Raw genomic sequence first — 288,358 nt, forward strand, 5'->3', positions numbered from 1 at the left:
TGGAAAGCTCAAATGCCTCCCAAAGTTGTTTCTTAGATGCATACTGACTCATAGATCTTCTGTTGAGTAAAGATCTAGTCTTGTGAAGTTGAAGACTGGGGTTGTGTTGTAGAGATTAAGTGTTATAGTGTATTGTAGAAATGGGGTAAGGTTGTATAAGTTTATACTTCTGCCTACCACTTTTCAGAAATGAATGCAAATATTAACTAGAAAAGCGCTCTTCTTGCAGAAGAGCAAATGTGAATGTCCTTTTATGCTGAATGATTGATATGTAATTGCATAACCATTTGGAGAAGCAGCACAACTATGCAACTTAATTCATTATGGTAATGCACTGGGATTCAAACCCACAAACATCTGAACAAGAGCCCATTACTTTAACCACTACACTGACACAGCTTTCCATGACACTATGGAAGAATCTTCAAAATTTTATCATTGGAATGGGAATGATTTTTTTATTTACACTTCCTGCAGTGTGGAATCAGCAAAAGAGCTTAAAATTTAAATGTGTAAAGTAGCACACAAGAGCTATTAAATATAGATCAGCATAAGGAGAAGAAGTAGAATCTGATAAGATTTATGAAGATCCAGCACCTGGATTTGAACACATGACCTTCTGAATGAAAGGCAATTCATTTTAGCACTATTCCACAACAGCTCTTCTTCACACTCTGGCAGGAGCATTGATATTTTTTGCCATTGGTATGGGATTGCCTTTGCCACCAGTGTGTAATCAGCAGAATTGAAAAAAAGATGTGAAAGGTTGAACTGCTGTCAAGAAGCCAAAGATTATTTTAAATAGTTTGTAAATACAACTAAAATGCTGATGTCTGTATTTAAACTTTGGTTCGAATCCTGATGCATTACCATAATGAATTCAGTTGCATAGTTGTGCCGCTTCTCCAAATGGTTATGCAATTGCATATCAATCATTCAGCGTAAAAGGGCATTCACATTTGCTCTTCTGCGTGAAGAGTGCTTTTTTTTTTTGTGAAGAAAATATGTTTGTAATAAACTCCACAGTTTCCTTCTGATTCAGTTCCACCTGGTAAGCTAGTTATCCAACTTGTCTGAGGTTGTGATCAATGATGTGAGAACAAAAAAAGCGACACAACCTAACTCTTCCACAGAAAAGTAAAACCTAAATGTTTAAATCAGTAAATTCCTACATGCTGAATAACTTGGAACACAACGCAATCATGAAAAGAATTTATCACCACTCCACCTCATTATACTAGCTCATATGCTCTCCTCCTCCTTTCAGCTGAAATTAAAGTCTGCAGATCTGACACACTAAGTTTAATGAGGTGTAGCTCATAGAGGCTTAAGAAACATTTGCAATAAACACTTTAATTGGAAATATATCATATCCTGACATTTGATCAAGCTGCGGTCTCTGTGTGGTTAGAGCCACCCAGTTTGCTCGGTTTCCCTGATGGTGTGCTCACACCTTGAGCAAGCGTGTGAGGCTGCTCCTCAGCCTCGGGTCTGAGGAAAGCAAGCACAGACATTGTTTTGTGGAGCAGCTGCAGTCTTGACTCAGCTTATGACTGCTGTATGAGGCAGCTGAAACAGATGCAAACAGGCAGTTAGTGGTGCAAATGGCGTGCATTGGAGGCTCTGTGTCAAATGGGACAAACTGGACGTATTTTGAGTGATAAAGTTCAGTTTTCAACAGCAGCAAATGCACCTGTGGTAAGCACAGATGCATTTTTATACTGTGCAAAAAACAGCTATTCGTGTGATCAGATATCCACAGAAATTTCCACTTCTGTCATGTACATGTAGCAAAAATTCACACCTACAAGTTCTGTTTCTCTCTGACCTCCCTCCTCCCTTCCAAACTCCTGACAGACAAAACAGATGGAGCGGGATTAATTCAAAGCCTAAACAATGGCCACATGACAGGAAGAACAGATTAAGTATTCTTCCTCATGCTGATTTGAGCAGGAAAAAACAATCTTCTGCTGGTATGTGAGCAGAAAATTGATATCTAATGAGCTGACAGTAGATGTAGACCAGATTTATTAATGACAATAAAGCAAAGGAAATATAACTATATACAAAAAACATGTTAACCAGGACATGACAAACTAAAATGTACCATCACATCAACACTGAGAAAGTTTTTGCAGAAACTACAAAAAAACAAAACAGAACTCTCATAATATTAAATGAACAGTGTGTGGTCCAGCACGAGTTGTGTTAAACCTGTAATAAATGTAATTAATAATGACACACGGGAGTCCAGAGGGCTGGCAAAGAGCCAGAAAATGGAACAAAACACAATTAGCACATTAGGAGGTTTTTACAGTTGATGGCAAATCTTTATTTCATTTTAAGTTATGTTGACAGGAAATTGGGACAAGCTTATTGAACAAGTCGATGTTGACTTCAAAAGTTTAAAGTTGTATAAAAAATGTACAAAGTGAGCTAAAGTAGATGTGGAAACAGTAATGCATTATCAAGCATCTGTGTGTCCGCGCTCTTTGTGAAGTCTTTGTTATGTGTCGGTTTCTCAGCTTTCGGAGTCCATGATGAAAGTCTCAAAGTTTGGCTTGAGCTCAGACACCAGTGCGTCCACAAAGTCCTCAATGGTGGGCCGTTTCTGCAGCATGCCTGTCACGCACAAAACACACAGAGCAAATGGTATGAGGGTGGCATCAAAAAAGCTCCAGAGGCACTGAGATGAACTGGTTTCCCATTTTCCATTTTACCACCATCATCATTCCAAGGAGAGTTAAATTACAGCTTTTCTGAGCAAGCTAAATCCCACCTCCTCTGCTCTAGGTTTATGTTTTGGTCACTATATGAGGAGCATCTGTTCATTTACTTGTAATAACTAATCAGTCAATCCCATAGCAGCAGGTCAAGACGACTTGCTGAAGTTCAAACTGAGTATCAGAATGAGGGAGAAAGGCGATTTCTGGCTTTGACTGTGGCTTGGTTGTTGGTGCCAGACAGTTGTTACAGACAGGATCATCTGTGTATTTCAGAAACTTCTGATTCACCAAAACGGGGCAATATATGATGGAAAATGTTGCCAGGTCTGAAGAACAGGGTCAGAATAAGGCATAAACAACATGTGGGCTGGTGCAGTGGTTTGGGGGAAACATTTTCTTGGCACATTTTTGGCCCATCAGTACCAACATGGCATGGTTATAACACCACAGTCAACTCGAGTATTGTTGCTAATCATATCTGTCCCTTTATGTCCTTCCAGCAGGATGAGGCCTCATGTCACAAAGCTCAGATCATCTTCAACTGTCATCTTGACACAGCTCTCTGTACTCCAATGGCCTCCATTTCTACCAATCTCAATCCAGTATTTTTGGGATATGAATGAACAGGAGATTCTCATGGATGTACAACCGGCAAAACATGACGCTGTCATGTCGCTATTGACCGAAATCTCTTGGGAATGCTTCACCTTGTTAAATCTACGAAATGAAGAAAAGTTAAAGAGAAAACAGCTTTATAGATGTGTTTAATGTGCATTAGATGGGATATGATCTTATCTGATGCAGTAAAACAGAACTGATGTTCTTAGCATCACTTGTTTCTACCTTTAACAAAACTACAGCACCAAACATTTCATCCCATGTGTGTTGTACATTTTCCAACGCTTTTTAGCGGTGATACTAAACCAACACACACATCATCTGAATGTGATTAGTGTTGTGGAGCAAATATGACTATGCAGCAGAGAGTGAGCCCTGGGAATGTCTGTGTGTTTTGAGAGCCTGTCTGCTAGCTCATGTGTAGAGGACTCCCTTGCTCGCTTTACAATTCAGCTGCACGCTGGCTTTGAAGTCAGTTCATTTCCCCTTGTGTAGCTGCCAATGTAAATAGGCGCCCTTCCCCCCTCCCCTTCTTTCCTGCATGGGTCACCTCCACTGAGCACACTTGCACACACAGACACACACACTAGCACACCAACATGTCTGTGGACACGCATGATTGGAAGTGAACACACGGTCCCATATTGTGATTTGGACATTCTCACACATGCACGCGCGCGCACACACACACAGACACACGCAGCCACCCTAACGCAGACGCAGCAGGCAGAAACTGAGAATAAGCTGCAGTGAGTCACTTTACAGGAGAGCAGCAGAGAAGGGATTATCATCTCCTCTTACGCACCCATCACACCCTGCCCTTTGGCTACAAGATGATACCAACGCACAGGAGTCCAGAACGCACTGCAACTGCAAGGCCTCCGAATCCCAGGGAACATGGCAGCCACATGAAAGTGAGGATTTACCAACCGCAAACATTAAACCCTCATTACAGAGCGAAGGGATGTTTTTGCTATGACATTAGCCGAGAACTGTGGCATCTTAGTGAAGGCCAGTGTAATAAACATGAATTAATATATTAGGGCTGCTCAGTTCAGTCCTAGAAGACATGCAGTCCTTCAGGTTTTCCACTGTATCACTGCTCCAACACACCTTATTGAGTCATATCAATGAGTTATTGTGCAGAGCTTCATAGGCTGATGGATCCATTTAACTTGCCTCAGGCTTGTTGAAGCAGGGATAGATTGAAACATGCAGGACTAAATCGAGTAGTTTTCAAATAGATCTTTGTCAGGAAGGTATTAAGACCAACCAATCAAGTTGCACCTCAGTTTGGTGAAAGAAACCCTGAATTTGAATCGCTTTTGGTATCTCATGACAATCTTTATTGAACATTCTTCAGTTTTCTTTTACTTTGTCTTTGTACTTGAGCCTTTAACAATTTAATACAAGTAGCTTTGAATGAATGCAGAGGAATTTGTGATCTGAGATCTGTTGCTAAGAAATAAAAGATGAAAAGCGACAAGCAAAACTTTGGACACCCCTGGTCAAACTTTGTTACTGTGAAAAGCAGAAGCACAAGGTTTTTCCATCCTGTTAAAAGGGACTTTTTTCCTTTCCACTGTTGCCTCGTGCATGCTCAGGACGGGGATTGGATTGAAGTCAAGACACAATGCAAACTGTTAGTTTTCCATAACTAGGCTATTTATTATGAACTTGCTTATATTCATGAGTCTGTAAAGTGTCCTGAGATGGCATTCTTGTAAAGTGACGCTATACAAACAGAGCTGAATTGGACTGTATTGAATATGTAAGTAAAGGCAGAGAGTTAAATATGCCACAATTCACATATTTGTTAAAAGATTGATTTTATTTTTATATTAACTCATGAAATCAAAAAACAGTTGGAGCTGTGGCATGGGTCCTTGATCAGTTCTGAGTAATACCTTGACGATGACAAAAGATGTCTTTGAATTCCAGTTTTTTTAAGGAATTTTTGTCCATTCTACCATCACAATATACTTGAGGGTTTGCAAGATTACTGAATCATCTTGCATGCCTTGTTTTTTTTTTTAATGTTTATCCAGTTATTCTTGGGGGGGCCCACAGTGAAACCTTTAGCTTGTACGTCTGAATTACACTGCATAATAACAGTAACCTTAAAAATTGTTATCATCTTCAGTCATTTGACCCTGAATAAACGCACTTTATCATCTCCTAACAGCTCTCTCCTGCTTTTAGTGTACCAGTTACTTCATTTTCCCCAGTGCTAAGGAAAGGTCAAGAAATGAGTTCATCCTCCACTTATTCAATTATTCACTGCATTTTAAGCTGAGTAGAAGACATGCTTAACGATTTGTTGCACAAGTATTGTCTTTTCAGCATTTCTACTGCATCATCAAAGCAGCCTCAGTCATCTGCGCTCCTCACTGCTAAACTATGCAGCACAGAAACAACGAGCACACTGACGCACCGTTGCACACGTTCTGGCATGACACCTGTTTACTTGGTTGATTCATGCAGTGTGTGTGCAGACAGAGCTGTCGGCTTCTGGTTTGAACTCTTCATATGCTGCATGCAGCATCACTACTTTCACTAATGGATGGAATTGCCAGACTGTGTACTTCAGCAGCGCTAGCGTGACAAGGGCGATTAGACGAGTGGGAATCTGAGCTGTAAACTTAAAGACGGAAAGGGGAGCTTTGTAAATGACAGATGTTAGTCACGTAAACGGTAACTCCTGTTGCGGCTTCGCATCCACCTGCTGCCTGCGATGTCAGCCCATACAGTAGATCTTGCACAGCACTTAACAGCAGATGGTGAGAGGAACAACAAGAAGTGGTGAGAATTGAAGATTTTCACTGGGAGAATTAGAGAGGAATGCATAGATAAATTCACAGTCATAACAACACCGCCGAGGAGTGTCTGATCTCAGAAGCTGCTTTTATAGAATCTTTTTATACAAGCAGGAGGGGCTGGAAATCAGAACAGTGTAAAAAGATGAACACTAAAGCCGACATGCTTCAAGAGAAAAGTGAATAAGCTACAGTTGAGGCAGTGGTGGCCATTTGGATGGCTACATCAGAGTTCACAAGGTTCACTGTCCTGCAGATTTTTGGTGTTTCCCTGCTGCAACACACCTTATGCATATTAATGGCTAAACGGCAGAGTTGGTCAGAGCTTGTCAGAGAACCATTTAATGTGAATCAGGTGTGTTGCAGCTGGGACACACCTACTACCTGCAGGATAGTGGACCTTGAAGACCATGGTTGGGGACCTCTGGGCTACAACTGGAAAAGAAAGAGGGTGCTATTTTAGAGACAGAAGCTGTAATGGCAAATGTATTCTCTTAAAAAAAAAAATCCTGGATCCAGGTAATGATCCAGATCACCCCGAAAATCTAATCTGTTGTTCTTTATTCCATTTCTGAGACTTCCTGAAAATGTCATCAAAAGCTGACCATAACCTTTTGAGTTATTTTGCTAACAAGCAGACAGGCGGGCAGGCAGAGAAACTAACAGTGCAGAACCATAACTTCTGCCCTGGCAGAGGAAATATTAAGTAGTGTTTTGCCAGATACTATATTTACACATTGTTTCTTTGATCTGAAATCTGTTGCTAACCAGTAGCCTAACAGGTAAAAGTCTACAGCCATTATTTAGTTTGAGCTTTAATGAGGGTATAGCTAGTGTCCATCTTTATTCTCATCCTACAGATTAACCAAAACAGTCCCTGATCTCTAGGGCCAGATTTTATGCTGACGTGCATAGAAATAAAACCAGCTACTCAATCACTGGCTTATTTAGGTAAATTACTCTTAATCCAAAAACCTTTCCTTATTGCCTCGCTGCCCTGAAACCCGCATATATCATTTAATTTTAATGGTGAAGATTTGCAAGTTCTCCATGTCATGCACACTAATATACCACCACAGATGATGACTTTGAACAAAAGCAGTGATAACAAAGAAGATGATTCCTTTTTTTCATTAGTCTGGAAGATGAAGGAAATACAGCACATGGTTCTGCTTGTATGTGATTTTTTTCCCTCATGAGTATGCAGCCACAATGGTTCTTTGAACTGAGAGAAAACTTTATATTAAACATTGCGCTGGTCTGTTGTTTCGCTGATGGTCTTTAAAAAATAAAAACTCAATACAGATCTAATAGTTATTACGTTTAGTTGAATTTTGGCTCGAACAACCTCAACTGAGCTGAAATCTACAGATTCACATGCCCATCCTGTGTTTTGTGGTTGCATTGCAGCGGTCCAGATACTGTAACAGTGCATGCTCGATAGTGTTACAGAGCCAAACCAAACATTGGCTGTGCTTTGTGTCCATTGTTGAGAAAGCCTTAGGACAGAAGCTTTGCGAGTGAGTCATCTTGCATTTAAGAGTTTCCATTTCCATTCATAATGACTGACACAGCCATTGAAGAACAGGCCTCTTTCCCATTACCATCATCTCAGATGCATCGTTAGCCAACTTGGCTAACTGACTCTGGGTAAAACAGCAGGTGTTAAAGCACAAATAAGCAGCTGGTGCCTCTTAGGAACAACTGGGTACTTTAAGAGTGCTTGTTGAGTGAGGAAAATGCACCACTCATTGTATTTTTCTGGCAAATTTGTCAAAGCAGGCGTGGGAACTCTCTTCTTGAGTTAACTTCCATTAGCTTCCTGTCTGCAGCAGCAGAGGAGGAACACTATGATAAGTTGCATTTTTTTCTATTTACATCAAATGCTGAAATCCCAAAATTACTAAACAACCCTACAAACCAGTACATAAACATGGTACAGCTTTAAATCTACAACCCCGTACCGAGGTTCCTCAACAGCTGAACTGAGAAATACTTAAAGTGGTGCATTACTGTCCACATAAGAACACAACATGCAGAGAAAAGCATGTTTATTTACACAAAGGGTGGCGGTCGATGAGTATCTGTAAAATTAACCTTTGTCGCCGCTGGCAGCTCAGAGTTTGCGTAATGACAGCTCTGGGGAGAAGAATTCAGCAGAAATGCTTCAAAATTGCAGACCAGCCTGCAGCTAGTGGTTGATTTGCTCAGATATCCCAGTAACAGCCTGGAAAGAGTTTCACTGTCATGGATAGATTTATTGAAAATGAACTCTTTCGTTACTTAAATTCTTCAAGGAATTGAATAAAATCATTTAAATTTTAATCATAAATACTATTTAAGGGTTCAAATGAAGCTTGAAGTATATATCTAGAGAGAAAATGCCTTTTCTACAGTAATGCACTGTTTAAAAAGTATCTTTAATTATTATACCTGTGTTCTGCAATCAACTTGATCTGTTGCTTTTATTGGTCATCTACAACCACTCACAACCTGGATGGAGTTGCACCTTGTTACATTTTGGCATTTATACAAATGAACAGCAGCAGCCAGATCCTTTAGACACACATTCACTGTGGTGTCATATTTCCTGTAACAGTATTACTAACATACACTAAGTCACCTAGGTCAGGAGTGCGTATTCAACACCACACTTTAAAGACATATTTCTGACTGCTTCGGTAACTTTTTAGCTTCTAATGTTCAAAACATGTTAAAGTTTGAGAATCAGTTCCCTCTGCCAGGCCTGGAGGCAAACCGAAGGCTCACTGCCTCTGTAATTACACATTTGAAGTTCAGGAAGTGTTTTCTACAAAGCACTCTTCAGACAGGCCCAGAAAACAAGCAAGACAAGAGTGATGACAAACACTGCACTGGGAAGTTCTTTGTTCACTGAGTGCTATCATAAAAGAAGAAGAAAGGGGGAAAAAAAAAAAAGAGGGAAGACTGTCACATAAATATCAATGATCCAATAACAATGTTTCCACTTACTCAGGTAAAATATGGCTATTAATAGCCAATTCTCTGGCTTGCAACAAAAACAGTCCTGAGGCGAGGGTTGCTTGCTCTTCAAGTGAATTCCCAAACGCCTTTGACAAGTCCTGCTGTGTGGTAAAGAACTATAAAAAGGACCACAAACTAAACCTGTCACACATGTCTGAACAATGCCACGGGTGATCAAGACCACTGTGGAAAAGACTAAAGGTAGTCTGACTAATGGGGGAATGATAATCTGACCAAAGCCACATTTTTAAACTGTACATTAAAATGTTATTTCAATCGAAATTGTACAAAATACGGAGATAATGCAGTTGTGGACTGAATCTCTCCTGCATGGATGCTCAACTAGACTCAAGCAGGCTTTGGTGTAGCACTAATACTCCACATTTCCAACGGTCCAAACAAGTGGTGAAACACTCGTTCCAAGTACTTCATTATAAATAAATGAGTAAATAAGTAAATAAAAAAAATGATAGATAACTAAATAAAGCCTCATCACTATGCTTCCAATGCTTCTTTCTCAGTTTGAGATATAAGGTCTTACACTAACAGCAACTTGCAGCTTGTTTAATTAAACAAGTGAAGGAAATCAAGTCTAATTATCTTTTTGCACAGGAAGATTAGTTCACTTGATTATAGTCTCAATCTTTTCAAGTTAAGTATTTTCCTCCCTTAAATGATGATAGCTCAGATGTGCAGTGGATGGCTGTGGATCCGGTGCAACTATTTAATTCAATTCAGTTCGACTTTATTTATATTGCATCAAATCACAGCAATGCCATCTCAAGATGCTTTACAGACAGGGAAAAAAGCTTACTACTGGTGCAACTACTCCTCATTTTTACTGATATACAAAAAGACAACATGCTGAGACAACACATGTTAAGCAGGTGCCATGGCCAACCAAAACCCAAAATCTAAACCCTGAAGAAATTCTGCTAGATTTATAGAGCAGGTTTGCGTGAGAGGAATCCAGATTGTCCAGAAGTGCAACCCCTGCTGTAAGCTGGTACTCTATGGAGAGACGTATTATGGAGGCTATTTGTGCAGCAACTATTGACTTAAGTGTGAAGCCTTGAAACATGATTGTAAGAAATTTTACTCAATGCTGAAATGAATATTGTTAAATTATAAGCTTGCACAATCCTCAAACTTAGTTTTACATATAATAGTAACATAAAGACTTGCAGATTTGATGCTAATTTTAAATAAAGGATGAAAAAAATTTATGGGAGAATATTGGAGTCACCTGGTAGATAGATAGGAATTCTATCTGCATGTGTGTCAAGTGCAGATTTACCTGATAACAAATCATGTCTGGTCTCAAGTACCAGCTGTGATTATGTTTTTAACAGCTTTACATCTCTGCTGCAAAGTTTCTCTAATCTTTTGCTTGATTTCCCACAGATGTACAAACCATTGTCAAAAAAGTGCTGTGGGACTTCACAGAACATTGCACTCTCTTGGCTTTTATTTGTGACTATGTAGGCAGTAATAAGAACTACTCAGTCAGGCCGCCACTGGACAAAGACCAAACAGGGTCCTGGGACTCAGCTACCGAGCCCGTGTAGATCCATTTCCTGTGCTCGGCCGTAGAGGCTGTGGGAACAGTTCAGGCCATGAAAGCCTTCTCTGTAGCAGGACCTGAAGTTTAGTTCAGCTAGTTGATCACCTTTCACCCTCTCCTTCCCTTTTTCCCTTCTTTTTCTTCCCTCACCCCAACTTTGTCCTGACGCTTCTGCACTGGATTTAATAAATGGGTTAACGTTTCAACACCGTCTTTCCTGGGAAGCATCCAGTAGAGGACAGGGAGGCATCCACATAAAGGCAGGCCTCTGATTGGCCTCCTCAGGTCTGCTCCAGTTCCCCATGAGCACTTGTGCCCCCACTACCACCTCACCAATGGGGACAGCCAGGAAATGTTACACACCTTTTACTAGGGTCTTTGTTTGAAAGGATTATGTGTAATGGGGCTGGCTTTGGATTCTGTGTCTCTCCTCTAGTCTTCTGGTCTCTGCTGTCCTAAATACGACTTCAAATATAAAAGAAGCCTTTTTGTTCACCTCATATCTTTTTCCACTCCCCCCTCCCTCTCCCAACAGGGATGCTGGGCTGGTGACATGACCCTTCATCCCCTCAGTGAAGAATAGTTAAAAGCTACACGTTTCAACTCCTACACTGATCCAGCTTTATATGACTTTAAACCCAACTTTCGTGATGTTATGTGAATTAAGCACATAAAAGCTACTGAGATAAATGTAGACGGCCAAATGGTGAGATGGCTGAAGGAGAAATACAGCAAGGTTCTGCAGTTTCGAGTGCAGATGCACAAAATACAGCTAGACTGCCATGTTAAAAGGTCAAACATTTGAGAGTGGATTCACCACCTAGACATTTCAATGACCTTTCATTTGTTCTAAACTTTTTTTTTTTCCCCCTTTAAAAAAATTTAAATATTTTGGCATGGCTTTATTCCCAGAGCTGAATCTTTGCAGCCTTGCCTCCACAATGACTTATGGAAAGAAAAGACAGCCAGAAGGATCAAAATGACCCTGTAACTATTCCACACGCAGAGCTTTAGCCTATAATTAGAGCAGCAGTCCCTTCAAAAGAGGATCATAAAAACAAATGCTGTCAGTTCAACAACAGTTAATTGGACAGTAGATCTTATAACAAGGGTCTCATCAGCTGCCAGTTGTAATTTCAGAGGCTGGGTGCAACCCTGTTTGGAGTTGTCAAAGGGACAATCCGAGGAAGGAGGGAGGGGTGACCCTGAGGGAAAGATTTACTGTACGCTCCCAAATGTCATCTGATATCACTATCCACTCTCTGTCTCACTCTCTCCACCTTCTTTTCTGTTGTCCTGTCCAGACACGCCACAGCGGCTGCTCCGGGCGGGCGGAGACAAAGAAATGAAGTGAGGATGAAGAAACGAATGCAACCGGAGGAGTTAGATCCTCAATTTTTCAGAAACTATGCAACTAAATGAAAAATCTTTTTACTGTAACGTTTGCAAGAAACAATCACTTTGTACAATGATACTAAGGTTGTCACGACTCAGTGTGAACTTTCATTGCAGTGTAATGCTTTTCATATTGATGTTGTTTCCATTTGCTTCATCACTGTCTTTTATTTATAGATTTCACAAACACTTTTGATGTGAGCTGAGAGTAATTTTACAGCAGGATTCCTTTCCTCATCACTCCACCTACTGTGTGTCATCTACCAGCCCCAGCGTTTGGTGCTGCCACCACCATGTTTCACAGATAGTACAGTAATCTTAGGCTTGAATTTCTCTCCTTCAGTCCTATTAACATAGCTTTGGTCATTGTGGCTAAAAAATAGAGAAAAAAAAATCATCTTTGCCCAATCAGAGCACAGGAGTATTTTTTTTTGTGTACATGCGGTCCAATGAAAACTTGAGGGGTTCAGAACTGAAATTTGTTTTTTCTGATTATACAAACCAATTCTTTTCAGTCTTAGGGTGTCAGTTTTAGTATTTTTTTTAAAAGATGCAAACTTGCTTTACCTTTTAATAACTTGTATTTATTCACTATTTTCTACACTGGCGATCTCATATCTACAATTGTTTATGAATAATTACAGTCAAATAAACCATTTTTATGTAAGTGCATAGAAGCTACTGGCTGCGGTGTGTCATGATCACTGACTGAAATTTATTAAAAGCACTGTCAAAAAATATTAAAAACATTTTTTTTTCTTAGAAAACCACCTCATATTGAAAGTAGGTGCATTTACATAGTGCATTATCATATGCTCATGTCCCCAATGATAATTGACTGATGTGGAGAATTCGTGTGGTTCTATGATTTAATGGGCTAGCATGTAGATGCATTTTGTTTGTGCAATAAAGTGTATAAATATGGTCCTTTCCCCAATAAAGGGTTAAAGGTGCAGCCGGTCACAAAATAAAAGGTTAATAGCAGAAAAACGTAATGCATCATTAAAAATGTGCTTTTATTGGCATCTAATCACTTTACTATAATAACTGTCTGGTTTTTATTTTCTTAGAATGATCCTGCAATGGAAGTTTGATGTTTGATATTTACTTAATTATTCTGACTTCATGCATTCATCATATCTACTTAGAGAACGTGATGTCTGGCTCTGCGCTGTAAGGGTTCCCTTCCTTCCTTGTAATGTCATGGTGGCCTGACTTCCACTGGTGATGCCACTTAAGGACAGAGGCCAGATAGGGTCTAGCTAGATATCTGGATGCCTGTGTTCTGTTTTGTTGATAATGTGGCATATAAAAAGCAACGTGGACTTCTGACCTGTAGAATAATCCTTAAAAATACTGTGTGCTTTCTACTTGCCAACTTTCATTGCATTTGGGTCTGTTTTGTGCCACCATTTGTACTACGGTGTTTCTGAATGGACAAACAACTCTTTTGTGTAAAGAGAGATAAAGGGTGAGGAGAGGGTGAGTTTGGGATTAGTACCATCTTAAAAAAACACATCGAAGAAAACAGAACATATGTACACAATAATGAAGATGTTACCCGTAATGCAGCCATTGCTGCACTCGAAACCTCTGAATACCTCACAGATAATAATACAATAATAATGTTGATTTTTGGAGGAATTTTGGCCACTCACGGCTACTGTCTGCGCACAACTGTGATTGGCATTTAAAGTAACTTCTATGCTGGTCTTCAGACTATAAGTCAGTAATTCTTCCCTGCTTTACTTTTAAGTGGTACAAGCTACACAAAGCCCATCTTTATCATGCAAATTTTATACATGAAGGAACCCACAAATTTATCATCTTTCAGCACATATTTTCTACATGGCTTTTTATAAACATGTTCAAACGAGCATAATTAATATTTTCAGAGTAAAGACACACTGCAGTCATGACATGAAGTTGGTCTGAAACAGCTAAATCCTGTCTGGGTTTCAGACCTGCAGATTCAGCACTGCTGAGAACTCAAACCTATAATCAACTATTTGTTCTTTCCCTCTTTCTGGCTTTTGTCTGTGCACAAAAAGTCAGTCTTAAAAAAATCCAATATGCCTGTAATGTAAGATGATCCTCTCTTAGTAAGAACTTTTAAAAGGATCTGATGATTCCTGGGCTTGTTTAACACCAGGTGGTTGCTATGGAGTGAGTCGACTTTATATTTTAAATGATAGCAGGACGGGCTTTGTCTCTGGGTTGACAAAGCTAATGTAAACAAAGATAAGAAATCTTGGGAGGTGTGTTTAACTGGTAAATATGTGCCACAGAAGATCAAGCACAGTCTGGGTTTAACCACAACAGCTGACAAAACACTGCAGCTGGATCAGCGGCTTCTATCTGTGGATGGTTTTCTGCTTCACATGAGAGGAGACAAAACAACCAACCGAAGAGAAATCAGACACACCCGATTTATCCCATGCCACAAGTAGTTGCCAGATAAAACATTTTTATTATTCCTGATCTGAGGAGAACCTGGAGATAATTAATAGGGAGTTTTAAAACAGATAAACTACGGTACAGAAGAGAGAAATCTTCATCGAGGGCATAAAAGTTGCAGAGGAACCAAGCTTAAAGCTGTCATTCTTATGTGTTTTATAGACATCCAGGAGAAAGAAAAATCTTTCAAACGTTATGAAAAATATATAAATAAATGAAAATGTCCAGACTTGCCTTCCACCATCAACATGGGCTCCTTTGCTCCTCCATGGGCCAACATCTCCCGGCGGTAACGCTCACCCATGTCCCTGACAAAAGACACACAAAGAAGAAGATACGGTTACAGATACCTGTATTCTACCTCCTGTTAGATCCTCACACTCTGTTGACCCCTCTGCCACCACTGCTTCAGCCTGGGGCAAAAGTCTCTTCGTTGCCTGTTTACAACAGACCGGTGACAGAAAAAAAGACCCGAGAACTGCAGATGGAAGTCAAACAATCTGAGAAGGAAAAGAGAGACGGAAGAAGGGAAGAAGGCAAAGAGAAAACACTTCAAAAGTCAACTTTACAAAGCAAAGCCGTTGAGCTCTGTGAAGGGTCAAATATTTGAGACACAAGGACGTTTGCTAATGTGGATGTGTGTGCGGATTGAAGCAAACACCTGTCAGTTGGAGCCAGTTTCCTGTCAATGTCATTTTCAGTGTCTAACACAGACTTTAACAGTATCCCTACAGGCAGCCTGTCAGAAGGAGTGTGTCTCAGAAGCAATGACATTCAAGACTGAATTTAACAAAAGAGACCTCTGCAAAACAGCAGCAATGAGTTGATCTCAGTTTGCTGTGCACAGCGGTGATGAAAAAATTAAAAAATGGTTTTAATCACTGTAGAAAAGTGAAAGTGAGGTAAATCAATACAATAGCTGCAGTTGTGCTTTGCATGCTTGATTACAATCAATCTTTTACAATTAACTTCCCACCGTCTCACCTGTTTAAAGGATCCTGAACGAAGCATTGTTTCCACACCATGGAAGCCACGGCCCGAGACATGAGGTATGAGTAGTATTTGGCGCCATAACCAACCAGGTGGCTGAATCTCAGCTGCCACGCCTAAACAGGAAACAGAAAGAGAAAGACACGGCATTAGCAGAGTTGGTTTATGGACAATGGCAACCTTCAGTGACTGCAGGATTCAGAATAAAAACCCATCAAAGAGCTATCATGAACGGCTGATGTCCTGGCAAAAAGTGGAGATTTGTGTATTAAAATATCAAACGTTTGAATGTTTTAATGGCACATATGAATGTAACCCTTTAGGATCTTTAAAACACCCAAAGCAAATGACTAACATGTGTAGGGTTACTTGATAGACAGTTTTTTTTTTTTTGTTTTTTTTTTTTATGCGTGAGGGGGGAAAAAAAAGATTAACATTAGTTCTTATGAACTAAATTATTTTTAAGTCTTCGTCATGCACATCTCTAACTGCAGTTCACAGTGAGAAAACAATAAATATAAAGTTGCAATAAAGAAAGGAAAAACACACATAGCCGTCTTGAATGCCGTAAAACAATCAGATAGCTGTTGTAGTATTGAAGATGTGATTACCAGTCTGTGCAGCTGTCTTTCACCTTTGTGCCTATAAGACACTTGAAAATTTCTGCTTGTAAAACCAGCTGAGAGAAGTGGTTCTGTAATGATGTCTAAATAATCCTGCTTTGGAAGAGATTTCGTCTGCAGCTGAAAATAAAGCTGCGGCTTGTTAAAGAAACTGAGCATCAGCACTGGTTCAGTTTTTCCTTTTAAAACTAGAGATGGATGATACAACGGGAAAAATATATGAAATATACGGTCTTATAAGCTTCCCCAATCTCCGTATTGATATAATTAAAATGGTGAAATAAACATACATATTCTCTCCAAAGAACTCATTAAATCACACTCTGCCAGACCCTCCAACAAAGGATGTAACATGGAAATTCCTAAATGGCACAAAGTCCTTCTCGCTTCCCTTTTTCTCTCCCCTGCTGCCCGAGGCGGCCTCTCTCCATATCTATAAAAACGAGTTCTTTTATGATCTCTGCAAACAGGGACTTTGGGGAATTCAGCTGGCAAACACTCAAACATTCAGGCCTTTAGAAAATACACCAGCTGTCCCAGTCAACAAAACCATAAAAGACTGCAGACGCCTGCATGTTAACTTTAAACATGTTAATGATTTATACTCCAGCTAAAGAGAAATAATGGGAAGATGTTGACAGCATACATACTGTCTTTGCTCAGAAAATGACCACTGGGCTCACTATCATAGCCCAGAAATCCCTCCAAAGGGAAAAGAGAGAACTTTTTTTTTTCTTGAAACACTTTCATCTTCAACTGAATATCAGGATGTGGTTCTATAAAATATTTTTTGCAGTAATGCTGATCCACAAGAAGTGGGGATTTAGTCCAGCATACGAGATCCTATTGTTTCTTTCGAACTGCTATGGTTGAAAAGATACAGCCTCATACATGACCCATCAACTAGGTCAGTTCATCTATCTGATCAGAAGGATTGCTAAAGTTAAAGTAAATAAATGCCAAAATTAAACTAAAAGTCTTCTTACAGCTCACATTAAAAACATTTTTGCAGATCAAGGATAAACTGAGGCACAATTATGTCTCATAAAAAGCATGAAGTACTTCGAAAGGGGCTGGATGATTAACTGGACTTCTTTCTCTTCTGATGTTGAGATTTGCCTAAATAATGAAATGCAGATGTACTTACTGTATATTTCAATTACTATCATTTTAGGCTTTTATATGTATTTATTTATTAAACCGTAAGTTTTTAACATTGCAAAGAAAACTGTTTTACAAATATTTTATTGTGGTTATTTTATCATGACTCCAGTCTGTTAACTGTATCATCTATTTTTTTTTTTTACCACAATGTTCCACAATGATAGACACCAGTTTTATTCATTCATTTAAATAATCATCCCCATCATCATGACTCTTAAATATGTTTCCATTGTTATGCTGATGACACTCAAATCCATCTATCTATGCAACATGATTAAACTTAAGAGTTCCTGGAACTCCAGACTTGTCTTGGAGACATAAAAGATCTGGTCAGCTGTTGTTCTTGGCCCTAAACGTCTCAGAGATTTACTGTAAAATAGTTACTTCACATGACATTTTTTTGGCCTGCAATACTCTGTAGAAAGTGTCTTTTTTTTTTTTTTATTAGTTTTTGTCTTGTTTCTTCAGAATGGCCTACTTTCATTTATAGTATTGCATTTCTTTTAAATAATTTGTATAAAACGACTAAAACTATTAACATTCTTGTATTTATCTCATCAAGGCTGAAATTTTTTAATAGTGTTTTTACATGAAATATTTCAGCTGATCCAGAACTCTGCAGGCAGAGGGCTGTGACTGGTACATCCAGCACAGATCTCCATGGCAACCTGTGAATTCTTGAAGCAATGATATGCCATTTTTTTTATTTTATCATGTCTTGACGATATTCCCTACACAAAACCACAACTCTCTGCTCATAGACTGTAAACTTAATAGTAGATCTGAAAATTTCCCTGTCCAAAATGGCCGAGCTTCTCTTCAGCCAAACGAGTCATCAAGCTGGAAACAAAACACAAAACAATTTTCACGCATTTAAACTTTAGCTTAAAATTTACTTTTAACAAATGCCTTGTATTTAAAATAGCTTGTGTTCATGCTTTTATTTATTTATTTTATTTTTTTCAGATCTTTATTTCCATTTTTTTTTTTTATCTATTGTTGATTTTATTAATATTCTCCCATGACTTCCTCATTGCTTTTATGAATATCATTCAGTGTTGCTAACTTAGCGACTTCATCGCTAAGTTAGCAAGTTTCCAGATCTCTCTGGCAACTTTTTTCAAAAAGTGACAAGCTACAAATTCAGTGACTTGTTCAGGAGCCTTTTGGAGGCGGATGTAAAATAAGGTATTGTTAATTTAATTTCATTAAACAGCATCGCTGTGCGTGCCCCTCCTGCACCCAAAAACATCAGAAGAGGCTCAATCCTCATGCAGCAGCATGCATCACCTCCCAGCCGCTGTCAGAGCAGGAGACAATCACCGGTTCTGAATGACCAGACTGAAAATAAAATGCACAAAGCTGCGACCTGCTGATCCCGTCCGGGTTTATTATCAGATATTAATGTCTGCTAATGAAGACTGTAAACAAAAAATTTTTAAAAAATTAGAAGTACTGTAACATGTTTTAGACTCCTAAATAAAGTCAAACTACACTTAATAAAAACCAAAATGAAAAAAACAGAAAAAATAGTGACATAAGCCTTTGGGTATGTTATGAATTTGGCCTCTCACATAGCATTATTCCTCTCCACAGCATCATCCATTACAACCATTTTGATCATGCAAATTAGGAGATAATGTCATTTAGTGACTTTTAGAACAGCCAATAGCTACTTTTCTTACGAAAGAGTTGGCAACACCAAATCTTATTATTTTTTTCTTAGTTTACTTCTGACTTTATTTTTAAAGCACCCTAACATTTTGTATTATAGATTAAAAAAAACCAAAACTGACTGACAGACTGATCAATTGATCATTTTAACAATCTCAACTAAATCTAACTTTTTGATTTGTGATTTGTTAATGTCCAGGACTATATCATTATATTAATGCCAACAGAGTATCATCAAGATGTAAAATCACAGTTTACATAGTGTAAAAATGTGATGATACTTTCATAGATCTAAAGTATCATCTGATATTGTGGCACATAAGACAAAAAGATGTGGTTTAATCAGGAGAAAGTGTTTCATTTCAGTTTCAGACTGAAGCTTTTATTCCAAGTGTGTGGCTTAAATGAAGCTACTGGATCACAAGCACTAACATCTTATAGTACAATAGAGGTTTACACAGTCAGGTGTGTGTGTGTGTGTGTGTGTTGAGATGTAAGAGATGAAATTTTTTACCTCCAAAAGGCGCAGTGTTTATTATAAATCTCTAGCTGTACTTTCATGCATCCAATGAAAACTGATCTTTGACGGCAGACTGCATGACATGCTTTATGACAGGCGTGTCCAACTCTGATCCTTACAGGCCACAATTCTGCAGGTTTTCAATGTTTCCCTGCTCCAGCACACCTGACCAAAAGTAAATGAGTCATTGTGCAGAACTTTATACCCTGTTGGATCCATTTATATGAGTCGTGTGTTCAAGTAGGGAAACACTAAAAACCTGCAGGACAGCAGCCTCTGAGGACCCCTGCTTTATGAAATACTGTAAAAATAATGTGGCATTATAAAAAAGTCTCAGCTAAGCTTTGTTGTTGTGGCTGTAATCTACTAAAAACATTCAATTTGCCGTTTCAAAATGTTTTAAGTTTAGAAAATGTATTATTCTCAATAAATAAGGATGTCAAAGTTGTGACAGTGGAGGGGAAACTAAGACTTTAAAGTAGGGCATGCTCATCGTCACACAACTCTGCTGCCTTTTGGCCCAACTGCTTTAAAAAAAAAAAAAGTTTAAGCTCCAAAGTGTCAACTATGCACAATCACTCTGGGCCGAGGGGATTTTACTAAGAGTAAAGAGCACTGGAGTAGAGGCATAGCTCACAAAACTACCAGCAGGAGACAGCTGGCTGACTTTCCTTTGCAAAACAGGGAAACTGCAGTTTGGGGTCATAGAGGCCTGTTTTAAACCTGTTTTTTTTCAGGTTATTGTTTCATTCAAATAAAAAGGAAAGTGTAAAGCAAACGTTATGATGAATTCAAACAAAACTTAGTGGTATATTTAAAAACAGCGACATAAAAGAACACAGCAGCTGTTCTAATTCAAGTTTTAAGCCTATACATGAAACTTATTCATCCAGAAAATCTTTGATTTCACTGTATTATGTGGTTTATGGCCGTTGATATTTTGGTAACAAACAAGCAGCCATTGAAGAGCTGTTTAGTTTAAAATCTCAGCCTTTGTGTGGACGCTTGAAGCACCAATTGCAACGTGCCACCAAAATGATTTTCAGGCTTCCAAGTTTCCCTTTGTTTTTAATCCCTTTGCCTCACATCAAATGACTAATGTCGACTTTTCTAAAGGAGCGCGAGTGGGTCACATGTCAACAAGATATCCTTTTGATCCTTACATTCAAAGCAGACAAAAGTATGCAAAGGGATTTTCACGGTTCCTCTTGTGAGATAAAAGAATGATTTTTATTATTATTGTTGTTGTGCTTTGTTCATGGTGCTCAGACTCTGTGATTTTTACAGAAGAATCTGCATCAACATGTGCTGATGTGTATTTAATACTTTTTAAACGGAGGATCGCCATCGAACAAACATGCAAAAGTTTGAGCCAAAAATTGTCAAAATGTCAACAAAGAGGGCAGAAGGTCTCGCTCTGTGGAACTCATTTCCAAACATTATCTTCGTCTTAAAGGGGAGCATGTGGTCGGCATTACTCACAGCTGAGCCCCCCCCCCCCCCCGTACACAGCAGGGATAGCCCTGCTCTGTAAACTATGCTCTGTAAACTATGCACATCAGTGTCACCCTAATGTTTGTAATTAGTGGCTCTCTGAAACATATTAGCCGTTTAAATGTTCACTTTACTCTGGAAACTTTTCCTAAGTGGTTTTACTGAGAAAGCTGGAGAGAAACTGATCCTGATGGCAAGTTGAAGAAAAAAACAAACTCCATTTGGCCATTGGAGGGTCTAAACAAATCTGTTTTCACTTGTTCCGATGCAGAGAGAATCCGCTCACGGTTGCTCGAGCAGAGCAAGCAAATGAACATCAAATGAGGGATGCGATCCAGGCATGGGTGGAAAAGTATGGTTTAAAAAGTTGAAGAGGAATGACTGAAACAGTCTGAAACTTAATATCAGAAACCAAAATCTCTGAGGAGGGAGCTACAAAAGGAAGAAGTAGAGGACTGCTGTGATGAGAACCGCTGGCCTGGACCCTGACGTTTAGGGGAATATGGAGCATTTCCTTAAATCTCTTTTCCTCATGGCACTCCACATAATTATAGCCCAGAGTGAATGCTGCATGAAGGCTGTTGCTGTCTAAATTATGACTGTGTTTTTGATTATTTGCCTCCTGGCCTCATCCCCTCACACACAGCTGTGAAAGTGGGCTCGTTTTTTCATTAAAGGCCGGGAGGAAGAGTTTCAGATACTTCCCATGGGAGAGCTCATTCCAAGTATCCCTCCGCTTTGTTATTTTAGTAAGGCTTCAAAAGAGGCTTTAATCCCTTAATTACTGCCATGCCTGAGTAAAAGATATAAAACCAAAGAAAAAGCGGGAAAAGAAAGACAAGAAAGGGAAAAGTGAGAAGAAAGTTTAAAAATTGAGTCAAAGTTGTGTAGTTTCTGTGCTGTGACCAACTGTGTGGGTGTGAGGGGGGCAGTCGGGGAATCAGAACCGTTAATGAAGATTGTAACTGATGTAAAGATACATCACACCATTTAATGACAACAATAAAAGTTACAGATACTTTGTGAAAGGGCAAAAGACAGATGATCTGTACCGTATTGGGCGTATAAGGTAAGCCGTAGAATTTATGCTGCATCTCCTTCAGGATGTCCGTGGTGGAGCGGCTCTGCGGTTTGCCGTGGTAAATCTGGTCCAAGGCTGCGTAGAAAATCTGCCCCCCAGAATAAATCCAAACAACACAGAATTTATGATGAATACACTTTTAGTAAAACAATCAATACATTTATTTTTAAAAAAAAGAAAAAAAAAAAGAGAGAGATCTTCAGCTTTCTTCATGGCTTCTGCTTTGTTTGTGTTAATGGTTTTTACATGCATGGGACTCTCACAGCTTATTAACAGCATAAATAAATAAATAAATAAATAAACTGTAACAAAAGTTAAAAATAACTACAAGTGATAATTTAACTTTCCTTCTGTTCACCACTTTAAGTTTTACAGTGATGGAAAATGTTGCTTTGACCCACACTTCTTCCACTGAACTTTGTTTTTCATTTGGATAAAAAAAACCAAGATGCCTTCACATTATTGCTGTGTGACTCCGTAAACCTACCATCATTACATGTTGTACCATTGATTAAACTAGAACTATTGCCATTAAATTGTAAGAGGAAAAAGGAGAACTAAATATTGAAAGATGACTGGAAGACAGTGATGAAAGGATGAATTTTCTTTTATTTTCATTGATTAAAACGGTATTAAACTAACATCACTGGAGTCACTATAGAAAACTATGAGTCAGCTGTATAATAAAATATTTCCAAGCATATTTGCAAATCTTGGTTTTTTACCTGCAGCTGTGTGTCCGCAGCGCCACACACTTTCTTAGATTCACACAGACGAGCCACCATACTCTCAGGCAGAGGCTGAAGAGACAATGACAGGATGTACTTGTTAGCTAAAGAAACCATAAATTATCAGAAAACAACCAGTCTTTTCACTTCTCTGCATGACATTGCACTATTTCAATTAATCATTTTTCCCCCAATCTCCATGAAAACTATGACTTTACAGACAAGACGACAAAGAAGAAAAATCTTCCTCAGTACACTAAAACCCAGATGTTTAAGCAACTAAATTCCTACATGCAGAATAACTTTGAACAAAGCGTAAATGTTCAATGAATGCAGCTGAAAACTGCATGATTAAACATTCATTTCAGAGATATTAGTTTTCATTTTGAGGGTTTATTTACCTGTCCAGTTTCATAATGGCGTGCAAACTGGCTGATGACTCTATAGTCGTTGGCAAAGTACTCCATGAGGATGGAAGGGACTTCAGCAAAATCAGTGGCACATCTGGTTCCTGACAGAGAAATAGGTGAATTTGAGAAAAATGACAAGAGTTGGGGGTTGATACATAAAACCCATTTATACTCACTGGCTTTCACGCTCAAGGTGAAAATTTGATTTGAAATGACTAAATGGAGGTCAGTAATTACTTTCTGTCACTGTGATTGTAGGTTTTATTGTAGGTTGCAAGAGTACAAGTAAATGCATTCATATTAAGTTGTGTGTACATTAGTGACCGAGTTAACTTGGTGACAGTACAACCTTCATGAAATACTTAAATTCCACAAACATGTCTGAACAAGTGTCAAATATATTTTTCTTAAAAGCCCTCAGATGAGTAAATGGAAACTGTAAAAAAAAAAATGCATGAGCGAACATGGATTATTTAGGTTTCATCATCTCTGGCAGGTGAAACAAAAAAAAGTGTCAAATTGCAGCTTAGGTAACCAAGTATCATCTAAACCTCTCCTCAGGGCCTCGTTTGATCAGATTTACCTTCCACTTAAAATTCACCACACTGTAATGAAAAACCTTCACGTATGAACGAACAAGGTAACTCTAGCCTGGAACATTTGGGATCACACAGCCATCATTTTTCATACAAAGAGCTCATAAAAAGTCAAACATGGATCACCTCTAAATGCTGATTGATCATTGCTACTTTGCTAAGTCCCATCTAAAAAAAAGTAGAAAGTAGAAAATTCAAGTCAGGCTTTTTAGCTGCACGTTAAAGTCTATTATGTTGTGTGTGTGTCACTGCACCTGTCACGTGCTGGTAGCGTGTGCGTCCTAGCATAGAGTGCATGGCGTGTCCCATCTCATGGAAGAGGTTCTCCATCATGCCAGGAGTGAGCAGGGTGGGGGCGCTCTTGGTGGGGTGAGGCAAACTCAACATCAGCACCACAACAGGCAGCTGGTACTGGCCTGTTTCCTGGCACCAGCGGCCACCACGGATGGTGAAGTGGCAATCCTGAAAGAAAGGGAGGAAGAGGAAGTGGTGAGGGTGAGAAAAGATGAAACAATAACTGACAATGATCAAATCACAGTTTCTGTTTCGGATCTTAACTGCAAACTGTGTTTGTGTTGAGGAATCATGCAAAGAGGAGACTGATGGAGGCCTCAGCAAAGAGAAAGTCAGTGTTCTCACAGCAAAAAAAAAAACCCTGTGCTCTGTCTGTTGCTTGCTACAACTTACATGAGGGGTGATCAAAGTCGGCCCCCAAGGGCAGCTGTCCTGCAGGTTCTCATTGTATCTCTGCTCCAACACACCTGGCTTACATTAAATGGATCCAACAGGCAATGAAGTTCTGCAAAATGACTGATTAGTTTGAATTTGATGTGTTGGAGCAGGGATACCTGGAAAACCTGCAGGATTGTGACCCTCGATTACCAGAGCTGGACACCCCTGGATTACATGGACAAGAAAAAAGCCACTGGAAAAAGATTTTTTTAGGGAAATGTTACAAAAATCAAACCTTTTAGTTTAAGTAAGGAGTGATGTTTGAGGAAGGAAAAACTTCTGCATTTCAGCAGAATGTGCTTCATCCCATGTGTAAAACATGGTGGTGGTGGCATAATGGTGTGGACCTGTTCTGCTATGTCTGTAGCAAAATTTCATAAACCCAATTCATCCATAAATCTGTAATATAAAATTACTCTAAACTAATTAAAGTGCTACGTGAATGAAAGATCCATTTCTAGAAGTGATCACTCCTCTCAATCAATCGTGTTGACCTGTTGTGTGCCACAGGGATCCATACTGGGTGCTCTTTAGTTTATACTGCACATGCTCTCACTTGGGTTAGTTTTGAGGAGACGTGATGAGGCCCATCATTTTACCACTGGCGCAACTAACACTGGATAATTCTGATCAATAAATAGATGACAAATTTGTGATAATAGATGATATTTGTGTAGTGTTTGTTTAAATGTATCATTTATATATCTTTAAGTTAATTGATGAATTTAACAAAAATCTGATTCTCTGATTATGTTTTAAATGATGCAGACATAGAAAAAATATGAACAAATTTCTACACACTACTGCATTACTGACTGTATATAATCATTTGTGGTCTGGCTTCAATGATTTCTGTCTGGGGATAACTGGGAGAACATTGGCATGGCAAACTAGCAAAATATATGTTGGACCTAAAGTAAATCCGGAAAAGAAGCAAATAAAAATTAAATGCAGTATGCATGTGCATGTTTTACCTGATGAGGTTTTTCTGATCGGTGGAAAAAGTCACAGTAGATATATCCCAGTAATCCCTCCGTTTCATGCACCACAGCCTAAATACAGAACATAGACAGACAACACACTCAAATGTAATCATACACTCAACATGGCAACTGTATAGAAAATCTTTGATCTTTAACACCTAATTAGTTCTAAGAATCAACACATCCGAAGACATTTTACACTCTCACAGATGAGTTACCAGTTTGCGGACATCTTCGCTCCACACCTCTCCAGCACTAGGATGTTCAGACATGAGAGAGACGCCATACAGCTGAGAAAAGAGGTTGTTCAAGCCCTCCATGCAGGCACCAAGAGAGAAGTATGGACTGTACAGACTAGGCTCTATGTTGTACCTGGAAAAAGGAAAAGCAGAAAATAAGAAATTCAAGTAGCATTTATTCTGAATCAACAACTTATGTGTTTGATGCACTTAGAAACTGGAAATTACCAGCATGACATTAAAAAAACCTGCTTTGGTTTTCTGAAACACTGAGTCATACATAGTAACTTTTCAGCTGCATTACTATAAAGAAATCTTTAAAAAAAAAAACATTTTCATATTAAAAAAAAAAAAAAAAAAAAACAATAGTTATAATCTGAATAAATATGACCTGACTGCATATAAGTGATATGAAGAACTGATATAATAACCTCAGCACTGCCAAGACTTTGGGTGGTTTTTCTCCTGGGACCACCCATGCTTAAAATAGAGCTGTTTAAAAGGCATTTTAGATAAAGACCAAACCAAAATGGTTGTTTAGCTTGAACACTGCATCTGCGTTTTATCAGTAATGAATAACAGGCTGGTTCTAAAGTCAGCTACTGGCTCTGATTACAACACACGCCCTGTGTGTCATTTCAGTATGGCTTGAGCACTGCACTGGTTACTGATGAGAATACCAAGATAATGTAAAAAACATGAGTGAATAGTTAGGGGTGGTGGGTGACACTGTACATATTACAGAACAGAAGCGGCGCTCTTAATGTGTGTCTCTGCTGACTGAATGTATACCAGATATTAGTCTCTGGTGAGTACAGGGAAGGAAAAGTTCACTTTATTAAGAGCAGATCTCTTTAAAAAAAAAATCGTGAAGAAACTCAATCGAGCAACAGAAGCCAATGTCGTTGCAGCTTAAATGTCTTGCATAAAGTCAAGTCAGCTTTGAAGTACAGGGGGGGAAAACCAATGCATCTGTTACAGTTTACATCAAAACACAAAGAAAACATAATAAAATCTTTCACATAAAGAAATAAAACAAAAAGAAAATCATGTCCAGCAGGCACATTTGACTTGAGATAAAGAAAAGTAAAGATTGCTAAGTTTTTTAAGATCTTTCCTGATTCCCCCTTGTCTTATTATCCTGAACAGGCGTTGGAGGAAGCATTTAGAAAACTCCCATGTTTATCCCCTAACACGATTTGTAAGTGACACCTGAAGGGCCAAGATGCATCAAAAACTTGTAGCGACCAACGACATGGAATTACAAACATTTAACTTGTTTAAAAAGATACAGATAAACATGCCTTCATCAAAAAACAGCTGAAAGAAAATGTCTCACAAGAGTCAAACACTGACCTCTCGGCACGCAGGACACCACTGAGGTATGGATGATCCCAGGGCATTAGCTCCTGGGAAATAAAATAATAATATGGAAATAAAATTATACACACATCAGTGGAAATTCAAGAAAATCCTGAACATAAATGAACAAATACTATTATGACAGAGCAGAAGTCAAATTTGCTTTTATTGGGAATGTTTTAGAACAAATCTTTACATGCAAAGGATACTGTTTTTTGGTTTTTAAAAAAAAAAAAAAAAAAAAAAAAAAAAAACACTCACAAAATTGCGAGGGTTGAGTTTCTTCTTCATGTCTCTCATCATTTCAAAATCTTTTGCTGTCCTGGGAGATAAAAAGAAAAGCAAGTTATGAGCTAACTGACTGGAGGCGTTAATTCCTGGCTGTACGCATATCTTTCTGCTCAGGGTCAACGGGGGCCAGAGCCTATCCCAGCATGCATTTGGCTGAAGGCAGGGGAACACCCTGGACAGGCTGCCAGGCTAACAAGCTCACAATCATACCTGTGAGTAATTTAGAGCCTCCTAGTCCTCATGACATGCATGTTTTCAGTGATACATGTTTGTGTGATACACCATACACTTGCATAAAACGGGAACACAAAAAGCCTGCAGCCTTTCTTATGAGAATCACTACAAGGAAAAATTGCATTTAATTCACCATCATTTAATCAAATACAGACCTGTTTAAACATATTAAATTGCCCATCAATCCATAAAGTGTCAAAAGAGCCACTCATTTATTAGATCCTTTAAAAGTGTGTAAAAGAAAAAGTGCCAAAGGCGATGTTGGATCAGTGCAACTTCAGGCAAATACAAAAAAGAAATTACCTATTTGACAGCTTGTCTGTTAATAACTGGAGAAATCTCATCACTGTTTCTACACAAGGAGATAAACACAAGAGTAAACGTTTAATTATTTGGACTCTATTCAAATGCTTAAAAGAAAAGTTAATCAAGAGATCAGATTAATCATGTACAGCATAATGAGAAAGGTGTGTTAACCTGGAGTTTTGGCCATGGTTCCCTTCAGTGCTCTGTGTCCATAGGACTCATAACCCACCAATTTGGCCAGTTTGTATCTGCATTTTAGTAGCTCCTCCAGACAACCCATTAGATCTGCGTTGGGATAAAGGTAAACCCTGTAGGCAATCTCCCTTAGCTAGTTAGAGAGAGGTAGAGCAAAATAAATCCGTATAAGCAAGAATGCAAAGGTCTATCTGTATGGTTGGTACACATAGGAAAATAAGAATCATGAATTCAAAATGATTTTTTATCATAAAATAAAATATATATCTATTTTTTAAATCATATTCATAACATAAAAATTCAGCCTGCTGCTTAAACAAAACTTATGCTTTAAAATGTGGTGACGGCGCCACCTGCTGAACAAACAGAGGAGCACTCCAGCGACCCCGATTAAACACATACCAAGTCATCAGGAGAATCTGCATGTAATCCACCAATCTGAATGAAGCTTCCCTCACTTGCAAAGTGCAGCTGTAGATGTTCAGGAATTGCAGACTTAGCGATTCTGTTTGGCATGTGAGAGCCAATCAGAAACTCATTGTTTAGATCCAACAGCTTCACATGAAGGCCAACAGCCTCTTTCCTCTACAGGAGGAGAAATCAGCATATAAATGACGCTACGAAAGATGGGATTAACAATGTTGTCTGTAGAAATTATGTAAACCTTTATTCATAATTGTGCATTTTGGGGTTTGCATGTCATTGGTATGACGACATATTTTGACTTACCAGACTGTCATCCAGATGAATTCCACTGATTTCAAAGTCGAACATGAACAACTCAGCAACTCGCCTAAAAAGGCAAATATAAATAAAATGTGAAGCACCTATGGATATGTAATCATGAGTTATGGATATAATTAAAGAAATGGACTGTGCACATCAACATCTACATACACATACACACACACACACACACACACACACACACACACACACACACAGATGCATGTATACATACATAACTTACCTTGTGTCAGGATCGAGCTGACTCACCACTTCTGGGTTTTCCAGCAAATTCTTTAAGCTCTTGCATAACTCAATGTTGGTGTTGAGTCTGAAACATACAATCGGTAAACCTAAACATTTGTTTCAAGATTTCAGTTTTACAAAAGTATGAAAAGTAAAAAAATTAAACATTTTTTAAAGGCTTAATTAAACTGCATCAGATTGTTTTTGTAAGCAGTCTGTCAAGTGTTCAGTGTTTTGCAGCTACGTAAAAGAGAAAGGCATGTACATAAAAAAAAACAAAAACAAACAGGCATATATAAAAGAAAGTTTAGAATAAAGTGCTTCTTACTTTTCCACAACTGTGCCAATCTCAATGCAGGTCTTCTCTGCAGCTTCACGATATGCTGGATCAGGATGAGCTACTTTTATAAAGTCTGCCTGTGTATGTGGAGAAGAATCAAATCTCCAGTTACTCAGATTAAGGATCAGGTTGTTGAGTACAGACAACAAGAGGAAGATGTAGTCACTTCACACAAGTCCTCGTTAACTTTCAGCTTTCAACGCTTCTTTTTAAATGCTTGCATAGTTTAACGCTGGTATAAATCTGTACCAGAGCCTGACAGGGTCCGTTTCCCACATCTTATGTTAGTAAAATTGATGGCACTTTGCTGTGTACACTTACTAAACATAAATATATTTCTAATATGCAAAGATCAGAGCATAAACTTGTGGTGCCATTTATTAAATTTAATTGAGCCCTATAGGACAGATGTACTATTATTTATTTATTTATTATTACAGCCCCACAAATAACTTTCCAATTGGATAAGTCTCCTGCAAATACATGCAACCTATTCACCACAACAATGTTCTGTCTTTTCTGATGCCTTTTAACTATAAATCTGGGTAAATATAATGCTTTAATCTTAAAGTATATTTATTTGGACTTGGTCGACTATAAATGTAAAGTTTTTTTAAAAAAAAAATACTGTGGACTTTGAACTCACCAGATCTGCCACTTTACAGAGCCCATCTGAGAGCTGGTCAAAACACTGGACAGTCTCAACACCTGGAGGAGAAGAACAAACTTTTTCCAGCAGTCTCTCTGTGTTCTTCAGGGCTTGTTTAGAAGCTACCTGGAAGCCTGTAGGACTGCTGAGCTCTGACACCCCAAACAACCCCTGGAAACCACAGGTCACATGGGCTGTGAATCTCATAGTAAACCATTAAAAAATGAATAAATAAACAAAGCAACTTGTGTGGTATTTCAGTGTAAAAATGCAACGACTGACACAGCAATATCATATTAATATCTATAAATACAAACCACGTTTTTCTCAAAAAGATCCAGTCTCCTATAAGGTTTGGCGTTAAACGCAGCTCCAACAGGTGACCATGTGGTGACATTTCTCTGAATCTTGGTCCACAAGCTCCTTTGATTTAAGACGTAAATAAGCCTTTTGCACGCTGACATTTTACACTAAATCTATTATAAACTATTCCCTGTCAAAACACCAATGCTAACAGTGCTGCTAGTGGCAGACAGAGGACATGCTAAACATTAGCCCGTCTGCATAAGCCGTAAATAAAAGCAGCTTGTTAGAAAAGAAACGTCAGTACACGCAAAACATTCCTCTTTTGAAAAAACAAACAAAAAAAAAAAAACTTAAGCTTCTGGTCTTCTATAAAAAGTATGACAAATACTTGTCAATTTAATAAACAAACATAACGAGTCACATGTTAGCTCAATGGCTAAGCAAAGCAAATGTACTTGACTGTAGCTTTTGGTACTTTCGTGAAAAAGATCAATACGTTTTATCAATCCAGAAATAAAATTAACCAAATTTATCTTTGTATTTTTCTGAATACGGCTGTCATTTTACGTCTTTTCTTAAAACAATAATAGCGTTAAATTAATTTTATTCGAAAGTGCAAGTCTTTGCCAAACGTAATACGGAAGCCGCACTGGCTAAACGAAGAACGCGTAAATTTTTTCGATAAAATTTTAAAGAGAAAGGGAAAACAAAAACGTCCAAATATGAATTGTGAAAAAAAGAAGAAAAAATTCAAAGAGTATCGTTTTAAAGAAAATAACGGCATCTACATAATATAAAAACTGAATGGCAAGAAAATCAAATAACAATGCAACAATCAATAATGAATGCCGGATAAGTTTAGTCCCGTTTTCAGATATTGATGCTTGCAGCAGTTTTGCAAGACAAGTTACACATCTAAAAGCTTCCTAAAACAGGGGTGTCCAGCTCTGGGCCACAATCCTTTAGATTTTCTTTTTTTTATGTATTCCTGCTCCAACACACCTGACTTAATGAGATATTGTGCAGAAGTTCTGTGGTTGCTGGATCAACTCATGTCAGCCAGGTGTGTTGAAGCCAGAAAATATTAAAAAAGGAACACAGGTGCTTTCGAGGACCGACTTTGGACAGGACACCCCTGGTCAAGACCGACTGCAACATAAAATACTTTTCATGTGAGCACCCTCTTGACACCTGTAGGCAAGACAACAAAATTCACACCTTGAATTGATGTCTTTATTAATAGGAAGAATAAGTCATTCATTGCACTCTACGACCACATTGCATTAATAGTTTTCCTGTGAATTCTGTTTATTAAAGGTATAGTACGAAAAACATTACGCAAAATATCAAGTGACTGTATTTAGAAACCTCCCTATAAACAAAAAAAAAACAAAAAAAAATGACTGGCAAAATGTCAACTCTGAAAAAGAATTTAATACTGAAAATAGTTAACACAGGACAATGATAAAAAGGTCTTCCCAATATGAGAAATCACAGCATTTTGCATTTTGTACTTTTGGATATTTGTACTTGGCAAAAAAAGTACCAATTTATGACATATGGCAAGACAATGCAGTTAAAGAAAAAAAACCAAGAAAGTCAAATTTAAATAAACACTTTGCTACCGCCTGATCATCAAGCTGTTCAGACCATTCTTAATCACTTATGTACAGCTATTCACTAAAATACAAAAATTAAAGAACAAAACAAGAAAAATGTGTGTGTGTGTGTGTGTGTATGAGAGAGGGAGAATCAACTGTAGTTCATTTGGCTCATATCTAACAATACAGTCAAGCATTAAGTGTGTGGATTTACAAAGGAGTGCTGTAGTCAAAAGTATGAACATGGATTTTTTTGTCCCAGTCAATGTGCTTGGACATCTGCCAATCTGGAATTGTTTAGTCTCCTTAACTTTGCACAAAAAAACAGCTCTGCATGTCCGAGACTACGGTAAACTTAGTTGACCCCTGAGTTTCTAATGCAAATCCTAGTGTATGAAATACCTCATTACAGTGTTTCTTAGTGCAAGCCAGCAATATGCTCGATTAAACAGAGGTATATTAGATAGCACCCAAGCTGACAAGATTCCAAAGAACGGTAATTCTGCTGGCCAAACCACAACAAGCAGTATGGGAGGTGATGTTTTGCTCTGTATCATTGTGAAAACCAGCAGTTCAAATGCTTGAATTTGTATTACATCTCTAAACATGTTTTTCATAGAAAATATAAATATCCCTGAATGAAATAGATTCACAGCATTTTATTTGTGAGGACTCCAGTGCTACTACCATAACGTGGCCATCAAATGTCTTCAACATCTCCGGTTCATGTCAGTCTTGTCTTTAAAGGCTTTCGTTTGAGTGGCCGTGCCCTTCATTCACTGTCATGATAATTCACCGTCCTCTTCCCACGGTTTCGCGTGTTCACACGGGTCTTTCGCTGCGCTTTGCCGTATGACTGGTCACTGTCGTACTCTTCCTCTGAGGCGGCCTGCTGACGACGCCTCAGCTGCCGCCTGCAAGTCCTTTCGCCAATCCCTGTCTGCACGCGGCTTCTCCTCTTTGGACTGCTGTGGGACCCTGAGCTGGCAAATGAGTTTTCAGAGGCTGAAGACGACTGCTCACTGTCAGAGTCTGAACTGTATTTGCTGCTGCTGTAGCTTTCTTTTCGTTTAGGTTTGGACTTCCTCGTGTTTTTCTTCCCCTTTCTTGAACGACTAACATCTTGCTCTTCGTCTCTCTGGCTGGAATCAGAGTTGGAGGCCATACGCCTTCCTTTGATGTCAGAGGTTTTTTGCTTTGATTCCCTTTTAGAGCGCTTTGAGGGGCCTGATCTGCTGTTTCCGTCGTCCTTGTGTTCTGGCTCCCTCTCTCCATCCTCTTTCTCTTCCTCCTCTGAGTCTGAGGTGTAAATACGTTTCCTCTTGGAAGAAAGCAGATTTCTGGCTTCATTTTGAGATGGTTTGTTAGAGACTCTTGAATTACTCTCGTCTTCCTTCGACTCTGTGGCTTTTCTGTTCCTGTTTTTCTGTCCATGCTGGTCTGCTGAGACAGAATCATCCTCAGAGAAAGAGCTCTCACTGGTGTATTTCTTTTTTGGTAGGGCTCGAAGGCTCAGAAGTCTGTTTGATGTCTTATTGGAGTTACCGGACTCTCCATCTGATGAACCGGTGGACCACTTCCTCCTGGACTTCTTGGGTTTGTAGTCTTGCTCAGAACTCTCTGAAGCTGACGTGTTGCGACGAGGCCTTTTGCTTTTGTTTCTTTTCGGCCTCTTTGTTCCAAAGTCAGAGCCATCACTTTCCACATCATATTTTTTGACAGTTTTCTTGCGTGGACTGGTTCTCTTTGGGGAAACACTGAGTTCATCTGATTCTGCACCATCCAGTTGATTAGTAGAGATAGATTTTTGTTTGGCTTGACTTTTTGAAGGTGAAACTTTACTTTTCTCTTTTGAGTCCCTGTGGATTGACTCCTCCACGTTTTTCCCATTTTGGTGCGGGCGTTTGGGAGAAATGTCATCATTGTCCTCTTCGTCTGAGCTTAAGGGAGCTTTAAGCCGCACAGGTCGGCGTTCAGCAACCTCATCTTCCTCACTTGCAATCCTACTTTGTCTTGCTAAAGCGGTTGTTGCGCTTTTAGAGGGCCTCCTTGACGAAGATGCGCGTCCCTCCTTGGCTTCCCTGCACCTGTCCACTGTAGTTTCCTCCTGCTCAGAGTCGCTGTCGGACTTGTAATGTTTTCCACTATTGCCATTCACTTGAGACGAAGCATCTGTGATAGAGTGAGAAGAAAAGTCAACAAGTTCAACGTTTAAGCATCATTGGCTAAATAATAATTTGTCTATTGCCGCTCAGAACATTTCTAACCATTTCCTTTAGTCTTGGCACCGCGTCTCAATGTTCTCCGTGTGGCGGACTTTGCGTCTCCATTCTGCTTAATTTGGGAGGATGAAGTATCGCTGTCACTGCTGTCTTCTTCATCCTTGGATTCATCACCTGATTCTCTTGTATTCTGACAAGCTACAAGAATAAATAAAAATAAAAGATCTTGTGTATTAAAACCTAAAAAGGTTGTAACAACGTGTCTGCATATTTTCCAGAAGTATTTGCCTACGCCTGGCTGATGACTCTCCGTCGGAATCTGAGCTGCTTTGGATCACTGCCGTGCGTTTGCTGACTCGGGCTGACTGGCGAAGGCGGTTGCCGTTTCTCCACGGCTTCTTCTCCTCATCATCTTCATAGTCTTCATCCGATGCTTCCAGGAGTTTTATTTTATTAACAGCAGCCCTTGCGGTCTTTCTCTTGAGGGATCTGCGACCTGTGACTTCCTGTTCCCCGTCCGAGCCCTGGGACGTGCCCCCGTCGGAGTCACGCTGGTGACGTCTCTCCCTGCGAGACGACCTGCTGCCGTGGCCGTTTATTTCCGCTCTGCCCTCTGAAAACGAATCAGAATGATGAATAAATATCTTGGCTAGTGGGAGTTGTGATGTGTTGGTTTTGAGACTAAAGACAACCAGTGGGGCTAACCTGTCTTTTTCCGGTGTCCAGCGGCGCTGTTTCTGGTCAGCCGTTTACTCCGACTGGGATAGCGACAATCTGAGGACTGGGAAGAAACCTCTCCACCCTCTCCACCATCACTCTCCAATTCCTCCTCGTCGTCATCTTCTTCCTCCTCTTCACTGTCGCTCTCAGCAACTAACAAAGACAATACATTTCCAGATATTTCCTTTAATACACAACTTAGTCATTTTGTATTTCGTCATGTAAGAAGGCTTCATTCTTTACCTTTTGTCTTCTGCTTTGAACGGTTGCTCCTTGTAACTCGAGCTTTTTGCCTGAGTTTATGGTGCCTCGAGGAACTTTTTCTCTTCTCCTCATCTGACTCACTCAGCTCACTCTCACTTTCAGATTCTGAAATAAATGGTTTCATGTTATCATGGTTAAAAGGTGGGAGGAACATTATGTATAATAACCAGCAGTGAAGAGTTACAGCCTTACAGGGTCTTACTACAACAGCATAGCTTTAAAAAAAAAAAAAAAAAAAAAACCACATTGGGTTAGGGAGAGTAAAAAAAAAACAAAAACAAAAAAAAAACCAGTGGAATATTTTCCTCCAAACAACTGGAACCTGAATGTAAAAAAACATGCCAGGCCACCTCCCAGTGGAGGAAAACCTCGAGGTACTTGTGGGAGAGACTGCATCTCTCAGCTGCCTTGCAAATGACTCGCTGGAAAAGCTGAAGAAGACAGGTAGCAAGAAGCAACCTGGGGATGTCTGCTTAGACTGCCCCCGCAACCCAGTCCCAGATAAGCTGAACAAAATGGGTGGGTGGGTGGATATTGCTACTGTAACACTTCTGTTTCAAACAAGCTGTTCAATCATCTGTAGCTTTAAATTCCACTCCCCTCTTCAGAGAAAGGGTCTCTTTGCTCCTGCTCAGCTCTGGCAGTAGCAGGAAAGAGGTAGCTAAGCCCAAGTATATTTAAGTATTAAGTAGTGGAATACAATAGTGAAAGTTGATCTGTATTGATCCAGTGACATCACTGTCAATGTGCCAACAGTAAGGATCACATTGCTGTTCAGCCAAAAGACATTAATAGTAAGGAGAAGAAACAGTTTCTAATGTTTTCTATTAAAACACCTTTCACACCTGCTGTTGATGAGGCCTCTTTGGAGCCGAACTCGCCATCTGAGGAGCTGCGACCTGAGCTGCTGCCTCGACTCCGCCTGGCCCGATCGGGAACAGACACTTTGGCTGAGGTAGATTTGGTTACTGACGTTGACTCCATTTTTTCCTGAGTTTTAACAGCAGCCCTCTTTTGACTGGAAAAAAGAAAAAGAAAAGCATTTTTTTTTAATAATCAGACACTGTATGAGAAAATGCACCATCATATATGAGCCACAAACAGATCTGAGAAATGACTTGTAATAAAGTGCACTGTGGCGGCAACAAAGAAACTGCAGGAGCAGAATGGTAAAGCACAGCCTTTGGAGTTTGTAGCATGTCAAATATAATGACTATTGAGCAGATAAGAGGAGGTGAAGCAGAACTCAGACCTTGTGGAAGAGGGCTGATCCTGTTGCTGCATTTTCTTGTGAAACCTCTGACTGCGGCGGAGCCTGTCACTGCTTTTCACAGCAGTTTTGTACTCGGATATGATTGTTCTGATGTGCTCCTCAAAGAAGGCAGAGAGCCGCAAGGTCATACTATAAATCTAGACCAGGAAAAAAAAAAAAAAAAATCAAACACAAAGAATAAATTAGATGTGACAATGTACTTTTACATGACCTTTGAAGCCAGAAGTTTAAATAGATTAAGATTCCTCCACAAACTAAGTAGCCCCTACCTTGGAGCGCTTGTTAGGTGTGTAAGCTTTAGCATTGGCAAATATCAAGCGGGCATCTTTGCACAGCTCTATGGGGTTTTCATAGTGATCCTCCTCCAGGGTTCTCTTCACTGTGCCAAAGTCCATTGGCGTATCAATGATGTCATGATAGTCCTGGACACATGCACAAAACATGACTTACACTTTTGGAATATGAGAACACACACACACACACCTTAGAACAGTTCCAGCTGACTTAAAGAGTGGTTCAGCTACTGTGAATACTTACAGGATAGTTCTGAGGATCCACAGGCTGTCTGAATGGTTCTGAGTCCTCACAGTCCAATATGTAGTTAAGCAGACTCCTACACTGTTCCTTCCAGGCATCTCTGTCTGGTACCACCTCCACAGAGCGCTGCAGGGATCAACAGCAACAAAAAAATGAAACCACTAACACAAAACACATGAAACCCAATGCCCAATTGAAGTGCCTTCTGTAAAACAATCGTTTACAGTATTTCATAGTGAAAATGCTGATTGTCATTGTTGTTCAGTGTCCTCTCCAGTTCATCCTTGTGTTTAACCTAATATGTTTACCTGACGTAGTCTGTGTCCAGAAGATGTTCCTGGTGCTTCTGTGTCCTCTTCCTACAGACAGTAAACATATTCTCAGTTTGTACACATCATCAAGACAATTACATTTTCATCTGATGTGTTTATAGAAAATAGAAAACATTTCCTTTCAGTAAGTAGAAATCACTTTTTTTCCCCCTAATTATCCCCTCAATACTGTTTTACTGAGTACTAAGCTTAATTTTTGGACGTTTAAAATGTTTTTGTATTCATGACTCAACACATTAAGAGAAATCTTCAATTTGGGCTTAAATTCATTTATCAAAACTTTAACACGTGCCTCATCATCATCATCCATTTCCTCCACAGCACTGTAGATCTCCATGATATCTGTGCAGCTTGGATTACTGCAAGGAAAAAAAAAGAAAAAAAAAAAGGGAAATTGCATGTCAATTTAATGTAAAAAATAAATTATTTAAATGACTTTGTGACCATAATCTGCATATATGCACAAATTGAGTGAAATATATCTATTATAAAGAGAAAAATTTGTCTTGGAAAAAGATCCTGTAAAACTTACTTGACAAACTTCTGAAGGACATTCGTGATGATTTTTGCAGAGTGGGCAATCTTGCTCCTTGGCTCATTGAAAGTGCGGGCGTTATGTGCAATATATCTGGCATCCCAAATTAATGCAGAGAGGCGCCTGTGGAGCACAAAAGTTGGGTAAGTGACTCCCACCAAGTGTGAAATGTCAGTGACTGGATCTTCAACACATTCCAATAGTTCAAGAACAGCTCCAAAGCACCCTTTACAATCTCATGATAAAGTTAAGACTGGAAGAACTGACCTGTAAAACCTGTTCATAAGTCGCAGTCTGATAGTGCCCAGATCTGTGGGATAGGCGATCACAGTGCAGTAGGTTGGATACTGGACCAAGTCCACAGGACCGGAGAATGGAGCTGCGATCTCTGTAGCACATACATATCAGAAGGTGGGTTAGTGTTACCACTGAAAACATCATCCACTGTTACCTGCAGATTACAGCATGTCTTTCTCTGCATACACACCAACAGTGATGAGCTGGTTAATGCCTGCAACGATGCGTTCACACTCCTCATCCCTGCTCCTCTCACCCCACTCCCCTGGCAGGGGTTTGTACATCAGTTCCTTCCTCTCATCTGGAGTCACAGCGATACTGCTCCCCTCAGTCTCTGGCAGCTGGACTGCACAGCAAAGACACACTTTTTAACACTATTAAAACCAATATAAAACAAACTCCAGCAATCTGTCTATGTGATGGCTTTAAGTTACTAATAAGTCTTTGTTACCGTCATCTTGAATAGGCTCCACGTCCCACGGACTCAGTTTCTCTGTTTCACCATTATCCCATCTGTTGAGAATAAAAATGCTGCCAACATTACCACCATGAATCCACCATTTTACCAGTTCGCAACAAACTTAGCTACCATGTCAAGGCAAGTTTATTTGTAAAGAACATTGATTATACAAGACAATTTAAAGTGCTTAACATAAAACATTTAAAGCATCAATGCACAGAGATTACAATGCTTTTAAATGTCCATTTGTCACATTTGTACAAGAGTTTTTTAATTTTTTTCCTTTTCTTTTTGCCATTTAGTTTTGTTGCCATAAGATATCACAATGTCCCCTCATGTCCCTTATTAACCACAAGGAGACATAAACCCTTTTCTTCAGTTTGTCTCAAACAGGAACGCGATAAACACACCAAAACCGTGGTTGGATAGAGCAAACACAATCCAGGCCTGAGTTACATATTGTGTACTGAAGATGTACTTCTAAATTACCATGAAATGTCAAATACATATGTGGAAAAGAAAACTAGGCTTTAATTAGACCCCCAATTCTTTAATTTAATTGAAATTGGATTAATCTATAGAGAGTAAACTTAAAAAAAAAAAAAACTCTGTAAGGGTGTATTTGCGTTTCTTCCCACCTGACTTTGAAACACTGGAAGAGGCTGTCTGGGTACTCTGGCTGGTAGGGCTCCTGACAGACAATGGTCCCAAACCACCAAGCATCATCAATCACTGAACGAAACCTGTCGTCTGCAATTACAAAATATGACCAAACGCACATGACGGGATTTAAAGACAAGAAAAACATTTTGCTATGTATTTGTCCAAGAGATATAAAGTGGGGAAAAAAAAGTACCAGGCTGTCTGACAAACTGCCATAGAAAATGAAAATCATTCTCATAAACTGCAATCCTCCCAAGTGAACTATACAAACTTAGAATTAGAGCTGCAACTATCGAGTACTTTTGTAATAGGGTACTATGTCGATTATTTCTTCGAGTAATCGAACTATTTTTTTTTAATTATTATTATAATTTGTAAAACATATACGAGAAACTCAACCAAAGTAAATCTATAAATGTATATTTGTGAAGCTGTTGCATGTGTTGTTACTACCTATTGCATGAGGAAAATGCTTTAAAATGTGATACTTTTCAAAATGTTTTAAAAGTATCATATTTTAAAATGTGCCGACGTGTTTGTGCACGCGCTCAGTGTGGAGAAACAGTCCTCAACCGGTCGCAAATTTCTGGTCCTTTCAGGTGCAGCAAAATTGAGACCTGCTATACAGCACACACACTGCACTACGTTTTCTGCCCTTTTCAGTGAGAAATGGTCCCACACTTGCTACTTTTTCTGTCTTTTCCTGCCCTCTTCATCATTCTCTGCCATTAGAGACCAAAGCAACGAGAATCTTCAGACAGAAAGCAAACTGCTCGCCGCTGCTGTTTGAAATGTCCGTCATTAGTCCGGGTGAAGCAGCCATACTGTACAGACACACCGCAGGCCACAGGTTCTGGTTTTATATATTTTATACATGTTTAGATGTTTTATATGTTTACTGAAACAGTGATGTAGTCCCTCCGAATAGCACAGTGGTCTGAGAATGCCGCGATGATGCAGAAATTAAAATATATCACCACGTGATATTAATTAAACAACGCCTCGAGGCAGATAATTTGCCTCGATCAATTTTTGTGCTAGAGTTACCCGAGTAATCATTTCAGTTCTACTTAGAATTATCATCCATTCAGACAACTGTAAGGATTTACAGCAGGTCAAGCTAAAAGGCAGCATGAACTCTTACTTGGTTGCCAGTTTCGACGAAGCGCCTCATCATAGCTTTGCCTCAACACCAGGAAATCTATCACATCTGGCATGTCGTGATACCTAAAACACAAAAGAGATCACACTTTAAAAAGACGGTACAATATTTAAAAATATAACAATGTGAAACTGGTGCTAAAAGTTAATGATAAATACACCCTGCAAAATATAGGATCCAATTAACGGAGCCAAGACTTCCATAAGTGGCATTTCTTCATTACGGCAACTGGTTTTTTAACCATACAGATGACGTAATGAAGAATGAAACCAGATGAGACCAACTTTATTCTCAGCAGGTGACACATTTATGTACGCTTCAGATGTTTCTCAGTGGGAAGGCGAAGCGTCTGGGATGCTTACTTGATAGAAAAAGACTTATCAGTGATTTTGCCAGTGCCATGGTCGATGAGCGTCAGCTTCAAACAACAGAGGGTTGGAGGACACACTTCATATTTGATTCCAGTGATCTTCACAAACTCTTGGTCCTGGAATCCATAAAGGACTGTCATTTCATTTGAACTTTTCTGATTTTCATATCTGTGCTTACATCCATCAGGAAATGTTTACTATCACATTTGCCCTCAGCTCCTACCCGCAGCTCCATTTTTCTCCAAGGCTGTTTTTCTAGGTTGATGGGGTACAGCTCACTCCGGCTCACAGCCTCGACATACGCTTCATGTCCCTGCCGGAAGTAGATCACCTGACACACACAAAGACTCAAATCTTTGACTTTAAACTATGACCATGGAGAGAAGACAAAGTGCTTTAAGGCAAAATGTTAAAGTTAAACAGAGAAAGCAGAATTTAAGACACAGTAAAAGTTATTCATATTCATTTCATTCAAATGAATAAAATGTAGCAGCAAACAGGTTCATTACTTACCAGACCATATGATATAAATCTTGAAACTAAAACACCTGATGAACAAAAAGCTAAAGTAGCACTATGCTCTTTAACTCAAAAGAGATCAGGGTTGTCCAGCTCTGGTTCTCCAGGACTGCAGTCCTGCAGGTCTTAGATGTTTCCCTGCTCCATCACACCCCATTCAAATTAAATGGCTCTTCTTAGCAGTGTGTTGTTAAGTGCTGGCTACAGCGCTATGGCAGAAAACATTCAAAACCAGTAGGACAGCAGTCCTTGAGGAATGGCTCTGGAAACACGTGCCTTAAATAAACACTGATAAAATGGCTGACATACTTGTATGCTCATAATTGTTCAACTCTTTCAGACTAAATTCCTGTAACTAGGAGTAAACATGATGTATTGTCAAGTTAATTAGTGAGTGACGAGAAAGACAGCACAAAACTAACATAAAAAAGCCTAGTCACTGTAAGCTAGTAATAACTTTCACCTTTATTTTACAGTTTAAGAGTGACATTTAGATTAATTCTAGGTCTTTGAATTAAATTACTTTTTAAATTCTGAAAACTTCTGACATCTGACACTAGAGGGAATAACAACCAGCAATCCTGACTTGTGGTCCTATAAAAAGCCTTGATAACACGTACCTCATCACCCATTTGGGGGACAAAAGGAGACTTCCGGGGAATGTAATCAGTGATCCACAGTGACGGCCGGAACTCATTGGACACTTCTCTGTTGATAGATGGTCTGGCCTTTGGACGCTGATTGGAGCAGCAAGACATAAAATGTTGAAGAAGAATATAGGAGCTACCTGTGACAGCTTTGTTGAGTGGTTCATCATTTTTAAACTCACTCTGGGGGACTTGGTCTTTGCTTTTTTGGCCTTTTCTTTGCTTTTCTTTTCAGGTTTTTCCTCTTCATCACTTTGCTGCTTTTCCTCCTCTTCGTCATTGTCTTCCTCCTCCTCTTCAGAGCTGCTGAGTTTGCGCCTTGCTCGTTTCCGTGATGACAAAGGCGTAGAAGGCTGCAGGTTTATACCAGCGTCTGCCGTCCAATCTGAGTACTCGCTGGATGTGTGGCTGTCCGATGAAACAACAGGGCAGCATCACAAGGTGTAACACAATTTTAACGTCAAATGTTAGTAATTCAGGGTCAAAAGTGTCATACAATTGAGTACAAATTCTATCATACCTTGAACTGTCACTTTTCCACTCTTCCTCATCGTTTGAGGAATCTAGTTCACTGCCATCCATTTCATTGTCCTGGGAAAAAAAAAAAAAACAACAAAAAAAACAGGAAATAGTTTTAAGTTAAATTAAAAAAAACAAAACAATCCCTCAAAATTTATCACATAAATATCACTCTTTCACAAAGTCAAAGTAGAGTGTGACCTCTGAGTGTACATCTGAACTTGAAGTCTCCTCTCCCTCTTCACTCGATGAAAACCCGTCAAATTTCAGTGAAGCTCTGTTGCCGTGGCCACGCTTTGCAGTGGAAGGGTCCTCATCTGAATCATCCTGTGGGACAAATAAGACTTATTCAACTCCTGTGTAGAAAATGTTATAAAAAGGTTCTGGAGGGAAAAAAGAAAACAACTTTAACAAACAGTTATACACTGAATGGGAAAAAGAACATTATGTTATGTTATATAATTTATTTCTTTTAATGTTGTTTAATGCATAGGATGAATACAATATTTAAAACTGCAGCATCTTCTCTTGTGAGGAGCAGAGAACCTACACGGCAGCTGTTGTAGATGACGCGTCTCTTCTTTGTGTTGTACAAAAGCACTTCCTCATCTCCTCTGGCTGTTCGAATTTCCTCCTGGTCCCTAAAAGAAGTCAGAAAATCTTCTATTTTTCTTATAAAGGAAAAACACAGAAATGCAAGAACGTAAAATGCTCCAAGGTAAGTAAAGCCATACATAAAGATGGATCATTTCATCAAAGTAAATTGTTTTTTGCTCATGCCAGTGCTTTTGAATATAGTCAGAATATTACATCTTTAGCTTGTTGAGCGACATTTACTTTCTTTTGAATCATTCTTACTTGCTATATAAGACAAGATTGTAAAAATAGTCAGGTAAGTTTATCTTTCATGCTTTGTCGTGAATACATAATGTCAAAACAAGCTGAAAATTTGATATCTGTAGAGGGTATTTTATTATTAAAGAGTAAAATTCTGTTGAATAAATACAGATGAAATAAAGGTTGCCTTTACTTTTGTAGTTAGTCCAATATGTACTTCAAGCATTAAAGTCAAGTCACTAGTAAGTCACAAATTAAAGTCAGTCACATATGCTGTATATCAGGTTCATACTTTACCTATAGCTGCTGGGTACGAGTTCGGGTACCACCACCCTGCGTCTCCAGGCCTGCAGGTCTCTTTCAGTGGCAATCTGGCTGCGAGGAGCATTTTGATGCATTTGCCTTACGCCCTCCACTTGTCCACTGCGGCGCAGACCCACATTAGGTGGCGACTGCACATCTGCTCGGTCGTTCACAGACACTTCAGTGAAAGGAAAACAAAAAACATTTTAACCAACTAAGTCCATTTAGTTGTTTTTTTTTGTTTTGTTTTGTTTTTTTAAAAGAGCATTATGTGCATCCAGCAGTAGTGGTGATTGACACCTCTGCGTGGTGTGCTTGGTGCTGGTGGCAACATTGGACCATGTGCTTCAGGTTGCTCCTCAGGTCCTGCTTCAGAACCCTGCTCTGCTTCTGTTCCCGGCAGGTTCTGACGGTCTTGCTGCTCCTGAAGCTGTCGGATGGCCTCGTCTAGAAGGCTACTGCGTCTTACCGCTGCTTCTTCATGATCTGCAGTCTGCTGGCTGATAACCTGTTCCACCACTTCACCATCGCCTGCAGAAGACAAAGAGAGACCAAAGACATGAGTTGAAATTTTAAGGAGGCTCGAAATGGTAAAATACTCATTGTGGGGAGTTGTGAAACCTGTCAGCTTTCTTTTCTTTTACTTTGTTTAAATGCAAAACAAATTGTGTTCTTATACAAACTTGGCCGATGCATTGCTGCAAGGTGCATTATGACTAAAATATCAAAAGGTGTATTTTCTATGTAAACGTCCCTCAAGCTATGAATCATTAAATTACAGCCTTACTGGTGGCTACATATCCCAGCTGAGGAACCAGGTGTTCAGCAGCAATGTTCTCCCGCCCGGGGACAAGACGCTGATATCTGAAAAGAAATGACACGTTTAATAAACAAACTAACCAAACACAGGTCATTTTCAGTTATTTCTTTGGAAACAGTTTGCAAGTTGTTACCAATGCAAAATAAACTCCGCATCGACTCCTATGATATACAAATAAAAAAACGTGGATGTTTTAAAAATGATATGACAATAAAGTAACAGTATAACAACTAAAGATTCAAAAGAATTGCATCTACACACACCAGCTTGCCAAACTTTGCAACCCAGTCTTACAAACATAAGCACTGAAGCATCCAAATGCACAGTTACTCTGTGTGTTTGCCACCTGCTTTATCTAGTTTAATTCTTTGTGTCAAAGACTCCCATGATGTAAACAATGTATGCAGGAGTTTAATACACAAACACTGCGGTCAAGTTGGCAAAACTTGAGTATAGGGAGTCATCCCACAACAACATCTGATCAAGAAAGAATAAAGCAAAAAAAAAAAAAAAAAAATCCACGTGTTTTTTTTTTTTTTAAAGCACAAAGACTGGGCAGATTACTGTATCATACAGGCAAATCACTTTAAATAATTCTAAAGGATTTAAAAAACAAGACACACACACACACACACACACACACACACACACACACACACACACACACACACACACAAAGGCAATGCAATATTCATATTAATGGTATTGTGATTCCACATAAATTCAAATGGTGGCTTTATGCAACACCACAAGCTACTAGATGTGGAAGAGAAAATAAATTTTGCCCCCTACGGTTGACATAGTGGAAATTAACAGAACAGAAGTTCTTTGAATAAAAGCATATGGGGGTTCATGCATGTCACAATAACCCAAGGTCAGTCAGTGCAAAGTTGCAGAGGAGAGCAACTGCAGCACCTGTCATGTTATTAAATAAGAGCCACCAGGAGTCAAGGCAAATTTTCTAAATCAGCATGTCTTGCTTTAAGGCAACATAAAAGTCCACAGTGCCACATCAAGTTTTACCCACCTGCTAAGAGAAGCAAACAGTGGAGCAAGATGACACCAGTGTTCGCGGCTTGCCGTCTCTCTGTGTCTATTTTTGTGTTTTTGTTCGTTTTAATGGTTAATCAGTCAAAATGTCAACTTTCTGCTGGCGTATAATCGCCAAACATTGTTGGATTTTCCCCGAACAGCCAGTATTGTGGTTTATAATTCAGAGGATGGGTACGATACATCACCTCCATTACTATCAGGTCTCCCTTCTCGTCTCTTCTGCATACCTGTGCTGCACCATCGTAAACGCGGTTGCCGCCACAGCAGATGCAGTGGGAGACTGGAGACTCCAAACATGCCTGAAGGATATCAAGTCTTGGATGGCACTGAACTTTCTTAATCTTAATGATCCCAAAACAGAGAAGGTGGTGTTTGGTTCCAGGTCTGCTGATGTACCCCCTAAAAATCTGGATCATTTTAAATTATTTTACAAACAGGAGATTGTGAACTTGGGTTTTGAAATGGATTCAGAATTAAAGCTTGACAGCCAGATTCGGTCAGTGGTGAAAACTAGTTTCTTTCATCTGAGGCAGCTGGCTAAACTAAGCACTTTCTCGCATGTCCGCACTTTGAAGCAGTAATTCATGCCTTCATGACCACCCGGCTGGATTACTGCAATGCACTTTATTTTGGGGTGAGTCAGTCATCTTTATCTCGACTGCAGCTTGTTCAAAATGCAGCTGGACATGCACTTTAGGATCCATTTTAAGTTGCTTTTATTTGTTTTTAAATGTCTGAATGATGCTGTGCCGCTGTACATCTCTGAGCTTCTCCACCCCTACAAATCCTCTCGGTCTCTCAGGTCAGGTGTCCCACTTCTCCCGTCTGTACCAAGGACTAAATGGAAGCTCAGAGGAGACCAGGCCTTTACGGCGGGCAGCACCTAAACTATGGAATGGGCTGCTTTTATATAATAGGACAGGCCTCTTCTATATCTGTTTTTAAATCTTCGCTGAAGACCCATTTGTTTACGCTGGCTTTTTATACGCAATGATAAGCTGACTTTTTTTTATCTGATTTTATTTTGATTGTCCTTAAGTTAATTGTAATTGTTTTACTTTTAGTTGTGGTATTTTACATTTTAATTGTCCTCTTGTTTGTTATTTATTCTGCTTTTAGTTTTAACCCCCACAATGGGGCACTTTGTTCAACGTTGTTGTTTTTAAAGTCTGTTATAAATAAAATTGCACTGCATTGCATAAGGAGAGGCAGTTCCATATGACGCTCCTGAGAGGGATGTAGTGGTCGAGATGGAGCATAAACCTGCATGACTGAGTTTAAATTGTTGGTGCACTTTGTAGGAAGCACTGTGCAACTGCAAGAATGTTGTAAGTACCTTGGTGGATGGGGGTTTCCATCTACATCCACTAAAAATGGTGGGGGCATGAGATGAGGTGCCTGCTGGGTCTGCTCATCCAACACAAAGCCATTGGCATCCCGGATCAGTGGCCTGTAGTCTGTGTGAAAGAACAGCTGGTCGGGAAGCTGAGGAGGAAACAACAGTTGGAAATGGCTTCACTCTGCTGCTCTGGTATACCAACTCAATGTGGGACAGTAAATTCAAAAAATCATTTTCAATAAACAGGAATATCTTTTCAGATCTAGAAAGTGGGTTTTTAAGTGTTCAACATTTTCTCAATCTGAGAATTAGTCTCGCCTTTTCGTAGGGCTTGGAACTGCCAAAGCCAAAGATGAGCAGATGGCCATGAGAGTCTGTGCAGGCAAAACGATGGCCATCAGGAGTGAACTTGCAGTCGAACACAGCTCCATGGCCCTGGCCCTCAATCTGAATGATAAACAAAGAGAGAAATAAATGAATAAGATAATAAAATATCACCAATATAAAGAAACTCCTACACTCCCCATCTAGGAAAAACAAAGCTAAATAGTTTGTGGTGGTGCAGAGAATTTGTGTACCATATTGAAGTAGTGCTGTGTGTTTGTTCCTCGCAGTAGATCCCATATGAAAACATTCCCATCATGGCCAGCAGACAGGATGATCCTGGGATCAAATGGGTGTGGCTCGAGGACAAACACCTCGGCCTCGTGACCCTGAAAACAATAGCGGTGTTAATCTTGACTTTAAAATTTAAAAGGGATTAGCATATATATATTTGACAGATACACAGAGCCACATCTGCCAGTGGTCTGTTGTTCGAGACAGAAACAAGAAAATTGAGCAATTACTTTGAGGATATGTAGCAGCTGCCCAGTGTAGGAGTTCCACACTTTGAGGAGATGGTTGTTAACAGCCGTGATGACTGTATTGTCATGACGATCCCACGCTACCATAGTGACTTTGGGTTTGAAGTAGCTCTCTTCCTCACTCATTAGCTCAGCACTGAGAGAAAAAGACAAAAAACTAAAACTAAATGTGTTTCACTTCATAACACAAATCACAACTGGCAGCTTTTATCTGCTGATTTCCTTATAAAATAAAATTTTAAAAAAACCTGTATAATCACAGAAATTCCTGTGATACATGTTGCAGCGTAATTCATAACACTTTACATTTCACTGCCTTTTATAATTTAAACAGATTCTTTTCAAATTTGAACTCTTTTCATCTTATAAATACTGAACTTTAGCTAAAAAAATCTTAAACATGATTATTTGGTGTACAAGTTTAAACAAGTTTCACACATAAAAAGCTTAATATTCTTTATGACTGTTATTCTTACTATACACAAAATATATAAACATTCATTTCACTTATTTCCTTTTAACTTATCGCAAAGTTAATTAAATGTGTATTGGGACAGTAAAATTATATTTTACTACTACTATTACGAAACAACAAGTACTGCCTTTACCCATCTGTGCAAGATTAATAGAGGTTTAGATCTAGTCTTTCCAACTTATCCCTTTTACATTATTGTAAGCAAACACCTTTCTGTAGAGTGCAGTTTGATTGATGTAAACATACACACTTTGTATTACAGTACAATTTATCATTAAATATTGAAGGATTAAACAAAAAAGTTAAAAAACTAAATCCCATATAAATCATATTGCACTGAAAACCTTAGTCTACAGATGGTGGTGAAGCAAAGGGTTTAAATCCTGGCAGTGACTGCTTCCAAGCAGATGACAGAGAAAAGACAAACTGACGACAAAAATGAAAAACAACACGTTTGGACCAAACAAATGACTCCATTGAGATCAGCTCCTGTTTTACATGGACATGCTCTAACAGCTCTCTGAAATGCTCATGTCCTGCTTAGTCAGCGTATATCCTGTTGTCACACAATTACTGAGCAACTTGAAGACACCACACAAAAAAAAAAAAAGAAGAAAAAACAACAAAACATGATGATCACCCTGACTGGTTTTATAAAGAGAGTCAGCTCTTACCCTGGAAGAGTGGCGGACATGTTGAGTAAGATGCACCTCCACTGCTGCCGCTGATGGAGCTTCCAGATTCGTGCAGTTCCATCTCGACTTCCACTCACAAACCTAAGATGATGCAACACACTCAACGTTAATTTACATGAAGTACATTGTGCAATATTCACATAAGGACACTACATATTTTTGTTCATACCTCTCACTTGAGTGGCAGAACTGGATGCTATCAACTTTGTCCTGGAAACAGTGCAGACACGCAAACGATGGTTGTGAGGCAGAACATTGCACTTTTTGTCAGGTTAAAAATCATGTACATACAAGTCTATACAAAGCATGGTAGACATCCAAATTCTGCTTACTGTGTGCTCGTGAAGCTCTGATATCTTTTCTGGACCCCCGCTTCCCATGTAATATATTCTAATGACATCATCAGTACTTCCTGTTGCTAGGAACATCCCACCTGTAAAGATGTTAAGCAAAAACACAAGCTTTAAGTATCCCTAAATAAACAAGCTGCCAACATGGAGACTTGTGAATGAAAAGATGGGAAGCTGGAAACAGAAGTTCTGGTTTTTCAATGCAAAAAGCATCAAACTAGCAACAGAACTACAGAAGAACCAGTAAAAAGAAATCATATATTTACGTACCTGGACTGAACGAGGAGCACACAGTCTGAACTCCTGGCCTTGGTCGCTCTGTAAACTTGTGTGGCCGATCACTTGAGAGAGAAAAACAAAAACTGTTGAGTAATTTATATTAAACAAGGCAGGAGAAAAGAATACATTCTTAAGACTAGTGGGAAAAAAAAGCTTGGCTGGCAGAGTGCTGAATAACGGGTTGTTTTGGAAGATTCATTCACTTCATTCCCAATAACTATGCTTTGTATGGTCGTCAGAAATAGAAAGTCTACCAGTTCCAAACACTTTCCATCCCCACATCTCGACTGTGGTGCTTTTCTTTCTAGTAAGACTAAAAGTCTCGGCATCATGATTTAGTTTTCACTCACCACATGGCACATTAGCTGTGAAGCCTTTTATACAAAAGTAAAGTGTTACTCTAATTTATAACAAATAAATCAACTTACACATCAGGTTGTAGAATTATTTCAAATATCACTGACAGGACAAGGATGCAATAAAGTCCATGACCACCAAATACTAGACTATGGATGTCTTCGTTCAATAAAAGAGTAGGATTATTACTTCGCCACAAAAAAAAAAAAAAAAGTTGTCCAAAAGAACTGTATAGGCGTAGCAAAATGCTGTCAACAGAGTTCATTTTTAAATTTGAATATTATTATTGTTTTTTTATTCATGCCTTTGGCTGATTTCCATCAGGAGAACCATAAACAGCGCCCTGTTCAAGTTGCTAAATACAGATTAACATAAGCTAAAATATAGACTACACATAATATGAGACATTGTATTAAAATTTAAGAAAGCTTTTAAGAAAATGCTCCAAGTAAGCATCAATGTTCAAAAAGATTTTATTTTAATCTTCTAAATTTCTGAACTCACAGTATCACATACACACACACAACACTCACCTAAAGTTGATATTGTTTACGTCCCACTGCCAGAAGCAGACAGTAGCATCAGTTCCAGTGGACAGCATGTAGCGTTTGGAGCCCTTTGCAAAAGGTGAAAACTGAAAACAGAGTGGAAAAAAACACTAAGATTGAATTAACAAATGGCATCAGAAAAAGTTAACATTTTGTGTGAACAATATGGACATCCTCATCAGCCCAACAATATATGCAACAACTTTTCTTGTTGCAGAAACAAAAGTTGAAAGACGTTGACTAATTCACCATTTACTTCAGATAATGCCTCTAAAATTCTAAAATTGCCTCTAAAAGTATTCTCACTGGAACTCAGTACAATAAACAACTTCATGGTCGATGCGTCGCAGCTGCATATGTTCTTATGTTGTCTTTTTTTAAAAGAACCAACTGATTTGTGTAAACACTCACTTTATTTGAACAGAAGGTCGAACAGGAAAGGATTAAAGCCACAGATTTAACATGAATGACATAATGAGCTTCATGGTAACAATCATTTGACTTTAGACAGTGCAGGACTACACAAAATCCTTGTTTCACACTGATTCAGCCATTCTATTGCATTGTGTTGGTCTTGCCCCTCTTATTTCACAACATGTACATGATTAACCGTAAGACTCTAGTTAGGTTACACTGTAGCTAAATGCATTTTTTCACTTGACCTATTGCTTCTGAGAATGTCCTTGTATGTAGTAAAAAGGCTACAGGCACAGAAAATAGCAACCTCACAGTCAAGCAAAGAAGTAATGAGAAGACACGAGTGATCTTAGCAACACAGAAGTGACAGACTTCCCTGCAGTTTGTTTAGCGAATGGCAGAGAGGACAATTTGCAAAAAGACAAGCTACTTTTGTAATTTACAAATACTTACTTGTCGATTTAAATCAATCATACAAGTTTGCCAGTGACAACCAGCTTTAGAAGTTAAAATTTTTGCTACTTCTCGTTTTACAAACACATAAGTCTCAACACAGTAAACATTAATTGCCAAACGGGGATTTTGTGTTTATGTCAGCTTTTGATTATGGACAAGTGACATCTAAAATATGAGATTAATGTATTTTGCATGGGTAATATATGCAATTTACTGTCTTCCAAATCTTAAAAACTAGTACTTGATAAAGAACAAATGGTCTGTTGCTAAAACGTTATAAATGAACTTGTAGTTTGAAGTTTCAGGAGGCAACTATGATGACATAGAGAGAAAACTAACAAATACTGGTTGGACAACAAGTTTTAAAGAACCTGCAGATTTTCTGCATCATAAAAAGGTGCAACTATACTATGTGAAAGTGAAAGACTTACAATCAGTCCAACACATTTGTAAAGCAGAGTTTCTGAACAATGATAATGATCTCAGGAAGGACCCCCTCTAATGAAATTTAACAGTTGATCTTCATGATGGATTCCTTTACCTGAAGGGAGGTAATGGATCCACTGTGCCCCTGCAGCACAGCCACGGGGGCACAGGTACGAAGGCACCATACACGGATGGTCTTGTCACAGCTTCCTGCAGCAATAAGCGTGTTCTCGTAGTTGACAGCCAAGTCTGTGATCTCTGCAGAGTGTCCTCGCAATGTTGAATGAAGCCTTCCATCAAACGAAGACCAAATCTTCACCAAACAGTCATCTGAGCCCTGAGAAAGAGAAAGAGATAAAGAAAAAAAAACTGTGAAAAGACAGGTCTGGGACAAAATGACTTGACTGGCAAATGCTGTTTTTAGTTCCTAATAAATGAGCATTTACTCTTGATCTGAACAAGATATGGTTAATATTTACCCCCCAAAAGATGTGAAATGTGACATGTTTCATCTTACTGTGAAGATCCTGAGACCGGTGCGATCAAATGCGATACAGTACACTGCAGACAGATGCCCCAGGATCCGCCTATGCAGACGCATGTGCTCATAATTGCTGACAGGACTGATGGAGCTAAAACACTGCACTCCTGTCAGCTCTCTCCCTCGATGCACCTTCACTGTTGATGAGAGAAGCAAACCATCAGAAAACAGGGAGAAATTTAGAAATCAGCAACAGGACTTGGATCGAGACATGTACTGTGGGCGTGAGATATATTTACACTAATGTGGGCAGGGGTGGAGGGGCATTATTACAAGATGACATTGAGTATATGAAAATATGAGAAGTGGCATTTCTTGGTCTTAGCCACTCAAAAGAACACTGCCTTGCTGTGAAGCTTCATCTCCATATACAACACCATATACAAGTTCATATTTAGCATCCTTTGCATTTCATGAGGTTGACTTACTTTATCTTTCTTTTAGCCATCATCATGTCTCAACACATATACAACAGTATCAACTAAAATGAAACTGCAAACCTTATTCAAAACTGTTCTGTAAACAAAAATATCACTGTTGCCCTAATTTTTGTCCATCTGGTTTGCATCTGTTGCTATGGGAGACAAACAAGTTTTCAAACTGTAGGTCTTGCTGTATTTTACTACTCAACTAGTCTTATGAGGCCCATGCATAAGATTGAATCTCACTAAGCTCTTTGGTCAAACTGATCAAAAAATAGACTGACTGACACACTAAATATTCAAAGACTTCTAAGGCACCAGCTGCTGGACAAAAGATCTTGTCCCATGTAGGGATTTTAATGATAAAAAATGCAATTCTGACTGGTAAGTTGCAAATTTCAAAGTCTGTACTGTACAGTAACTACTGTGTTGTTTTTCCTAATTGAAATCAAGAAAAATGAGGAGCAAAAAAAAAGTTTGATACAATTTGTTTTTAAGTTGTTTTTAATCTACAAATAAAAAAAAACAGCAATATCGAAGAATTGTGAGAATTGCAATTTAAACTAAATCGACACCCAAAAAAATCGGAATCAAATCGGGATAAAAGCATATTGTCACATGCCAAACAAGATAGTATTTTATTTTCTAACACAGAATCATGTGTTTGTGTAAAAGTTATACACAAGTGTTTGATCAATATTGGCAAAAGTAACTGATGACAACACTTGTCTATGCAATCACTGCAAATTGACAGCACAGGCAGGGGACACTTTCAGTATCTGGGCTACTACATATACACCATTAGCTGCCACTTGCAACCATCCAGAAACCATTATGTCCGCAAGAAATGCTGCTTTTCTGTGTACACCACACATATGTTAATGGGCTTAATAAACAAGCAAATTATAAGGTAGGTACGTTGCAAATGCTAACTAAAAAACAGCAATGCCACCAAAGTAATAAGAATATGTCAATATGAAAATGTAGAACATACCACAGCTTTAGTGTTTTTTGCACTACTACACTTTTTCCTGATTCCCATTTCTAATAATTCTGGTTAATCAGATACAGCCATTGCTTTTATTCAAATTATTCCTCACAGCTGTTCCTTGCACTCATTTGAATATTCTACGTTAGCAATCAATGTAAATGATGAGACCGTGGCATACAAATTAGGGCTTTTGACACATAAAAAAAATCAATATCAAGGAAGCAAGCTACCAGACCTTGTTTCTGGTTCTGTCATACACCCTGCATATCCTTAAGTCTTACATTAGTTTCCATGCCGTGGGACAGGTAACAGATAGAAAGGCACTGTTGCAAACATGCTCAACAGGAAACATTATGACAGTGTATTGATTGATGCTTCACTTCTGAATAAAACTTCTGAATAAAACGATTATTTAGAACCTTCTTGCGTCAATAACAACTACAAGAGCAATGCAGCTTAGAAGACTAAAAATTTAGATTCATCATGCAAGGTTAACCAACAGCTGTCAATACTATCTGTCAACAACTGCAAGCCAAAAGAGAAATTACACTCAAATGAGCACACCGCCCGGGACTTCTAGGCAGCATGTTGAAAGTTATTCATTAGTGAAAAATGCATTAATATCACAGCAAGTACAGGCAACATTTCCAAACACATCCTGTGGTCCATTTCATTGCATCATTCTTACTATAGCAATGTGGAATGAATCTCAGACCCTACCTATGTGTGGAGGTTTCTTGCAGTTCAAAGGCCTCTCTGGTGGTCTGCCCCGGTGAAGGGCTGCATATGATGAAGCATTAAACCGCATGCTGTCGCAGTCTGAAAATCAAAAGTTCAAACAATGATTTAGTTGACTGACAGGAGTGGATCATGTCTGAGCTCTGGCAACTGCAAACAAAGTAACTGTGGAACTATATTACATAAACACTTTACTCTTTACTGCATGTTGAGGGAAAAAAAAAAAAGATCATCACACACATTTCTGACCCCAAAAACACACAAGAGTATAGTGAAGACACTACCTTTTGCAGTCCTAAGCATTGACTGCTTTCCAGAACCCAGGAGAGAATGTACACCTGGGACACATGATGGCACCTCTCTGTCAAGGAGTGGTCCGACTTGCTTACATATCTGTAGCAAATGGTCGGGTGCAATATGTCTGTTGGCTGCAACCTGTGGGAGCAAACAAAACCTTATTAGTGATTTGGCACTGAAAACAGACCACGGCTGCAATGACTAGTTAACAAACAGACTAAATACAACACAACTTCCTCTAATTAGCTCAACTAAACTTTTATTCAACCTTCTTTAATAAGACAACAGTATGTTGAAATAACCAATGAATACACAAAATACAAAAAAAAAACTGACTAAAGATACACAGGCTGGGGCTAATACTTTTGGCTTATGTCATTGTTTCTCAGATTATTTAACCCATATAATACTAAGCTTAACTGTTACAATGTAAAGCAGAACAGGAACAAAAGCAGAGGTCGAAAGTCAATTCCTCAACAATAACCATAACTATTTCATATTCCTTTTGACAGGGAAATGTCAATTTTATCTTTCTGCTTATCTTATGGATTTGTCAGCACCATTGTTGTACTATGGATTGTCTCATATTTTATATAATCCCTGACAAAAGTCTTTTTTTTTTTCTTCAACTTTGTAGTTAATTTTTGTTGTATTAGGAATTTTAAGATCACATTGTTTGTTATTAGTGCTACAGCAGGTTTGAAACCTAATAAATGAGACTTCCTCAGGAGTATCAGTAATTTATTTTGTTTATTGTCAGAGAGAAAGATTTAAGATTTTTCATCTCCGTCTTTGTATGAACATAATGTGATCACGGACATGTCTGACAAAGTAACCGTTTCATGTGCTTCTCAACGCTTATTCCGTTGGGCGTGGCTTCTTATGCAAATGTGCATTTTTATGGACCAATCATGGCGCAGGTCTCACGCAAAATAACGTAGAGACAGAGCATTTCGGTCTGTGATTGGTCAGTAGAACCGTTTCGATAAAAAGAGAAGCCCTACTACCCACCCTTTCTGCAGTATCACAGCCGGGACAAAATAACATTAAACTCCCCATCCAAATGTCCTTTTTGAAACCCCATTCAACAGTTCCCTCTTAACAATTTAGCCAGCGGGAGCGGATTGTGCTTTTATTAGTTATGACAACTCAAGAATTTCTTACAATCGCGCAGAGGAAAAGAACAAAGACCGTAAACACACAGCGTGGACACACAGCCCCCTGTCACAAGACAATAACAACAGCCGACACTGAACTTAGCAGATATAAAGTTAAATCTCACCACATCTTCGTATGTTCTAGGATGCTCGTTTCCAAGCCAGTCCAATCTCCCGGGTAAGAGCTGCCGAAAAGAGTTTGTTAAGCACGGTCACCATTAAAAGAGCAACCACCAACACAAGCATAAAAAACCGGGTGATGTCAAACTAATGAGATCTACTGGGGGTATTAAAAACTCAACAGAGTTGGGCAAGTTTCATGATCAGACTCAAGTCTAGACTGGGGGATAGCAGTTAGTTAGCAGTTAACCAGCTAGCAGAAACAGCGGGGATACACACCTGATATTCTTCTAGTTCGCTTGCCAGGACCTGCAAATGATTAGAAATACGACTGAGATCACAATGCCCCAATTAACTCTGTTATCAACTAGCTCGTCAACTATGTTGTAACACAACACACGGTGCCAGTCAAAGCACGCCAGCTCACCTCAGCCGCTCTCCGACATGGACCCGTAGTTAGGAAACGAGAAATCAAGTAATATAGCTCTGAAATGAAACAGTGAGTACATTAACAGCCTGAAAAGCACTTGTGAAATCAATTAGCACGAGCGTTATCGATGTATATCAAGCTATCAGTTAGGTTTACTTGTACTACTTACCCGACTCAAGGAGCGAAATGTTCCGATTTTTGGCCATTGAATCGGCCGTGATTTGGAGAGTTGAAACAAATTCCAGGCTAGCTTTATGGCTATAGAAAATATGATATATTTATTTAATTTCCGTAACAGCGCTCTGACCCCCTCCACGGTTGCTCCCGCTTTCTATTCAGCCTGTTTGCAGTCGCCATTGGAAGGATGAGGCCTCGGCGATACGACTTACTTCCGCCACAGCGGAGTAACACAGGAAAAGGGGGGTGGGGAGGAGCAGGCTCAACAAAAGACACAAGCTTGTTGCTCGTTAGCTTGTGGTCGGACAATGTTTATCATAATTGTGTGTAAATTCAAGTTTAAATACTATTTAGTGTAAATTATTATAAAATTTATTTGATTTTAAAACTAAATATTTACGATGCAACGACGATAGGTCCGCCCCCTTTTTTTAATCGCCAAGTTCGTGAGTTGTGCACATGACGTCATTGATTATTTTCACCAATTTTCTTTATCAGTGTTTGATTAATGTATTGGTTCATTGGTTATGAATAACAAGCCAGTACACCAGCGAGTGAGGAGCCTTGTGATACCATTGCGCTGAATACTGTGTATGCACTAAATTAAAACAATAAATAGATGCAATAAACAAGTTATCGTCATCAGTCTAATTGACTGCTGTCTGCTATGGAGAGATGTCGGATTTGTCTTAATTCTTAAACCTAAATATCCTGCTTGCATTAAGGGCTGAATACACTTGAAAAGTTCTGAATTAGGCGATTTAATATAAACTATTCCCAGCTTTTTACATGAATTCTAACAATTTGTCTTGAATTAAAAATGTTTCTTTAAGCCATAGTGCTCCATATAGTAAGCTTACTTGGTAGTTTCCTTTCCCCAACATTGGAACTTTCATATGAAAACGTTTCTAAGGCAATTGTATTCGTAAAAGCATTTTACACAAACTTTGCAGCTTTTAGTTTTGATGTTTGTACTCTGTTAATGCACTTTCACTCACACTGAATTAAGCATGGTTCCATATTTGAACAAAGAACAAATGAAAACATGATGCAATATATAATACTGGAATTATGAATAGCCACTGGAAAAACGAAGCCAGTGATTTCAATGCCATGCAAATACAGTTTTCTTTAATACATACGTTTTTATGGTTGTACAATGTAAAATAAAATATTGCCAATGTGTTCCATGATTTATTTTATCCAATTTGTCCTTCTGACAAACTCATGTTACCAAATCATCAAGATTGGAAAGGGTTTACTCCTACATGAATGTATCTGAATCAATGCCCCTAAATTGCTTTTAGCTTTATTTTCTCTGTGCTGTTTTATTGTGAAGCACTTTATTTTTGTCTTGAAAAGGTACTATATGAATTACCATTTACCTAATATAATGATTCATAAAAGAACATCAAACTTCTGCAGTGATTTCTAATTCAAGTCAAGGAAGACAGAATATGTTATACCAATTTCACAGTTAATCTAAAATTTAAGTTATTTGCAGGACAGAGAGAATGCATAAAGATGACAAAACAATTATAAAGAAATTCCCACTTTAATTGGCATTTTATACCATTCATACCAAAACAAAAAGAAACTGTACATTTGTAAAGAAAACCCTAAACCACACATCTGAACAGTATAAACCATGACAATTATGACTTTGCAATGCTTTTTTGTTTAGAGCATAGTTGTGAACACAGATTTTCTAATTGTCCTAAAATGTACCATATAATGAAAACAGACCCCGCTATTTAATGTGAGAATGAAGAAAAAGGAGCATTGTGAACACAGAACACAATGCTCAAACTTTCAAATTGTTTAGTTTATCTATTAAACACAGTATGTTGATGTGTCATTACAAACAGTACAAATGACAAAATCCATCGGTTTAACTCCTTATTCCTGATAAAGACATGATCGCATATCAGGCAGGAAAACAACCTAAAACAACAATCATAACACAAGATGAAAAATTTCCCATCACAGAAAAAAAAAAAAAAAATCAATGGAAACTGTAGTATAAAAAAGGCAATCATATCCTAAAAAATTGTTGTCTTAAGAAAATAGCGGATAAAAATATTCTCTGCATTTTACATCAATAGGAGGTACAGGAAACCACTGGCTCTACTACTCAGCTTGTTTCTCCTCCTCATCAGCCTTGTCTTCCTTTTTATCTTCCTCCTCTGCCGGTGTGGCCTGCTGGAAGATGAAGAAAACTTTTCTAAATAATTTTGTCAGTTATAGCGCAAAGAAAAGTAAAGAAGGGCCAAATTAACAAAGTACCTCTTCAGGTTTAGCTTCTCCATTTTCAGCAGGAACCTCTTCTTTCTCTGCCTGTGGTTCGTCTTTCTTCTCCTCCACCTTGGGCTTTGCTGCCTCTTTCACTCTTTTGGCTTTTGGAGTTGCCTAGTGTGCAACAAAATATAACAATATATGCTACATCCAACATGTCAAACAGAAATGTAATCAGTATAAACTTGAAAACAGCAAATCTGAGCACTGGTAAGATGGGGTTTAAATGTTTTTTTTTCTCACCTTAGTCTTCTCTGGCTGTGGTTTTGGCTGTGTTTCTTTCTATAAAGTAAACAAACAATGTACCAACAACTTGCAATGACAGAATAAATATTCATTTAATTGTCGGGAGTGGTTCAAACTTACTTCTGACAATCTTTGAGACTTTCGTCTTGGCTGAAGAGAAATAAAAAACATTTGCCGTTAATTATTACAGAAAATAACCACAGTACAACTCTTAAAACTTTAGCAAGATTATTTTGTTTTAAAGCTGATAAAAGTTTATGTAATGTAATAAATTATGGCAATATATGCAAATGTCAAAACCCTGTTTTAATTAAACTGATTAATATGACATTGGTATCTTTTATTGAAAAACATGTTTTAAAATATTTGCCTGAGGAAATACTTTACAATTTAAGTCTATGAAACCAAAATTGAAACTCTGATTACTTGCTTACTCCCTTACTCGACACTTATTTTCCTACTAGGAAACACTAGGAACGCCTGTGGAGCAACTCTTTTTTCCACATGCACTTTGTACTGATTTTTTTGAGTGGGTCTAATTTTCTAGCAGACATGTTGTAAATCCACCAAATAACATAACTACAATATGAGCTAACCATGTAAACACAATGTAATCTTGACAACAGACTCACTGGCTCCCTCCAGAGGTTAGGGAGCTTTCCATACATTTTGGAACATTAAAACCAACAGAAAAACACATATCTTAAACTTATTTATGCATAATTTCCAGGTTCAAAACTGATATGTGTTGAACTGTGCAAAAAAATAATACATTTTGTATCAATCAAGGCCTTGTTTTTGTCATCACACAACACAGAACAGAATGTACATTTGGACATCAATGTTTTTTTGGGCCACTTTGCAGGAATACTAACCTCTACACTTGCATCTGCATCAGTGGAGGACTGTGAGAAACAGAAAAAAAGACAAGAAATAAATTAACAAGCCATGAACAACAACCATTCAGTTGTGAGCTAAAGTGGGTGTGTAGTGCGAAGAGGGGGATGGGCACATTTCCCTCCCCTAAGTCACAAAACATTATGCAATATGTATGTCTATGTGTTGAAGGATCCTGCCAGCTTGTTATTTGTTCAAGTAGAATGGGACTTTTTTTTTTGACTCATTTAAACCAGACATCTTTAAAGCATATCTCACGATGCACATTTTCTTACGTAGGTTAAACGATAAGAAAGAATGACCCCACATCCACGCGCTCTCTACATCGATATCATGCTTATTCAGATAAACTAATGAATCCTCCATAAAAGTCTACCGACGTGACTGCGCGAGCTCACGTTAACACTCAAACGACCAGCTGTGTCGCTGTGCTTTCCATGAGACAGCTGCCATGATGATCCTACAGAAAAAAAGGACTGAACACCTCAAGAGTGACACGCACCATCGTAACAGTGCTCACAGTCAGAGGACATAATGCAGCTCGTAAATACCATTAAAAAAAACAAAACAAAACGGCACATGTTAAGTGTCATACTAACACGAATAACACGTGATAAGCGCAGATTTCGAGCGGCAAATAGGAGCAACATTCCTTCAACCAGCACCTCGACGTTGGTTACACCCCTTTGTTTGATAACAGCACACCGTGAATACTTTTTAAAATACTATATACTGTTTAGTAAACGAAGAGCCATAGAGTCAAACCAGGCAAGACTGTGTAACTAGGAAACTTGTTCTTTGAAAAAGCATGCTGCCCAGCACTGAGTAAAAAGGCGCCACTTCCCCGTATCAACACGACAGACCTGAGGACATCAAACGTGGACTCCATGCATGCACATCCACTCCGGCTTTTTTGAAAATAATGTTACACTGCAGCTTGTGTGGCGTTAAAGGGACACACTGTAATGTAAGAACTTTCTAAACTTTAAATATTCTATTTATTAATATATATATATATATATATATATATATATATATAAATATTAACCACATACACATTTAAACTTACTTTTTTCCTTCCCATTGTTGCTTAAATACTGCGACGGAGATAAAGGAATGATGCAACCTCGTTACTGTTCAGAAAACTATAGGAAATGTTGGTCAGCCGAACACCTCAGCCTGCTATACCTCCTGAACAGAGGGTAACATAACATAGACGTCCAACCAGTACCAGAACAAGCTCAAACCGGATTGGATCCCTCTCTTGGTATATTTTATCCCTTATCCTACCAACCTACCAGGAAGAGTAAATCCCCGCCCCTTACTTCCAGTGATTGGCTTTGAGGTCAAGGCAGCAAATTTTTGAAACATAACATCTTACCTGTGTGGGCAGGATAGTGTGCCAATCAGCCAACTCTCACTCTTTAACCATGGGCAGATGCTGATTGTAGGGTGTGTATTTGCAGTGGACGTGGATAATTCCCTGCAATGCAATCGTTATTTAACAAATGAACTTCCCAGTTTAAAAACCTTTCTAAAATGCTTCACTTTCAATCACCAGTCTTAGAAGATCATCAAAAACCTGAAACGTAACACTTGAACATGCACAAAAAAATCAGCATAAGTGGTCCTTATTAAAGTACCTCTGTCATTTGTTGCTGTTTCAACCCAGCTCGTGTTTGCTTAATAATTTTTATGTTCTCACCATGTAATTCCTGGCAGTCCAGCAGTTCCACAGCAGCAGGAAAAGGAAAAGCAGGCTGACTTATCAGCAACAGGGAAAACATGGCGACCGGCTATGCGTGGCTCTTAGTGCTGGGCTCGGTTTTTCTGTGTAATCTTATGAAAGCACTTCTCCCTTCAATTTCCTCTTATGTAAGTAGGTGTTTATTGCTTGCATATGTGAAATGGTCCACAAAAGGCTTTATATGTGATTTGTCATTGTCAAAAAGCGGTGTCTGTTAGCTTATGCTAAGCTAACACCATTAGCATTATGAAGTTAACGTGCTAGCTGAAATCCACGCTCAGCTTTAGCTAGAGGGTGGGGTTTTAGAGACAACCTGGTGTTATTACGCGGAAAGTGGGAAACATTTTGTCCTCCATCTCTCTTAAAAATAAATTAACCCTTTAATACATCCGGGGATTGCTGTTGTTTTTAAGCTAAGCGTGTATGCTAATGTTAGGTTTTTTTGGGTTTTTTTCATAGTAAAGCTCATCTATATCCCCTATTTAATGTCACAAGATCTCAGCCCCAGTTGTTAAGTTGCAGTCAGACTGTGCTCAGAGGGGTTTTTCCTTTTTCTCCCCCTCTTAAGCTGTCGAAGATGGTGCAGAAAGACGGCATGCAAGAGAGTGAGATGAGGGCTGAAATCCAGGAGATGAAGAAGGAGCAGTCCTCGATCAGCATGATGGATGAGTTTGCCAGATATGCCAGATTGGAGCGTAAGATCAACAAATCAACTGACAAGCTTAAAACACACGGTGAGATGCAAATAAATAAGGTTTGTCAGCTCAATGGGTACCCTCTATTTAAGCTCTGGCAGCAGACTATCTTTGAGGAACCAACAAGAGAGCAGTCCACCTGTTGTAAATACACCAACATGACAAACAAGCACAAATAAAAAGTCACAGAAAACTTGTTTATATGAGCTTCATGAATTTGTGTTTGTTGCATTACTATTATTTTAGATGACTTAAATTTACTTGAGGTTTGCAGCCACAGCTTTGAGATAGAGCACAATTTTCTATATCTCTGACTGCAGAACCACATATTCTGGCTTTCACAGTTGTGCAGGTCTTTTCACGCAGATTCTTGCATGAAAACAGCTGCTGTATGAGGGTTAAAGTGTTGGCTGGGAACAGCTGCTACCTGTTGCTGTCCTTCATCCACAACCTCAGGATTGTCTTGCACACAAACTGATATTTGAAAGAATAGCATTTGTATAACCTGTCCACAATTAACAAAGGCTGTACTTTATTTGTGTGTAGTTATATTATTCATATGCTCTCATTACAGCTTGCTAGAAATGTTCTTTTTGATATTCTCAATATTGTCACAAAAATCTCTGAGACACATTGACTGGGACTGTAGCATTTAAGGTACTTAGCCTGGTCTGAGATCATTGTCAACATTTATAATTTTAAGTTATGAAAATATTAGTTCTGTCTGACAAAAAGGTAACAGGCACATTTAAAAAAAAAAAAAAATCTCATCAGAAGTTTGATTATATCATTGCCAAGTTTGATTGCTGTTTTCTCTAATTTGCAGTCAAATCAAGAACTGCTCAACAAGCCAAAATGAAATGGGTTGTGAACATTGTCTTTTACATCCTACAGGTAGGTGGAGATTGTAAAGAGAAGCACCGTAATCTTTGGGTTGATTGTACAATAACTTAAGACACTAGCTGTTAATTACCATAAATGAAGCATGGGTCATCTGTATGTTTCTTCATTTCTAGTTTATGCTGTAAAAGAACCTCTTTCTCATTGTTTAAGAAATATGGTATTAGAAAGGACATATAATATAATTATCTGTACATTGTTATTAAAAAAGGACAGATAATGATTTACAGTACAAATATCTTTCTGTTGCTCTTCAGGCTGCTCTGATGATTTCATTGATATGGAAGTATTACTCTGATCCAGTCACTGTGGTCCCTAGTAGATGGATTGCCCCTGTGGAGCGCATTGTGGCTTTCCCAACTGGAGTAGCAGGTGAGCAGACTCATTTCATAGGATTTAATCAATATAAACCATAATTGTTTAGCTAATATACGAAACATAGTATTAAAAAAAGTGTGTGTTTTGCAAACTGGGAAATAAGCCATTTTTACTTTTGTGGGCTTAATGGTTGAAATAGAAAATGGTTTAAGAGTATAAGAAATATGCAACACTGTGCAGAAATCCCCCCCTTCCTCTGTTTTAATAAATTTCTGCATTTCTTTTCTCGTTTTTTGGCGATATACTAAGAGATCAGTGGTAGTTCATGACTTCTGAAAAGTACTGCAAGTTTTGTTCCAAATATAAGACATGGCAGATGCAGTGTAAAGTGTAAAAACTGCTGTTAAATTGTCTTAAAACTTTTTACCAAATTACTGATGGTGCTGATTTTTCATTTCAGGTGGCGTAGGAATCACATGTTGGCTGGTGGTTTGCAACAAAGTAGTCACACTGGGGCTGAATGCTTTCAGCTAGAGACGTCCACTCCAACCTTGAGCATTTTTTTCTGTCTCCAGTTTCCATGTTAATTTATTGTAGCTTAGACTTGAATATTTTCTATTAAATGATTTGTTTAAAAAATGCATGTGGGTATTGTAATGACTTATGCTGACATTTCTTTTTAATAAAAGGTGACACAAAATCTTGTCTTATTTTTATTTAAACTTTACAAACGCCACAAGAAAAGGCTGTTTTTATTTTAGTAAATGTTTACAGTATAATATTCTGTATAATCAGTAGTTTCATGGGAACTCCTTGTGAGTCTGCAAGTCTGCCAAAGTTTCCTGAGATTTATCTTTTCCACATCTCTTAAATTTGCCACCTAGCAGAGAGAGGTCCTGAATTCCCTGGCTGAGGGTCTCTACTTTCACAATGCCCTTGCTGATGTCGGGTAAACTTATGTCGGCATTGCTGTATGCAGGCAATCCATTATGCAGATTCTCAATCGACCGTTTAAAAGCGTAGCTGTGTCTTGTTTTGGGGTGCTTGTACTTGTTGGTGTTTGCTTCTGTTTCATCAAGAGGCTTCTCTGGAAGGCAGGCAACACTGGTTTCTTGTGTGCTTTGCTGCTTTTTATCTAACACAGCTTCTGATGCTTCCCTTTCCCTACAGAAATCTTGTTGAATTTGGTGTTCGGGGAATATTTCTAGGCTCTCTTCTAAATAATTACTCTCACTTGCTTGTTCCTTGATAAAGATTGAGGGACCTGAGAAAACACACATCTTCATTATTTAATTAACCTAAAGTTTGTTTCATTATTTATGCTGTTTACTATAATTCAGTGTTTTCTATAGGCTAAGCAGTTAGCTTAGCTGTTGATGGTAAATGAATCATCTCACCTGAACACACATCAGCCTCTTCTTGGAGTTTCATCTCTGCGGCAGAAGCCGTTTTTTCTGCATTTTCTGTAACCAAGAACTCCTGCTCTTGATTGTTAGAAGGCTGAAATAACGTACATATTATCAGTATGAGACTTAAGCGTCCGATTGTTTGCATGATCAACTCAGAAGAAACTTGATGACAGCATAAATCAACTACAAATACAAAATCTGAAATAAGTACCCAGGTCTCAGAAGTCTCCTGTTCCTGAACTGTATCTTCACATTCAGAATATTCCATCTCCGGCAGACTTGATATAATTGTTGTGATAGTTACCAGTCCATCTGTCTGAACCATCTTGTTTTCTCTTCCTAAAAAACATAAAACAAATCTTACATGACCCACTAGATATGGTTAAATTCTGCTGAAAGTCATCTTTCTTTTATACCCTTTTTGCTTGATCCTTTCAGGAATCTGTGGGAATAAATGTTACGTTTCTCCATGTCTTTCTCCATGTCCTGTAATAAGCAAAATGAAGTATTGATAGTTGCTGAGGGCTGATATTTTAATCTGTCCATGATATACTAATTGATGTTCTATATAACCAACAGAGCTTCAACAGATGTTGAAATGATGGCCTTGAAAATAAGAACTCAGCATTACAGGAGCCTGAAGGAAGATAGGCAGAAACAAACACATTTCTCTGCCTATCTTCCTTCACTTCAGTCCACCTTACCTGGATTTCTGTGCTTAGCTCCTGGATATGCTCTTGCAGATAAGAAGACATGTTTCTTGCCTCTTTGACCTTCTTTTGTTCATTGACTATTTGGCGTTTGAACGAAGCTTGACACAACTCTAGATTCCTCTCCAGGTCCTGGCACACAGACAACATGTAAAAAGAATGCTAAAACACTATGTATATTAGCTCTATGATCCATGATTTAAGAGTTCTTCCACCATCACCGTCCCACCTGTATCCTCTTGTCCTTGTCCTTCAGCTCTGCAGTGACCTTAGCCAGCCTCAGGGTGAGCTCCTCTCTCTCCAGGAGATTGTGGTCCTGGCTGAGCTTCTGTTGGTGCTGGAGAGCAGCTTTTGTGATCAACAGCTTGTTTTCTGTGGCCTGCAGCTGCCTTGTTAGGTTGTCACGGCAAATTCGAGTTTCACGGAGCAACTTCTGATTGGCCCTGGTCTCACTGTTGTGTTTGGCTAAAATCTGGCAGAAAACAACAAAATATTGTAAACATGATTTCAATGTAACTGATGCTGTAAGAATAGATTCAAGTATGATAGTTTAGAGTAGATAAAAGGGTTTCCGTCACTTGGAGAAGACAAGAAGCAGTTATTTGATATTGATGTCAATATGTCAGAGCATCAGCATCATGGACAGCCAACCTGTCCAATGCTGCCCTCTGAGTTTTGGAAGTACTGCAGCGCCATCGTGTGGCGGTGCTGGACTTGCTTCAGCAGCTTGTTCTCGCTTCTGGCTTCACTCAGCTGCTGCTGCAGATCCCACACCTGACTCCTCAGCTCTCTCACTAAATTCATGCTGGCAGACTGGACTCTTGTATTTGGAACACGCCATGTCTTAACTGGAGGCAACTTCAGTTTGTGATGGTTTATCTTCTCCCCTCTGACTTTATCTGCAAAAGTCAGTGTGAAACATATTTGACACCTTGACATAAACAGTTACACTTGTAACTATGCAAATTCAGTTAGGTGTAGTTAAAAAAAAAAAAAAAAGATGAACATGCCTTTTTTAAAACCAGATTGCAGTGATGTTGGAGACCCGACCGATGACTGATTTTCTTGAGTCAGAAGATAGTCAGAAAAGTGCTGATGAGAGCCACAGTGCAGTCTGGAGGGGATGGACCACCTGGAGGTTTCCGTGCTGCAGCTTGCAGTGTCACCATCACTCTCCTTGGCACCATAAGCTTGCTGCATCAGGCTCTGCTGCCTCATACACATTCCGCTTCTCTCCCGTAGGAGACGAGACTTCCCGAACAAAAAGTTTACAATTAATGTCGACAAAAAACGTAAAGAAATAAAGCCAAAGTCTAACTTGGTTGATAAGGCTTTTGTATCTATTCAAACCATTATTTAAACACGGTTGCCATGGTACCCAGCTTTACAGTAAACAGTAGAACGCTATTCACTTCTGGCTCCGTTTTAGTTGCCAATTTTGATGCATCTTCCAGACTTTAATGAGCTTGTGAGGTTAAAAAAAAAAGAGCCTCTCATTGTGTGCACACTGGTTAATCTCTTAAAGAACGTCTGTAGTGTACAACAGGCTACATTAAACAAATACATACAACTTAAAGGGAAAGTCCAATATATAAATGGTGGTGATCTGCCTGGACGTGTGTGATGCCTGTCCACAGCACCTGCTCCTGGCAGGTACACTGGCTCGCATCCTTCATGGGAAAACCTGCCAGACCTGCAGTCACAGCTATTTCTGTCCTCCTCAGGAAGGACTTGGAAAGCAGCTTCTCTGGCTCACTGCACAGACAGGCAGCTGAAGTTGCCAATCAGTTTGTGTGGCGCTACGTCCCCCCCCCTTGGGGCCAACCCACCAATCCCTCACTAATGGACCCTGAGACAAAAATAACCCCACCACCACGCGCGCGCGCGTGTATGTGTGTGTGATCTCAGTGCTATGTCTCCGTCCTGGGTGAGGTCTAATAATAGAGGAGGCCGCCTGCTCCTTTAAGACCCTTCTTGTTGCACATTCTACTAAATATATTGTAGCAAAATGGTCATCAAAGTATTCCTCGCGTCTTCATCGGGATCCACAGCGGTAAGCTCGGTGTGTGTGGTTCGGTGTCCCTTCAGGGTGAAACTTTTGCAGGTTGTTCTACTCAAACCTACCAGAACTGTCACTCAGTGTGACTCATTTGGGTCAAACTGCGAAATTAAAGTCACAGCCGTCGATTTGTTATGTTTGAATCCAATTACGAGCGTGTGAGATGATATATTGTTTGGGTTTCTACTTGAGCTGTGTGTGAGTGTGTGTGTGAGGCGTGTGTGTGTGCATTGTTAGTCGCTGTGATTCTCACGCCGAGCTTTCCAGAACAGAGGCTCCCAAACTTTACATGTAAAGGAGCCTCGCAAACCGCCTGATCAGACCGACCAGATGGTTTTTCTATAAGTATACTACCCTTTAAAAAGTTTTTATGCAGTTGTGATGAAATGTTCCTCAAAGTAACAGTGTTTACTAGAGGGTGTTGACTGCGGATGCTTATTTAGCTTTGCTAAATAAGCAGTTTAATGCAGTGCTGGCTTGTTAGCAGGGTTGTCTCACAGAGGGCTTTGTCTTCAAAGTGGACTTGTTTGTATGCTGACTTTTGCCCACCCAAAATTAGCAGAGGAGACCTCATGACTAACTGCACTAGTCTACCTTTAAAAATGAGTTAAACCGGATTATTTGGACTGTAATTTTTTTTTTTTTTGTCTGAAAACATTGTAAAGAAAGAACTGCATGTTTCCCAGCCCCAAAATAGATTATTCATAGGGTGATTATAAAGTATAAAATGCAAAAAGCATACAAAATAAACTCCCACAAGAGAAAAAGAACAGCAGTTTCCTGCATTTTTGAGGAGCTAGAACAAAAATTTGCCATTTGTGTACAGTTTGTGACCCAAACGACTAGTTAAACAGTTTTTAATGAGTTGACGTTTGCTTGAAAGAGGAAAAGAAAGTCAGGGAGCATCGCATTCCTTAAGGGAACTCATGTTGTCACCCACTATCCTGAAAAGTTTTTCATTTCCCTTTAACCCAGAAGATGAATACTGGCATGAATTAGTGCCTGTAAAATTAATAGTTACAGCGGACCTGAAGGAGCCTCTCTCTGAACACACTTTTTTTTTTCCTCATTGTGTTGTTGAGGATGCGAAGAATGTTCCATTCCTTTTTAGCAGCTTGAAGAATTCTTCTATGCATAATCACATCTATCATTTCTACTTTTCAGGAAAAGTAAACTTTACAACCTCATCCCTGCATTCTGGGCAACAATTACTGATTTTCTGAAAACTTATCATCTAGATGTTTTCTGTTTCCCAGATCAAGAAGAAGCAGCAAGATGTGGTTGCCTTTTTGGAGGCTCTTAAAGTGGACTACGCTGAGCTGGACATCGCCTGCAGTGAAGAGAACCGCATGTGGATGAGGCAGAACGTCCCTCAGGATAAGAAGCCCGCCAATGGCATCCCCCTCCCTCCACAGATTTTCAATGAAGAAAGCTACTGTGGGGTGAGCAAAATGCATTAAAGAATATTGACAACCTGCGTTTAATAACATTTTGTCTCCAGGACGTGTAATTTGATTTGCAATGAACAAACAATTTAATAGGAGTCATGAATCATGTTGGTGTGGGATCAGAGGAAAATACCTTTAGATTATTTAGGAATTCATTGACAGTAGATGGGGCACACGTTTAAAAGCATTCTCTTATTTTCATACAGGATTATGAGACCTTCTTTGATGCTAAGGAGGACAACACAGTGTATGCCTTCCTGGGACTGCCCCCTCCTCCTGGGTCAAAGGTTGGAACTATTTTATCCTTTTAAATAAATGAAAACATACTTTATAGCATTTAAGACTTTTTTTTTCTTACCATCAGTCAGTGTATTTATATAAGCAGTAATATTTGATGAAATGCACATGTTTTCATGCACTTTCAGATTTAATCATTTGGGTATTAAAAGTTTTCACTTAGCTGGATCAATCATATTAGTGAAGGTTTTGTTATTTGTTGTGAATAGTATAACTTAGAGATGTACAAGAACGACGCAGTCTCATGGTGAAATGCTCCTTTTGATGACATTCAGGTCATAGCGAGAACAAACGGTACAACAGTTATCAATAAATACCAGCTCTGTTTCAAATAAAGTTTATAAACTCTGTAAATTAAAACCAAATTAAATGTTTATAAGTAATTCAAACTGTATTGTTAAAAGAAAATATACAAATTGCTAAAAAAAAATAAGAACATTGATGTTTGATGCATTATTTTTTATTTATTTGTTTACTTGCATTTGTAAAAGACTAATGTAACCAACTGAGCATCTGCTAGTTTAAATGTAATTTTAGCTATTTTCACATGTCATAATGCAACATTTCTGTTTTAAACTCTAGTTGCATCGTTTTGTTTTTGGGTCACAGTATGTTATAATGGATGCAATACTTTAAAGTAATCTTGTGTAGCTTAGATCTCTTTTGTTGGATTTGGAGGACAGATGGGTGATCCAAACAACATTTTAAAGGCCGGATTTTTTTTCTTTTTTCTTTTGCGTTGGCTTTTCTTGAACTTCACCATTTCCTTGATGATGCAGGAAGCAGCGCAGACCGACAAGGAGCACATAATGCAGAACGGGACCCATGCTGAGGAAAACCCAGATGACTCAGTAGTAATGTTATTCTTTCTTTTTCCATTTTCAAATCATGCTTCGTTTCCTTCCACCGCGCCTCACCTTTCCTCTCAGGCTCCTAGTTTCCTCTCAGTCACTAAGCCCCGCCCATCATCAACTAATCTTTGTGTTGCATGAAATATCATGTCATTTCCAGCCTTCATTATAACTTTGTAGCACTTCTTTGCTGTGTTCAGTTTGCCATTAAGTTGTGAAGCATCATGTACCTCTCATGTTTCATATGAACTAGTGTTTCATTTTTATTCTCAAGCTTTGATCAGTATGTACTTGTGGATGCTGTACCATCTTATTCCAGCAACCTTCTAACAGTGCTCCTCCTCCCATTTTTTTATTTGCAGTCACAGTGCAGTTCAGACACTGAAGACACTCTTTACATTCCCTGTGATATTTTCAGGCAACCATCGCCCATAAGTCGGATTTTAACTGCGATCATATATCTGTTTTACAGATCATTGGCAGGACTGCAGTACTCCTGTGTTTTGTATTAAAATAAACTTCTGTAGATTTGTTTTAAACTTTACATGTTGCAAAACAGAACTATATAGAAATGAATTGCAAACATTTTTTTGCTTTCAGCTTTACTGCTTATTTAACAAATATAACTGAGCTTGTCTCAGTGTAAAGCTGCAGTCAGCGATGAAAAATCCTGGAAACGAGTGCAAAACGATTAGTCTGCCTCTACCCAAATATTGCAAAAGTGATATCATTAACCTACTTTAATGAACTTACTGTAGGACATTCACATCAGGTGTTTCTCTTTGTTTCCAGACTTTCTGCTAAGCTAAGCTAATTGGCTATTGGCTGAAGCAAGTGACAGAATAGAAGCAATCCTTTTCATTTTAAACCTCTGATCATTTCACCAACACTTCATCTCCCCCTTTTAGCATCTCCTCCCCTCAACACTTACTGGACCCACAGGACTAATGCACCTTCATTTTCTAAACCCCTCCCAATAATCAGATGACCATCTTGATGCTTTTGAAGAAGTGGCAAAATACATCAAGCTGCTTGTTTTCCTTGATCGCACGTTGTTGTTTTCACTTTACCAAAAAGGAGGTTCCAGTGGAGGAGCGGAACGGCGATGCACGCGGAGAAGAGGAGCAGGGAGAGGCAGCTGAGGAGGAGGAAGGTGAAGGTGGAGAAACGGCTGTAGACGAGGCCCCTGCAGAGGAGCAGGAGGAGGGAGAGGAAGAAACGGACGAGGTCACAGAAGACACAGTAAATGCCACATCATTACAACCCAGCCTCCCATTGTGTTGCCGCCTCCTCCCTTCCTTTAATGCCGAAAATGTTTATTTCCTTCCTTTGGGTGTTTTTTTCCATCTATCCTGGAATGCTCTGTTTTTCCTTCACTCATCTCCTTTTTCCCCTTTAACGTCTTCTTTTTATCCAAGGTTTGCCTCCTTTCTGAGTTCCTGTCATCTTTGCACTGCATCTCCTCCCCAAGTCTCCCTCAGATTGAATCATTTACTAACACCCAAAGTGCAACATTCCTGCTTTTCATTTCTGTTATCATCAAAGTCCCAGCATATGTTTAACTTCTTTTAATATTACATTTCTTTGTTTTGGTCGCTTGAGTTTTTTTTGTCTTTTTTGTTTTTGTTTTTTTTGGGGTTGGGTGTCATCATAACCATCACAATGTGATCCATACTGCCCTGCAGTGCAGTTATCTATTAACTGGCCTGGTCAAGATGTGTGTCAACACGACCACCCCACTCTGACTCATTATACCTGATCTGTGGATGGTGTGGTGTTTATGTATTGATGTACATTATGTGTGTGTGGACAATCTGACAACTCTAATACCATCTTGTGCTTTTGTGCTTTTTTTTTGCAGCAGGCTCAAGCAGAAGAGGAAGAAGAACAGGTATGGTTTTACAAACTCTCCATAGCAAAATAACCTGAGGAATACTTTATTGCTTTATTAAAGAGACCATATTATGCTATTTGCATGTTCCTAGCTTGATTTGTTGATCTATCAGAAGAGCTTCAACATGCCGCCGTCTTCAAAAACCACACTGTTTTTCCTCATCTGTACATAGCTGCAACATTCTTATTGTGCCCTCAGTTTAAAACTCTCCATTTTAGCTTCTGTCTTATTAAGGCCTTGGAGGGAAGACTCATAATATGACCTCTTTAACAAAAGCAGTCCACTGCAGCTACAGAGGGAATGCACATGATGCCATTAGATGTGATTGTACTCAGGTTGCGCCCCCCTGAATGACAAAGAGATGTTTCAGAGTCCACAGACTGTTTTATTAGTTAGAATAACACAGAAACCATGTCTAAAATGGGTAGGAACTCATGTGCAATTTTCTGTACCAGCAGATTCAGAGAGAAGTCTGTTTAGTCTTTTCAAACTTACAGAAATGCGGGAAGAGAAGCAAATGATTTGCTTTAATTTGAGACAGTCCAGACTCATCATAATTTTTCTAAAATGTTTTAACATCCCTCAACGGGTCATTTGATCTGTGTAGCTGCAGTGTTTTTACATTTGATGAGGAAACAAAACGTGTTTCATTGGTCTGCATTGTGGTTATATATATAAGCAAAAGATATCTATAAATACAAAACATGTCTGGTCCAAATAAGGCCCACATCTGTAGTTTTGTTTTGTCCATATTTGGATTTGACTAATGGCATTGACTATGCACGAGGAGGGCTCCCAAAGCTCAACCAAAGCTACGTCTAGTTTATGAATCAGGAAAAACTATTTCTGGCAAGATGTTAAAGTTCACTGAGAGAACTTTCCCTTATTTTACTTCTATTCCCACAACTAGCGGTTGAAGTCATGTCGAATATTTTGCCATTCAGTGGAGCGTGTCTACATTGTCTAGTTTGAACAGTGATCCTGGTGCATACCCTCTGTTAGATTTCATACCAGTAATAAATTGCTCCAGCATTATAAGTAGTGGGAGATGCATGTACTCATTAAAAATTATGCATGTTTCATTATTACCAAATGTTTCAGCATATCGTATGCTGTCACCACAGCTAATCATTGCCTGCTTGCCAGTAATTCTCAAAGTGCTGCAAAAATTGTTTTTAAAATGAGCTTATGTACAATTAGAATAACCTTTCAGATGAACAAATTGGAACTTTTATTTGTTAATTTGAAGCTAAATCAGAGAAACACCAATTTTTGATGTCAAAGTTAAGTTCCTCTTGTGTCTAAACAGATTCTAGAGATTAAACCAGTGAAGACTGTTAAATGATCTAATGCTAAAGTATAAATTCGAGGCATATTGAGATGATTATTCAAAGTTCCTGTCTGTACTGTAGATGGTGGGTGTTTATGTCCCATCCCTTAAATTTGTGAATAATTTCAAAACATCAGTCTTTTAAATGTGCATCTTGTCATATTTTCTAGTCAGCCTGTTATTTAGGCCATTTTGAAGATTCTTGCTCATCCAGTGCATTTAAACAGCCTGACTCTGCACGACGTCCTAAATGCACTGAAATGTTTGTAGAAATGCTGCGTGTCTTTGTTAGTGCATGCACTGGTAACACTGGTTTTCCTGACTGTAACAATCACCAGCTTCATTTAAGAGAGTATTCAATAACAGAGTGACGCATCTCATGGATTCTCATTTAATTTAACGTTTGGGAATTTATGCATTTTCATTGTCTTTATGTTGAAACACATCCATCACCTTTCTGATTCCACTCTGTTTAAAGACATCATTGTCAGAGGTGTGTCTGCCAACATTAACGTCAGTCACATTCCTAACGCTCATACATGCTGTATGGCGTTTAACCCCTCGTTTGCTCTACTGTCCATCTTCTCTTGGTTTGCTCCCTCCAGGAGGAAGAGGATTTGCAGTCAGAGGTAACTGTGCTGCGGTGATCAACTCTTTCCATGAATCTTCCATATAGTCATCAGCGTTGTGGGTTTGATGGTGCAGAGAACGGGGAGGGCTGCTGTGGTTAAGTCGGTGTGGCGGCAGCAGTGGTGGTGGTAGTGGTAGTGGGGGGGCTTGTTCTGTCACTGTCTTTCATCGTCATCACTTCCATTTGCTCACTACTACACTTCACCACCCATTCCTTGTCTACAAGTTCTCTTTGCTAACGGCCTCATTTCTTCCCAGCTGTAGCCGTTTCCTGACACCCTCAACCACCCCTGTTCCCTCTAGCGCATGTCCGTGCTGCTCTTTTTACTCCCCTCATAGCCTCTTGACCTGCTGTTTGTTATTTCTTTTAGGAGGAAGAAGAGCTACGGCAGCTTGAGGTAGATTCACGTGATTTTTATTTTTTACCTGCCCCCAGCCCTCTGCGGTTCGTCTTGTCTCTTTTTTAGTCTCAAATCTCCGTGTAGTCCCTATATTGCATCCTCTGCCATGTCTTGGTATATCAGGCATTCCTTCAGTGTGTTTTTCTTATTAGGAAAACAATCCAATAAGCTTTATAGTGTTTTCAAAGCCTCAAGCCCAAGGGACCAGTCCGATATCAGATTACCTGCTTTACAGCAACGATAGCAAGGTTATGAGTCAAGGTCACGGACAAGATAAAGCAGCAATACAAAAGGTGTCTATTGGCTCAGGTATGCAGGAATTATTAAATTATGACCTATAGAGATTGTCATAAAGAAACTACCAGTAAAAGGCTCAGTTTTATGGAGTAATTCTAGACTTTACTGGACATAGCTTTTTTTTTATGGATCGCGATATTACATAAGTTTGATAGTGGGGTCTATTAGGAGTGCAGTTAGATGACAGTAATTCTTCAAAGCCCCCCTCTTCCATGAGTCCATTTACAAAATATCTTTCACTTATTTTAGTTACCACAGAAAACTTAATGAGTATTTAAAAGTGCTTTATAGGGGTCTTGTCTGTCAGTTCACAGGGAAACCCTTGCTTTGGTCATACCCTAATTTGTCTCATGCTGCTTATTGAGCCTTTAGGACAGGGTTGCAAGTTTCATTCGGTCCACAATGACTTCAGCCACTTTTCACACAGCATAACTTCCCTGAAAATGAAAGTTTGAACTTTGCCAGATGCCAAATCTACAAGCTATAAAGTGGATGTTTAATAACAAGTAGAGGATGTAATGATTTTCAAATCGAAAGCGCTGTGTGAAATGGGCTCCGCTTCTCTGAGACATTCCAACCTCTGCTTGAGCCTCTGTCGCTTCTGTTTCACTGCTTTACCTTCTTTCCTTTCTGTCCATCTGTTTTGTCTTCGTCCCACCTTCCTTGCAGGACCGAGATGAACAAGGCAGTGAGGTAGCTTTGTGGTGTCTTAACGTCTTTTAGACCTCTTGTCTTCTTTTCCGTTTTATCTTTGTTTCTTTGTGCTGCATGGGACTTTTAATATTCCTTTCCATAGAGGTGCCTGATGCATGATAAATACATGTTGTTTAAACATTTAAGGTGGAATACATTGTTACAGACATAGCCATCATATATGGACCATTACATATTATCCCTGTCTTGATGATATTGTCAAACTCAACACTTCCTGCTCTTCCATAGGAAGAAGAAGCTGAAGTAGAAGAGGTATATGCTTAAATTGTCAAATTTCTGCCCATGTTTTGCATGGTGTGTACGATACTGGGAGTGGTATGTTCATGCATGATCGGACCTCAAAGACTTTATGTATAAACTATGGTCTCTCCTCAAGGCAAATGTATGTCTCCCAGTCCAGTGCACAATGTGCAGATGTTGAGCGGTTCAGATTTTTATTCATGAGCAGAACTTCAGTAGCGACCACAACACCATATTTGTGCAGTGCTGTAGTGAACTTTAAGAAATATTCACAGAGGCACTTTCCCCTTGTCTGTCAGGACATTTTTTACCGTTTAGTTTTGACATCTTGAGAACAGGTGAAAAGTTTTTTTTCCTCATGTTCTTCAGCTCTGCTTGTGTGCACATGAGCATATTTGGGACATGTGTTCGGTTTGGTTGTGTTGCACGGAGCTCGGGGACGCACAGACTTGACAGGGTGACATGTTTTTTCTTTTTTTTGTAAGAAGTCATGGCCTGTGCTTCTTTTTGCCAAGAGCACTCTGAACAAAGTGAATGTGAAGTGGATGTGACAAGTTTCAAGGAGGGATGGAGCGCATCATGTTGTTGCACAATATTTGGAAGAAAACAAAGTAAAAACAAATCAGTGTTTTACATGTGATGAACCACTAGGTTGTGACTTGCTGCCTAATTTGTTTGGTTATTACTGCATTTTAACACCCTGACATGAAGGAATCAATGGATCAAGGCATCTAATTTTAGGTAATGAGGCTATTCATTAATACCTCAGTGGGGCTGTCATAACACTATTCTCACAGGAAACAGCTCTCAGCTGAAGTGATAACATAAACACAACATGTTTGATATTTTAAAGTCTTATATTAAACGGTGCACCATCTTAAGCGCCTCTCTTGTCTCATTTAGGTCATCTCGCTTTACACAGCTAATGCTGAGTTTTCAGAGTTTGTCTTGACCTTGACATTGCTGGCCAAAAAAAAAAAAAAAAAAAAAATCCCTCTCCTCTCTCAGATTACGTCTCCGCCATTTTTAACCCGTGTCATTGCATCCTCTAACATGTGAAGGCCTCTCGCCTTCTTGCCGTTTGGACCATGACTTCACAACCCCCTATCTTTCTCTTTCTTTTTTTTTTAACGTCAAAGGGAGAAGAAGAAGACTTGGAAGAGACACAGGTTTGTCACATCTGAAATTCTGCCTGTGCTTTACATGTCTTGTTCCGGTCGAACTAAAAGGGAATGTCTGTGAGGGACACAAAACTCAGAAGTAAAGCTGTAATGACTGGAATTTGCCAGTGTAGGCGGTGAGCAATAAGAGATGGTTGCCTTTGAAACCAGAGGAAAGTTCTTGGATTTTCACACCATCCTTTTCGTAAGAGGTGTTTTTTTTTTTTTATGTATGAGATTAATATGTTGAAAATGACACATAGATCCAGTCATCACAGGGATTTTTTTTCATTAAATGATATAAACTGTGCCATCAGAAACATTGCACATATGGTAGCACAACATAGTCACTTTAAACAAGTACATTTTAATACATTCCTGCTAACCTCCTTCTTTTAATCTTTCACTGCTTCCTGAGTACATGTTAGTTATTAAAAGTGTATTTTTCTTCAACAGGAGTAGGAGGCAAAGTAAACCAAGGGGACGATGATGATGCCTTATGGCCAGGTAAAGGCGCATTACACTCCTGTACTTCCTCTACTTTGCCACTGGAGGGCAGTACAGCATAAAGTGGAATCAAAGCCCAGTGCTCAGAAATTCTCAATGTTGCTTTTTTTTTCTTTCTCTAATGTAACCACACTAATTAAAATAGATAAAGCTGTATTCAGAGCTCTGCGCTGCCTTTTGTTAGCACCTTTGACTGCTGTCCAATCAAAGGCAAATGCAAAATTACATAATTACTCTGTCATTGTAGGTACACTTAATAATATACCTGTGAAGCACTACCATGCTTTCATTGCAATTAAAATGTCCTTCCTTTCATGAGTGAAATGCATAAATCTCAAATACTAGCAATGAGAATCTTTTTGATTTTCCCCACAGTAAGTTTAGTAATGCTTTGTTTACTGTAGACTTGCACTGGTTTAAACAGTGAAAAGCAAATAATGCAGCAGTCTTTTAACAAGGGACTACCACTATACTGGCTCCATCTGCAAACAGATTTGGTTTAGCACATACAGAGCCTGGGGATCATATGGAGCCAAAACAAAAACTTCTCACAATTCCCTATTTTTAAAAATCCTCTGAGGCAGTCGCACTAATGATGATGGGTATGATGATAATAATCTAATCTTCAAAGACTTGTCTTTTAGTTTATCTCTGTGTGTCAGAGCATCCACAACCCGCTGCAGGAAGAGCTTAAAAAAACAGGCTATGGAGGAATGGGGAATGTGGTCTCCATCTTCCCTTAGCTGCATCCTAACTCCTACAAGCCCCTGTCATGGCTTGTTAGAAGAAGCTGCTAAGTGAGCTTTCACATGTGCCTCCGGAGGAGCGGGCACACAGGGTGGCACAGGCATGGAGGGGGGGCGGTGGTGACTGCCTCAGACAACTGGCAAATGTGTGACCTAATTTTTTTCCCTCATGTGTTTGTCTCATGTGCCAGCCTGAAGGAGCCCCCTGTTTCGTCTCGCCCTGACACTTGACCCCCTCGCCCCTCTTTTCGGTGACCCGTCCGACGGCCTCTCCACCTCGACCAGTGCTTTATTGGACCCTTCTGGAAACTGTTGGTCATATGCTTGAAGGACCCATTCAAACTAACAAAAAAAAGTCCTAAGCCTGATTTGTCCCACTTTGCTCCCATCTTGACTGAAATGTTGACTTAATTTTTATATTTTACTCGTAGACATACTGTATGAGAATATGCAGGGTAGCCTAGTGGTGTTTGTTATGAGTAGCTTTTGTAAAATGAAAGTTGTTTTGTAAAACTCCAACACATTTCTCATGCTTTATGTTAAAAACTAGTTTTCTAACACAGAGGCATTGACCTTTTCAGCAACTACACAAAGGTTACTACCTTGGCATACCTTATGGTGTAGCTCCTGGCTTTTATATCTCCTCCTCGGGGAACTGTTCTTTTCTTTTATCCAATCTTGTGCCTTACTGACTTCTTTTATCAACTCAGTGTGTAAATGCCAGCAGAGACTTATAATGGCTTGATGAGGAAGGACATTTGCACAAGCTCCAGGATTGCAAACTACTCCACCACCACTACTACTACTTCTGCCAGTACTGCTGTCTAATCAATGCACTTTGTTGAACAAAGAGTGAAACATGTGACTAAGACTTGGAAAAAATGAAAAATTGAATTGAATAAAGTAAATTTATATTTCAAACAGCCTGGTTGTTCCTTTTTGGTTTTATTTTAAATTCTTTTGATCAATAGTTGTAAAATCATTATGTGAGTTAAGCAGGGAAGAATTCAACCGGAGAGCACATGCCAAGTCTTATCAGACTGGTTAGAGCCCAACTAGAGGTGGTGGTGTTATAGGATAGCATTGTAAATGAAAAAATTAGGATGATTCATGTATGTACAATACATTAATGATTAACCATTGTTAATGTGGAGAAGAAATGTACAATGTCCTTTCGTCTAGGAATAACAACCATGGTGCAAGAGCCAACGGCATTCACAGCTATAGATATGGTGGATACCTAGAGTTCCTTATTTAACATTTTCTTTTAGTTGCCTGATTTCTAAAGGGGCATATTCGATTGAGAATTGCTAACACAGAAGTTTTAGAATAACACAAACTTGCTAAATCATTTGAACCCTTTTTAATGGAAAATACTAAGAAATTGACTGTTTTCACTGAACGTTATTGTAATAAGAAAATTTAAGCTTATGAGGTCTGTACACTTAAAAAAACCCAACAGTTCTGGATGGATTAATATTGGAACATTTCTATTCCTGCGACAAGAGTTTTGATGATAATTGTTGAATTGGTATTTATCAAAGACAGGGGTGGTAACTAGAGGGATTGGGATTCATTTGGCCAGGTATTGTAGAAACTGTTTTTAATGTCAACTAAGTCTGTTTTAGAAAATTTAACTGGCTTGTGTTATGCTCTGATGAGCAGTTTCTTGTGTGTTCTGTGCAATTTTTCCTGCTGTGTTGAGAACGTATTGAATGTCTGAAATTTTCTTTCTACACTGTAGTTTGTAAGATATTTATCTACTTTATTTACTAAATTTAATGAGCTTTTACATCACCTTTGAATTGCACTTTTTTTTGTACACACATTTACATCTCAGCTTTGCCTTAAATACTAATACACACCTACACTAAATTTTTGCACCTTTTGCTTGTGGATGGTCTTTGTTCTCTTTAGTACTTAGAACCAAAGATTTTATTTTATTTTATTCAACAAAACAAAACAAAATCTCAGACATCTGACCACAAATGATGGGCCCACTATCTTTCTGTTATATATAAAAAAAAGAGGAGCTAATGCCATGTTAACATGGTAGTATTGGTTGTTTCACAATACATTTCTGGATGTAAAAGCAGCCTGTGTTCGTTGAGAATGGTTTTCCAAGGTATTCCTGCGCTTGTGTGGCAGTATTGATCGTGGTAGCATGACACTTTCTCATGCACTATTGCCTCAGGGCTCAGTCATACATATCCAACAGTGGTTTCTGTCCTTGTCCTGTCCCCAAATTCCAAATCTTTTCTAACTATAATGCTCTGTAGATGCTGAAAACCTGGTGCTTTACAAGTGTTTTGCATCAAGAAATCTGCATTTTGAATAAATGTACAGTATATACAGAGATCTATACATCTCTGACATTATGGTACAAACTGGCTAACTACGAGTTATATCTTTGCTCAGAAGGACTACAGCTTTGGTGGATGCTCCTCTTCTACCCAGATAACATCACTTGTCAATATAATCTGTATGTCCTAATGTCTAAATAAGCTCATTTAAAAGAAGGAAAAACAAAAACAGAAGTGGAGGGTTTGAAGAACTTAGGCGCTAAGGACATTTTTCTCTGGGAACTAGGGACTTGCAGGGAACAATGTTTGCTCAGTTTGTCTGAATCACTCTGTGTATTTGTAGCACGGGACAAAGTTCCCATTGAGTTTGGTAATATTTAACAGGACTGTTTTAGGTGACATGATTGAGCTCCAGGCATGAGAAACACACAGCATCATTGATATGTGTCTGTTTTGTGAAACACTTGCTCTTTATACACAGAAGCACCAGACTGAGGTAAGTCAAAGCAAAATAGTAGTTTGGATATAATTATTGTGTGCTTGGACTTTAGTCATGGGAATGCTGCTTTCAACTCCATGAGAGAAAATAGTCTAAGAACAGGTGCAGTGCCATCAGGTTGCATACACAAGATGTCAGTGAGGATGTGGGCTGAAATGAACAAGAATATTTTTCACTTGGACTATTAACTGTGTGCATCTGTGGCGAAGTAATCAGCCAGTGAAAGATTTGTTTGCATGGACTGATGATCAGGAGGCTTGTAGAGGCGAAAAATACACAGCAAACAGCTGATCATGGTGCAGAAAGTCTCTCAGGTTCAGTGACTACATTCGGCATGTATGTAAGTTAAATACTGTTAGCAAACATATACCCTGCATTTGCAAAAAGCCACATGAAATCAATCATTAAGTCACTTCCTCCTGGTAACATGAATGTAAAAAACTTCAGCTGAAATATTTGAACACAAAACATCCTTGAATTACTGTACTGCGAGTGAAAAATTGTTTTTATGCATGTTATGTTTGATCTTTCGGATTTTTGTGTTATACTTGGATTTGAAAGGTGTCATGTAAATGGATAAAGTTGTGCTGAGTTGAATAATGACAGTTCTGGCCAAATTCTGTGTAGTTCTGTACGTCAAACACCTAAAAGCACCCAAAATGGGCTATTAGTATACTAACAAATGGTAAAATGCTATTATAGTAATGCAACCATTCATTCGATATAATAGGTGATTCATAAGAGGAAGATTGATGTGAACCTGCAAAAAAAAAAATATTTAAAATAGCTTTAACAGATTAATAAGGACACTAAGGAGACTTTGAAGAAATTCTCATTCATTCAGACTAAAATGTATCAATGTGCATGAAGCCTGTTGGTTTTTCTTACATCATGAGAAATTCTGCAGCTTTGAAGGAGTAATGTACATGCAAATGTGTTTTTGTGATGTACAGAATTGTAATGAGGGTGGCTGTAGCTCAGTTGTGTGCCAAAATGTCCTTCGGCAAGACAATGAACTCTTCATTGCTTCCCAAAGTGCCCTTTGGGATATGAATGTGTCGAGCTACTTAGCATATACCTAGAGTGCTATTTGTTTATGTATGTGTGTGATTGTCTAAATATGGCATGTAGTGTTAACACACATTCAGTGGTCAAATAAAACTACAAATACAGACCATTATATTGATGTCATTATTGACAGTCAAGCCGTTTATGGAAGAGATGATAAGACTCTTCATCAGTCTTTGGAAGAAGCAGCTGGAGCGAATGCCAGCTAATATCTGGCACCAGGTGGTGTATAGATCATTAGTTTATCACAGGGCCAACACAGAGAGAGACAATCTCTTGCCATTTACTCTTAAATAGAAGTTTGAATCATAAATGGACTCAGCATGTTTTGGACAGTGGGAGTAAGACGGAGACCCTTGGAGGAATCCCAGGCATGCACAGGAGAAACATGAAAACTCCAGGGACAAAAAAAAAAGAGCATCTACTGTATTTAGAGATTAACTTTTTTTCCCCCCCCAGGATTATTTAGCTATGTGTTATGGATTGACTGGATCAGCAGACTAAACATGAACATCCTTCCTCTGTTAGTGCTTCCACTTTCACTGATTGAAGGTAAGAGTTCAGCTCAAAGCAAACAGAGCTTCTTGTTTGGCATGAAATGTTTAACAGAGGCCAGTGAGCAGAGACTGTATGCGCTTGGTAGTGGCACCCTTCAGATTTGAAATTAGATCCACGTAGAAGATGCAATGATCTGTCAGACATTAAAATAAATGTTTCCAAAGATGACTGCTCACTGGTTAGATGTATCCAACTGTAGTCACTACTTCAGTCCCAATGGTAGAAAGCATGCTCATTAGTCTGCCATTTTCTGATACCAATGAAAGAAATTGCTGTATTTGCTGACCCAGATATTTCCCAGACCTCATTTTCCTAAACGGATGCATAATTTACAACTCTGTAAGCTGGCTGCAGAAGGTAATACAGCCAGCTCTCCACAAACAAGTAAAGCTACCACCCCAAGGACTGTAATGTGAACCTCCTATCAGGCATTTTAATGTTTTCGTCTTCTCCTTTATTTATAAACCATAAAGCCACAAAGATATAAAGAAATCCATACTGGGGAAACATAGCTCTCTTTGTTGTGTCTGTGTAGTGTTTTCAGAAAGACACACATTCATAATTAAAGCAAAACGGGTCGTCAGTGTTTCCTCATAGAATTTTATTTTATTGTTTAGTTTATTTTCATCCTTATCTGTTTCTGCAGGGTCACAAACTGTTCACTCTTCAAAATATTTAAAGTTAAACTTAATAACTGCAGTTTAATTGTGACACAATACAATAATGCAAAAGTTACGAGGATGGTCTGATATTTTCACATTTTTAAAAGAACTGTCTAAAGTGAGAAAATAGGAAACTCACAATAAGAAATGTGCTTAATGTGAGGATTTTGTCTTTGCATTTAGTTTGTCTGCATCTTGTCTATATCTAATATTGACTAAGAGGTTTTTTTTGCATAAATTTAACCAAGACTCATAAGGATTGGGAGAATAGAGACTGTGTTATGTATTTATTTCAGAAAGCATTACATCCTTACATGCATTCATAATTAAGGGCAAGTATATGTAAAAAATAGTGAATGGAAACCCATTAGTGGATGTAGGATGGAATGATCTGTAGGTAAAAAATGCAAATAATTTTATTTAATCAAACATTAAAATTTCCCAATAATTTTCTTGTCTTAAAAGCAGTTGGAGCTAAGATGAAGCTGTCACCTGAAAGCCTGACTGTTGTACGAGGAGACAAGGCCAGCTTCACCTGCACTCCGTCCACCACACAGTGGACTGTTATGGAGTGGAGACTGAATAGTAGATCACTTCTCACTATCTCCAAGGATTTCAGTGTCTTGCCCACCATAAACCCAAATGTGACAGCTGTCAAAGATGGCAACAGCTGGCAGCTTGTCTTGAAGAACGTACAGATGGACGACCAAGGAGAAGTGATCTGTGATCTCCAGCAGATTGATTTCAGAGCAGCAAACCTGTTTGTACAAGGTTTGTATGTGATAAACTCATTAGAGATGCATTGTATCCCATATGAGTATATAGGTGCCCACTGCCAATATTTAAGTTAATTTAATAAGAATAGCATCCATTATTCTTAATTGTTGTCATTAAATTAATTTAGAAATTGCCAGTCATGTGAGTCCTACAACATCCTCCACATTTAAGCATGTATATGTGTGATAACTGGATTTTCATTATTCCGGTTGGCGAGATTTTCAAGGCTTCTTTTTTTTTTTTTCGCATATTCTCTCAAGGATGTTAAATTTACTGGCAAACAAGATTCAGTGCACAAACACACACACATGCACACACACAGACCAGCCAAAGAAAACAAGCAGATGGCAAGTCTCTTGGAAACCACTGCCATGTGAGAGAGTGCAGAAATACACTGAATTTAACCTTGATGAAGCAAAAAGCAGCGTGTGTAAAAAAAAAAAAAAAGAAAAAAAAAAAAAGAGGTAAATGAAGGGTCTGAACAGAAGTTGTGTAGCTGCTTTGATTCTGCTCTCCTACACACTGCCCGCTCTACTAAAAGACAAAAGCAGTAGTATATCGCCTGCGCATTCAACTTGCACTTCTTAAATCCCTTTGTTTTCGTTCACTTTGAAGTGGGGGCTGAAGAATGGAAGCTTTCAGTTTTCTGTGAAAGCGGCTAACTAGTGCATGAGTGATCAATCACAGTGCATATCGAGGGTGGGGAAATCATTACAGCCTGTGTGGTAGAGTGAAGTTGGCCTGACATGTTTGATGGTCTCTGTGACAACAGTTAATGACAGCATGGGTGGGGGTATAGGAATTGATTGGCCTCCAGATATAAGTTGGAAACGACCAGACTCCATGCCAGTCAGAGGAGGCAGCTGAGCAAGATTTACAGGCTGCAGGCAATCTCCTCTCCTCTCCTCTCCTCTCCTCTCAATGACCCCCTTCACTTTTCAACTCAGACTGCACCCTCTTAGACAAGCTTTGTTTTTCTTTAGACTTTAGATTTTTTCTGCTCTTTTCTGTCAAGATGATCTCTCACTGCTTCAGTAACGCTGTGATACAAGCTCTGAGGAGGGTTTATCACCCTGTAAGATCCACTTTGCACTGATTTTAAATCAACTCATTGTGTCATTTAACATACCTCAGCATTTCCTTCCTGTTGGCTTTCCTCAGAATGATTTTTTAAAGCTACATTTCTGTAAAACCATCATTGAAGAGGCTTTAGGAAAAAAAAAGTTTAAGGAATCAACTGGAGGTCCAGTTGCATCTCCCATCTCTTGGGAGGTCTTTGCTGGATTACTTTATATTTCTTAAGCATGCCACCTTCAGATATTGTTAATTTGTTGTAGCTTTTTAGGCTTTTTTCTTTTGTCCTGTAAAAACTGTGTTTTCTTTGGTATTTTCAAGAGGTGCAACAAATGAAATGATGGCAAATTGTTTTTTGTGGCAGACTGGGTAAGAAATGACCTAAATAACCTGTTCTTAAGCGAAGCTATTCGTGGATTCTTTTAGAGTAGAATTTAAATGAGGATTGGTTCAAGAATATTGCACTGTACTGTGATGAGTACTGTATTTGCAGCTGGAGAGTGGTGCACTGTAAAGCAGAATGTAATGAGAAAAAACCTCAGGATTAGAGCGGCGCAGAGAACAGGAGTAGTTTCCTTATTTTCTAAATTTATTTTGATTTTTAATGAAACAGTGCTTCTCTTTTGGGAATAAAGTCCCAAATGTGAATGACTATCACCTTAACAGCAGACAAAACCAGTTGGCTACCGTATGTTTATCATAGAAAAAACAGTTCTCACACAGATCAGTAATTACGTGATTTTCCTATAATGCTTTTCCTCAACATCTGTAAAGAGAAAAAGTCACGGGATTTGCTTGGATCATGCTTCTCTGGACCTTCTCAGTTTATTCAGATAAACTGCACTTCAAGTGAGAGTTCAGCTTAAAACAAAAAGATCAGCATGGAAACATCCCTGCTCAAAGCACCAAGAAACAAAACCAATGACCCACTGCTTCCAATATATTATAGACAGAGAGCCCGCCTTGCTGCCAGTGCTGCAAATCCCACCTGACATATGCAGCCATTAACAGTAGTGTATGGCGAATCAGGCCCTCCAGTCTGGATGCAGACGATCACTATGGCCTGACATAGCCTTTGAATTAACTGTGCATCCTGGCACACCCAGTTAACAGTCAGCAACTCTGCTTGTGATTTGTGTACTGTGGCTTCAAATATACTGTTAGAATAGAGCCACAAATTTACAGCGAGGCCGGTGGACTCTGCGCACCATCGTCCACACTCCATGCTTTAATTGTCCCATATGAAGATGATGTAAATATGAACACACACTGGCCGCTCTGTCTCCGCTCATTCAATCACAAATGCAGTACATCAACACAAACTCTTCACTTGAGCAAGTCAATACGGTTTTTCCACGCTGTTGAGTGCAAACAGGATCATTGGAAATGCAGGCGAAAAGGAGGAGAGGGACGAGGAGAACTTTAGTGAGTCGATAGAACCCGCCAGTGTTACTATGCCTTCCAGAGACATAGTAGATAAATTAATCGGAATAAACTCACAAGTGTGTACAGAGAATGTGTTGTGCACTGTTCATTTACCACAAATTGCCTTCACATACACGCAGTATTCACATTTAGCTGTACAGATTTTTAAAGCTGCCCTTGAAGCAGCAGTTTAGTCTCTGAGGATTTCTGCTGGAAGAAGAAAAAAAAAAAAAAAATCAGTAGAATTGGAGTTAGCTGAAGGCTTCCCTGCCTCTCACAACCCACTCCCAGTTTCCCCACACTGATTAACAAACCAAATGATGCCCTTTTCCAAGAAATCACTTATGCTGGAGCCTTGGTATGGTATGGAGTGCTAGTGTCATTCTTTCTCAGTGCAGATGTATCAATCAGCCACGTCTACGCAAAGCCCCTCATCATTCAGTGCAAATGAGGCTGCTGGTTCCGGGCCAAGCTTTACTCACTGGTGCTGAGGTTTTCAAAGAGCTGCTCAAGTCCAACACATCAGAACCAGCCACTGTAAATATAGGATGGCATGTTGTTTATGGGTATCAAGTGAAAGTGCCTGTAGGAAAAAGACAGCCAGTAATGCACACAAAACATCTGGGGTCTCGAACCTAAATCAACACAGACGTGTCATTCACTTAGACAAAGCACCAAAGCTTCTGCAATTATCTCTCTGTCTATAGCAATTTTCTGTTGCAGCTACTGCGTTTTATCCTGCCAGACAACATACATATGAGATACTGTATCTCTCAGGGCCTTTAGTGGCTGATTTAGCTGGCAGAGAGGGAGATGAAGGGGAAAAAAGGAAAAAACATTTGTCACAGGCAATTGAGAGTCAGAGACATGCGATCAATCACCCAGGACGAATGAAATCCATCTTTTGTAAGTGATCAGGAAAACTGAAGTGGTGAGAGTCATCCTCGAGTGGTGATGTGAGCAATCAAATGCAGTAATTTCAGAGGACCGTTGATGAAAATCACAGATTCTCTCCTAGTTTTGTTAGCATTTAAAACACACTCACACTCGTACATAGAGAACATGCAAGTAGACATAAAGTGCACTGAAGGGGAAACACACATTTCTCAAGTTTGAGACCAGCTGTTCTCTAATTACAGAAACGGGCAGCGTGACAGTGTTGGGAGGCAATAGGTTGGCTTTCAAGGGGGACTCAGTCCTGTTTCAGTGTCAAGCAGCAGGTTGGTACCCTCAACCTGTTCTGCAGTGGCTGGTGGGTCACAAAAAGGTAAATACATACTAGATGTTTGTCTTATGAGCTGAATTGCTATTTGATTATTGTGCTGTAACTTACTGAAGAAAATTTTCCCAGTAGAAAGTTGAAAATGTTACCAGTCCCAGCTTTAAAAGGGCTAAATTCCTCTGCACTCATGTTATTCTTGTCAGCAGTGAAATCATCAGTCAGTGTCAGCGAACCCGTCATCTAACAACCATACATTTCTCAGGAGAATCATGGTATTTAATAGAAGAGGGGCCGCTTCATTTATTTTTCACACTCTTGAATCCTTTTCGTAGAAGTAGAAGTTTGTTTCATCAGAGATATGTCTCCTGTAATCCTCCTGAGGTCCTGATCGCATCTTTACCTCCCTCCTCGGGAGCACTCTTGACACACTGTGCTGTTAAAAAGAGGATATTTATCAGCTTGCAAATAATTTTCTCAGCTATCCAAATTCACTCTCCTCAGATTAGCAGGCATTTGGTCATTTTCTGTATTTCCAGTCATTTATTCTTACAAACCAGAATTGCAGTATGAGATTCCAGCTCTTTGTAGGCCAAGGACTCCCACTGACCCTTTATGAGATGACGTGTCATCAGTGTGTCATTGTGACTGTGGGGTTGCTTTTAGAGGAGATTATAAAAATGATTTGATTGACCCTCCATCTCATTTTATGTGGCTTTAATTATTTTCTTTTAACAATTAATTCAGCATACTCCAAAGCTTTTTTCTAAATTATGTTGTGCTTTGCGGGGGCTTACTTTAAATGAACAGCATAAAAGCTGGCACAAAAATATAGAGTTAGAGAAATCATCTTTGTCTATTTTTGGACATATTTCTGTCATTACAAAACATCACTGTAGGAGACTATTGGTCATTAGGTCTGAAGACTATGCTGTGATGGAAATAATTTCTGGAATTTCCAACATAAAGGATGCCTGTCTAAGGCATATATTTATATACAATATAATTATATTAATAATTATATACAAAGTAACAGTGAAAGAGCTACGGAAAAACAATCTAAATAATTATAAGACAAAATCCAAAAACTTTAAGATCAGACAATATTTTATGAGTTCTTTGCACCCCTGCTATTTTCCTTATCTCTTTATAACCAAATATGCAGTTATCTTGTTTATAGCAATGTGCTGAATCCCTTATTAAAAATATTCAAGTGTATATATAAAGTGCAAAGCAGAATGCTTCCTTTCCTGGAGTCATACCAGGTTGGCTTTAATACTCCATAAAACTTGCCATGGTTCAGGTGGATGAGTGGGCTATACACTAATAGTGAGATTGCCAGTTTTAAAGCAATATGAAAAGCCACAAATAGAAGCCATTAACACTGTTTATGCTCAAACTAATTCCCATCACCTCTACCACAATGTAAACCTGAGCAAATGCTCAAAGTGATTTAATGAATTGGTGTTTTCTGACACATTTGAACTGCTTGGCAGAAAACAACATCAATATTCAGACTGAATATCACCCAGCTTTTCGCTAAAGGCCAGCGTTGAAATCCCTGCTGGTGCTAAGCGGGAAGAGTCTCAAAGATCCCTGCTGGGGCTCTTTTAATCCTGTTCTCACCTGCTAAAGTGGAATTTTATACCATTAGCACCCTCTCACAGGCATCCTGATATTTTATGGAGGGGTTTCATTGATCTTGTTCCTCCTGCCATCCACTGATTGTATTAAATGTATTTGGAAGAAAGAAAATTGTCCAGATGTGCAACTCACCAAACTTCTGGTTTGCTTTGTACAGTTCTCTTTCAAGCTTCCTTTCAACTGCGTTTGACTCCATCTCTAATTAGCAGAGCCAGTCTTGATCTCCTGTTGCCTTAGATTAGAGCTGTAATCCCGGTTTAATACGTAACAAGAATATAACAAGTAAGTGAAGATGCAACTGTACTGATATCTTTCTAAATAAAACGAAGACAATGTTGATTTTAAATGTGGGTTTGTAATGAAATCGGAACTTTTCATTTAAACCCAGCATATTTATCTACCCTGTATTCATCAGGACATTTGAAATCGGCTATACGTCTCAGTGACACTCACAGACTGATTCATTCAGATTATCAATGGAATAAGTTGTAAATAATAACTTTCTCTCACTGGGAACTGGTATGGAGGTGAACCAGCGGGAATACAACATCACCATAAGACAGATGAGGAGCCTCTTCACTGTGACCAGCAACCTCAGTGTTACGGCCACTAAAAGCTTCCCGGTGCACTGCCTGGCTTCTGTGTCCGCGCTCAAACAACCCCTGAAGAGCAGCGTCAATCTAACAGTGGGTGAGAAAACACAAATGCAGTGTGTTTTGACTAATTAACACTCATGCAAGTAGAATTACAGTAAAAGTTTCCTCTCATGTTTAATCCCCGTTCTTGACATTTCTTTCTTTTTAATCCACTTCCCTTTGTGCATCTTATCTTGTTCTCTCTTTTTTTTTCTTTGTGTATAATGTGACTGTAGTTAAAGATGAGTAAAGTTAAAATGAAGAAAGAGTGGCCAGTTTAATAGTACATGAGTTTACATCCAGGCAGCAACCAGGTTATTAACCTCTCTGAGGACCAGAGTGTCAAATAAATTGTATTATCTTAGTAACCAATTGTATATTGTTTGTGTTTCCTCAGTAAATATCCGCTCTCCTACAATAACATTCTCTGCTCTCACCAATCTGTAATTGAATTTCACTGTACCATCACTTCCAAGCTGAAACACTGATGTGACCTTTTCTCTTCAGTTGCAGAGGTGTTGCAAGAAGAGGAAAATGACTGCACGGTGCCGCTGGCAATAACCGCCTCTCTCTCTGCTCTTCTGCTGCTCATGCTGCTCTGCATCTGCACTGTCCTCTGTTACAGACGCAGGAGACAAGCGAGTAGGTCCTTTTCTCCTTCTTAAATTGCTTAAAGTGAACAAATGCCAGCTCACCCTGCAATTTCGCAGCACAAGCTGTGATTAAAGCATAACGAAGAAGATAGACGGCTCAGTACTGTGGTGCGATACTGCCCTGTGGTGACCTTCAACAAGGGCGCGTAGTATTTTTTCTGAAAAAAGAAGAACATTAGTTGTCAGCAGAACACACTGCTGTTCTGGAAACTGCAGAAGAAGAAAAAAAAGGTTAGAGAGGTATGTAGTAACTCCCAAGTTGGTAGTTGAGTCCTGGCTGGAAGAGGAGTAATTAAACTTTTAAATATGTAATTTGACATTTTGATGCCAATGTCAAATCTTACATGACAGAGAGGATTACAAGCTTTAAACAGTGAGCCAGAGAGAGGTTTCTTAATAATACAACATCTTTAATTGATTTGTTTTTATCTTAAGTATATCACAAAACAGTAGAAAGGACTATATAAAAACACTTTGTCTTCTGATTGCCTTTTTCTGCTTTAAGGACATCAATGTCGACAGCTTCTTAAAGCTGGTAACATTTTAAAGAACATTTCAAAACTCCAGCTCAAGTTTGAAATGAGGCTGTGAAAATCTGTGATGCGTTTTTAATCTGATGTTGACACGTAAACTCAAGCCTTCATAATGTTCACTTTATTTTTAAGAAAAACAAATTATGTCCTGATATGTAAAACTTTAGAAGTGAGTGGGACAACTTTCTCTTTACATGCTGTTATGTAGGTTGATGTTCTCACATACACCACGATTTGATATTTCATGCAGTAATATTCTTGTACAATCAATCTAATTACCCTCATTCAACACAATTAAAGCCTAAAGGTGATAAGAGCCAGCTCTAAGGGGATTGTTGATTTGGATGAGGAGGTGGCCTGTTTGTGTGCGATAACAAAAAGTGGCCCTGAGTTGTACTTTTTTAAGTCATTGTAATCCCCATGACTGATTCTGGACCACTGCAAATCATGGCCAAGGTTTGGAGCTGAAGGATTATCCTGAAAGCAGGTGCGACCTTTCTGCACCTGAAACGTCCGACACCTCCTTCACTGCTTTCCTTACTCCAGTCTTAAAGCTTTATAGCAATGTATATAAAAAACATAAACTAAACAAAAAAAAACTCATGAGGCAGTTTCACATGTTAGAAGATGTGGCATGCTTCCAAGTCACTAAGCCTCTCTTTGAGTAATCCTCCTCAATGGGGAGTAATGTATGCATTGTAATCATTGAGAAAAGAGAAGGGATCTCATACAGTCACCCTACGAAGACTTTTGGCCTGTCAGGAAGGATTAAAAATATATTGACAAAGACTGTTTCTTTCCCTGTAAAAGGAACAGTTTATATCTCTCCTAAGGCAAGCAGCATCTGCATCATTGTATTATTGTTGCGTTTTTGCCCTGGCCACAAGGACCTTTGCCTAAAGGCGACCAAGAAGCTATGTTACAAAACTCATTAATGCTTAGCTCCAGCTTTCGCTGCGGAATTACAAGCTGACTAGAGGCTCTGATATTAGAGCAGAGCCCAAAGCAATTAACATCAGGACATTTACAGCTTTCAGAGATACAGCGAGCCAGCTCAGTGGTTCTGTGGTCAATGCAGAGAGTGTCATAAAGACTTGTAACACTGACTGTATATGACTTTATTTTTTCTTTGCAGAGGCAAACCAACAGAAGGCTAAGAGGTAAGTTTTAAAAGTGTTTGCTTTAGACGGTGTTTGCTTCATGCAGCCACAAATGTTGGATTTTCTTCACAATGCTAAAAGGACTTCAAAAAATCAACCATGGTGTCTGTAGAAAAATGGCTTTCTTGCAGAGTGATCAGGTATCTAGTGATCAGAGCGATGCAGCACAATTCTGTACTGAGATCCATTTATGGTTCATCTAATTTGAAGACTCAGCATGAATCTCCTCGAATACATTCAGCTTATTTCTGAGAGAGAATGGGCCTTTATTGATCCTCATTATGTAAGAAAATGAAAGGCATGGATTTGAAATGGCACGCAATAAAGAAAAATCATAATTTATAACAACTTCATTAAGATTAGAATAGTTAAAGCTGATATCTCAAACATTATATTTGTCAGCATTTTTTACACAGCTGAAATTCACTTGGAGGTAGGTTGGGTCTAATAAAAGGAGGAGAAAAAAAAAAGATGATGATGATGCTCATTTTTCATCTGTCAGGGTACTTTATGATGAGAACAAAGCAGAGGCCGCTAATGTACTGCAGCTCTATGGGAAAGGAAAATTGTCCCCACTAGTATGGCCCCTGACAATGTGACTCTACCATTTCTTAGCGAAAGGTTATCGCTTACATTGCACGTTCTCTTGGGCTTTTTTTCAGGTCTGACCAATCTGTGCTTGATAGAAGCTCAGTTGCTGCAGTAACAGGGGGGAAAGTCAACTTAGGGTACTCCAGCGATGGCCAACCAGGTGAGAAAATGACAACTTGTATCAACCAATTATAACTTTAGGTTTAAAAAAGATTGATTTTATTAATTCATATCCACTGATATCCATATATATCCATCAACTCTCCACTTCTGATCATGAGAGTCCAGGCAACAATCAAGCAACAACATGTTGAGTGCTGAAACAAAGAAATTACATTATTTATTCTAAAGAGAGATTTTAAAATATAGCATTTAATAACAAACATTACACTTAAAAAAACCTTTATGTTGTCTTGTTTTGCACCTTTATAGCATGTCATCTTAAGGCACACTATAAAGGTGTATAAGCTGAAGAGAACAATTGCAATATGTTAAAAAAGATAAAGGTTTCTCTTAGATTTCATTACATGGCTTCAGCTTGTTGGAGTCCTGTTCATCGTGTGTTTGGTTCCATAAAGCACCAAATATTTTCTATAGGTGACAGCTCTGACTGAAGCAAAGCTTTTGTGAAAAAAGATCAGTGTCTAGAGCAATAATTGCACCTTTACAGGCGTGCAGCTTACACATGCCTCCTCCATCATCACTGATGGAGGGACTTTCTCAGTGGGCACTTTCTCACTTTGCCACAGTCCATTTTTGACAAGTTCAGGCTCAGAGAAGCTGGTGGTGCTTTTAGCAGATCTTTTTACTTGGGAGCCAGATTTTTGTACCAACATGGTGTGTTCACTGATGGTGGATATTTAGAAATATTCCTGAACACATGCAACAGTTTCCACAGAAACTGGTCAGTTTTTAATGCAGTGTGACGTCAGAGATCAGCGATCACATCTGCTGAGTATTGCTCTTCAGCTTTGCCCTCTTTGTAAGGAGATTGAATCTTTCTATAACATTTAGTACGACAGATGATGAAATCCCCTGTCTTCACCTCGGAAAGACTCTCTGGGATGTTCGTTGTTACTCAGAGTCACGTTATGGATATGTTGCCAGTTAATCAGTTTAGATACATGATATTCTATTTGGTGATTCATTTCCTTTTAGCATTACACATATTTTCAAATATTTTCACCCCTTTTCCTAAGTTTAAGAAAGATGTTTATTACATCACATTTCAAATCAGCATATATTTTTCTGTCTGCATTTGCTACGTTGTCATTATTGTTTGTTTGTTTTGATGAAGCTATTATTTGATTTGCAAATCCTTGCAGCCTTATGTGACAGTTTGTTTAAGACATTAATTAAAGTTTCAACATCATTATTGTTTTTCCAGAGAAAAACAAAAATATACATAAACTCAGGATGTTTTGTTTGCTTGACACTTTTGACCCACTAAATCTCCCACTCCCCACTCCCACTGCTGTCCATTTTAGATCTAGATTAGGGGACACAGCACCTGTTTGCTGGAGCTGTTAGGTTTTATCAAGCTAAAATGCTGTTTTTCTCTCCACAGGTTCACAACACAGTGACATTATCACAGAAATTCGCAGCAGGATAGACTTGTCCAACTTTAACAAGGTAAAAGGGAAAAAGCCAACATGAAACTGTGAGATGGAGAGAGGTGGAGGTGGAGAGAAAGGTGCCGATCAAGTAGAGCCAAATAATATAGCTGGTCATTGAGCAGCTGGATGTTTTGTCACAGCCTCCCATATTGTGGAAGGCATGGGGACACTGCACTGCTGCACTTCCAATCACACAGCTTGACATTTAGCATTTCAGCACATTACAACATAAATCTGAATGCAGAGTAACATGCTTTTTGGGCATTTTTGATGATTTTAAATCTGTAGAGCCCTTCATGACTCCACAAATGGAATCAGCTTTATTTTTAGCTTACATGCTTCTAGTGTATCATGAGGGTGCTGAACAGACTGAGATTTCACAGTGAGACAAACTAGAAAAAACATCTTTCTCCCTTGTCGTTACACCCTCTAAATATATTTTGTCATTTCCACTTGATGTAACCGTTAGTGTTGAGGAGGTAATTGTAGCCCAGAGGGATGACCTGGCGCAGTCTCTTGGATTTTCCTTTTGTTTCTCAATTACATATTATATTGATATCCGGAATGGAGCGCAGCATTCCTCTGGGCTGGTTTATGAAAGGACACCCCAAGTAAAGTCTTTAAATCATAGTTTCTTCTCCAAATTACCTCTGACGTGAAGCAGCTCTGACTTGAGGTCACAAATTCAGTTCTGATTCACTGACTTGAAGTAATTGACCACTGCCTGAGGTTTTGTAATTGGATTACCTTATCAGGAGTGTGAGAGACAGTCTATTTGAAGCCTTAGGGGTTGTAGTCATGTCTTTTTTTCCTTTAGATATGTCTGGGGGTGACTGCACAAAAGGTTTTCTAAAGAAGTACATGACAGAGTAACACAGCATCAGTGCTGCGCTTACAGTCTTGTGAAAAAGAAGGCACCCCCTCTTTTAGCTCTTAGGTTTTATTTAACAGCACACGTTAAAAAAAATAGCAAAGAATAAAAAAACAACAACAACAACAACAAAAAAAAAAACACCTGACATAGTCCTTCACTTTCATTTTTGCTTAATTTCAGTTTTTTTTAAACAGGGGGTAAGAAGCCCAAATTCTCAAGCAGAGTGAATTATTTTTTTTAAAAAAATATTTGAGTTTATTTAAAAACATGTTCAACCATCTTTAATAGTAATAACAATAATGTTCTCACTGTGAAGGAATTTATCCAACCCAAGGTCTTATCTTTGTCTAGTTGGTTGGAAGCCAACATGGTGGTGCTAGTCACAGCCAAATATCTCAACTTTGATCTCATCTGTCCAAAGTGTTTTGGTGTGCTCAGTTGCAGCTTTGCAATCCTAAACGGTGCAGTCATAGTCCTTTCAGAGAGAAGAGGTTCTCTCCAGTAAACCCGCACAAACTGGTCAAAAATGTTCAGTCTTTCAGCATACTGTCATAAACATGAACATATAACATACTGAGTCCTGTAGAGTCTGTGATGCAACGTGTGGGTTTTCTTGCACTATTACATTTATTACATTAGTATTACCTGAGTATTACATGGACAGATGTTCCAGAGAACCTACTTGGATGTCGACACGTTGGCTGCTATGAATATTAACAACTGGTGAATAATCTTTCTCAGTGTAGAATGATGGAATCCAATTTGTTTTTATAGTATCAAAATTTTAAAATGAAGGTGGGACAAACAGTTTCTTCTCTTGCAGAAAATGTTTCTGCAAATAAATATCATGCCTCCGATACTGTAGAATACATGACTTGAATTCCAGTTTCTACTTGCTTCATGTGACCGATTTGATTCTGTGGAATGTATGCGCCGGTTTTAGATCAAACTGAATGTTGATGTTATTCTTCAGGTCCCTGATGTTGTGCATGCCAGCAGCCAGTCTCTGCAGAGCGAGACCCACACCGCAGAGTTTGAAGATGAGGAAACTTCCAACAACATCAGGAGAATTACTACCGTTTGAATCTTTTTACCTTGTATTTTTCTTCCGTGTGAAGTTTCATCTTGTCTTTTTTGAGATTATATTAGTGTCTTTTTTGTCTTATTTGTGTCTTTCCATGATATTATATTAAACAATGGTTTAATTATGTGTTTGTATTTTCTTGGCTTTGAAAAGAAAAAAAGATAAACCTTGTTGTCTAAGTGAAATATTATACATAATGTATTGCATGTGGTAAATTATGTAAGGATAATAAAAGCAAACTTTTTAAGTAAACTAAACTAACCTAATCTATTTGTTTAAGCAACGAGGGTTATTTTACAGGATAATACATATATGAAAAACAGAAAAAGCTTTTCTACTTTTATACAGCAAATACTTTTATAGGTATTAGGTGTATTTTGAATTGCCACCACACAACCAGTTTCTATTTGGAGCTTTTCATTAGCTGAGATTTTTACTCCACAATGAAGACGAGTAGCACAAATTAGTGAAGTGTTTAATGGTCAAAATTGTGATTAAAAATTGCCTGATTAAGTCCGTTCTCATGATGTTCATTCAAAAAGAAAATGCTCATGCCTGGGCATGAATTGCATTATCACATTACTAACAGAGGTTAAAATGTAACCCAACAATGAATGCTTGATGGAGTAAAAGTTTCACCAAAAAGACCGTGGATAAAATTCAGGTAAATAATTAAGTTGAGCTCTTTGACTTTCAAAAAACCTGTATTGTGACAACTTTCAGTTATTATTTCTCTTGCAGGGATAGTACTATGCTAATCTGTTAATATTTCTAATATCTGCTATTGTTTTATAAGATGGCAAAAAGCTGTCTTAGTGACAGCTGTTACACTCATTCAGCCTCTGCTGCTGGTCTGCATTTTCTTTTTCACTGCTGACTCAGGTGAAATGTGCATATATACTCAAGCATAGAAAAGTAGCAATGTGTTGCAATTTTTTCTGGATCTGCAGCTTTCCACAGTCATTTAGTGAGAAAAAACACGTAATCACAAACTGACAAATCACAAGAGATTACATTTGCGTTGCCAGATTAGTATAGCCTGGTTGAAAGGGACGCATCGAGCATCTGCAGACCTGCACAGAGCTCACAGATGCCATTAAAAGCTGCTTCTCCATGTTAATATTGGACTCTGGTTTGTATTAGTAGACCAGAGTTTTCGGATCTAAGAGCTCTGCTTGGTTTATATTCTTGGAACAAATTACAGAGATATTCTGGGCCAAAACTGTTCTAGGATTTATAAACAATCGGTATCATTATTCTGTGACTGACTGGAAGCCAGTGTAAAGATTTTAAAACTGGGATGATGAGTTCAGATCTCTTAGTCCTAGTTAAAACTCTTTCAGCAGCATCTGTATGAGCTTCAAATGTTTAATGGTCTTGTTAGGAAGTCCTGTTAAAAGACCAGTAAAGTAATCCAGTCTACTGGAGATGAATGCATGATGAGTTCTCCTGGTCTTTCTGGGTAATAAAACTTTTAATTTTGTTGATCTTAGATGGTAAAAAGCTTTATTCAGTATGAAAATCGTTCAGTATATTGAAGCTGCTAGATAGAGAAGATCTAGGGGGTGGGAGATAACATGGACTTGCTCCACACTGATTGATATCCAGGTCATTACACAGTCCAACATACTGGTGAATCATTTGTACAATACCTCATTATACAGTCCTGATATTAGTATTTCATTTCCAGTCTGTTCCATCATATTGGTCTAATCCTTCTACCAGGAGGACCATAATCCAGTTCCTCCATCTTCTGCTGATATTTTAATTAATTTTACAACCACTGAAAGGAAATAGCGGTGAAATACAGTATCAGTGGTAAAAGCCTGAGTAAAGTGACATTGGGACTGGTGCTGCTGAAAGAGTGGTGCTGTGGTTGAGCTCTTGCAGTAATGCATGTGATAACAGATTTATCTCTGTGTGTAGTGGCTGACATAACATTTGCATTTCTTAATAGTAAAGGATGGGAGGAAGTGGTGTGGTAGCAATGGAGCGACATGAATCTTCTGGACACACTATGGAGCATCTTGCAGCTCATTGTGCTGCTGCTACCCATGGATTATTTTTCACATTTCTGAACTTATGTCAACAATAATTTAAATGGTTCCAATTTGAATAAATAATTCATTCACTGAGGTACCCATCATTTTAATTGCAGCATGATATATGACAAAAGCCTGTGCGGGGAGGAAGGCTTTAATTAAATGATTCTGTAACTCTTGAAAGTATTTGTGCCTTTTCAGGGTGAAAAACTGTGCACACACAGGGAAGAGGGAGGCAGTCTATAGCTTATGTTTTGTTGAACAGAAAATACTAATTTCATTTTGCTGAAGGCCAGTGCACACTCAGACATGCTTCATATTTGATTGATCTTTCCTGGCAACCTTGATTAGCTGAATCAGAGAGCAAACACATATAAAAAATCTCATGCTAGCTAAAACATCTCAAATGCCATTTAAGGCAAATTCAGTCAATTTGGAGGCGGCTTGAATAATTTCCAATAATAAAAAACATAAAAAGGAGATTTTGCTCAGAGGTTAGTAGCAGGCAAAAGATGTACATATACTAAATGTAATAAAATCCCAGTTGGCATTTTAGAGAGATTTCCACTTGAATTGTAAAAATATATAGTGACAGCATGCATTCCTGCATTATTGAAAGTAGCACGCTGACATAATTCTCTGCTCTTATCCATCACCAGATGGCTGACACAGATCCTCAGTTTGGAAATCACATCTTGGCAGTGATTGTGAATGATGATATGCTTTCATCGTCGCCACCTTCTGTTTTCTTCCACCAAACGTTTGGCGCCGAAGCGGCAGGCTATTAAATAAATTAGGTTTCCTCCGGTGCACCTGACACAGCCAGGCGCAAAGTGAGAGGCCTATTACATGGCCTGCTTTGGTGTTTTGTTTTGCAGCTTAACCTTACCCTTCCCTGGGGCTTACTTAGGGTGCTCCGTGGGTGTCAGTTACACCCCACAAAATGGTTTGTCTGTGTCACGTGGAGGCACCCAAAGCTCACTGAGTCTGCTGGGCCAGAGCCTCACAGACAGGGACCATCACTTTCACTTTTCATAAGTGTAGCCATCTTTAGATGTATCTGTCACTCTTCACATCGGTCCCACTTGTCTCGTCCATCACAAGCCAATCTTGTCCTCGCGTGACATGGCAGCTGCACTGCACATGCTCAGTTGCTAATGCTGTTCAGGCAACCAAACTCTTACGTCAGTGTGTTCACTTAAGTGTGCGAGGGACGACCTGTCAGTGCTTCAGGTATCTCCTGATGACAGGTCTCTCCTGACAGGGGAGGACGAAACAGGAGTCTACTGCTAAGGCACAGCTCCCCAGCAAACAGTTTTTATTTTGTTGACAGTTAGCATAAAGCCAATGCACTCTTTTCTTTTTGATAAATACATGGAAACTTTCCTTAATGGCTCTCTGGAGTATAATGCAATGTCCCCAGTGGCTTGTTATATCTTGCTTTCCACTTCCTGTTTTTCAGGGTCCATTAGCAGTCCAGTCATTGAACTGCTGTTGGAAGAGCAGAGTACATTTAAAATAAATATTTCTTTACAACTATGTGTGACAACTGTAAAGCATACAACCTGCAAATGCCTGTTTTTTTTCTTCACAAATTTGACTAGAAATGTATTGTTATGAAAGACATAATAACTTCAACCTCACAAGTAGTAGTTGTTGGAGGCTAATTTTAGCTGTGGATGTGCACGAGCATGTAATGCTTCAGTAGTAAGACTTTACACTGCACAACAGATTGCACGAAATTTGCTCAAAATAAATAAAAGCGTCCATGTTCATGAAAGGGAAGTAGCGTGGCAACGCAAAAATAAAGCTAAATTAGGTTTTTTAATGGTTTTAAGCAAGTTGTTTAAAGAACAAACAAGTTTGGGAGATTTAGGAAACTATAAAGCAACATCAAGTGTCATACACATACTTAAATTTTTCATAGGTAAAGTTAATCCATGCTTACTCTGTTTTTTTTTGATCTACCCGTGAATAAATATAAGAAGCTCAAGAGAGCTTCACCATCAGCTTTATAAATATTTATTCAAGCACAGCAGTGACACATAAGTTCTGCAGCTTCAAAATGCCACTGTGTTGATTGACTTGAATTAAATGGACACTCTTGGCACCGGTCAGAGCGAATTAAGCAATAGATGCATTGTTTGGGCACTCAAGGGTGAGCACTGGTATTGCACCACTGATGAATAACTTAACATGTCCACTCATTATTGAAAAGCAATGCTTTTAAGAGTATCATGGCGTGGGGTTCCTACTAAATTAAAAACCTTCAAAAGTTACTCAGAGCCATTGTATTGTGTGTCCAGAGTCATTACCAGCGAATGAGGCCAGAATCCTTTACCTGACCTTGTTAGGAGACTCTTGAACAGTTGTTCAGTGTAACACAGAGAGTGATTTTGCAGGCTAATCACCACAGTGATGAAGAAATATTCAATTGTTATGGCAACCCCACTTTACAGTGAAAAAAAACAAAACAATTTGTGATGCAGCTTTTGCTTAGGCGGTGTACGGGCGGTCCTTAAGTCAGAAAGGTATTTGTTTGATTTCTAGTATACATGTTAAAGTATTTATTTATAAGTTTACTTGTTAAAGGTTTTTATTTTAAATTTTATTTATTTTTTTTTTACCTGTCTTGTGCAGCATCATGACAGCAGAATGATGGCACGACTGCTTTGCTAAGAGGAGCATTTTAGATATGAAGCTCTCCGTTATTCTGAAACAAGATTTGCTCTGGAGGAACACTAAAAAGGAAGAGGATAAACAACAAAGAAAAGGGAAGTGAAGAGAGCGAAAGGAGAGGTAAACAAATGATACAAAGCAGCCAGAACAACAGTACAACTGAACCCAAGCACCAACAGAAAACCAGCTTCTACACCTTTGGGCTCATTCACATCAACCTTTTTGATTCGAATCCCAGTCTGTTTGCTCAGAAAGTCCGCGTCGTTTGGGGAAACATGAATGAGCCAAACAAATTCCTATGCGGATCAAAGAAGCAGATTCTGTTTGCCTAAAAACGCAGGTCTCGGTTTGCTTCAAGCAGATCAAATACAGGAAGTGAACTACAAAACAGTCACTTCCTGCATTTGATGTAGCATTGCATTCTGGGTAAAAACATAGCGATTGTGTTGAGAGTCCTCTGCCTCATCAGTTGTTCATACTGCATCAATTGTTGCAGTGTATTTCTGCAGTACACTTGGATAAGATAAAATTAAAAACCCCAAACAGCTATAGTTTCCTACTCCATGTTTAGCTCGCAAGAGGAGGAAACAGAGTTTTCTTCTTCACACGAATCTTCTCCTCTCTTTTGCTAAATACTAGTGCAGCGCCACCTTTGATGGAAATGGGGGTATATATGCAGCATGAACGTGATCTCGGTCTGCATAGATCCACCCCCTACAGCTGAGCCGAGTCCCCAATTGGACAGTCTATATTAATGTAAATGCACCCTATAAAGAAACAGTCAAAAATCAATAAAAAAACAACACAACACACAATCATCAGGAAGAAATTTTATAGCAGACAATTTTAAGGATATGGTGGGAAAAGGAGTGCTGTCAGAAATAGCAACTCTATCTTGTGCATATGTTAATATGATATCTGTGTTTATAGTTTTAAGGCAAAGTGCAAATATAGACTGGACCTAAACACACTCGGTAATCCTTAAAGTGCAACTGAATAAGAGAACATACACTATGTAATATGAGAGCTCAAGACATACTGCAAATTTAGAAAAAAATATTACCAGTATTTTCAAATACCTACGTTCTTTTCACCTTTAATTTTGTTACAAGCAGCTGACATAACGTAGCTCAGGTTAGTGAAATACAGGAACATAGAAATAACGCTTAGTCAGTCAATTTCAGCCGTTATTGATGATGCATTTAATGAGACGTGAGAAATCAGAATTTACTAAATCTAACTGGGAAATAGTGGGAAATAATGAATGCCAGTTTGGTGCCATATTTCCTGGTCAGGGTATAAAGTAACATTAAAATACTAACTGAGCATTGCATTATATATTTAAGTTAAACAAACCATTTAAATCCTATTTCAATGAGCTATTTAAAGCAAAGGAATACACAAGTGTCAGTGAGTGTCAGTCTAAAGGCAAAGTAAACGCAGTGAGCAACTTTAAATGAAACTTTTGATGACAGATTCTAAAAATGATGACTGCCCCACAATTCACTTATATTATAATGATGCCAGAGTTACATGGTAGCCTAAACAGTTACCATGGGGAAGAAAGGAATTAAAAGAAGCAAACTCTGAAAGGGCAGAGTCTCATGTTTCTCCTGGAGTTACAGCGGTTGGTGAAACTGTCTCCAAACTTTTAGGGCTTTGCCCCACGTGTCCCGATCTGCCCATCTATCATGGCTGGGCTCAGATAGCAACAACTTTTGCAGGGCAGCAGTTCAGCATGTCAGCGGTTCTGCAGACCACATCCCCTGATAGTGCTGTCCTGATAAATGATATTCAGCTGTCATTGGATAGGCACCCAAAAAGACTTACGCACCAAATCTCTTTTAATAGAAAATACCTCTCATACAATCTAGTACAGACTCGTTGCTCAATTTGACAACTTATACAGTCGCCAGGCAAAGCAGTCTGGAAACTCTGGGGCAGCTCCTGCCATTAGCTACAACCAAAGTAATGCAGAAAAATGGACACATGATAGAGCAAACAAATACTAAGATGAATGCAGATTAACACCCATGGGTTACTTGATGGGGCAAACCTGATTTCAATGCTAAAATTGTTTGCTTGCCTCTAATTTCAGTGTAGTTATTATCATTTTATCAGACAGTTCATTTTAACTAAACAGAACCATGAGAAGTACTAAAATAGAAAATTCTGAAGCTATAATACCATGATTGAAAATGAATCTGGTCAAAATCTGGTTGCAAACTAAAAATGTGTGCCTAAAACACAAATAATACACACATAAATACACTTTATAACAAGTTTACAAACGGCTTCAAGACTGTGATGAGGTCCAGCTTTGACATTTAACATGAAAGTGCATCTTCAGTGCTTGATTTATTCATCAATCAGTTTATAGTTGTATAAAAGATGGAGCCATCTAAATGTTATCTATTGGTCTGTTATCTATCTATTTGAAACTGTCATGATGGTGTGGAGGTGTGGAAGTGCAGGAACGAGAACCAGGAATGCAGAGTCATGATGGTTTATTACAAGAACTGAACTGAAGTGAAGAAAACACAGGAGGCTAACTAAAGTAAACACAATGGACCATTACTGGGACGAGAAAAGAATGGGTATAAATATAGGGAAACCAAACAAGACAGGTGTAATGAATTGACTAATCTCATGAACGGTAACAAAGGCTAAACACAAAACAAGACACACATGAACTGAACAGGGATAGCTACAAACTAAAACAGAAAACCAGAACTAAAGACACAAAACACACACCATGACAGAAACCCAGAGTTTTGTAATTGGTCATCACCATTTTTGTCACTTTTAAGCAATCATCATTTGATCATTTTTCTCACAGTGAGCAGGGCTGTGGAGGAAAACTGAAAAAAAAGGGTTTCTTTAAGGGTTAATTTAATAATGGAATAATTTTGATGAAGGACCTCAGGACACTTAATATATTGCATGTGTCTTCATCTAATATTTTACAAGAAAACTTGAATAATAAAAAACGAACAAACAAAAAACTAGCCTGCTCCATGGTGGCAATGGACTTAAAGGTACTTCTGCACATGGTTTTTCATTTGACTTTGTGATATTTCTACATAATCTGATCCAAAGACTGTAAATCCAGATAAACAAATACTCTTGTTAAGAAGAAGTTTAGAAGAAAACAGCATTTTGCTGTAAGCAAGACTAATAAACCAACATCTAATAAAAAAAAAAAAGACTTAATGTGATATACAATGTATGTCTCAGTGTTGCTTAAATGCATTTGCATTGTAGATTAGACATTGTGTTCTTTTAGCAATGCTCTTCTGAGAGCATCTTGGCAGACTGCATGTGTTTGTGGTCACTCAATCTGATGATGGATATAAGATGAATGCAAAATTAGCCCTTGCTAGCTGGGGAATAATCAAAAAAGGCAGATCTTTGTAATTTGGCACCCCCCCCCCCCCCCCCCCCCCCAACTCATTCATTGCCATCCTGCCTCATGTCCTAGCTCTCTTCAACCAATAAAAGTCTCTCTGATTTTGACGCCTGTCTATTCTTTTGCTCTTTCTTTTGTAAAAATTTTTCTTTATTCTACATTAATGTACTTTGGGGTTTCTTGATTTAGCCATACTTCCAATGTCTTGATATTCACTTGCATGTGATGTGAAAAGCAAAACCATAAAGCAAAACACAGCTGTCAGATGGTAATGCAAGCCAGAAAACAAGGTTGTTAAGCACAGCCTTTTAGTCTCCAAACAATGCAGAGCTATGCTAACCCTAGGAAGGTGCATAATGTCTGTGAGCCATCATAGTTATGCAGCGTTGCTTGAAAGCATCCAGTTAACACTTAATACATTTCTGAATTAACAAGTAAAACAGTATGAGAAGGTTGGCTTCTGTGTGGTGTGGAGGCTTGGGGAGGACTAGATCTTGTAATCAGGAACTGGCTAAGCCTTGGGTCCTATAGCAGTCCCTCACTCAGTTCCACCATGGCTTAGTGTGGACCGGGGGTTCAGCTTACCCCAATGTCACTTTATATTCGTTATTTTACATTTTCCGTTTATAGTGGTCATCTCTTTCCTGTCAAAATGGGATAAACTGGTGCCCTATGAGATCAGTGTGGTAAAATAAAGCTGTCATATTTGCATGCATTTATTAATATAAACGACAATTTCTCTTCAAAGAAAGCTAAAATCATTTCAAATTCTCCTAAACAGACAAAAATAAAAAATTAAAGTTAAAGAGTCCAGAAGTCGTTTGAACAGAAGAAGTTTGCTGCCTGTGACAGAAAGGCTGCTACTGCAATATTCCAAACTGTCACTTAGTTAAAATGCATTCGTCATTTTGCTGAAATTGATTGCTGCATTTCATTTACAAAGAGAGAACTGCTTTCCAGAGAGCCCAGAGGGCAGGGCTGCCAATGCAGGAGTAAGATTATGAATTCATTCAGGAATTGCAGTGCCACTGGTCATTATTTTTAATTTCTGGTATGAGTTTTAAGCATTTAAAAATGTGTCCTGCTACATGGATTTTTCCTGTCAAAAAACACACAAAAACCCTAAAAGCTCCCCCATACATATATCTTAAAAAAAAAAAAAGTTTTATTTGTAGAACTTTTCAAATAAGAACAAATTAACAACTAAATAAATATATACAGTCACAATAACAAAACAGCACAATAATTAAAAAAAAAAAGCAATACTACAGTTTCAAAAGATATTCCAAATTTTAAAACACAGGAGTGCAAAGTGCAGGCAGTGTAAAATTGGCATAACATGACACTCAGAGAGTGCAAATCTCCACCAAGCCACAGGCTCACCTACCTGAAAACACCCCAAGAAGCTACCAACCCAATGCCAACACTCTGTATGCTTCAATCTAATATCACTATGGATGAGGCTGATGCCACTTGCCACTTAAAAGTCTTGACCTCATATTATTTACCAAGATGAAGCAAATTTCTATTATATTCAGTTATTATGTCACGAAAGCAGTGGAGATGAGGTGTGGACCCAAACGCGGAGACGAGGGAACAGGGATGCAGGTTCAAGACTGATTTATTTTTAACCCAGGAAACTAAGAACAGACAAACTAACTGAGGTACAAAATGATCCAGCAAACAATGAGTGAACATGAGTGGTATAAATACACAGGAAAAACCGAATGAGAAACAGGTGAAACAAATGAACTAAATGAACCCAGGTGAACCAAATCAATGAACAGGAAATCTAAGAAGCTAACCAAGAACCAAGACAGGAAAAACTACAAAATAAAACAGGAAGCCCAAAAACAAAGCACAGAAAAACCCAAATCATGACATATTAAAGGAATGAGCATTTCTGCAAATTTGAAATCTGGGTTAGATTTTAATACTTACAATGATGTCATTGTCATTATTTATTTATTTATTGAATGATTTTGGGTATTATCTGTTGAGTTAGAAGCTGTAATAGCAAAATGATTTCTATCTCCTAGTGAAGAAAATTCCAGGATCCAGACGGTGAGCTGAATCATCCCCAAAATGTAACCACTCGTTCCTTATTCCATTTCTCATTTTTCCTGAAAATTGAATCAAAATTCACACATAACTTTAAAGTTATGTTGCTAAATGACATACGACCAGCCAGACAAATTGAGGGCAATGCATGCCCAGCACAGGCGAGAGAACACACCATTCAGAGAGAAAATAACATATGGGTCAAAATAGAGACCCATTCTTAGCTTCAGTTCAATTATCTCTATTTACAAAATGGAAATAAGGAGAATAAATCCAGAGAAAACAAATGATACTTTCTGGGTCATCACAATGTAATGAAAACAATGAATCATCTTCTGAATAATAATTGAATAGTGGGGCTGAAAATGGAATATATTTGGTGAAGGTATCAGAAAGAGAGTACCAAATTTCTTCTCAGTGATAACAGGAGACCATATTTGTTAACCACAATCTGAAACAAGGTGGGGACTCTGATTTTTACCCTTGCAAGATAAGCCTTTTAACAAGCATCATCCTAAATGCAAGAGCCTGCTGTAGAGCTAAAGGAAGAGTCAGAGTGTGTGGAAAAGTGCCACCCTGCGGAGGAAACTCATTTCAGCCGCCTATATACCAGATCTCGTTCTTTCGGTCACAACCCACAGCTCATGACCATAGGTGAGGGTAGGTACATAGATCGACTGGTAAATCGAGAGCTTTGCCTTCTGGCTCAGCTCCTTCTTCACAACGACAGTCCGCCGCAGAGTCTGCATTACTGCAGACGCCGCACCAATCCACCTGTCAATCTCACGCTCCATCCTTCCCCCACTTGTGAACAAGACCCTGAGCTATTCAAATTCCTCCGCTTGAGGCAGGACCTCACTCCCAACCCAGAGAGGGCAATCCACCCTATTCTGTGTGAGGACCATGGTCTCAGATTTGGAGGTGCGGATTCTCATCCCAGCCGTTTCACACTTGGCAGTGAATCGCTCAAGCGAGGGCTGGAGATCACCGCCAGATGATGCCAACAGGACCACGTCATCCGCAAAAAGCAGAGATCCAATCCTAAGACCACCAAACTGGATCTCCTCAACAACTCAGCTGCGCTTAGAAATTCTGTCCAAATAAGTTATGAACCGAATTGGCGATAAAGGGCAGCCTTGGCGGAGTCCAACTCTCACTGGAAACGAATCTGACTTACTACCAGCAATCCGAACCAAGCTCTGACACCTGTTGTACATGGACCAGACAGCTTGTACAAGGGCGTCCAGTACCCCATACTCCCGGAGTACCTCCTACAGGGGCCCCCGGGGTACACAATTGAATGCCTGCTCCAGCTGCACAAAGCACATGTAGACTGGCTGGGCAAAATCCCATGCCCCCTCCGGGATCCCAATGAGGTTATAGAGCTGGTCCATTTTTCCGCGACCAGGATGAAAACCACACTGCTCCTCCTCAACCCAAGATTCGACTGTCTGACGGACCCTCCTCTCCAGGACCCCTGAGAAGACCTTACCAGGGAGGTTGAGAAGTGTGATTCCCCGGTAATTTCTAACACACCCTCTGGGCCCCCTTCTTAAAAAGAAGGACCCCCACCCCAGTCTGCCAGTCCAGAGGCACTGTCCCCGATGTCCACGGAATTCTGCAGACACGTGTCAGCCATGACAGCCCCACAGCTTCCAGAGCCTTAAGGAACTCCGGGCAGATCTTACCCAACCCCGGGGCCTTGCCACCAAGGAGCTTTTTGACCACCTCACCGACTTCAGCCCCAGAGATACTCCTGAGTACCCCAGTTCTGCTTCCTCACCGGAAGACATGTTGGTAGGACTGAGGAGGTCTTTGAAGTATTCCTTCCACTGACCCACAACGTCTCGAGTTGAGGTCAGCAGCTCCCATCTCCACTGTACACAGTATTGACATAGCATTGCTCACCCCTCTTGAGTCACTGGATAGTAGACCAGAATTGCCTCAAAGCTGTCCAGAAATCCTTCTCCATGGCCTCGCCGAACTCCTTCCATGCCCAATGTTTTGCCTTGACGACAGCCAAAACCGCATCCCACTTAGCCCGTTGGTACCTATCAGCTGCCTCCAGTGTCCCACAGGCCAAGAAGGCCCAATAGAACTCCTTCTTCAGCTTGACGGCATCCCTCACTGCTGGTGTCCACCAACAAGTTCTGGGATTACCGTCACAAGCACCAATGCGCTTACGGCCACTGCTCCAGCTGGCTGCCTCAACAATAGAGGCACGGAACACAGCCCACTCGGACTCAATGTCCCCGCCTTACTCGGGACATGGTTGAAGCTTTGCTGAAGGTGGGAGTTGAAGCTCGCTCGCACGGGGGACTCTGGCAGATGTTCCCAGCAGACCCTCACAACATGTTTGGGCCTGCCAGATCTGACCGGCTTCCTCCCCCACCACCTGAGTGAACTCACCACCAGGGGGTGATCAGTTGACAGCTCCATCTCCCTCTTCACCCGTGTGTCCAAGGCATGTGTCTGCAGGTCTGATGATACAATTACAAAATCGATCATCGAACTGTGGCCCAGCCTATATGCTGATGCAAAGAAACCAAATATACAACAAGACAACATCCAGAGCTTCACCCAGGACCAGAAAGGATGTTGCAGTTTCCCAACCAACTGGAGGGAAATATTTTTTTGCAGTTTATATTTTTAAAAATAAAGAGGATGGATGAGCTTACAATAGGTGCGTTTCCATTACACCTAGAATTGCATAAAAACTAAATATCACAATAAAAAATGCCAATGGAAACACATACATTTTTAAAAAGTCTCAAATACTGCTAAAAAGATTTTATGCTCTCATGAGGTGGTTTTTCAGACATTTTGATATAGAAAGTGTAATTACATGAAAGTGTAATAGAAACACTTCCAGGGACACGAAAAGTGTTCCTGGAAGTGGTGGGTCGTGACCAGTTCCTTTCCAGTAAAGGTGGTGCTGTGTGGAACAAACAACAGCAAATTTCAGAGTTTTAGAAAAGAAAATTAGGGAGAAAAGTTCAGAAATTCCATAGCAAATGCTCTGCAGCAAGTAGAAAACCCCAAATAACACTACGTGCCTAAAATGTATAAACCACTATTTTGGTAAAATCCCACAAGAGTAACGAGATTTTAAGAGACTTGAGACTTATGCGCTGTTCAATGGAAACACCCACAAATCGCAGTTTTTGTTTGTGGAAACTTACAAATATTGTTTTTGTTTTGCAAAAAAAAAAATGTAATGGAAACACAGCTACTGAGTAAGTTGAAGCCTGAATTTGATAGAACAGGACCTAACCCCCACCCCACTCCCCGTCATCAGAAATATTCTCCCCAAGGTCATCTGCCCAAGCACCCATTGTAAGATAAGTAAAAGTTCGCAAATGGAATAAATCTACTAATTTAGACACTAAATGTTTGGATTCTGTATTGGTAGTGAATAACTCATAAATAGCAATTTATAAAGGCATAGCAGAAAATTGTGAAAAAAAACCCTGACAAAATTCCTTTTTTCTAAATGACAAAAAAACGTGTTTTGCAGGTAGGTGGTAGGTGGGCTGCAACTGAACAAAAGAGGCAAAGTGACCATCAACACATACATTCTTGATGCCAGTCAAACACCTTCCAGACCTAGCATCCTCCAACCCAGGGTGAAAAAGTAAAATGTAGCCTAAAGTTTGTAATTGAAATCTCAGCTACATTGAAGGCTGATTTAATTAGTCTTAATTAGGAATTATGAAAGATGATATCAAAAGTAACTCAATTCATTTGAGGTTTAAAGGTGAAAAACAGGATAGCTAAAAGCTGGATTTGGGTGAGTTATACTGAGTATAACCTAGAGCCCGAAAAGGATGATATATATATATATATATATATATATATATATATATATATATATATATATATATATATGAGAATGGGCCAAGATTAATGAGTGGCATACATTCTCTCTAAATCTGAATCTGTGCAGTATGCAAACTTGTTTCCAGTATATCTGGTCAAAAGCTTGTTGTGCATCTGATGAAAAGGCAGCAAAATTAGGAAGTGTGAAGATGGCTGTGGTGGTAGGAGAAAAGTAGAAGCTCAGCTCTTCAACTATGTGTTGTCTTTATTAGTCACAAATTAAAAACCCATGAGTCAGCCATGCACCAGCTAGCAGTTGGACAAGCGATATTCAATGGCTGCTCAATTACAACAAAATGCTCCCTCGCACCTGAAGCTTCTCCTCCAGCTTTTCTACTGGAGGCCCCTCCTACAAGACACACCAACATTAACTGACATTCACTTTACAATTAATACAATGCCCAGACTCAAAATTTACTGCGTACATTAACCTGCCAATAAAATTTAGCCAAGGCTATAAACATTCCAACATGGCTCAATATATATATATAAATATATGTATATAAATATATACATAAAAAAATATTATTCAGAAATGATCTCACACAAACATGAACAGGAAACACCCCTTCAAGGTCTCTACACATGGTACATGCCATTTCACCTGCTCTATAAAGGTATTTGGACATTCACCAGACCCAAAAGGAGGCATGGTCTACACCATGACAGGAAGGTTTCGGTTGCTATACATAACATTTAACAAGCAATGTGTATAAGTGAAAAAAATATCTGTTAGGAAAGCCAGATTGATTAGCATAAATCAGAGAAACAGTGCAAGTTTTATTCTGTTTGAAAGCATTGTTAGATCATTGTTGGACAGATATAAGGGACAATAGAATGTGACATTATTTCATCCCAGACTCTTTGAAGGAGAAGACTGGAGTGTACAACTTATTCTGAGTCCGGGAAAATTCCTTCATTAAAAGAATACTTTATCTTATGGAGCAATAATAACAATTTGTGATATAAAAACTTCAACACCAATGCCATCAGGGCCACCAGCCTTACCATTATAAAAGGAGCAAATGGGAGTATTAATTTCTTCAACAGAGAATTCAGAGTTAAAGTCCTTAAATGACAATAACATACAAAAAATGTGTCATTGGTTTAATGACTGTATTGTGGTTAACTATAGTTAAAATCATGTCACTGTCAGTATTATCCATTTTTCTGCTTTAGTGTGAAAAGTTTTAAAATATTCATCTCTGCAAACTACTCTAGGTGAGTTGAGTTTTCAATGAGGCTGATGCTGCTTTAGTAAAACAACATCATGCATGCATCAGGTAGTTTATTTATTTCTAAAGTAACCAACAGGCTTTTATTTGTGTTCAAGATGAAAAGTCCTCTCATGGTGTTGTAACTTGTTTGGTTCCATACTTCATAATATTCGATGATGATATTTTGATATATGCAAAAGACTGTGGTCTCTACCATTGATTATTAATTTTACTTGATCGTTACCTGGTCAAGCAGGAGCAGATGCTCCATTTTACGTTCTTCTCCTTTTTTTAGTACTTGTAGTCTCTCTTGTTGATTCATCATCATCATTCACTGATCATTCATCATTGGTACTTTTACAAATTTGTCCAGTGCCAAAACTTTCACCTTCCTCCTTCTGCTCTCTGTGATAACCCTCGGTGGGGAGCAACTACTTATCTCCACTGATCTATGGAGTCAAGGAAATATTGAGATCAGTGGTTGTGGCTTAAAATTGCAAGTGAATAATGGTTTCAAAGAATCAAGGAATGTCTTGTTGATGTTTAGTGTGTCTTTAAGCAGCTATCAGGTCTATGTTGAAGTTTTGTGTCCCCCTCTCGGTCTTCACCTCTTTGAGTTGCCCAGCAAATAGCATATCAGCCTTGTTTCCCAACTCGAGATCCTTCTGGTTTTAGTTTGGTTTAATTATAGTCATATTTCAATCTCAATATGGAGTCAAGTATGTCATCCAAATTAGAGACTCTGTTTCTTCCAGCTATGACAGCTGCAATCACTGTCAGAAGTTTCACTTCAGCTTTCTGGATGGATGACCAATATGAAATTATTTAAGCTTTACAAGTTTACCATAGTACTGAGTCTACGACCTTCCCATTGTCATTAATGAAGAGAAAACTGGAAATCTTTGCAGTGATGTCTTGTGGAAATGCTCAAATTCAGCTTCCAGCTAAGGAAGCACTGAGAGAGGTTGGAATTAATTGACTGACATAGGGGCATGATCAGAAATGGGAATACTGTGGTATTGGGATGTTTTATGCTTGAGATTGGGTAATAGGAAACTAAAAAGTTATTAAATCTTAAAAAACTGCCAAGTACATAGGAGCAAAAAGAATCCCACTTAGATGGCTGTTGTAGCCTCCAAATGTCAACCAAGTTGTACAAGCTGGTTAGATTGTCAAATGAAAATGACTTTAAATGAAGGACTACCTCACTACCATTAAAATTCAAAGCATATATTATAAAAGGCTTGTTTAGTTGGTTTTGGGTTGCACGCAGGTTAAGAAGGACATTAAGACATGGCAAAAATGATTTTTGTCTTTACAGTTGATTTTGCTGACTACAGTCTTTGCTCCATCACTACTTTAAGTGCACCATCACTATGGTGAGAATCAGGACGTCAGCAAGTTATAGCACAGTCACATAAGGTAAAATGCTGACTGGGGAAGGTGTATTGCAACTGATTATACTCTCCAAGAATTTATTTTGCTATAATTCTATAAATGAAACAGCAGTTGAAGAAAAGAAAATTATATCAAAAGAAATTCAAGACTTTTAATGTTCAGTAGGATTTGTAGCTCCTCTAATGACAGATTTGAACAGACAATAGATGCAAAGAGATTAGTCTCTGTGACACTTGTGCAGACTCTGTTGCAGCTCACAGTTTCACAACACACAGTCGGATCTGCAGGAGCTAAGTGTAAAGTATAATTCACAGTCATTCTGCACTGCAGGGGACATCATCAGATATGTGATGCACAGTTGAGAACAGTCCAAATCAGTCCTTGCACACAATATCCCTGCAGTATGATGTAGGACTGGGTGTTCTCACGCATGGTACCATACAGTATGATTTAGGGCAAAATTATTTATGCTTTCTTTTTTTTTTTTCATTTTTATTAAACTTCATGGAGGGAGGCTGAACTTATATAACAAATTTCTGCTTGCAGTTAACCTCCCATGTGTCTCACTTCCATCATAAACATGGGTGTAACTCTCAGTCAGATAAAGATTTGCTTCTGCAGCAATCCACTTTCACATTTAATGTATATAATGTATATACTTTAGTCAGTGGATGGGTAATCTGACATGCTGTTTGACTGATATTGAAAGAGACAAAATACTTGTTTTCTTTTTTCAGTCTGTTGTTGGAAAAGCTTGATTTCTGCAGATAATTCCAGAGTGCTAGTAAGTTTAAGCTTTCTTGCGTAAAATAATGGTGAGTTAATTTCTGGATGTAACTCAGGAGAGTGGAAAACAAAAATCACACCTTTTTGCAATGTAGACATGATGAAATATAGAAAAATAAGAAAATCACCTGCTTCAGGAGAGTTTCTGGGCTCAGAGAGACGAGAGCAAGCAGATCAGAGCTACAAGAAGAAGAATAGAAGGGTCAGAGGTGCCTTCTGAGCGAAGGTAAAAAGAAAGGAGGGTAGATCGGGTCAGCTGCTAAAAGAAGTAAGAGGATACTGAGCTAAAGATTATTGGGAAGAGAAAAGAATAAAGTAAAAAAGAAAGACTAAAACAGTCAAGCTCTGAAAAATAGTTGCCTTCAAAATTATCTGCATACATAAATGGTGAAGGAAGGCTGGGATGATTTACAGCAACCAGGAGTGAAGAAATGATTGTAATGCTCTGAAGGAGAGGTTTAGCTGACTGTGACGAGGATGACTTGAAAAGGAACAGGCAAGAGGTGGAGAAGAAGAGACACAAACTAGAAAAGATGCAGCTTCTAAAGGAAGATGAAAAAGATTAAATAAAAGATTAAATGAAATTTCTAAAATTTAAGAACATTTAGTTTCAGAAAAGCTACCTCAGCTCATAATTCTCAAGATCAAAAGACCACATCACTACTGCAGAAGTCTGTTTCAAAACCTGCAGCTTGTGTAGCTTCAGCTGGACATAAGATAGTCTTTACCTGCAGTCTCCTTATGATCAGTAGTGATAAATTGATCTGTACTGACAATGTGTGTTGGCTGTATTAGAATGTTTTAGAGAAGCTGATAGTAATAGTGTGTGGTGGAAAGGGTGGAACAAGCCGTTCTTCCTGAAAGAATGCTTTTTGCAGCAACCTACATCTCAGGGAATTCTTCATTCATTTTTATTTTAATCACATTGAAACAGAGTTTAAATTCTAAATTATTTCCCTAGTATAGCTTCATCCACTTTCTGGCATTACTGCATAACCTTTTAAAACAGTTGATGAAATGATAGTCTGTCACAATGAAACAAAAGTTACACTTTTGTTTTCTACCTACAGTGATATTTAAAGGTTAATACAAATAGAAAACCCATCAAGTCTCACAAGGATCTCTCTTCTTGAAGATACAGTATTGTAGAATAAATACATCAGTAGTCAACTAGATTTTAATTGAGCTATTTACTTGTTTAGTTATAAGGTTGCAGCTTACCTGCAGGAGAAATTTGTCAAAGTGCTCCCAAGCTGGAGAAGCACATAGGAAATTATCTTGGATTGTGCCTAAGAAAGACACAAGTGCTGCTATGACAGTCTTGTTACCAAAGATAGCCCAGCAAACCTTTCTAGAAGTGTCAGAGATAGCATGTCATCATGAACATACACATTGTTGACATATTCCTTGGATGCCTGACACCAAGTGTGACTTGAATTCTATATGATGACTAAAATCACACATTAAATAGTTATATTTGTATGGAAATTACTACTAAATTCACCACACAATACGAACTTAAAATGATCCCTTGTAGAGATCTGGAAAATTTTGGAGTTGTTATTTTTGTGTATTGGTCAACTTCCCTTAAAAGATAAATATTAGATGGGGAGGGGGCTCTTTTCTTCTCGTGTGGGGCTTTTGTATACTTCAGGCTACTGTGTCAACACTAGATAAAATTTCTTTGTAAGTTTGATTATAGCCTATCACAACCACACAATGTTAAAAATATTCACATTGCAAGTACTGCTCCCACAGATGCATGGATACTTAAGTCCTGTTAGAAATCTGCTATTTCTGCTGTAATGAGAACAGCAACCAGATTTAACATTTAATGTGTGTAAATCTGCAACATTTTGCTATAACTGTGAGAATAATGTACTGTTCGGCCTTATGTCATCAAAATATACTGATATTTAATGGTAGTAGCAGATAACAACCCTTCAGCCATTAATATATGCTATTTACATGGGGGTCTCAAATATTGCCTGCAGTCACTGATTTGTGTGAGTGTCTATTCACGTCCTCACACACACACTAAACAAATATTGCGTCAAAAAGGCTGGAGACATTCCCCTTGCCTTTGTAACTGTTGTTGGCAACTTAATCTAATCCAGTGAGCACAGCTACCAGCGACAGCTGCATAATGAAATCTCACACAGGGAGAGCATGACAGCTCCGCCTGCCTAGAATCCATTGCAGGATCTGAAGCTATCACTCCCTGCCTCTTCTACTCTTTTCAATCCACACAACCCCTTCTTGTACAGGACTGCTTTCAGGCATCATGCCTTTGTCCATCCCCGTAATAATCTGTGTCTTAATGACTGTTGCGGCCGAGTGTGGTGAAACATTCATCCTCATCTGAGAATAAAAAATATTTTTAAGTAGGTGCTTGCTGCTTGGCACTGCCGGCACTGAAAGCCACAGAGCCGATCAGCACTGATTAACATACAGCTAGCTGAAGTCAAAGGGAACTACTAATGGGATGTGCACTGTGTGTTGATTAGAAGGGATGTAATTCAGAACGGTAAAACTAGGATGCAGCTACCTATTGCACATTGCACAGTTTCATGTAGTTTATAGCAAAAAGGCTAAATGAAATTATTTATATTAGAGTTACACCTGGGCTGTAATGATTAACAGATTTTAACAGCAAGGATGAAATATCACAGTCCCATGTAACAAATACATTGTTCCATAATCCAGTCATACATTGCTCACTGAAAATATTTCCATTCTAACATGACAAATGCTGCCTGATTTAAAAGAACAAATAGCCTTTACATTTATATCACATAGAATATTAATAAATAAATGTCAAAAATTAATAAAATATTCAAATAATAACTATTATCTTGCTAGATTGAAAAAAAGCCTACACAATCCTGCTAATTTTTTTTAAATTAGTTAAATCCTATACTGGTTCCATGTTGCCCGCAACTCTACAACTCTTCTTGATCTATTGAAGTGACTCATGGTATGATTAAGGGCAGTATTCACATTTAAATAGTTATTTTATGTTTGCAGGTTCAGTCTTTGATTCCAGGTATAAATAGATACAAGCTGAAAAAGAGAGCTCAGGTTGTCCTGCTCACCATTTTTCTTTTCATTTTTCCGGCCACACTGATGGGTCACATTCTATATTCACCAGAGAGTTTAAACGAGCTTTGAGATATTACTGGTCTCACCCACTGTCACACCTCATACCCCAAACATCCTAATTAGGTGAGGATCTGTGTTGACATGGATCAGGCTAACACAGGCCATTAAAAGAGAGGCCCAAATTACCCTAACATGGATGATGAAGTACACAAACTAAATGGTGCCATTGTGTTTTCTCAGTTGGATTTGAGAACTGGAAACCACCACCTGGAGTTAGATCCAGACAACAGGTATATATACACATACATTACCACATGCAGTTCTCCCCTTGGAGTGATGCGCTACAAGTGACAGAGTTTTGGTTTATTAGCTGAGGTGTTTCAGAATGCCTGCTCAACCTTACAAGGCCTGGTTTTCCAAAACCTTAGTGACGACATCATAATGTATGATGCCTGCAAGATTGAACAAGACAGTAACATAATAGCACCTTTTTGACCAAGCTGGTTTCAGTGTTGGTTTGGAGCCATGGCCAGACAAAGCACTGGTTCTTCTTGGCCTAAGCACCAGCTCCTAGCTCTCAAAACTGTCTCTATTCAGGCACCAACTCTTTGCTGGGCCAGAATTTATAATGTGTCAGCAGGTGGGAGTGGCACTCGAAGAAATGGACTCCAAGAACAAGCAGAATTGGTTTGAGGAGGAGACTCAGTCTTTCCATTTTTATTATGTCCAAGAAGATGCAAAGTAAATTGGATGGGGCAGATTGGGTAAACCCTGTGTTCGAGCTGCTACAACGGGAGATGGCCCCAGCTGGCTACAAATAGAGCATCAACTACATGCTCAACAAATTTAAAAAGTTTACAAAAGATTTCAGGGACCAGAAAAGAAATGTAGGACGCAAAAAAATCCCACATTTTATGATCATTATCTGTACTTGGTGAGCGGCCAGTGAACCAAACAACTAGCACCCTGAACTCCATGCCGTGGTTTAGTCTCGGTCTCGGTTTAAGCATGGCTGCTGGCTCTCTTCCCACACCATGATCCCCTGCCTTGCTCGGTGTGTCTGATGTTTAGCTACTCCTCCACCTCCTTTAGTGATAATGATAGGTGTATAAAGTGTTGCAACTGGGCAGCTTTGGAGGCGAGGCTCTGTGAGTTAGAAGCCCAGCTCTGCATTCAGTTAGGGAAGCAGTTAGTTAGCAAGCCCCCATTAGCCAGTGCAGAGCTACCAGCCAGGGCAGCTAGCCCACCTAGCGATCCCTTAGCAGTTCCTGCATAGCCGGGAGCCGAGGCAGGCTGGACGATGGTCAGGCGGAAGCGTAGCCCCAAACCAAAACCCACTAGCCACCACCAACCTGTTCACGTTTCTAACAGATTGATTGCAAAGCAGAATCAGCAGTATGTCTTTGCATTGCATGCCAGGCTGCAGCCCCAGTTACAAACAATAAACCACTAAGAATGACAGCTTCCAGAATTGCCTTGGCATTGCAGATTGCAGATGCAGATTTTTATGGACCACTTCCAATTGGGGAGCATTTGCTCATCATTATGGATAAGTGTACATGTTGCTCAATAGCTGAAAGTGTGAGATCAACTTTTGTCAACACTGTCATCACTGTCATGGATAAAGTCTTCTCTTTGTTTGGGATTCCCACAGCTGCAAAAACTGGCAATGTTCTCCCATTCAGGAGTAACAAGTTGTTCTATTTTGAAGACTATCTTGGATACTACCGTCATCGTTTACCACCACTTTGGCGTCAAATGCTACAACTGAAAAATTCTTGCGCACACTTGACAAAGCCATACATGTAAGAGAAACAAGGGATACCTTGGAAACTGCAACTGATCAACTATCTACATAAGTATCGATTCACAGCTTACAGCTTGATAAGCATGATACAAGCTCACTTGCTAAACTTCCCTTTCATGCAAGATGTGCACAAAGATACTGTCACTCACTTTCATCATAAAATATAGTTCAGTCTCTCTTGTAAGAGCAAGAGATGTCAAAGGTAAAGCTCAGATGAAATCTCATGCAGATGCATGTCATCATCATACACCACATACCCTCTTTCCTGGAGACACAATGGCTACACCATCAGCCCAAGCACCACAGACTCACCACACTTTATGATGTCAGGTCATGCACAGACAAAACAGTTAAAGGCTCCATGAAAGTGTAACATTATGTTGTAATGCTTTTAGAAAATGGTTAAATAAAAAAAGACAATGGAGTTTAAAATGTTTTTTTTTTCTAAAAAGCTAATCAGCTAGTGTGTGAACAAGGCAATATATTCATAGAACTAGACTGACACTATAACACAGCATAATATAGCATATAAATGCTCGTTTCCACAGTAAAACCCAGTTTCTGTTCATGCAAACCTTGTTCTTCTTCAGACAGCTGAAACATTACAACAGTGATAAATAAAGTGGAACCTACCAACTTGATGTCCTCAGCGCTCTTTGCCTTCGGTGTGAGGTCTGGACTCAATTTGTCTTAGCCTGTCTGTGGTGTTGATCAATACCAATTGTATTACAAGTGGAGCCGCGCCAGACCAATGTGCGCTGTCAGCACCTGCATACAGATGGATTGGTGTGGGAATATTGGCAATACCACCATTTATTCATATCTGGGAGAAACACATTAGTAGTAAGTGAATCCATCTTAAACCAGTTCCTTTCATCATCTGTGTTGATAACAAATTAAGGGCCATTGTATTGTCATTCCCAATGAACCTGCAGGTATAGCTTTTGGATGCTGATGGATGGATAGTAGTTCAATTGAAAAGTCAGTTTGAGGAGCTTGTAGTTTTGAGGCTGACAGATACAGATGTAGAAAAACAGTCTGGATAAAAAGGAATATGTTGAAATTGTACACTTTAGCCAACTACGTTTGTACATATATAAAAGCTTGCCATGCCTTCAGAATACTATGATTAGGGAATGAAATCAGTCAGATATGTTTGTGTGCGTAATGTTGTATGCATAAATATGTGTAAATCTAAATCCCACACGCTGAATTTTTCAAATCTGGTTAAAATATTGTAGCTTCTTTTTAATATAATTAATCTTGTTCAGAATACCAACCAGAATTAATAAAAATCCTGATAAAAAAAAAGTGAAAGAAGCTTCTAGTTTTTAGTATCGCCAAAAGAATTACTTAAGAATTCATCTTGTTCAAGACTGATTTGTTGAAAGGACTATTCGTTGTAATCCCTTGTGTTAGCAGCACAGCTGTGGTTGGAGTCCATTTCTTCCCTGCTGATAGGGTAGAAGACTAAACACGGGGTTTCTGGGAGCCAGTGAGGGACATGTTCAGCCTCACAATGGCACACTTTAAATCCTCAACCAGGGTCCCGTTGTTGAAGAATCCAACACTGTTGATGCATTTGGGAAGCCTGAGCCACTTCCTGACATGATAGTTCATTTCTCTAGTGTACTTGTGTGACTAATGAAGACCTTGAATATGGTCGGTGGCCATAAGAGTCTGGGTGGCAATCCAAGCTGGCAATACCAGATCTTCAGTTTCCATAGAAGTGCAGCCTTGTAATTTTGCTGAAGGCCGTTAGCCGTATCCTCCCCGAGTTGTTCAAGGCTTTTGATGGGCATCTCTAAGACTGTTGGTGTTGGCTTATCTCTGGTACTGAACCACTTGCCTATCAGTTGGCCTTTGTCAACTGAGATGCAATGTAACTTGCTTGGCTTGATTGCTCATTGGATGTTTTTCTGGAGTTTCTGAAGGGATTGTCTCATACATGCGAAGCGGCAGACCACTGTTGGTTCTTTTACCACCCACTACCCAATGAGATGTCCATGCGATTAACTCCATCACCATGATGAAAAATGGAGGGAAGAGAATATAGAAAACACGTTAAAAGCAGAAAGCTCAGGTTCAACTTTAATACCACACTGAAACATTACATAACTAAACTCAAGTAGCGTTTGTGACAATGTGAGGCAAAATCAGTGTGGCAACACATGAAGATTAGAGGTAAATAAATATTCACTTTGTTTCAGTGAAGTCTATAATCTGCTAAAGGATAGAAAAAACACAGACCATACTTGGAGGGACTTACTGAGGGAGGAAGATTATCTGTTCTTCTGCAGCTCCTAAAAAGAAAAGATTTTAAATGAAGTTTTTAGGCTGTGCACAAAGGAAATCACACAGTTGGAAATGTGCAATTATATTGTTTTACCCTGTTCTTGGCTCAGCTGGTAAAAAGAAAAGCTGCAGATTGTGCCATTACCTGACAAATACTGTATAGGGTGAAGTTGGAATACATTGTTCAGTCCTGAAAGAGAGAACCAGTCAACTCAGCAGCAAATAAGGGAACATCCATGATAAGTCACTGCTTAATTACTACCCAGTCAGAAGACCTTGCTTCCTCCAAGTTCCCAAGGACATTATTGGAAACTGATTCTGAAGATTACTTCAAGTTGTATATTATGAGACATGAAATTGCTGAACATATGGGCTGGAGCACACAAGACACTGACAGAGTGTGTGGAGATGTTACTGATCGCCTATCAATACCCATTAGCTTGGAAAGCTGTTAATTATTTCTTGTTCACCCAGTTGCCCTGGAGGCAGAGAAATGCATCTGTGTCAGATGCAATAATGTAATGTTTGACAATGCTGGACCCACACAATATTTTAAAGCAATGATCAGACATCAGACCAGGAAGAAGTTTGGAAGAAAAAATAACTTTCTCCAGACGGACCTTGAGGTCATAACTTGCAATGCACTTACTTACTGAGACCCTGCAAACTCGTCCATTTGTCAGTGTTCCTCTTGTTTGAAGTCCTCTTTTTATGAAACTGCAGCAGAACATTAAGGTCATGGTTATCTCAAGACTCATCACAATTTATTGTTTCTCTTAGAGTTCCAGATCACTATCTTTACATAACCTTTTATCCAATCACAGCGTCTCTTTCTGCAACAACTCCGACAGCCCAAACAGCAGCCATAATCTTGATTGAGTCAGTATTGGAACTTATGTAGTAACTGTTTCTCTTTTTTTTTTATTCATAAATTTAGCTTCCATGTATTCATGCCAATAAAGGCTCTGTACATACATTTTGCTAAGAATTCACTCTGCAAGTCTGAAACTCAGATTTTTTGTGACTTTTTGAGTATTCAGTTTAATTTAACAAGGAAGTAATGTACTGTGATGCACAGCTGAGCTTAAAAACAGGTCACTAATCACTGGAGCTTACAACAAATGCATGTGAACAAATATATTTGTTCAGTTTTGGACCACATGCGAACCGTTTTAAATGGTAAAAAAAAATAAAATTTGAGGTAGTTTTAGATGTGATTCACAGTCAATTAATTTGTTGTGATAGGAAGGTTTTTCAGGTATCTTTAAGTAAAGTTTCTGTTCTCAGTTGTTTAATTTATCATTTTTGTTTTTACTTTGCAGTATATATTGCATGGTCAGAAAGGCTTCGCACAAACATTTAGCTTTCATTGCATTGCATCACTCATCCACTTTTTCAAAAAGCTTAGCAATACTTTCATGTTTCATTTTCATCCAGACTTGCATTCAGTTTAGGCTGATTATCTTTCTGATTATGCAAAAGTTCTCTGGTACATTCTTAGGTTTTCAGAGGACTTAAGGTCCTTTTGTGGAAGATTATTTGGGAAAATGATGCTTTGTGATCTCTGAATTACTGCTTCAAACTTTGACCAGTTGGAAGTTTTGTGTACTTTCTTAATTTATTATTTGTTCTTTTTGTCAGGCAGCGTGATCACAATAAAATAACATGGCAATCACCTTCTCTGAGCATTTCTACTTCCCACAAAATATTGCAGGAAATAAACTTGATATGTAATTGAAATTTTTATGAATAGGGTCTTAAAGGGGCAAAAAACAAGAATATTAAAGACAATATTTCCATCCCAAGGTAATTTGTTTGAATTAATTTGTGCATCTGCTTTCATTACTATATTTATTTACATATTAAAGTAACTGTGTATACACATTTTTAGTTATTCTTTTACGTAAATGTCAGCACAACAGGCCACAGATGGGATGTCTTTGCTTCTGTTACGGGGAGTTTTGACGCTCCAAAGATCACACTAAATCAGTTTTATTTATTTTTTTTTTGCAATTGCTGCTGCAGGAGTAAAGTCAGTTGGAAACACTCTGTGGGAAATGACCTGTCGTCATGTTAAATCAGCCACAGTGTGTCTGCTGTCAGGCGGGTAAGTGGGCTGAGTGGATTTGTTTGAGTCAAGTACAGCCGTAAACTGCAAAATTGTTGATTGTTTTTGAATGTCTTGCTATCAACTTTTTGTGTGTCACTGTTTATTTTTTATTTTTATGACTTGGTTTTTATCCTGTAAAGCACTCTGTGTTGCCTGTGGCATGAAAAGTGCTTAAGAAATAAAATTTGATTTGATTTGAAATATTGGGACATTGTGCAAATAAATACCAGAATGCAGTGGTTTGCACAGCTAATAAATTGGCTTAATGATGCATTTTTAACGCAGGATTAACAGTCTTTAAAATCTTCTGCTTGGCTAAGATTATTCTGAAATTGCTCCATCAGACTTTCTGACCTGATGCATGTATTGCACACTTGAACACAAACGACTCCCAAGCATGCATGAGTGAAGAAACGTTACATCCACTTTATTTCTATAACACAAAAACACGCATTTCAACCGGTGGCTGTACGTAATGAACTACGTAGCTTGCAGAGCTCTTCCTTGTTTCAGTCTACCCCATAAGCCACTTGAGATGCCTATGTAATTTGCTCATATTAACGTGACCTCCCAGAACATCTGTAGTAATTATAAGTGTATCTTCTGTATATCTGAAACTACTGAACAAATCAAGTTAAACACACATTAGAAAGAAAAATCACAATTAAGCATGTTTTCTGCAAAAAAGGAGTGGGGGGGTGGAGGGGTTAAATGTTCTTAGCCCAGTTGTCAGTCCAGTATCCCTGTGGGTCTCCACACATGTCGCTGGTTGCCTAATGCTCACCTGCACCTGATTAACCACACCAGGGACTGATTACGCTGATCAGAATAAAAGCTCCTCTCTTCAGGACGCTGTCCAATGTCAGATTAAACTACTACTATATGTTTTGGGCTGTTAATATGTATCTAGCTTATTTGGATTGTTCCATACTACAGCCTTTTTTCTGACTTTGGCTGTTCATACATTTTTCAACATAGTTGTTGTTTTTAATCAGCTTTTCTCTTTCTTCTTTTCCCAGTTCTCCTGGCCACCCTTTAAATTTCTTTATGGTCTTAAACTGGACATACTTCCAATCAACATGACATAAGAGACTTGTATTGGATTCTGTGCAGCTTTTTGTGTACTACTAAAGCATTAATAGACAGTGATGTTAGATTAATCCTTTTCAGGAGTCATTTGAAGCTTTTTGGATATTGGTTCTGAAAATGGGTAATTTGTGCACACAAATCCATCTGCTGGCCAAAGTGTATAAAATAGGAAGATTTGATCTCAACCATTACAATATTTTTTGTCATTAACAGTGTTTTGGACTGACAACAAACGAGAAAAAAAAAGTTGGCTATAGATTTTTATATTAAAATAGAGGACTACATAGAATCATATACATCCTATGAGTGTAATCCAAACACACAGTCACATTCATAGGGATTTTATAACCAGCCCAGTCATTTCAGTTTGTAATTATAAATGGACAATGTGGCTTGTAATGTGCACTGTCAAAAAAAAAAGAAAAAAAAAAAAAAGATTGAAAGCCTGAAATACAACATATTCAGCTGATTCACCGAATTGATTCAACCATTTAGAGTTACATTGTTGACATCAAGACGGCCCTGCTGTATTTGCATCAGCCAGTTTGAGGCGGGCAGCTGAGACACTTCCGTTCATTTGAAAAGAGGGACATACGCTAAATGTGGCAGCCAATCTAGGATGAAGTGAAGAGGGTGAAGTTTTTTGCCTACAACAACAGGTTGACTGGGGGAATGGGATTTTCAAGTCATTGGATAACCTGCTCTACCATCTGAGCCACTGACCCAATCAGGAAAGTTTATGCCTTCTCTTAATAGCAGGCCAAATCTCTCACAGATCAGAAGTATTTTGCTGATCTGATAGGTCTGGTGTCGTGCCTGTATGTTTGTTTTTTTTAAAGGCTCCATTTTGTTTTTTATCTCCATCCATTTCTCCATTATAGCGCATTTTCCAGTTCAGCAGCATGGATTTAGCCTCAATACATCCCAAAGTATTTCTAAAACAATTACTTCAATTGTCATTAGTTGACAATTTGCATAATTTTTGGTTGATTTACAAATCATTTATTCATTCATTCATTATCCTGTCAGCTCGCCAGTCCATTGCAGGGCCAATCTGCATTCACTATTTTAAAAAATGCTCTCGAAAGTCTTTTGTCTCTACTCCTTGCCTACCATAATGTGGGCTTATAAAGAGCTTGATAATTAAGCAAAACTTCCTCCAAAGTTCCATCAACTAAACCCTCTCTTTTGTGTCTCAACATGCAACATATTTGCAACTCACTCTCTATCCAGAGAGTTCAACTGTGGTTTTATCTTCATGTTGGTGATAAGCTTTCCATCAATGGGCCAGATCTAAAGTTAGTTCTGGAGGAGGTTGATGGGCATTTTACTACACCGTAGGAGAGTTTAAGCCGCCCACGCTTCATATGCTGCAACACCTTAAAGTAATGAAAGTGGGGGGGAAAATGTGCTATACACACAGGAGATGTGGGCAGATATTTATTCAGGAAAAATTGTTTTGAAGTATGACATGATGATGCAGAGATCATCCTATCTATTGTGTCCAAAGACTGGAGATTCAGCTTGTGAAAAGAACACTTTTTATTTACAACATACAAGGAGAAATGAATCACTGTGTGTTTGATTTATAAATATTTGTGTTTTTTTCTTCTTTTTTTTTTCAAAGCATCCTGTGAGACATCCTGTGTTTTTTCATAAATTCTATTTATTTGATCAAATTTAACAATAATCTCATGGAATAAAAAAACACAGAAAAGTAGCTGGAAAAAAAAACAATGTAGTTAATATTTGTGGCACAAAACTGAAGCATGTTGGGCTCTTGACCTGCTGTGTCAGGTGAAAGTTGTACATAGAGAATGTAGTTGGTACTGTAAGAGGCTTTCACCTCATCATGACATGCTGAACAGCTTAGTCCAGTGCAGCATATTATCGAATAGCACAGCTGTCTTTTGGATCATCCCTACAAACCCATTCCCTTGACACCACTTCCAAAACTTCAACTTTTAAGTGTAAGTCTAAAAAAGTAAAATCATCTTTAGAACATGCACACACTCAGGGTTTGGTGCATGCCGCATGCTTACTGTGCCCGCATAAACAGTACACCACACTTTGCCGTTAAAAATATCAATATATGGGGGGAGGGCTTGTGTGCTGTTACAGTAGACATGATTTTCTGGTGGTCTGTGCTGTTTCTTAATGTAAAATCACTGCTCTTTCTTTGCCCCTTGTTTGCAAGTTTAATCAAGCTCTTATCAGTCACATTCTGCGTTGACAAGATAAAGCCAACAAAGGAGGATTCTCACACACAGGGTGTCCTCTCAGACAAACTCATCTGCTGCTAGCAACAAAGCTATTTTAGCTGCTGTTGCTAACCAACGTGAAGAGCTGGTGAAATCCCCAGACTTTTTGAGTTAAGGGTGTTTTGATACAATAGAAGTTTGTTTTGCTGGAATTCAGAAGGATTACTGGGAAATTCAGTGGCGTGTGCATGGTAGAGGCGCTCTCAGTGTCAGTGCTGCGACTCCACTTTGTCACCTGAAGTGAGCTGTGATGGTTTATTGCCTCCTTAAGGATAAGGTCAATGACCTGGAGAGTCGCTGTAGAAGGCTCAATATCAGGATCATGGGTATCAAAGGTGGAAAAGAGCAGGGCCGACCTACTCAATTTGTGTCCAGTCTACTTTCTGAGATGTTTGCTATTTAAAGAAAATCCTTTGGCTCAGTTGCCAGATGGTCTCAATGCTTTACAGTGCCTTACATATGGACTACACAGCTGAAGTTTATTCACAGCAACAAGCTTTCCAAATGGTTAAAGGGGTGCTATTATGGTATTTGGAGTTTTCTGAGCTTTCTACAGTGTTACAGTGTTGAATCCTCATCAGACATGTGAACGGCACTGTTTTTATCACCTAAACGCATGTTTGAGTTTAAATTTGAGTTGCAGCACGCTCTTCATTCGGTTTCCATGGCGACGAAAAATGCGTCGTTTTAGAGAGTTTTTTCTACTTGGAAATCCTTGTGACGTCCCGAGGGATAAGGTTCGGTGATTGGTTACCTTCTACTGGTTAACAAGGGCGTGTACAAATACATCAGGCGGGTGGAAAACGTCAGATAAAGTTATTTCCAACGGTGGCTGGTGAGTTTACCAAAGAGAGACATCCTGCTGCATTCGTTGCTGTGGGTTGCTGTTTTCCACTTCGTTTTCAGGCTCTGATTCAGGTTCCAACATGTAGGGCTGTATGCTATGTGTTGACATTGTATTTCGTTTTTTTAATTGAGTTCATATTAGCCTAATCCTGTTTATGAGTCGTTACAATGACGGCGAAAGCAGTTGCAGTGCGCGCTCCCGATGTAGCGCGGTGGCGGGAGGCGGGGCTTAATGCGGAAGAGTCTCTATCCACTTGTTTTGCCCACTGTTACGACCCAGACTCTGCTAGGGCAACTGAGCCGCACAAAAGAAAGACCTGTGGCCAGGTGTACATATGGACCAATACGGATTTATTGTCCAATGGTGGAAGACAAAGCAAGAACAGGCCAGGAATGGCCTCAAAATAGCCAAACCAAGAGCAAAACAAGCCCGTAAAGCAGTTTTCCGAACAAAAACACTGGTTTAACTATTCAAACAAAAAAAAAACTAACAGATATCACAGAACCATGACAATGAACAACACCACATAAAATAAGGCAGCTCTGTCAAAGTCCTCCCAACATACAACAGTTTAGAGTCACCACACAAGCTGAGGGCAGACCACTACTGAGCCAGTGGTAGCTGTTGAATGAAGGACTCCTGGTGTCTTTTAAGTCCTGGTGATTAGTGGAGTCAGCTGAGTTCAGAGTCCCAATTATCCAATGAGCAGGGTGGGGATGAGCAGGTGACATGACGGACCAATCCCAGCCAGGAGGCAGCAATCAGAGCTGTGTTTGAGCATGCATCCCAGCTGAAGATTCAGAATTAGGAGGCTGAAGAGCAATACAGGCAGCCGTAACACCCACAGGCTGATCTGACAGCCTACGGAGAGGGTCGGTCTGAAGTAAATAAAGCGATTTGTGACAATAACTCGATCAATCCCAGCTCTGCTGGTCTCAGAAATAAAAATAAATTAGCCTGAAATGCACATAATAGTTCCACTTTAAGAAGAAGCAGATGGATGCAACCACTGCTAACCTGCCAAACTCCAGGTTTTGATCAAGTTTACTACAAAAGCTTGGTCAACATGTGGAAGAACAAGCGGATTCTGTTATTGTCAAGGCATAAAGGGACATTGTGTATGATTTTCTGCTGTTTACTAGCCAAAATCGATGTCTGCAATTAGATTTATGTTATCTTTAGTATGTAATGATCTCCACTCATAATCTGCCACATTCTTGGAAATAAAGAATTTTGAATTTATTTATACATACTACTGGTAAGCTAGTAACAAAGCACCATGACGGTCTGCCATCTTGAAAATACAGCTGTTATAAAGGGACACAGTAAATATGAGCTTATGATGCCTTCCCACCAGCTTTTTGTCCTGCTTTACTGCAACTAAAAGCCGCCATTTACAGCAACAATGAAATAAACTAAAACCACGTAAACATATAGTTCCACCAGGGGATTAGAACTGGATGTAACCAGACTAATAATGCGATGCAGTTTGCAATATTTATGAAATTGCCTCCTTTTTCCTCTTAATGCACACTTCAGGAAGAACTGGATGACATGTTTTTATCAGTGTTGTTGAGGCTTTTTTTTATACACGGTGGCTACTGTTGTTACAATAGGTGTTCGGAAAATGTGACACAATAACCTCAGTGTTAGATGGGAGTAATTCTTACACAATGTTCCTTTAATTTAACATCTTACACCTGGCATGGCTTGATTTCTTCATATATGAATAAATGTGTGGATGTGTTAAACTTTTCGCTACATGTTTTATATACATGTTAGTTTGTGTTGGATATGTGTTGCTTGTTTAAATTTTCGTTATCTTGTAATGATCCTTTTTGTGCCGCCAGATCCCTGATTATTATGTCCCATTTTTTTTTTTATTATTGCTGCTTTCTTTTCTGATACAGTGTTTTATGGACTTTGTGGAATTGTAGAAAAGAAAGTGTGTTTAAGTGGGACTGTGTAATTTTCTGACCTCAAAGAACGATATATTTCTGACCTTATGTCATGATAAAATTATCAAGCACCCTCCTGGAGCCATCACTGCCTAGCAACATCCAGAGGCTGAGAAACTGCACTTCACTTCACAGCTGCACAGAAAGAAAAAGCCTGGAAAAACCGGCAAACTAAATATTAAATTAGATAATTTAAGTTTAATTAACAGGTGATATAAAATAAATCTGTTAATAAGAATAATGCAATTAAAAAAAAACCAATAAGGTAAAAAGAAATAAGTTTATAAAAGTTTGTTTATTAAACAAATTTAGGACAACAGGTATTAAGGGCCTAAATTATTAAAAAGAACAAATCATAGAACATGCAGGCTCAGCAGTTTAGTAGACTGTGAATTACTAACTATATACAGATCAGATTAATAACCAGCTGCTGTTCTTTAAAGTATCAAAAGTGCCACTTTTAAAGGACATATGTCAAAGACACATTACATGAAATAAATCTATAAATCTGAAGAAAAGTGCATACAGATGAAACAAGTATGACTGTTTTACTGCTTCTCAAAGTAAATCAGGTTCAGCTTCAAGTAAAAATATCGAGGCATATTTTTATCCTACAGCATCATCCTCCAGATGGACCTTGAGGTCATCTTGTTTTCCTGAAGTACCAATCAGCTAGACCAGGATCAGCCTCTTGTCTATGGTAGAAACTCCTCACAGGGTCTTCTTTTACAATGAGGACACCAATTTTCTGTGTAACTCAGATCCAGGACACATTATGTTTTATAAAAGAGATATAAAAGAGTATTATGGTGGGAAACATAATGTTAGTTGACACACTTTCAGGTTCTGTCTTAGTTAAATGAAGCAAGCCAGTAATGATACAGGTTTTATCACAGCTAAAGTTTTAGATCTCCTCAGTAAAATGAGGTGTTACTTCAAGTAAAAGAAATAAGAAGGCATTTTGTCTACAGGCCAAACAACAGACAGCAGGAGCTTTACTCTGTGTGTATTTTTATCTTCCAAACGCAACAACAAAATAGTTCTTATCTTGGAGAAATCTTTCCAAAAGGCCTTTTTTTTTTTTTTACATACATTTGCATAAATGTACAAGCAGAATGTACAGAATGTACTAACTATTCTTTGCGTTTCTCTGAAGAGGAAATATTCCCAATGAAACAAAACAGAAAATAGTAAGAGTTCACTCATCAAAGATTAACAACGGAAACCAACATCTGTGGTATAAAGTGAAACAAATACAAAACATTTTTACAGCTTTTTAAAAAAAATTACAGCAACTTCTGTGTTTTGACACCGTATTTTATTCAAATATAATTTGGTTGTAACTTCACAACCAGCGTCTAGTTCTTATTTTTTTGAGGTGATGGGAGACCACTCACAGACACACAGATCCCAATTATATCCTCCCTGTCAGCCTTCATCTGCCCTACTGTGACGTGCCCTTCATCATGTTCCTGACCTGCTTCAACCTCTGCTGCCCTGTGGAGGACCTTTGTTCCCAGAATACACACGCCTGCTCAGAAAGAACAAAGAAATGCACAAGGTTAGTCAACAAAAGCTTAGATTTTTTTTGTACAAACTTTGAATGCTATCAGAAAAAAGTCCAGTATTTTATATTGACATGTAACAGACTTTTGTGTGCTCAGAACATACATCGCCTAGTAGCTTCAAACTTTCTCTTCAATCCTTGTCCCTAGTTCTGGATAAAATCCATCTGGTTTTCAGGGAGCTCAGTCAGGTTGGAAGCTGCATTGGAACAATCCTACGTCCTTTCTTTGGCAACTGGGAGTCAATTCAGAATTGAGCTCCAGTATGTGTTAAAATAGTTACCCAGAAAAGAATAAACTTGATTTAGTTTCCACATGAAACACCTTTTGTTTGGAGATTTGGATGAAAACTAGTGATGTGGGATACCACTGATATCTTTCCTATCTGATACCAAGTGAAATTCAAGCCAGTATTGGTAATACCGATGTGATGCTGTTACTATGTAAAACACTTAATGTGTTTAAATCAGACTACAAAAGGGAAAGTAGATGATAGTTACACTTTTCTACTTTGTAACTCAAATTAAAATCACTAGTAAAATGCATTAATATATAAATACCATAATAATTGCATATGTTTGTCATTACCAATCATATTCACTCAACATCAGTCTAAACAAATAAGAATGATTCATGCGTTTATTATTCATCTATCCTGTCTATTGACTATTTTTCAGCAGTGTTTTTATTTTTTAAAATCCCACAATATCTGTTCTACTAAATATTTAATGTCACACAGTGTCTGCATGCATCCTTACTGACTAAATCTGGGCCTGTTGAATGTATGACCTGATCTCAGGGACACATATCACTCCAAGCTGAACTCATAAAGCTATTTATTGCAGAATTTACTGTACATAACACTGTACAACAGTGTACATAACAAAACAGGATTCCCTGGTCTAAAGGATGAGGTGGGCTCCTGCTGCTTGGATAGCAACAGAAAGACCTGAACCTTGCAGATAGATGAAAATCCTTTTCCTACAATTCAGCTTGTGGGCTACACAGCTCCATATTTTCTCCCTCTATACAGGTGTTAGTACCAGATACTACCTAACAGTACCTGGTAGTACTTGCCTGCAGCACCAAAGTTCTGTCTATCTCACTCTTGTAGCACCTGTTCCTCTCCACCTCTTCTTCAATCATAGCTTTCATGAAATTCTGTTATAATCAACTCTAAGATCTGGAGGTTTACAACACATCATACATTGAGCCTTTGTTCTTCAGTGCAACATGTGACTGCTATGCACTGAGCGAGCGCAGAATGAGGGATAAGCACTCTGCTGCACTAATACGCTGTGCCTTATTTTGCTATGACTGTGGCAGGCAGAAGAAAAAGTACTTCCTAACTGGGTGTAACTTAGACAAGATCTTGAAAGTATAGTTACTTCCTACTGTACTCCAATTCAATATAGTATACTTATTTACCTGAAATTACTAAAATGTTAACATTTTACCTGAAATTCTTATTGAGAGCAATATTTCTTACATCAGTTCAAACAACGCCAAAGAAAACTCTTAAATCTCCCCTAAAAGTAAGGCACCTGGCTCAACATGGCAGAGCAGAGAGAACTGAGGCTGCCCCAAGTTGATATTTATTCTAGTTTTCTATGTGGACAAAAATAAACTTCCTGTTCTTCAGTGGGAACACATTTTAGAGACACTTTACTGTTTTGGCCATCTGAGTGTCGATATTAGAATAAAATCACTGTCTGTGTTGTGTTGTCTTGTGCTGTTGTCTTGTTTGTTGTCAGATTTTAAAATAACATGGTCATTTATAAAACATTTTATTATTTTAAACAGTAAATATTAAACATTGTGTACAAACATTATAAATTCCAACTCTTTTGAATCCATTTAATTCACTTAAGATCAAGCTTCAGTCAAAATGGGATTTATTGCTCTTGAGGCTCCTTGTAAAGCCATCTGTTTAATAAACTGCACATGAATATGTTAAGGCACTCGTAAGATCAGCTTCCTCAAACACAAGAATGTCCATAAATGTCCAAATCACCTGTGGCTCAGCTTCACCTGATGAATGTGGCATTCAGTAATTAAAATCCACTGCAGGGCTGCAGGGCGGTGCTGTGGTTAGCACAGCAGCCTTACAGCAAGAAGGTTGCTGGTTTAAGGTTCGTCCGGGAAGGCGTTTCAAGCAGTGGCTTTTCTGTGTTGACTTGCATGTTCTCCCCGTGCATGTGTGGATTCTCTTGTACCTCAGCTTCCTTGCACTGTTCAAAGACACACCAGGTTAACTGATCACACTAGATTCTTCCTCGATGAGAGCTTAATTAGTTGTTTGTCTCAGTGCTGGCTCTGTAATAGACTGGCGACCTGTCCAGGGTGTACTCTGCCTCTCGCCTGCTAATAGCTGTGATACACTTCAGTCCCCTCAAGCCTGAATTGGACTAAGTGGTATAGAAAGTTAATGAAAGGATGCAATTTACTACAGCGATTTCTTTTTTTTTTTTTTTTTTTTTTTAAAGAAGATAATTTTATTAATTTTATAATGTAATGAAGTTTGTGCCCTAAACCCCTTAGTTATTTACATGACTGAACAACCTTCAGACTTACCAGGACATGTATTTTTATCTGATGGACACACTTCAGCCATTGGTGCACCAGATCTCTGAAGGATGCTGGATATGTTAGTAGCACAGCAAGTCACAATTTGCTTTACAAACTCTGGAAGGTTCAGTATGTAAATAGAAATTACAATTTATTCTTTGGTGTACCACTACACACCACTACAACACAGGGATAAGTGTGTTCTGATTTAATAATGAGACCAGACAGCAGACTTACTGTCAAACTCTGGGAGTAATTAATTGCACACTTGTAAATTGTATATTAGAATCTACCTTGCATACAATACATTGCACACTGTAAATATTGCATCATTATCAGTCGGTGTATTGCATGCACATTACTACACAATATTTGGACTGTGTCTTATTGAGTCTCCATTTATGTCTTTTTAGTTTATTACTGTGTTGTCTTTTGTTAGTATCAAATAGACGTGCACAGCCTCAGAAGCATGTCTGCATTGTACTGCCATTTCATATGTGCATATGACAAATAAACAACTTTGGATTTGTTTATTTATAACCATGGTTCCAGTGCACATCTTTTTAAATTTTTTTATTTTCATTCACGTGTTTTAGTGTTGTATGTTTTTTTTTCTTTTTTTTTTTTTTGTATGTTATTTCTTGCTGACCATCACCACTGGGTCTGCACATGGACCGCTAGCATATATATATATATATATATATATATATATATATATATATATATATATATATATATATATATATATATATATATATATATATATATAAAACGTAAAACCTAATGACAAATTTGAAAATATTTGTAAGAAGATTTTGGTGAATGACGACCATTTGGTCAAAATTAATTTAAATACTGGATTTCCAGAATGATCATGGAAAGCTTAAAATTCTGACTGATCTCAGAAACCATCTCACTAGGTCTGTCTGTTTCCCCACAAAAAACCAGATTAACCTACAGTATCCAGAGAAACCATTCTGTCTTTATAAGTATGAACACATATCTACAGGTGTGGGCATTATAGCATATTAACACAAGGCCAAATGCCAACAGTGGTGTTTTGAGACAGCAGTGCTAAGAGAAGACACTCAACTAACATCCCAGAATATTAAACCTGCTCCCCAACCTCTCTGCAGTAAGTTTTAAAGTGAGTGTCCTGAACATTGAAGAATATGAGCTGCAATGGCTCACTGTAGGCATCCCAGTTTGTGCACGTTTTGCTAACTTTCACAAAATCTTCAGTACCATCTGCTGTTTTTTTTGGCAAAGAATAAATATCTTCTGCTTTGCCTGCACCATCTTAAGCAGAAGATATTTAATGACTATTTTTGCAGAACCAAAATCAGAGAAAATCAGCAGCAGCTTGTCAGGTGCTTTGACAATTACACAAAAACACACAGGTCAGGTCAGAGCAGCAGAGACATCAGTCTTCAAATGTAATAACTTTTCTTCTTTCTTTTTCCACAAAACTCCACTGGGACTTCATGAAGCTCAAGTTACATTCCTTGAGAAAGTCGCACAATCTTCAATATTTATTACATCAAAGCTTCATGAACATGATTCCTGTTTGTCTGAATCATTATCTATTTACATATGAGAATCAAACGGTGGTTGACATGTAGAGATAGAATAAGAGTTTTTATTTTGATATGAAAATTCAAAAGCGTAATGTCTTTAATAAACCGATGTGTGGACTTTAGACCATTGATACCACTGCAACACAAGTATTATAGCACTGAGGTTTCTCATGACATGCTGAAAGGATCAGAACTGCAGATGAAAACAACAGCACATTCAAGATGCATTTAAACATTTACTTCAATGAATGAAACCAGTGATCAATGACTAACAGGAGACTGGAAAACAACAAAATACGACTGGGATACAAAGAATAGAATGAATGTGAGATAGTAAGCCCATTAACACACATAGAAAATAAGTAGTCTTAAAAAAAATCACTTTAAATAGGAAAATTAGTCATATCTAAAACCCAACACTGTCTGATTTATAGAATAAATTCAACATGCTGTTTGTTTTCAAATGCAGAACAGAAAATCTAATGGTCTTATTTTGCTGCTGTTAATTTTTTTTTTTCTTGATTTAATCTCCTAATAAATACAGAAAATAACAAAGCAATTACCAAGGCATTCTTCATACAATAAAACACACCTAAAACGAAATGCAGCGCTCCTGTAAACATATTAACAGGGATTCAAAAGATTGAGTTATGACAGTGCCACATACAAACATTTATGATGAAAGGGGAAATCTTTTTTTTTTTATTTGCACTTCTGTGCATCTTCGGTGGGAATAAAAAAGTGTAAATGCTGTCGCGAGATAATGTCTCTTGATGACATGATGCCTGGTGCATGAAACGCTTTCTCTGTGCTCACATTAGAGGGGGGGGGGGGGTGTTCCATCAGCAGGAAAGAGCTGTTCCGTTTGGCTGATCTTCATGAAAAAAAGGGCTTACACAGCAGCGTATGAGTGCTTGAAGAAGTTGGGTGGTGACTTGGGAGACACATTTGCCCACGGCATTCCTATTGGTTTATTAGTGACGTGATGACACGGAGGAGTTGGGCTTAACACTTTATAAAGCTCCTCTGTCCGCGGCGAGCCACTCTTTTAAAAGACCGCTGAGGCTGAAACTTCTCATTCCTCAACTCACGTAGGAAGCAAACGAGAAACGCTCCAAATAACTGTCCACCATGAGCGAGGTAGGACTGTTTTTTTTATGTTTTACAAACAAAGGAGCGTCGGGATTAACCCAAATTACGCACGCTCCCAAACGCTATGCGCTCCAAAGAAAACAATCCTTTAGAAGAGATTTAATGGTAAACTGAGCTTCTTTTGACGATGGATGATGAGATTTCTCCTCATTTACTGTTGCAGCGTAGATATGATTTATTACTGAGAGTAAGATGCTGCACAGCATCACAGTCAAAGTGTGGGGGGAACACCAGGGTGCATCACTGCTGCGCGTTACTCCCCCGGAAGGATCGGTGGTTTTATGATTGATAACTGTTCTGACTCAGAAATGATGAAGCAATATGTGGCCAAATTAGGAAGCATGTTAACAGGTAGAGAAGTGGACTATTTTGACAGATAAAACAAAAAGAAGAGTCTCATACTGCTGGAAACGGAGCGAGTGTGCAGAAATATGATTTGACTCAAAGGGTTGGCAGCGCAAATGGACTGTGTACCAAGAATACTGTAGGTTTGTCTTTCAGAGGAGTAGCAGTCTTGTATAGAGGTCAGGCATAGCAGGGGAGGTTAGGATGCTTGCAGCGGAAACCTGCTGTTAAGTTTTCCCCCAGCGTCCTAAAAAAATCCAATACAGCCATAAATGCTTCAGCTCATATCAAAGTGGAAGGAGAATATAAATAGCTCTTTGAAATTGAATTTCTGTATTCCACTGTGCCACCATATTGTTTCAAATCCATGGTTAACATAACAGCTTGTTTCAAGCATTGTACTCATTGCAAAAGTAGTGTGTGTTGTGTGTTGTGCAGCTGTGACACGGATGCTCCCAGTTTCTGACAGTTTTGGTTGTCTAACTTATTACTAATGTGGATGGAAGTGATTCCCCAGTTTTATACATGTACTAACGGATCAATATGGAAAATCAAAATATTCTTCTACACTGAAGAAGTAACGATAACTCGTACTAAACTACTCAATCTGTAAATAAAACCACATTGTTGGTGATTAAATGGAAAAAAATAAACATTTTAGGAAAACTTTTAAACTTTCTGTTATGATAAAATTTTGTTTCTGAAATTCCAGCGATAACTGAGGACTTTGATGTGGATGATTTGCAGGTGCATTCTTCCTTATGCGTTACTGTACATATTTACATTATTCTGCTCTCTCATATGACTTCATTTCTGTTTTATAGCTTTTGAAACATTTTAATATTTTGAGTTAAACGCTCCAAGTTCAGATGCACCTGTGTAAAGTCATATTAGAGTACAATCATGCAAGCTTTTGCTTATACAGTTTGTCTTTCTCTCTCATGGATCTGTGGCAGGCATCGCCTTACTTCGGTGCAAGCTGCTAGTCAAAAGTCATTCACTCAGTATAAGATGAATTTAGTGTGCATATAATACAACCTACGAAAGCTTTGGAATAATTTAATCTTTTGCTGGCATCAAAGTCACCTCCCTTCGTTTTACTTTGTAGAAAACGACAAAGTAAAAAGTAGCTCCATTGCTGGTTTAAAGAGATATACGTTTAAGGAGCACAAAAGCCAAATACCAAGTGTGATGCTGAAGATGAGATAGAGACTGTACATCTGTACTGTTACATTTGTGCTGAGTTTATGTTCTTGTAAAGATCTGGGAAAAATGAAGCTGTTTGTTGTCAATGTATGCCTTTAGACTTGACTTAAACAGAGAAGCTCAGTATGTTCTGGATGGATGATTCTCACAGTGGTCAGCACTGCAGTGCTCCCTCCCTCATCCTCACCACATTCACTGCTGTCTCCACCCTCCTCCTCTTGCCCCGACTACACACCTGCTCAGAAGTATAACACTCTCTCAAGCTGCTTCACAGTTCTCAGTCACTCACTCACTCACTCACTCACTCACTCACTCACTCACTCACTCACTCACTCACTCACTCACTCACTCACTCACTCCCTCACTGTTTTAGAGGATTCACTGGGAAGCTAGAGGCCAACAGTGCTGATGAGCTTTTGATGCTACTTCAATGAAGTGGCATGCCATAAATGATGCACCTAATAGTCACAGTTATGTCATGTAATACTACTACTACTACTACTACTACTACTACTAATAATAATAATGTACTTTCTTGTACCCACAGAAAGCTGTTAATACCACAACATGCATCAATATATATTGAAAGGAAAAACTGCTAGTGAAATATGAGTTATGCTTGCTGTTTATTAGATGCAAATATTAAAAAAACAAACTACATTTCATTGTGTTCCTGACATGTTTACTGTGTTTAAAAGATTTTCGTTGAAAATTCAAGTATCAGCACAAAATGGCTGAGTTACTACATAGTGAATTATGTTTCGCATTAGTGGACAAATTCAGCTTCGATCTTGTCTTTTGCGCCTTTTTTTATTTAAATATTCTCTCACTGAATGAAACAACCCAACTTCTGTAGGTCCCTACAGCCTCTAATATCTGTAAGGATGTTCATGTTTCGAAGGTCAGAACAAGATGACATGAGACTGAAACATGTCAGGTGAGAAATGGCTGATTTAATGGCTTTAATATGATACACTGTAGAGACAGTCCTAATCATAATGTTTTTAACTCTAACAAGGCTGTTTTGATTCGTAACACTCAGCAAGTGACGCAATTGCCTAACTCCAACCAACAAGTGACTGCAGGTTATTTTAGGGTGCATTCACTAGTGCAGTCCACTAGACTCAGTCCAGTAGATGACTTGGCTCAGTTGAAGGTCCAACATCCTTCTGGACCAAAATTGTGTTCATGCTGCACTTCTCAAACAATTCTGACTTTTTTTTTTTTTTTTTTTTTACCAACTTGTTCCACTTTCCACCAGAGGCACAGAGGCATCAAGAATGACTGAAGGTGAAGATAAAACACCCAACAAAGAAGATGACATGTTCATCTATGCTACAGTCATTTAGCAGACGCTTTTATCCAAAGCAATGTACATATATACCCCGATAGGCACATCGGAGGGCAACTTAGGGTTCAGTTTTTTGCCCAGGGACACTTCGGCACACAGTCAGGGGAAGCCTGAAATCGATCCCCAACTTTGAGTTGAAAGACGACTGCTCTTCCTCCTGAGCTACAGCCACCTTCATCTTCTGTATAATGCAGAAAAACTTTGGTTCATAGCACTTAACAGCTAAATGTGGAGATGTGTCACATCCTTGCTTGGGTCTTGGGTTCCTCAGAATTCTATCATAACTTTTACCAAATTCTTTTACATCTGACCATGTGCTATTCTTCCTTTTAGAGCTACCTATCTCAATACACACATGTACGTTGTGGATGTATTTACCCATGATGCTTTGCCTTGAAGCTACAATGCACTTTGTTTTGTACTCCACTTTCTGTATTTGGTCCCCTTTTGTCCAACTTTCTGAGAAAGCGGACTGGGATTCAAAACAAAAACGCTGGTGTGAATAAGCCCTAAAAGCGCAGGGTTCCTAATCGTCAGGAGCAGACAGCACTTTGGAATTCTGTTAAAAGGAAAGGACATGCTTTCTTGTTCCTCATCTCCCCAAAACTAATTCTGCTCCGCTCCTTAAGACTGTAATGGGAGGGAGAAAAGACATATGGTCTTTGATCACACTTCTGCACCTCCTCTCTCCTATGTCAGACATTAAAAAGACCCTGTACGTTTATGAAATACATTTTACATAACATCACAAAGGAAACTGCATAGATGCTTTTTGCACTAAACCGATACCATCTCTTGTTTAAAACACTAAGGACGAATAGTCCAGCAACCCTCACGAGTGTGTTTTTGCAGGTTGCCCAGTCCTAAAATATTCACTGCAAATAATCAGTACAGATTCTCTGGGATAATTTCCAAGTGTGCTTGAACTCACGTTGACTCACAGGTATTTTTGAACCACAAAACAGCACTCTGCTGTTACATTTCTGGACTCTCTGACTCATATCTAAGCAGTCTTCAATCCATAGCTTTTCATACAGCAGCAGGCTGTGTCTAGTGTCTGCAGTAATTTTTTTGTCACAGTGGCTGCACTGGTGTTGATGAGGGCAGAAGTTCGGGCTTTGAAGATAGTGTCTGAAAAAAATCAGATGTTCTTAGATGTTATTGACCTTCCTTTCACACCTCCCACAGACACTCTGTTGCACTAATTAACATCAAGGGAGTGTTGTTATATCGCTATGTACTTGCAGCAGATGTGGACAGTTTAAATGTGTATGCAATATCTGCGCGTGTGTTTGTTATTTAGTCCTACCATAATTTTTAACGACTTGCAGCATCTTTGAAAAAAGTTTTTTTTCTTAAATAGTTGTTTCTTTGCTAAATTTGCAATAAATTTATCCTTAATTGGCTGTCATATCGTTCCCCTAAATACCAGCTTCTTTTGAGGTTTGTAGTTTCTGTGTATAATTGTGGAGAGCAATAATCTCCAGTATTTGAGCTACCCAGAATGCGCCTGTCCTTACTTTGGAATAGGACAGGAAACATGACAGAAAGCTGTTTAATCAACTTGGAGCAGAGACTGGAATAACCCGCAGCAGGAATGTAACAGCAATGGCAGCATATTAATCACCATTTAAAAAAAAAAAAAAAAAAGATCAAGGGTCTTTCAATTTCCTTATAATTTCTGGACTTACTGTGGCAGACCCCCCCCCCCCCCCCCCCCAACTTCGCTGTGCTGTTCCAGATCAAATTATTTTCTCACAATATGACTTTTTCTGGGAAGTGTTCAGAATAGAAAGTAAATGCTTTTGGTTTGGTTTGTTTTAAATCACCAGTCATTGACATCCTCTTCTGATTGGATGGTTTTATATTATTCAAAATGTCCATCATTAAGCTTTGGGTTGGAGCTCAAACAGGACATTTAATTAATCTGTTGTTTTATGCCTCCAGACAAAATTAAATGCATTTTCCTTTGCAGCTTGATTTGTTTATTAAAGCTGGGGCAGTAATGGCACCATTTTCAGTTTAAGTCATTATCCTGAATAGATGGGAGGAATCACTTCAGATGATTTCTCTCTCTCTCTCTCTTTCTCTTTAGATGCTCTCAACATTTCCCATTTCTAATTTCAAGCATTTGTTCTCCATCCAGTTTATAAGCGGACATTTAACATGTGGCTTGGTCCTAAAGTATTTAATGCATGCCATGTACACTGTCACTGAGGGCAGAAATATAAGTCCTCACCTCTCCACAACGTTAGTGAGCCGACAACATGGACTGGCCTGTCCCTATGGTGAGATATTAAGCAGCTTTAGAGCATGTATGGCTGGATTAAGAGACTTTTGGGGATTGTGTAGATCTGGAGTCTTGGTGCCTCCTGTGTTGTTGCACATATTTAATTAAGTATGCAGATGGACACTATGAGAGCATTTTTAAAAAATTCCTTTTTATCCACATTGTATGCTGGGGTAAGGTTACACCTGTCATCAAGTAAAGTAAGATGAAGGAACATATGTTCTGATGGGAAATGCTTTTCAATAAACTAATGAACTGAGCAATGTGCAGAGTGCTGAAAGTCAGGAATACCAGTAAAAGTAGTTGTGAAACACAAGTCCAAACATTTAAAAACTACAACCAAAGTAAAACAAACAAACAAAAAACCTGGCAGAAACAAACGCAATAGCACTGGAACAACAGCGGCCTCTTCTACGAAGCGGGTTTAACACACCTGGGTTGATTTACCCAGAGATTCACAATCAGGCTAAGTGGTACTGGGCAGCTTATCAACTCTATAATTCAACCCAGGGTTTTCCCGTCCCGATTAGTGTGTGCTCACACAAAATGGGTGGTGTTTGCAGTGTCTGACCAATCACAAACTTTAAGAACCCCAGCAGAGATTCCTACTTTACTTTATTCCTAAAAATGAAGAATTCAAACATATTATCAATGTCAAAAACAACACAGTTGCCGCTGCCACAGGCAGGAAGTAGTGCAGGGAGAAAGTTGCAGACTGTAGACAAATTTTTGAAATTTTACTATTTTAATTCATAATAATGAACGGCATTCTGATCACTCAATTTCAGTTTATTACAGCACAGAAATTTCCACAGAGGGTTGCCCGCCTTTTCCTTTATATTTTCCATCATTTGATTTTAATTGATTTTATTTCTATTGTAAATAGTCATGTGCAAGCTAATAGACTATTTATCCTCTGTTTGCTGATTGATATCAGTGTTAGTCCCACTTGTGAGTGTAATCAGCAAACAATCTATCAACCAACACAATCTTTATCAACAACAAAGAAGATATGAATGGCAATTTACTCACCCGGAGTGTCGTAAATCACTTGGACTGGTGCCGAATGCAAAGTGAAGCTATTACACACTGGGTGGTTAAGTGACTGGGATGAAAACAGTTTTTGTAATGCATGTGTGGCTGCTGCCTGATTAGCATGCGGTCATAAATTTTTTTTCAGCTGTATACACAACGCTGATGGGCCCTTGTTCCTCACTTTCACAGACTTCATTTTGCGCAGCCGATGCACAATAAAGTGAATCAATAAAATAAATTGACATCTTCATTAAGCCTGTTGCTTTGGAAGGTGTTTACAGAGGCTGTTTCATTCTGCAGCTGAGAGACGAGTTGCTGTTAGATTAAATTATGTGCAAGTCAAAAAAAACCACAAAAAAACCAAACATCGTAAGTTGTGCGCTAAGCTTTTAGTGTTCAAACAGTAAAACAAGTGATGGGAGTATAAGATGGTATTTTCATTATGCCTGATTAAAAAAAGTGCTTCTGCTGTATTTAAAAAAATAAAAACATGCAAACATAAAACAAAAACAAACAAACCATACAGTCATCTTTGCATGCAGCCAGGTCATATTAGCGCCATCAGTGCACCGTGTGTGTCTGGCGTCTGTACTTTAGTCATTCACTTTATGATTTCAGTGGGTGGGGAAGAGCTGAATTAGCAGAGCGCCATTACTGCTGCAAGCTGCAAATTTACCTCCCACAAAGTCATTACAGCATTGCACTCCACAGATTTGAGACCAACAGGCAGACTTCAGGGAATGCAGGGGTCCACAAGCCAATCACATAAGTAAGCTGGTCACAGAAATAGATTTATGTCTGCAGGACTCCAAGTTCAGATTTGTGGACAAAAGCTCAGTTTAAGCATGTAAATATGAAGGTTGCTTTTTTTTCCTTTTATCATCACTATAAATCCACTTTAAATGGGGCAGTTAAATCTTAAATGTTACAAGTTTGACTTTATGTCCAATCAGAGACAACCGAATATTATAATAATAGAGTTAGATTTGTTGGTCGACTGTAGGAGACTGTATCACACTGAATGCAAATGGAAAATGGCAGACAGCATGTTAGGTTTGAAGGAAAAAAAAATCAGTATTTATAAGGTTTGGGATTTAAGTTCTGTATGTGTTTTCCTTTTAATTAAGTTTTATTTTTAGCATTTTCAGTTATTGGATCTCAGTTGTGTCTTTTGATAGAGAAAATGCTAAAGATGAAGCGAACTGGCGTGTGATAGGAGACTGGTAGTGGTTGGTGCTGAGGCAAAGGTTGGATTTACTTGGCAAGCAGAGGTGAATCACTAGCCAACAGTGATAGCCTGTCATTCAGCATAATTTAAACACTCAATTTAATCAGTGCCTGACCCATCATTTGATTGCCCAGCAGATTAATTTGCTTCTGAATATGCTGTTGGACACCAAAACCTAAATATAAAGACAGATTTTGGATTATTTCCTGATATGTACATGTTATTGCTCTGAAAAGGTTTAAGATAACAACTACAAAATTTGTTTTAACTCGTGTCATAACTCATTTATTTTGTCAAAGTGAATTTGCGTGAAACAACATGCACATGCAGAGCTTGATTAAAATTTAAAGCACCTTTTGAGGAATTGTTCTGCACTTTTGATTCATTGACATCTTGTGCAGAGTGGGAGACCAATACACATCAGCCTTGTACATACAGCCGAAGACCATTGGCTAGGGATGCAACATCGGTATCGGCTCAATCCCATGCGTGTGTACTCGTACTTGGTATTAATAAAAGTGTACCGATACCACAACCGATACCACAAAAGTGTGTTTGATGACATGCTTAGGACATGTTTTAAAAGAAATAAATGCCTTGAATGTTAAAATGTGATATTTTTTGTTACACTAAAACAGTGATCCTCACTGTTAATTCAACAAGAGCCGCACTCACTATACTAAGACAAGAGTAGTGCCACCACCGCCCAAAAAAAGCAACTGGCAACTTTGACAGGGTGAGTTAGGGCCGTTATGACAACAAAGGTTTTGCAAACAAGCTGCAACTCTTGTTTGTGGAGAGAACTGCACCGTTTAGGATCATTATGACTTGTTTGCATAACATTTTCAGAAAGCCAGTGGCTGCTTTACGAGCCGCAAGTCAAGAGTCAGTGAACCGCATGCGGCTCACGAGCCGCACAATGAGGAACACGGCACTAAAAGCTGGATCTTTCAAAACCGCACATTTATAATTGCATTTATGTAAAATGTGCCAAATCAAAATAAAACTTGTTGAAATTGTTAGATCTGTAATGTTATTATATTTGTATTGGTGAGTTAACTTCAGAAAGGATGGGTAATTTATTACAACCTAATGAAATCTTACACAGTTATAACAGCAATAATAACCATAGTCACAATAATGTTCACATAAACAGATTTGGTATGGGCAAAAATTGCCAGATATTCAAATTTCCGATATTGGTATTGGTATCGGATCGGAACTCCCAAAAAGTGGATCCGTGCATCCCTACCAATGGCTCATTTGTCTCTGAAAGATCTAAAAAGGAGCAGTCTTTTTTCTTTTTAGGCCAATATTCTGTGACCTGATTATGCTTTGTTAAATTCTTAATATCCATCGGTTTTAGATGGAGAAAAAAAATCTCCCCTTCATATTCATGAGCTGGTTTGGCTGTATGCTAAACAACACCCTTCAAAATGTGTAGCGCTTAGTCCACTGGGCATGGAGAAAAAGATCTTATCTGAATAGTTTGAGCTGAGTCCTCACATTATTATCACATTAAATTACTTTCCAGGGAGATGGTCTGCATGATGTTTCTCTCTGATGGCGTCTTAAGGGAGAGTGCATGCAGAGGATGGATTCATCATTCAACATAATTAGAGCCTTAATTTGAACACCTTGCTCCTTTAAGTTCATTTGGAAAGCTACTCTCCTGCTGCCTGGCCCACAAAGGCAGACTGGAGAGCTATGTGGGTCGCCTGGTTACATGGTGAGTGCTTGCTTTGTCACGTGGACACCTCCTCACAGATGATTAGCACTTGGCTCTGATCAGAATGACTGCCAACATGTTGGCCCTCCTCTCAACAAGCCAGTCTCTTTGGGTCTTAGATCTTAAACCTAAAAGTGGGATTGTTGCTTAGCCAGATGCACGACTCATCTTCTGCAAATAGATAGTTGCATCATGCTTCCACAAGGCCGATATTATCTGGGAAACAACAGTGAGATGTGACAATTTATGCGTCAATATAAATTTTGGAATGAGAAACCCCAACGTTATTCAGAACACAAAGGCAAGAGACAGTGATGATGTGTGACAAAGGGTGCGTTTACATCAGGATAGTCCACTAGACTCGGTCTGATTGAGGACCCGGCTCAATTGTAGGGTTGTGTATCCATTTAGACTGAGATTGCATTCACGCTGCAATTTGGTCAAACATGCCAAACCTAATACTATATCCCAATATATATATCCCTATTCCCACCAAAGGTGCTGCTGCACTAGTATCTTGCAAATGAGAGGACAAGGCCTGCGTGAAGAAGAAAACTTTGTTGTGAGTGAAACATAGAGCATGAAACTATCACTGTTTTGGGTTTTTTATTTTTGTCTCACACAGAAACACAATATAAAAATGACCGCAGTGTGAAAAACAGATGAGGCAGACAACTCGTAACATGATCGCTATGTATTCACACGTAATACAACACTACGTCAAATGCAGAAAGTGACATATTTTTGCTTCCTGTATTTGGTCCCGCTTGAAACTGGCTGAGACCTGCGTTTGTAGGCGGATTGAGTCTGCTACTTTGGTCCAAATCAGAATTCGTTTGGTGCATTCACAGCTCCCCAAACAAAGTGGACTATCCGAGCAAATAGACTCGGATTGTTATCAAAAAGGTTGAGGTCTTCATACATGAATGACAAAAACACACTCCAACAGAAGTTATTTACAAAGTAACTTCAACACTCAAAAGCAAACATCTAATGAACATTCATTATACTAACCACTTAGTCCGATGAAGGGTTGCGGGGAAGCTGGAGCCTATCCCAGCAGTCTTCGGGCGAAAGGCAGGGTACACCCTGGACAGCTCACCAGTCCATTGCAGGGCCACACAACCACATTTAGAGTAACCAATTAACCTAACATGCATGTCTTTGGGTGGTGGGAGGAAGCCGGAGTACCCGGAGAGAACGCACGCATACACGGGGAGAACATGCAAATTTCACTCAGAAAGGCCTCTGTCTGAGCCTTGCCCCGGCCGAGGATCGAACCAGTGACCTTCTTGCTGTGAGGCCACAGTGCTAACCACTAACTAATGAACAGAGTAGGCAAACAGTTTTAAGGACCACATCCTTTTAACAGCTTAAAGCAACAAAACAAAGGGATTTGTCAAACCATTAACGCTTCGCACTAAATTGTCTTCATACTCGGAAATGTTCAGCAGAAAAACACCAGCAAAATGAAATCTTTACACTACATAGTCAAGGAGGACTTCCTCAGACATTTCTGATTTAAAGAGTTTCAGTTTTGCTCAGTTCTTGTTGGACTAATCTATTTACATGCATTTTTTTTTCTTTTTGAAAAGTCTGATTCTAGTCATGCTAACAATATAGTTTTGTCGTGTCATGCCAATGCACTGACTGAGCTACTTCTAAGCTGTCCCAAGAGAATTCATTTACGCTTTTATCAAAAGTTTACAGACTTGGTTGAATGACGGGATGTAGACCAGCTGAAGAATAATGAACCTCACCTAATGGTCTAGCTCTCTACCTCGGTACAATGACTGGATCACTGCAGCTAATGTCATTGCCTTTTTTCTGTCTGTCAGACACACAATGTTAAGATATTTTAACTTCACCATGCCAAGCATCTGTCAGATATCCATCATTTGTACCCCAGGAATATAAAATATTCAAGTGAAGTCAAAACTTTGATGTTAGTAAACAAAATATTGAATGTTAATTTAAAAAATTTGTTGCAGTAAAGTAGCTTAAATTTGGTTAACTCTGTATGTACAGAATATCCTCAAACCAGCAGACATTGCTAAGATTAGATCTGTTGCTTTCTTGTTGTAATTGAAATGTTTCTAACCAGTCCTTTTTTGTTGTTACTGCTCAACACTGATTAATTGACAGACAGAACCAAACTGTAGCTCAGCGGTGTCCAAGTCCAGTCCTTGAAAGCTACTACCCTTCAACTTTTAGACGTATTCCTTCTCTAACAACACTTAAATCAGATGATTGAATTCCCTCATGCACGTGTAATTCAGCTTTGCAGATGCAGCCTTATCAGGAACCATTCATTTGTGTTTGTATATGGATGCATCAAAAAGTTGCGGAATAGTAGCACATGTTACAATCCCAGAGTGAGGAAACCAAACCCCTGAGATTGGTGACATACTGATGCTAATGAACCAAACACAGGAAGAAATGATTTAGCCAATTTTGTGGCTCATTAAGTTGGGTAACAGATGGGAGTACCAGAAAATAATTTGGGGGTGGCTTGTAAAGTATTTTCTTTCCTCTTTTTAATTCCTCCTTTCATTTATGAATATAGGAAGCTGTATTAAAATGAAAACAATCTCATTATAAAGGTAATTTGTGGATTTTTAATCTTTTTTAATAACCACAATGCCATTTTGACCTCTTTTTGGCTGTACTTATACTTATAAGTGATCGTACAGAATACCGTCTGTGTTGATTGGTGATACCATAACTCCGTTGTGATATTCTGAAGGTCCTCTGCAGTCACACAATATAGACTACCTCCCAAAAAACGATGGGTACTGACCCACAACTTGCCCTTTTCTTTTCATGAATATGTAAATGTGGACATGCGAATAACTACACACAGTGTCATTGGGTTTTGCCAAAAAAATTATAAAAGGAGTATTTCTTTAAGAGGTAAAAAGAGGGCATTGAAATGGCACTATTAAACTTTGACAAATTTGTGTGCCCTTTTGCAGCCTCTTTAGTGCTCCCTAATGAAGATTAAGTGTCCATCTTGCATCCTTTCTCCTTCCTGAGCTCTCTCTAGTCTGAGTTCTTGTCTTATCTTATGCTTGATTGCTTTACTTTCACTTTTTGTCGCTTCAATTGAAAATGTCCTCTTTCATTTCTTTGCTAAATCAGACACAGCATATGTTAAAAAACACTTTGTTGATATCCAGTTGATGGAGTGTGACCTGGTGCAGTGAAACAGTGCAGCTGGCATGTGATGACTGAGACTGAAAAAAAAAAAAAAAGAGTTGTGCAATTTGTCAGGACTGGGTCACAACAGGACAATGATGGATCCAGTAATGTGCATAGTGGATGTTTATGTGCTATCAAAATAAGCCAGAAGAGTTTAAAGATAGAAAGTTGTATAGTATTGTTGTGACGGGTGCGAAGGTTAAGGAAATGTTATCATATCATATCATATCATATCATATCATATCATATCATATCATATATCATATCATATCATATCACTTTAAATTTTGTAGGATTTACATCTACTACTGTTTCCTTTTCACGCATTGTTTAAGTGTTGATATACCAAGTGATTGTAATTAGAAAAAAGAAACATGGTGTATCCAAAATTGGTAATTTATCTTGACTGTTAGGGTTTTGCCCTTTTCTTCTAAGAATATCCATTTAAAGTTGAAGAAACCATGATTTTTCTATTCAAGTAGGCTACTGTGTTAAGTCTGTCTGCATTTCACAACATAGATGGGCGCACCAGACTTCGAATTAGCTTGTTTTGTGATCCATTGATGTGGTATGAGCTTAGGTTTATGCATAGCCTTATCTTTGCCATGTTGCTATGAAAATATACTTGTCAGGGCTCATTCACATTAGCCTTTTTCATTCTAATCCGAGTCCGTCTGCTTGGATAGTCCGCTTCGTTTGGGGAAATCTGAGTGTGAACAAATTCTGATTCGGACCAAAGAAGCAGACTCAGTCCGTCTACAAACGCAGGTCTCGACCTGTTTCAATTGGACCAAATACAGAAAGCGGACTACAAAAAAAAGTCCCTTCCTGCATTTGATGTAGCATTGCATTGTGTGTAAATACATAGATTGTGTTAACAATCCTCTGCTTCGTTTGTTGTTCATACTGCGCCCATTGTTGCAGTTTATTTCTGCAATATACTTGCATAAGACAAAAGAAAAAATCTTAATACAGTGATAGTTCCGTAACTTGCAAGAGGAGGAAACAGTTTTCTTCTTCATGCGGGTCTTGTCTTCTCTTTTGCTAAGTACTAGTGCAGCGCCACCTTTGATGGGAATGAGGATATTTTATTGCAAAGGTTTGGCGCGTTTGACCAAAGTGCAGTGGGAATATGATCTCGGTCCACATGGGTACAGCTCCCTACAACTGAGCCAAGTCCCCAGTCGGGCTGAGTCCAGAGGACTATCCTGTTGTGAATGCGCCCCTTAATGTTTCTTGCAGCATCACTGACACATTTCCTTGTAAACATTTCTAGTCTCTAGTTCAGCAACGTTTCCACTCATCAATCTCAGTGTCATACTTCACACTTTTGCTTTTCTTTCTCTGGAATTTTCAAAGATAAAACAATAACTTCTTGCATGCACATTTTCATTCAAACACCTAAATTGGTTTCAATTATTCCATAGAGTATCAGTGTGAGTGAGCAAAAAAAATCTAATCTTTCTCCCCTTGGTATGCTCTCTCTACAAATCCCCCTCAATTAACTGAAGAGAGGAACCATCTCCACAGTTAAGGACATCAGCTAACTGCTATTCCCCCAACAAGGTTCTGTGTAGATTAACACAATCTCATTCATTTCCTAAAACCCACATTAGGTTTTCCCAGAAGTGACAGTTGAAAAAGGCATTAAATATTTCCAGCATAATAAATGTAATCAAAGAGACTCATGAGAGAAATTACAGTTAATGGTTGTTGCCATCTTTCAGTGCCAGAAGCTGAACAGGGAAATGTTTAGCATTAGTTCTAGGTGCAGCTCTAATTTGACAGTTCAGATGCAATTCAACCTCAACGTAGCATAAAATGCTTCTTTTGTGTTTTAATTACTCTGGTCGAGCTTTTGCCTGTCTTTTCAGACAAACAGGGCCTTCAGAAAACTGTATGTTTCATGGTAATTACCGACCCTGGTGCTGCACTGCACGAGTCACAACCCACCCACTTCCTCCTCACTTTCAACTAGACGTTCACTGGCTGCCCAACAAAGGAAAGAAAATTCCAAAAATCTGCAGTGGGGAATTATTGACCCAGCACTGATTTGGCAGTGCTTCAGTATGCCCTGTAGCCCTTATGACAGTATGGTTTATGTAACTGCCAGTGGTGCTCATACAGATGAGTGGTCTGTACCACACAACCCTGTATTAACACAAACATACACACACACACACAACTCTTGTAGTAAAGAGCATACACAGACACCCACTCCCACTGCCTTCATGGTGAGGATGAGGAGGATGATTTGTGAGCAGCTGAAGAGACGGGAGGATAGTGAGGTTAGAGGATCAAAAGGGAAACAGTGTTCTGATGTCCCAGCTTTCAGCAAAGCTGCATCCTCCTTTCACTGAACGCAGCCTTAAAGGTGGGCTTCATGGATGATGTGAACATGTCACTAACATGAAAATAGATCATCACTCCCACATATATCCCTCCATGTTAGTCTTTTGAGTCTGTGTTGATGTGTTGCTATGCAACCGTGAAACACAGTTGCATGTAGTCAACATGGAGTCTTTGTGTGCCGCACAGAAGCTGCTTAAATAAAAGAATTAATAGCAAAGCTCTGCTGCAGAGTACAATAGCTGTTGCTTTGGTACAAAATTGTACTATAGCATTTCAATAAAAACACTAAATGCAAAAGAAACAGTCTTAAATTACTTATGTATTATCTCTTTGTCTGTTATACTAGTGGTTGAGTTTGAGCTGTTAAACAGTGGTAGAAAAAGAAACCAACAGCTCTAACATGTTTTTGTCAGGAACCTGCTTATATTAAGTGTTTAATAGATATATTTACCTGTAATCTAAGCTTGGCTGTCTGATTTGTCATGTTTTAAATCTTAATTCCAAGCCATGCTATGACTAGCGGCTGTATATTTATCACACACGTCATGAGGGGGAATCAGTCATCTTTACAGCCCTCCAAATGACAACCAATAAAAATGTTTCTCAAAATGAAGGTTCATTTATTCTTTCAAATTGTAAACACGTCACGTGAGCCACAGGATTAAAGCAGAAGGAATTACAGTAGAAACACACTGAATCCAGGCTCCGTCTGCGTGGATCTGTTTTATTGTGACCAAATAAAGATTAAAGTTGACGCCGTTTCAACTTGAAACTTGATTTTTCGTCTTAAATGCATATCAGTTTTGTCATCCAAGATATTTGGAGTCTAATGAACGGCATATTCGTAGAAACACAGCAGTTTGCCTCTGGCATCCTCATCTTCTGCAGGGCAGATAACAGAATTTGGCTCAGAGTGAGGAAAATAAAGGCTTGCTCTGAGCGGAGTGAGAAGGGGAGTGTGTTTGGGTGGATTCTCTCCTCGCGTGTTTGCTTCTCGCTCTATAAGCCGACGAGTGCCCGATAAGAGATAAAAACATATTTACATTTCTCTGATGTGCAATGTGCTTTACTGTAAATGAACACAGAATGTTTTGTCATACTGTTCAACTCACTTTGTGTTTAGAGGAGTGCGAGTGTGTGTGTGTGTGTTTCTTCTTGTTTGTGTTTATGTGTATATTGTCTCTTTATCTTTTGAAAGCCTGAAGGAAGAAATTCTGGAGTAGCCAAAGTGGAGTTTGCAGATAGTATGCTACAGTCATAACTTGTGTGTTTTTTTTTACCTAAAGGCACACAAATACACATCAAAACGCTATTTGCCGACCTTGCGTGCACTTCTGAGGCTACTAATGATTAGTTAGAGGTACAGCATGTATATCTTCATCTCCCACTTCAGCTTTCTGTAATTACTGTTTTTTTTCAGGACTAATTTCTCATCTACTTGTTTCTCCTTCTCGCAAAGCATACGTTGTGTGTGCAGGTGTACTGATTTGTGCACCAGTGTGAGCAGGTGTAGGTTTATCTGCAGAGTGGGGATAGCCCCTTACCCTCTCAATAATCTCACTCATAGCGCCGCTGTTATTGCAATTTACACTTGGCTCGGCTCCAGAGCTGCTCAGCTGGAATGGCTCCTCGGCTCTCCTCTGCCGTGGGGAGGCAGATAGCGCTTCATCACCTCTGTGCTGGACTGCGCACAGAGTAAACCAGAAGACTAAAGCCAGGGCTTGAATTTTATCCAGGTTATAAACTGTTTAACCCAGAGTATGACATGATTATCATCTCATGAGACGTTTACATTTACAGGGATGGCATCTCTGAGCAGACATATTGAGAGGTTATTAATGTGGCAGTGAGTGAAGGCTTAATGGAAAAGGTTGTTGGATTACTACAATGACCAGCACATGTAGAATTGGTTGGTAACTGGACTTGTAAAAAACTTTCTGAAATAGACAAACATAATTTGCATCGCTAGATTTTTGTATACTACTAAAGTAAAGAAAGTAGAAACAGTTTGAAACATGCAGGGCTGGATATTGAAATGCTAGTCTTGTAATTAGCAACATAACTTGACCACTTGAACTGCTTTGACAGACAAAACCAAGGATTTTACCGAAGACTATGACATTTTTACAGAACCATTAATGTTGATAATCAAACTGTCATGCCATAGGTTTGCTTTATGTAAACCTTGCAATTTTTTAGTTTTTGTACAGTGATAAAATGTTATTTAGAAGAGAACTTATAACTTGATACTTTGAACTTATAAAATTCATATATGAAATTTGAAATTTCTATATGAATTTATGAAATATATTTGACCCCATATATTCCAATATGAATGTGTAAAATTTGATATGAATATATTAAATGGCAGCTATGAATTCATTTAATTAAAAATGAATGAAAAAGTCAAGTGTAAGTAGATTTAAGACTGGGTTTGTAGCCAGCTGGCTCTGCATGATTGCACTGAAGGTTTTTCTCCTAGTTTTATAAACAAATGATCATTAAGAAAAAGTAAACATTCAGAGGCATGCAGTCACCAGACAAAATAAGAAGAAAACCTAATCTTACATGCAAAATGTATTTATTTTTTTGTGATATTTCCACATCAAACTGGAAACTAAGGATACCTGACAAGGGATTTTAAGGCTCTTTGCGGTCTCTTACCGCACCCTGCTTGTAAAACTGCAGATTTTGGGAGCCACATTAGTAATTTGAGAAGTTGCAGCCTTCAGTGACTCCTCCAGTTCATTTCATGGCCATTACAAAAAGCTGCCGGAAAAGCTCAGTTACTGTGGAAGGATTAGTAGCTCAGAAAAACAAAACAGTGCACTTATCGGGGTCTGAAATTTGGAGCTGCGAGTGTGCTGGAGAAGAGCTCAGCTGTGTGACTGTAATATGAAACACCATGGAGCAGTTTGATAAGTTGCTTCACTTCACAGTTTTTCTACCAGACAATGAAATGAGTGCACAGGTTTCGCGCTGATAAGAATGACAGGTAAACATCACCAGCAGTGTTACATGCACATATTTTACGCACATCCAGTAATGAGTTTTCTAATATTCAGAGTTGCATCAAAGAGCAGTCTCAAATTAGACATTTCTTCCCAAAAGGGAGGGATGTGTTGTGCCCTGAGCTGGTGAGGTTGCTTCATACCCTCTCACTACACATGCTGCTCAGCTGCATCAAAGCGCGGCTCAAACTGTTTGAAATTCATTGAAAGCATTGGATTAATAATGCAGAAAGAGAAGCTCAGAAAAGAGGACACATAACACGATGCCTTCTTGACTCCTCAGCTATTAAAGCATGGAAACTCTGACACTACCAAATGGGATACCTTTGCACAAGCAGGGGAATTGCTGTGGAAAAGTTGGGATGAAAGTAACTTGAGCAAAATCCCCCAGGAGGTAAACAGACACACTCCACCTTGACAAACCATTTACTCTCTTTACCATATCTTAGTTCTGCTGCTTTCTTCAGTTTTCAACAAGGTGAAAACGTAGTTAAAAAATATATTTTATGACATAGGAATGAAATAATAAATATGTCTTAATTAATGTATCGACACAATATTTTCCGTTGATTTCTTGACTACTTAATATATGGGAATTTTTCTTTAGTTTCTTCTGATTTCAGTGGATTCTTTGCAGTTACTAATTTATTTAATTCATAATTCAATTCAATTCAATTCTTGAATTGAATTGAATTGAATTGAATTGAATTGAATGTATGAAATGTACAATTTGTTATGAGCGTTTGAAAAAGAGCCTTGTGATTTTTGTTGGCATGGTGGATGACAAAAAAGTAGAAAACTAAGTCAGTCACAGTTGACAAAGTTACTGTTTCATTTTGTTAGACAATTGGTCCCATTGAACTGGTTACCAAGAAAACCGATTAGCCATTTAAAGCTTCTGATAATTGGAGGAGCAAACAGCACTGGAGCAGCATTTTCTATAGTGCCTAATGCATTTTACTTTATTTTAAAATAATTTATTTATTCATTCATTCATTGCAGTTTTTATATTAATATTTTAAAAGAATTTTAATCCATTACCTGCAATTTTGACCAGAAACACACTATGAGGTCCAACTCTTTAGCCCTTTTTTATATTTTCTTTAGAAGATTAAGAGTCTGTCAATGAGTTTAATTTAGTTATTCATCCTCCTTGTGCCAATGTTTCTATACCAAATCTTAAATGCTGAGGGAAGTATAGACTACTACCATCAATGTCATACTCCTTCCTACAAAGGAAAAATAACCACAGCCCCCATGCAGACTGTGCTTTTAAAAACATAACCTGGCTAATGATCTTGCTGCTGGTAATTAACACATTCATGGTAAGATAATATAGTAATTGTTTAAAGGTTTTTTTTTTTTTTTCTTTCACAATCATGACCAAGTTTAACTCAACTCACAATGATTGCACAAGGACTCCCCAACTTCCCTCCTCCTGATATGAGGTTTTATGAAGATCACGTAACAAAAAATGTCACGAGCAACATCAGTTTCAACCCACTGCAGGATTTTTACAGTTGGTTGAAATATCTTCAGAAGAGTCTTTTCCTCAAAGTGGCTACTTTGTAAAATTCATGAACATAAGTCCTTTAGTGGCACTGACAGTCTTTTAGTTAAGATCTTTTGCTCTGCTTTCCTCCATTGAATGGTTTGATTAGGACTGTGAAGATAAATGGGCCACCAAGGCACTACCAAACATGTGCCTAAGGACAGGGATTACTAATACTGAATTAATTAACATGGACTGATATGGATCTTTTGATGCTACTGGGTGAAAAAAAAAAATCAAATTGATAAACTTCATACATTATGGTTGTTCAGTTTTTCTGTTTTCTACCAACAGAAAATATGGATACGGAGAGCCTGATTTTATCACAAACCCAAAGAACCAATCTGGTCAACTCAATTACTGAGTCTTCAATGTAAAAGCAGTGAGGATATGACCCTAATACTCACACTAAAACTGCTCAAATAAAACAATTCTGGCGCGCAGCCTCAACAGACCTATGGAAAAAAAAAAAAAAAAGTTTGCAAGTCATGTGGTGTTTTTAGTTAAATCCACTCCATCTAATCAGTGTGATAGTGGTTCTTAATTAATCTGAATCTTTCCTGCTGAATTTGCATGGTTAGCCTTATTGGTTAACATACACATCTATCACCATAGTGATTGATGTGAGTGTGTGTGTTTGCATTGCTGTGTGTATGATTAACTGGCAACCTGTCCAATATATGTCATGCCTCTCAAAATATTTATATGTAAATATACACTGAACCCCAGCGTCTAAGTGACTGATGGATTGATATTACTCCTCAAAAAGAGGCAGGTACTCAAGGTTCAGGTATTACTCTTTAACTCCATGTTGCCAAAGTTAAGGCTTCAAAACATGGTATGAAATGAATGGCTGACATGATGTTTTTGTAAATCTGAGTGTAACTTATTTAGAGCCTATTGTGACCCAGGTTTCCAGGGAAGAAGAACAGATATGTTGTCAATTAGCTTATTAATAAAATTGACTTTGAAATGTGTCACAAGTAGAAAAGAAGTATATTCACCAAAAATCTAAATGGTTCCTACAAAAAAAAGAAGAAAAAACAAAGCAAAATAAAAAATAAAAAAAACGCATAAGTTGCTCTTGCATGCTGAACTATTAAAATACTTCTTTTTTGTGTTGTATTTTGTATTGGTTCTGTGAGTTTCTTAATCATTCCCTGGATATCCATTCTCTTTCTGGCTCTGTTGCATATTATGAGCTGCAGTACAATATGGTTCTCAGCATAGCTTCCCTTAAGCTCTCTGTGATGGAATTACTGATGGGACTTGTGGCTCTTTGCAGGGAGCTGTTCTTCTCAAAGAGCCATTCAAAAGACTGGCTCTTTCATAGTTTGTTGCAATATTTTAAAAGACCAATGTTTTAATAATAAAATAAACACTGGTATGAGTGATACATTACAATTTAAGTCATATTTTTTGTCAACACTTCACATTGCATTTCAATCTTTTTCTTTGAAAAAGTGCATTCAAATAATTTTTTGTTTTGTTTGATTCATTCTGTCTCGCTGGCCTGGCTCCTCCTCCAGCTCCTCCAGTCTTCATACACTGAGTACACGCCTCCTCCGTCTCTCCATGGCTTGTTTTGCTTTGCAATGACAGTAATTACAAAGCAGGCCTCAAGTGTGCACAGCTCGGACATCCTCCTCCAGTATGACACTAAATCACTGCTGTCATCTTCCTGGCATCTTCCTTTTCATGTTTATAAAGCTTTAAAAGCATGTCATAACCCAAAAGGCCTTAACATTACGAATCTAACGCTTTTTTCATTCTCTTTTTCCCCATTAAAACTTAAATATGAGGTTTTTTTTTTTCTTTTTTAGATCAGTTATTTCTCCAAAAGAAGATCATTTACACTGGAAAGTTTGGTCATACAGAAGATATTTAATACTTTTTGTGCTTACTCACATTTGAAGTACATATCCACAATACCACACCACATTGGAAGAAATGGGAAATACATGCATAAACAGACTCAGCCTGTGGTGTTCTCTGGAGATCAGCTTTCCATTTGCAGTTTAATGAGAGGAAAGAAAGTCCGTTGCAGTACAGAGGTAATATGATGGGGGAAATAAATGGCTGTAGGACAATGCGAGTTGACATTTAGGTAAATGTTACTGCTTCTAGGGGTATAATGATTATGTACATCAGCTTTGAGTGGCCATGTAACATTATACAGTATTGCATCTGCAAAGTGGTTTGTTGAGCGAGAGTATAAACAGTGCCTGATTACATCCTTCAGGCTGCACATGCAGCCTTTTATTTATTTATTTATTTAGAAAACAGTCTTGTGGTTTTCTACTTTATACCCCTCGGTATGTTTATTTCAACACATTGTGATGTGGGGTGAACATGAATGAGTGCTATTAATTTCACATAACTACGAAGCTGGAGGAGTGACTAATTCATTATTCTGAATGCACTTCTCCAGTCACTAAGAACAAGTTCAAGTAAAAAATCTGCAACAAAAACTTTCAATGGCATAAATTGACATAGATAATCAAATAGTTATAGAAGTATTATAAATAATACGGTTTTGGACGTTGGTAATTAAAACTTTAACTGCATAATTTACAGACATTTTATTTAGTATGATAAGATAAAAGTAAAAGGGGCCATTTTTAATATCTTACAAATTTTAAAAAAGAAAAACCTGGAGTCCAAATTCTTAAACAACAAATTAAAAATAAAGGAAAACTTGAATAAAATCAGGAACGTAGCAACATTGGTTAAACATTTTATTAATGAAAAGAGATAAAAATATTCATAAATGAAACATGATGCAGTTTAAATACAAAGAGTTCAGGAGGAAATAGGTCATTTGGTTTGTTTCGTGTCAGCTCTTGTGACCCCTGTTGTGTCACAGTGCCAAGTCACTTGTAAAAAAGCAATACCTCAGGAACTGTGTCAGTCCTGATAATGATGTTCTTTCTATTGAGGCCTTTTTACTGTCACAGGCGCCGCAGCCTGCAGGATCTCCTCTTCCCAGCCAGAGAGGTCTTAGTAAAAACCTCACTTGGTGGAGCCTCCAGAAAGCATGTCTGGAAGCTCTGTGTTCAGTAGAGGAGTGGCCTGTCAGCTCTGTTATGCATTATTACAGGATCGTGTTGAATCATATTTTTGTGGTAAATGTTGTTTGGAAACAAAAAGGAATTCTGCTAACTCTTGTGTTTTGTTTTTACTTTGCAGAGACAAGGATCTGGGGCAGCTGCTGGCAACAACAAGACCTCTGGAGGGCAAGGTAGGAAAAAAAATCATTTGCATTTATTTTTATGACATCTATGTTATCTTCTTAAGCAACATTAAGACAAGCAGCTTTATGGCTTATAGGGGAGAAAATAGGGGCGAGTATGATTGAAATGAGGGTAAATGTATTTGTTTACTACGGCTCATTTCAGATGATTGACATTAACAGAGACTGAAGGACACACATGCATACACAAACATGCAAACAAACCCCAGGGCTTCTGGTCAGATCTGGTCACGATCGTACAAAAATTTGGAAGTCATATTACTTTTGGTTTAATATAAAATGGGAAAAAATTGAATATTTCATTTATATTTTGGTTATTTTTTATTCATATTTGGCTATTATCATATTATCACAACATGTACTAGAAAATAGTGATTTTTATAGTGATAATTTGATTATTAATATTGGATTTGTGAGTTTTACCAAGGTAATCAGTTATATAGCATCATAGTTTTCTCAAATCATGAAAAGTGGAAGTTTCTTCTTAAGTTCAACACAGGGAAAAACACCAATACACCCTGATATAATACTGAGATGACCACCAACCTCTCTCTGATGATTGCCTACCTCAAAAGAGATAGACCTCCTGTATCCATTCGGTCCTAGGGGAAATAAAGATCAGGTCCATGTGCCAAGTGTGCAACAAATCATGTTTATTGTTGAGCCTCTGTCATTAAACCTATCACAGCACAGCAAATAAAGTCTTCAATGAGAAAACTAATATGCTCCTTGCTTTCACCTCCCCTAAATCATGGAGTGATTTGATGTGCCACCCTGACTCACCACCCAGTCATGGTTATAGATGGATGCAACCTGAGAGAGCTATTTTAATCCTCTTAACTTCAGATTCCTCACATTACTAAATCTGTTGATCCTTATAGAAAGAAGACAACTTTGCAGTAACACTGGTATTAATTTGTGAGCAGGATAGATTTATAAATGTTTGTAAAAATCTGTTATTGATGCAAAAACGAAAAAAATTCAGAAGAAAAGTGGGTACTTTTTGCATAATTATTGTAGTCTGGGGCACCAAGACAATATATGCATCCTTTTTAACCTATACTGTTCAATGCTAGATTTTAATCAGTTTATGAAAACAATATTATTTTATCATACCCATCAGTTCAGGCATTATTTTTTTTGCATATAAAAGGGTTTGCAAAGTTCAAAGTCCAAAGCACAATTTTTATTTTTTCTCCAACACAGGATAGTGCATTCATAACTTCCTAAAACACCTTATTAGCACTCCAGGCTTTTATATGATGTGCATCTGCATGTAAAACATTAGCATGATTCCTGCCTAACTAAAATTTAGCATATTTATCTCTTAACAATGGATTGGCTGCAATAATTATCAACAGTTTCAGACTGCAATATTTTCTAACAATTCTGTTCATCATTATGAGCTTTAACTTTATTTGAATAAGGACTTAAAGAGTCAGAGCTAAAACAAAGAGTCTTAGACAAGGGAAAACAAAATACTACAGGTTTAAATAAACGAAAACTTGTTAAATTTCAAGTTTTATAAACCACTTTGATGGACGTAGTTTATTAAATTATGATAAAATGATAGGTCTATAAATTAGCATAGTATGTGTCTTTAAGCTTAAGCTATTATCAATTTTCTCAGCTACAGGGTGCCAGGCTGTTGTTTAGCATGTGTGCATGTTCGTGCATAGCAAACAGACTTCACTCTTACTGTCTTGCAGTGTATCTAGCATGTCGTGCTGTTGTCATTTTAGATGCTGTAGATTTTATAAGGGAGCATTGTCTGATTGGATTTTTTTCCCCATATGCTTACCTGACTTTTACATGAAGCATAAAGGGCCAGATCCATGTTATTGTCTGATAGATTGTTACTTAATTTTCCATTTTACATTAAAAAAAAAAAACATAGTTGTACTGGAGTGTTGAATAACTGGGTAAACATTTTACTTAAGAATAATTGGCTTGCCTTTTTTCCCTTACAGATATTTAGATTGTATCAACAAAAGCAACTGGATTAACTCATATTATATTATTAAACACAGCTTGTAAAAATTGCAAAAACTCAAACTGCTATGTTGTAAAAAAAACCCAAAAAACTATACAAATACCTTAGAAAGAAGGGGAATGAGCTAATAAATATTTAACCACTTTTAACTCATCTGGAAAGATTTTTGCTCATGCAGTGATGGACCCTCTTACAAAAACTGAAATCATTGTATCAAACTAAGTCATTGTTCAGCTACATTATTCACCAACAGTAATTAATGGGCTCAAACTAATCTCATAAGCATTTGAGACATTATGATGCAGGAGAGCAATTTTTCGACTACATGTACAATTCAAGTCGGTGTTTCCAGTCACTTAATGAAAGAGAAAGTAAAGGAAACCACATAGCCTGCAGTACACACAAGCACAAAGCGTTGCTTTGTTTTGTGACCTTGAAAATTAATTTGTAGCCTGTAAAAACTGCTTTCCCAGCGTGTCTCCTAATGCAGCGATACGTGGAGAGCGCACGCTCTGAAAATGGAAGAGGAGGGAGAAACACTGCTATTGACTCTCGCCCACTCTGCATCCCCCGGCACACAGTTGAACACAGTCTTTAGAGACAACCTCTCACAGGCTCAAGGACAGCCACAAACAGATGTTTTCATATTCATAGGAACTCATTTTGAACCGGGTGGGTATAAGTGTATGCGACAGTGAACCTCAGCAAAGGCGGAAATCAGCAGTAAGATTGAGGCTGGAGGATGAAATTTTAGCTGTAAAGATAACAGAACAAGTTTGAATGTTTATCAAGTGGATGCACTTAATCGAGCTTTTCCCACTCTGCCGCATTTCTGCATATGTGTACCTAAAGGCACAAAATACAAACTTTGCTGGAGACACACAATCGGAGAATGAGGCATGATTATTTAACGCTTGACAGTCGGCAGGCCTGACACTGTGAACTGCAGCTACAATCTGTCATGAGATCAGACATAATTATTTAGCTGAATTGATTAGCAAGTACCTCTGCTGACAATTAAAAAAGTTAAACTATTTTTATTGTTTCATGGTGAACTACACTCTCAAAAAGCCCAGGATTCAGTTCAGCAATGCAAAACCTCAACTCGGTCAAAGTGAAAGGAAAGCGAGACCACAAACACCTGGAAAGCCCCTTGTAACCATGGTTAAAAAAGTAAAGTGTTCTTAGGTCATAAACTAATTTTGGCTATGAAGTGTTATGTATGGATGTCAAACACAGTTCAGCATTTAACTGCTCAATCTTTTCTTCATCTTTTCATGTTTTTTGAGGCCTTTAGTGAGAGCAAGCCTTTTCTTCTATTCTTACCATGGTTTGCTCTACCACAGACTAAATCTTGTTAAAATACTTAAAAACAAACAAACAAAACAAACAAAAACAAAGGAGAATTGATTTTTTTTCTAGACAATAATAATAACAATGAATGATTTTTAAAATTTGGCTGAGATGACATTAATTAATATGTCAACTATTGTGAAACTTTTGGTATACATTTGGCATTACATAGCCAACCCAAATGACAGAGTGTTCTCAGGCAAGTTTCTGTCCACAAATTCATAATTAAACTAATTGCAGTCAATGAACTTCATCCCCTTTCATTAAAGAAAAGGCTGAATTTACAACAGTCACTCAAATAACTGGAGACTTAAAAAAAGAAACAATGACTAAAAATTTGCAAAAATATAATTTAGTAATATAAGACATTTTCATTTAATTGAGTTGAAGAAAAAAACAAACAAACAAACAAATTGGTCCTGGACAAATTTGTCCAGGACCAATTAGAGCACTTTTCTGTTGAACAGTGGGACAAAATACCTGTCAACAGGTGCAGAAGTCTGACTGAGAGGAACAGAAAACACCTGACTGTAACGGAAACATTAAAGGATTGTTCAACTAAATATTAGTTTGTGAGTGATGTAATATGTAATAAATTATCTTATTTGTTTGCTTTTAAAAAAAAATATTTCTATTGAACCAAAATTAGAAAATAATGTAATAATATTCATAAATGTTTTATTTATTATTATTTTAGTCAATTTCAACTTATTTTACAGGCAGCTGTTTTTTTCCTTCTTTAATGAAAGGGTATGAATAAATATGAGCATAACTGTATGTACAAAAGCAGTTTAAAGTGTTTAATGTCAGTGAAAACCTTAGTGATCTGCTGTGACTTTGGCCAGCACGGTTGGAGTCCAGATGTTGTGCAGTAGTGCCATATGCCCCATTTCTTGCATGACCTTTGTATCACAGGCTGACCCAGTCCTTGTAACAGCTGTTAGCAAAGCTTCACATCATACTGTAGGAATAAAGTAGACTGGCTGCAGCACTATAGGAGAACACAGTAATACTTGAGGTTTCTGTCATAGTGGACATTCTGTAAAAACAAGTTCGATCTGTATACCATAGAGGAAAACTGCTTTCTAAACTAAACTTTGAAGTATTTCTGTATGTTGTTGAAGAACAGTGTGGAAAATGCTACATCAACAGCGCACCACCCCCTCCATTTCAAACAGGGAAAGGCATAATGACAATTAGGCTCACTTTAGAGATCAAAGTCATCCTTTTATAATTAGCTTTGGACAAGCTCTCAAAGAGACTATGACCCATTTTCTTCACAGTTTTTAATGAGCTGTACTGAACTACATTATTACAGTCAAAAACAAGAGCATTACAATATCTGACAAAATGAGAAAATTAAAGTGAATTCATGATTCACTGTTGTCTTATAGCCTGAATAACCAAAAGGAAATATTTCCATCACAAATTCTGTCTACCGTCTATGCCGAAGTAGGTTACACATAAGCTTTCTCCGAGAAAACAAAATAAAAGTTGACCTACAGAGTAAAACTCAGTGCCAATCAATGCACAACCAGCCTGTCATGTGGGTTTGTGTATAGATTCCTGTGTATCTCTCACACTTGGTTGTCCCTCTGGTATTTCAAGGCCTCAGTTTGTTGAAACTGTGTTTCCTTTTGCAGACTGATTTTTTATATTTAGACATAAAAAATACTGGCAGATGCAGTGAATGCAAACATGCAAACACATATAAACACATTATATATAACAATGCACGCAAGTTTGTACATTCTCAAACACTCGTGTCTGCTTTACCAACTACCAGCTGGTTGATGTCCATTACTGGCACTCTATGAAGGCATTCAATTCAGATTTGCATTCAAAAGTTTATTTTTGTGTAGTATATAAATACACAAAAACATGGATTTCGGTTTAAAACTGGTCTTATTTAAACCTAGAACATACTAAGCCTAAAAAACTTAGTGCTTTGTCATCGCTTGATTCAGTAATACGGTAACAGTCTGTGTGGTTCGCTCCTTACTAATAACTGTTGTAGCACATACATAAATATACTGTATATATGAATGTAATATGAATGTAAAAGACACACTTGTCATTGGTATAAAAATGATAAAAGTGATAAACATCTGGACTGACACTTCTAAGAAAGAGAGGAAAGCATTGGTGAACTGGTGTTGCAATGACAACATGTCACATTTTATACAATTTTTAATATAACATTAAAATCTAGATTAAGATGACAGTACACTGCTCACCAGATAGGCTGCTATCTCATGCCTGCATTCACGTTTTTGCCAGCTCCAGTTTTACTTGTTTAGTCTGTGATAGCTTCTTTAAATTGCACATGTTCAAGTCAAGGGATGCAGTTTAAAGTTTATTGTTGTTAGTTTGATGGAAGTTCCTGAATGTTTTGTTCTCTCCTTTCAATGCTGGCTGGACCTAAAGGCCAGTGTTATTTTCCCAGATTAGAGGACAGCTCACTTTGATGAAAACTCAGTTTGAGCTTTTTTGTGCTGAAAAAACTGTTGTTTCATGGTAACTGAGGACCCAAATGCTGGATTCAGCATTCAGGAGGAAAGGAAGCAATGTGCCAGAACTATAAAGCAAAAGCACTGCTAACGGCAGAATGTCCAAGAAACTAAATCAAATTAAATCAAATTTATTTATATAACACTTGTCATACTAAAGAGCAACACAAAGTGCTTCACAATATAACATGGATTAGGAATCAATATAAAAATATTTTCAAAATTAATGAAAAAAAAAAAGAAAACGTAAAGCACACAAAAGCCCCCTACCCCACCAACCCACCAATCCCATGGACTTAACAAACATAAAAACTACCAATCTTAGTACTGATGCTGCTGTAAGAGATCCTGGGGGATCCCTACAGAATGAGATACACCCCATCCATTACCACAGATGCCTCCACCACATAAATGACCCCCAAGCATGTGGCATCACATGGGAACCAATAGGCAGCAATATGGAACCCAACAACCACATAGACAGGAGCAGTCACTGCAGCAGCAACACATCCAACAGGGATGGTCCTGGCTTAGCAGATAGCAATGAAGAAAACACTTGAAAACACTGGGGTTGAAATAAAAAGTGAAAGACAAATATAACGTAGAGGCTATGCGGAAGTGACTACAAGGACTGGTTGCGAGAGTTAAAACAGCTGGCACTGGAAAAAGAAAAGAGGAAATATTTACAGAGAGGGATCACGTGACAGTTAAAGGGCAGGTGTAGTGATTGGCCAAAAGAATTAAAGTGTGCAGGCTAAGCACACACAGATGCAGATATCTGTTGCCTTTTGTTTCCCCAAAACTCACATTATAAAAACAGCTTGCCAGCATTTCTCCAGCACATGAAAACGCACAGGCACAGTATGCGCTAAACTTTTATTTAACAGTGTTGACAGATTATCATAACACGTTCTGGTGCTATATATATTAATGATGGAATTTCAGATTTGTCTGAACAATTAGATGTCTTACAAACCTTACTTTCGTTGTTTTACATGTTGTTGGAGTGTTGGTTCATGCATTCCTTATATCTTTTAACTACACAGTTTTATGCAAATAAATAAAATGTTTGGTTTTTTAAAGTTAGCATGAGCTCTATCTTGGCTAAGTTTACTGTTGCTATGGTAACAAAGGGAACGTCTGATCATATCTGTAACATTAAACCACGGATGTAGTGATACACACTTTTACGTGGCATTATGCACTATTTTTGCATGAAGAACGTGACTGGTGCTCATCACCACAAGCTATATATTTCAGGGATTTGGAAATCCAGCAGTCATACCTGTCTACTTCAATGTGAATAGGAAAGGTGAGGAGGGCAGTTTAGAAAAAGGGGGTGAGGAATTGACGTGTAGTCCAGTTGTACAACTAAAACAGTCAATTTGTTGAAATGAAACAAGCTTAAAGCACTACAGTGTATTTGTAACTTAATTTAGTTACACACTTTTAAACATGATGGGTGGTAGTGGGTGCAGCTTTCTGCTGTAGCAGGGGACAGTCCTTCAACACACTAATACATCATAATCTGTGTAAACAGATGCAGCATAAACAAGTGCCACTGATATTTCCAGTACCATATTTATGACAAGATTAGCATGTAGATGGATAGTTTTTAAATATGGGTGCATTAAATAGGAGAATTTAATTTCCTTTCATTGCTGGCTTTAGCATGTTTGCAAACCAAAGCTGTATTTACTGTCTTTTAGTGGCAACTGACACTACATTCAACCACTATAACAGGAAGGAATTATATTTATATATAATAATAATAATAATAATAATAATAATAATAATAATAAAAGAAAAAATAACCCTAGGACAAGACAAGCAAGGCAGATGATTAACAAGGTTAAAGAGAGTAGGCCAGTCTTAAAAGTCTACCAGTGTTTTGATCTCAGTTTAGTCCTCACACCTATGAGATATTTGCCAATCAATGTATTTTATATGATATAAACAGGATATTGCGACATTTAATCCCCACATATAGATTTTTAGATATTGTGTAAAACTCTGAAACCCTGAACTCCCTTTTTTCCCCACCATCTTTCTTGTCTCTAAGTCTAAAACTCCTTTTATTTGTTCCATCTCTTAAACACAAATCCCTGACTTCTGTCACCTTATTTTAAAGCATTGAAATCAATAAATGTCCCAGCTTTCATTGGGCTTCCGAAAAGCTTTTAAGAGACACTTTGACAAATAATCCATCAAGAATGGTTTTATCGTGTTGAAGCTGAATCCGTCCATTTCAGCTACAGATCAAGCTGCATGTCATTCAGTCATATCAGGAAACAAGTTAATCTGCTGAGAATTAGTGGAAAGAAAAGGTAGGTTTTGTTTCAGATGCTGTGACACACAAGAACACATTTTTCTTCTCCTTACTGAAAGCCCTTTCAACCTGATCCATGGTGGCAATCTTACAGCAGTTATTACACACCCATTTGGGGAAGACAGGGACATTGAAAGTACTGCCAGAGGTGATAAGTTTGATAATCCATTGTGTGTGTGCTTGTTGAGGAGACAGATTTTTAAACTTAGAACCATCCATCATTGCCACTTTCAGCCACTGCCTCCAGTCTGTCTTATGGGAAGATTTTCATCTATTTTTGTCAAAGTCCTCATTGAGATAATTGCATTGCTCCTTTAGATTAATACCTGTGGTGTTCTGCGATTAATGAGAGCCTCTGGTTAGCTCTGTACAATGTAAATCTTTGTATATTCACCGCTGCAACTTCCCCTACTCCACACAACTGCCCTCTTGTGTTTTTTTTTTTTTTATTTTTTTTTATTTTTTTTTACATCTAATGGTTTTCTAGACTCTGAATGATTAATGTTTCGGTTCAAAAGGAGATTGAGACATTCAGCTGGTCGGAGTTTACTTCATACTGCGGTTAGTCAGACGAACGTTTTGGATAGTGTATTTTAGCATAAAAACAAACACACAAGAAGACTAGCTCATCTATTGCCTGCCTTCTGCTTTGAAACTTACAGAGACTTTCATTTTTAGGTGGACCATAAGAAGAATCCTGGCTGATTTTGTGGGGAAACAAACATTTTTCTTGCAACTATTGGTGCAAAACATTAAGCTACGTGTGACCCCCACTACTCACCCTTTTGTGTTTATGGCAGTACATATAAATAAAACAACTATTAAACAACAAAAAGTTTTGCATGTAATGATCCAAACTTAAAATGAACCATAGCAACCACCCAGCTGCATAGCTATTTGTTATAATTACATGTCTTCTCCAGGCGCTAAAAACTGTTCACTCTTACTTTGCTGCGCTAAACATGCTTCCACTTACAATTACAATATGGCCTGAAGCACTTTACATCCTTCCTCTGCATTATGTCAAATCAGACTTCTCGTTAAAAAAGCAAAAAACAAAAAACAAAAAAAACCCCACATATATATATATATATATATGTGTATACATAAATCAGCATGCTTTTAGTGCATAGATTATGAACATGTCGGGGGCTGACCCTGGCTGACAGTTGAGGGCACAAGATGAAACCAGCAGGCATTAGAGCATTGGAAAATTCAATATCAATTAATGCAGGATTCAAAGCTCAGCTTGACACAGCAGTTAGTGTTCCTCCTTGAACAGCAAGTGAGAGGTACTCAAGTTTAGGCCCAAGGGAACCCAAGGATTAGCTGCACAGTCAATACATGAGTCGCCTCTCTGCTTCTCTGCTCGTCTGTTATGCGCTTGTCCACAGTAAGCTTCTCTGATCAAACTCAAGCACATCAACTTTTTTGCACAAATTTGAAACCATAGAAACGTGGGACAGTGTGCATCTTGAGATCTTTTGGGAAATTATTTAAATTCTGAAGAAAATGGAAAAAAAAAATTGTACATAACTTTAATATTTAATAGCAGAAATACAAACAGCTATGATGGGGCTAGGAAACATATTATTATTGCCATTCATAAGCTGTTACTGTCAAAAACACTGTGAAATCCAGCTTCAATAATATGTCACAGAGCCCTGAATCAGCCCCCAACTTATGTTTTGAAGAAGCACGCCCTTGTGTTGCAGTGGAGAAATAACAGTGGATGACTAATTTTTACCACTAAACTTCTCATCTGTAACACTAGAAATGATTTGTTTGATAAGTCAGGTTTCTTACTCATTATTTTGCTATTTTTGATGTTTATATATTTGATAAATGATAATTAAAATTGTAAGTGAACTCAATAATGTGGGGTCTGTGGAAATGTCTGAAGTTTCACTTAAATATGTTTAAATAATAATAAAGCAAGGATAGTTATGAAAAAAGAAAGTATTGATTCTAAGTTTTTTAAATATTAGGACATAAGAATGAAAAAAATATCGCCTGGTCCATAAACGACTTAAAATTAGGTATTGCCAAATATCTACAGGCTCAGTTAGACTCTGACGGTGTCTGCATCAGGTAGGTTACATGTCTCCGCCATATGTCCTGCGTAGGTCCACAGAGGCTCGAAATGTTCCTTTGCCAACCAGACATGGCGTTCAGATATGCAAATGTGGCCACGCTAACGTAATTCCTTGCACATCCTGGAAAAAAATTGCAGACTTGTATTGGGTCAATGAAATAAGTGGTTTTTGTGCTTTTTAAAAAAAATTTTTTAAAGTTATTTAAAAATAAAAACAAGGACATTCAGAACACTTTTACTTTATACTTGTGTAGATTTGCCAATTTCATCACAGTCAGATATGTGGACCCAACCTGATAAAAACAAAACAAAACAAAAAAAAAACACTGTGCAAGTACAACTCCAGCTTAAGAGGTACATCTCAGGATGAAGGCCTCATCATATATCCATTTCCTATTCGCACATATTTTAATGCAGGGTTGCGGGGCGGCTGCAGCCTATCCCACATGCCTGACTGAAATGAGTGGTGTGATCTTTAGAGAGCTGTGCATAAATGAATGCCAGCACACTTCAAGGAACTGAAATAATGCATGGACAATGTAAAAACAGAGTGGGTCATATTTCCCATACAATGACACAGTGAGCCTGAGCATAAAGTCGAGCTCGAACAGCAACCTTGACAAGCGAGTGGTTGACTTACAGGGAGGGTGTTTCATTATTTATGCACATTTTCATTGAGGAAATGATGTGCAATTACATTAAAACTCTTCTAAGGCATACCGTATGTGGGCCATTTTAATGAAAAAATCCACTAGAATTCGAACTCTGATTAATGCAGAATTATTCTCAAGGTTTAATTAATGCCATGGCAAAAAGATAAACCCAAATCTATCTAAAAATACTTGCTTTCAGTCCAGTTTTTACAGCTATTCTCTGTAAGGTTTTAAAGCCTTAAACTAAATGCCTACATTGTCTTATTTACGATGTTATACTTTGTGTCCTATTTTCCATTTAGATAAAGATTTTCATTGTGATTATCCAGTTGTTGATTACATAAAGATTACCAGAGATGCAACACAGCGTGTTTCATCATTTACAAGGAGATAAAGACACTCTTCTATCCTAATGCATGATAAAACCAGCTTGAACTGGTTTTTACAAGGATTACAATTGTGCCCCCTTTTTTTTTTTTTTTTAGTGCAGGTTGACTTCTAGAGGATTAAGAACTGGAGAACCGTTTATCTTTGCCCTTTGACCTGGAATAACAACAGTCCTATAGAAACATTGCCTGGTTTCAAAGGACGATGAATCTATAAGGAACACTGATGGACAATTTAAAATCTAACAATAAATATACATATATGTATATATATATATATATATATATATATATATATATATATATATATATATATATATATATATATATATATATATATATATATATATATATACATATATATATATACATATATTTATAGATAGATAGAAATAGATATAGATATATAGATATATAGCTAGATAGATAGCCTTTCAGTGAAAAGTTGGTGAAATTTGATGAGGCTTGAATAAAACTGTGCAGAAACACTTCAGTGCTTGAAATCCCATTCAGTATCAGTGAGTGCACTGTCATTGTTCTTTATCTGACAGTGTTAAGAGTTTGTTCATCCAGGAAATCAATTTGTTTGATACAACTGACTACGGAAAGCTTCATGAGCTGATAAAAAAAAAAAAAGAAAGAAAAATAAAATCCAAAGCTTAACCTGACTTTATGAATGGCAAGATGAACTTGTGATTGTTGTTATTGATTATTTTTCATTTGTGTGGATGATTTGAACCCCACTTTTCACACTAGCCTGACCTTTTTCTTTTCTTTTTCCTCTTAGACGCGTCTAAGACGGATGTCCCGGAGGATTTTGACATTGACATGGAAGACCCAGAGACCGAAAAGGCAGCGGTTGCAATCCAGTCCCAGTTCAGGAAGTTCCAGAAGAAGAAGCGCAATGAGAAGTCCTAGTGCGCGCCACGTTGCTCTGTTACTGTGTGCTAGCAGGAAGCAACGGCACAGTAACGACAGTGTGACATTTGCATGTAAACAAATTCATACCTGGTGAAACTCCAAGGGTTGTGATGGGGTTGTGGGTGGTAGGGGGGGGGATGCAATAGCCTGCTAATCATATGACATGTCTGTGAAATCTCATGATCCTAATATTATGATTACTGTTATTTGTTATTTTGACTGCTGTATCAATAAACACCATAAGGAATTAAAAGGATCTAGTTTCTGTCCAGCCATACATGTTCCAGAAATCATTAAGTCTAGCCGGTGTTTGTGTTAGAATATGTTTTTGTACTTGTCCTCATAGTTACAACTGCCATCCTTTTCTGCACCGCTGAAGACTATGTTTCCGAAAAAAAGGACTGTATTTTGGGCGTAAATGGAGCAAGAGCTGAGGTTAGAGTAAAGGCTGTTCAGAAACTTAGCCTTGAGCTTTTCATTTACCCAGAAGCATTTTTTCTTACCTGCATGGTACCAGTACTGTGTATCAGTGTATATTGAATAAATAAAAACTATGTGTGGAAACTGTGTACAGTGCATGAAAATACCCAAACACTGAAGATTCATGTTGCTGCTGAATTGCTGCAGTTTGCAGAAGTACTAGCTATATTCTGATGACACATCTATAAATAGAAACTCTTCTGAATGAGCTTGGCTGAATGTATTCCCTTCTCAGCTTGATGACCTTCTCCATGTGGAGCCAGGCTAACTTAGTGATTGATTCCCACTGAGCTCCTCTCAGCTTAAGGCACCCAGGAACATGCAGCCGATTAAATTTGTACTTAGTCCTGGACTGTACAGTGATATTTCACACAGACAGAAGAGTATGAAAATCAAATTTTTGCTCATGCTAATCTTATAATAGATGTTTGTTTGAAAACAAAACAAAAACAAAGCTGAGTTTGAAGTATCCTTGGCGTTCTTCGCTGTCCAGCTGCTGCTCCATACTTTAACTCTCCTTCATCTCTGTGTAAATGATTGCATAGCCAGGATTTCAGCTGCAAGCAGCTGTCACAAACAAGCCTTCCTCGTTTTTACTGTCAGCAGTGGAGATAGATCAGAATACAGCACAACGCTTCCATCATTATACAGTGTGCAGCTCAGGCACATAATGTGGCCTTACTCATTAGTCTGCACGAGAAAACATGTAAACTAAAAATAGTATGTGCAACTCTGAAGTCCGTCCAAAAAATATTGGCAGAGAATGGCAAAAAAAAAAAAAAAAAATTGAGAATGCAAGCCATTGTATTATACATTTTAGATCCCAGACTTAAATTTTTTTCCCATTCAGTGTTATTGTTGTGCCTTTGGCTGGTCTACCAGTTTCTTTAGTCTAAACAGAAACTATTGAGCAAGATTAAAAACTTTTCACGTCACGTCAACATTCAGGAATCCATGAGCAGAATGAATCATGGTCATTTTCCACCACATGAGGCTGACATTTGTGGCTCAGATGGAAATGCCTCAATGGCTACTGCATGGATTACTAATGTGACAAACACATTTATGTGTCTCATAGAGGAACCAAAAACCCTTTGTGACCCCTCAGTTTCTTTTTTAATCTAGCCACATCCTGACATAAAGAAAACAAGCTGCTTTCGTTTTAATCAGCTTGTGGTGGAACTATAACATGAGATCTAAAAAAATAAATCCGTCATTCACAAGCTTGCTTGTAACTTTAAACATTTAACATCCAGGTCACACTACAGTGCACACTTGTACAGTGCTGCTACCTGCTACCTCTGCCTCAGCTTGTAAATAAAGTTTGTTTAACCAAAGCCACTTAAATAGCTGAAGAAACATTACACATGTTGGATTAATATTTGTTTATTTTTTATGCTCAGTCTTAATAGGTATTCTGCTCCAATTAACAGAATACCTAATAAGACTATAAGAGAGTGATGAGAGTAAGCATACATAGGTTGAGGAGATCAGGTTCATGACAGACCACTGTTGTGTCCTGAACTTTAATTTTTTAAGGTCAGTAATGACCTTTGTACCAGAAGGAATTGATGCAGCAGATCAGCTTTGTAAGCCTAGGAGGATTAAAGTTTTGATTAAAGTGCACCCAGTGTCTTATTATCAGGTGCTAGATGGTTGCAGTGCATAGAAAATGCTAATAGTAAGTGCATTCATGATATTTTCTATTATTAACCATCCTGTTAAATGATTGGACTAGAACAATTATGTATTAATTACCTGCAAAAACACCAATAGAAAGCAGGTGTTGCATGATCTTGTTCTCTTAAAAGTGACTGACCTTTTAGTTTCACTAGAAGTCTTGTGGGAATAGTAGACCCACTGCACCTCCATGTCTGTTTGCTTGTTTGCTTTACTTTCCATCCTGATGTCTATGGAAAAGGTTTCTCTGAAGTCTAAAGGCCAACGTAGAATAAGCTGTGCTCCCGAGGGCCTGCAAGACTCTTTTTCATATTAGTGTGAGAATTCTTGTAAAATGTAAATGACAGCATTAACATATGGAGATTTTGTTCTGATTTTGCATCACGATAAGCTCCTCTCCTCTCCTCTCCTCTCCTCTGTGTCTTCATTTATAGTTGCTTCCTGAAGCATGGATGGATGATTTACTTCTCTCACCATGAAATCAGAGGTAGTTTACAACACTACTGTCTCTTGGCAGAGTTGTCCAGTTCTAAAATTAATTTCCAGAACCAGGATTTCTAAGTAAACACAGACACACGCTTTTATTTTGTTTTCTGAGAGGATAGTAATAATATAACAAGGATATGCTGCACAAGATTTGTGGGACACTGTAAGCAGTGATAACATGGTGACACATGCACTGTGACTGTATTCATGGTGATAATTTCCACAAGCATTGAGAAGAGGACTGTGAAATTCACTGCATGCCTTCTACGTTGCCTATAGAGACAAATATCACTCACGCAGATGGCAGAATAAATCTTTAATATCCTAAGTTAGTGGGTGGAGTGACAAAATGGCTACACTGTAGTTCATCAAATTATCTTTACCTTATTCCATTACTGTTTGAAGAGAAAATATTAGTTCAGTGTTTGCAACATGTTACAGTTTTCTTGTGTGCTGACAGCTACAGTAATCGATTTCACACTTTGCAGTTAATGATAGTTAATCATCGTGTTACTACAATCTGACATTTCCACGCTTTGTTCACAAATCACAGCAAACCCTCTCGTGCAAATGCAAGCTTTTGAAAATGAAATACTTGTTGCTTATATTGTTTTACTAATATAATGTTTAAAGTTCCACTATATTCAAGATTTGCTTTGCTGTGCGGAGGCATGTGCATTTCCTGTGTTGTAGTCTAATGGTCCCAGTAGATTTGGAGATGGATGATTCCACTAGTTTGATTCATTAAAATTGCAGTAGTCATTAGTAGCTTGTCACACGAATAGTAACATGAATTTGTTCAAAATAACGAGTGTGTGTGCCTGAGTGTGGTGTGAGAAATGTCACTGTCAAAATAAAAAAAAATAAAAAAAAGCCTATGTGTACAAATGAGTGATACTGCAAGTTTAGAATGAGTGTAATTATAGGTTTCACCTCTCCTAGTTCTGGAGCTGGAATTCGTCAGTGCCCAGCATCAGGGCTTTTCTCTGTTAGCTACATTTCCTTGTAAAGATGATTTCCTCTGAGCAGCAATGTTTTCCTGCAGACATTTCTCTTGCAGTGAGCAAACAAGAACCTAAGTGTTTATGGATTATGTAACAACTCACAGTGCAAAGCAAGGTGATAAATCCTGCCATGACTTTTAAAAGCTGATTAAAAGTTTACTTTTGCATTCTTGTTGTCAGGAAAGCACCAGAAAAATTTCAGTAGAAATCTCTGAGACGGCTTATCTTCACAAGTCTTATTTATTAATTCAAGAATTTCAGAATCACTGTATCATCTGCCGCCCTGCGATGGACTGGCGAGCTGTCCAGGGTGGACCCCGCCTTTTGTTCAAAGATTGCTGGGATTGGCTCCAGCTTCCCCATGACCCAACATTGAACCAAGCGGTTAGGATAATAAATGAATGAATGAATGAATGTATCATCTGCCAGTTTTGATAACATTTTGAAAATTAAAAATAAGGAAAAAATAGCTCTTAGGTAGATTTACATGTACATGAAGAACCAGCTTGTCTTTGATACACTGTGCCAAAAGGACTCTCTCGCAATGAACCATCAAACCTTTACCTTATAAACATGGCATTTCCTTCACCACCTTGTCTCGGGTAATAAATGTAAAACAGTAAATGCTAGACATTTAGTATTTCTAATAGAGTTAGTATCAGCTCTAAGACTGAATCTTGCACTCTCAATTTCTTTTTATCACCTGTCAGCTTCAGGCAAAAGCAGACACAGCTGTGGTTTCGGAGCTGCATTTTCCAAGTGTTCTTTTCTGTAGATGAGTCAGTGAAACGACAGCTGCCTCACAGCTCTTAGAGGAGTGCTGTATGTAATAATCATATTTATTATGCTGCTATTAGTGATGTAGTTTGAATATATCTGCAGCACTGCAATTAATAACCAGTGAATTGGTCTGGATGCTATTAATATTTTACCAGCAGTGCATGTTACATAAATTCTTCATGAGTACAACTGTTTTCACTGTTAACTGTTGTTTTAATTTATGTGCATCCGACGGTGTTTGTCTGATACTAAAAGTGTTCCAGTAACTCCAGCCTTTGCTCATCAGGTTTACCACCAACATGGAGAGAATATACATATATTCTAAACTGTATTATATCTTTTGTGGGGGATATTTCTATTTTTATCTGATTTATATATTTACTTTTCTTTGTACTAATAGGACATTTGTGAGGCATGCTTATGTGTTTGAGACGTCAATGACGTGCAAAACACGTGCATTAGACTAATTTGGAGATGTTTACAGTCTTATACAGAAGGCTTACGACGTTAAAATAATCAAGGTAAAGTTCATATGAAATTTCCAAAGCAGATTCTTTCATCTGTCCCAAGCGTTGAACCATAATGGTATTATGTGTTGCTAAGCACGTCTTAAAATGTCAGAATGAGGCTAAATCATATGAATATGATAAGTCATGTGCTATCTGTACAGGGCTGATTGCACACATTGACAAAACGAAGCTATTGATCTTCGCAGTACAAATATTACAGTAAAACCAGATAATTAACTATGTCACTTTAATGGGGATCAGAAAATGTTTATGTTACCCATCATATGTAACACATTACTAAAACAAAAGACAGTTTTACCATCAGTTACTCTGCGATTCCTCATTTCTCTTGTACTTTGTGCCATCTCACCGTCTCTTTCCATGCATGGTGGAGCACGTTTTCTCATCTTCTTATTTAAATACCGTCCTAGAAACCTTATCCCCCAGCAGAACTGCTGCTCCACTGACCTTGTGATTGTGAATCAACCCCAGAAAACCAGGTGCTATTAATACCTGATTCTCTCCTTCACTAATGAGACTTCACCCTTTGCAGAAGCAAATCCCTCTTCAGAGAACTGTTGGGCTAATGTAATGTATATTTACCAAATGGTATTCTTTCCTGCACTAAGAGCTTTTGAAGCACTTTCATTAAGGCCTTCATAATGAAAAAAAAAAAATGCTTTACAGTACAAAAGGGATGTAGAGTGTTCCACCAATCATTCATTCATTCATGCATTTTCTATACTGCTTAGTCCATTTAAGGGTCACAGCAAGCTGGAGCCTGTCCCAGCAATAATCAGGTGAGACGGGGGGGGGGGGCACCCTGACAAGGTCGCTGGTCCGTCACAACTGTTCCACTGTAATCAATAAAGTTTTCCTCAGTGAAAAAAATCTGCTTATAGGTAACACTTCTGTCTGAGAATATTTGCTGATATACAAATATGAGGTCAGATCACCAAAAGCCGAAAGAAGTCAGAGTGTATATTTACATGACTAATGAGCAGGAATATGTTTTGTTTCTGTGTCCCTAAACGTTGTTTTATTCCCATGTATATGTCAGGGGAGCTGCTGTTTATCCTGCACATCGTAACCCAAAAGATTTCCTCAGGCCAAAAACATTACAGGAAACGTGTGATCCTTTAAACTCTGTGGACCAAAATCCCAAAGGAGTTCATCGAGCACATGCGGTTAATAATTACCACAGTGTAGATACAATATGCAACCTATAATAAAAACTAAAAAAATATTATTGTTGGAAAAAAAGACACATTTTAACAGAGATTTCCCTGGAAGTCTTTGGTTTGAATTTGTGTGGTCTTACTTCAACAAAAGCAAATGAAACTCTCTACGTCGTTACGCTGTAGGAGACATACAATAAGCACCATAAGTAGATCACTGAGAGGACAACCAGCACTTCTTCTAATCCATCAGTTCAGAATGATGAAATATGATGCTATATGCTCAAAGTTTTACATTAATTTGGATTGTCGGTGCCAGTCTTGCTGAGGGGACCAAAAATATCATCTCAGAGATACCAGCTACAGTGGTTACATGAAATATGATGCTATATGCTCAAAGTTTTACATTAATTTGGATTGTCGGTGCCAGTCTTGCTGAGGGGACCAAAAATATCATCTCAGAGATACCAGCTACAGTGATGATGAGTCCATGTGCTGACAGCTGGAGTTCAGATTACATCAGTAATGTGAGCGAAAGGCAAAATGAAGCAGCTGGTTGAAGCTTATATGAAGTAGATCATTATAATAGGAGGAAATATGGCAGTGCTAGCAGGACTCAGACCCTTAACAGTCTGTGTAAGTGTCCTGCTCCATACATCTTCATTACAACTGAAAATCTGACTTATTAGAAGCACACCGCAATAGCTTATCCATCTGTGTGGTACAATGCATTCAACAGACCCCTAACTTGTGTCTAATTAATCATGAGCATTAACGGACATAATTTAGAGTTAAACACTCGTTGACTCTTGATTCATCTTTTAATTGTTGTCAGCAAAATGTATTTTCCATACAGATCACTGTTGTCCAAACACTAAAGGTATAATCTGGAATCATTATTTATTTACTTTCGTTAATATTCATTAGAAGAATTGAAATGTTTTAAAAGCTTGTATGTATTAGACTAATTGTAATATTGTTTGGTTTTTCTTTTAGTTTCGAAGGAGATTTCCTCTGTAAATGTCACTTATTACTCAATGCGTGCAAAGTGCAATATATCCACAGTGGTAGAACGCATAAATCCATAACAAATTAGGATGTGGCAGAATAGACTGTTGGTTCCTCTGAAAACATCCATTTGCTAGATCTGACAAAGGAGGCTCTTGGGAAACAATTTTCTTCTCAGAAACACGCTGTGCTTTTCAACTCTCACCCAGGACGAAGACGGACAAGCTACTGGATCAATACCATGATTTGAGACAGAGAAATGAGAGGGATCAAAAGCGAGAAGAAAAATAATAAGTCTGAAAGGGAGATAGACATGGCGAGCACAATGTCAAGGAAACAAAGTAGAAGAGTTCTTTGGAGGCCACAGAGAGAGAGAGAGAGAGGTAAGGGTGTGACTGATTAAAGAAGTGCTGTGTGAACTCTGGGGGAAAGTCCTTCCGTTTCATGCCCTTCAAATTGCCCTCCCTGCCTCCTGCCAATTCTTCAGACACCTCATTATAAATCCAAGCTGGGAGGGCACTGGTGGATTCCTCGTCATACTTTGTTAGTATGACCAGGTACTATGGTTACAGGAAAATCTCAAGCTTCTTACAGATATTTCCAGTAATGCTATCTCATGAACAGACTGAGACGAGCCTGCCAGTTACTGCTCTTAACAGGCAAGATAAACTTACTGAGCAGTTAAATAGAGAAAAAATAAAATCGAATTTCATTACACTGTTAATGTTTATTACACTGATAAAACTAAGCATTTTCTTATAATACATTTTAGCAAAAAGAAAAAAATTTAAACACTAAGTGTTGCATGTAAAACTTGAAAACAACGATACTATTTGCTGTAGATTTTAACACTTTGGCTCCTTCTATTTTTATTTTGATGCATTTTCAAAACAGCAAATGTATTGACATCTACAGTAGGGCTCCAAAGTTTGGGCACCCCTGGTAAAAATTTATTTTAATGTGCCAAAAAGAAGCTATCAAAAGATGGAACATCTTCAAAAGGTGTCAAATTACAGATTAGACATTCTTATAACATGTCAAAAAAAAAGTTTGATCTTATTTCCATCATTTTAACTTTTAAAATAACAGAAAACAAAAAAATGGCCTCTGCAAAAGTTTGGGCACCCTGCATAGTTAGTACCTTCTACTCCCCCCTTTGGCAAGTATGACAGCTTGTAAACACTTTTTATAGCCAGCCAATAGTCTTTCAAATCTTGTTTGAGGTATCTTCACCCATTCTTTCTTGCAAAAGTCTTCCAGATCTTTGAGATTTCTGGGCCATCTGTGACACACTGCTCTTTTAAGGTCTATCCACAGACTTTCAATTATGTTGAGGTCAGGAGATTGTGAAGGCCATGGCAAAACCTTCAGTTTATGCCTCTTGATGTAATCCACCCTGGATTTTGAGGTGTTTTTAGGATCATTATCCATTTGTAGAAGCCATCCTCTCTTTAACTGCAGCTTTTTCATAGATGGCATTAGGTTAGCATCCAAAATTTGCTCAAATCCCATTGAATTAATTTTTCGTTCTACTCGTGACGTTCCCTGTACCACTGGCTGCAATACAACCCCAAAGCATGATTGATCCACCTCCATGCTCAACAGTAGGATAGAGGTTCTTTTCATTAAATTCTGTGCCCTTTCTTCTCCAAACGTACCTGTGCTCATTCCAGCCAAAAAGTTCAATTTTAACCTCATCAATCCACAGAACTTGTTTCCAAAATGCGTCAGGCTTGTCTATATGTTCCTTTGCAAACTTCAAATGCAGATTTTTGTGGTAAGGACGTAAAAGAAGTTTCCTTCTGATGACTCTTCCATGAAGGCCATATTTGTACAAGTACCTCTTTATAGTGGAAAAGTGCACCACAACTCCGGTATCAGCCAGATCTTCCTGGAGCGATTGTGCAGTCAAACGTGGGTTTAGACTTGCTTTTCTTACAATCCTGCGAGCTGTTCTGTCTGATATTTTTCTTGTTCTTCCAGATTTTGCTTTAACTTCCACTGTTCCCAATGACCGCCATTTCTTGATTACATTCGGAACAGAGGATATTAGCATCTTAAAACACTTTGCTATTTTCTTACACCCTTCTCCAGCTTTGTGAGCATCAACTATTTTCAGTTTCAGTGTTCTTGCCAGCTGCTTAGAGGAACCCATGGTGCCGATTGTTGAGGCGAGGTCAGATGAGTCTGAGCATTTAAAACCTTTGAGATTGACATCGACTGGTCTTTCCAGACACTAACTGTAAACAATCCAGGACACTGTCAGGTCTCTGTTGTCAAATTGGGGGCGTACAAGGTACTAACTCTGCAGGGTGCCCAAACTTTTACAGACGCCATCTTTTCTTTTCTGTTATTTTGAAGGTTTAAATTATGGAAAAAAGATGTAACTTTTTTTTGACATGTTATAAGAATGTCTAAACTGTAATTTGATGCCTTTTTGAGATTTTCCATCTTTTTAAAGCTCCTTATTTGCACATTAAAATAAATTTTTACCAGGGGTGCCTAAACTTTGGAGCCCCACTGTAGTTACTGGCATGTCCTGCAATTTTGTAAGTTTAGCTTTCACACGAGGTACTGAGATAGCAAAAAAAAACCACATACACAGGCCAGCTAACAGATAACCAAAAGGTAAACAATTTGCAAAGCATTGGATGGTTTTAGGTTTCTACTTGCTAGAACAAGTAAAAGGAAGGTTTTAAAATTGTGAAATGGCAGTGTTTTAGGTTGCGTTTTGTTTTGTACCAAACAGTTTTTATGACACATGAGCAAACTTTTAAATGTCTAAAATTAACCTTGATTTATTTTTGGTTTAACCCCGGCTGTGTATTTCTCCATCCATCCATGTTCCATACCTGCTAAAATGGAAAAATTATGCATTTTGCCACTGCGTCACAAATACTACCACATGGAATAACATAAAGTTAAATAATCATTCATTCATTCATTCCTTCATTATCCTAACCGCTCAATCCGATGAAGTGTCGTGGGGAAGCTGGAGGCTATCCCCGCAGTTTTTGGACAAAAGGCGGGATACACCCCGGACAGCTCGCCAGTCCATCGCAGAGTTAAACAATCAATTGAATAATTATTTTGAAGATAAGAAATCATTACTTGATATTTTAGAATTACATTTTGCACAACCTCCCATTTGGGTAGCAAAATATATATGTTATGTGGCCAGAGGTCTGGCTGTTGCTCTGGAGCCGTCTTCTGTGTACACAGACCCTTCCAACTTCAGGATAGTGTTTGTTTGTTTTTGTCAGACTGCTCATGGGTCAATAATTGATGCTTCAAGGTCTGATGGATTGGGACCACTGGCCTGCATACCTAGATTGTCCTAAGAATAATGAAAGGACAATTGGCTCCAAAGGAAATACTTTTATCATATTGCATTAGTATCATGTAAGTTTAATTGTTGAGTTTTAATCTCATGTAATTTTCATTTTGAATTCTTATTTCAGAAAATATTATTCATTGCCTGTTGCCTAATTGAAAAACAAGCAGCACATACAATATTACAGTACTGATAACAATGATCTTTGTCAGTTGAAATGCTCATTTTGAAACTAAGGTTGGTTGTTGATAAAGGTGTGTTTGAGTTCATCTGACAGGTTATGTGTGCATTGGGAAAAAAAAAAGAAAAACTGATAATTAAAGAGAAATTGTTTGAAACCCATTACAAAAGATGCACAGCTATGAGGGTTCCTCACCCCATTTCCTTAACTCCAACTTTCTAGTTGCTGAGAGCAGAGGGAACTGTGATAATGGCCTGCAGCCAGGAGGCAAGTCACACATTAACACTCCAGTCATGCTGCCTCGTCTTAGGGCAAGTGAACAGCCAAAAAGTATTCTCAGTGCACAGATGGGCAATCTATCTTCATTATCCACAACCACACACAAGTTAGAGGAGTCCACAGATTTAAAAAAAGATGTAATTATTGTCGCCCACAGTGTATTTCTTTTTCTCCTGCCGCCATTTTCCTGGTGGGTTGTATAAGTGCTGGAAGTTTTCTTGGTAAATCAGCAAACTGGCAGCTACATTTTAGGTGTGCAGCAGATTTTCTTGACACATCGCTCGCACAGAGTTAAACAAAATGTGATTTCTTCATTAATATTTTCTACCAAAGAACGGAAAAAAAAAAACTAGTGAGATGTCAATTTTGCCTAAAGGTGATCATGTTTATTTCTCTGTGTTTGTATCTGTGTATGCAATCTTTTCCTGCTCTCTGCTGTCTCATCGAAACTCTCAGGCACCGTTGGGATCAGCATGACAGTGTAAACCTGATCTAGGTCTCAGTGTCTGCTCTGGCATGAATAATTCACTGTGTTCAGGGTGGTGTGCGAGTGCAAATGGCAGGCACATGCTGGAATTGAGTACTAGGTTGCCCTTGATGTTTGTCACAAATAATTTTGCTGCTGAACCATCCCTTTCACCTCCTCAAGGTCCACACAGTTACTGCTTAGAAACAGACTTGATTCAGTGACTGCACAGTGCCATCTGTTGATCAAAAGCAAGACAGAACAACCATGTAAACATGTTGGTTCATGTTGTTTGTTTGTCAAAATGTCTTCTGACTACAAAAAAATTAATTAAAAATAACAATCAACATGAGTTTGTTTTTTTTTTTAAAGAAATAATCCATGTATTTCTCAGTTTTTATATGTGATAATACTTTTGCTATGATTGCCTTTTCCTGTGATGAAAGCAGATCCTTCCAAATAGTCCTCTGAAATTCAGTCTTTGCCACAGTAGAGCACCATCTGTTTTCAGATAAGTGCATCAAAAATGCGTCCAAAACTTTCATGCAGGAAGGAGATAAGAATGAAGAACTACAATAAGAACCACAGGTGAGGGAGCTAAAAGCAGAAGCAGAAGGTGAAGTCCAAATTGGCCTCAGCGATAATAGGATCTTCAAAGGTTGTGACCCCAATCAGGAAGAGTGAATCCATCAGATTTTGGAGAGAACAGTTGATGATCAGATAACTCCCTTATGAGGATTGGTTAAGAAACTTCCCTGAGTCCTCAAACCCACACCCCAACACTGAGTCATTGTAAAGGACCTAAGCCCGAGGAGATGTAGTGGTCTGGGAACTTACCATGAGACCAAACACAGCAGAAATAAATGTCAATAGAGATAGGAGACAATGAAAGGGAAGAATTCTTGTTAGTCTGGAGGTGTATAAATAAAACTCAAATATGTGCAAACATGACTAAGGACTTTATTAACCAAATCATTTCCCCCATAATATCCACAAATAAAAGTGATCTCTTTATATATATTCACATTGTATAATTTCTTAGTGTGACAAAGAAAAATTATCTTTTTTTTTTTTTTTTTTTTTTTTTGATTTCCAGCCATTGCTATTAATTGTCATTTGATCAGTCGCCATGCAGTCATCAGAAAGGTTGAAAAACATTACGATTGGTCAGCATTGGCGGTTGTTTCCGGCGTCACTCTTCCTCTCCTCTATTGGCTCTTCATAATGTTAAAACTCCATCGGTTTCCAAATCACAGATTTCATCACATTGCAACATGAAATAAAAATAAATTAAGAAAGCAATGTTCTCTTGCAGAGTGCTCCAGAGTCCTCCTCCTGTTCCCTTCTTATTTTTTATAGGTTTTATGTTTTTATACAATAATAATATTGATCATAATAATAATAATAATTACTATAATTGTCCTTGATATAAATTTTATAGTATTTTTTTTCTCTTTCTCAAATTTTAAATAAATCATTTTGGCAATCATCATATTTTTGTCACTTTAGAATAAAAGAATACTCAAGTAGAAAATAAAAACTGTGAGAGAAAATTCATCAGAAGAGGAGCAAGGTGAGAGAATGAAAAGTGTGAAAGTAACAGAGAAGAGCAAGAGAGGAAAGAAAGAAAAGAGTGAAAGAAAGACAGACTCAAAGAAAAGCATCATTTTAGATGCATGTCAGAAACGGCTCTATATACAACAATTTCTGTTGTGGAAAACTGTCTATCCTGTGCCTGTCGTCTGTCTCCTGTCCTCCCTCTTTCATTGTGTCCGCAGTTGTCCTGTTGTCTGTAGCAGTCTGTTGTGTCCCAGTGTTATACCAGCGTGTAAGACTTGGCATATGGGTTGTTGCTCTGTTTCAGGTGTCCTCTGGAGTCCAGCAGTGACTCCTGGGAGGTGCTGAGCTTGGCAGCCTGTGCTTGGGCAAGATCTCCCGAGGAGGGGACCTCTCCTCGAACCTCTCCTCGAGCCTCTCCCCTGTCCCGGACATCCCTGTGTGGGAGGGTGGAGGCAGTTCCTGGTTGCCACTGTTGTACCTCCCTAGGAGAGGGCACTTCCATAGGGGTGGGCTCCATGGGAGGTGGCCTCTTCAGGGTACGGCTTCTCTGGGGTTCAAGGCAGGTTTGTCCCATGGCTCCTCCACCTCCTCTTGTTTCCCCTGTAGCACCAGCACCACTTCCACTTGCTCCTGCAGCTCCTCCACTTCCTCCTCCACTGCTGCTACCACTACTACTGCTGACCCCTCCTCCTCGGGCTGGCAGAGGCACGCCGCGGTTCAACAGGAAGTCCATACGGAGGTAGGGAGGCAAGTGGACCAACTCTCCTCCTGGAGGGAACATGCAAGTGACAAATTAGGATTAGTTAGATTACACCACAGTATCATGGCAGGCTTTTATGGAAAGTATATGAATACATTTGTTTGGTTTTGTTTTTGTAGACTGTTAAAATGCTGCAGATAAGTATTATTCCTGACTCTTGTCCTTTAATTTCTGTAGGTCTCAGTTAGCTCCACATCGGTCTCCTAATTTATAGATTTCAAAGATCAAGATGCCAACAACTCAAGATGAGAGCAACATGTCTTTGTCCATTGTTGCTCCACTTATTTAAATATTTTAACCCCCAAAAAAGAAAAAAAGAAAAAAACATCCAGCTTCTGCATCTGAGAACAAGGCAGCATAGAGACTGAGCACAATAGTCAACAAAAAAGCTATAAACAATAGGAATGAGGCAAGAGACAGTCTTCTGTATTCTGTTTGTTTTCATTACTATAAGCCTATTTTTTAATTTATTTATGATCAATTCACCTTATTTAATGGAAGAATATTCATTTAATTGTCCAGTTTTAATTTAAACTTCCGATATGACAATGCTGCTTTTTGTTCATTAGGTTTTTCTGTAATCATAAAGACTATTTTAAACAGTAGCATGCCCACTTGAAAGACTGAAGTCTGTCGTTTAAGACCATTTTAGACCACTTAGAATTATAACTTTGTGAGAAACAGAGAAAGTTTTATATGAAATGTGATGTAAGGGATGCTAACAGATTGGTCTGTGTTAATATTCAAGTGTTTTTGCTCTGAGCCAAAGTGTAGCAGGTCTCTGAGAGCCACACTGTGGGCAGATTTTAGACTCCCAGCAGGTCTTGATTCATCTTCAATACCTTTCATTTACATTATTCCCTTTAGTTTAAATTAATTTTAGAAAAAAAACAAATTTACATTCTTAAACCTACTCACCCCCTGCCTTTTTATTTGCATACTCTTCAAGCGTCAACTGATCTGATTCAATGGCAACAATTAGGAAAATCTAAAGAAGTAAATGCTAAATATCAGATTTTGCAATAATTTCATCACAGTTATTGTATGACTGTAAGCTAAATTGTGTATTTTGTCTGCTACAAGCCAATATGTCCATCTTTGATCTTTACATGATCTTTCCTTTAACTGGCATGTTTTTCCAATAGCAGAGCTTTTCTCTTGCAAATATAAAAAACGTAAGAAAAAGTAAAAAGATCATGTGAAGCCCCACTGCAACATGAACCAGTGAGATTTAATGTTTCAACTTAGTGACAGAGCTTGATGTAATTCCATTTGCTTAGATGTTAGGAAATTTACTGAAGTGTTTAATGCAGCTGCATCTCTTCCATTGATTGGTTGACATATTTAATGGAGCAAGTTGGGTAAATGGATGTTGGATTTTCAGATACCGTGGACTGATGCACCTTGCTACACTGAAACAGTCATCTTTCTGCGAAGAAGAGATTAACACTCATTTCCAGGGAAACAATTCATTACGAAAAAACACTTTTAAGCACGTTTTTCCTCCCACACATGCTGACACAACCACACATCACCCACACATGCACAAGTTTAAGTATCTTATATGTGCACAGTCACATCCCCTGCAAGCCACTCAGCCATAATGTATGCTACAGGCAAGGTGTCCTGTGCAGATTCAGGCCAATATTTGACCTTTGGGAATGGATTTCTTGGTTCACAGGGAGAATGAATCATTTGCTTTGCTTTATAATAAGTCCTATTAGTGCCTGCAAGCATGATAAATGCTAACTGAATTAAATATAGATTTAAGGGTTTCTGAGGGAGCTCATTAGAAATGTGGTTTGAAAGTCCTTCAATTAGTAAATTGCAGACGGTACAGTAATGAGACACTTTGTATAACCACAAAACAAACAGCAACTCTCTGCCACACCATTAATCTGTTTAAATGTCTCGTGCATCATTAGCTCAGAATAAAATTGAATAGTTTTAAATTTTTTCATATGTTTGCAGGAAACTGTCTTTCAGCTTTGCAGTAGACAGGTGAAGTCATGCTCATATATATATATATATGTATATATATATATATATATATATATATATATATATATATATATATATGTATATATATAAAACAAACTGAATAACTAGTAAATAACTGATTAACTAATCCAAAGTACTATAAACAAAAGAAACTAACTGAAAGTATCTATGCACCCATAGGTCAACACAGTGACTGTGTCTGCATGCGGATTATATGGAGTGAAGTTCAAAGAAGAGTGTGATCATGTAAATGAGACTGTGCCTGTGCAAAGGTCAGAGACCCAGGTGATCAGCAGCCACCCCAGAGCACGGATCCCAGCCACCTCACCATGGAAACGACAATACATTTATTCAGAAGGCAGCCCAAGAATTTATTTTTTTTCTCCTCAAACTAAGCAGACAGTGACAGCTCAATCATGGATTAACTCTCTGATCAGACAATAGGTGATTTACCTGGCTACTATTCCACCGGAGGTCCTGAAGTCGAATAATTTTAAAGATGGCAAATGGCAGAACGGGAGTTGTGGAAACTAATGATAGCTATTTGAATTTATGGATGATAATTCTGTTATCTATCTTTTGGAAGTAAAGAGAAGAAAGTTCATTTTAGTACTACTCAAAGTCTTCATATACTGATTTAAATGGCTTTATTTAAAGCCCACAGCATAATTAAATATAGCTCACTCGTGTAAGGGAAATTACTGGAAACATCTGCATTTACTTTTAGGACTTCTTGGAAAAAACACTCTAAGTCATATTTATGTATACATTTAAAATATTCTGGATATTCACCCTCTTTTAAGCATCAGTGTGTATACACTTTAATAGAGTTGTGGCAAATTGCTGTGAACTGGTTTCCTTCCAGATCACCACATTTTAATCCCTTTACAGTCCAGTGACTGCAGTCAGGTGAAATGCATACAATCTGGCAAAGCTTAGAAAGCTTGAATTGTTTTTTTCTGATAATACAATTTTATGTCTGATTCAGTAAACTAAAATAGATAAGGAAACACAAGTTTTCCTGCTTTTGTTCAATATTCAAACAAATCTCATGACATATAGATGACAACCCACTGTAAAGACCACACAGCTGCATTGTAGCCTCCTCCAATGTAACTTACACTGAGGCCTTTGCACTCAGCGCCACCACACCAGTCTGAGAATGCAAGAGTCTGGTATTACACTGAAATGTCTCCACTGTGGCAGCAAAGTGCTGTTTTGTCCTGAGTGACAAAAGCTTCAGATCAGGTTGACAGATAGCCTTTAAATGCCCTCACTCTCTAGTGATACGAGTCTGCCTTTGGGTGCACAAACCTTCAAAGCATAATGAGGCCTGAAACTTAAGAAGCAGATCTGATGGCCTCTACTCTCGCTTGCTTAAACTGAGGATCCTGGGACGGTTCAGTGTTGTGTGTGCACATAGCTCTACACCTCTGCCCCTCAGACAGGACACCTCCAACATTGCTAATTATCAGAGGCCCCAGACACACGATAACATGACAGCAGAAAGGGTGATAGCTGAGCTGTGTACATGTGTCAGGAAAAAGGTGTCTGTCTGTGTGGATGTCGGTGCATTGTGTGTGGTCAGCTGCCTGTCTGTGGGTTCTGCCAGAACCTGCAACTGATCTGCAGTTACCTGGAGGAGCAAAGGGTCACATAAGGTAAGACAACCTGACAGCAAATGTACAGTAAGAAAAAGCGTTTTAGACAGATTCCTCATACAATCTAAAAAACAAAATAATAATCAATAATGCTGTTGTGTCCAGGATGCTCTTGTAAGAGAGATTTTTAATTTCAACGAGTCAATGAAATAATAGTTAATAAAAAGTAAAACTGAAACAGTTTCAAGAGTTTCCACAGATATGCTGTCAACTAGCTAATAGTTTAGTGTGCTATGCTGTTTCTTTCATAAAATATCCTTTTTAAAATGTGAAATCCCTATTTGACCATGTAGAAAATGTAAAAAAAAACAACAACAAAAAAAAGACCAAACAAAAATAAATGAATAAATAAATTTGCATATTTATGGTTAATTACCATGTGACATGCCAGAATTATTGGGTAAAATGTGTCCACCAGTGGGCAGAAGACAAATGTCATGAACACAGTTTTAAAGAAAGTTTTTACTGTAAAGTGATGCGATAGGTCTCAGAAGCTGTTTGTATTAAATATGATATCTGTGGCATGGAAGGCTTAATGTTGGACCACTTTCATAATACAACAAGCAGAAAGACTTTGAATAAATGTTTCCCAGTTCTGATCCTACATCTGTCCATTATAAATTTAAGCTACTTAAAAGTGATTTGTTAGTATTTTTGTAAATTGACACTCTCTATTTATTTTACCGTGTTTTTTTTTTTTTAAAGTTAAATTCTTCTAAAACGATACCAGATCCTTTTCATGTGGAAAAATGAGGAAAAAAAAGTGCCTGAGGCACAAAGCCACTTCCTCACCAGGTCTGTGCGCTTTGGGCACGGCCATGTTCATGACCCTGCTAACATCCTGAGGTTTGGGCGGGGAAGCAGTAAAGCGGCAAATGCCCGACTCAGATGGCGTGCTGGAGGTCAGGCTGTCAGTGTAGTCGTTGGTCCCTGCGGTCATCTGTTCAGATGAGGTGTCAGAGATGAAGCACTCGGTGATGGTGAACTTGGCATGGCGGAGCTGCTCCTCCATCTTGGCATGCTCATAGGCTCTGGCCAACTCCTCATACGTGGAGGATGCACTCTCCGTTGATACCATACTGCTCCGTGCACGATCTGTTGATTACATAGTCACACACGGGTTTGATTAAGGCAGAGTGTGAGTGTTTTACTTTAAGAAATATTGCCGTTTTTTTTTTTGCGTTATACTGTGAGAGGGAAAAAGTTGGGGATAAATAAAGGTAAATATGTGTGGGTGTATGTTCTCAGCCAAAGGCAGACCCTAAACTTCCTCTGACAGAAACTGGAGAAAAAAATGTTTTGAATTGCAAAGTCTCCAACATAAGAAGCATGCTGACTGCCTTCACATCAGACAATCTCCCTACATCAAATCAACAGGATTTCTGTCACATTCTCCAAACTTTTAACCTTGATAGATTAAAAATAACAAACACACTGTGAGCTCGTGTTGGTCAGGGCTAGAGCTGTGATCATCACTTCTGCCTGGCTGTGGTCTACCTGTATCTTGTGAAGGACTGACGCTGTAGCTGTCACTCTCTTTGTCCACAGATCCAGTGGCACGGGGTGTGGGAAGTCTCCAGTCAGTGGTCAAGGTGTGTGAGGAGCTGGTTGGATGCGGTCGGTTTAGAGTCCACTGGCTGGCATAGCGACCCCGTGCTGAGGCAGGACCAGCTTTGGCAGTGCGTCTGGCAGTGGGATCTAGTAATGACAGCAGGGACAAAATGGTGCATTTTTTTCTGTTTATGCAAGCTCAATTTGCCTGACAGAGCACTATATTTGAGTTTGTTGACATATTCAAGCTGAGTAAACAAAGTTCTGCACTTACAAAGCACAACTTAACCTTAACTGCTTTAGATACTTTGAGATGTGAAGTTGGAGACTGATTGTGCAACACAGTAACACAAGTACACCAACTATCATTACTTTATAACCAAGCAAAATTATTCATTTTTCTAAAGCCACCAGATAATAACATTTGTTTTAACATTGTACTAAAGCTGCATTAACACATTTACCTACAACCTCAATCTACCTTTCAAAAAATGAAAACTTCCTCTCTATCAATTGAAAATATTTACAAATTGATTGTTAAGAGTTCAAATATACACATATGAGCCTAGAAAAAATTACATGTAGAGTGAGTCACACTACTCTTCTTGTTCCAATGCTATACTCTGCTAGAAAAGCCTTCATATGGGTTTTGTAATAACTGGCCTCTAACGACTCCATTTTCACAGGATCTCATGGCATCTGGAGGAAGCAAGACAAGTCTCAAACTGTCCAGCCCATTATCAGGGATGCTCCAGAACATTAAAATCTTTTTTTTGTCCATTCCTGACTGGTCAGAGCTTTTAAAGGCGCTCTGATGTGGACTAACTTCACAGGTGGCCATACCATGTTGTCTGGTGGATGTATCTAAAAAAAAACAACATAATGGTATAATTTTCAGTCTGACCCAGAAGCAGATGGAACTGGGTCTCTAATAATAAATGAACCTACAATGAGACCCTTCAGAAGAGGCATGAACTGGATGACTGTAGAGAAAAATGGAGCTGGTATTTGTAGTGGCTCAGACAGTAATTCAATCAGCAGGGATGAATGGAGGTAATGATGGAAGTTGTTGGCCAATGGCGAGGAGAAAAAAAGGGCTGAGTGAGCAATCTGAGTTCATGCCACAGTGCTCAGGTTAAATGAATCAACCACATGACCATCTGCATGCTCATTCCACTACAATGCATGTTTGTAAAAACAAGTATTTGCATAGCTATGATATTGTTCTGTTCATTTATACATTTCCAGTTGTTATTAAGTTCAGTTTGAAAATACAGAACCAATCACACCTAAGAAACATGCTATATGAAAAGCTATTTAAGTAGCACTAACCTAAACTGTGAATCATTTTGTACCAAAGATATTGGAAGAGACACAATTAATGGTGTTACTTTAGTCAGCAGTTTGAACAAAACCATTAAAATACATCACTAAGTGTGTCCCGGTCTAACTGCCCAGTTGGAGTGGGCCATCAGCTGCAAAATTGCTGTGAAGAAAAGCAGGAAGACTCTTTTATCTGTTCGACTTCAGTGGAGCTTAAACGCCAGTAACCCAGAGGCGGCTTTGCAGCACGGCTCTTAATCTTTGTAACATCACCACTTACAGCCTTGCTGCATACTGTATGAGGCCCCATTGCGGTTCAAATAAAACAAGGCGAACTAGCTCTTTGCCCTGTATTCCAATATATTTTTAATGTGACGCTATCTGCTATATGAGCATTTTGTTCTGCATGGGGCAAATTTATCTTTGAGTGATATCTAAAGGCAATATAATGATGTAAAATTGAAATTAAAGAGAAGAAAATCACCACTTCATCCACAAGACAGTTCAGTTGTTGTTAGTAAAACAGTATTAGTGATAATATCATTCTTAGTAGTAAAGGAAATAAATGTTGAGCACTGACGGTGGTGGGACTCACTGGTTCCAGGCCTCGCATCGGACACATCCACCAGTGGCCCAGTGGCCTGGGAGAGAGACTGGTAATGGACGGTGTGGGTCACTGTGGAAGACTTTTGCTTACTGGTCTCCCCAAAGTCATTGTCTGTCAACAGCACAGTTGATCTGTCATCTAAAAGAGAGATAAAGTAATGGGGAAACCGTATATGTAGTGCGTAAAGTGACTGACAAGCACACGCTTCAGCGAGAGCACCTTACCGATTGTCTCCATGGTGTCCCTCTCCTCGATGAGGAGCTGGGCTCTAGGGATGTCGATGTGCATCCTTAATGTCTGCTGCTGTTTGTTCACTGTGTCTGGCGTCCGTGTGTTCTTACTGAAGAACAAATGAGAGAAATCCTTTAGGTTTCCGCAGTGTGACTCTGCATTATATCACTGAAATGCTAATTCAGTTCCTCTTAAGTTTAAGTAACTGTATGAAAGTATAAAAGGAAAAAACAAGGAATGCATGAATGCAATGTATTAGATTTTTACTGACAGGGACTGTAACTCTTGACTGCTCTGTAATTTATGTTCAGCCTAAAAGGAAAAGAGCGTGCACAAATTAAAATTAAGAGTACATACCTCATCAGCATTTCTGCCAGGCTTTTGGCATCTGTGAAGTCAGCAAAGAGGGAGTTAATAACATAATAGTCCTGTCTTAGCTGATGAGCAGTGGAAATACTCTACAAGCACTGACAAGTCCACTCACAAACACTAATGGCACTCTGAATGTTTGTCTGCTATGTGCTTTTCAGTGTACTGCCCAAGCATGTTTGCATAGATATGCTTTCCAGTACGGTAAATGGGTCTTTTCTTTTTATTTAAGAGATAATAAGACAGTTGTCATGCTAAATTTAATAATAATACTTTTTTATTTGGCTCACCTCTGAGTCTCTTGAGTCTTTGTTCCCTCCTTCTCCTCTTTAGCACCATTAACATGATAAAAACCAGCACAGCTACCACCAGAATAGAGGTGATGGTCACCACCATCTTCAGACCTCCACTGCCTGACATGTTGTCTGAAATGGGATCTCCGGTTTTCAGCAGGGGAGGGATGGTACCTTGGAGGAAATGGACAGATTTAGACACTTCCTGAGTATTTAAAGCTCAAATAACAGTATAAACTCGATGTTCATGTGGACTGGTGTTGCTACCCTTCAGCTTGTTTACTCTAAACATTAAACATCACACCACAGATTGGTATTGTTAATTGCTGCTTATATAAATCATTTGCTTTTCCTATGTAACACCACATGCTAATCCTAAACACAATACACCAATGTGGATGTTTCCTGCTGACAGAGACAAGAGGAGGATTACTCTTCATGCAACATAATCACAGATTATATAAAAAAAGAGATTCTTAGGGATGAAACTTTGATTACTGTATGCATGGTTTTTATTTGCACTTACAAAAGCTTAACCCTGACCCATAAGAAATGCTAAGAAAAGTCCTTTTTTTAAAAAATTTTTATTACGAGGTCTTAATTTGTCCTTTTATAATGTAAACAACAACTGTATATATTTAAAGCCTGTCTTAAAACGCACTTTTACCCATTGGTTTTTATGCCAGCTAGAGACTTGATCTTATTTGGTTTTGAATGTTTTATTTAGTTTTTATTGTCTGGATTTGATTTAATCTATTTTACAGCTTTTGTTACAGTGTATTTATTTTAATTGTTTTATAAGTTTCTTCTTATTCATTTTTATGCATTTACTTTATCTAATTTTGCAACAGCAATTTGTTCGACTACGGCTGGTGTTGAAGCTAAATAAATTGACGATGAAGATATTTATTTTGTCTCATTTTTTGCTCAATAGAACACTGATGCTTTGCTGTTGACACTGTTCCCATTAACAGTACATGGATAAGTGAGAGTTTCCACATAACTTTTGCCATCCTTTAAACAGCAGGCAGCGAAACCAATTTAGCATTAGTCTGGAGTGCACCTGGTAGTTTTAACCAGGTTTTACTGTTCTCATAAATTGCACCCTCCTCATGAGTATGACGGACACAAACTGAAACCTTAACTAAGTAAAGATACACAGTGACCCACTGCAGACCACCATAATTTCATTCACTCAGCTGAATCTGAATCAGCAGAACATCTCATAGTTTAAAGATTGACGACAGACAGAGAAGTTTATTTTTCATGATTATTTATATTGTTGAATATAAATGTCCTGGCTATCTCCTCTCTCTTGCCTTCATCTTGGACTATGTAGGTCTTATAATGTGGCTTTTTATATCTGCTTGTTGCAATGAATAATACTGAGCTTCAGCAGATGTATTTTAATGGTTTTGCAGTCATGTGAATGTGAATTTTATAACAGTGAATGAATAAACTGATGTAGTTTTCATTTATGTTAATTTTTAAATCTTTGTGTTTAAGATGAATTCTTTCTTTTCAACCCTACAACGCAAAGCCACAAAACACATGATGCTCTTTTTCATGATTAGTTGAAAGCTATTTCCTATTCTTCATTTTGAAAATATCTTAAACTTAAAGAGCTTGTTGCAGGTTAGAGCTCCCCTTACATCAGCATCTCACCTGTAGGTGGCGTGTATTTATTATTACCCTTTAAAAGAAAAAACACACGCCATCTACAGGTGAGATGCTGTCACTGCGCTTCTTGCGATTGGGTACTTTTCAAGACAGGGCTGCTTTTTACCGCACGACACCGTCTCCCTCTTCCTACGCCACTTCCTGTTTTGCGGCTTTAGTTGCAGTAGTCAAATACTGTCAGAAACTACTACAAAAGCCGAAACAGTGTATTATAAATGTGTTTTTAATTTAACATTGTTTTCTACAATATTTTACTGCACACAGATTTAAGGGGGGCTCTAATCCGCAACATGCTCTTTAAAAATTTTCAGCTGATGGGTTTTGCAGGCTGTTTACTCACTTCCATCAGCATTCAATGTAGCAAAGGTGATCCGCTTCTCTGCTGAGCCAGCACTGTTGGTAACCTTCATCTGCAGTTCATACCAGGTCGCCTCCTGCAGGTCGTACAGGATGTAGCTCTTGGTGAGCGATGTGCGTTGTGCTGTGGTCCATGTGGCTGACTCCACCGCTCGGTACTCCAGTATGAAGGAGGTGATTGGACAGCCGCCGTTGTTCCAGCCAGCCAAGTTGAGCCTGGCTCTGGTGGAGTTGATGCTGGTGAAGAGTTCGTGTTCTTTGGCAAACTGGGGTTCTGAGAAGAGGAAGGATAGCAGAGCTTTTCTATCTAGAGCTTTAAGTCTTGTGGTTTGTGTTTGATGAGGGATTTACCTTTCTTTGTTTTTCAATCAGAGCTGATATATTTTATTCACAAAGTTCGTAGCAACAAGCTGTGATTTATCAATGAGCTAAATTTGAGGCTCAAAATTCCACATGAAGTAAAATAAATCCTCCAGAGATCCATTCCTTACCTTTCCCATGTGTCTTAGCTTCGATGATCTCACTGATGCGTCCTGGCCCGACTGCATTTTGGGCGGTCAAGGTGAATTTGTACCATGTGCCACACTTGAGGTTCTCCAGACGATATGATCGCTCACTGGGGCTGATGGGAAAACTGCCCCACTGTTCACTGTTGTCCTCTGAGTACTGCAAGATGTAACCTGAGGGGAAGGAAAGCAGGCATTTAAGTAAAGTATGGACAAACGATAAACTTAGAGTGACTTAAATCAGGATAAATTGGAAATACTTTGAAAAGGAACAAGTATTTGACTCTGTTATAATCTCTGCAGAAAGGTTTAGGCAGGGATTACATGACTAAATATAAGCATATAAGGCTTTGTGAAGCTGCAATTCAAAGTCCACATTGTTGCACAGATACAGACTATTAGGCTTCTCCTTCTGTTCCTGATTCAGAGGAATTAAAATATGAAACTATTATTTCCAAATGTGTGAAAAACACATTCAACTTTTTACCAGAACATAATAAACTCTGCTTCTCATACTGCTGAGAATAAAACCTAAATAATTCATTAAAAAGTGCAGCAGTGACAGGCTGAGGACCGGGTGACCAACCGGCCATAACTGCCATCCCTCGAGCATGCTGCAAGCAAGGCTGCAAATAGACAATGTTAATCCTAGGTGTGTGTGTATTTTGGTGATGTATGATGCTGTGAGCAGAGAAGCAAAACAAATATCACAGAGAAGATATCGTAGACAGCCTCTGTGGTCCGAAGACAGGCGGTGCTTGATCAGGAGCGATGATAAATCACTGCAAATAGTCTCACTGTGATTGCACTTTCTCTAAGATGGAAGGCTTTAATCTTTCCCTTAAACGGACCTAATCTTCCCTCCTGCTTTCTAATCTAGCTGTTAGGAATCAAGTATTGTGCCGTACCAGCAGATAATGAGACTGAAGCAAAGGAACAGCAGCGTTAGACCTGAGCGGAAGATGAGGTGACATTACCCATCGCAAACAGCTGACAGGAGGTGATTGTTCTTAAATATTATCACATTCAGCTGTGCACAAATTGTTTCATTTATGTTTTATTTGCATTTTTGTTGTCAGTAGGCAAGTGTGGCAATCTCACCTCTGATGGAGCTTCCGCCGTTGTCTCCAGGTATCCATGACAATGTGATTGATGTGGTGGTAGTCTTGGTAACAGTGAGGCGTGGCTGGTCAGGAGGGACTGTGAACAGCAGGATGCAGCAAAAGGTCATTACCCAGTTGGTGTTTATGTTATATTGCCTTATATGTCAATGTCAAGGTTCACTTAAGGCACATGGAGTCGGGTCAAACAGTTGGTTTGCTTATTCACCTTCTTAACTGATTGAGCTGCAGTGTCTAGTCATTCTCTATGAGAAAAGGAAACTATCAGTGTCTCTTTTATCATCTCCTTTAGGATAGGAAACAATGGAATATCTTTTATGAAGGGGAAGAAGATCATTTATTGCTGCTACAACAGACAAAGCAATGATCAATTAGTTTTCATCCAGTCGTGCAAACTGGGATTTACTGCGACACGCAGAAGAGTTTGAATAGCTTGTGATAACATTATAATTAACTTTCATAGCTTTTTCCTTTAATTTCTTAATTACCAACTCGTAAGTGCAATTTCATTATCAAAACTATAAGGATAAACATTATAATTTAACTTTAGCTAAACTATATGTATTAGATAAAGTATGAAAGTTTCTGTGGATTTCGGACTGCCCATCATGCAAAGTGTGGTTGGACGATGATTGTTGAGCTCTCATTGTTTCCACAGTCCTTACACACTTCTACCACTTGTCCTGGACCACTCTGAAGTTTACCAACAGGGTTAAGGAAAGACCATGAGGAGTTCAGCGGTACTCCCAAACAGCACCTCTGGCACCATTGCCAGCTGTATTATTTACTTTTCTTTTTTCCATCTGTTTGTTTGACATTTTTTCATTAGTTTTTTGTTTTTTTCCTTTTATACTTTTGTAAACTAAGATTAGTTGGTTAGAGAAAATGTCCAAGTCCTGATTTCCTTAATTCATAGTATGGAGGTAGAACATAAAGAAGTATACTGTACATGAGATGAGTATTAATTATCTTTGAGCCCTAATGGCTATTTAACTATGAAATTCTAATCAGAGGGATTACAAGGAGGGAAAACAGATACTTAAATGTTAGGTTTGGTGAAAAAATATTTTGGAGCTGACACAGCATGTAAAGAGTTCATTTCTATTTTTGATAAAAGTTGATTGTTATCAGCAATGTTTCAGCACTAATGTGCTTATGTGCTGTAATCTAAAGCAAATGGCTCTATCAGAAACCAAAATGTTCTTCTATTTAAGGCAAACTGGTTTATTTGCCTTTGTTTTACCCAAGATTTCAGTTACAGATTGCTTCACACATTTTGTACTAGTACGTGTTGTTATGGCAACTTGCCTTGGACCTGTAGATTGAGTGTGATCTCGTCTGACCCCCAGTTGTTGCTGGCCACACAGCTGTAATTCCCAGAGTCCTCTGCTTTCACTGTACGAATGATGAAGCTGCCGTTACCGTGGACACTACGACGGCCATCCACCACAACAGGTGTTGGTGTCCCATTGGTGCTGGAAAAGAGGAAATTATAAATCCCTGGTAGTTTTGTTTACACCCTGCTCTGTTCTAAATGACTGAGGGACTTACTTTCCCTTGAGCCACTTGATGATGGGAGGGGGGTCACCAAGAGCTTTGCATGGTAAAACAATGTCCTTCATCCAAGGAGTGGTGACTGTGCCATTGAATGTCAGGATCCTGGCTGGAGCTGAGAACAGGACAAACGTAGACATTAGCACTTTGTTGGGGGTCTAAAGTAAGCCATCAAAGTAAGACACAAACCGTTTCTCCTACAAGGTAAAGCTTACATTTCCAAAGAACTTAGGTTGAGACAATTACATACATCTTTTCAAGGACACATCCAGGCTCACTGTATAAACCCCTAAAATGACTGAGGAGATGATTGAGTCTATATATAGGATGTTGTACCTTTGGCCAGAGGCTCCACTGTGATCTTTTCACTGTTGTTGCCATGACCTGCAGCTGTCACAGCCACCACCCAGATACTGTACTGTCTGTTTCGAGCCAAGTTTGGGATCCTGTAGAAATATGCATCCGGAGATGCCTCAAACTCACTCATCACCTGTAGACCATGGAGAAGGAAAGATTCATGTATCATTTGGAAGAACCAGTGGTTTTCTTTTTTTTTTTTTTTTTTTTTAATCAATATATTCACATGCAAGCCACATCTGCTGGATGGCTTTCCAGTATGAAAAAGATGTCAGACATCTTCATTCATTCATTATCCTAATCACTTAATCCGATGAAGGGTTGTGAGGAAGCTGGAGCCTTTCCCAGCAGTCTTTGGGCGAAAGGCAGGGTACACCCTGGACAGCTCGCCAGTCCATCCCAGGGTCACACAGAGACAAACAACCACACACACTCACATTCACTCCTAGGGGCAATTTAGAGTAACCAATTAACCTAATATGCATGTCTTTGGACGGTGGGAGGAAGCCGGAGCACCCGGAGAGAACCCACACATACACGGGTAGAACATGCAAACTCCACACAGAAAGGCCTCTGTCCAAACCTCGCCCCAGCTGAGGATCGAACCAGTGACCTTCTTGCACCTTCAGAGTGCTAACCACTATTCCACCGAACAGCCCATGTCAGACATCTTGTGGTATACAAATGCTAATACCATCGGATGAAGGTTGGAGCAGAAGACAATGTATTTCCGGATGATGCCGTTGAGTTTGAGCGGAGGCAGCCAGGAGACAAACACAGCTGAGGTACTTGAGGCTGCAGCCTTTACTCCTGCTGGGGGACCAGGAACTTAGGAAAAAAAGACAAAGCAGCCCCATATAAGTGCAACACATTCCCCTGCAGCAATAAAATGGCAATAAAACTGTGGTAACTTGTGATATTTAGTAATGCTTCCTCTACCATCCTCTTTGGTGCGAACGTAGATCTGTTCACTGCGCACGCCATCTCCAGCATTTGTGAAAGCTAAGACCTGAATGCTGTAGTTGGTATACTTCTCCAAGCCATCCAGCTCCAGCGATGGTTGACTGGTGGTCACATTTCTAATTTCTCCCAGTTCTGACACAGAAGAGAATTTATTTTAATAAGCATTCATATCAAAGCTGGTACACTGTGTTGAGTATAGAGTAATTTCTTGGGATTTTTCTTTTTATGAATATTAACAGGATTTCTACCAAGGGAACCTACTGAGAATGTGCAGATAGAGCACTGGGAACTTTTCTACATAATGAATTTCTTTTTTACCCAACAAAACAGGCATTATAGGATTTTAATATTCATTTCTGCTCTCATTTCCTCTCCCTAATCTCTTAACATGCTGTCACTCAGAACTGAAGCCATGACTATATCGGAAGTTATTTTCTTGAATTATTTATGGAGACTAGTCAGACTGTATGTTGAATCCTAATCCTATGTATACCTGTTTACTATTAATATAAAGAAGAATGTATAATCTGTCACTCATTATGTAATGTGATTAAAACAGTTTGGAAATCAGGTGTTAAAAATGAAAAGCACAGATAGGTTTTGAGACATGGAAACAGCACTTGAGATGGTGTATGTGCAAGTGGGCTGCCAAAAATGGCAAAAACAGGATGTGTCAAACAAGCGGTGAACTTATATCTCATATTCACCTCTCTTCACTGCCAAAAAAATCTTAAATTGAGTACACATATGCTTATTTTTTTAAAGGTAAGATAATTCTTAGTTTTTATGCCAGAGAATTCCTCTTGTTTTAAGAGTTTTTTTTTAACTTGTTTTGGGAAGTCTTGACAAGGTAAATTGTCTTGTTCTGTTGGCAGATAATTTATCTTATTTTAAGCAACATTTACCTAATTTTTGTATGGTTTTTTTTTTGTTTGTCATTTAAGGCTGAGTTTTTGCAGTGTTCTTAACTTATACCACCAAGTACAACCTCAAAACTGGCCAAACCAGCTTCTTTTGCGGCAATGTTTTCCAAGCTGTTAATGCTAAGGCCTGGGCTTGACCAGCACAAAGAAAATGCAAAGTAAAGCATGTTGATTACTTTAGAATCAACTTGACATTATTGTTGTCAATGAAGAGGGGGCCCTGCACAAAATGTTTGGTAACCACTGCCTGAGTGGATGAATAAACAACATCACCAAGTAACTACACACACTGTCTTAAAATACTTTCTCCATGGCAAAGAAATCACTTTCATCAGCATATTATGCGTGTGACTGTTAATACCTCCATCAGGCAGGTTAGCCCAGTAGATGACTCTGTATCCCTGCAGGTTTCCATTAAGAGCCTCTCTGGGCAGAGGCATCCAAGAGAGCGAAATGACCTCTGGAGACTTGGCCACTGCCAGGACGTTTTCTGGAGGCCGAGACGGCACTACCAGACACAGCAGAGGAAAAAAAAAGCATTGGACTGGAAGCTTAAAGGGTGCATGTTCACCAAATACTCAGCCTCTTGTTTATTCATGTTGAATGATTTTTGTCTTCTTAGAGAAGGCTTAACCCTCATCCTTAGTTTACTCTGTAGGATCCCTTACAGTCAGATGGCCAAATTATTGTTTGTGATAAGTTCAAATGACAATAAATACATTTTTTAAAAAGTAACTTGAAAAGTATTTATTAGTGAATAAGTCCTCATGTCTGGCAAACAGGGCAATTCCTCACAAACTGAAAATGCACCTCCTTCCATTCATCACTACAAATGAAGGCTTTCCTGCTTTTCTGCTCCTGCAAACTAATGTACTGAAATATTTCCTAATATAATTCAACAAGCCCTCCGAAGGAGTCTCATGTCCTGCTTGATGACAGCCGTAGGCTTGTAATATTTGACAATTGATCTCATCTTAAATGAGACTAATTCATTTTGAAATCGTGATTAACAAATTCTGGTGAGTCTTTCCACTGTTATTGGTTGCATATTATTCTAAATGCAGCAGCATTTACATCACATGATTACTACATCACATGAGTAAAAAACTACATATTAATGGATTACAACGGAGGTGTCCAGCCTTGGTCTTTGAGGCCCACAATCCTGCAGGTTTTCCACATATCCCTGCTCGAATGCACCTGACTCCAATTGATCAGTCATTGTGCAGAAGATCATAGGCTGTTGGATCCATTTAATGTAAGGCAGGTGTGTTGGAGCAGGTCAACAATGAAAACCTACAGGACAATGGCTCCTTGCAGACCAACTTTTGACACCCCTGGCTTAAAACATAAAGCATTACTCATGACCACATGCACCTATCATAAGTTTATTCTTAGTGTGAAAAAAGGAAATAAATCCTAACATGATCAGATCTGCACACAAATCCAGTTACAGCCGAACATTATAACAGCAACGTTTATAAACATGTACTGTAGTTCACAAAATATCCACTAGATGGAGACCTTATCACAAGAATAGATTTAAGTTTTCTGCTCCTCACAGAATCTGAAGGGTTTGAAACACAAAGGAAGTCAGCTCATAGGAATACAACCAACAATATTTCTAATATATTTCTTACCATCCTCCAGGGTCTTGGTGACCACTTGCTGTGATGACGGACCTGTGCCGGCTCTGTTTGCAGCCTGAACCACCACACTGTACTGAGTAAACTTCTTCAGGTTGTCCAAAACAATGCTTTCTGTGGTGTCTCCGGTTGTATCAACACTGATTATGGTAAATTGGTGGCTCCCACCAGGGCTGTACTCCCTGTAGCCCACCTGGTAGCCACGGATCACGCCATTCTGCAGGTGTTTCTGTGGAGGCTGCAGGATGTAGGTCAGTAAAAGGAACATCGTGAGACAGTTATCGGTTGTGACCTGCAGTATTTTTGTTCAGTAAAATGACAACTATTGCATGTTTCAGCAAGATGGGATTGTTTAGCTATAGATTATTTACTCAACATTTAGATCAACATTAATTTTTATCTGTTGTCAGTTCCACATTTCTAGTTCCAACCACTACAAAGAAATGAAACGCCACACAAACAAAACTAGAAGAGGAAATCAGTTTTAGTGCCTCTACTGATTTCCTCTTTAACTTTACCTTCCAAGAAACTTTGATGCTCTGTGGTGAGGTGGACTCCAGTACAACATCTTGTGGTGGGCCATCAGGAGCTGAAAATCAGACACATCATTTACAATCAATACAATGTCTGTTCAGAACGGACAGATGATCTGCCTTAACCTTCACTAGATGGTGCTACTGGGCAGAAAAAAAGGATTTATTCCCTGTTCATGGCACTTGGAGATTTCACTTTGACTCAGTTTTAATTAAGAAGAAAATGGCATCACCATCGAAATTCTTCTAAAATAATCTGAGAACTTAAACATTCATTATTTAATTTCAGCAATAGATCTCAGAATGCACCATTTTTATGTGGTAAATGCCACAGAGGGATTCATTATAGGCAATCGAGTATAAATGAACACTGATAGAGCTGAGCGCAACACTAATCTGATTTGTTTTCCAATTCATAATAGATGATAGCCTCAATTTTAAAATGTCCATAACATGATTATGTGCAAGAAGACTAAATGTTCTTCTAAAGAAGTTAAATAATTTATGATGACAAAATCAGGTCAATAAAAGACAAATCAGCGCCTTTTAAAACAGATTTGGAGACAGTGGATTTTCATTCTAATAAAGATCATTTAATCCACTACTATTGTCTTATGATCCGTTTATACCACAGCTGTTGCTTTGTCAGAGTTGTGAATCAATGCATTAAGACAAAAGCGGTATATGCATGTAGGTAGATTTTCTTTAATGGGTTTTGTATGATTCATAGTGTATCCATGGGTTACGTATAAAACATGAGAACAGAGGATGAAGCAGAGAGTAATATTTAAGACCTGACATGACTGACACCAAAAGTCAAATTATAAACAAGCAGTTTTTCAGATGATTCTGAATATGTCCTCATTTCATCTAGCAAGTTGTCAATACAAAACACCTAACACTGGCGTGCATATAAGTTACCTCTGCTGCTTTGCTAAAGGGTGATTATAATAATAATAATAATAATAATAATAATAATAATAATAATAATAATAATAATAATAATAATAATAATAATAATAATAATAATAATAACAGTTTGTGTAGCTCTTGTCTTTCAACATGCTTTATGTTTATAGGAAAAATGTAGGTAAATTAGATTGGATGGATATTTTAAGGCAGGACTTGAAGACATAGGATCCATAGTGTTCCCCCAGGTTAGTTGACAAGGGGTTTTAATACAATCAGGTAAACAGTACAAGATGGAAAAAGTCTGATCTCCTTTTGCCTCAAAATATGATCTAGAAGTAGTTATTGGGGCATCATCTATGGATATGAGTTGTCAGTACGTCTGAAATGTAATTGAGAGCACAGCCATTTAAGGCTTTAAATATGAGCAGTAAGATATGAAAAAAAATCTAAATAAAATTGAACAGGAAGCAATGCAGAGTGGCAAACACAAGGGTCATCTAGCCATTCCATTTTGTCCCAGCTATCAGCATAGTTATAGTGTTCTTTAGTTAAATGCAGATGATTAAGTAGATACACAATAAACAACCTCATCGTTGTTGCAGCAACATCGATTATTTAAAAAAAACCAAAACAACATTTTAACACATCTTTTCAAATTAATTTGGTTAATTTCTGTCCTCTCAGGATGTCATCAGGATTCCCTCTCCATTTACAGAGCAATGTAGGTAACATAAAATTAGATTATTTTCCTGAGTGTTGAACCAGGGCATCTATTCAGCCAAGCTGAGACTAGAGTGCCCTCTGCTGGATAATAAAGCGTGTTACTTATGTTTATGTTTCATATACAGACTTTGGTATGAAGCAAACCATACGGGACAAATCTGTTGCTGTTTGAGATCTAATATATACCGTACTTCTAGTTAGGCTTTATTTTAAATAGATAACCTCAAGCACGGTTATAAATATTAATAAATAGGTATGATAAAGAAGTCACAAATATTAAATGTGGAAAAAAAACTCATGAATAAGTGTTAGTGAAGTATTTTATGTGAGAATTTTTAAACAACTTCATACTGGTTTTGCACTTTTAAAGCATTTTGTTTTTGACTGCACATGAGCACCCAAGATGTTTACTAACCTGCTTCATCAGTGGTGATGGTGAGCTCATTGCTGGGGTTGCTATTGCCAATAATGTTCTTGGCAACCATGCGGATGTTGTAAGTGGAAGATGGGTGGAGGTCAATAATAGTAGCCTGATTGAGCTGTGGCGACACGTCTTTGGTTACCTGTGCTGATAACCATGAAGCTAGAGGGAAAACAGTTGGGAAAGGGCAGTAGACTGTTGGCAATGGATAAGAAAAAGTGCATGTCTAATTTCCAAAGCAGTTGGTACACAGTTGACCCAAAAACATAGTTATAATCTATAATTTTGTTTTTGTTCACTTGATTTGTTCTTGCACTCAATATCATATCCTGTGATTGGACTGTTGCCATCAAAGCCCATGGTCCAGCGAAGAGCTATGGTCCGATCTTTAACCTCCCGGATCTCCACCTCTGGAGGATCAGGTGGTTCTGTAGAGACATGAACACAAGCGTAAACCCCATGAAAAAGAACTAGATGTAAGGCAGACCAGAACCATGAAACTTTTTTACTCTGTGATTTACTCCGTAAGAGCTTGGATAAAGATTGCGAATCCCAAGGTACAGCAAAGACTTAATGAGGGAATAAAGTGATAAAGGACAGAAATCTTCCCCAGATGCTTTCTAAGCTGAGTCTGACTGGAGATAAAACTTACCTTGGACTGTCAGCTGTATGATGCCTCTGTCTTCACCAAAAGAGTTGATGGCATGACAGGAGAAGAATCCTGAGTCATCGCGAACAGTTGGCATAATCTGCAACAAAACAACCACAATCGGTGCTTTTTAGATGAGAAAACTTGGCTTAGAGTTATAATACTAAACCTTTGTTCAGTCCTACTTAATTAAAGGACATCATGCCCAGTTCACTTGGTTTTTGCTGCTGTATTTATTATTTTCAGGTAAAGTGAATAAAGGAGAAAACACCTTAACCAGGACACTGTACTAAAAAAATTTTTTGGAAAATAGTCCTTATTATATTTCTCCGTGTAACTTCTTAATGTGTTTTCCCTTCTATCTGCACACACCCCAAATAATCCAAGTTTACTTTGCAATAAAACCTGACCACTGACCATCAGAGTGGAGATGACTTCATCGGCCACTTCTTTGACCGTGACCACATATCGGCTCGTCTCTGGGTTGATGATGCGCTCCTCTTTCTCCCAGCGCACCATGATGGGTTTCTCTCCATGAGCTATGCAGCTCATCCGCTTCTCCTCGCCCTGTGTGGCCAGTGTGGTGTTGGGGTAGGAAGTAATCATAGCTGGGACTGGATGGGCAGAAGATGAAAGAAATGAAAGGAAACTTGTAAATAATACCACAACTATGTACTGTAATATGCGTCTGCAAGTGAAAAATAGAGTTACACTGGAAAAACATCTTTCATAAATCTCATAACATAATAAAGTGGACATATTTCTAACACTAAATTAAACACATTTTAGAAACTGCAACACATTCACAGTGTTGCTAATCTTGTGCTGACAAAACTAAATTTTTTCTTATTCTGTGACAATCGTAGCAACCGCTCAAACACTCCAGGGACCCTTATGAACTTGTGTTTGAGTCTGCACGTCTTCCCCAATACTTAGAAATTGAAAAGGAGCCCTTCAGGTGAACCTGAGCCTGCTTTGATAACAGCAGTGAACGGTAACATGCTGCCTTCTGAAGATGAGGCAGAGGAATGGAGAAAAAAGCAGTGACTCCTGCGTGAACTCCCATCAGTCTGAGTGTGGAGCCGGTCTGGCTCTACGCTGTAACCACACACCGGGCTCATTAGCAGCACGTCTAGCCCGTGTGTGTGTGTGCGCGCGCATGTTCAACAGCGTGGCTCACCCACAACCTGCACTCACATAGACACACACAGCTTCGTTCAGCTGTCTTTTTCTCTCTACTTACATGAAGCTTTTTCCTGATTGTAAAATTCTGAGACTTTTGGGTGCTATTCAGGGTATAATGATCTCTAAAGTGGGAAGCTCCTGAATTGGATTAAAGCATATTAGCTCATGCAGTTTGACTAGACTGAACACCTGCATTGGTCTGTATTAATGTGGATCTTATTGAAGTTATTATCAGACACATTACAAAGCATTTAAAACAGTTGAAATAATCTTCTGCCTGTATGAGTGAAGAGTGTTGACAGTGAGAGGCTTTCAGAAAAACAAAAGCAACTTAAACATTTGATTAAATGTCCACTTTATGTAGCTGTCTAATTTTAAACCTTGAGCCATTTATTGGCAGTAAAAATGTTTAATTTCAGTCTGCCACAGCCAATCAGGAGCACCGCAGGAGACTGATGTTGAGCTGTGTGCATGAACAAGTCTAATAATGTTATCCTCCCAGAATGAAATTTCAACAATACATTATTTTATTTGTACTTTACTTGTTGTGCAAATAATTTAATAGTTTAATCTTTTTGTTAAAACAGATTTCTATTCAATCTCCTCAGGACTGACAAATTGCTGACGGAACTGTTGTTTACCTGATGCTGCTCGTGTAAGGTTTACTGTTTGATACAGCTTTGGCCCAGAAATACATTCATTACTAGTAACAGAAGCAACAGTGGTTCCAGTTGTAAATATGACAGGAAATGCCACAAAATAAAAGAGCATCTCTCCACCGTTTGTGTTGCTGACAGCTCCTGATGTGCTGCAGTTGGAGAAACCTGTAAAACTCGAAACTCTTGCCTTGGACTCTTCTGACATTGTAAACAAACTTGTGTTGTTATTCATGTCATCCTTCCGGACATGGTAATTAAACGCGTGTGTCATGCATTTGGCCAGCAACACGGAAGTGCGTGCATATACTATACTTCCACCGGCTGCTCTGACAACACAGATGTGTGCTTAGACTTTGCACTCTTGTAATCTTGTAATGAATTACTATTTTTTAACCACATCGTTGTCTGCCTCGTCTTTCCTGACCAGCTGCTGTGTTGCGGCTCCTGAACGCACTGAGAGCCGGTTCGTGAAGAGGCGTGTTCCTATTACATTAGAAAAACGCTTTACATGGTAACGGTGCTGAAGCATATTTGAGCAGGATATATTTTAGGTATTTTATTCAGTGTAATACCACATGATTTGATGCTATGATGAGTTAAAGACCTCCCAATACTTCCAGCAGTATTATGGAAGGATTTTGATAATACCTCTTTACAACAATTTACCTTAAAGGCTCAAATGAATTTACATTTGCGCATTTCTCTGGTCATTCCAGGCTATAGTCTTGTCTGGATCTCCTCTGAGTGGTGTCCTAACTTGAGATAAGTGTCTCACCCATTATTTGCTGTGTTCTCTACTTTGCTGTTAATCTGATGTAGTGAAAGGCAGGTAATAGGCTTTTGATACAAATTATGGTATTTAATGTTGGGAAAATCCTAATTGCCTTTTAATGTTCTCTGTTGTTTACTCCTACTGTAGAAGTTACTTACTGTAATTTGGGTCCTTGTTTCTCAAAAATAATTGACTGGAGCAACTTAGACAGATAATCAACTTCTTGTTTTCTTTAAAAGGACACAGGGATGAATAGTTCTTACCCTATGAAGACCACATCTTAAGATAGGATGTTTATTTTAGGGATTTTGACATTTATACTGTAATGGCAGGTACATGCAGCAGATACTTGTGGTTTGAGGTCTTTGTTTCCAAGAAGCAAAGCAATACGGGTGTCTGAGTCAGAGTGTGACTGTCTGTGCCCTCCTGAATAACATATCTGCAAGCAGGAATGTTTTACTGTGTGTGCATATGTATGGGTGTGTGCTTGCAAGTGGCTGTGTCTGGGGCAGCTTAAGTGGGCGAGCACAGAGAGCAGAAAACACTTGTGCTCATGACACATCTCAGCCACAGTACACGATGGAGGAGAAGGAGAGAGCATGTACCCCTGCAGCGCTAACTATGATCCCTCACTCACTCCCTCTATCTCCCTCCTCAGGCTCCCACCAGGATAGTCATGATTTAATGATGAGAGGGACCGCTTTGATTATTCATACACAGTAGACAAGTCCACTGGCTGCACTGTTGTCTCACACAGGCACATGCGCTTTCAAGTGTGTACATATATGCACGCACAAGGACACGTACAACTCTTGTCATTCATAGATGCACAAATACCTGCAAATACAGAGGTGCTGGCATAGCAATGTGCATTTGTATACTGATAGAAAAAAAAAAAACTTAACAGAAGCAACATCAGCAAAAAAGAAAAAAAAAAAACTAGGAATGCAAGTGCAACCAACAAACTACACCAGAGGCAATGACACATGTACACAAGAGGTATGTGACACTGTGTAAATATATATATCACACTTGTCTCTCCACATACACAATAACCCTGTGGGTTGAATTGCATTTAGTTTGGCTTTATACAGACACTGGTGTGTTACTGCTTGACAATAAAGTGTGTTTGGAAGGTTAGACAATCACAAGTCAACTATAATACTTGACATTCTAATTATAACAAGACATTTATTATACTTTACACACTGTGTGTGTGTATGTGTGTGTGTGTGTGTGTGTGTGTGTGTGTTTATCTGCTCTTTGCATTATCCTAATGTGTCGAACATTAAAACTTTGCAAAAGTACTTATATGTGCCCGTAATAATCCACAAACAGGACAACCTGATCAACCTTTTTTCATCGTAATACTTATATTAGCACTTATATTTCAACAAACTTAAATTTTCTGGATATCTGGGAATTTAAAGGTGATTAAGAGCCTCAGACTATGTAATGATAGTGTGTTCTGCTGGACTGCTTTCCTTTGACACAGTTTGCTATTCCATCCAGAAATGTAAACCCCAAAGTAAAGATGTAAAAAATTTGCCCTATATCAGCTTTGCTCAGAAAGTCTCTAGAATTTTCTTTTGCACCAGGTCGTCTCAGATGGACATAAAGACAGTGGACGGGTATTTTATAACTGTTATAAAATAGTCATAAAATCATAACATTTGGGATGTTATGAGTGAAAATGTGTGAAGCTAAAATTATGTATATTGACATTTGTAGACACAAATACTACCATCAAGGTTGTGTATTTTCCATGGAGGTGCATGATTATTTTAGCAGGTCAATACCAAACTGTGTTCTGCACGCTCTGTGTGTTCTCCACTGGCATGTCTGCAGCAGCTCTGATCTGTCTCTTTCTACTGAAAATGGACAAAACACGAGGTGGAGCATTTTAAATATTTTCAATCTGGGCCTAAATAAAACATTTGTTTACAAAAATCAACTAAAATTGGGAATACATAGACATTCACAAGTAAAAACATAAAAAATATTTTTTTCTGTTTTAAATGGAAAGGAACTGAGAAATTACCGATTTAATAATGTTGTGCACTTAAGAAAAGCTTTGTGGAATTATGGATAGTATGCAATGTTTTGTCTTCATGTTAACACTATGACATATTATGTGATACAGCAGGTAATTTACTTCTTGTCCAGCATCACCTGGATGACTCAAACTCTGCACAACCATACTGAGGATGGAATATTGAGAATGGATGTACAGTATAGACACATGGATGTTAAACATATCTGTGATTAGCTAATATACAGTATAAGCTGTAGTATGTTTGTCTTTTCCACAGTACGCTTCCTTATTTGAAGCTGCCAGATAAATAAATAAACAAATAAATGTTGTGCTGCTTGCATGTGTTTATGTGTGCATGTGTGGATCTTCATGTACTGTCAGTGTAGTTTTATTTGTGTCATACTTGGGACTGGCAACATTTAAAGGGATGCTATTATGGTATTGGAGTTTTCTGAGCTTTCTAAAGTGTTACAGTGTTGAATCCTCATCAGACATGTGAACGGCACTTATTTTTATCACCTAAACACATGTTTGAGTTTGAGTTTAAGTTCCAGCCCTCTCTCTGTTCGGTTTCCATGACGACGAAAAACGTGTCGTTTTAGAAAGTTTTTTCTACTTCGAAATCCTTGTGACGTCCCGGGGAATAAGGTTCGGTGATTGGTTACCTTCTACTGGTTAACAAGGGCATGTACAAATACATCATTCGTTGCTGTGGGTTGCTGTTTTCCACTTCGTTTTCAGGGTCTGATTCAGGTTCTAACATGTAGGGCTGTATGCTATGTGTTGACATTATATTTTGGTTTTTTTTTATTGAGTTCATATTAGCCTAATCCTTCTGTTTATGAGATGTTACAATGACGGCGAAAGCAGGTGCGGTGCATGCTCTCAATGTAGTGCAGTGGCGGGAGGCGGGGCTTAATGCGGAAGAGTCTCAATCCACTCGTTTTGCCCACAGGCTGATCTGACAGCCTACGAAGAGGGTCGGTCTGAAGTAAATACAGCAATTTGTGACATAATAATAATCAATCCCAGCCCTTCTGGGCTCAGAAATAAAAATAAATTAGCCTGAAATGCACATGATTTGCACATAAGTTCCACTTTAAACCTTATCCTTCATTCCCTTGCAGCCCTGCCCTCTCCCTTGCTTTCTACACCGTCATTCCTTTACTCATTGTCCCTGCACAAGAAATTGCTGATTGTTTTTGCAATTTAAGAATTTAAAGAGAGTCCTGTCAACAGCGTCTCCTCAGTAGCTTTTAAATCTGAGGCCTTTGGGGAACAAGTTCGCATCAATACGGATATCATGATTGCTTGTCAAAAGAACTCTAGACAGTACAAACAATGATTAGACACAAGGAAGGAACTATTTACATGTCTTTACAGTATATTTGTAAATGCAAATGTATGAATACACCTATAAAGACAGATGTTTCATTTTTTTACTGACCTTGTAATAACGTGTGCACATATGTGAATGAAACATGACACAGGAGGCAGAAACTAGCATGCTCCATAATCTGCACTGATCTTGGTTGTGCTTCAGCGCCTCGTGCAAAGGTGAGGCTTTCTCATCTCCTCATCTCATCTCAATTCATCTACCATGCAGCACTTGCAGAGCCTCAGGCTAAACCTATTCTTTTCGATAGTCTGTAATTGCTCAGTTGATGTATATTTTTAATATCTAGCAATATTACCAGAGCTTGGTAATAAAACACGGATGGGTAGAAGAGGAAGTGTAAATGGAGAGAGAGGAGATAAGGGAAAGAATGAAAACTGACGGTAAGAAACATGAAGGAAAGGAAGGGAACAAAGACTGCAGGGTGCAAAGAGGAGAAGAGGGAGGAATAGAAGTATAAGATGGAAGATAAATAGAAAGAGATGGACCTTTTTATATCCTTAGATCACATTGTCACGCTATCCTCATAGTGTCTGACTTTCCACTGAGTAGAGTAACCAAGAGCACAGTCAGAACAAGTATTTTGTAAAAAAAAAAAAGTACAACTGAGACATCTTTGCATGGTGAAGAGATAAATGTAGTTATTTGTGAGTATAAAGATTTAAATTTGATCAAATTAGTCTTGTAAAAACAACATGAGTGGTTTTTTGTCTCTCTGTTTTGGCCCTGTGATAGACTGGCAACCTGTCAAGAGTGTACCTCTTAATTGTTGAGACAGTCTCCATTCTTCCTGCAACCCTAAACTGGATACAGAAAAATGACTGGCAAATTGTTCCCATATCTTACTGACTTTTCAATGATTCTGTTTAAATTGTCTTAAATGGACATCATTTGGTGCTGAGCTAAAGATGCAGTTGCAGTTACAGTTGCAGCCTATAAGCTAAACCAGACAAGCCTTTTTTGGCTTTGAGTGACAGTGAAAACCTGTAGGACCGATGTCCTGCGGGACCGATGTCCTCCGGGACCGACGTCCTGCGGGTTTTCTGATGTATCCCTGATCAAACACATCTGACTCACATTACATGCATCCAACAGCCTCTGAAGTTCTGCACAATGACTGTTTATTTGAGTCAGATGTGTTGGAGGGATACATGGAAAACCTGCAGGATTGTGGCCCTCCAGGATCCGAGCTGTTCTCACAGTAGTGAGAGTGTTACTTACAAAAAACAAAATTGTGTTGAATGTGATGGGTTGTTTTCATAAACTGTGATTAGTGGCTTAGTGAAGCACATGATTGTTAGGCTGACAGGCGACTTGAATGCTACTCGAAATAACAATGTGGATAAAAGTTAATTAGGATTAAACTGTAAAAAGAGCTTTTTTTAAATGAGTCAAGCTCTTTAGCTTTTTAAATCGCTAAAAAATATTCTTCTGGAAACACAAGATTTTCACTGTACAGCATCCACAAGGCTAATGTATAAAATGAAGACATGATAACATTGAAAATAATTTATTCATTTGTGGTTTTTAGATTAAACATTTGGGTGTAGATTGCTTTTAGTAGTATACAATCTTGGTTGCATTAATACACTTGGATGATACAAACACAGCAGCCAGGCTTTAAAAGGCTTTAATGAAGCTGATAATGTGCGATTTTGCCTTTTAGACCTTCTCTCACTGCTGGATGTGTGAGAAACAAAGACAGACTGAGAGCGCAAATAAAGCAAAGAAACATGCAGACTGTTTCTCCCTTGAGCCCAACAGCAGCTTCTAATTGAGGTATTGACTGATTTAAATGAGGCAGAAATGCTCTCAAGAGTTCGAACGTCTCATAACACACACTTGCACACAACTGCACACACTGCATGCAAGCAGAATACACAAAATGAACTATGCATGGAAACACAAACACATGCTTATAATAAAAAAAAGCCTTCGTTATGTATGAAAACAAATTTATGCTTATAAGTAACAACAAATGCGTAGCTGCACATGCAAACAGAAAAACTAAAGTCTACAGACTTAATGGTGTTGGTAAGTACGAATACAGTAATGGTCTCACTTTTTCAAACCACTCATGCGAGTAAGTAGTCGTTTATTGAAAGCCTCTTGAATGCACAAGTACATTTTAGGTATTGAAAAGTGAAAAGCATGAAGTTGAGCCAGCATGTCATTACTAAGCAGCCAGTTGTGGTTAAGGAACAGGACATAGTATTATCACAGACATGAAGGCTGTATCAAAGCTAACTGAATCAAGAAATACTCTTCTTTTAAGTAAATCTTTAAAGTAACATTGTGACAAAAAAGTAACATTGTGAAAAAAAAATCATTTAAACTGCATCCAGTTCAAATGAAACTTAATCGTTACTTTTTTAGTTAGAATTTTAAGATAACAGCATTTAATTAACTGAATTTATTGGAGATTGATGTGCAAATTACATGAATTAATATCAGTCTTTATTAGTTTATAGACATACAGTGCTGATGTCAGTATTCATACTGGCATATATACGACTAAAAGTCAAAGGATTTCTTCATGTTAGAAAGTAAAAAAAAGTTGTAAATATTCCCTTTTGGAAAAAAGAAATGAATAAAAAAATAGAAAATTAAAGAATAAAGGATAATGATGAAGGCATTGCATTGTTTGTAACATTTTGTCATGATCAAAATCAAAGATTAAATAGCAGCAGTGGAAACTAGTCTGGATGGATGCTAGTAGCTGTTGCTGTGCAGGTACATATCAGCAGAACACTTAGACGCATAATGAAAAAAAACATTCAGTACTCTATTTGGTAAAATACAGATAGCTATATCTCGTATTTTGTTATTTTTAGGCAAGTTGAAAGACCAAGGATTTTGCTGGAATTCTTTATATTTAATTAATTGAACAAAATCATATTATGTTTAGCAGACTGAGTTCACTGGTTGAAGTGACTTTAAGTTGTATGGGTGCAAACTTTCTTCAAGAGGTTAAGTATGGCTTTCTTCAGATTTGCTTTGTTGCTTTGCTTTATAGCAACAAACGCTTATCGAAAGCTCAGTAAACAGAAGAAGAAAATAACTTGAAATGATCTCAAATGTGTGAAATATGTTATTATGGATGATGAATCACAAGTGAAATACTTTTAACGGTTGAGCAACCTTTTAGAAAAGCAATTTTAAAACATGCAGAAGGTGAATTAACATTATCTCAATTACAAATTGGATTTGTTTCAGTCAAACTTAAACACATCATTAGAGGCCACTTCATCTGTCAGTTTTAACATCTCTGTAAGCAAAACCTTCCCACTGACAACTTCCATAGTTTGTAGTAATTAGTCTATACCAAAGAATGATTCTGACATTATAACTTTACTTCACTCAGTGTTCAGATAAAGCAGCTGCACACTTGGTAAGTTGTTGAAAATTAACTAATCATAACTCATTAATATTTTGTGAATTTTTTATTTGGTTTGTTAAAAAAAATCCCAGACTTATGTCAGAATATATCATATGGAACAATGGTTCAGATTAGATCAGGTAAGTATACGAGACTGTGTGGAGGTATGAGCGGTCAAAGGGCATAAGAAAAATAAAGTTCCAAAAGTTCATTTATTATCATTTTTTTTATTTGTAATTAATATTATATAAAGACAATTTCTATGAGATGAAAGGAGTTACTTCCATTAAACTGTTATTAAGTGAAATTTAATCCATGTATGCACAATCCTGCCCAACTTGACGTAATGATGATTTATTCATATTAGAGAGTAAAGCAAGCTGTCAAATGTTCCCTTTTTGTAATAGAAAGTTAATTATAAATTAAATAATAAATAGATATTTAAAAAGATAATTAGAATTAACAAATGACTCAGCTAAAGTGCTAATTTTATGAATATTCCCTAATGAGCGAGAGGTGTACGACATAAAGCAGAAGCTTTGAGAGACCAGCTTTCCTGGTCAGTGTTCACACATTCGACTATTGTTACGGTTAGACGATAACACAGACTAAAAACCAATCTAAGTGTATCTATGTGAAGCCATTTTTTTCTGAATGGAAGTTTACAGTTTATTATGCTTCTGAGAGCTGGGTTTACGGGCGCTACAGCCACAGTGTTTGCTTTCTGCATGGTAGAATGCAGAAGAAGAAAAAAATGTTAGAACAGCCATAGGTCAACTTGCTGCATAGCAACTGGGAGCCACAGTCAGAAAACTGACCTATGAAAACACAGTATATTTGTCTCTGAGCCTGCTGCGGCAGTACTGACAGCCTCCCAGCTTTATGCACTGCAAGGCTTAATTACAGTGACACATAAATATCCAAAGCATGCCAAAAGATGTTAAAAACAAAAGAAAGGGAAAAAAAAAAGAGAGAAAAGAATGCTGATTTACCCAGAAGGAAAGTTATATGCAAACAATTTTCTTTCACAGACCAGTCAGAGGTCAGTATCTGACAGGGAACATTTTTAGCCTATAAAATCTCACTTATGATGGTGTTTGGCCTTCGTTGTGTTTCTCTCCATGCACAACTTTCCATATGTAACGTTTTGAGTGACTGAGACATGAAAGAAAAAGCTTTAGAGAACAGGAACAAAAAGATGGATGCCCATCAGCAGGGAGCCTCGTGTTCTCGTTTCATAACTGTAGAAATGGGAAAATAAGCCCTGCACACATCCAAGGACCATAAAAATGAAGAGTCACTCCTGAATCTGTGAGCTACATGCTAGTGTAGCTCACAGTAGAGACAGGAGCCCTTTAGACAAGACATTCCTGCACCAGTCACTAAAGCAAAAGCTGACTCACACAGAGAGAAAAAATCGAGATGTTGAGATTTACTAAGGTTTGAAGAAGCTGCATGCATTGTCATCTTTCTGCTCCGCAATTTCAAAAAACAGGATAAGAACCTGCTTTTTATTACTATTACTTGTAACGTGTATTAAATTAATGATCCATATCATGGTAGTTTGAATATATGTAACATGAAATCTGTGTCTTCTTTGCTGTTTATCTCATGCCCATAATATTTTTCCAGGAATGTTACAATATATTGTAATATATAAATAATACCACATGAGATGTGGTATTACTTGGATATAATTTAGGAGAAGAAAAGCAAAAGAAACCACAAACAAAGATGTGTGCACGATCAAATGCATGGTCTTACTTTTGACGGTGAGGTACATGGACTTGCTGACATCAGCTCCAACGTCGTTGCTGACTTTACATAGGTAAAAACCGCTGTCGTCTTCCAGCACATGTTTGATGAGCAGAGAGCCGTTGCTCAGCAGCTGAATACGAGAGCCACTGTTCAACAGGATGGGTTGGAACTGGGGGACACCAGCACCTGATGCAAGCACATAGAGATTTTATGAAAAACCTGAAAGCAAACATTTAGTTTAACATAGCCTGTGCAATACACACCTGCAATAAGAAAACAGTGAAAGAAGCTAAAGCAGCGAATTGTACCAAACGACAAGATGACCTGGGGTGTGAGTGTGTGTGAGGACATGCATTAATTTGACCATGCTTCAGTGTTTACAGATTTGATGACAAAGCCTGGTAGATTTAGGGAGGATTGCAAACATGTTTCTAAACATCACTCCTAAATCCTTATATCACTAAACATCTGCTGAGTAAAACCGAAGACGGAGCTGCTGGTGTGATGCAATCAAAACAGACATTAATGCGCATGTTTGAATCGATGACAGATTGATGTGGGAAAACAAGAAGCAGAAGAAGAGCCAAGACTCCTCGCATTGCATTCAGTTTTCAGCCCATGTCGAGGTTCCAAGATGTCCACTAGAAGTTAGATAAGAGATTTTTTCTGACTCCTTATTTGTCTCTGTCAAACTGTGGATTCATAAACAGCTTTAAGTAAAGACGTTATTGTGCATAAATACTTTTAATACAAGGACATTACAAGGAACTTCAGTTGATGCCAGACCCGGTGGGCCGGTATATTTTTTGGGGGATGACACAGTTTATTTATTGTTCTGACTGGTCAATAAAACTCAGTAGATAAGCTGCCAAACTAACACTGGGCTAACTAACACCACCCCCTTTCATTCTGCCTGCCTAAAAATTCATTCAAATAGCCAGCTAGGACTTTTCTTTTCTGGCTACCTGCCCTTAAAATATGCTGATCTGCAGCCCACCGCCCAGGATAAACCAGTCAGATTCTTCAAATTCCTTTTTGATTCTGTGCCAGTGGATGCAGCTACCTGTCAGACCCAAGAAGAAGGAAGGAAGGACAAAAGAAAGAAGATATGATATGTATGTGTGAAGAGATTTGTGGCGTGTATGACATGAGCCAGTCTGAGCCTAAATTACTGGGCAGATTTTCTTTTTTTTTGCCTAGTCTGTCTCTGGGTGTTGTTGTCATCCCCGTCTCTGCTTTTAAGGAAGTTAATTATATGGGCAGATATTCTCAGGTTTCCACTTTACCACTTTTCTGACTGATGAATGCACCAGTATATTTTAGAGCAAGTACAATTGTTTGGAAAAAATATACACACATGTCACAAATCCAAACTACAGCTTGGTTAACTGAACCTTGTGGTGCTTCTGATTGGTGAAGCTTGTCTCAAAAAATTGCAAATGAGCAGATCCACAGACTGTTCGAGATCATCTCTAGTTTACATTCAATATTTAACAATCTAATAACAATAATCCAACTATAAATACTAATTAAATATTGACACAGTCATCAGTATAAGGTGTGTGTGGTTTGTTGAATACTGTTTGTCCTTGGTAATGTTGAAAAACAGCAATCCTTCTGCAGCAATCCAAAAACAGCACTAATATCAGCTTTTCACTGACTCTCCATCCTCCTTCAACACACACATGCAGACTGGGAAAACCAACAGAACTCCCCGTCAACTTCCTGCCAATCACATTTCTTAAATTGTCTAGAAATTTTCTCCTCTTAAACTCAGATAAGACTGAAGTAATTCTCATTGGATCTGAAAAACTCAGAGCTAAATTTTCCAGTTTTGTAATAAACCTGGATGGCATTACTTTAGCTTCCAGTGCTACAGTGAGAAACCTTGGAGTAATATTTGACTCGGACCTGTCCTTTGGCCTACATATTAAGCAGGTTACTAAAACAGCCTTCTTTCATTTACGTAATATAGCCAAAATTAGGGACATTCTGTCTCAGAGTGATGCAGAAAAACTGGTTCACGCTTTTGTTACTTCGAGACTAGATTACTGTAACTCTCTATTACTGGGCTGTCCTAAATATGCCCTGAAAAGCCTTCAGCTGATCCAGAATTCTGCAGCCAGAGTCCTGACCAGAACCAGCAGGAGAGATCATATTTCTCCAGTTTTAGCCTCTCTTCATTGGCTGCCTGTTGAATCTAGAATAGAATTTAAAATCCTTCTCCGTACATATAAAGCCCTCCACAACCAGGCACCACCATATATCAAAGACCTCATTGTTCCTTATATACCAAGCAGAGTACTTTGTTCGCAGACTGCAGGCTTACTTGTGGTTCCTAGAGTCTCAAAGAGCCGAGCAGGAGGCAGAGCCTTTGGTTATCAGGCCCCTCTCTTATGGAATAAGCTCCCAGTTAGTGTTAGGGAAGCAGACACCCTCCCCACCTTTAAGACTAGGCTGAAGACTTATCTTTTTGATAAGTCCTATAGCTAGGGATGGTTAGCATCCCTTAGTTATGCTGCTATAGGTTTAGACTGCTGAGGGACATTTCCTGATACACTGAGCTTCTTTCTCTTTCTCTTTATCTCTCTCTTTTATCCCCCCCCCCCTAACAGTGTTGCATCATTAACATGTATGTCTCCTGTCTCAGCAGGTCTCCCTGGCCGGGAGTAGCAGTTCCTGTTGTCTGTTGTCTTTCTGTCCTCTTCCCCCCACACAGCAGAGGCAGATGGCTGCCTGTCCTTGAGCCGGGTTCTGCCGGAGGTTTCCTTCCTGTTAAAAGGGAGTTTTTTCCTTCCCACTGTTGCCAGTGTGCTTGCTCTGGATGGGAGATTGAGTTGGACTCAACTCAATCTGTTGGTTTCCTTATATAGGCTATTATGAATTGGCCTTCATTATGTTTTCCCCTCTGTCTGTAAAGCGTCTTGGGATGGCATTGCCGTGATTTGACGCTATATAAATAAAGCTGAATTTAATTGAATTGAATTAAATGAGACGCGTCATAGTTCACAGGACTGATCGACAGGTTTTCTGATCTCTGAGCTTGTAACATGTGCATTGGCACTCTGTAACTCTCAGTGCATCAGTAACAGGCTCTGAATACAGCAGCACGCTTAACATGACAGTTGTATGCATGTAATATGTCACCCAGTCTGTTACTGTACCACTCAGGACTGTTCAGACAAAGCTAATCAGGCATGAGGCCTGTTTGTCTCTCATACACCCAACAACAGGCACGCGCGCACACAAATCCCATCAAAGGATGGAAAACACATCTGATTGTTTCATTCTTTTGATCCTGGGGCCAAGCGCACACACATACACACAGCACTCTGCATTAGTTGTTGGAGAAAGCTTTCATCCCAGGTTATATGGATGATGGAGCGAACATCTGGGACCCATCTTCATCTGTCCTGCTCAAGTGGCTAAACTCACCTGCCATCGTCTTATCTGTCTGTCTGTCTGTCTGTCCGTTCTAATGGTAAAGTTTGAAACCCTGCAGTCTGAAATCTTTTTGTTTAAATTTTTCTTTTTTTTACATTTTGTTTACATATATAAGATATGTGTGAAGCAAATGGACCTCAAATCATCTGTCCACAAGGTAGCTACTACTCTAGGCAAAATTATACCTGTAATAATTTAAATACTTTCACATTTTTAAATATGGGAGTGCATTTTAGTTGAAATGGGCTTTGTGTACCTTTGGAGTGTTCCCAGACAATGGTGGGTGGTGGATAGCCTTCAGCAGAGCAGTTGAGAGTCACAGTTTTTCCATAGATCCCATCTTGATTCTCAGGTTGAACCACAAATTGTGGAGGAACTGTATATGGATAAAAAAAAAAAAAAAAAAAAAAAAGTAAATATAAAAGACAGCACAATATCTATAAGTTGACTTTGATGCTGAATGTTTAGTTGTTTTCAACAGAGAAAACAGCTTTTCTGAGATTTCGCACTTTCAGATGGAGAAAGGAGCTTTGGAAAGGGTACGGTGGAAAGAAAAATTTGCGCCCATCTTGTAGATTATTGTAGTCCACAAGGTGTCTTCAGTTTCTATGTGCTCTCTCACCTCTAACTATTAGCTGACTTTGGTGTTCCACGGCGGCTGCCTCATTGCGAGCAATGCAGGTGTAGTTGCCATTGTGGTCAGGTGTCAGGTTGTTAATTCGCAGCGAGCTGGTAAAGTCGATGTTGTCGACAGTCACACCCAGGCTGGCGGGAATTGGTCGTCCATCCTTCTGCCATGTGATATCCAATGGCCGGTCACCTGACATGACGACGCAGGGTATGAAGACCCGCTGACCAATGGTGAAACGCTGAAACTCGAAGGGCTGGATATAGGGAGGAACTGCAAGCAAGAGAAAGAATAAAGATAAAATGTGAATCTAAAACTGAGTGTCAAAGGCCACCTTAGTTTCATCAATACTTTTGGCAAGGATGAATGGTTTTTTGTTGTTTATTTATTTATTCTTTTTGTTAGAGTAAATCCATGAATTTTTCACCAACTTTCTTTGAAGAAGCAACTAGAAGAAGATAAGATGATCTTAAAACATTTCGCAGTAATTTCTTTCATGGTAACACAGATTTTTCAGCACAAGAAGGCAAATCAACACACACAAGTTAAAATTCAAGTTGATTCAAGTTAAAAAGAAATGAGCTTGTGGTTTTTGTCATCTTAAATGATTAACACTGATCTTCCATCCTGCAAACTTTATAATTTTCCTACGACTCGGATCCAGTATTTTTTTTACTGACATGCAGTCTTGAATTATTTATATATAACATTAAATAAGTTACAAATAGGGAGAAGAAGAAAAGAGTAAGACGATAACACTCTCAATATGAATCTTCCAGCCCCACCATCATGCTTCATAAATACCTTCTCTTATAATTCATCATTTGGAACAAGGTTAATTTATTTACTCATGTATTTACTTTCATTTAATTGAGGTTGTGTGAAACATATGAGCAGAGATAATCTTACATTAGACAGCGGCCAAATATTAAACCATCTCAAACAACCCAGGTTTGAGTTGCTGACCAGCTGAATCCCCTTTAGGAGTTGTTTTTTTTACTGTCTCACAGTTGGTGTTTTGGGATCCATCAGGTAGACTTTGGGGTCACAACTGATCAACTAGGGCAGGGGGTATCCAGCTTTGGTCCTTCAGAGACCACAGTCCAGCATTTTTTTTTACCAGATTAATCAGTCATTGTGCATAACTTATATGTACTTTACACAGCAAATTTAATTCGACTTGACTTTTGACTTTTCTTAAGCAGAGTACAGCGAAAGCACCGCCATGGTTACAAGCAGCCCATACCTTGACTGTTCCACATATTTGTCAGACTGCCCTCAAGTGGCAACAAAACACTACAACATGTAGACGTGTTCATGCATCACCGCTGAATAGCAGTTCCAGAAATCTGAACAAGACTTTACTCTTTAGAGATGTGCACTGCTTGATTTAAACATGACAACATTTCTGTGTTATTAAATAATAGCATATTTTCTGGAGAATGTGTTTACCTACTGTACCATGCAGTAAGAAATCCTGTATTATGTAATCACACAGTTGTTGCAAATTAATAACCTATTCAAATAACTTGTGCTGTATTCTCTGGAAAATATAGCACAAGTCATCTATGTGAGTGTCCAGTGAGTTCCAACAACACTGAAATGAGCAGCACTTTAGCAGCTTATTTAATTCAAAACAAAGTGGAGATAATGGACTCCTGGGATCCCCCAAACCACTTCTGCATTTTAAGCATGCATGGAGTAAATTAACAACTCACTGCACTCGCTTGCTACGGCACCACTGGGAAGAGTTGCTTTATATCATCACTCTCTCCTTCACTATCACTCTCTTTCTCCCTCCATCTCCCCGCTCCATGGGAAAGGGTATTACAGTAACAACATGCTGTTCAATGGGAAGGAAATTGAGGCATAATGGGGAAGCCCTTTTTACTATTACCTACTACAGCTGTAAGATCTCAGTGGAGATCAGTCACTCAACCCTTTAATATCATGCAGCAATAATACAGCTTTAATAAACTGCACTTATGCCCTTAGGGATACTATCTGGTAGATTAATTTACAAGTTTGATGACATCTATTTACTGCATGTTGCTGCTACTGTGTGTAGACACTGCAAAAATGAGTTATTTTTAACATCAACTTCTATCAAATGAAAGTATTGAATTTGGATGTAAGTTTTTTCTTGACACATAAAATCAACATAACCACATATGAAAGGTCTTGTAATGTGATCTACTGAAACTGTGTAAAAGTTACTCTTTTTTTCTAACAAGCCCTCCTTCAAGTATTTTAAAACACCTCTAAATTATTAATGGGGACAAAAATATTTGGAACTGGTCAAGTATCGAGTAAGAATGCTAAAACTGGCAACAATGCAATCCGACAGGTCAACTCTACCGAAAGACTGAGCAACTCAGGAAAGTGCTGAAATCCCTATGATAATCACTGCTCTACTTCCTACAAAGGAGGAAAATTATTGCTTTGAAAAGTGGGACTATTTAATGCTGGACTCAGAAAATCTGTGAATATCCATGGATAAGAGGAATCCCACATGTTGAACCATAGCTAATCATGCTTTGCTTATAGTTAGAAAGAGTACAGTGGAAGCTTGGTCAGTCGGCACATAACAGCAAGCACAGGAGCCATATCAGATGGCTAATTTCTGTATATTATGAAAGTCACAGCAGTCTGAATATGGACCTGTCAGTGGTAAAAACCAGCCCTTCTCCTTTGACTGGAACAAATGCTTGACAAACGTTCATTGCAACAGTTTACTGGTTGAAAGTTACAGCAATTCTTGGATCTTTGGGAGGCAAATTTCCACATTAATTTGTCTTAATTCAGACCCAAACGAATTTTGATAAAAGGTAAACTAAAAAAATATGTCAAGTTTCACTAACACTGACAGATGTCAACTAAGGGAGAAATGAAAATCAAGAGTTGAATGCCAGAAAAATACACTCATTGTGTTAAAAGCAAACATTTTGCATCAGGTCTAAATAGGTCAAAAACTATTTTAAAAGTTTACCATTGAGGTCTGTGTCTATTTTTCTGGACTTTACTTGAAAATTGCATCCACATATTAAAATTAGTATTTTTTTTTGACCACTTGATCTATTTGAATATGTTTGTAGTGATAGTAAATGGTACGTTAGATTTGTTGATATGTGCAAATATCTATTTAAATAAAGATTGCAAATAGCCAAAATTAAAAGTTTCAGGCTTGGTAAAAAAAAAAAAAAAAAAAGGAAATCCACAGCAAACAAACAAAAGAAAAAAACACTTTCAGTATGATCATGAATATCAAGATCAGGGTCTCCAAAAGGCCATTTTGCACAGCTTGGCACCATCACTTGTTAAAGTCCCCCAAGATGATGCTTTGCTTTTAGGGCAAAGATTTGATCAAACAGATCCCTACAATTCATACAAACATGTACAGGATAGTTAAATTTGTTAAAATGTGTTTCTAAGAAATGAAATACATTATTTGACAGTTGTGAGCTTTGGGGTGCTGATATGTGTAATAACTTTCAGGTTTCCTGGTTTGGCTTGTTTGCAAAATGTTGCTGCTAAATAAATACTTTAATAAACTGACCAAAAGTGTGGGTTGGATTGGCAAGTGATCAGATTTTGCACAATACCAAGTTGCTAATTTCCAGATCTGGTATTTAGTGATATAATTTCTTCCAGTAAGGTGATTTAGTGTCTTATGTTATCAGACCTTTAGTTGTAAACAACTAAATGAACTAAGTGTTAACTCAGTTTTTCATTCCTCAAAAGTAATCTGTTCTTTCAACAAAAAATTAGATGCAATATCAAAAACAAGGTCATACTTAAAAGTCAGTATTTTGCTGTCTTCCCAAATTGCAATACAAGAGTATATCAGAAATAAAGGATGCTTGACAATGATCCTCTTCCCAGTGATGTGTAATATTAGCAGTTTCTACAGTGTTTGTATAATGTTACACCCAAAAAGGTATTTAAATAACAAATAATCTCCAGCCTCATGTACTCACCTCTCACACGAACATGGACACTTTGGGAATCCATCTTGTTGGGTTGTACCATCACCTTGCAGTTGTATTCTCCAGCATCCACCTGCTGTACATTGCTCAGCTTCAGAGTGCCGTTGTTCTCAAACGCTCGCTGTCTGTGGTTAAATGGCAGCAGTACAGAGTTCTTGTACCACTTTATGGAGTAGTATGGGTAACCAATAACACGGCAGTGAACAAACGCATCTCTTCCAGCAATTGCTGTGATGTTTTTCATTGGACGAATGCTGGCGCGCCCTTCAAGGAGACAGAAAATAAAGATATAGCTGACATCACATCACAACAGCAGTAAGGAGTGATTCATTTTGGGTGTTTTTGTAAATGAATTTGTGGCTTTTCAGTAAATCTACGAGGTAAACATAACATTTTTTTCAACACAGCTTCACACATGGGACCTACCACCAAATATCCAAGAGAACTGCTGTTTACAGCTGTTGTTTACTGTACCAGAAGACCTAATACGCAGCTCTTAGTAGAAGGCGATGAAATGACAAGCAGATTAAAATGGGCGAACCATCTGAAGGGAGACATTTAAATACCACTGCATGAATGCTACCGTAATACCTTCTGTGTCTCATAAAATGTAATACACTCAGAGCCTCGTTCTGTGTCTCATAAAATGGAAACAGATATCGCTTTAACATCTGATTGTGAGGAGTTGAATTGGCTGTTTGAGTAAATACGTGCAGACGCAGATGAATAATCACTCACACGCAAGCACACTACGGATTAATCTATTCAGACAGAGGAAAGGTATTTTTCCTCTGGCTATTTAAAAACTATGTCCAGATATGCATATGAGCCAACCAAGATAATTAATTTGACCTAAAAATAAGGGGAAAAGCAGTGATACAGCAATTATTTATGGTATAAAAAAAAAAAGACGCAGACGTGTTAGGGTTTAAGATTTAGAATAGAAGCTAAAACGACTTAGCATTGTATCGTTATTTTGGAAGGAAGCAAGCAGAAAATCTACAAGAAAGCTTGATGTATTTGGTAATTCAGTCCCAAACAACTGTCACTCACTGACACAGACAGGTATGTGTATTGTTGTTCTTGGAGGAGCTGATTTGACAAGCACCTCTTACGTTTATTCGAGCCTGGTGGTACACGACCCCGGCCGAGTTGCTGCACGTGCACCGGTACAACCCGCCGTCCTGTACTTGGGTATGTGTGACATTGAGCTGGCTGACCACGTGGCCCTCGTGGGTCTCGTAATGGCCCAGGTGGTGGTGGCTGTCTTTGATGACGGGGTCATCGTCCAGTGACCAGGAGCACCTGGGAGGCGGCGTGCCCTTGACATTGCAGACCAGGAAGACTGGCTCATTTGGGTTCACCACCTTCTCACTGAAGGAGGACAAGATTTTTGGAGTGCCATCTGCATAAGAGGACAAAGTGAAGCATCGTGGTGAATAAAACAGAGGCTCCTTCTGAGCAAGTGTTCAGTGACATGATGTTAGTCTGTTTAGTTTGGGAACAACGGAAATAAAACTGATTTAAAGTGTGGTGAGCAAAGCAGAATCTAAAACAATGGCTAGGAGATTGCATGACTCATATATGAGTATTGCTGTTTGTTCTTTATTTATTCAATTTAGAAATCCACTTGAATACTCTATAAGATGTCTTAAAAGGTAAAAGTCTTCGTCTATTTCTCTTTTTTCGTTTTTTTTTTTGACAGGGGGGTGCCAACTAAGCTGTTAGTATAGGCTCTCTTTTAGGGACCGGAGCATTAATTTATTAATTAAAAATACATTTCTGTTTTGTGGCTTATGGCTTTTTCTTTCTTTGAAGTTGCAGAAATTATACATTCATTTGTACCAAAGTGGCAAATCTGACAAAGAAATGAAAATGACACTTTTTTCAGGTGGTTGTTCAGGTGGACATAATTAAGAGCACCATCTTAATTCTCTTGTTCAATGTGAAACACATCAAGCAGTTTCTTCCTACAGCTCAGTTTCCTATACAGCTATATGTATGACACTGATGAAATTACATTTTAGAAGGCTCAGTATGTTAAAGGCCATGTTCAGGATTTTTTGGGGACTTTTCTTTTTAAACACACAAACACACAAAAAAAAGATGGGTTTTTTTTCACTTAATTAGAAAAAATAGCAATACCTGTCACCAACACCAGGCAAAACTGGATCAGCTTTGCTGTGTCTGATCAAATTGACTCAGTGAGATGAAACATATCTTTACTTGGAAAAAAAAATTATACCACCAGTAAAAGAAATACACTATTTATATCTAGTATATAGTATTTGAAAATATATGAGGATTGCTGTTTGAAATTGAAATTAAATCTGCCATAAATTAAACAAAACAAAAAGACAAAATAATAATATAGTATAATATAAAGTAAAGTGTTGTAAAATACTAATATATATTTTCACCATTCCCTGCTTTTCATTGTAAGCACTCTTCCAGGAGCTTTCCTCCCAGACACAAGGAGTGGTTGGCTTTTAAAATGTCTGTCTGCTGCTTCTCTCTGATAATCTAAGTCTATCCCCCATGATTATAGATTATCAATATCTTCTTCTTACGGCTCCCTGACCACAGGAGACAGTTGCCTAAGCAACGCTGCCAAGATAAGGTATTGGATTAAGCATGCATGTGTGTGTGTGTCATACTGGTGTTGGTGGAAAGTCACAGATGCATAAACCCTGTATTGATTTGCTAACACACTGATTATACACAGGACAGGGTTGTACTTTGAAGTTTGGTCAGCATCTGTGTGGATAGATACCATGAGCCTACAGTTATTTTACCTTCAAGGATAACCTGCACAAAGTCCTGTGCAGACATCTTGCCCTTCCTGGAAAAGCACTGGTAAGCGCCGCCATCACTTTTCGACATTCCCTCCATAATAAGGTTCTCCCGGTTAAGCCCAGTGAAGCGAACATTGTTGCCAGGGTAGATGATCTCTCCGTTGCGATACCACGAGATCTCATATTCATCTGAGCCACTCACGCTACAGGAGAGAGACACCTTGCTCCCCACGCTGCCCTTCACCTTTCGAGGACTGACCACTGCTTTCAGGGGTTCTACGGAAGTAGAAAACACAGAAATGATAATTACATGAAAGAATAGTTTTTTATTATTATTTTAATTTGAGGGAATTTTTAAAGCGGCAGAAGATGGATGGATGGAATTTTTAAACCATTTCTTTTGTAGAAGCTTCTAGTAAGGAAAAACGAGCAAAGCTTCTCTTTTTGAAAAAAAAGAGAAAAAAGAAAGACTTACGTTTGACATACAAGCGTCCTATGACCTCCGCATTTCCATAATTGTTCCACACTTCACACACATATGTTCCCGAGTCACTGGGCTGTGTGCTCTCTATCAGCAACCCTGAGATGGTCTGACGAAAGCGGCTGTCTGGCTCCAAAGGGCTGTTGTCCTTCAGCCAGCGGTATTTGGGTGTTGGGTAGCCTGAGGCCTTACAGGGCAGCTCCACCCGATGATTAATCATCACCTCTCTGTGGTCAAAACCATCCAAGATGGCTGGCTCAGCATTGGTGGGGTCTAGAAGGAGCAGAGAATTTAGTGTTAATTAGTGGTGAGCATTGCCAGGCGCCTGACAGCATAATCCAATATTGATTCTTGAGGTCATTCAGTTCCATAAACTGTATATTTTGGTTTGTGGGGAAGAAGAGAGAAACTATCATTTCAGAAGGGATGTTTGTGTCTTAACTTCTAAATTAGGGATTAGACATACTAGTCACCACGTTGAATAACAGAATACATATGTACACTTGTAGGCGGTGACACACACAATAAGTTATAAGATCTATTTAAACTGACTCCAATTTGAATGCAGCACTGACCTGAAACGATGAGACGCGCGCTGTTGCTTTGGCGTGTCTCACCAGTGTAGCGATGACGTGTTGTGCAGCGATAGTTATTCAGGCCATCCTCAGGCAGGACGTCCAGAATATACAAGGCTCCCGTGGATGTGATGAGATATCTTTGTCCTGGAGCAGATAAGAAGAGCAAGTGGAATCAAAACAACTTGACAACATAAGAAATGAATTCACTCCGGCACAGCTGAAAGATTCTTTTCTCTGTGGGGTGCTGGTTAAATAAGAATCTTACAGCAAACAAAAATATTTACAGGGTATTCAATCATTCTGGTTTAACAGAGCTTAATTGAATAACATGGGGGGAAAATGCTGATTGATGAACAATAGCAAGAAAATAATAAAACAAGTTACCAAATATGTCAATTTTTATGCAATACAAACTATGTCTACATAGAAATATGCTGCATAAAGCACACATATCAGTGATGAATTCAGATGTCTGTATCTTTATGCATCTTTGACCTTTTACAGTTTTTAATGTCTTTGTGCACGTGCTTTAATCTAACCAGCTTTTGATGTAGAATGTCAGTTTTTCTTTGTCTGTCATAGCCAGTTGTGTTAGAGTGATAATATTATGTTAATTCTGCAGATCAAACCAGGCTGAGTGGTGTTGTCAACATCCATAAGGAAAAAAAAAACTCCTTCTCTGCCATCACGCGGATTCCCACTCCCATGGGAGCTGCCGGATGTCAGAACTGATTGAAAAAGCAATTTGCAGGAGATTGTCTTCTCTGTGTAGTGGCGCACATGCTAAGACGGCAACAGCAAAGAAAGCCTTTAAAGTCAAAGGAGGAAAAGCTATAGGTGATAATTCTGGGTCAGGAGAAAATATATAGTGCAAAGGCATTAAAGGATTAAAGAACCCTTGTTATTTTTCTATGTTATCTTTATGAATGCTGGTTACTTCATTTGCACAGGTGGAAGAAATGAAGAAAACAGAGCATAAACTTACACAACAAAACCATAAATATTCAGGTAGTTAATAAAATCTCATCCTTAATTTGATTAGTTTTTACTACAAGAGGCACAAAGTGAAGAAAACCCCATCTGCCTTGCCAAAGAGTCAAAAGTCAAGACATAGATCTTTCCTTTTTAACAACAAAAAAACTTCATGTTCATTTTTCTTAACCGCTTATCGAGTAGAAACAAAATTCCACTTATGCCTTGACATAAAAAAAAAAGACATAAAGCACCCAAAAGGAACATGTAAAGCTTTGGAACAAAGTTCTAGAGGAATAAAAAAAGGAACATACTTCTTGAAAAAAAGACTGAAACATAAAAGAGTGAAGAGGTTAAATAAGCCTCTCACGAAAGCATGCGGCGTGATGTCATTAAGGAGTGTGCTTTTTGTCACCTGAAAATAATACTGGTGCGCAAACGTTTACAGTATTTTCTCAATTACTTCAAAATAAGTCAGCTAAAGGACTTTATATTTAATCACGTCACTCTCGAAAGTTATTTGGCCTAAAATGACCTAACCAGAAATCTGTTTAGGCAATATCTGTCGGCAGATAAGAATAACAATGCAGATAAGAGGGTATGTCTCTTGTGGAATTAGAAAGAAAATTATTATTATTTAACATAAGAGCCTTATGATTGACAGTAAGCTCAACATTTTATGCATGTCTGAAAAAAAATGGACAAAAACAAATTAAGTCTTTGTATCAATGGTCATGGAATAAGTTTTGCCCTAAAGAACTGGTAATAAAATGTACATGCCATTACTGAAACTAAGTTAAGACTGGTATAGTCCTGTGTGTCTGATTAAATTAAGAAGTTTTTCATCAGGTGGAAATTATTTCAACCAGCAAAAAAAAAAACAAAAAAAAAATGCATGCATTTTTTTAATGCATGACTAAAGTGAGCCATAGGAGGGATTCAACCCAAAAAAAAAAGGAGTTTAAGCAGCATAACTGAAATTTTCTTGTGAAACACATCTGTTTAAAAAAATAAATGATGAAGGACAAGCAATAATTAAAAAACATTCAGATGTGCAAAAATTGTTATTAATGATTTAGTCCTAAATTGTTTACCAAATAAACATTTCCAAATCCCATTAAAAATGCACTGACAAGCAGTACGGCTTATCAGTGTGTGGGTTCACAAATTAGATGCATCCTCCTTTAGGTTATGTAGCGTCAGAGAACAACTGGATGTCACACTGTAACTGCAGTCTTCCTCCTGTTTTCCATTTGACAGCACTGCAGTGTTAGCAGATATAATCGTTAAATAATGGCACACCCCCGGATCAATTAGCTGTGAAACACAGAAATAACCCACATGCAATATTACATTAGGCATTAATGTTAATATCAAGTCATGATATGTTTTAATATTCCACTGGAGAGTAATATGTATCAAAGCAGCAAAGCATGCTTAATATCCTCACATTTCATGTGCATTTTTGATGTTTACAGAGGCAAAACTAAATCAACCTTGTGGGGTTAAAAAAAAAACCAGGGGGAATAAATAGAGAGGCGGGAGAAGGAAAACGAGACCGCACTGCTGTTGTAAGCATTGACCTACATAGAACCGACAACAGATTCTACGGATTCGATGTCCTGAAGGGGTTTCACGGGTTTACATTCAGGGCTGTTAGCTGGGCAACCAGCAAGTGGAATCTATAAAGACAGGGAGGGTGTGACGGTGTGTGTGTGTGTGTGTGTGTGTGTGTGTGGAGATGCCCAGCAGCCCTGCAGGGATGCCAGTGAAGGAGACAATTGGTAGGAGAAGATCTGCTTCCAGGAGGCCAGGAGCTAAAAACACTGTTCATCACTGCTCTTGCTTTTCAGTTATATTTTCACTGCTTCTGCACACATCTGTATTTTATAAATGTTGCCTTAATTTATCCATATTCATCACTTTGCTTGAGGTAACACATGTGTGTGTGTTAAATCAGAAAATAGTAAGAGACTGGATGTATTTCCCCAGTAAATACCACTTTATCTCCAATAGGTAACGGCCCTAACAACTCTTACAATGCTGCAGCAGACACAAAATGCAGACGTCTCCTCCCATGCTGTCCACTTCACACACTGACTCGCCCCCTTTTCTTTTTCTCCTTTCTGGCTTCTCCATTTTGATTCTGTACTGGTCCTCTGAAATCTCACTGTGGAATCCATCTTGAGTGAGACAAAATGGTATTTCACTCCAGCCGCGGTGAGCTGCTGCAATTTTCTCTTCAAGCACCTCAGTGCTCCAGCAATACCTTTTGAGACATCAGGGCTCAGTTATTGTGTTATGACAAAACAAAGTGCAGAGAGAGGGGACACTAAGGAATGAGTGACTTTGCCTTGAGTCGCATTGTGCAACCTGCTCATCTTTAATTCCTCTGCCTTTATCTTTAACCGGCTCCTTGCGTCAGATTTTAGGAGGAACTTATATGCTTATTGCAGTGGGCAAACAATCATAACAACATGTGGAGTCATTTAATCATTCAAAAGCAGGAATGGTCAAATTTTAGTGTTGCACACTGCTTTGGATTAAGTTAGACTCTAATAGAGGCCTCAGGTCCCAGATGTGTTAAAAATCCTCTGAGCTGACATTTCTGTCCTATTGTCAGAAAGTGGAGTCCCTCTGTCCATTCATTCACAGGCACTGCTACTGTAAAGTGAAAAAGTGCTTCACTTCACCAGACACACTTTTATCTAATCATCCCCCACTTCGCCAGAGTCAGAATTTAATACAAACAGCACGCTCTCACTCTCAGCAGGCTAAATAAGCCTCGACGTACAGATGATCTGGTGTCACAGCATCCCCACTGCCAGCAGATGCTAGGAAGTCGCTGTGATTGAAATAAATATCAAGGACTCGAGGACTGATTTAGCGATAAGTAGCTACATTTTATCCAAATGGAATCTGCAATCAACATTCATAGCAGTTAATATGTGGGGATTATTATCCATAATAAACATATTTTTAGTTTCTGAAGCTGCTTGTAAAGACAGTCCAGTGATGTGCAAAATGTAAATAATATTCAGAATATTTTTCTGTTTGCTTTATAATGCCCCATTGAAGACAACACGGATTTCACAACAAATATATGAGACTGTACGTGAGCCAAGATCGAAGGTAACAGGTCAAGACTGTTTGCCAAAGAGTTTTTCATGTGAGTAGAGGTTGTGTTGAGTCAGTGTTGTTTTTGTTTAAAGAGGACTGGCTCTCAGTAAACTGAGTCATACACGAGCAGGGTCCCAGTTCCAGTTGAGTCAGCAGAGACGCAGAGATGATAAATGTGTTCAGGAGTGTTCTAGTGGTCTGTGGAACCTTCTTTGGCCCACTTCAATTCACCTGTGTAACTTCAAGCTAAGTTAAAAACAAGCAGCTGTCTTTCACAAGCTAATACACGGCGTACTAAAAAGATTTTTAATTCAGCAGAGGTACGGCATCGTATTTTATCACTGCAGACGTGGAGATGCAATCATACACTTCTGCAAAAGCAGTGGTGGACATATAGAGCATTGATTCTTTTGTGGGCGAGGAATGAGAACTGTATTTTCAGACTAATTTCTGCCTGCTCAGAGATACGCTGCATTGTCAAACAGGTCACACAGGGGCCCCCACATTGGACCACAACTTTAATCTGAGCTGATTGAGGTCAGATCGCAGGACTGAACTCTCCGCTGCAGAGCTCCTCAGGGCTGCATGGGTACATGCAGAGAAATTAAAATCAGTACTATGTATAATGCAGATAAAAGCAGCAAATGTGTATTCTTGATCCTCTTCTCAGACTTTCTGCTAATCCTTGTATTAAGTATCCATCTCTTTTTACATCTAAACAGTTTTTAACATATATAATGAAATATTGCTTTTTCTGTCCTAACTATTGCACACTATATCAGAAAGCTACATTGGAGAGGCAGTTATCATAAACGGTGAAGATGCAAAGGCATGTCGATGCTTTTATTTTTAAGAGGATCCACAAGTAACATGAAGTGTGATTTGTGTCAGTTATTTTAAGGGTAATGAGTCAGCAAAGTTAGTGCTTCAGGGAAATTGTACAGTTCTTGTGGTTTTTCTAATTAATAGTACGTACATACAATTAAAGAAAGAAGTGTTCGCTTCACATGTTTGATTTTTGCATAAACCTGCAGCCCATTTACTCTCTTAGCATCAGTTTGTGAGAATCACAAGAAAGGAGTCTTCAGTGGACACAAAACTGTTTAGTTTGTTCAGCTTCTGACGGCTGAAGGAAAATAAGTGGTTAAGGTTTCACAAGGCAGTAGATCTGTGATTTTAGGAAGAACTGGTTTTATCGAAGACCACTAACCAAATTGTACTGACCCAATTTAAACATTATTCATTATCATTGCTGGAACTTCCCCTGTCAGATGTAAAGAAATGTTTTTGCATTTCAAAAACTATTGGGAACTTTGGTCCTGAAGTAAATATTTCAAAGTAATGTCTTTTATAAAACTTTTGATATGTGCAGAGATTTTACCCTGATGTTAAAGCCAGTCTCTGCTTGTTATGAGCTTTTAATGAAATGTTATTTTTTCATAGGGTCTTTATGTAACCATAGAAGATCATTAAACATATATCACTGAGTTGTTGAGTGTCAGCATATATATCATGTGGATATTTGATCATTTAAATCCATGAGAAGATGATTATTGACATATATACATACATATACAAATCAGTCAGACTTTAAACCAAACAAATCTGGTGCTCTTAAATTCACTACAAAAAAAATCAGTAAATTAATGATGTGTGTAATGTGTGATGTGTCAGTAAAGTTGTTTTTTTTTAATTATTTTACCTGCATTTAATAATAATAATAATTATGAAATGAATTAATAATTATCACTTATGGATTACATCTTGACTGAAAAAAGGCAACTTGGGAGCATTTTGTGCTTGCCCCGAACAAAAAAAATACAAACACATCTAATCTGCATAAAACAGCTAAGTGGAATTTTGACAAGATCAAGATTTGTTGTTTGATGATGAGTTATAGAAATGCTGATATAGTTAGTTGACTTTGGAAGAACCCATGATATCTGTTTCTCCTTGTTTCGAACATTCATGTTGTGACAATACCCTGAGTGAAAAATTAAATGTACTCAAAAGATACATGTTGTTCAAAATATCAATATATTCTTTGAAAAACAGGTGGACACACAAGTCGATTTTGTTTGACTGTCATTTGAATTTGAACCCTCATGTTGTCAGTCAAAAGTATGTTTGGACAAATCCTAATTTGAGATCAGTAGTGAAGAAGCGGGGAGAAACTTGCAGCTATGGTGTTAAATTTGAGTGTATGCTGCTTGCAAATGCACTGTCATCTGGTTGCACAAAGATGGCAATACAGAGAAAAAATTTCTAGATATTTTTGTTTGTCCAATCTCAGTGGAGGCTGTCTGGATCTTAAACAAATTTAATTTGAGGAGCCATACCAAACATCTTCATATGTCTAGTTTAAATAAAATCATTACATTTGCTTGTACATCACAACTGAACAAGTGCATGGATCTAATATTGTTTAAACATAATCTTAAAAGGAAATATGGCTAAACTTGTTTAGTGTAAAACAATAACAAAGACTATACATATTAAGATGAATATTACCTGACGAGAGACGTAAATTAGCTTACAAATATATGCGCTAATGCTAAAAATTAGGTCAAATCTTCAGCACCTGTAAAAGTCACCTATAAAAATTTCTTTCTATCAACGCACCTGCAGTGTGAATAGATTTTAGGAATACAAGTTAATGACAGAGCTGCCATTGAAGCTCTAATGAAAAGGGCATCCTTGATTCAGTGAAAGTTTTGGCATCAGAACTAGAATGCAAAGACTATCTCTTATTCAGCCTCAAAAAACCCTCTGTGTTTCTGTTTGGCTCATTCTACTTCCTCTTCTGCTTCTTCGCTCTCCTGTGCTCGGCCTCTCCCTTTCTCCCTCTTTTCTGTCTGTGTCCTGAAAGCTAAAACAGCGGCTGTGTCAGAACACTGCAATGAAATCCTGCAGTCTCAAACGCCCACATGGACTGAACTCCTTCCTTTACTCGAAACTAAATGGAAAGAAGAAATTCAATGCAACTTTTGTGAAAATTTCAATATTCACCTGATTATATCTACAAATTTAGAGTTTTTGGCAAATAATGAAACCTCTGATTGACACTCATTAATTGATACTGATTTAAAAATTCCATTTCCTTTCCAGTTTCAGTGCAAAGAAAAGATTTGTAAAAGATTTAGTGTTAAGGTGAAAATATTCATCTTCTTTTTCAGATATAATCACTTCTTATTTTGATTTTTTTTTATATTAGTAGAAGAGAATACAAGCTTTTTTTGTGCTTCTTGCAGTTGCAGCTAAAGCAAAACACTTTGTAAAGCCCTAAATCTGGACCCATCACTGAAACATGGACACTCAAATGCTACCTGGCTAGATATTGAACTTTTATCCATCTATTTTTATGACTTTTTCCTTTTTTTTTTTTTTTTTTTTTTTTTAAAAAGAGGGTAAAATCACTGACTGCCATGGTGTAAAACGATTATGATTATGAATAAAACATTTTTTTTTTCATTTGTTATAAATAATTTATGCATTATAATTCATGCAAAAAATGGCCAACTGCCATGAGATGAACAATTCATAATTAATAAACAACCTAACAAGTGAAAGATGTCGTTTTAATAAAACATGCCTCACGCGCCTCCATTTCAGAGGAAGCTTCTGGCAGCGGTCAGATTGGAGCTGAGGCTCAGGAGGAGGAGCAGGTCACCTGCTAAACAGAGGCTCAATGATTTGATCACAAGCTCTACTTGTCCATATATCGCCTTCTGAAAAAATACCTCTGGTGAGGTTACGGCTGTGTGAATGTATGCCGGATAGGTTGACATGCGTAGAGTTTAGAATAAAAAAAATCCAAAAAATTGTAAACGTTGCTAAGAGGTGAACAGAAACGTGGTGCTTCTGTATAATCTTTCATCAAGTGGCCTGACGACAAACAGATCATATCGTGCAATAAATCAATTTTATTGTGCTAAAATACTTGATAAAACAAATGAATGTCGCAGCAGAATCTTAGTCTAAAATTAAGCTCCAAAACTAAAAGTCAATCTAAACCTGGATTCTTGCAGAAAACTCATAAATCTTTCTGACACTTGTAGACCGCAGCAAGCTACTCTTGTCTTTTTGTTCCCTGCCTGCAGAAAGCTCTTTTAGGCCAAGAAAACAGTACTATGTTGTGTGGATAAAACCTAAAAGACCAGACAGTTACTGTTCTCTGGTGAGAAGATAATGACGCCCATATAATTTCACATAGAAATGGTGTGCTGCTGTGTCATGATTCAAAATATTACAATGAGCTTTTAAAGAAAGCCATTACCTAATTTTACTGCAAGAACTCCATAATGCAATGCTTGTTTTTACAAAGTGGAGGTTGCATTTCAGCAAATTATTCTTCTATATTGTAAATAATGCAGAGTTGGAGGAATTTCCTTGTTTCTCCAAAAAAGATACTGCATTAATAGCTTGTTTTGGTTTTTTTGCACATTTGTGTTTCATGTGTTTCATGTAATTGAAGCCTGACAAGCTTGGCCAGATGTCATTCAGCTAGAAAGTTTTCGAATGTCAATAAAATTTCCTGGTTACATGAATGTCAAGTAAAAGCACATTTAAAAAATACAAACAAACAAAAACAAAACAAGCAAACAGAAAAAAAAGTATTTATTTGGGTAAAATCACATGGAAGGCCTTAAGAAGGTATTGAAGAAAATTGTATCCATATTCAGCTCTTTTCATTTTACAGCTCAGTTCCAATTTTTTTTCCCAAATGCAACTTATTTCATTATCAATGACAGCACATGAAAAACACAAAGATTAAATTTCAGTGTTATGGGTTGACATTCATGTAGTATGGGCGAGTTACAGGTAACTGTGATGGACTGGTCACGTCTCCAGTTTGTACCCTGCCTCTAGTCCCAAAGATTACTGGGATAGGCTCCAGCTTCCCTGCGACTCTAGGACTAAGATGGATGGATGGATGGATGGATGGTGTTTTACTTATCAAATGCTGTGGTTGCCTTTATAAGTCCTGCAAGAGTATTTATTCCAGACTTCACACTTATTGCAAGAAATGCTTCACCATTCTGGCATCCAGAGCAGCCAGTGAGGGAGATTTTAACGCTGCTGGTTACGTGCTTCATGAATAGAAAACCCAGCTGAAACCATAGCTGGTTGACGATATCTTGTTGGACGATGGATTGTGGATGATTGGATGTTGTTTATGGATAGCAATTTCCCAACCAAAAGAATAAATCCCTTACTGGCAAAATAACAGGAACTAGGAGGTAGTCTAGTGGCTCACTGAGATATGCAACTTTTAAAACTAAAAAAGCACGATGAAATTATAAATAAATTACATATGACTGCGATAATAGGAGGTTGTGATGATTCACAACACACTGTCAATATTCCCATGGCAACCAACTGTTGTGTATTTACATGACCCATTGCTTGACTTTTTTTATTTTTTTTTTATTTTAAACAAAATGAATTAAAATCCATATCAAATGGTTTATTAAAAGAAAGTCTCTTGAGTATGATAAGTTAAGGACACTAGTTACTTTGAACTGATAAATAAAGTGAGGTAGATTTGCAGACACTGTTATTACCTAATACGAATGCACATGCAGCAAGATGCTACAAACATACTGAAGGAAAGAAGCACATTACACTTAAGTGAAGTAGAGGTCTATGTTCACAATAGGAGAGCACCTCCGTACAAGACCACATGGTGCGAGGATTAATTTTACATTAATGTATAGCAGATGCTGAGCTAGGCTGCACGTTTTCGCATGTGCACACACATACATCACAAGAACTGCTGAAAAAGGCAGGTCTCCAAGGTTAAAGAGTCTGGGGGGTGCTGATGGCTTTGATGAGGTTAGCAATCCAGTAATCTCCACCGAAGCCCAGAGCTATTAAGCAGCATGTTGATAAGCAGGTCTGTGCACCGAAGAATGGCAGAAAGCCACATCAAAACAAAAGTAAAAGAACTTCAAGGTAATTTTAATGGAAGGTATTATGATCAGCTTGATATTAGGCCTGAGAAACTATAAACTAATATGCAAAGAGATAATGTGGCATGTCTCTATTAACTGTAACTGGTATATGTCACCCAACTTCACTTGTTTTTCACAAATCTGCTAATATTTTCCATTAAAGTGTCACAACTTATCTATTTCAAATACATAGTATGTTAATTATGTTATGTTAGGAATTATTATCATTGTTATTATTATTTGGCTTGCTTTAGGCAATTTCCTATGAGGGTTTGCAGTGTTACTTTTGGTACTAAATAGGAGGTGATGCATAGAGAGAGGCAGGTGTTTATAAGATTTTCTTTACCTGCTCTTTTTCATTTGTTGTGTAAAAAGTAGCAAAAGATGTGAACAAATGTATTTATGTAAACCATGAATGGAATAAAATAAAATTAAATAAAATATATTTTTTTAAAAAGTTATCTGGCGTTTAAATCTGGAAAAGCAACACAGTTTGTGAGGCTGCTGACGACTGGTTCTTGTTCTTAACTGCATGGCAGAGTGGACACAGCCTGATGAGAGAAGGCTTTTAATGGCTGACACTAGGAGTTCCACTAAGGAAATAACCAGACTGTTTGAAGCAAGGTTGCACGCAACTCAAATAAATTCACTTCTATCGCCCTATTTATGTCGGCACAAAGCCCATCAAGTTTATCTGTGGCAGGGCTCAAGAAGGAGATGATCCAGACTCTTATTACACCATCTTTTATCCTTTTGCCTGTGTGCTTTGTCTGTTTCATCTCATTAGTCAGATATTCCACCACCCCATAGCCAGATGACCAATAACATACTAAATGTTAATACATGACAGACTACTGTTAAAAAAAAACAATGAAAAATACAAATCAAGTAAATCAAATGTGCTGACTCTGTATCTGGAAAATTATACTCATAGATAATAAAATGAGAAATTATGTCTGGCCTTCTTTTTCCATAATTCTGGGGATATTTAGATTTTGGGCTTCTCGCCTGGGTGTGCACATGTGTGTTTGTGCTCCTGTGTGTATGCAACATGTGTAGCAGTCTGCCATCATAACCTAATTATTGCAGCAGCTTAACAACAGCAATTAGCACATTTCCATCAGACGACACTAATTTGTGAATTCCATTCCAGCTCCATTCAGGACCAACAGCACAGAGAGTTAATTCACTGTTGAGCTACAGGCGATGCTGAATCCATATCTATAGAGCTGTGGAAATTGCTTATGGTAATTGCAGTTATTGTAAAACTAGGCTGCCGCTTTAATGAAATTTCACATTTTAATCATTTGTTTTTGTATAGTCCACATAGTTTGTCCCCTGAGGAAGCCCATATTTCCTCATACCAACATAATGCCTCCCATATCTCTGAGATAAATTAAACTGTTGTATGAAACAAAATTTTCTTCACTGGGGGAATGTAGAATCCCATTTTAGCAATATCCATAGCCCTAAGTGAAATGCTTCGTAAAGTGTATTCTGATAGAAGATCAATGGAATATGTATAATGACCTCAATAATCTGTGCAGTCTTTGCTACAATAGAGCTGTAAGCACAGCAATGGCAAATAATCACATTTTAATTAGGAATGATGAGAGCACTGTGAGCTTAAATGTGAAAATCTACTTCATGGTCACCTGAGCAAAAAAAGAAAAAAAAACAGCAATAACAACAAAAAACAAAAAATGGCTCATTAATTAATTTAACTTCTCGATTGTTTTGCTTCATTTCTGTTTTTGATGCATCTCAGAAAGAAGCAAAGCTTTTAGATTTTTCTCCGATAAGTTCAGCTTCTTGCAGCGAGTAAAAACAATTCATTTTATTCACAATAAAGACAAACAGCTAAATTAAAGTTAAACACTTGGTTTATGGATTAAAAAAATGTTTTGTAATATAGTCCATTCATTCATTCATTCATTATCCCTGCCAATCAAGTGTATGTTATATACCAGCAGTTTACAGAAAAAACTGAAAGTTAAAAAATGAACAACTTTGGCTGTTTTTGACATCCCTCCACTCCTTTCCTTCCTCGTCTCCCCCTCTCCCTGCTTTCCCCCCACCCTCTGCCCTCCCTCTCCCCCTCCTTTACTTCCTACGCAGAGATGCATGTTGAGTGATAGGCCTGTAGATGAGTCTGGACAGTGCGTCTGAGGCCCTGGTTTTTAATAGGGTTCTGTTCCCAGTAATTATGCTGACACAATTTGATCAGCGCAGGGCTAAGTATCTTCATCTGAGGGAGATCGGGGGGAATTAACGCTGATGTAATAAGTACAATTTGTCACTATTAAGACGGAGGTGTTGACAGGCACTGGTGTTGTCAGGGCAACTGATGGTGCTCCCTTGCTACAGTATGTATTCTACTGCATCCAGCGGGGAGAGCTGTCGCCCCCCCCCCCCCCCCCCCCCCTTCCCTTTGTAATCGATTCCTGAGGTTGCTTTGTACAGGCAAAAGCACACGTCCTCTGAAATACTGATTTACCGTTCATATAACAAAAGACGGACTGCACCTGAACATGATTCAGCATTGAACAATGACATCCGAACCCACCCCACAAACATATTCATGTAAGACACTTAAAACACAAAACAACAAAAATAAATCAGTAACAAAGCAAGAGGAGAAAAATGTGTTTTGCATACCTCGATGAGAAAAGAATTCAGGTCTCACTTATTGCTGAGGAGACATCCAAGGCCAAGAGCTTGGCACTCTCATCCATCTCACCACGCCTCCTTTTGACCATTATTTTATTTTCAAACAGTTCAAACATTTATCAAAATCCCTAAACTGTGTACCTCAATACCTATTTTTTTTCCTTAAAGGTGTGAATATATGTGCAAATCTTTAATCAAATGTTAATAAAAAATCTTTTATTATTAAAATGGCAGTGTCAATGTTGAGGTAGTTATGTAAGGATTAAATACGACAGTTTCTCAGGTTTTACCTGTCAAAGTCCACATTGTGCAGAACCTTCAGAGATAAAGAAGTTAACATAAGTAAAAGCAAGTTTAGTGGTTTTTACCCTCCATTACATCTTTGCCTACATATCATAAAGTACAGCAAAGAACGGGATATCAATCTGTTTATTGACTTTTTCACTCAAAAAAGACATGCTGTCAAAAGTATTGACTGTGTTTGTCAAAAATTAAGCTGACATTGGAAAATATAGCATTATTGATGGCTTCACTTTTAAAAGCCTTCAGAAAAGCTCAGCACTTCTCCAGTGCTCACTTCATAATGACTGCGATACAAAACACTATTTTACATCCAGCAACACTGCTGATAAAAGATTTTAACCAAGATTTCCAAACATTAGTTGCAAGTCTAGTATGTGGTTTTATTGCAATGACCAACTCTATGATGTAAATAATAAAGCTTCTGTTTATCTTGATAAATTTCCCCTGATTGCTGTTCAAGATGTTCAAGAGTACAGACTTTACAGAGCAGAGGGATGGATGAATCCTAATGAATGTTTCTGTCAGCAGTCTCGCCAAAAGCAGCCGGTCAGACCATCAGCAAGCAGACAGAAATAAAACAAACAACTACTTATAGTAGTGTCAAAGTTGTGATTTATGAGAAATTACTTTATCGATCATGTGAAAGGAATCTAAAACTTGTGCTTGCATCTTCACATTAAAAGCAGATCTCAGTGATGTACAGAAAACACGGATTGTATGTGTGCTTTCTATCATATGCAGGAGTACTGATGAATGTCAATATTTGCAAAGAAGGGAGGGCAACAAAGACAAAAAGAGTGAGTAGAAGGAAGATGAGGAACAGCTTACAACTCCAGGAACCGATAAAACATAAAATCCACGATTCCACCCCAGCAACACAACCTGTAACCTGCACCATTTTTTTTTTTGTATTGTGACTTCTGAGGATTTTAATGGGTCTACACAGTTTACAGACAGGATGGAGCGAAGTGAAAGCATGACCATGACAACAAGCACTTCCATCAAAGTAACGCTGTTTATTATATTTACTGCATTTTAGATGTCCTTTGTACCAGAATAGTTGTTTTACTTATTTTTGGTTACCATTCTTAGGTTGGACAGGGTAACTGGCTTTACTTGTGGTCACCAAACTGTGAAAACCAATAAGCCTCTTCTGACATTTAAAGCCCAATGATGCATTAGGGAAAACAGGTGGAAACCACACAGTAAAAAGACTAATGACTCCGTCATGCTCACACATAATGTGTGAGCACAAGGCTGATGTGGAAAAAACTCAACAGGTATGAAAACTTCTTACATGTGTCAAAACTAAGAGGAGAATCGTGCAGTTGTCAGTGAAGAGCAAGTAGTACACATCCACACCGTCCTCAGACAAGATGCAATCTGACAGATGAAGACACCTGTGTGGGCGGACGAAAGGCGTGCAAGGCCTTTAATTTGAGTGCCTAATGAAGCCAGTTGTCTCTAACGGCTGAAAAATCATTATGACATTTTAGTGTCTCTGCTGTAACCACTTCTTTCGGCTGCGGAATGAAACACTTCACACATTAACATATGAATAAACACATTCTCAGGATTTCTTCTGTCCAAGACAGTAGAGAAAATGTCCTCACAGCATACGGAGCAAAGCTGGCGAAATACAGTGTCACACTGAATGTTGTGCTTTCCTTCACAAGCGTTCACACCCGCTTATCTCTCATGTTTCATTCATCCAACTAGTCCGCTTTCATGAAATGTTTCAGTAAACATACTTCATGTTTGTAAAGTTCTCATATCTATCCATGTTCACTACTGACAAAAAACTGTTTTTAGCGGCGCTAGCAGATTTCCATTGAGCCTTGTCAATATTTCTGTCTATAACTTTATAGATGCATAAAGTTTACAATAATATGCACATTTTTTATTTGTGTCCTGCCTCTTCCTCTTGCACCCAACCTCTTTTCCTGAAATCTCTGTTTTTGAAATGTTATTGCTTTTTTTGTTGTTTTTGAGCTTCAGTAGAGTTTAAGTTCACCATTTGGTTCAGTGAGCATGCTAGAAATTTGTACGTCTGCACTGACAGAGCATCTTCCTTTATGTTTCGAGTAAAGTGCTTTGTTGCTGGTAGATGTTACGTCAAAGGGAAAAAAGGTAAATGATCAGAAATACTCAAATTTGCGATCTGTGTGTAGTGAAGAGGTTAAAAACGGTCTTAAATATCTTACCGTGATTTGTCAGTGTTCTCTGGAGAAAATGTCTGGGTTTCACGTACATATACTCACAAGAATACAAATTAAAGCCCTCTGATGTGTACAACTTCCATCAAAACCACTCACAAGAATAATTAATGCTGCCCGGGTGCTCTGAAATATCCTTGATGAGACCCTACGTCCCTCTCTGAAGGGGACACACTCCAAAGATTCCTGTCAAATCACGTTGTCATTGGATGCGGGTGAGATAAAAGTCTGTGACGTGTGACATTAAACAAAGGTCACATGTAGACTTCTTCCACATTGGGGATGGCTCTGAGCCTCAGAGGGATAAATGCTACCATCTAATCATGTGAACTTAGTGAAGCCAAACTGGAAGTGATACACTTTGAGCTGCGCAGCTCTGTTTCTCTACTGGAAGCTGTTGTGACTTAATCATCTCCAGCAACTCAAATCTGGATTTGGATAGTGGGGAATCAGTATGATAAAAACTGTTAGGTTGCTTTATGTGACGGGGGGGCTTGTTAGCAGTCAGGAACGCATGATTTTCTATGGGTGTGACGAGGGAAAGGTGCTGCAAACTGCAGAAGTTAGAAGGCGATGGCACAGATCGGTATTGTGTTTTTAAGTGAAGGGGATCTAGTATGGCATCTGTTATTATCGAGCTCCTCGTTTACACACACACACGTGCACACCTACGCACATGCACATTAACATACACGTCTGCTTGATATGCTGTGATGTACAATATTCGGGCATTGTCTTGGCAGGCACTTTCTACGTGTATGCGTGCAAGTGTGTCAGTGAGTGTGTGTCTGTGGCTCAGTCAGCACTTCCACAGTGGGCTGTCCAGCTGACGTCAGGAGCTACTGTACCAAACAGCCAGGCAACCCCCAACCACAGCCCGCTAAAACCTCCCCATCTATACATCCATATGTCTCTCTGTGCTTTCTGTCTCTGGTTTGTTTGATATTAGTTCTTCTCATCTGTGTCCTTCTCTGTCTACTTCCATCACCCTTATGTCACCGTCTGTCCAAATCACTGTTCCTGCCCCTACTTCCTTTGTCCATTTCTGTTCTCTTTTCTTATACCTCACTTTACCTCCTGTCATTCTCTCCCTGCTTCTTCCTCTTTACTGTCTCTACTCATCTGTCTCCATCCCTCGCAGCCCTCTCAGCAATCTCCTTCCTCTCCTTTTCAAAGCAAACACTGCTTCCCCTTGTCCATCGTCAAAGACTATCCTATGTCCTCTACCCACCGTGTTGGAGAGCCACTGCAGGCCTGCCACTCAGTATGCACAGTGGCCACGTGGCCCGACAATGGCTCATTTCAACCTCAATTTCCCCCGAAATGAATGGGAGCGCACCCTGGTGCACGTGGCATGCCTTTTAATTGGCCCAAGTTAGATTCAAACCATTAAACCACTGATGTCGACACATCTTTGCCGCGCCCATTGCCCCCCTCCCACACCATTCACACACTCACTCATACACACACACACACACACACACTCTTTCCCTCTGTGGCAGCCAGAACATAAACGTCTTATCTCTTGGCCCCAACCAAGCACAGACGCCATGAATATTCAGCAGCTTCCATCTCCGTTTCAGCAGACAACAGTAGGCGCATGCACACTTTTGCCCGCGTACAAACACATATGCACGAAAAAGCACAAGAATACCTAAACACACATACATGCATGTGCATACACACAGGCAGGGCTTTTCTCCTGCACCCACTGTTTCAATACAGGCATTGTTTATGCTTTGCTGAGTTTAGCTCGTTTGTCTCTTTCCTCTCATTTGCCACAGTACGAACGGTGTATATCTGGAAGTTATTGATTAAAAGCCAAGGAGGAATCACTAGTGCAGTTCTCACAATGTGCAGATATTAGTTCTGTGGACACCAAATTGACTTTTTTCACTTCAGAATATCTGTAAGACTTACCTGTTTTCAGAGGAGGAAAGCATGAAACAGGAAGAGAAGGAACACTTTAGGTTTTTATACAGCAATATCAGAACACAACACGACCACATAATGTGTGAAACGATGCATATTTATATGGTATATGGAAATATTGATTGAGTAATCCTTGTAGAAAACCATAATCATCAGATGCTCAGTATCTATCAGTATTAATTAAGCTGATCTAAAGGATGCAACCTTTGGCACTGAGATCAACTGATCAGAAACCAGATTAAAACAAATTGTTCTAATTGCATCTGAAATGAACATGAATAAATATGAAAGGCTAAGCTCATTAAAAACAATCGTTTAAAACAAAAAGGTCTGCCTTTGACAGCTTTGCCAGAGACAAACGTGCTGGAAGAATATTATCTATTACTATCGGTCAGGAAGTTAAATAAAGAGCAGATTAATCAAAGAGTGCCTGTGGCATCGGGGACAAACCCTCGTCTAATCAGAGGAAAGGCTGGGAACCAGGTGTGTTTCATCTCTAAGCCTGAACCAAGTCGTGGAGCCCAGCCCAAGCTCTACTTCAACGCCCCTTTGAAATATTTCACTCCAAATTCACAATAGTCCAATCCCCCCATGGATGTTGTCAGAGATGAAAGCGGTAGCGTGCACTGGTGCTCTGTCCGCACTACTTTCTCTCCTTGCTTGTTCTCTCTGGAATAGAGAAAAAAGAAAGTGAATAATCAAGTAGCTCCTGCACTCTTCAACCATTTTACACCACCTGCTTTGATCTCCTGACAGCATGCTGCCGTCATAGTAACGGATCAAAATCTCAGTGCCTTTGTATTAGAAGCCTTTTTTTTCCCTCTTTTGCCTTAGTTTGACTCAAATGCATTTATTTGCTTGTCTAAACCATCCCTCTTCTCTCTCTTTCTCCCTCTGTGTCTCTATACTTCTCTTACCCTCCAGTTGCCAGGAGGGTTTTCCTTCTCGTTTAGCTCGTTAGTGTGTGGCGGTAGCCGGCAGGATCAATTACGAGGGAATGTGAGCTTGCGTCTCGGTATCATTACCCAGCAAAAACTATATTAGCTCAGTCTGAGGGGAACACACGGGCAGAAGACAGTCTGATTATTATACCAGCCAGTTACCGCATCTGTAACTGATCTCCAGTCAGTACTGGCGTGACTCTCTCCTCTGTTACGTTCAGAGCTAGAGAGGATATGATGTTCACTTTGATCAGAATCAAATATCACTTTGACGGACAGCAAAGGCAGAGGAAATCTTCCCGGTGACACGGTTCAGAACAGTAATCGAAACAGACTCCATTTTTACAAATGTTTCTAGGATTACTGGTATGCCATGGGAAAATTCAGCCCTGCAAACAGAGCGGAGGAAAAACAGCTCAAATACAGACGATTATACACATTTGTTGTCAACAGTAAGAAATATAAAATCTGCAGGAACTGAGTAGGTAATTATGTTTCAGAAAAATCCTCAAATAAAAGTTTTTTTTCTTACATTGTTTAAATTGATTGTTTTCTTTGCTTTATTATGGCATATATGAGAGCAACCTATCTTTTTTATTAAGTGCTATCTCAAACCCAAAAAGGATGTTTTATGAGTTTATCTGTAAGTTTAACTTGCCTTAACATGGAGACAGTGACAGTGGCTGGGAGTGACTGACAATGCTGCATTACAGAGCTAACACATATTTAAAAAATATGCATTGGGAATTTTAAGGTTATTTTTCTTCTGCCTGTCTGGGATCCAATACATGAAAAAGGGGATTATAATGATACTATACAGCAGGACAAAATTGGCTAAATTTCATGGTATTTATATAAATTGAATTTATCAGAAAAAACAAACTGAAATATGAGCTTAACGTAACTAAGCCTGACTTCGGTGAAGCTCAATTTTAAAACAAAAAAATACAAATAAAAAATGTTTCCCTAATGAGTTGAATCCTTTGTCTGCTGGTTATCGCCTGATCTTCATCATCTGTATTTTTTTTTTTTTTTTTAGTTCTTTGTTGTTATTCCATCTTCTTCTGTCTCCATACCTCTGCTTCTCTGCCCTCATTTTAGGCTCCATTTCTATTCATTTCTATTTTTTCTTTCTATTTTCCCCTTACCTCTCACCTCTCCCAGACTTTAGGGAGTAATCCAGCTTCCCAGACAGCTGCACATCACCAGCTGTCTGAGAAAGCTGCATAAGCTCTCCCCTTTTCTTCTGTCTGCCTCCCTACCTCCTTCCCCGTTTGCCCTCTCTCTGCCTTTCCAAGCTCATTTGAATTTACAGAGTGGGCACAGCCTGATGCAGCCTGTCAGTGATGTCAGATTGTGGCACAAATTACCTCTATTTGATCAGTAATGGGAGCTATTTAGTGTCAACCAATGCCTCACTTCTTCACGAGAAGAGAGGGATTTTGCTTCAGTATATATTACAGTATGTTCTCACTGAAATAAGATTTAATGTATCATATTGTATGGCTTTCCTTGATATGACGGAGTAAAATGTTTAGCAAAGAAACTCACTCTTGGACATGAGCATGAAAAAGCCTAGTTTCATCATCACACTGGTTTCTGTATAAATAGATAAAGAAAATGTATCATGAGGCTCATCTCCATAGTTGTTAAAAACATGCCTGACTAGTAATCTGAGTATTTCTGCAGCAGTAGCTGCTGACTGTTTACCTTTACAGATTTGTGGTGGGTGAGAGCAGATTTCAGCCTGCAGGGGTGAGGAATCTATTACATCCTGGACAGACTGCCTGTCAGTCACTATGCAACTATGCACTATCCAACATGTTTTTTCCTTGTGTTTTGTTCTACATTCTCCTCATTCCAACCCACAGCGATGATGAGCCTGTTTTTTACTGAACAAGCCATTTTCAGGAGCATTTGTAGCCGGTCAGACTTAATCAACACCAAATCCTTGTTTTATTGGAGAGTTTTATCAAAAGTTTTTTTTTTTTTTTTTTTATGGAGGCAAGAATATTTTTTTCTTTTGCATAAAATCTGTTCATCAGTTTTTATTTTTTCTCTGCTCCTCTTTGTTGCTCTTTTTTTGGAGACATTTAATGCACACAGTAGCTGTGGACATTGTTTAGGTTCTGTAAATGATGAGCTGAATCATCCTGTATTTAAAAATCTTATATGGTCTTATAGATTTATAGCAGCAAAGGACTATATGTGTAAATGACTATGATTATAGTTCTTACTGTTTTGACATTTTTATTTCATCACAGAGCTTCATAAAAGGAAAACTTGCAGTAGTCAGTTTTAGCCTGGGCCCCAGCTCTATTCTGTCTCCGGTACTACGTGTGGGGAAAATACTGCTGACCTCCTTGTGTGTTTTGTACAGATGGTCTCATAATGCATTATTTAATGTTTGGGGATCATGCATGTGCAAGTGAACAATGGCCAGTTGCTTCTTAGGAAGAGATTACAGAAGAACACATGTCCATTAAGACACATAACAGCCAACACAAATGAAGACTTGAGTGGGCTGAACATCTTAATATACAACATGTGTGAGATTAAAGCCCCATATGACATGTACATTTACAAATCCTTTACAGGAATTATTTTAGTCTTATTTAATCTGAGCAAATGAATTTGAATTTAGGGGACAATGAGTACCTTGAGCCTTCTTGATATTTGAATTCCTTTCCAATGCACTTTTACAGTTTCTGAATTTAGCCTGTATACGGCTGTTGTCTTTATTTGCACAGTGAATCAAACAAGTTGAGTCATACTGATCGTGTGTATTTAGCAAAATAGAAAACAAACATGAAGAATGTAAATCTGTCATAATTTAAAAGAACTCAAAAATCCCTCCTTTTATCATGAAGCATTTCAAGATGCGACACTACATGGCAAAGATGATAGCAGGGAACAATCATCATGGAAACCATCATTCTCAAATTCACTTTTATCCTCTCATAAATGCCAGGTAAGGCTCTGTGGGCTCTGTCTGTAACACATGGTTAATGCATTTCCTCTGTGTCTGCAGAGTACAAAAGAATATGACAGGGGAGGCTGGGGGGACTGCGCCTCATCTGAGTCAGAAAGAGACCTTATCTGGAATTTTAAAGAGGGAGTGGATGGGACACGGCAGGTTAGAGGAATGCACGTGCCACAAGGTCGCTGCATTTGTTTGCATTTAAGAAATTTTAATTAAAGGCTGCTCACTGGAGTGGAGCACATGAAACAAAGGTCATGTTGCACTGTCTCGCCAATTTTTACATGTTTGACTGGAAATGTTTTGTAGCCTGTGAGAGTTTCCGTTCTTTAAGATGTATGCTTATTGTGTCTCATGATTTTTACATTCTTGTACATTTTAACATAGGCTGTCATTTACATTTTGTTCATATTTAACCATGATTATGCACAAAGTGGCAGAACAACAACAGATAAATACATGGCAACAATATAAACAATGAATACAGAAGGAAGAATATACCAATACTACAGTATTAATGGTTACATTCTTTGTACAAAAGAAAGGCCAAAGAGAAAAATTAGTCTTTAAAGGAGATGTTAAGAGTGTTGTAAAGTGGAAGTGGCTCTATTTCTGCATGACTGACTGTTCCACAGGTTGAAGTCAGTGTATGCAAAGGCTCTATAACCTCTAGTTGTAAGCTTACTTAGTCCAATTATCAGAATGACCTAACACTCTGCACTGGAGCTGAGAGATGGGGCTGTTAGGCAAGGCAAGGTGGCATTAGTCCAGTGAGCGATTTAAGGTCAACATATGAACTTTTAAAATCAGGAAGAGAACACATTAAAAGAGTATTGTGGTCTGTCCCTTTTTGTTCTATGTAAAGAGACAAACAAATGCAATTTGGATTAGCTGCAAGTAATCCAAGGATGGCTTTATCCAAATATGAAGAATTAGTATAATCAAGATGGGATGTTAGAAAGCATGGGTGACTCTTTCAAAACCTTTATGGGGAGACAGGAGTCTTAGCACATAGAAGGTGAAACTAGAAAATCTCAGAGTCTAATTTCAAAGCACAACAAAAACTTTTCAGAGGGCTGAATTGTAGAACTCAGAGGGCCACGAGTATCTGTGCATTTTGGAGGTTCAAATGCAATTATCTCAGTATAATTTTCTTTCAGGGCTGCACGGTGGTGCAGTGGTTAGCACTGTGGCCTCACAGCAAGAAGGTCGCTGGTTCAATCCTTGGCTGGTTTGGTCAGTGGCCTTTCTGTGTGGAGTTTGCATGTTCTCCCCGTGTATGCGTGGGTTCTCTCCGGGTACTCCGGCTTCCTCCCACCATCCAAAGACATGCATGATAGGTTAATTGGTCACTCTAAATTGCCCCTAGGAGTGAGTGTGAGTGTGGTTGTTCGTCTCTCTGTGTGTGGCCCTGCGATGGACTGGCAAGCTGTCCAGGGTGTACCCTGCCTGTCGCCCAAAGCCGGCTGGGATAGGCTCCAGCTTCCCCGCGACCGTGAATTGGAATAAGCGGTTCGGAAAATGAGTGAATGAATGAATGAATGAATAATTTTCTTTCAGGCTGGAGCCATTTAGGTAGCTAGCTCATGAAGCTAATCATCACCATACAGGCTGTGTATTGTTATTGCCTTGTAAACTATTGTATTGTTGAGTTTTCTACTACTTCCGACCCAATTCAACTGAAAATCCTTGCATAGTACAGGTGTGCTCTTTAACCATAAAATATAACCTCATTCATTGTCCGATTATCCTTCATACACTCTCTCACATGCAAACATGCACACAGACACACACATATATGTATGAATACATATGCACACACAGGGGAGATTAATGACGTCTCACTTGGAACTTAAACAAACAGTCAACCACTTAACCAGCCTAGTAGGAGTAATTTCCAGTGTAAGATTTCATTTAGCAACTGATGACAAGCTTGACTTACATAAAATAAGGGAAACAGAGACATTGTTGCCACAGAGACCTGGAACGAGACATTCCAACATTTGCATAGGGCTTAATTTGATCTACTTGAGATTGCAACTGCTTTCCACTTGATGTAATTAAACCAAGAGATGTGACTAATTAAGCTGACGGTGAGAAACAAGAGCACGGCAACGGCAGCTAATGTAACAGCAGAGGCAGACGATAGTAAATATTGACACGGGGAAGTTGATTGGGAGTGAACGGTATGACAGGGTGAAGACTGTAAGAGCTGGAGTCTTGTCAGGATAATCAGCTTTCATCACAGATAATGTGGATGTAGATGTTAAACTGAACGTCCACTGTTTGCTTACATCAGCAAGTTAAACGCTGTGGAGGGGAAGTGAAAAGTGGTCTAAAGTTTTCATCAATAAGTATTTAGATTCACATTACCACACAACTTTTTGTTATTATGATGCAAGTTATATGATCTGATGATAGTCCAGAAGTATTTTCCGCGCCGTTGCAGAATGCACGAAGAATTTTGTTTTGTTTTTCTTTTAAAGACATGGGAATTACAAGAATTTTGTGCATTGTTTCTGTATTCACTTCTGCTAGCCGTGTTAGCCTCCAGTTATTCTGCAGGTGAGTTAGTTCAGGTATCTTTTGCTGCTGCTGTACTTATTGGGGAAGTGGTAGAAAGTGGTTCAAGAGGTGGGCTGTAGGTAATTTAACTTTCAGAATAGACAATAGGCATTTTAATTTTTTAGTTAAAATAAGAAATACTACAGTTTCACCTAAATCACACCTTTTTACACATTTTATTTTCACAAGCAGCAATTTTTCCATTATCCAGCAGCAATGACAAAAGCTGACAGAGGGAAGGCTGTGAATACAAATGAGCTGATGAAACATCAAGATGACCAATGACTAAACATCCAATAATACACAGAAAGGATCCCCTATGTCATATACAAACACAGTAAGGTTATTTGCACCCACTTAAGAAGACTATGCTCACGTTGCACATATTTTCATACACCTTACACACAGTCTCTGATGAATACAACTGAGAACCTCCCAACCTGTTGTAAGTGCTAATATTGCCTTCAATGTGTTTTGCCTTGTAAAATCTTGCAGATGTTTTTTTCTAAATGAGTTAGTCATGTCTGAAGCAGTGAAGGTCTCCTAAAATGTAGAGATACATAACTACCAGTCAGCCTTGAACCCATAGATCTTGTTGACTTTATAATAGCCTAAAAAAGCAGATGGAGATACTTAAAATTAAGTAAAAAGAACAGATTTTAACATCATATTGTTGATCCGCTCTGCTTTGCTCTCATTGTTTTTGCATCTGCATGCTGTTTGTATCTGTTAATCCACCTTCACGAGGTCATAATCACAGTCAGACTGTAATATAATTGTGCCACAAATTGTATTCTAATGCAGCTTTCATCAAGTGAGGGAACATTTTTGGTCTTATTACAGACTTGTGCATTAGATGTAATCACTGAATGGGATTCGCTGGATTTAATAGGAGCCACTCAGCAAAGCAGAGAAGGCAGCACCCACACACACTTTTACCTTTAATTGAATTTTAATCTCTGTTTGCGGTCACAAATCATGAAGCGCAGGGTAATTATCTATTAACGATAATGTTATTGGATTTATATGGAAATGCCCAGGCAGCAAACTGTGGTGTGATCACGAGCAGACAGTGTAATCAGCAGATGTGGCTGGCAAGGCAGTGGCTTTTGTTTCTGGAATGATCCGGGCCAGTTGACAGAGAGGGTAGCTTGTGTGCAAAGAGCAGATACAAGACAATGGCAATTCAGCCTCCATGCTGCCTATCTTTCCTGTGATATATCACTGCTTTTCCCTGTGTCTGCCTCTTTCACCCCCCCCCCCCCCCCCACACACACACACACACACCCCCCCCCACCCCACCCCTTCTCTCTCTGTCCTCCAGTGGTCTCATTAGGGCGGGACTGTGAAGGGAAGGTGAGATGGTTACTGTGACAACAGCAGAGAATGACTGGCAGAATGGCAGAAGAGCAGTATATTGTGTGTGTGTGTGTGTCTGTGTGTGCGTGTGTGTGCATGTGTGTATGTGCAGATGTGCATGTGTGAATACAAGCGCTTCTGTTGTATTTTTCACTCTATGTCCTGGAAGCATACTGCAGCTCAGTGGTGAATATTATTTATTTAGTTTTAAAATGCACATTAACAGGTATGTTTAGAGAAGAGAAGAGAAGAGAAGAGAAGAGAAGAGAAGAGAAGAGAAGAGAAGAGAAGAGAAGAGAAGAGTACAAATGCAAAAAAAAGAAAAAAAAAAAGAACAAGACAGCAAAACACCATTGCATAATTGAGTAAGCCATCCATTAAAGTTCTTATCTATTTCAGGGGAATTAGGCACACACTGAATCTGCTCACTGCTCCACAGTGCCAGGAAACGATGGGCAGAACTGAGGGGTAGAGCTAAGATTAGACTGGAGTGATTGACAAGTTGATAGAGCCAACTGGAACTCTGCCATTCCTCCCTTAAGATAGTCTCCTTACAGTAATGAAGCAGAGTGTGCCAGCTTAGTGAGGGCATAAGCAGCCAAGGAGATAATGAGGAAGTTGAGGACATTTTATGCAATCCTGCCTCTTAGTCTGCTTGACTTGCCCTCTATCTCATGGACTGAAATAAACAAGAAGAAATGCCATCCACTTCTGACCTCCACAGAGTCTTTTCTCACACAAAACAAACTGGAAAAAAGGCACGAAGTTTACAGGCCTGTGAGGAGCTAAAGAGACAGCACTGTGGTGAGTCTGCTGTGAGGCTGTATCTGCTGCCTCCTGCGGCGTGGATGACCTTTCCAGTGGCATATAGCTCTGCAAGACTCTGATAAGACCAGCTGGGAGGTGACAAAATGCCCTTGTATTTGACACAATACGCACAGTGGAGACTTACATAGGGGTAAAACTCTCACTGGGGCAACCAGCTGGCCTGGAAATCAAGTCTACGTTCCATGTTTGACAACACAATGTTTACCGCAACACTTGCAGCAATAAGGTAGATCCAGACACTGGATCCAGGATGCTCCGTGTTATTATAATAAACCGGTGATGACCCTTAACCAAAATATTAAACTTGAAATTTAAAAAAAGGTAAGGGCACAAATCAAATATAATTTCACTAGGTGTCTGCTGAATGTGCAAAAGGGAAATCATTTTTCAAGTTAAACCAGAAACAAGTTGTAGTTTTTACATCTGCACAAAAATTCCAAAAGGAAATCATGTCAAATCGAAATCGAGACGTGATAAGATGGCCCCAAGGGAAAGACAAAATGCATTCGGATAACTTTGCTTCAAAAAAATACCCTCTTCCACATTAATAAACTAAAGAGAACAAGAGTCGGAGTGTGAGAGGATGAATGAAGGAAATAAAAGATGAAAGGAAAAATATGAGAAGGCTGGTGTGTCTGCAATAAATGGAGCAGAATATTTAAAAGCACAGCTTGTGTGACACACTGACACACTATGCTTCCTTTAAAGCTCTACTGTTCTGATTTAGATACCTCCTGTGAACCGACCTGCAGCCACAGACATGTAACACACTCATATGGAAATACAAGAACAAACACACGTACACGACGACAATGACTGTTGTTAGAAGCACAGTGGAGGTAACAGAATCAGGCTGAATGAATGTGTTCCGGTCACACACACACACACACACACACACACACACTAACGGACCTGACACACAAACCAACCTAAATTGAAGCAGTAGTAATCTGATTATGTAGCAGCTGTCACAGATGGCCTTCATTTCTGTGCTTTATGAGTCACTACACACACGATTATGGTCGCAGACACACAAACAAGCAGGAGTTTATAGACATATTGTGCATACACTCACATTCACATGTTTATATGTGATCTTCTCTATCGACGCAGGTACATCCAGTCGAGTCATTTGCGCAGTAAAGATGACAATGGGAGGATTGCACTGAAAAAAAACATCTGAAATAAAGCTGCATCAAAGGCAATGTTGGTACTTATAGCTGTTGTGATATGGTGGGATTAAATGTTGAACAAATAATGAAAATAAAATGGGAATTATTTGGCCTACACGCATTTGATCTTTAATTTCCTTTATTAATGTGACTGATCAACTGCTTCCTGTAACTGGTGATTTGATCCATGCCAAATCTGAAGCTATGTAGGCTACATGAATACCAAATTTCAACATTGACTTACAAGAATAATAATTTGAATATTACTCATTATTAGGGGTACAATCATGTGAAAAAGGGAGTACATAATCTTTCTAGTCTATTACATATCATGACAAAAATGCGGTACTTACAAGGCTTGAAATCATTGTGTGAAATATTATGGTGTGACAGTATTCATTTAAAAAAGGGGAAAAACTGTGACAGAGGCAGTGTACATAAGACCAAGTACTGTTTCCATTAAAATTATAAGCTGGGTAGGAGGTGTTTTCCAGGAGCATTTCTTTACGAAATTGCTTAAAATCCTTTTGAAATCCCCAATTGCAGCCAATTAACTAAATGCTCGAACACAAAACTCAACACATCTAGTCACCTGTGGAATGGACAGGGTTGAAATAAAACCCTCCAATCATTTTAATCGGCCTGTTCCAAATGACTGGATGATGATATGTCTATCAAAGAACTGCCATTTGTCCCTCCCCGTCAACCCCTCGGGAGCAAGCATTGCATATTTCTGTGTTTTAAATTGCGTATTTTCAAAATGTAGCTTGCTTGAACCGATTTTTGAGGATCTCTTACCCTACCTTAAAGAGAACAAATAGCAACCACAAGTATTCACAAGCGTGAAATGTTGAATTCAATCTTTCTCAAAGTAGACATCATCGTAAGTTTATGCAAAAGTCATATCACATATTGCTCAGAAAACTTTAAAATTAAAACAACAAAAGAATAAGCATTACTCATACCTTCATTTAATATTAACACACTGATTATTAACGGTTCATGTTAAATGGTAAAGGTTATGTACAGAAAGATAAAAAAGACTCCCTGTAATGGACTGGTGACCTGTCCAGGGTGTACCCTGCCTCTCGCCCAATGATTGCTGGGTTTGGGTCCAGCTTCCCTGCAACATTTGTTTGGACAAAGTGGTTGAAAACATGGATGGATAAAAAAGACTGGAGATGTTTGTTGTGTTTTCAAGGGTTACCAGGAGAAATTCTCTTCTCGCAAATGACAACACAGCTCAGGTTTGTCGGATGAACTTGAACACATTGTATCAGCATAAACACCTTACAGCCACTGTCAAGCACAGTGGTGAAGGGGTGTTGATGCAGACTTGTTTTGCAGCCTTTGGACCTGGACAACTTGCTGTGACTGAGGTGACTGTGACCTCTCCCAAAAACCAAAGTATTCTTCAGTTAAATGTAAGGCTATCTGTCTAACAGCTAAAGTGTGGCCAAAATGAAACCCTCACACTACGTGATAGTCTCAAGAACACCAAAATATTATACTGAATGGCTGTAAATAAATAAATCAATAAACAGAATATTTAAAGTGAGGTGTCAAAAGTCATGACTCCAACGCTGTGATTGTGAGACTTCAAATGCTTGCTTGACTGTCAGTTAACTGAAGCAATGCTGTTGTAAACAAGCATAGTAAAACCCTTCTACATGAAAGACTGAAAACATGATACAGAAATCAATTATTTCAAGTTGTTGCTGCCAAATATGTTTCCACAAGCTGCCATGTTTAGCTTGTCACATATGGCTTCTGCATTTTGGCCTATTGCTGAATAGTGGCATGGGTGTAATATGTTGTTTTGTTATTAATCAGAAGTTTGTAATTTCTGCATTTTGACACCTGGTAAGGACCATTTTTTTATTTATCAACTTATTTTTCTAATGTTCTGGTGTGTTTTCTTTCACATGACAATACTTTTATTCTGATGGCTTTGAATAATTCAATTGATTTCAACTAAAAGTCATGATTATTTGATTATTATGCTGATCATGTAAATAGAACAGAAATGGACAGCGTAGAGCTGGATCTCTGAGGGAAGAAAGAAAGGAATACCACGACATTGAATGTGCAAATCAGGCAGAAGCTCAATATTAGAAACTTGTTTCAAATCCTCTCTACACTGATTGCATATAACAGACAAATGAAACAGAGCTAGACAGAACTTTGTCAACATAGGTGAAACAGACTGGTGGGTTGAGGGCTTCCATTTAAATAAACACACACACACACACACACACTCACACACTAGCAAAGAGGCAAAGGCACCGGTTTATTTCTTCTCCGGCTCCTTTCATATCTCATCATTTCTTCACATCCTTTCAATATCAGACTTAATGGGAAAAAATGGAAATGTGCCCGTCAGTCAGACATTCATGCTGAAACCCAGAGCAAGGCTTTCCTCATAAAAGTGACGAAAACACATCCTGTGACAGCTGAGTTGGGATGATAGTCAGCTGGTCAGTCTACAGATAGTAAGTCAATCAGTCAGAGTCAGGAATTTAGTGGGTCAGTCAGTTCATTAATGAGTGAGTAAATCAGCCATGCGACTGCGTTAGTTATTAAGCAGGCCAGCCAGTCAGTAAGTTGTCTCTTAAGTCAGTCATTTAGATGGTCAGCCAGACAGTCAATTAGAGTCAATAAGTTGATCAGTGACTGCTGTCAGTTATGCAGTCGGCATAGTGATGATGAACCAGCAGCTCATGAAGGGTAATGACAGCAGTCTCTCACAACCAGATGTTTCTTTAAAGCTTGTTTTACAATGTGACAACATGTGAACAGATCCAGTCTATTGAGACTGTCAACTGGGAATAAAGCTGGAAGGGGTTGCGGGGTAAATAATCCTCCCTGTTACCTACACAACACACCAGATTTACATTGATAGGATGAGAGGAGAAATTAGGACTGACCCCCTTTTGACACTGGTGGTAAAACTCCCCATTTCCCTGGAAAACACCTGCTAGTCAGACTAAAAGATGAAGAATTAGCAAGCAGCTGGGAACTGTTTGCACTTGTCTTGTGTGAGTGTTTTCTGTTACAGCAGGGGGCTGGAACAGCCTGCATAATGCTGAGAAAGAGAAAGAGAGAGACGAGTGGCAGCGTGAGGTGTCTCTGATCACATCCACAGCGCGCATCAAAATATCTGAGGCAAAAAAAAAACAACAAAAAAAAAAAACGTTCACTTTCATGATCTGAGAACCGTTCACTGAGGGGAATTGCAGATTGCAGTTGTCTTTGCAACTGGAAAATTGTGTCTGTTCTGCTTGCGCATATGAATGTTTAAAAATGAAGGAGTAAGTGTTATCCTCTGTAGTTGTGTGTGTATTAAGGTGACACAAGGGGTTGGTCACAGTTACAAACAAAATATCATATGATGCCTTGCTTTTCGGCAATCACAAGTGACAAGTGAACAAGGGCCTCAACAGTGAATGCAGGGTGTGCTGCTGGGTTGGGGGTAGCAATGGGAGGGCTACACTTAACGATCTGTGTGTGGATGTGTGTGTGTGCATTTGCGTTTCTGTGTGAGTGTGTCTACTTCCACCCCTGGGCGATACAGTCCTGCTTTATGTAGATGAATGTGGAACAGGTCTCGCCATTTAGCAACGTTATATAAATACATTATAACAATGCTGAGCAGGAGCTCGGTACAGAGCTGCTCTGAACGCAATGTCAACAGTTGCCTCAGGGCACATTTTTCTTCCTTACTGTGCTCAGATTGTAAGATGAAAATGTAGCATACCACCCCTCAGCCCCTCCACCTTCCACTGCCACTGTAACGCACAAACACTCCCGTTCTTATGGTGTTAATTGCAAACCCCATAAGGCAAAAGGATGGGGAGTTCTGGGACATTCTTACAGTCTGTTTGCTGGTGTCATCTGCTGTGCCCTCAGCCCACAAGTTTACCCTTGCCATTTGTCTTTCTAATTAGGATTTAGACTTCCATGAAGTCCTATGGCACACTGTTAAATAAATAAATTTAAAAAGAGTAAATTTGGGAATCAAATGAAAGAACAAGCCATGAAAATATGAGACTACATTATGTTGTTTTTGCAGCTACATGGGTCACAAAGCATGTTCAGGAGTAACTTATATTACAAGGACCCATGTCTACAAGTACCAAAAAAAAAAAGCAGGAAAAAAAGCCCATAGTCCACTTTGATAATCTGTTTTAACATTTGGCTAAACAACATGGTTACTCACTAATTACTTTTCACTGAAAATATGGAACAACACATTTTGTGGGGTTTGTGCAACATGGTTCTTATACTGTTATTTGCTTCTGTTTTTTTCCTCCATTTTATTTATTTTTTATTGTTTTAGTTAAACAATAAATAACAAATTCAACCATATTCAATAGGCTCTAGAAGAATGACAATATTTCAGTACTTCTTAAGAGCTATATATATATATATATATATATATATATATATATATATATATATATATATATATATATATATATATATATATATATATATATATATATATATATATGTGTGTGTGTGTGTGTGTGTGTGTGTGTGTGTGTGTGTGTGTGTGTGTATATATACAGAAGGAGGATCTGTTGTTTTATGACAAGGCATAAATGTTGTACTTCGGCTATGTTCAGAAATGTGTTAGCAGTATGGAAAATGCATTATATTTGGATTTAATTACTGCATCAATACAACAAAACCTCAGTGCCATTTGGCAAAAACATTGAACCTGGCTCAACCTTTGCTGCACTGCAATGCAATGCCAATAAACAGCACAACTGCAGAGTCAGGGCAGTGCTGCTTTCTGGAGATAGAAAAGTCTAGTTATTACTTTGTTCAGTATAGAAGTCATGTCAGATGTAGGTCTATGTAAAACTGTTCAAAGAGCACTTTAGTTTATAAGGATCAACAAGTGGTAGTATCCAGCTAGCTAAATAGTTCTCTTTTACAGTCCAGTGTGGTTGTTACTGTTACTTGGTAAATTAGAGGCCTTGCAACAGAAGCATAACATCCACATTAAAATACCACTAATAAAAATAAAGGGCCATATCTGATAAAAACAAAATGGATAATGATAAAAAAAATATATACATTTGAGAGGCTTTTCTGGTTACTTTGAAAGGAAAGAACCTCAGATAAGTGTATTATCTCTTTAAAAAAAAAAAAGAAAAAAAAAAAAGACCTTTAATTAGCCTGGAATATACCCTATGTTGAGTCCAGCAGGGCTATGAGTAATGCAGAGAGAATTACATTAGCTAGCGTTAGCAGAATGACAGCTATTGTGAATCTTGATGTGCATGGCCGCCGTGCTGATTGCTGCCTCACTGTACATGGCCCAGGCCTCCTGGATAATAGGGGACTATTTTTAGAACAGCAGAGAGGAGGGAAAGCAAGAGAGAGATTGAGATAAAGTATAGGGATGGAGCAGAGAGTGAGAACAGGAGGTGAGAGAGAAAGGGAGATTGCATTGACAATCATGCAACACTGAAGTAGCAGAGAGAAGACAGGAAAATGTTATGGGCAACCAAGCAACTAATAAGCTTGAACCTCAGCACTCTGCATAATGCGACAGCTCATTACCGCCCAATTAGGCATTACAATGCCTTGCTTACTGAGGTTTATTGATGCAAATCAACCAGGAAAAGATACCCTGGTGCCAAAGAAAACAGGAGGTGAAATTGGATGAGAATTTGTCGAAAGTACAAGCTCTGTGGCAGTTCAATCAATTTACAAAGTCTCTATGGGGGAGGTTATCCAAATTAGTATGTGATTCTGACAATATGGAGCTGATTTTGTTAATTGTCTCACTATCAGGTGGTTGAGATTTTCTGTGATTATATTAAGATGAACCATTTTGCAGCATTCAACCACAAACTTTATATCCTGTGATGTCATTAATTACACCATCTGTCTAATATTCCTTTACTTGGCATGCAACACCCTCCATCTTTAGTGCCAATCATTTACATGATCATTTAGATGTACTCACTAAAAATGTATCATCGAGGTTAAAAATCACCTCAGCCCAATAACACTCATGGGTAGAAGCACTTAGCCTAAAAAGCTTAATGTTCTCTCCTGCAGACAGAGACCAGGACACTTTAATTTCTTTATTTTCTTCTGGACTTCTAATTCCTCCTCCTCCATATGCTGCCTACATGGATTGTCACATGCTACTAAACTCAGTCTGGATCAGGCCTGAGGTAATTACTTTAAATACATAATACTCTGTGTGTGTGTGTGTGTGTGTGTGTGTGTGTGTGTGTGTGTGTGTGTGTGTGTGTGTGTGTGTGTGTGTGTGTCTGAGTGTGTGTGTGTGTGTGTGTGTGTGTGTGTACAGAGTGTGGACAAATAGCACTGATATTTAATGATGATGAGCATGACAGTTATGCATTTAAACAAGCTTTAAACAATCTAAAAAAAAAAAGCAAGTTTCTCACATAATTACCTATGACAAAAGATGAAAGAAGACATTAAAATGTGTGATGCGTCTTCTACAAAGGATGTAAAATAGAGTAATCTGATTTTGTTTCATAAACCACAGCTGAAAAATGCAGGAACACAGCTACATTTGCGCTTTGTGTTTCCAAACATGTAGTATCTATTTAAATATGTCTGGTTTTATGACTCATTTTAATTCAATTGAAACTTTAATGAGAACAGAGGTCAGTGGAGCCAAAAGTAAAATGATATAATGAAACAACAAAGTTGAAAAATATGCAAGAAAAGCTAAAAAAAAAAAAAAATCAATAATGATCAGGACTGCAATAAACCCTCCAGCAATACAACATGGTTATAATCTTCAACATTGTTTTGTCTACACTGATGTGTTGTGCTTATGGAAGGCCTTAACACCAACTGAAATAGTTTGCAGTTAAATAATTAAAAAAACCATTTTATCTGTCTGTGTAATGCAAAATGATTTGTGTGACACTCACTCTCATGGAAATACAGATTTAGTTTTCTTTTAAAATTCATTTTAAGCAAAGGGAAACAAAAGCAAATAAAAAAGAGAAAGAAAGAAAGATGAAAAATGTCTCCATTTTGTTTCTTTCTGGAGGACAGAAATATATATATATATATATATATATATATATATATATATATATATATATATATATATATATATATATATATATATATATATATATATATAAATATATATATATATATATATATATATATAGATATATAGATATAGATATATATATATATAGAGAGAGAGAGAGAGAGAGAGAGAGAGAGAGAGAGAGATATAGATATATAGATATAGATATAGATATAGATATATAGATATAGATATATATATAGATATGTTTAAGCAGTAATAACTACTGATACTCAAAATTGGCAGAGAGTGAGAGAAAAAACAGAGCACACGTACACAGACACACCCTCAGCCTGGGTCGAGCTAATATTCACGCGTGTCAGGTGGAACGGTCCATTTTGGTTGAGAACACAGGGGTGCATGCATGCACAGAGCAACCTTTCTGCTTGTCTTTAATGGACCAGTGGTGTAGTCCGATAAAGGGCAGCCATCTATCTGCACCCACCCAGTCAACTCTGACACTGTTTCCAAGGAAACGGCACCCGTGGGAGCCAGAATTCTCCTAAGCTGTCAGAGCGCCAGGAGGAAGGAGAACAGGGATGGAGTGACTGAAGGGTGGAGGGGTGTAGGGAGAGGCAAAGGAGAGACGGAAAGGGGGGATGGGGGATACAGCGGGAGGTTTGCACCAGCTGCCTCTCTGGGGTTAACTTTAATCAGACATGACACACACACCCTGGGAAAAAAACAGTGACAAATTCAAGCAGCATCACACACTTTCATAGATCTACTTGCACAGGGAGAGGCAGGTTGTCACACACGTACCGTATGTACATACTATCAGCACATGCTCATGCGTTTGATGCTTTGATATTTAATATTCCTTCAGCTGTGCATCATGGGACTCTTTGCAAAATGTAAAGTAAATCAAAAAGAAAAATATTAAATTTCATACAGTATTTGTTTTGGAGATCATTTGCATACACTTCTCTTCAGACTGTAACGGAGACGGAGAAGCCAAGCTGCATAGATCAGGATTTCTTCCCGTAGCAGAGCCCACTGTAACATGATCCAGCTCGCACTGTCATCTTCAATCATGTCACACATTAACAACTTTATCGTTCATCATATGCCTTGTGTCAGGTATTTGTTCAGCCTGATTATTCACTCATTCACAGCATACTGCTCCTGATGCTTTAAATGTGCTTGGGAGCAATTTAGCAAGAAAATGTTCATTTACATGTAAGGCTGGATGGTGTTTAACTCTTGAGAACCTAGTGTAGAAAAAAAAAAAAAAAAAAAAAAAACTAAAGTTATGGTAAAATGATTTTATAGACTGTCTGACCAAAGAGAAGTTACCACTGAAAAAACAATGTCACACATTCTTAAGTTCTTAAGCCTACAGCTTTTCACTGCAGTAACAGTTGGTACGACATTGTTTCAAAAAACTTCTGCAATGTCACAAGATTTAGTTCCATCCAGTGTTGCATTCATTTTTCATCATCTTGTGCAATTCTGTGACTTTTGGCATTGTCAATCTGATCATTCAGTATGTTCAGGTAGTCAGCTGACCTCATGCTTTGGACACATAATATTGCTAAACTTAGACCAACTACAGCAAACCCAGGTCGTAGACTTCCCCCACAGCCTTGTACAGTAGGTACTATGTATGATAGCTGCATCACTTTCTCTGATGCACTTTCTTCCTACCCCGATGCCCCCATCCCAGGGTAAATCTAGACTCATCAGACTGCATGATCTTCTTCCATTGCTCCAGTCCAGTCTTAATGCTCCCTAGCAACTGAAGCCTGACTAATGATGGTTCCCCACTATCTTTACAGCTTTTAATATGTGTTGGATGGTTCTTAACCCAATATTAGTTGTTTTAACAATTTGCTTGGATATTTAGTTGTTTTAACAATTTGCTTGGATATTTTCCCTACTTTCGGGGTAGAAATTCAGTCTTAAAGTGCTGATGTTCTGCAGGTTTTTTATCCATCTCTGTTCCAACACACCCAGCTTCCAATAAATGGATCCAACAGCCAATAAAGTTCTGCCCAATGACTGATTCATTTAAGTCAGGTGTGTTGGAGCAGGGATGCATGGAAAACCTGCAGGACTGTGGCCTTCGAGGATCAGAGCGGTACACCCCTGCCTTGCTTGAGGCATGCCAATGATTTGACTCTTCTTAAACAGACTAACATCCTCTCCACAACCACAGAATGTGTGTTTCGACATGGTTAAGAAATGAGAAGATACTCATTGCATCAGTTGGGAATAAACAGCTTGTTATCAGATGAAAGACAGTAAGTCTCATACCTATTTGTTTAGTTAAATCCAGGTGGCAACTTTTTTTTTTTTCTTTTTTTTTTTTGGCCAGGCAGTGTATTTTACACATACTGCACTGACACACAACAAACATACCATCCTGAAGTCATTATAACATTATAATCATTACTACATATACACAATACATAAAAATCTGTCTATGCAGCACTAAACTACTGTGAACCACTCCGTCCCACAGCCGCTAGCACCAATTAGAAGGTGTAATCTCTGCACATCTATCTGCCAGGAGGCCTGAGCACAAATGCTGAGCAAAGAGAGCGCAAGAGGGGGAAGAGGAGAAAATAACCATAATTATTAGCAGACAGGGCTGCTTGTACTGGAGCCCTGATCATCTTCTTTGCACAAGCTTAGATTTTTCGGGCCTTTCTGCACACACATGACACATATACACACATGCACAGCTCCTGTCTTGCCTTATAATTTTGACTTCATGAAGACAGCTACGAGCAGCAGTGCTGCTTTTGTTGAGCCGTCTGGGGCCATGCTGTAATTGGGAAGTTGTAAAACCAAAGGATTTCTCATCCATCTATGCCTTAATGCTGTCATCCTCCTTCTGCTTGGCAGCTGATTACAGTCTGTGTACTGTCTATTTGTGTGACACTGACTTAATGTTATTTTGACTGAGCAGAGCCAATACAGAGTCCCAGATGTCCATATACTATAATCTAATCTAAGATGGTTCTTGCTCTGGATTGGCTAATCCAACACCACTCATTCACTAATCTGATGTCTAATAGATGACATCTGGACAAGATGACATAAAAACACAGCCAAGAGACAATCTGATTGACTTGTTTGAGAACAATAATCTAGTCTGTACAGTAAATTCATTTGTGTTGGTATGAGTTTATTTGCATGTTCAACACAAATTAACACAGACAAACTAGTTTTCTTCCAGACAGGATTACACAGATCCACAGCAGGGATGGTCTGAAAACATGTTTTTTTTAATTGACACATTTCACTAAAGCCCTAATAATGTAGTTGCGTACAGCTTTTATCAAATCGAAAATAAAATTAAAAAAGGGGGGAAGAGGATGCATCTTTTAGTTTAGAATTTTTGTAATGTTTTATTTTCACAGTTAATAATTCAATACTTTAATAAATAGTTTAAACACACTCCTCATGCACGCCTCTTCTTTTTGACAGACAGCCTATGTCGCACTGCATTTACACCTCTAGCTAAAAAGAAACGAAGAAGTGCCCAGTCTATTTCTGCTGATGTCAACACCTTCCTGTAATGGTATAATGGATCCTAATCATCAATAATCAATTGAATCTGTTACCATGTAGACGTAGCTCGCCTCATTCAGATAGTTCTCTTTTTGTTCTGTCCACCCTAGAGGTGTGATTATAACCCAAAGTGGATGTTCTCTGTCTTTCTCCAGCTGCAAGAGTCTTTCTCAAAGAGCATAGCAACAGACCTGTCTCCTCTGTAAAAATAGGATTGGCTTCTGTGAAGCCGACTCAACGCCACAGATACAACACACACTTTACTTCATTGATTATGCGCCTGAGCCCCTCAGAGCCCAGCTTTACAAGTGATGCCTTCCCCTCTTTGCCTTGCTCACTCTCCTCATAGCTTCCATTTTCATTGTCGCGCTCAGATTTTGAGTAGTCCACCTGCTTCATCATCAATATTTTAGCCTCTCCGGATGTGGAGATTTCCTTTATTCTTTTTACTTCTTCTTTTTTTTTTTTCAAAATTTCTATTGTTACCACAGGTTAATTAAATGTTAATGTTACACAAGAATGAGATATGTACTGTAAACTCAACTAACTCAAGAAAACTAAAGCTTTTTTTTTGCTACAGATCCGCCCTGAGACTGAAAGCATCAAGGCCTGAGAAATGCTGCCCAAGTGTTTTTAAATAACCACTACACAGAAGTCAGTGTCACAAGTTGTAACTAACGGCATTTGAGTAAAGAAAAGAGGCTGGAATTACTCTGTTTAATTAGTCCGGTTTTCATTGATAAGTGAACGGAATAAGAAGCAATCTTTTGAGGCACAGCGATAAAAAGAACTCTGAGTCAGACACACTTCCATCAGATGGTTTGCAACAAATAAACTCAGCTGCATTGTGCTGTTAGAGGCTGGTGGTGCAAGTCATGTTGCTTAGTGTTTTTAATCCAGTAGCTGTCCTTCAGAATGCTGGAGTATTAAAATGAAAAAAGAAAAAAACAAACAAAAAAAAAAAATGCTGTGAGGACGTTCAAACAGGAAAAAAGAGACAGCATGCCTTCAGGAATTATTTTCATGTCGGATGTTGTCTGAAATCTTACATCATTTCTGGGAAGGCACTGGTCAGTGTTTTTCTTTTGTTGAGACCAGAAACATCTGGTGACTCACATCATTTTAATCTTTGCCTGGTCAGATGGTAATTTCCAAAAGATGTTTCTATTATTCCTAATGTGCATTTGCTGTTCTTTGAAGGAAGGAAGCAAGATAACATATGTTATGATTCTGTTTGTGTGAAAAAAATAAATTAAGGTGAAGAAAACACGCTAACAGTTAAAACAGATCAAGGCAAAAAATAAAGACATGTGACCTCTGGAACAGACAATATGGAGTCTTCACAGTGTATCCTACACATACAAAGATTTCATGCAAGCTTTTAGCAGCTGTCTTTACTGTTCGAAAACACCTTGAGAAACATACAAAATACAGCTAAGAAGTTTGAACAAACAAATACCTTGACAGGCACGAAGAGAAAGGATGGATGCATTGAAAGCTGTTCAGTGATGTGTGTGCTTGTTTTCTTTTTCTTTTTTTTTTTTTTTTATTGCTGTACACACTGTTGGTTGAGACACAAGAAAAAAAATGCAGTGGAAAGAGGGGTGAGCTGTTTCAGAGAGAATAAAATCTTTTCAATCCTTTTACATGGACTTTATCCTTGCAGCGTTAGCCAATCCTAACACACACTTTCAGTGCATTTCTCACTAAATGCTTTTCTTGTATTAAATTCATGCTCTTCTATTCAGCAGCATATGTCTGAACTAAGCAAATCAAACCTGATCTCTGACAGAGTAGCAAAAGTTCTCAAATTATTTGAGGTAAGCTGAATTTCCCAAACCCTCATTAATGGCTTCACATCACTTCTATTTGGACATGATTTAAAAAAAAAAAAAATCAGATTATGAATTATCCTGGATTATGCAAAGGACCCTGAGCACAAACACTTATCAGTTTCATTTCTTTGTCCTCCCAATGATATTCATGCCAAATCCCACAGTGCCATATCTTTGCTCACAGTTGGCAAGTGTAACTAAAGGATTATGCAAGCAGCTTCTACAAGCAAATAGATTTCTCCCTACTTCAGAGGAAACTGCTAGTTATGCAGCGCCTATCTGTCCACCAGGCATGCACAGAAACATGTCTTCCTTTTTTTGTACTTGTTTCAACGCTGCATTTCAAAGAGAGATGGAGAGGAAAGAAAGGAATAAGAAGCAGGAGACTAAAAGAAATATTCACCAAACCAGAAGGCCTGTTTATGTGTGGGTACTGCCAGCTTCCAGCTAATTGTACAGTAAAGCATAAAAACAATCACCCCTGGATTTAGGTGTGCAATGTTTTCATGGAAAATGGCTGCCAAAGGAAGGAGGCTGAACTTCATCTGACCTGGATTAGCATTAAAGCATGTGATTAGAAAAGGCCCTGCCACCACTTAATAAACCAATTAAAATGCAGTGTGCTGCTTGGTAAACACAGATCGCCCAATCAGGATCAAGGACCAAACCGTATTTCTTATGAGGAATTCAAGGTGGGAAAAGAGTGATACAGGGGTACAACTGCTTACTGTGTGTTAATATTTTAGAAAGTACATTTTTCTTACATGTGGTCCACATCAAACCTAACCTCTGATGGGATTTTCTGAATCTCTGCGTGGCCTCCCCACCGTCCCTGAGGGAGATGTGTTTTAATTAGCATTGATCTGGAGCAAGAAAACACAGAGCAGATTGGGGCAGGTCCAGGGCCACCACAGATACAGAAGCTTTCTATATACAGAGCAAAGGAAGTGTTTTATATTTTAGACCTAGAGCAGAATTATATGACTGCAGCAGTCCAACGAAGGCAGGATAAAAGCACCACAACAGTTTTATACAGCATTGCCTCATCGTTTTACACTTTTTTAAAATTTCTCATATATTTCAAAGAGTCTGGTTTTAATTTCCAACGACATTTTTTCCTCTTTCCTTGAGATTGTTTTGTTTCAAATACATCCCTTAAGGTCATGGTTCAAATCTATTGTATGCTCCTCCACATGTATCTTATTTATTTAGTCCTGAAAGCAAAAATATAATGGTTTCTCACCAGTCTTAATCATAAACCTAAAATACTTCACCTCTTCCTGTTGTGCTGACAGGTCCTCTTGAACTATCACCATCCAAACTATTGGAAACTGTACTGTATAGGCATTGGAGAGAGGTAAAAGAGCTAAGGTCAGGGTAAAAAAAAACTGGGAAAAGACAGGGGACATGAACACAATGAATAAAAAAAGCAAAACCATAAAACAGACTGGGTATCAGTGGATTTTGCAGTGGTTGTTCAGATTAAATATCTGAAAGAAGCATGGCTTATAGTTTTTATTATGATTATTATTATTATTATTATTATTATTATTATTATTATTATTAATATTATTATTAATATTATTATTATTAATAATAATAATAATAATAATAATAATAATAATAATAATAATAATAATAATAATAATAAAAACTATAAGCCATGCTTCTTTATTATTATTAATAATAATAATAATAATAATAATAATAATAATAGTATTATCATTCTCAATATTTTAAACACTGTAAAAAACACAGAAGAAAGGAAAGGAATGGAAAGGAAAGGAAATAAATGTGGGTTTGACTGGGAGAAATACACAACAATTACACTTGCCCTAGGAGGCCGAGGGAACCTGACCACGTTGCTATGGAAACTCAAGTACAGCAGAAAGTAACACGAAAATCAATTCAGATTGAGCTTATCTCTCTCTCTTTCTCTTCCCCTTCTCATTTCGCAAGGGCTACGCAGTGTTTCTGCTCTGAATCCCATTTTGACTATTGCTGAGTTTTTGCAGCAGTGAAAAAAAAAAAACAAGATTTTCTTTTTAGCATTTGTTTTAAATTGAAAATGTGGATCATAGCATCAAGAAAACGATGTCTTCATATGCATTCCTCAAAAACGATATTAAAGAAACATGCAGGCATGAATGTGCAAAAACTGCACACAAATCACCCTCTGTCTCGGGTGCACTGTTCATTCTTTTGCTTTCTTTCCTTTCGCTTCATCCTTCTCACTCGCACGCTCAGAGCAGCAGCAGCTGTATGCAGGTGATAAGCGTGTGCAGCGATGGTGACTTGGCTCTGATTGGCTGGCTTAACTCCTACGCTGATGTGAAGATTGCAGGCTGCGTCTGTCAAAAGGCCACCCTGTTCCAGGCTGTCACTTTGTGACGTCACTGCTACAAGTGACAGTTTGACTGACCATATTCAGAGCACAAAGCTGCTGAGATTTATATCATTCCACTGTTACTGTTTCTGTGTGACATATCCTCCAAGATTTAGGAGCCTATTACAGAAAAGGTGCAGAGCATTTCTGTAAATGATGAATTCATTGTTATAATACAATAAAGGAATAATCAGAAGTGTCTCAGATAAATAGCTTTGGTTCCTTTTAAGCTCTCACTCACACACACACACACACACACACACACACACACACACACACACACACACACACACACACAGCTCTAAAGATCTGACAGCAAGGGTTTATCACAGTAGCCGACTCCTCATTGTCCAATCCCGCCACACCCCTGTTTTCACCACAGCCACTTTGCAGCAGTCTACAGGGAGTTTGGGTGTTTGGATCTTAGTTGCTGTGCAGTGAGAAGGTGAGGTCAAAGACAGGTTGCAAGTATACTTAGTGTGCATGATTGTCTGTGTGTGTCTGAGTGCGTTCGAAAGGCTCATGTCGGTGAAGAGGAAAGAGGAGAGAAAACGAGCCTTGAAGAAAAATAATGATGCTTCATGCCTCATACATCAAGAATAAGATGCGGGGTCACCTTGCTGTGAAGTCAGCTGGTCATCTGAGGGATACATTCTGGAGAAGGATTTGTTGAAAACAAGAGTAGCCAAATTAAACTAATATGATACAGACTTGAGACTTTCATGTTTTAGGCAGCAGTGGTTTATTACAGAGCTCATTTGTTCTCTTCCCTCTTAAAGATCTTCTAACAATATTATGCTGTCATATCATGATGGTGATCACTTCAGCAGGAACAATCATTTTGATACAGACACAATCTCTAAAAAAAGTACATAATAATAACAGGAGTGAGGAATATTTTCATGATTATAAAACTTTATTGCAATGATTACTTGACTGATAACACACATAGCTCAGAGCTTCGCTGGCTTCCTGTTTGAAAAAAAAAGTCACAATTTAAGCAACAAAACAAAATTAAAAGTAAGGAAAGCTAGCCAAACATAATTCTCCAACTAAACATTGAAACCTAATGCAAAGGTTTTCCTGTAAGCTATTGTTTCTTTGTGTGCATGTGTGTTAGTGTGTTTGTCTGTGTTTAATTGGGAATATTTCTCAGTAATGATATTATTCCTTTACTGCCATTCTTATGAAAGTGTTTGCAGGACTATGTTTCCTGATATCAGCAGCAGAGCGGCTAGCAGCAGTGAGCCGGACTGTCTACTCGGTCCCAAGCATACAGTCTATGATCCCAAGTGATGTGGGACATTAGCATTAGCTGTGATTTGGGTAGCCTGTAAAATGGAGGTATATAAAAATCTTAAAATTCATAAAGTTTTCCCACTTGCAATCCTTTATTATAAAACTAAATGCAGCTAATTCTGAGATTGAATCAGTTGTCTGGTGAGTAATTGATAAATGTGCTGTGTTTATATCTATAATTTCCCAATATGGATCAATAAAGTCTTTTTCATTTAATATTGTTTCAATATAAAGCCCTTTTCTAGTTTTTTTTACAACTCAAAACACTTTTTCACCTCAAGCCACATCGACCCATTTACTCAGTAAAGCAACATTTTTTGGTCTATGCAGTCAGTATTGATGTCTATGCAGTGCTTTTTTTTCTTCCTCATTAAGCTTTCATTCCAAAACACACTAAAATGTAGTCATGACAAGTCAGGGATCGAGCTTCAATTGTGGCACTGATGACGTATCCATTCCAGTCAAGACTGACCACAGTGATGCTCATGATGAAATTATGTTGGTTGTTTCCACTCTTAAATCCCTTGACCTTCAAGGATTAGATTGTCAATTCAAATCTGAACCTACGCAATCTTTTCTTGGACATGAGGAAAAGTTATTCCAATTTCATAATTTCCGAGTATGCCAAGAACCAAAACAGCCTAGAAAAAGCCTTTTTCTCATTATTTATGTGTAAAAATATGTGCTGTGTGTGTGCTTATTAAAAACATTGCTTATCAGGTTATAATTTGTGAACACCAAATGTAAACTGAGAAAACATGGTTATTGCCTCAGAATTGAAACAATACCCTTCTGAACACACATCATACTGTTTTACAGGCTGCATTATGCTCCCTATTCCAAGTAAACTAGACTGTGAGACTACTTGATCTGAGATAATGTAAAATGTGTCAATCCATAAGTTGTTTTGTAGAAAAAAGGCTCTCAGTCATATCTCTTCCTCTGATTGGTGTCCAGCAGGTGTTCTAAAACCATGATCATGTCTAATCAGTGTTACCGATGCCCAGCATGGCACCACAGGCTCAGAGGCTCTGTGTGAAAGTTTAAAGAGGCTCAATGTGATTTACTGTATTTTTCCAGATTTACCACCCAGGGAGCAGAATAAGAGCATGTATTAATCCTTGATTGGATGGAAGATGAGGAAGAAAAAACTGGAGTGAGAAATCCTTATTAGGGTCAGCAGGGTGATTTGAGTTATTAAGTGCCTTTTTTACACTAATCAGTCACTTTTAAGATGGGATCAGACACTGCTGTATTATGGGATGTGACTGAGCACACCAGTGTGTCTCTATCTACCCCAGCGCTTCAGCTGGGAGCATATGGACATGAACTCCACCACCTGTCACAAAAAAAATAAAAAAAAAACACACACACATTCAGGACAGTTTATAAACTAAAATTAATTGCTTGTTCCAATTGTAATTAGCGCACAACATGCTTATTACTAATCTGTGCTTTGGCATCATGCCAGACTGGTTCTGGCCCGGTTCCAGCCCAGTGTTGCTGTACAGTAGTCCATAAGCTCTGGCAGAACGGGCCCTTCTCTATGACTAGGCTTCCTCTAACTAAAAGTCCATATTTCTACTGTATGTGTTTCTCCAAGCAGGTGATAAAAATGTCCCCCTTCTGTTATTATTATAATGTGATATCAAACTTATAATGAGACGATTCTGCAACACATCTTATAAGATCTGCAATAAAGCAAAACTGTACACAGCATAGTGTTGGTATTTTACACATCATTTCAGCAGATGTCATTGAACTGCATCACACAAATTTACAACATCACCATAAACTAGATTACTGCAGTCTACTGGCAGTGCACTCCTCAAAATCAGCACTCATTTAAGCTTCTGTCTTCAGTCCAAGACAAGAACAAAGAGGCATCCCCATAGCCAAATTGCCTATTAAAGATGAGAGCATGTTCAGTCTCCCATTGCGCCCCGCCATCACCACCCTAATCATTCCCTGCTTAAACAGTCTAACGGCTGCCATATTGCTACTGTTTATTAGTAAACACTGATGGAAGGATGCCCATCTCAACTGTTGTTGATGCTGTCTATCCGTATGGAGTATCAGCTGGGAATAGCAGCCACCATGCCAGAATTGTGTCTGCTGTTCAGTCTCCCGTCACTAAACAGATTGCTTTATTGTTTTATGTGCATGATGATCACAAGGAGATGGCTTAATAAAATACAGAAACCTTAGATAAGACATTAATAGATCTGACAGCTGAGAAAAAGGATTTTTTTTTGTAATGCGGCTTCACTAACGTGTTCTACCGGCGGATGAGAATGTGAAAGTAAGGGAGAATTACAATTTGCATTGTATTTCCATAAAATTTACAAGTCTGTGGCTCTGCAGCTTACAAGAAGGATGCTCCAAAGATCACCTTAGGTTTAAGATGCTTTTGGGAAGCCCAGTCCAAGATCGATTTCCCTCCATCTCAGTCTCAGTAACCCTCCGATCGATCCTTATCAAATATGTATCACGTCCTCAAGCCCTCAGCAGAGCTAAGATGGAGACTTCAAACAGCCGCAGCTCAAAGAGAAAGTCAGAGAGCAAGATTTCTTTCTTTCCAAATGGAAAACCTCATTACTGTGCACAGACATGAAACCAAGTGATAATGTAAAAGGGGTAAGAATGTGAGCCATATCACTGAAAACTACAAATTATTGCAAAGCTTTCACATTAAAATATGACCTTGGTTATTTTACAAGCTGTAACATCAAAGTTTTTCAAATCAAGCAAAATGAGCGCAATGCAACTGTGAGCTTTACAAAATAAAAAGGTGGTTTGATAGTCAGCAAAACACAACATTAAGACCCACTGTGAACACCATACACGTAGTTAAAATGCTCCCCCAACTATCTCTGCTCTAATGTCACGACTTGCTAAAAGGGTCTTGTCTCGTCCTCTTCCAATTCCCCAAACTCCCCAACATACAGCACTCACATGTTGCAAATGCACAAAATGCATCCTTCAGTCCACATTCCCATAATTCTCAGTGGCAGCAGCGTGATTAATGCACACATCTATTGATTTTTTCTTTCCCCTTTTATTTCCTTAAAAAAAGAGTGCCCCCCCGCACATCCAACCCCAAAACACTTCCTTGACCTTATCTCAAGTTGCCCACCAGCTTTCACAGGTACAGACAGTGGTTACGCAATAAATTAAATAAATAAATAAACGCGCAACTATAACACATTTCCCTGTTTTTACAGAAAAACATAAGAAAAGAAACGGCCCGTGTCTTATAGGTTTTCGGCTGCTGTGTGTTAGTGAACTGGGAAAAGGGGTGCTGTGAAAGACAAGGGTCAGCATTTCACTAACTGCTGATCTGTGTGGGAGGAGGGGGGGAATAAAAGGATAGGCTGTGTTGTTTTCTTGAGGTTTCACTGCAGGACCGGTGGGGAGGTGTGGAAAACAAAACAAAAAAAGCCTAAATAACCTTAAGAGCTCACCAACATTCTCCTTTGATTTAACAGAAAAGCATGTCTAAACTTTTGATTGGTTTGTACCTGCTGTTATATTAATATCTAGCTCAGACTCCTGAATGCCATGTTGTTACATTCATGCACTCCTGCTTGAGCCATGACCCACTTTCTAAGTGGAAATGAAGGAAGAGGTAACTAGGAAAAGAAAGAAGGAAAACAAGAGAAGGCAAAGTCATGCTGCTAACATAATGCAGTACGCTGTTGGCCCAAGAAAAATCCTCACCCACTCTGCTCTGTACCTTTTCAATCTCCTTCTACTCTTTTTCTCACTTCCTTTCTTCTAATCTGCTCTCTTGCTCTCTGTGTTACGTTGCATCTTCTTTCCTCGCGAGCTCATTTCAACCACCGTGCCCTCCTTTCAAGGTTGGCCTGACTTTGGGCGTGTTGAATTTACAGCCCTATCGCCGCCTGCCTCTTGGTGCCCTCACTGTCAATCTCAGTAAAAAATTGAGGCGGTGGCACATCACCGCATGATAAATTCCTGCTGGAGCAGTGATGCTGTAATCCAAACACCTACAGTAGCTGAATCTGAAGGCATCCTTAGCATTCCAGCGACTGGGCTGGTGGCCGACTCAGACTGAGATTCTATTAGCAAGCAAACTGTTTAATTAGCCTCTATAAGCGCTCACAAGGACCCACGAGACACGACTGAGCAGAATGCAAGAGTGAGGAAGATCTTTCACTTGTTTGGAAGTCGACATGAATGTGACCAGAGATTTTTTAAACTGATGGTGTAAGTATTGGATGGATTTATTTGCATAAAGAAAGCGGGGGTGGAGGGGGGGGACATTTTCTACGCAGTAGGAAATTGACTGGGGCACTGTGCCAAGCAGATTATGCAATGAGATGAGAGAAAAACAGAAGAAGACCAATGGTCAAGGCCAGTGTAGGAGGATTGAGAGGATTAAGAAGAGAAAATACAAAAAAAAAAAGAAGAGAGGATGTAAACAAAAAAACTGCATCAGAGAATCAAGGAAGAAGAAAGATTCTGTTTTTCTTAACATCTAACGTCAGCAAATAATATTTTCTTGTGGAACATTTTAAAATGTAATGACATGCACAGGATGTAAAGAAACTGCTTTCTTCTGCGTGGTCCAGCTATAGATGGCTGACGAGGATTCAGTTCAGTACCATTTAATCTAAGCCGATGCTTACGCCACACAGAACCTTGGAAGGTCTCCTGCGGCGTCACAATGTTGGCAGCAAACACTGTTAAACCTAGTGAGTTGTGAGGTGGAACCTCCGTGGATAGTGCATATTTTACCAGGACATCTCACAGATGCTTTGTTGGAATGGGATCTGGGGACTTTTGGAGACAGAGTTGACTCTTCATCACCTTTGTCTTTGCAGCGTGTCACTATGCATCAGTGTATGTGCTGAGGAACCATGCTGAAGTTGGTGGTGTATCATCCACATGAAAAACATACCAGTCAAAACTCTGCCAATTTGCCTTGTACCCTTTATACACCCTTCTGCAATCTCTTCACCACGAAAGTGACCTACACACACACACAAACACACACACACACACTCAGCCATCCACATAATGCATAAAAAAAGACAAAAAAAACACAACTTGTTTGACCTGTTGTCCATGTTTGCACCGTTTTTCATAGAAAGCACGGAAGACCTTCTGTTTTATCTACTTTCATCACTATTTGGCTGAATTAAATGACTAACTTGATATAATACAATCATACCAAAAAATGAAAATTGATCACAAATAAAAATATGGCAGTTTTTAATTTACCAAAAGCATGGATAAAAGGTTTTATTCACGTAAATGTTTCCATAAAGCCTTCAACACAAACGATGAAATGCCAAGATGGTGTCACATCCAAGAAAAAAGAAAGACTTATACATGTATAAATTAAGCCTCCATCTTAATACAGAACAAAGCTTCCTTTCCTCAGTCGTTCACTTAGTTCTTCGGTTTGTAAAGCTGCACGTTAATTCCAAGAAGACCCTATTTTTTCCACATCTATATTCACCGCCGCGTCAGGCTTCCCTCTCAATTAATGACGCTCATGTCATGTGAACATTTGGGAGAAGGATTTTTCTTTTTTATCCATTTATAATTCTTTAGTTGATACCTTTTAAATCCCATTCGAGGGTTACCTTTAGCTTTTTGCATTTTATGCTGAACACTGTTAATGCAACCAAGATACTTGTGCTTTTTGTTATAAGAAGAAGGGGAAATAATCAGCATAACACTTACTGTCAGAGGTAATGTGAATTACAGATGCACCCTGGCAGCTTATGCAGACTGATCACAACACGTCGCTCTCATCTAAAACTGAGCTTCTGACTCCAAACATTTTGCAAAACCTATGGCTTAAAAACTAAACAAATCACAAAAATCGCACATGCATTAACATTAAATGAGTCATTTAAGGGGTAGTGTCTGTCACAAAATGTTATTTTCTTCCTCATTTGTTTAAATCAAGCTGCATTACACTATTTCCACACTCTTTCTTTCAGATGCGTAAATGAATAAAGATCAGCATGAAACAATAAGAACAAATAACTTATATTGTACATTGGTTCAACTCAAACATCAAGGAGTTATTACAATTAAGGGCAACATGTAACCTCAGTGTACACCTGAAAAAAAGAGCACAAGGTTTATGAGACAACTTGTTTGCAACTCATTCCATATCAGAGCGCTGCGTTTGCTGTTCCTCCTGTCTGCAACCAAGGCCATCTAGCTCATTATGTCATTTCATACCGTGTATGATCAAAGACAAAAGAAAGGCAGATAGCAAACACAACACACACACCATCCCAATTCCATCCCTTCTCAAAAGCATGGCCACTTGACACACAACTAAAACAAGGGCACACATGTAAAACAATGACATAGACATAAATGTGCACAAAAAGTGCACATGACTGCACCAAAACACACAGTTAATTAAAGAAAGGCCCATCCTATAATATTATGACAGGAACACATAAGGGCAGAGCTCAGCTCCTCCTCTCACCCTCTCACTACTCCGCTTTCTTTGTTTTTTGATTTTTTTTTTGTTGTTTTTCTTTTTAGTTTTTGCCTCTTTCATCTCTCTATTAGCTCTGTCAATTGTTTATCAAAAGCATGCAGGAAGCGAACGGAGACGGGCATTTGAAAGCTGGCGCTTCAAGATGCGTTTTAAAATTCATGACAGGTTAATGGTATGTTAGTGGCAACATTAGGACCCGGTGAGCCTGCATTGTGCTCATTCACATTTAAAACAGGCCGCTTCAAATGACTACTAAGCAGTCCTCGTTCTGAAAGGTAATTCATATTGTAATTAACTTTTCAATCACAGCTGATTAATTAAGACAGGGCCTAGTCTGTAATTATGCATCTATTTTTTTTTACCCTAATGTGAATCATCGCATTGTCAAAGATTTCAGTAGCCTTGATTTGAGCCACTTTCCTCTTTATGAGAGTTCAGATCATTAAAAGCACATTTAAACATGGAAATATACCGCTGACAGAGGGAAGACTAAAGGTTTAACTGCTTTTGAGTAAATAAACTGATAAGTTAATTGACATTAGCTCAATAAGAAAATGACATTATTTGCCTTTATTCTTTATAACCCTCCTTGTTATTTGGGTCTCTGCTAAGAATAATATCTCAAGACCAGTTTTTTTTTTCTTTTATCTTTTTCTCTTTGCTCTCATTCTGATGTACAATGCAAGGGTAGAGAAGTGCACTTCATGTTACCATTCCCAACAAAAACCTGAAATTAATAATTCAGTGCATCTGTAGGATAGCTTTATTTTCTCTCCACTGGGATCGAGTCTTCTTTTATGAAAAGAAAAGAGCGGCTGCAAAAAGAAAAAGAAAAAAAAATGGGAAAAAAAAATCTGATAACTAGGTTGGGTCAAGCTGCATCCAGCTGCCATTGTCAAGCCCTGTTTGGTATCCTCACGGTGTCTCTCTCTCTCTCCCTTGTTCTTAAGTGCACACATACACACACACACACACACACATCTCCTTCTAACCCCCACTCCTTGAGTAAACATACCCTCTCCATAACAGTGCGAGGTGAATCCGCTCATGCACCAGAATCTACCATCAAATATTTATCAGCGAGCAGCAGTGATTTTGACCGTGTGCTCATGCTTTTGACAGCACTCGCCTGCTGCAATACTTATTGGAGTAAACACGGACAATCCAATATCATTGTTCTTTTGAGCACTTGCAAAAGAACTTGAAAGAACACAGAGAATACAGTGAGATCCATTAAAACCTCAGGTTGTATCATATAAGCTGCTGGATAGAGCTGATTTAATTGGCAACAACTGGTTTAAAAAAAAATAAAGAAACACCGATTTTCATGGTCACACATGAAAAGAGATTTTCTCCGTGTTTGCCAGTGCTCTACCTCTAAGTTTAATCAGAACAAGAGGAGATACTCACAACAGATATTTATGCCGCCCACTTTTCAGACAAACATGTCAACCTTGTGCATGCGACTCATTTTAGTTGCAGACAATAATCATATCTATATGCTGCATTTTTTTTTCCTCACTCACAGTGACATCAGGCAATGTCTTTGACCTTCCACTCAGAGCAAGTAACTTGAGTAACCTCCAGTAAATAAGTCAGTGGCATGGATCAGAAGACACATCTTCATGCTTGAGCAGACACATTTAAAATGCCACCAAAACACCGTCCCAGATTCTGCCCTCAGTCAAATGACATCAAGTGCTCACTTACAGGTCCCTGAACGCCCCAGTATGAAGCAGAATCAGCCAGCGGGCAGTACATGGAGCAATCAAAGAGATAAGCATCCCATTTAACTTGAGTAAAAATTCAACCGGCAGATTGTTCGGCTGCATCGTGTTTTCATGCTGTGCCACCGGATTCAAACAAGGAAGGTAACTAGGCCAGTGCTATGTAATGTCATGTAAACTGTGCCACTTTACCCCTTACTGGACTCAAAATGGAGTTGGCTGAGGAGGAGAATGTGCAGGAGAGAGACACCCAGTGATTCAAAGTGACAGTTATCAACATCCTCTGGCTATTAAGAGGACATGGCTGTACAAGTAATGGCAGACCGCAACAGTAAAAAGGTAAGACGATGACTCACACAGTACATGGTGTTCAAACAGTGGAGAGAGAAGCAAACTGAGGAAGGGGCTGCAAATGACAGCCTAAAAATGCAATAAATCCCTCTCTCTGTGCCAGACATGGTTGATCATCTTTTAATTTCTTTAGCACTCTTTCAACCTTCAAATATGTCACATTTAGTTGCTTTATTATCCGGCCGTGACCGTAAATTATGGGAACTTTTCGAAATGCATGCAAGTGTAGAAGTTTTTGTACCTGAGCTGAGTGAAACTGTGTCTTTCTCCCATGATACAACGCTGACGTAGGCCTCCACAGAAGCAGGAATAATGCACTTGAAGACAGCTACACTGCCTCTCATAGCCTTCTGGTCAGCCACTCTGACTGTGTAGGGTTCCCGTGAAACTATTAAAAACAAAAAAAATAAATGTTAATGTCATTCATAAATGATTAATAAGAGCATTTAAAACTTTCTTGGACTGGCTCGGATGTCAATTTTTACGTGACATACGTAAATTTTTAAGTTACATACTCTTAAAATGTTCTTCAAAATAAAAGTAAGATGATATGTCTCTTGTTATACAAAGTAAAAGACTCATAGGGGGACTTTTAAATCGTGTCATCTTTGTTCCAAAGATAAAGACATATTGTCTGACATGATACTCTGTCCTCGACTGCAATGTCAAACTAAATTTGCGGCAAACTGAAATTCATAGTTTAAGCATTTAAGCTTTTCATGTGTTGACTGCTAGAAAAGCCCCTGGTGAAAAGGTTAAGCCAGAGGTCCATTGCAGTGCTAACACAAGAATATATAACCACACACTTATAGGTTTATATCAAACCACCAAATAAGCAAACATGCGTTTTTTTTGGGTGTTAGGAGGGAACTGAAGTAACTGGAAAGAGCTTACTTCAGAAGCGCATCATGCAAAGTAAAACGTTTTTTAAATGATTTTTAAGGGGCAAATAAGTTGTTATTTTCATGTCAGATTTTGCTCATCCATACAATATTTCTGTGTAAACTTTATCTTTGCTGTTAGGGGAATTGTGACACCTGTGTTGCTTATTATCTTTGACATTCTGTGCATTCTCACACAAAGAGTCTTTGTGATCATTTATATGAAATAAATGATCACAAAGACTCTTTGCCCATTTATCAAGTCAATGTATAATGTTAAATTAAATTGTGCAGCAAACACTTTGACTTTTACTTCCGTGCTTTGAGAATATAAGATTCCAAACAAATTCCAAACTCCTAATGGAAAGTTTCACTACCACCATCACAACAATCACTACATCTACTTTTTTCATGAATCTCACCCATTTTTTTTTTTTTTTTAAATTTTATTTTGGCACCTAACTACGACCAAGCATTTTTCTGCTGACTCACCAGCTTTGATGTGGACATCCTGACTCCTAATCTTGCCAGAAGGGTTCTCGGCAGTGCAGTAGTATGTGTTGTCATGGATCAGCTTGCTGAAGCTGGATGGCAGGAAGTTGAAGATTTGGAGGGTTCCGTTAGGGTGGACATGGCGGATGCCCGGGACATCGTAGATCTCCTCACCGGTAGCCAGATACCACCGCAGCGAAGCAGGTGGTGCACCCCCAGCAGGACAGGGAACCGAGGTCCCCGTGGTGCTGGCAAATACTACCTCTTGCAGAGATGCATTGACAAAGTATAGACTGGAATGCAGATCTTCACTGAAAACTAGAAAAAGAGAAAACACAACATGTCTTTGTCAAAAAATGTTGTGCAAACAGGTCACTTTTTAACTCAGTTCTCCTTTTATTATTCACAAAAGCTTCTACTCGAGGCTGAGTGGTTAAAATCAGGAAGCCATACTTTAAACATGTCATTTCATTGATAATCATCGGTCATTTTGAATTCATCAGCGCACTACTATCACTGGGATCTTGAGTACATTAAATTAACATAGAGTACCATGAATTATGAAATAAGGTCAGTTGCTTTGATCATGTTAAAGCTACAATTTAAGCCAGCTTCATAGTAAAGAGAATGACATTAAATGCATTTTGTGTAGGAGCATTCTCCAGAGGAAAGGAGGGTAATAAATGTCAATGTTGAACCAATTAGCTTAGAAAAAAAATCTACAGCTGTTTTATTTCAGCGCAAAGAAGAGCCAAGCCAGCAAATGTGAGAGAGTTTGTTTGTATCTCAGGCAAAGGCAGAGTATTTGTGTGTATTATGCTTGCCATCTCTGCCTGGTGACGAGGCTCTTCACTAAACGGCTCACAGTGGCACTGGCAGCTGGACGCTCTCTAGGGAGAAAGCATTTTAGCACTTCATAAATTCCTAACAAGGTTTCAAATTGCAAACGTTTCCATCTTTTTCTCTGCTCCAGCAGCTCTAAATTTGCAATGAGACACTCCACTGACCTGCTCATGTGCACACGCACATCCACACAACACTTAGTTGTTACTACACATTAGTAGATCTCATTTAAAATTATTTGCACATTGTTAATCAATATTATAGGGTTTTGAGTTTTTGTTTTGTTTGTTTGATTTTTACAACATGTTGTTAAAAGGGAACTCTGGATATCTGCAAAATTTGTGAAATGGAATCAACTTTGAATGTTAAAATAACTGGTTAATACATTTGTAACAAATGTGGACTAGCTGATCATTTTTTATTCTCACAACATCTGGAAAGTAGAAAAAGAAGGCAATAGCTACAATCTCTAATTTTCTACATGTATCATTGTTCAATATCTTCGTGGTGGCCTTAGAAATGATTAATAAAATATTGAAATGCATAGTTATTATAGTTATTGAAATGCATCTTGTACGACGTCTCTGCTTATTACCTGGTTATACCTGCTTAACAGCTATTTCATACTAGTACTTCATAATCATAATTAGAATCTGTTCTTGTTTCTGCTTTTTTTTGGTCCGAGAAAACTGATCTCTAGAGATATTTGAAGTTGTGTTTGTCTGTATTTTAAGTTAAATTTGCTTTGATATGGAACAAATATTGAAATATTTAGGAATTTGGCTTCTTATAATTCAAAACTTCACCTGATAAATAAAGCCAGCTCACAGTCATCAACCTGTTACTGTGCCCTAAAATAATAATATTTAAATAACAACAAAAATATTGATCTGCACCCCCCTTTATTGCCTTTACAGACTTTGGGAAGTTCAGTCAAATAAAAAATAGGTAATGAAGCTGAGATAACACAGCGCTATAAAATATTTTCAGTCAAGATTTTATTGCTGTAATGTAATCACTGTCTATAACATGTCAGGTTTGGCATAACCTGCAACGCCACCCATTGTCGGCCGAAGCAAGACGGCCTAATTACTGAATAGAGACTATTTGTTTATCTACCGGATGTCACTGCTGATTGCATATAGTATGCATGTATGCTGCTTCATTTGTAATGGCAAGTGTGTGTCCACCTGCTTTCTGCGTCCTTACTGTGTGTCAGTGGTAAACAAACAAATGTTTATGAATAAGTTTATAAGTTTCATTTGACTCTGCAAGCTTTATATCATTGTCTGTCAGATGGAGCATTAAAGATATGTACATGTTAGACTATGAGCTTGGTCTGCCAAAGCCTTCAACCTCTAGATATCATCCTATGAAATGAGCTATTTTCCTCTACATGTCCTGAAACATACAATAAAAAGCACATTTGTCTGATATTGAACATGCCAAGAAATTGTCTCAACTCTAAGAGATGTGAGTGATATTTTGCATCCATTAGCTATGGATTGACAAGATATCATAACATCTGTATGCATTATACAATAAAGTTAAGCATCAATTTTATAAATAAGAAATTGAGAGGCTTCATAAAGATTGCATAGTGCAAAAGCAGGCTGTGTACACTTCACCTATCATGTATCAGAAAACACAGGTTTTTTTTGTCAGATTATTTCAGAATATACACTTGGTGGTGCATCTTCAGCCTTATGTCTCCAGTCCCTTACATAAAAAAGTTTTCTGTGGTTGAAACCTTTTAAAATGCAGCAGGAATATGTTAGGGGTTCTCCATGGGTCTCTGGACAAGATGAAAATAATACATCAAAGTCATATTAAATTCTGATTCATTTTCTTTTTCCTACTGGCACAAGGAGTATCAATCTTCTCAGCACATTGTTGATAGAACAGACAGAGGTGGGAGGGGTAGGGGGGACAAAACCCCACCTGTTAATGCATGGTCCTCATGGAGAGCATAACTTAAAATCACTCAGAAGTTGTTTTATTTTTTTATCCATCAGATAATTTCTTTGTATGAGTAACACTACATATTTCATACTCTATTTCTGTGTAATTATTACGCTAAATATTTTAAATTTGCCGTTGTTTAGGAGTGTGACATTTTAGAGTTCAGTGTTTTAGTATTTTGATGACATTGGATGCTCATGTGAAAGCATTTGAGGAGAAACCGAAAACAAATGCAACAAAGATTGCAATAATCTGTCCTTCTTTGTATGAACAGTGGCAATACAAGCATCTGATCTTCCAGCAGTTGCTTAATAGTCCCTTAACTGATACTTGGTAGATTGTATTGTAAGAATAGCACATACCTTTAATGTTCGAAGGACTGGGAATTGGGAAAGAAATCTCAAGTGTGTGGAATAGAGATGTTGGATTAAAATTAATCCCACTTCTGTTTCAATATTCATCTATTTCAAATATTAAAAGTAGGTAAAAGCAACTCAGTTTAGACTTGCTGAGTAAAAACCAAAATGCATTTAGTTAAAAAAAAAAAAAACAGACTGATGGAAAGTTGCATATCACCACTACGTTAGTGTCCTAATTGACAAAGCCAGGAAGCCAGGCTACAAATGGCCCACTGATGCAGGTACATCACCCCCTTCGACCTCACAAAGAGCACATGTCGTGCCCCAACAAATGGCCTCAGGGCCCAACCACTTACTACATTGCCTGAGAGAAAATCAGTAATTGGCATAATTTTTTACGAGCTCAACTGTAAAGGTGAAATAAATGACACCGTCCAATAATGCATATGCATCTATTACTGATGGTATAATTGACCATGTTTTTTTTTTATTTTCCACCGGAATATCCTCAGGGATCAGAGGAGGAAAATATCTGTTTCATCACCACAGGTTTGTATGGAGTCGCTGAAGTGTATTTGTGCTTCAAAATGTACTTTTAAAAACTGACTGAAGCTGGTTTCTGCAAGCACTGCTGTTCGGTCTTAACAGTTACTCTGGTGGCAGCAGGCAAGTTTGAACGCAGTTAACATAAAGTAGTAGTAAGTATCGGTAAATCATGTCCAAGGTGAAATTTACTTGTGAGCTTAGACCACTTATTAAACAGAAGAGTTTCACAAGTACTTTACAGTTACATAAAGTTTACAACTAAAAAAAAACAATATTAATAATGTAGTTCAAATAAAAGTTACAATATATGGGGCTGCACGGTGGCATAGTGGTTAGCACTGTGGCGTCACTTTGGTTCGAGCCTCGGCTAGAGGGAAGATTGAACAGTGTGGAGTTTGCATGTTCTCCGCGTGGGTGTTCAAAGATGGTTAACTTGTTACTCTAAATTGTCCCTAGCAGTGAATGTGAGCATGAATGGTTGTTTGTCTGTCTGCGTTTGTCCGACGATGGACTGGCGGCCTGTCCAGTGTGTTTCTGCCTCTTGCCTAATGATTGCTAGGATAGGCTCCTGCTACCTGATACCTATAATCGGACTAATCAGTTAGGAAACTGAATGAATAAATAAATAACAATAAATATAACAACAGAAGGTCAGGTCAGCATAATACATTCTATTTGGATGTTAAATTTAGATGCTTAATTAAGTTGAAAAGCAAGGAGAAGAGCTGGTGACCTAAACAGCAAAAAGTCTGATAACTTCATATATACAGAGGTGAACTGTTAAATAGAGCGGGTAGAGCAAAAGTAAATCTCATTTATGTCCTCATCTGAATCTCAGAGAGTCTGAGGGCAACTTAGTAGTTGACCCCAGTGTTCTTACAGGGGTATAAATGTGAAGAATATCTGTTACTGTAAATAAGATGGTGCAAATCAATTTAAAACTTTACAAGCAAGTAATAAAATCCCAAAATCAATCCAGAAACAGAGTGTCAGTGAAAGGATGCCAAGACAGGAGTAATGTGTTTGTGCTTTTCAAAGCCAGTTAAAAAAAAAAAAAAAAAAAAAAAAACCTCCTGTGCTGTGAATTTGCAAACAACGCAGGGAAAACTGATCTAAACCAGCATGTGGGGTTTTCCAGGAGTTCACTCCAGAGATGATAAAAGCATGAAGAACTTCTTTCAGGTCTCTGATAAGGTTCCACCCTGGCAATCACTCTCTGGTGAAAATAGTTTGATTTGACAACTCCTCTGATGTATGGATCCATCTTAAGAGAGCTGTCAAACATCTCGAGCAGATTTCTGACAACAGGACAACGGAGGCCAAGAGAGCAAGAACAACTGTTGATAGATGGGATTTTACTTAACAGAATGACTTCAGACAGTTTTATTTTTTACTGCGATTAAGAAAGTTGAGAAATATCCAGGTTTTAAGGTTAACTAAATGTGTTAATAAATGATGCTGCTGCTTTGTGCTCGCCAACTTATAGAAAATAGACCTGTATATCATCAGCAAAACAAAGGAAATAAAATAAAATGGGAAAACATTTTATTTGTCCCAGATAGAGATTGCAACGTTTTCAATGTAGAGTTTCTTCATTTATTTGTTTTACAAATAGAAAGATGTTGTAGAATTATTTCTGTCATTGACTTTTCCTTTTTATCAAACGTTTGTAAAATGTTACATTTTCTTATGATGATCGATAAATAATATGTTAAATTAAGAGTAATTAACATCTCTTCCTTTTTGTAGTTACAAACATGTTCTTCCTAAAGATGCATTATGAAACTTTCTGACCTTAAAAGTTGTTCAATGGCACAGTAATATCTATCATGTGCATTTCTGGAGCCGCTGCTGCCCAGCAGCGTCCCGAGGCTGAGAAACTGATGCAACTTTATCTTCCGGGACGCTACATGACGTTGCAGCAGAGTTGTGCTACATGCTAGAAAACACGCTGGCTGTTTTGAACATGCAATATCGCTGATTCAGCAAAGACATGCAGGAAGATTAAAGGAGAAAGAGACTAAATAGGAGTCATTTTAAGATTGTCTTTTGCTGGCTGAAGGAAGCTAACAGGCAAGGTAGGATGCAAGATGGACGCCGATTTAGCCGACGATAAGGGGCACTTGACGGGGAATATGTCAAAAGTTCTGTAGTGTGCTTTCAATACGAAATAATAATGATTATTTTGGCACCTTAATATATTTTCTAGACAAAGTACTGCTTAACAGCATGATGGATAACTGAACAGACGCTGTAGCTACTCAGGATTTCCGTATTCATGAGAAGAAATAAATAGATTCAGTTGAGTGAAATGAAAAATACGTTACTTTTCCCAGGAGGGAAATTTTACAACTATGAAAGGATACTGAATTAAACTAAATCGGGCAACTAGTTGGAAAATGTAAAAAGTTAAGATAAAATCGAATCTTCAATACTGAATTTACATCATGGTACTTCTTGAGGAAGCTGCCTCAAACAACCAATCAAAGTAAGTCCCATTTGCTTAAGTTTAAATAATGTTTAACTCTCCCATGTGGCTGTGTCCCAGTTACTTCTGTCCTCCACGGTGCTGCATGGTTTTTGTCATGGCAAGTTTGTGATTCAGGAAAAAAAAGGGACAACACAGAGCAAACAAAAGGAGGCAGAAAGAGAATCAGAGAGACAGTGGGATTGATTCAGCTTCCCATATTTCAGAAGTGTTGCATCTGTATGGTGTGCAGATCCATTGTCGGAGTTGTCATCGCCATCTCGGCAGGGGGACTCAGCACCGTTTGGTAGCGTGGTACCCAGTGCCTCTTGGTGACAATGTGACAGCAGGAACCTTGGGTAATTAAAGCAGCTTTCTGCTCTGTGCCCTCAGGGCAAGTCTGCCTGGGATGTGAAGATCATACCTGGCTGACTCAAATTCAAGACTAACAGAA

The 288,358-nt window shown here is 38.5% G+C and overlaps 7 protein-coding genes across 14 annotated transcripts in view; 3 read left to right on the forward strand and 4 right to left on the reverse strand.

The window, feature by feature from the left end:
- Window positions 1-2,328: 2,328 nt before the first annotated feature.
- Window positions 2,329-30,892, reverse strand: LOC306760912 (mitochondrial intermediate peptidase-like). Its single transcript, XM_079246962.1, has 19 exons — window positions 30,480-30,892; window positions 30,160-30,333; window positions 29,502-29,590; window positions 29,172-29,258; window positions 28,931-28,994; window positions 28,604-28,786; window positions 28,178-28,334; window positions 28,004-28,052; window positions 27,437-27,497; window positions 27,170-27,222; window positions 25,793-25,946; window positions 25,566-25,643; window positions 24,114-24,321; window positions 23,255-23,364; window positions 22,851-22,925; window positions 22,097-22,213; window positions 15,564-15,685; window positions 14,814-14,887; window positions 2,329-2,622 (listed from the first exon to the last, which is right to left on the reverse strand). Exons 1-19 carry the CDS (start codon window positions 30,624-30,626, stop codon window positions 2,522-2,524), a joined length of 2,103 nt encoding a protein of 700 aa, XP_079103088.1. The 5' UTR covers window positions 30,627-30,892; the 3' UTR covers window positions 2,329-2,521.
- An 851-nt stretch (window positions 30,893-31,743) lies between these two features.
- Window positions 31,744-56,854, reverse strand: brwd1 (bromodomain and WD repeat domain containing 1). The gene is made up of 44 exons (XM_079245896.1): window positions 56,677-56,854; window positions 56,505-56,563; window positions 56,357-56,386; window positions 56,083-56,142; window positions 54,788-54,938; window positions 54,486-54,584; window positions 52,329-52,489; window positions 51,927-52,148; window positions 50,498-50,598; window positions 49,599-49,669; window positions 49,311-49,411; window positions 49,148-49,188; window positions 48,958-49,059; window positions 47,791-47,944; window positions 47,521-47,655; window positions 47,261-47,389; window positions 46,940-47,088; window positions 44,518-44,594; window positions 44,031-44,261; window positions 43,725-43,908; window positions 43,141-43,231; window positions 42,792-42,917; window positions 42,592-42,662; window positions 42,254-42,479; window positions 42,045-42,161; window positions 41,129-41,236; window positions 40,897-41,021; window positions 40,517-40,599; window positions 39,348-39,459; window positions 38,701-38,762; window positions 38,440-38,595; window positions 38,220-38,340; window positions 37,950-38,075; window positions 37,710-37,776; window positions 37,394-37,444; window positions 37,086-37,211; window positions 36,818-36,970; window positions 36,528-36,685; window positions 36,121-36,293; window positions 35,255-35,380; window positions 34,997-35,164; window positions 34,584-34,904; window positions 34,337-34,489; window positions 31,744-34,241 (listed from the first exon to the last, which is right to left on the reverse strand). Exons 1-44 carry the CDS (start codon window positions 56,711-56,713, stop codon window positions 32,842-32,844), a joined length of 6,714 nt encoding a protein of 2,237 aa, XP_079102022.1. The 5' UTR covers window positions 56,714-56,854; the 3' UTR covers window positions 31,744-32,841.
- A 1,436-nt stretch (window positions 56,855-58,290) lies between these two features.
- LOC306760522 (uncharacterized protein) lies at window positions 58,291-61,334 on the reverse strand. The gene is made up of 6 exons (XM_079246396.1): window positions 61,192-61,334; window positions 60,101-60,130; window positions 59,346-59,375; window positions 59,223-59,261; window positions 58,971-59,093; window positions 58,291-58,886 (listed from the first exon to the last, which is right to left on the reverse strand). Exons 1-6 carry the CDS (start codon window positions 61,204-61,206, stop codon window positions 58,815-58,817), a joined length of 309 nt encoding a protein of 102 aa, XP_079102522.1. The 5' UTR covers window positions 61,207-61,334; the 3' UTR covers window positions 58,291-58,814.
- A 569-nt stretch (window positions 61,335-61,903) lies between these two features.
- Window positions 61,904-64,468, forward strand: get1 (guided entry of tail-anchored proteins factor 1). Of its 2 annotated transcripts, none has more exons than XM_079246322.1 (5): window positions 61,904-61,997; window positions 62,438-62,603; window positions 63,391-63,458; window positions 63,722-63,836; window positions 64,243-64,468. In XM_079246322.1, exons 1-5 carry the CDS (start codon window positions 61,908-61,910, stop codon window positions 64,314-64,316), a joined length of 513 nt encoding a protein of 170 aa, XP_079102448.1. In that variant the 5' UTR covers window positions 61,904-61,907; the 3' UTR covers window positions 64,317-64,468. The 2 variants fall into 2 exon arrangements, with proteins under 2 accessions (XP_079102448.1, XP_079102449.1); XM_079246323.1 differs by having other exon boundaries at window positions 61,955-62,001.
- Window positions 64,469-67,802: 3,334 nt separating this feature from the next.
- On the forward strand, window positions 67,803-79,399 carry sh3bgr (SH3 domain binding glutamate-rich protein). 5 transcript variants are annotated; one of them, XM_079246317.1, is made up of 12 exons: window positions 67,803-67,954; window positions 69,217-69,402; window positions 69,615-69,695; window positions 70,485-70,559; window positions 71,634-71,798; window positions 72,418-72,447; window positions 74,782-74,808; window positions 75,778-75,801; window positions 76,051-76,074; window positions 77,202-77,231; window positions 77,679-77,729; window positions 78,667-79,399. In XM_079246317.1, the coding sequence occupies exons 1-11, from the start codon at window positions 67,910-67,912 to the stop codon at window positions 77,682-77,684; spliced, it is 693 nt and encodes a 230-aa protein (XP_079102443.1). In that variant the 5' UTR covers window positions 67,803-67,909; the 3' UTR covers window positions 77,685-77,729; window positions 78,667-79,399. The 5 variants fall into 5 exon arrangements, with proteins under 5 accessions (XP_079102443.1, XP_079102444.1, XP_079102445.1 ...); XM_079246318.1 differs by lacking the exon at window positions 75,778-75,801; XM_079246319.1 differs by lacking the exons at window positions 74,782-74,808; window positions 75,778-75,801.
- Window positions 79,400-84,044: 4,645 nt separating this feature from the next.
- Window positions 84,045-171,442, forward strand: LOC306760131 (uncharacterized protein; the record flags this gene model as incomplete). The annotated part of the gene is made up of 11 exons (XM_079245923.1): window positions 84,045-84,336; window positions 87,981-88,108; window positions 90,232-90,394; window positions 90,847-90,981; window positions 92,661-92,685; window positions 93,348-93,436; window positions 94,844-94,908; window positions 96,710-96,844; window positions 158,910-159,026; window positions 159,142-159,193; window positions 171,312-171,442. 11 exons carry the CDS (start codon window positions 84,045-84,047, stop codon window positions 171,440-171,442), a joined length of 1,332 nt encoding a protein of 443 aa, XP_079102049.1.
- A 13,204-nt stretch (window positions 171,443-184,646) lies between these two features.
- The window catches only part of dscamb (Down syndrome cell adhesion molecule b), a gene marked incomplete at both ends in the record, with an annotated part of 117,928 nt that continues 14,216 nt past the window's right edge, over window positions 184,647-288,358 (reverse strand). The window contains 32 exons of one of the 3 annotated variants that reach the window (XM_079246937.1): window positions 184,647-185,158; window positions 189,605-189,907; window positions 190,289-190,510; window positions 192,282-192,431; window positions 192,518-192,633; window positions 192,882-192,912; window positions 193,184-193,360; window positions 195,207-195,497; window positions 195,715-195,903; window positions 196,831-196,929; window positions 198,159-198,325; window positions 198,402-198,519; window positions 198,741-198,894; window positions 199,456-199,589; window positions 199,701-199,856; window positions 201,009-201,155; window positions 202,288-202,531; window positions 202,812-202,882; window positions 204,877-205,044; window positions 205,182-205,310; window positions 205,535-205,631; window positions 205,949-206,145; window positions 216,722-216,901; window positions 220,416-220,535; window positions 220,782-221,060; window positions 224,765-225,037; window positions 225,882-226,178; window positions 227,569-227,844; window positions 228,044-228,322; window positions 228,625-228,771; window positions 280,596-280,742; window positions 281,728-282,045. In XM_079246937.1, the coding sequence (XP_079103063.1) occupies window positions 184,647-185,158; window positions 189,605-189,907; window positions 190,289-190,510; window positions 192,282-192,431; window positions 192,518-192,633; window positions 192,882-192,912; window positions 193,184-193,360; window positions 195,207-195,497; window positions 195,715-195,903; window positions 196,831-196,929; window positions 198,159-198,325; window positions 198,402-198,519; window positions 198,741-198,894; window positions 199,456-199,589; window positions 199,701-199,856; window positions 201,009-201,155; window positions 202,288-202,531; window positions 202,812-202,882; window positions 204,877-205,044; window positions 205,182-205,310; window positions 205,535-205,631; window positions 205,949-206,145; window positions 216,722-216,901; window positions 220,416-220,535; window positions 220,782-221,060; window positions 224,765-225,037; window positions 225,882-226,178; window positions 227,569-227,844; window positions 228,044-228,322; window positions 228,625-228,771; window positions 280,596-280,742; window positions 281,728-282,045 (6,188 nt within the window). Of the gene's footprint in view, window positions 185,159-189,604; window positions 189,908-190,288; window positions 190,549-192,262; window positions 192,432-192,517; window positions 192,634-192,881; window positions 192,913-193,183; window positions 193,361-195,206; window positions 195,498-195,714; window positions 195,904-196,830; window positions 196,930-198,158; window positions 198,326-198,401; window positions 198,520-198,740; window positions 198,895-199,455; window positions 199,590-199,700; window positions 199,857-201,008; window positions 201,156-202,287; window positions 202,532-202,811; window positions 202,883-204,876; window positions 205,045-205,181; window positions 205,311-205,534; window positions 205,632-205,948; window positions 206,146-216,721; window positions 216,902-220,415; window positions 220,536-220,781; window positions 221,061-224,764; window positions 225,038-225,881; window positions 226,179-227,568; window positions 227,845-228,043; window positions 228,323-228,624; window positions 228,772-280,595; window positions 280,743-281,727; window positions 282,046-288,358 lie in introns of all 3 variants that reach the window. The other 2 variants (XM_079246938.1, XM_079246936.1) reach the window with 2 other exon arrangements.

This window comes from Telmatherina bonti (genome assembly GCF_933228915.1).
Source record: "Telmatherina bonti genome assembly, chromosome: 9".
NCBI lineage: Eukaryota > Metazoa > Chordata > Actinopteri > Atheriniformes > Telmatherinidae > Telmatherina > Telmatherina bonti.

Coding starts and splice junctions, on each gene's coding strand:
- LOC306760912 (XM_079246962.1), bottom strand. CDS start 30,626: ATGTCAGCGTGCAAAAGGCTTATTTACGTCTTAAATCAAAGGAGCTTG. Junction 28,787..28,930: donor TTCATCTGGATGACAGTCTG/GTAAGTCAAAAT, acceptor CTCCTCCTGTAG/AGGAAAGAGGCTGTTGGCCT. Junction 27,498..28,003: donor ACAGACAAGCTGTCAAATAG/GTAATTTCTTTT, acceptor TTTATCTCCCAG/GACAGCAAAAGATTTTGAAA.
- brwd1 (XM_079245896.1), bottom strand. CDS start 56,713: ATGGCCAAAAATCGGAACATTTCGCTCCTTGAGTCGG. Junction 56,387..56,504: donor CATGTCGGAGAGCGGCTGAG/GTGAGCTGGCGT, acceptor AATCATTTGCAG/GTCCTGGCAAGCGAACTAGA. Junction 50,599..51,926: donor GATCCATTACCTCCCTTCAG/GTAAAGGAATCC, acceptor CTCTGTTTTCAG/TTTTCACCTTTTGCAAAGGG.
- LOC306760522 (XM_079246396.1), bottom strand. Junction 59,094..59,222: donor CACAGCCAGAGAAGACTAAG/GTGAGAAAAAAA, acceptor GTTGCACACTAG/GCAACTCCAAAAGCCAAAAG. Junction 58,887..58,970: donor GAGAAGCTAAACCTGAAGAG/GTACTTTGTTAA, acceptor TTCATCTTCCAG/CAGGCCACACCGGCAGAGGA.
- get1 (XM_079246322.1), top strand. CDS start 61,908: ATGGCGACCGGCTATGCGTGGCTCTTAGTGCTGGGCTCGGTTTTTCTG. Junction 61,998..62,437: donor TCCCTTCAATTTCCTCTTAT/GTAAGTAGGTGT, acceptor CCCCCTCTTAAG/CTGTCGAAGATGGTGCAGAA. Junction 62,604..63,390: donor TGACAAGCTTAAAACACACG/GTGAGATGCAAA, acceptor TCTAATTTGCAG/TCAAATCAAGAACTGCTCAA.
- sh3bgr (XM_079246317.1), top strand. CDS start 67,910: ATGGTCATCAAAGTATTCCTCGCGTCTTCATCGGGATCCACAGCG. Junction 71,799..72,417: donor ACGAGGTCACAGAAGACACA/GTAAATGCCACA, acceptor TTTTTTTTGCAG/CAGGCTCAAGCAGAAGAGGA. Junction 74,809..75,777: donor AAGAGCTACGGCAGCTTGAG/GTAGATTCACGT, acceptor CCTTCCTTGCAG/GACCGAGATGAACAAGGCAG.